Consider the following 288,358-nt stretch of genomic DNA (forward strand, 5'->3'; position numbering starts at 1 on the left):
ATTTTTTACTCCTATTTCGGCTTCGGCGTCGTCGTTTTGTTATGCTGGTAATCAAACCTCACAGCAACAGAAACGTACTATTTACTTACCTTTGGCTCCTTTAGTTGGCTCCAATTCTAGCGATGCAAAAAGTACGGTACAAATCGAGTCCATTGTGATTGTAAAATTATATGCTTGAAATGAAATGAAAATTTGAGTGGTTATGATTGTGGTTCTTATGAATATTCAATTTAACTAATATACATGTTTTTCAAACTATTCAATTTCAAAATCTATCATTACCTACTGTCAAAAAAATATCTTTTCAAAATTCTCTATGACGGCCAACATCATAAAAGATTTGTACTAAATGTAGCTTGTGTACCGACCATCAAATTTTTAATTTGATTGGACAAACAATGCTTTCACGTAAAGGTCAAAAAGTTCATCCCGAGCCCACTTGAAAGCTTCGTGCCATGAATAGGTTTTATGGTCAAATAGCTGCCCTTTTTTCGTTGTAGTTATGGTTGTTTGTGTGGTTGTTGTTGTCGATCTGCCCACAAAAGACCTTAATTAGCGATCAGTCAATAAAGTGGGCTCTTAAGCGCCACCAACCGACCTCAGGCCATTTCAGCAAAACTTTGAGTTTGGGGGAAAAGCTTTAAAACGCCTTTCACGATTAAGCGGGTCAATTGGAGCCGATAATTTTTAAAAACAGCATAACATAGTGAATCCATTCACTGTTTATTGCAATTTTTGTGCAATTTTTGGGACATTTTTGTGTCATTTTCGTGTCCTTTTTATGTGATTTTTGTGTCATTTTTGTGCCATTTTTGTGTCATTTTTAATGTCATTGTGCCACTTTTGTGTCCGACTTGTGCAATTTTTGTGCAATTTTCATTTTTATCATTTTTTTGGCGTTTTTGTATCATTTTTGTGTCATTTTTGTGTAATTTTTGTCATTTTTGTGTCATTTTTGTGTCACTTTTGTGTCATTTTTGTGTCATTTTTGTGTCATTTGTGTCATTTGTGTTTAATTTTTGTGTAATTTTTGTGTCATTTTTGTGTCACTTTTGTGTCATTTTTGTGTCATTTTTGTGTCATTTTTGTGTCATTTTTGTGTCATTTTTGTGTAATTTGTGTGTAATTTTTGTGTAATTTTTGTGTAATTTTTGTGTAATTTTTGTGTAATTTTTATGTAATTTTTGTGTAATTTTTGTGTAATTTTTGTGTAATTTTTGTGTAATTTTTGAGTAATTTTTGTGTCATTTTTGTGTCATTTTTGTGTAATTTTTGTGTTATTTTTGTGTCGTTTTTGTGTCATTTTTGTGTCATTTTTGTGTCATTTTTGTGTCATTTTTGTGTCATTTTTGTGTCATTTTTGTGTCATTTTTGTGTCATTTTTGTGTCATTTTTGTGTCATTTTTGTGTCATTTTTGTGCCAATTTTGTGTCAATTTTGTGTATTTCTTGTGTAATTTTTGTGTAATTTTTGTGTAATTTTTGAGTAATTTTTGTGTCATTTTTGTCATTTTTGTGTCATTTTTGTGTCATTTTTGTGTCATTTTTGTGTCATTTTTGTGTCATTTTTGGTGTCATTTTTGTGTCATTTTTGTGTCATTTTTGTGTCATTTTTGTGTCATTTTTGTGTAATTTTTGTGTAATTTTTGTGTAATTTTTGTGTAATTTTTGTGTCATTTTTGTGTCATTTTTGTGTCATTTTTGTGTCATTTTTGTGTCATTTTTGTGTCATTTTTGTGTCATTTTTGTGTCATTTTTTGTGTCATTTTTGTGTCATTTTTGTGTCATTTTTGTGTCATTTTTGTGTCAATTTTGTGTCAATTTTGTGTCAATTTTGTGTATTTTTTGTGTAATTTTTGTGTAATTTTTGTGTCATTTTTGTGTCATTTTTGTGTCATTTTTGTGTCATTTTTGTGTCATTTTTGTGTCATTTTTGTGTCATTTTTGTGTCATTTTTGTGTCATTTTTGTGTATTTTTGGTGTCATTTTTGTGTCATTTTTGTGTAATTGTTGCGTAATTTTTGTGTAATTTTTGTGTAATTTTCTGTGTTATTTTTGTGTAATTTTTGTGCAATTTTTGAGTAATTTTGTGTAATTTTTGAGTTATTTTTGTGACATTTTTGTGTCTTTTTTTTGTCATTTTTGTGCCATTTTTGTGTCATTTTTGTGTCATTTTTGTGTCATTTTTGTGTTATTTTTGTGTCATTTTTGTGTCATTTTTGTGTCATTTTTGTGTCATTTTTGTGTCATTTTTGTGTCATTTTTGTGTCATTTTTGGGTCATTTTTGGGTCATTTTTGGGTCATTTTTGTGTCATTTTTGTGTCATTTTTGTGTCATTTTTGTGTCATTTTTGTGTCATTTTTGTGTCATTTTTGTGTAATTTTTGTGTCATTTTTGTGTCATTTTTTGTCATTTTTTGTCATTTTTTGTCATTTTTGTGTCATTTTTTGTCATTTTTGTCATTTTTGTCATTTTTGTCATTTTTGTCATTTTTGTCATTTTTGTCATTTTTGTCATTTTTGTCATTTTTGTCATTTTTGTCATTTTTGTCATTTTTGTCATTTTTGTCATTTTTGTCATTTTTGTCATTTTTGTCATTTTTGTCATTTTTGTCATTTTTGTCATTTTTGTCATTTTTGTCATTTTTGTCATTTTTGTCATTTTTGTCATTTTTGTCATTTTTGTCATTTTTGTCATTTTTGTCATTTTTGTCATTTTTGTCATTTTTGTCATTTTTGTCATTTTTGTCATTTTTGTCATTTTTGTCATTTTTGTCATTTTTGTCATTTTTGTCATTTTTGTCATTTTTGTCATTTTTGTCATTTTTGTCATTTTTGTCATTTTTGTCATTTTTGTCATTTTTGTCATTTTTGTCATTTTTGTCATTTTTGTCATTTTTGTCATTTTTGTCATTTTTGTCATTTTTGTCATTTTTGTCATTTTTGTCATTTTTGTCATTTTTGTCATTTTTGTCATTTTTGTCATTTTTGTCATTTTTGTCATTTTTGTCATTTTTGTCATTTTTGTCATTTTTGTCATTTTTGTCATTTTTATCATTTTGGTCATTTATGTCATTTTTGTCATTTTTGTCATTTTTGTCATTTTTGTCATTTTTGTCATTTTTGTCATTTTTGTCATTTTTGTCATTTTTGTTAATTAATGGATTCTCTTAGATGGGGCACATTGACGCACGTTCCCCTTTTCCTAAATTTACTGAGCCCTCTCGAAAGCTCATCCAAACATCAAACAGCATCCGATGAGCGAGAATAGAACGAGTTCGGGCAACAACGTAACACATTTCAAAGTTTTCATTGAGGAGCAGATCAACAACACGCTAAGGCTAAAAGTCTAACAAGATGCTTGCAGTTGTTGATGATGAACCACGCGAAGAGTCGTCGTAGACTGGCAACAGCTGAGTGGGGCAATTGAAATGAAGTTAATTTGATCCACTTCGGAAGTGTAAGCACTAAAAGCGTGTTCTTCATTCTTGCAAAGCTCCCGGCGAATCGCGGCTAAAGGTTTGAAAAAAGTATACAGGAAAAATAAACCTGCTCCGCCAGGCCAAAATGGTGTGTTTATATTTGCCCTTTTTTCAGCGCAGAAGTAAACCCCGACTTCGTCCATTCGGTCCAGATAGGGGAAGGGAAAAGGGGACGGCAATCAGGGGGTTGAGCCCCAACAAGTAAGTAACAACACCGACAAGAACCACGTCCCGTTGCCGTCAGCTGAGATGCTTGATTGTAAGTTAGTCTGTCAGTAAGTCAGTCACTCGGGTATTCAGCAGTCAGCCCATAAGTACCCTTACCCATTAAAGTGTAAGTGGGATGTAGTACCAATTTTTTTGTCTTTCTTGCATAAACAGATAAAAGAACCGACTGGATGCGATGGCCTGAAGCAATTTAAATGTTAACCTAATGTGAAGCAATCTATCAACATTTAATTAGAGTAGAACAATATGGAAGATTCATATGTATGCATTGACAAAAGACGACATAACCTTAGTTTCTTAATTGGTAATTTTCATGGAACCTTTCAAATTTTGAACACTATCAAAAATATTGTTGATTTTTTCAACTCAGTAAGTTGTAAAAATTAGTTCTGACAAGACAACTGTCAATATTTAGGGCAATAAAAATTTACGGATTTTTTCATTTATTACGTAGTTATCGAGTAATTTTCCAATATTACAGTATTACACAGTATACATACACTACTCATCTTTACTTGGTCGGGCCCACTGTGCAGTATTGGACGCAAAGACAACTGCAACACATGAGAGGAAGAATGTGGAAAACAGTATGGGAGAGTGGGGAATCATGGGCCACTTTTTTTCGTTGTTCCATAACTTCTTTATTATAAAAGATAAAATGAAAATAAAAAATGGTATGGTTTTCTACATTTCCAAGGTATCATAAGGTATTTTTTAAAAATTTTAATAAGTTATTTTTCCCGAATTCTGACTGTTTAAAAAAAAGCAATATTTTTTGGATTTTGAAAAATGGTGGGGAATCGTGGGCCACCAAATCCAAATTGATCAAATAACATGCAAAGTTCATGAGTTGACCCAAAACTGTGATTTCCTAATTCATTTCGTTATTTTATAGCAATTTCAGATGATGAAATAAAAAATTGTGCTGTGTATGATCGCATAGATTCCGAAACCTGGCTCGCGAACGTTTTGGCAAAATTTCTTATAAAGGATGGACAAAATATTTTTCATAACTCTTCATTTGGCATAAGAAAACTATACAGATAGGAAAATCGTATTTTAAGATCTGAATGTGTATAAAAACATAAAAATATAGGTGGTTCAAGAGGTGTGGCCCACGATTCCCCACAAGCTTTGATTTGCAAATTGGTTGCGTTTGTGTGACTTTTTGATGTTTCATCAAAAATTCCTTTTCCACGTGAAAGATCATGACAAAACTAAGATCATAAGCGTATGAGCATATTTTTGTTATGCACTTTAGGTTCCCCATCGATGAAATTAGCGGGTGTTTTTTTAATTATGTAAGTAAATTTTTCTAACTTTTTTTAGCTTGATAAATAAAAGGAGCATATGATGCGTATTTCAGTCAACAACATATAGAAATATATGCTCACGTAAAGCGACGACGATGACAGTTGGTTTGAGATTTTTATCTCAACACACATCTGAGCTAATCAAAGTGGCCCACGTTTCCCCATGGCCCACGATACCCCACTCTCCCCTACTATTGGTTCGCATGATTTAATAAATTTAGAACATATGCTAGAAAGTAATGTGCTCCTGGACTCAGATCCCAGATTAATCTTCCTTAATTGGGTGGGAATGAGGTTATTTGACAAAAAAAAAACAAAACCCTAGAACATATTAATTTTTCATTTCTTCGCTTCCCATACATGGTCATCGACTATCGAAATAGCGCCATTGCTCGCTCTTTAAAAATATGAAAGAAAAGAACGTTTTTGTGACATTCATGCAATCTTAGGAGTTTTACCCTTTCCAAAGATTTCACGGTAATCATAACACAACTACTAAGACATAGCTTTGTACTTACTATTACTGGAACCAAAATTTCGTTTGGATGCCCACCCCATCACTTCAACCTTCTGATAGATGAAGATACTAAGAAGCTCACCCTTCTGTCGCAGATTTTCATCCAATCGCAGCACTCCGAAAATTTTTCACACGTCACGTCACAAACGAATGATCAACATAAAATAAACAAAAAGTTTCCAACAACCAGAAATAAAAAAGAAGACTTTTAAACCATTTGAATGTCATACATATTGTCACAAAAATGACAAAAAAGACAAAAAAGACAAAAATGACAAAAATGACAAAAATGACAAAAATAACAAAAATGACAAAAATGACAAAAATGACAAAAATGACAAAAATGACAAAAATGACAAAAATGACAAAAATGACAAAAATGACAAAAATGACAAAAATGACAAAAATGACAAAAATGACAAAAATGACAAAAATGACAAAAATGACAAAAATGACAAAAATGACAAAAATGACAAAAATGACAAAAATGACAAAAATGACAAAAGTGACAAAAATGACAAAAATGACAAAAATGACAAAAATGACAAAAACGACAAAAATGACTAAAATGACAAAAATGACAAAAATGACAAAAATGACAAAAATGACAAAAATGACAAAAATGACAAAAATGACAAAAATGACAAAAATGACAAAAATGACAAAAATGACAAAAATGACAAAAATGACAAAAATGACAAAAATGACAAAAATGACAAAAATGACAAAAATGACAAAAATGACAAAAATGACAAAAATGACAAAAATGACAAAAATGACAAAAATGACAAAAATGACAAAAATGACAAAAATGACAAAAATGACAAAAATGACAAAAATGACAAAAATGACAAAAATGACAAAAATGACAAAAATGACAAAAATGACAAAAATGACAAAAATGACAAAAATGACAAAAATGACAAAAATGACAAAAATGACAAAAATGACAAAAATGACAAAAATGACAAAAATGACAAAAATGACAAAAATGACAAAAATGACAAAAATGACAAAAATGACAAAAATGACAAAAATGACAAAAATGACAAAAATGACAAAAATGACAAAAATGACAAAAATGACAAAAATGACAAAAATGACAAAAATGACAAAAATGACAAAAATGACAAAAATGACAAAAATGACAAAAATGACAAAAATGACAAAAATGACAAAAATGACAAAAATGACAAAAATGACAAAAATGACAAAAATGACAAAAATGACAAAAATGACAAAAATGACAAAAATGACAAAAATGACAAAAATGAAAAAAATGACAAAAATGACAAAAATGACAAAAATGAAAAAAATGACAAAAATGACAAAAATGACAAAAATGACAAAAATGACAAAAATGACAAAAATGACAAAAATGACAAAAATGACAAAAATGACAAAAATGACAAAAATGACAAAAATGACAAAAATGACAAAAATGACAAAAATGACAAAAATGACAAAAATGACAAAAATGACAAAAATGACAAAAATGACAAAAATGACAAAAATGACAAAAATGACAAAAATGACAAAAATGACAAAAATGACAAAAATGACAAAAATGACAAAAATGACAAAAATGACAAAAATGACAAAAATGACAAAAATGACAAAAATGACAAAAATGACAAAAATGACAAAAATGACAAAAATGACAAAAATGACAAAAATGACAAAAATGACAAAAATGACAAAAATGACAAAAATGACAAAAATGACAAAAATGACAAAAATGACAAAAATGACAAAAATGACAAAAATGACAAAAATGACAAAAATGACAAAAATGACAAAAATGACAAAAATGACAAAAATGACAAAAATGACAAAAATGACAAAAATGACAAAAATGACAAAAATGACAAAAATGACAAAAATGACAAAAATGAAAAAAATGACAAAAATGACAAAAATGACAAAAATGAAAAAAATGACAAAAATGACAAAAATGACAAAAATGACAAAAATGACAAAAATGACAAAAATGACAAAAATGACAAAAATGACAAAAATGACAAAAATGACAAAAATGACAAAAATGACAAAAATGACAAAAATGACAAAAATGACAAAAATGACAAAAATGACAAAAATGACAAAAATGACAAAAATGACAAAAATGACAAAAATGACAAAAATGACAAAAATGACAAAAATGACAAAAATGACAAAAATGACAAAAATGACAAAAATGACAAAAATGACAAAAATGACAAAAATGACAAAAATGACAAAAATGACAAAAATGACAAAAATGACAAAAATGACAAAAATGACAAAAATGACAAAAATGACAAAAATGACAAAAATGACAAAAATGACAAAAATGACAAAAATGACAAAAATGACAAAAATGACAAAAATGACAAAAATGACAAAAATGACAAAAATGACAAAAATGACAAAAATGACAAAAATGACAAAAATGACAAAAATGACAAAAATGACAAAAATGACAAAAATGACAAAAATGACAAAAATGACAAAAATGACAAAAATGACAAAAATGACAAAAATGACAAAAATGACAAAAATGACAAAAATGACAAAAATGACAAAAATGACAAAAATGACAAAAATGACAAAAATGACAAAAATGACAAAAATGACAAAAATGACAAAAATGACAAAAATGACAAAAATGACAAAAATGACAAAAATGACAAAAATGACAAAAATGACAAAAATGACAAAAATGACAAAAATGACAAAAATGACAAAAATGACAAAAATGACAAAAATGACAAAAATGACAAAAATGACAAAAATGACAAAAATGACAAAAATGACAAAAATGACAAAAATGACAAAAATGACAAAAATGACAAAAATGACAAAAATGACAAAAATGACAAAAATGACAAAAATGACAAAAATGACAAAAATGACAAAAATGACAAAAATGACAAAAATGACAAAAATGACAAAAATGACAAAAATGACAAAAATGACAAAAATGACAAAAATGACAAAAATGACAAAAATGACAAAAATGACAAAAATGACAAAAATGACAAAAATGACAAAAATGACAAAAATGACAAAAATGACAAAAATGACAAAAATGACAAAAATGACAAAAATGACAAAAATGACAAAAATGACAAAAATGACAAAAATGACAAAAATGACAAAAATGACAAAAATGACAAAAATGACAAAAATGACAAAAATGACAAAAATGACAAAAATGACAAAAATGACAAAAATGACAAAAATGACAAAAATGACAAAAATGACAAAAATGACAAAAATGACAAAAATGACAAAAATGACATAAATGACAAAAATGACAAAAATGACAAAAATGACAAAAATGACAAAAATGACAAAAATGACAAAAATGACAAAAATGACAAAAATGACAAAAATGACAAAAATGACAAAAATGACAAAAATGACAAAAATGACAAAAATGACAAAAATGACAAAAATGACATAAATGACAAAAATGACAAAAATGACAAAAATGACAAAAATGACAAAAATGACAAAAATGACAAAAATGACAAAAATGACAAAAATGACAAAAATGACAAAAATGACAAAAATGACAAAAATGACAAAAATGACAAAAATGACAAAAATGACAAAAATGACAAAAATGACAAAAATGACAAAAATGACAAAAATGACAAAAATGACAAAAATGACAAAAATGACAAAAATGACAAAAATGACAAAAATGACAAAAATGACAAAAATGACAAAAATGACAAAAATGACAAAAATGACAAAAATGACAAAAATGACAAAAATGACAAAAATGACAAAAATGACAAAAATGACAAAAATGACAAAAATGACAAAAATGACAAAAATGACAAAAATGACAAAAATGACAAAAATGACAAAAATGACAAAAATGACAAAAATGACAAAAATGACAAAAATGACAAAAATGACAAAAAGACAAAAATGACAAAAATGACAAAAATGACAAAAATGACAAAAATGACAAAAATGACAAAAATGACAAAAATGACAAAAATGACAAAAATGACAAAAATGACAAAAATGACAAAAATGACAAAAATGACAAAAATGACAAAAATGACAAAAATGACAAAAATGACAAAAATGACAAAAATGACAAAAATGACAAAAATGACAAAAATGACAAAAATGACAAAAATGACAAAAATGACAAAAATGACAAAAATGACAAAAATGACAAAAATGACAAAAATGACAAAATGACAAAAATGACAAAAATGACAAAAATGACAAAAATGACAAAAATGACAAAAATGACAAAAATGACAAAAATGACAAAAATGACAAAAATGACAAAAAGACAAAATGACAAAAATGACAAAAATGACAAAAATGACAAAAATGACAAAAATGACAAAAATGACAAAAATGACAAAAATGACAAAAATGACAAAATGACAAAAATGACAAAAATGACAAAAATGACAAAATGACAAAATGACAAAAATGACAAAAATGACAAAAATGACAAAAATGACAAAAATGACAAAAATGACAAAAATGACAAAAATGACAAAAATGACAAAAATGACAAAAAATGACAAAAATGACAAAAATGACAAAATGACAAAAATGACAAAAATGACAAAAATGACAAAAATGACAAAAATGACAAAAATGACAAAAATGACAAAAATGACAAAAATGACAAAAATGACCAAAAATGACAAAAATGACAAAAATGACAAAAATGACAAAAATGACAAAAATGACAAAATGACAAAAATGACAAAAATGACAAAAATGACAAAAATGACAAAAATGACAAAAATGACAAAAATGACAAAAATGACAAAAATGACAAAAATGACAAAAATGACAACAAATGACAAAAATGACAAAATGACAAAAATGACAAAAATGACAAAAATGACAAAAATGACAAAAAATGACAAAAATGACAAATGACAAAAATGACAAAAATGACAAAAATGAAAAAATGACAAAAATGACAAAAATGACAAAAATGACAAAAATGACAAAAATGACAAAAATGACAAAAATGACAAAAATGACAAAAATGACAAAAATGACAAAAATGACAAAAATGACAAAAATGACAAAAATGACAAAAATGACAAAAATGACAAAAATGACAAAAATGACAAAAATGACAAAAATGACAAAAATGACAAAAATGACAAAAATGACAAAAATGACAAAAATGACAAAAAATGACAAAAATGACAAAAATGACAAAAATGACAAAAATGACAAAAATGACAAAAATGACAAAAATGACAAAAATGACAAAAATGACAAAAATGACAAAAATGACAAAAATGACAAAAATGACAAAAATGACAAAAATGACAAAAATGACAAAAATGACAAAAATGACAAAAATGACAAAAATGACAAAAATGACAAAAATGACAAAAATGACAAAAATGACAAAAATGACAAAAATGACAAAAATGACAAAAATGACAAAAATGACAAAAATGACAAAAATGACAAAAATGACAAAAATGACAAAAATGACAAAAATGACAAAAATGACAAAAATGACAAAAATGACAAAAATGACAAAAATGACAAAAATGACAAAAATGACAAAAATGACAAAAATGACAAAAATGACAAAAATGACAAAAATGACAAAAATGACAAAAATGACAAAAATGACAAAAATGACAAAAATGACAAAAATGACAAAAATGACAAAAATGACAAAAATGACAAAAATGACAAAAATGACAAAAATGACAAAAATGACAAAAATGACAAAAATGACAAAAATGACAAAAATGACAAAAATGACAAAAATGACAAAAATGACAAAAATGACAAAAATGACAAAAATGACAAAAATGACAAAAATGACAAAAATGACAAAAATGACAAAAATGACAAAAATGACAAAAATGACAAAAATGACAAAAATGACAAAAATGACAAAAATGACAAAAATGACAAAAATGACAAAAATGACAAAAATGACAAAAATGACAAAAATGACAAAAATGACAAAAATGACAAAAATGACAAAAATGACAAAAATGACAAAAATGACAAAAATGACAAAAATGACAAAAATGACAAAAATGACAAAAATGACAAAAATGACAAAAATGACAAAAATGACAAAAATGACAAAAATGACAAAAATGACAAAAATGACAAAAATGACAAAAATGACAAAAATGACAAAAATGACAAAAATGACAAAAATGACAAAAATGACAAAAATGACAAAAATGACAAAAATGACAAAAATGACAAAAATGACAAAAATGACAAAAATGACAAAAATGACAAAAATGACAAAAATGACAAAAATGACAAAAATGACAAAAATGACAAAAATGACAAAAATGACAAAAATGACAAAAATGACAAAAATGACAAAAATGACAAAAATGACAAAAATGACAAAAATGACAAAAATGACAAAAATGACAAAAATGACAAAAATGACAAAAATGACAAAAATGACAAAAATGACAAAAATGACAAAAATGACAAAAATGACAAAAATGACAAAAATGACAAAAATGACAAAAATGACAAAAATGACAAAAATGACAAAAATGACAAAAATGACAAAAATGACAAAAATGACAAAAATGACAAAAATGACAAAAATGACAAAAATGACAAAAATGACAAAAATGACAAAAATGACAAAAATGACAAAAATGACAAAAATGACAAAAATGACAAAAATGACAAAAATGACAAAAATGACAAAAATGACAAAAATGACAAAAATGACAAAAATGACAAAAATGACAAAAATGACAAAAATGACAAAAATGACAAAAATGACAAAAATGACAAAAATGACAAAAATGACAAAAATGACAAAAATGACAAAAATGACAAAAATGACAAAAATGACAAAAATGACAAAAATGACAAAAATGACAAAAATGACAAAAATGACAAAAATGACAAAAATGACAAAAATGACAAAAATGACAAAAATGACAAAAATGACAAAAATGACAAAAATGACAAAAATGACAAAAATGACAAAAATGACAAAAATGACAAAAATGACAAAAATGACAAAAATGACAAAAATGACAAAAATGACAAAAATGACAAAAATGACAAAAATGACAAAAATGACAAAAATGACAAAAATGACAAAAATGACAAAAATGACAAAAATGACAAAAATGACAAAAATGACAAAAATGACAAAAATGACAAAAATGACAAAAATGACAAAAATGACAAAAATGACAAAAATGACAAAAATGACAAAAATGACAAAAATGACAAAAATGACAAAAATGACAAAAATGACAAAAATGACAAAAATGACAAAAATGACAAAAATGACAAAAATGACAAAAATGACAAAAATGACAAAAATGACAAAAATGACAAAAATGACAAAAATGACAAAAATGACAAAAATGACAAAAATGACAAAAATGACAAAAATGACAAAAATGACAAAAATGACAAAAATGACAAAAATGACAAAAATGACAAAAATGACAAAAATGACAAAAATGACAAAAATGACAAAAATGACAAAAATGACAAAAATGACAAAAATGACAAAAATGACAAAAATGACAAAAATGACAAAAATGACAAAAATGACAAAAATGACAAAAATGACAAAAATGACAAAAATGACAAAAATGACAAAAATGACAAAAATGACAAAAATGACAAAAATGACAAAAATGACAAAAATGACAAAAATGACAAAAATGACAAAAATGACAAAAATGACAAAAATGACAAAAATGACAAAAATGACAAAAATGACAAAAATGACAAAAATGACAAAAATGACAAAAATGACAAAAATGACAAAAATGACAAAAATGACAAAAATGACAAAAATGACAAAAATGACAAAAATGACAAAAATGACAAAAATGACAAAAATGACAAAAATGACAAAAATGACAAAAATGACAAAAATGACAAAAATGACAAAAATGACAAAAATGACAAAAATGACAAAAATGACAAAAATGACAAAAATGACAAAAATGACAAAAATGACAAAAATGACAAAAATGACAAAAATGACAAAAATGACAAAAATGACAAAAATGACAAAAATGACAAAAATGACAAAAATGACAAAAATGACAAAAATGACAAAAATGACAAAAATGACAAAAATGACAAAAATGACAAAAATGACAAAAATGACAAAAATGACAAAAATGACAAAAATGACAAAAATGACAAAAATGACAAAAATGACAAAAATGACAAAAATGACAAAAATGACAAAAATGACAAAAATGACAAAAATGACAAAAATGACAAAAATGACAAAAATGACAAAAATGACAAAAATGACAAAAATGACAAAAATGACAAAAATGACAAAAATGACAAAAATGACAAAAATGACAAAAATGACAAAAATGACAAAAATGACAAAAATGACAAAAATGACAAAAATGACAAAAATGACAAAAATGACAAAAATGACAAAAATGACAAAAATGACAAAAATGACAAAAATGACAAAAATGACAAAAATGACAAAAATGACAAAAATGACAAAAATGACAAAAATGACAAAAATGACAAAAATGACAAAAATGACAAAAATGACAAAAATGACAAAAATGACAAAAATGACAAAAATGACAAAAATGACAAAAATGACAAAAATGACAAAAATGACAAAAATGACAAAAATGACAAAAATGACAAAAATGACAAAAATGACAAAAATGACAAAAATGACAAAAATGACAAAAATGACAAAAATGACAAAAATGACAAAAATGACAAAAATGACAAAAATGACAAAAATGACAAAAATGACAAAAATGACAAAAATGACAAAAATGACAAAAATGACAAAAATGACAAAAATGACAAAAATGACAAAAATGACAAAAATGACAAAAATGACAAAAATGACAAAAATGACAAAAATGACAAAAATGACAAAAATGACAAAAATGACAAAAATGACAAAAATGACAAAAATGACAAAAATGACAAAAATGACAAAAATGACAAAAATGACAAAAATGACAAAAATGACAAAAATGACAAAAATGACAAAAATGACAAAAATGACAAAAATGACAAAAATGACAAAAATGACAAAAATGACAAAAATGACAAAAATGACAAAAATGACAAAAATGACAAAAATGACAAAAATGACAAAAATGACAAAAATGACAAAAATGACAAAAATGACAAAAATGACAAAAATGACAAAAATGACAAAAATGACAAAAATGACAAAAATGACAAAAATGACAAAAATGACAAAAATGACAAAAATGACAAAAATGACAAAAATGACAAAAATGACAAAAATGACAAAAATGACAAAAATGACAAAAATGACAAAAATGACAAAAATGACAAAAATGACAAAAATGACAAAAATGACAAAAATGACAAAAATGACAAAAATGACAAAAATGACAAAAATGACAAAAATGACAAAAATGACAAAAATGACAAAAATGACAAAAATGACAAAAATGACAAAAATGACAAAAATGACAAAAATGACAAAAATGACAAAAATGACAAAAATGACAAAAATGACAAAAATGACAAAAATGACAAAAATGACAAAAATGACAAAAATGACAAAAATGACAAAAATGACAAAAATGACAAAAATGACAAAAATGACAAAAATGACAAAAATGACAAAAATGACAAAAATGACAAAAATGACAAAAATGACAAAAATGACAAAAATGACAAAAATGACAAAAATGACAAAAATGACAAAAATGACAAAAATGACAAAAATGACAAAAATGACAAAAATGACAAAAATGACAAAAATGACAAAAATGACAAAAATGACAAAAATGACAAAAATGACAAAAATGACAAAAATGACAAAAATGACAAAAATGACAAAAATGACAAAAATGACAAAAATGACAAAAATGACAAAAATGACAAAAATGACAAAAATGACAAAAATGACAAAAATGACAAAAATGACAAAAATGACAAAAATGACAAAAATGACAAAAATGACAAAAATGACAAAAATGACAAAAATGACAAAAATGACAAAAATGACAAAAATGACAAAAATGACAAAAATGACAAAAATGACAAAAATGACAAAAATGACAAAAATGACAAAAATGACAAAAATGACAAAAATGACAAAAATGACAAAAATGACAAAAATGACAAAAATGACAAAAATGACAAAAATGACAAAAATGACAACAATTACAAAAATTACAAAAATAACAAAAATTACAAAAATTAGAATTATTACAAAGATTACAAAAATTACAAAAACTACAAAAATTACAAAAATGACAAAAAATACAAAAATTACAAAAATGACAAAAATTACAAAAATTACAAAACTTACAAAAATTACAAAAACTACAAAAATTACAAAAATGACAAAAGTTATTTAAAATTATTAAAAATGATGGAAAAAAGTGACACGAATCTGCAAAAATTTCACAAGAATTTCAAAATTATGAAAATTGTTTTCAAAAAATCAGCAGTCGCTTTGCAATTCAGAAAAAGAATAACGTTGATCATAAGCTTAATTTATAGGTTACACAGAAAAAGCTGAGCTCAGCAGTTTTCGACCTGTTCTGAGTTATTGTTTTCATTATCAAACCCACCACCGTCATGGCTTTTTATCCACCGAGCAGCGGAAAGTTTATGAATCAAATTCCTAAACCAGTAGGTATCCCTCGCGTAACGATTGTTGATTAACATACCTTCTGCCGAAGGTTTCACCCTTAAAACCGAATCAAGCTTGTAGCATGAACAAAAAAAAACCATCGCTTCCAACGGACACCCGAGCAGCTTACTAGTTAATGTAATGTTTCTACCGAAACAACATACACCTGGTATTTCCTCCTTGCTACGGTTTGTTATTGTAAGCAGCTAAATACAATTCCGCATGACACGAAAACTGTAAAGTCAGCTCAATTGAAGTTGTGTTTTGTTTGATTAACTGCCTTTTTTTGGACCCCTCTATACGTGGTACCTGTTTTATGGTCTGGTTCGAAATGGTTTAATTTTTAAATTTGTTCATACTTACATATTTGAATTTTCAAGATCAGACGCATGAGTTCTGCACTTTGAGACGTTTAACAATGACGGACCATGACAAATGTCGCAAACCGACCATAAACATTTTGTAGATTGGTCAGAAAACTGACCTGTGCCAAATTTCAGCTTAATCGGACTTGATTTAGGGGTGCTTCAAAACACTCAAAGTTTTTTTTATCCTCAAAAATCACCAAGGGGGGACGGACCAAGGGAAACGGAAATCGAAATTTTATTATTGATGCCAAATGACTTGAAAATGCATAAAACGTCGAAATCTGGGTTATCTCAAAAATATTTGTTGTCAAAAATAGATTTTGAATTTATAAAATCACGTAAGGGGGAACCTAAGGAAATCTGGAAAATCTATATTATAATTTTAATGCCAAATGACTAAGACTCGAAATCTGGTGTTATTTTGAAAAAAAATTGTTGTTTTGAAATCGACTTTCTGGGGCTCTCGGTTTTTCGATAATCGGCCGGTTTTCCAGAAAGATTCTGAATACGAACGATAAAACCGTTTATTGCAATTTCAAATCCTGATAGGGGAGAGGCGGGCTATATGCGCATATTAAGGAAAGCCCTCATTTTCTCCCATATTCCAATAGATAGGAGTCTGAAAAACATATGCACATGAGCGGACATCTGTTTTCTATACGTAAGAGCAATTTATCTGTTAAAACCTCTTACAGTTTTTGTGAAAATAATTTTATAATAAAAGAAGTCAAAATAGCTGATTTCCGAAACCGGCGGGCTAAATGCGCATATTTATGTTTTAAGCTATATTTAATTTACAATTGCAATATTTTGAAATTCTTTAATTGAAAATTGTAGAAACGGATGTTAAGCATACGTCAAGGCTGAAAGTTTGGTGAAATTTTTTACATCACTAGTTCTTTTGCATGAAACAAAGTTAAGTATGCCATATGACCATATTTTAGGGTAATATTTTGTTCATATTGTATTTTTATCGGATCAGTAGAAAGTTCTTCTTTTTTCACTGTAAGATCGTGATTCGAGCGTAGATTTAATGTTTAAATGACAGAAAGTAAAAAATTTATAAGACTAATCTATTTTTCTTGATATAGGCATTTAACCTGCCTTGATATGGGCATTCAGAACCTGTCTCTTATTCCATTATCTTTTCATTTACAACTTTGCCAAAAGCTTCAATTTGTTGAATTTCCTATTTCCAGATGAATAAGAAAGAAAAACCACTTAAATTGTTGTTCACAGAATCTGTACGCACAATAATTAAAGTTCAATATATTATAACAAAACTGACAAAAATCTTGTTTGAATTTTTAAATTTTTTTGGCTTTATATAACAATTTAATTTTTTCATGCCATATGTTTAAAGCGTGTTACCCTCAAACTGCACTGATTAGATATGATGAATCTTTAGCCATATCGTCAATCGGCTGTATGCGCATATTACCCAACATGCGCATTTAGGAACACTTCCCCCTATGCATGGAAAAATAACTCCACCATTCGCTTTATGTCCCATTCAATCTAGTTTTAATATTGCTGTTTACCTGCCAAACCAAACCCACAAGCATCAAGTGAGATGTACCTAGCTTTCGGCTCATAAATATTTCCAGCATTCTCCGGCAACAGCAGCAAAAACATCAACTTCCCATATCAAGTCGTCGTTTCCGTGCCAGTTTCAGTACCGCAAAATGCTTCATTTATCGTGAAACACAGACTATAAACTTCTGTCTCCGTTTGCCGGATCCGCACAAATCTGCACATCTCACCCACCATCACAGGTTCTGGTTCTCCGGGCAACTAGCGAAAGTCGTTGTGCCATATAGACACATTTATATGTGGACCTGACGATTCACCGCCTCTGTGCAACTTCCAAGCTCCAGAAAATCGTCTCCGTTGGATAATGTGTCCCAGATCTTCGTCTTGGTTCTTCCCCCACCCATTTTTAGAACGTGTTTATTTGTATCCATTTGCAGCTTTCGGGAGCTACACTGATGGAGAAAAGTATTCGACATAAACTAAATCATTTTTTTAATATTCAGTAACTTTAAACAAGAAAAAAACATTTTATTGATTTTTTATCCCTTTTTGATAATTCTTTCCCGAAGCAAAAAAAAATGAATAAAAAAAATTGCCGTCAAGAAATGAGAATCGAACACAACACACCATTTTTATATCGCCTTGCTAATGCGTCATCTTAACCAGTATACTACCTGAACCGGATGGAAGATAGGGATAATTGTCAAAGTCTTTTATAGATACAGGACTCGTGCTACACACACATACAAGAGGTCTGTTGGGTACACATAAGAGGTTTTTATATGCGGCAAAAGTAAAATTCTACTGAAATGTAGTTTTTTTCTTAAAAATGAAAGCACTTCTTGCTAAAAAAAGAGTCATCAAGTATATTTTGAATCATTTACCAACAATTATGTGAATATTTTATTTTTTCACCAGGGCGCAAACAAATCAAAAATGAAGTCAACCATCCTGAATAGTCGATGGGCGTGCTCGCACTCCCGGTATACAATTTCTCATGTGTCTAACAGAGAAAGCAAAAGCCTTCACTTCAATTTCACTCCGATTAGCTGTCATTCTAATGAAAATCTTTGTAACAGTAAAGAGCAAGCTTTATTCTTTTAGCAGGCCTAATCCCAATCCGAGATATTAACTAAACAGTAGCGCTACAAAGTGCTCCATACAAGAGTTTAGAGAATTTGGGAAGCTTTTAGGAACAGGCATATAATTAAAAGGGAATTAGCTCCTAATGTTATTTTTTAATAATTATTGAGCAAAATTTTGTCCTTAAAAGGTACTTGCTAGACACGCCGACAGAAATACATTTGATTTGTTTTACAAAAAATTTCGAAAAATGTGCAAACAGCTCTCACACAAGAGCAGACATTCCAGAAGTGTATTTTTTTAAAAAGAAATATCACTTTTGAAAAAATCAATACAAAAACAAAATCATTTGAAATCTCCTTCCAGTACAAAAAGCAACTTAAACACTCCATTGATTCCAGAAAAAAACCATCAAATTTTTTTCTTTGGTTAACAGAAAACAGGATAAAATTCCATTTTTTTCAACCAGGTTTTTTCCTTGTTAGAATGCTTTCCAAAATAGAACTACTTGAATACTTAGGTCTGTTTTCAATCGCAAGAAAAACACCAGTTTTTAAAACTCAATTTATATTTTTTTTTTAATATTTAAAACACTAGAAGAAGGCCTAAAAGTTGATTCTACTTACTTTTTAAGAGATCTCTGAAGTAAAAAGCCGTAGTGAAATGAGTTTTAAATTCATCGAAAATTTACGCCCTTTTGTTTACCTTTTTTCCTAACTACAAAACGTCAAACATTTACCTGGCATCGCGGATTCTTTTCATTTGGCATGGAGCTGTCACTTTTGTTTACCAAACCGCTTACTAATACTAATGAACCGAGCAAGGACCCTATAGAGTTGTTTTTGACATTTCTTACGCACACTTAATGAGCGTGTACAGATGAGACGGAACAATTAACCTTAAAAACTCTCGGTACAAAAAAAAAACGAGCAGCCGGTCGACACACATGGTCGTTTTCTAGGTTGATTGTCCTAAAACTGAAAACTGTTGGTGAAATAACCTGCATAATATCACGAACACTATCAGCGGCAAATAGGACTATTAGAGCAAGTTCACTGGTGTTGGGAAAAAGTGGTAGAAATTTTGACGTTTTGAAAATTTTACCATGCAAAAATGTTTTCAAGATCTTGGAGTGTTGTATTTTTTTTACAACACTGTTTCTATTTCAGCCGTATGTGATAGAAATATTGCTATTTTTGCATCACAGCTTGCTAATATACAACACGTGTTGTAAATAAACTTGAAGACCACAGATCTTGAAAATGTTTTTGCATGGCAAAATTTTCAAAATGTGCAGTATGTATCAAAATTTCTACCAATTTTCCCAACACCAGTGAACTTGCTCTTAGGATATATTGACAGTTCTACACAAACACCACCTTAGCAGAAGGCCTCAGCCCTAACCTCGAACCAAGACAAAACAAAATCGATTTTTGAGAAGGGCGCTCGATAAACCCGTGTTTCCGGTACTATTATCGACAAATTCGCCCTGTGGAAAAACGATTCACAGGTGTTAGTGTTTTTTATTATTTTTGCTGGTGTTCATTGGTGCCAAGTGCATTGATATTTGGAAAATGATTATATTTTTTAATTTGCATTGTTATTGAAAAACTTTTTCATGACTACTGAGAATTTGCAACTTCTCCGTCGATTTCTATTCGAATGTAAAATCAAACGCATCATTTATCTGAACGAAATAACAACTTACTGTATCGCACACTTTAACAATGTAGCGAATTATGTGATATGTTTAAAATAATCAGAGCATGTAGGCGATTATTTTCAAAGTCAACACAGACGAGGCTTTCATTAATTTACTTGTATGTAACAGTGAATTATTTTACATTCGTATAGAAGTTAGAAACAACTCTTTTTAATTCTACCGAGAAGTTTATGAAAATATATTTAAGACTAGGTGATCCCATACGAACTCCGTTTCGCATTTAATTTAGAATATGTCATGAACAGTTTGAATGAATGTAAGTTGCCAGGCATTTTCAGATGCATTTCCAGATGCATTTTTAGGCAATAATTAAAAAAATGTTGAACACGTAATATGGACAATCATTTTTTTCTTTCGTATGCTACTAAATATGAAACCATGAATCAATTGACCGTGCCAAAAAAACCCGTATATGAATTTTTGTCTCGATGCGTTACAAAGTTATTTGTCAGTTAATACGGAAGACCCTCTTATTGTCGTTTGATTCAAATATTGAAATCAGAAATCAATTGACCGTCCAAACCCTCGTGTATAAATTTCGACTCGATCGTTGCTTAAAAACGGAATTATTCCCAAAAAATCCAAACCCCTTTCGGTGGACGAAATCGATTGTTCTTCCCTCAAAATTCCCGTGTGCAAATTTTCAAATCAATCCATTGCACAATAATGTCAACATCACAATAAACAGTGAAAAGTTAATATGGACAACCTTTTTGGCGAACCCCTGACCCAAAATTGGATTATTGGAATCAATTGCTCGTCCTTGATAATTCCTATGTGTTAATTTTCACCTCAATCCGATGTATTATAACCTTAACATCACAAAAATATTGAAAAGGTAACATGGATGACCCCTTTTGTCTGCCCCTTACACTGAATTTGATGCCTGAAATCGATTGCACGACATCCAACACACGTCATCTCACACACAATTTAATAATCGATTGCCCGCCCCTAAAAATATCCGAGCGCAAATTTTATTCTCAATCCGATGTATAAAAACGTCAATATCACAAAAATATTGAAAAATTAATATGGACGACCCCTTTTGCCGGCCCCTTACACTGGATTTGATACCTCAAATCGATTGCACGTTACTCAAAACTATCGTGTACCAATTTTCATCTGAATACGATGTATAATAACGTCAATATCGCAATAATAGCGAAAAGTTAATATGGACGACCCCTTTTGTTGGCCCCTCACACAAAATTTTAAACCTGAAATCGATTGCCCGTCCCTAAAAACTCTCGTGTATCATTTTTTATCTGAATCCGATGTACAATAACGTCAATATTGCACAACAGTGAAAAGTTCATATGGACGATTGGATTGATAGATATTGGAATAAGAGACAGGTTCTGAATGCCCATATCAAGGAAGGTTAAATGCATATATCAAGAAAAATATAATAGTCTTATGAATTTTTTACTTTTAATCATTGAAACATTAAATCTACACTCAAATCACAATTTTACAGCGAAAAAAGAAGAACTTCATACTGATCCTATAAAAATATGATATGAACTAAATATTACCATGAAATATGGCCATATGGCATAACTAACTATGTTTTATGCAAAAGAACTAGTGATGTAAAAAGTTTCACCAAAATTTCAGCCTTGACGTATGTTGAACATCCGTTTCTACCATTTTCAATTAAAGAATATCAAAATATTGCAACTGTTGATGAAATATAGCTAAAAACATAAATATGCGCATTTAGCCCGCCAGTTTCGGAAATCGACTATTTTGACTTCTTTTATTATAAAATTATTTTCACAAAAACTGTAAGAGATTTTCACAAAAAAATTTGCTCTAATGTATATAAAACAGATGTCCGCTCATGTGTATATAATTTTCAGACGCCTATCTATTGGAATACGGGAGAAAATCAGTGTTTTCCTTAATATGCGCATATAACCCGCCTCTCCCCTAATGGGATAGGGAGGGACGTGAAAACGTCTTAATTTTGTTTCTTTCAATCATACGCAATGCGGTTGCGCTGGGAGGACAACTCTAGAGATCACAGATCATATCAGTGCCAATAGCATTCACATCTTAAGCCAATCACGTTGAATCCTCATGAACTCATGATTGGAGTAAGGACCGAATTTTGGGTGTGTCGAATACTTATGTCCATCAGTGTATGGTGCGGTAATGTGTCTTTGCTGGAAATGCTTCAGGAGCTTTCGGGATGGATTTCTTCTGTTACAGTTGTTCTTTGTTTTTTGACTATAAGGTGCAATAATTTACGGGAAAGAATGGCAATATTCGCTATCTATAACATAAATTTTGGCTTGAGGTCAACTTATGTGAATATTATTAAGCAAAACTCCCATATCAGTATAGAAACACTGTATCCTCGAATCCAAACAACATTCCAAGAGAACACTGAAAAAAAGCTGCTTCGGTGCGTTTTGTATCCTTCCACCCATCTTACCTGTATATTCCTGAGGAACAGAACCATGAGATAAAAAGCAAAAAGCTCATAGTTTACGAGGATTTGACTTTCTTCGAATTGAATGTGAGACTTTGACAGTAACTCTACGCAAGGCTCTGATATTTCCACATACACGGATTTGAAAAGTTGTCACATGGGAATGTGTTTCGGGAGCACCTGTAAAGTTCTGATAACAGCTTAGAATTACTTAGTTAATTGACTACTCGTGCATTATTATAGCACCTGAGTGCCTCTTTGCGAAAAATTATTATGAATTACAGGGTGAGTATATTTACTGTCAGTACCTTCTAGTTAGTTTTAGTGTAATCACAATTTTCCTCTTTCTGAATAGTAAATGAAGACTGCGTGTAGTTCGGGGTAACGAAAAGCACCCTAGATGACCCGGGATGTGAACTCGGGTTCAGCATCGTTGATCTTATTCCTATATCTCGCAATTTCTGGTCCTTCCAAATCCTTCCCTGTATGAATATCTTCTTTTTTCACTGTTTCTTATCATCCGGAACCATAGAAGGTTGAAAACGGGTTTAATACTCATCCTTGTAAAAAACAACTGCTTTGTATAAATAAATCCGTAAGTCCTTATCGATCTTCAGGACCCGCTAGTCCTAAGTGAAAAACTGTTTGTCTACTTTCATTGCGAATCTTTTTGTTGTAAAAGTTCTTCTCGATCGGTTCAAACCTCAAACTGTTAAAACTTATTGTGAAGCAATCGAAAAAGTATTTGCCGGTTAAATTAATGATTTTTTTTTTATAAAATTCCAATTTTTGGCAAAACTTGGCAGAAGGAAAAAATCACGTCTTTCTCGGCACACGCCTACTTAACTTTTTTTCTTTTACTTGGGTTCAAACAGATATTAACTTATTTGCCAAATAATGTTAGGTGAGAGCCAACCAAATTTTCATTCAGTAGATTTAAAAATCAAAATTTGTAGGTTGGTCCAGAAACGCTGTCCTATGCCAAATTTCTGTTAAATCCGACTTTTTGAGAGATCAAAGTTTCGATTTTGACCCTGAAATATCACCTAAGGTGGTACAAAAGGAAATCGTCAAGCAGTATTTATTTCAATTCCAATTGACTTCGACATACATAAAACGTCGAGATCGGGTGATTCTCGGAAAAAAATTATTGCTTAAAATCAACATTCTGGGACTGCACCGTTTTTCGGAAAACCGGTGGCATTAAAGGGTTAAATCGTTTATTTAAAAAATCAAATTAAATTTCTTTTTCAAGTTTAATTAGTATAAAATTCAGGAAAAATATTCAGTAAGGCTTCCGCTTTTCCAAATCCGAATTGCCGAGCGAACTGCCATCAGATTTTGTACAGCCACCTTGTCCACCTTCTTCGCCGCTGAAAGCCAGTTTGCCTTGAATTGCTGCTGGTACTTAGCAGTTTTTTTGGTCTTCTTTAGGTTCCGCTTGACAACAGCCCAGTATTTCTCAATTGGGCGGAGCTCTGGCGTGTTGGGAGGGTTTTTGTCTTTGGGAACCACCTGCACGTTGTTGGCGGCGTACCACTCCATGGCCTTTTTACCGTAATGGCAAGATGCCAAATCCAGCCAAAACAGTACGGAACAACCGTGTTTCTTCAGGAAAGGCATCAGACGCTTATTCAAACACTCTTTCACGTAAGTTTCTTGGTTGACAGTCCCGGAAGCTATGAAAACGCTGCTTTCAAGTCACAGGTACAGATGGCTTGCCAAACCAGATATTTCTTCGCGAACTTTGACATTTTCATGTGCTTGAAAATATCTGCTACCTTTTCCCTTCCTTTTGCCGTATAAAACTCCTGTCCCGGAAGCTGCTTATAGTCGGCTTTGACGTAGGTTTCGTCGTCCAGTACCACGCAGTCAAACTTCGTCAGCATCGTCGTGTACAGCCTCCGAGATCGCGCTTTGGCCATCGTATTTTGTTTATCATCGCGATTTGGAGTCACTACTTTCTTGTAAGTCGATAGTCCGGCTCGTTTTTTGGCTCGATGCACGGTTGTAGACGATACACCCAGCTTATTTGCGGCATCTCGGAGAGAAAGGTTAGGGTTTCGCTTGAATCTACCGGCAACTCTCTTTGTCGTCTCAGCGGCTTCCGGTTTTCGATTTCCCCTCGATCCAGCCTTTTTGGCTGTCGACAAACGTTCCCCAAACACTTTAATTACATTTGTAACGGTTGATTTGGCAACTTTTAGCGATTTTGCCAGCTTTTCTTGCGAGTAGCTCGGATTTTCACGTTGCGCGAGCAAAATTTTGATACGCTGCTCTTCTTCATTGGACGGCATTTTGACAACAGAAGAGTGAATTCCAAAATCAAAATAGGAGCAACATTCTACACACACACACACACACCTTCCAAATGAGAGGTGTTCAAGTTTTTGACCGTATCACCCTTTATATGGAATAATTCCGAGTGACCGTGTGAAATATGTCTCAAATCGCTCCAAACGACATGTTAAACATGTTAATGTTTATAGGCACGTTTACGTTAAACATAATTTTGAACAATGGTGGTTCAAAAAATAATTTAAAACTGAAAAAAGGGAACAAAAAATTAAATTTATATTAAAAATAACAACGAGTTATAAACAAAACAAATATCAAAATTATAAAAATGTCCAAAATGACACATAAATATGAAACAAAACCACAACAACCCTTAGTGAGCATCATTGATCGACAGGCCCTGACTCATTGCGGTAAATATTTCCGGAACCGCGACGTGAATACGGTGCCTAGCTATTCAGACATCACTTGATCCCTGTAAAGTGTCCTGTGTGAAAGTTTATCTGTGCAAATGTTGAGAAACTTATGTAGAATATGCCTTTTTTAAATTGTGATGAGATCCTTTATAATTATTTATTTAGTGTATCAAAAAACTCTTCAGAACAAAAAAAAATGCCCTCGGCTTTTATGTTTGAATGAATCCGATCATCAATGGCTTTGAGCATTTCATGGTGTTCATGGAGTTTATAGACATCTAATTACTGCCCTATAGAACTATTGCTAGTTTAGTCGAGAGGCTGGTGAATCTCATTGCTACCTGGAGAGCAGTGGTTCAATTCCTGAAGTGTAAGTAGCTTTGTTATGAAATCTATAAAAAAGACAACATTGAAATCAATGAAATAAACCTAGGAAAACAAGCAATCTAGCAATCTGTCATCTGATTGACAGAAGAATTTGTCAACCGGTTTTTTTTGGGCGCGTTAAAGGTTCCTTATGTTCTCTTAGCATTCTCTTCAGCCACTGGAATGAACTTCAAAGTAGCTTTAATTACTAAAATTTGAGGCTCATCAGCGTTCTCTAGGAACACCTTCAGAAGCTGATTAAGCTTCTATGGAACCTCTTTATGGAACTTTTGGTTGGCTTGAGTCGTTTATACTCTAAGTAATGCAATTTTACATATAACGATTGCTCCTCTATGTGATCATAATAACACTTTGGGAGGACGTTCAATGAATTTTTCTATTGACACATTCCACCGTGACGTGAAATCGCTTTTCCGGACTATTCTGCACTGTTATCATTCTAGAAGTCAACAAATTTACTTGAAAATGAAAAAAATTGTAATAATTGGTCGCAAATTTAATTTACTTCAAAATGAATATAATTTGGTCATTTTAAAATTTAAGTTGTTTTTGTTGTGATTGATTACTTTTGTGACGTGAATTCACGCTAGAATTAACCATTTCGGACTTTAGTACATACATCTTTGATTTCCTGTTCTCTCTGTGGAAATAGAATATCGGTTTCTTCGAATGAGTTGTAAAGAAAACAATTACCCATAATTTGATGTACGGAGCTTCTCGATTGAACAACAACGAACGATGTTATGCTTATTTGAAGTTGTGACGTGAATTCACTCAGTTCAAACAGAACAGGGTAGTTGACTGAATTCACGTCACGAATTATAAAGTTATACTGTGGTTATACGGAACCATTATTTGGAGCCTTCAAATTTTATGTACACTTTCAAAAACGATATTTTGTTGTTCCGACTTTTACAATCATAAATATTCAGTATCTGCACCTAGCTTTTTCCTTATTTTGATTGACACTTGAATAGCAGCATTTTGAGGGATCATATGTTTAAATTACTACTGTCTTCATTTAAATATTCACCAAAAAAAAATTCAATTTTTTTTTTAATCTTTTTGTATTTTCATTTGGAAATAATGAACTTATTAAAAAAAAAATCAACTAAATTATGCTCGATTTGTAAAAATCCGAATCTGGAGGGTAAAAACAGCTTTTGGAGTACATTTTTCATATAAAATTTAACAAAAAACAAATTTTGTGACGTGAATTCACTCATTCGCGCTGTTGTAACTTAGATAGACTCCAACCGATTTCTATAAATTTTAGAGTTTTAGAATCGTCTTATCATTTTCAAAGAAAATTTAATTTTTTTATTTCAAAAAATGTCAGAGTTTCTCGTAAAATTAAAAATTTCCCTTTTTTGTGACGTGAATTCACTCATTTGCGACTGTTTTTGTACGCTTTTCAAACCAACTACATTGGATATAAACAAATTCTTTTTTTTACAAAATAAAGCCGTGTTTTTTTACTTCTGAACATACTAAAAATATTTTTAAAAAAATCATCCATATTTTAAAACTAATGATTTTGTAAAAGTTGTCAAAAACACCACTTTTTCCAACAAAAAAACTTATTTTCAAAATCATCTAAAACGTGTGTAAAAAAACATTTTTCTCTTTTTTTCCGTTGGTTTTGTGTGATTTGAATTATCAAAATTATAGACAATTTTGAGATTTTTTGATACGCAAACGGATAAAAATCACTTTTGAGCGGTACAAGCGCGTGGAAAGTGTCTATGGTACTTTTAATTAGCAGTTTTCAGTAAAACAACCTATGATTTGTTCTTTCTGTATTTACAAAATCAATAAAACGGTGGTCAACTTATTTAAAGTCTGATTTAAAAAATAGAATTTCTCTTTTATCTGTTTTCTCTGTACGAATACTTTTTTGTTAATTAAACTTTGTCAATTTTGATCAGCTTCAAACTCTGAACCTGCAATTTGCAAAAATTAAAAGAACGTCCTAGAAATCTCAATAAACAGAGAAGTACGCAACAATGAAACTTAAATTAATTGACAAACGAAAGCGGTCGTATCTCCTTATTTGTATTTTACCCTTCCACTTACATATAGGTTTTACCCGGGGGCAAAACCGGGAAATTTATTTTTAAAAATTTTGAACTCAATACCGCCAATATTCGTTAAAATCTAGCTAAACCCAGGACAAATTCTATAAACCAAGAAGAAAAACACTGTGAACCAGGGCTGTAGTAAGAACCGGCTCAAGGGAAGAGGCTCAGTTATTTTACTATAATAGTTAGGTATGATTTTTTTTAATGAACACAACACATATTGAATCTCAATGAAACTTAATGTTTCCTCGAAGAGAATCCATCAACTTAACATTGCGGCGTACATCTATCGAGGCTATGGTGGCTAGCATCTTACAAATGCTCAAACCACGAACCCACAGAAAGTGTACCGGGATTGAGTGAACGGGATACGATATCATTTCCGTTTACTTTTAAATCCGAACTTTCGAAATTGATTTCTAGAAATGCAATTCATTTTATAAGATTCAAATAATGTACTTTCAAGGTTTCCTAGTCTTTTCCAACCACAACAAATTTAAAAAAAAGTAAGAGATTATATTTGCGGTTCAAATTAGATTCATTTTCTACTTTTGTAAGTTCTATTTAAATTTAACATTTTAGTTTGAAACTTTTTTTTAATAGTTTCGAATAATTTATTCAGTCTGTAAAACCTTAATCGGTTAAGACGATGTTTGTCTTCAATTTGCAATATAAAAACTTATAAAATATATTTACAACAAATTTACGCTTGAAGATAAAGTACAAAATTTTATTAGTAAAAATTCAAAAAATAATTTATTTCATTATTAGAACCCTGTGATTTTTTTAAATTTAAATGTATATTTTTTGAAAGAACGAAATCTTTAAAATGAATCTAAATTCCATTGCACATTCGTGGTTTCTGCTGGTTTGTGTTTCCAAACTGACTCTGATTCGATATAAAATTTAAATTTTGAATCAAGAAATAAAACTTTGAAACTGCGAGCTCCTGCTATTTGAATCCTTGATGAAATTTTTACATTGATATATTCATCTTGATTATAAAACTTAACTTCGAGAATCTCAACTTTTCATTTGAATTCCGGATCTAAATGCTTCCTTTTGACTCTGAGTTGAAGATCTGAATTCCGTATCTGACAAGCAATTTTTGATCTAAGTTCCAGTTAATAATTTCTTTTAATTATGAACCAACAAGTGAAATTTTTATCCCAACCCTCAAACGGAAATTTCATATTTGAATTCTGAGTTTTCGGCTTCTAATATGAATTCTCACTTCAGTTATTTAAAAAAAAATCAATTTGTAAATCTAAATAGAAATTGCGAATGATGAGACTGTATCGGATTTTTCAATTCTGGATCACCATTATGAATCTTTCTTTAGTTCCAATCCTGCAAAAGAATTAAAAGTTATAATGTTGAAATAGTTGTAATTTTAATTTTTTTTTTCCACAATCCGAAATTATGAGTATCAAATATGGACAATGCATCAAGTTGAGGTTTCAAATGCAAAACCGAGATTCAAACGAGGTTTTTTTTCAAATGATGATTCAAACTGAATTCCAATAAAAAAAAATGATAAAGTATCCGAGATCTGATAACAGACATATAATTTTCGGGTTATTTTCCCCAACATCCGCCGATATCAATCTGGCAAGCTTAAATTGTCTAATCTTATTGAAATTCGATATTCGCGACTAAATTTATATCTACAATTTTTCATTTTTTTTGGAAAGCTGTAGTAAAATTGAGGACCTGGAATAAGATTTCGAGGTTTTGGCTTTAGTTCTGAGTCTAGACTATTACTCTTGAATCATTTTAGTCGTTCATCAAAATTGGATTAGGAATTTGAAATTTTGAAGTTAGAGAAACGGCATTTTTTGAACCTCATGGGGGGGTTTGGCGAGTTTTAAAAAGTGTTAAATGTACACATAAAATTTTCGATTCTTAAGTTCATCGTTCGTGTTATTTGAGTAAAATTATTTTTCCCTAAATAAATTACTTTTTGGTTTCTCCTTTAGTGGATATTGGTTGGTTTTCTAATATGCTCCCAACGTTACAATCTTAGTTACAGCCATGGAAATGTATAGTACTGGTGCCCACGTTTCTTCCTCCTTTGGTTCCAGTTGTCTCTGCGTCTAGTGCTGCACAGTGGGCCCGGCCAAATTAACCCTTTAATGCATGACTTTTTTTAAAATGAAAATTGCAGTTATTGATTCAGTGAAATAATAACATTTTAATTTGAAAAACAAAACTCAACAGGTTTGAAGTCGTTATTTTGAGTATAATAAAAGTTATGGCGCATCAAAGTTGAAATTTTTTTTTTGAAATTGCGTCCAGTGCTGCACAGTGGGCCCGGCCAAATTAAGATGAGTATTAAATGTTCTTTTACAACTCACCGGGATGCTGACAAGACCTATCGGGATGATTCCCGATCTTCAGACTACCCTGAAAAACATGAACTTAAAAATTATGAAAAGCATCGCAGATTTTATCGAGTCGGCCAAGATTGATATTTAATGTTTGAATGTTTTTTAAGTTCTCACTAAGCTTGGTCAAACAATGGCAACAAGAGACCAGATAGATTAATTAATAAAATTAAAAAAAATGTATCATATACATAAGCATAAGCATAGTAGGTATTGGTCTGTTTTCTTTGTTTAAAAAAATTGAAACTATCATAGAAAAATCATACAGTGATTTACTATCAGTATTAAAATATTTTACTTCGATAATAAGAAGAAAACTTCACAAAAATAACAGTATAGCCTGAGAACGAACTAAACTTTGAAGAACCAAGAAAAACTAAAGCGAGTTGAAAAAAATTGAGTAGTTCGAAGTAAGGCGAAGAATAACATATTGTTTAATATTTAATAAATAGTTTTATGAACTTTATTGGAATTTGTTACACATAAATTTAAGTTTACAGTTTGCGTTTCTACAGTTTTTTTCTAAATTTCTTATCGAATAGTTACACATCTCGTTCTATATCTTATTTTACAATTTTTATTAGATTATTGTTTAATAGATGGTGTAGGTAAGTATGATGTAAAGCTCTATTGCGTTGTTTAGTGAAAAATCCTAACAAGTATTGTACATAAACAGTAGTGGCAGCTCAAAATTCAGTTATATCACTAACCTCTAACTAATTCGTTGTTTAATCGCCTGCCCACAAAATGATTGATTGGTACCGTGTGTCATTTGTTCTCCAAATGCGCGCTACATTTATGCTACACCGTAAATCAATCGGTCGACCAACAAAACAATAAGCTCTGGCTCAGAAGCCGATTTCGGTAGAAATTATGCTCAAACAAACCGCTCCGCAAAAACGGATTTGGTTGACATGCAGCTGTTCCGGTTGCCAAATTTCACGAGCCAGTCAATCATTTTCCCATGTCAATTATCGACTTCCAATTATATCATCACACTCAGGCAAGGTAGCTGAGCTGGACTTCCAATAGGTAAGCAGATCCAAGCCTGCATAGTAACTTTCGTTCGCTCGTTTGAATGATCCATTCGCGTGCCGCTATCCTCTGTTTGACGAATGAATTGGCGCATTTGTCCAGCTGCCAGACAAATTTCACGCTCAATTTCATTTTCCACGGGACCATGTTTGTATGCAGATTAAATTTTCGCTTTCGCGTAGTACGCCGGATGAATTTTTATTTGATGAATCGAATTTGTTTTTTGATTGATTTTTGAGTTGTTTTCTATTAGGAGGGAAATTAAGCTCCTGCTTTGCGAAATTAGAGCCGAAGTTTTCACACAAATGGGCCAGAATAGTAGACTCGCTTCTTCCGTGGAAGAATAATCGGCTTAGAGCAGAGACCGGAGTCATCCAGAAAGTGTTCATAGTTTCCGTTTGCCGCATCTACCGATGATGATTTCATCTTTTCGATCTTTGGAGTTTCGTTCATTGCCATTAGCTCTTTGAACGATAGATTGTTGTAGGAAATTTTCCCATTAATGGGAGTGCCGGGTGGTACCAGAGAATTTTTCTGGATAATGTCCGGCGGAGGGACGATTGGTCCCATCGTTTTGTAGGCTTCGTCCAGGTTGTATTCGACGTTTTCCAAATCGCTTCCACTAGCTTCCGAGCCGTGACCGTTGATGGAATCATCTTTCGGCTTATCTTCCGGCGTACCTTCGGGCTCTGGTGATGCTGCCGGGTCGGCTTCAATGATTATGTCCGGTTGATTGGCTTTACCGAATTCTGCATCCAAATTGTACCAATCGAACTCTGCCTGTAGGGGAAGTTTGCTGTCTTCAGCGATTATTACAGGAACAGACGTTTTCTTCGAAGGAGATGTTTTTGGTGAGCTTCCATTGCTTTGGGATCCGGGAGATTTTAAGCTGGAAATTATGGATCCCGATTTGTGGGGACTGCTAGTTTTAAGTGAATTAAGAACTCCATTCGAGTTGAAGTTTGTAGTCATAGATTTATTTTGCAAACTGGATCTTATAGAGATAGGTCGTACTTGAGGTTTCGGGAGAGACCCGTTTAGATTTGGCTTGAGAGCTATACTTGGAACCGATTCCGAATTCATCTTGCTAAGGAAATTCATTCTTTCAGCTGATTTTAACTTCGATTGAAATCCTGGAGCAGGTATGCTACCCATTGTTTTCAGACCCATGCTAAGATCTTTGACAGGTACGTGCTTCTTAGAAGCATTTCGAATCGCAGGCGATTGTTTATTGATTTCAGCTATTATTTCCGACAACTGTTCCCTAAATTGACCATCTTTCTTAGAGGGTGTGCTCTTGGTAGGAGTTCCACCATTTGATTTAGTAATGTAATTATCCTGGCTTATAAATTTCGTTAAAGATTCCTTCTTCGGTGGAACGATCTCAGCCACATTCGGCAGCTTTGGCACATCAGCAAACGATTCTTCGGGATCACTCTTTTTGCTAGCCGTTTCCTCCATTTCTACCACATCAACTACAGAATAATCGTCATCACACGCGTCTTTGTGGATTTCGGCCACAATTTGAACACATTTTACAGAGTCCTGAATTTCGCTTATCGAACAATAGTCGGGTTCAGACTCTGCAATATCGCTAGCGCCCGAGGAACTTTTAGCTTTGATTTGCACCATGCGCTGTTTGGAAATTTGTTGTAATTTCATCAAATTCGCAGGCTTCGGAGGAAGAGCCGGTGGGATCTTCCGCTTCTCCGCTGCAGCAAGCTCTCTTTCACGATCTTCCGAGCCGAGCTTCGATTCCATGTCAACATAATAATTCGAGTAAGAATTCTGCTCCGACCCAATTGGCTCATATTCATTACTGTAGATACTTTGTATTTCATAAGTCGGCGAAGTTTTGTCTTCTTTTCTTGGAACCGGCGTGGGCTGAAGAATTATTCGTGGCACTTGAACCATACTATTTTGAGTAGAAAAATGAACACGTTTGGACCTTATCTGAGAAGGTTCTTTCGGTGGCTCCTGAGCTTTAATGTACAAATCATCTTCGTTGTTGTTCGAATTTTCCTTATTCTCTCCAAATCCATCCATCGATTGTTGAAGTAGTATCTAAAACAAAGTGTACAAACGGTTATCATAATTGGAGCTTTTTGCTTCAAACAGACACTCACCTGGTTTACACATTCCAACACCGGATTGACCGCGGCGTTGCTGTAAGGCTTTCCCAGAGCCGAATCCGAGTCTTCCATATCGCTTGCACTCGCATACCAATCGTCGCTAGTTTCGATCGCTTGTTTCATCTCCATTCCCTCGGTATATTTCTGCTGGTTAGTGTTTCGACGTTCCCCATCTTCCGTCCTATTATCGTCCTCCGATGTTAGCAGCTTCTCCTTCGCATCGTCCTCCACGATCCGCAAACCACTCCTTATCCCATGCATACTATCGATTCTATTAGAATACGAAGGCTCTACCGTTTCATAGTTCCTCGATTCTCCAACCAATCCCTTGTTCTCCTTATCGCTCTCATAATTCTCATAAATTACAACTTTAGGCACGTTCGTATTTGGTTCGATGTTTTCGTAGGTTTCGTTGCATTCCATTTCAACGGAGCTGCCCGTAACAGTCTTGCCCTCTATGACGGCAGCCATCGGGCCACCACCAGTTCCACTGCTAGAGGTGGTACTCTTCATACTGCTGGTCCGGGATGGCCTCGAATAGCCCTGGTACGAGCGTTTGCTAGTGTACTTGCGACTTCGCCGGGCATCCTTGAACGAGTTGGCGCGTAGCACGTACATCGACGAGTCCTGCTCTTCACTAGACGAGGCGTACTCTACGCTGTTGAGCGAGAGATTCTCTGCAATGGAAGGAAACGGAAATGATGGAATCTGATTTAAGTACGAGTTTCAGAACTAAGATCGGAATGAACGTTGAATTAGCAGTAACTGCTTGAAATATAGGTTACACAGAAGTTTTTTCCCTGTGCTTAACATTAAATGTGATAAATATTTATTTATGTTTATAAATTTTATGAATTTGTACCAACACAAAATTTAGTATGTCATGATAAGCTACGGATTTCCAACTAAGAGTTGGATAACACGAGGATAAGCATCAGAAACAAGATAAGAATCTGAATCAGGATTAGGATCGTGATCCACATTGTAAATTATCATAAGGTTAATTGATCAGGATCTTTTACAGGATCAGGTTCAGGATTAGACCAGTATCATGGTCTATGAATCTGGATCAGGATCACGGTGAGAATCAAAATTAGGATCTGGAATTGTATTACGATCAGGATAAAGATCAGAAATTTGGTCATATTAAAAATCTGTAACAAGGTTAGATTGAGCTCTGAATAAGCATCAGAATCCGGATAAGGTTAAGGTTCAAGAACAGGATCACAATCAGGATTTGGATCTGGGAATGTATCGGGATCAGGATGTCTTCTTCTTCTTCTTCTTCTTCTTCTTCTTCTAACACCATCATGGCCAAAACTTGTACGAATCCTGGAAAATGATAAACTAGCGTTCCTCATTTTTCTTTTCAGCATAGTATCTGATAGAACATGCATTGCAGATACTACTACGGCCAGTCCAACCATGTGATGTTAAACACAAAAAATACAGGAACTTACGCTTCGTATGATTTTATAGAATTTGATTATTAAGTGATAATGCTCTATTTGTAAAGTTGAAAACTTTGAGAAATAAAGGGTGTCCACGATGAAATTGCCACACACAAAATTGATTCGCAAAACTCGAGTTTTCATCCGATTACCATAAAATTTTTAGGGATTGAAAAATAACTATTAAACTTCATTTTTCCATTTTACTCGTATTTTATTTACAGTCCATACGCAAATGCCCGCACTTCTCAATAAGGTGGAGTTCCGGAGTGTTGAACATTTTCGGCACAAAATTGACCAAATTGTCCGCATACCACTTCAGCACGTCCTTGGAGTGGCATGAGGCCAAATCCCGCCAGATGATTGTTGAGACGTTGTGGGCCTTCAGGAGGGTAAGCAGCCTCTTCTGAAGACACTCTTTCATGACACCTGTCCGTTCATTGTGTCCTGGGTCACGCAAGGTGCACTCCGCTTCCCCATCGTGCAGATGGCTTGCCAAACCAGGAATTTATTCGCAAATTTGGACATCTTCTGAGTGCGGACATGCCCCGGAACGCTGAACTTATCCTTGGCCGTGAAGAACAGGTTGCCGGGGATCTGTTTGAAGTCGGCCTTCACATATGTTTCGTCGTCCATGATGCAGCATTAAGCTTCCGTCAGCATGTTGAGGTACAACTTCCTGGCACGGGTTTTGACGGACTTGTTCTGCTTTTCGTCGCAATAAGGGGCCTTTTGTACCTTGAACGTTCGAAACCCAGCCTTAGTTTTGGGCTTCAGGACAAAACTTCGGCTTATATGCAGTTTCTTAGCTACATCCCGAACGGAGGCGTTCTGGGGGGTATTGGGGTAAATGGGGCCACACAGGAGTATTTCACCCCAAAATTTGGCCAAAAGTCAAAATTTTAAAAAGAACTATTAAAATGATTTTTATGTTCATTTGCTTCTTGAATGACATTTGACACCATCTACCAGTGTGTTTTTCAACACACTCATACCTCGTTTTAAGGTTGCTCGTATTACGGCCTTTTGCTATAACGGTCTTCATCAATTATGGCACGGTTTCGATATACATACGGCCCTAGATACTTCACTACAACGGTCGAAAATTACAATTACAGCACAAACACGGTTTATTTCTTGTTATTTTCTAGTGTAATTCAATACCATATGAAATCGAAGCGAAATTGTCGATTTACGTTATATTTTAAAGAGTGATACGTTCAAAATTTGGTCAAGGGAAAACGCGTGTAAATCGGTGAAATTTAAAAAATTTGTTTGTTTAAAAAATCAAATTAAGTTGCTTTTTCAAGTTTAATAAGTATAAAATTCAGGAAAAATAATCAGTTAGGCTTCCGCTTTTCCAAATTCGAACTGCCAGGCCTTACGTTTAACCCCTACCATCAGATTTTGTACAGCCACCTTGTCCACCTTCTTCGCCGCAGAAAGCCAGTTTGCCTTGAACTGCTTCTCGTCCCTAGCAGTTTTTTTTTGGTCTTCTTTAAGTTCCGCTTGACAATAGCCCAGTATTTCACAATTGGGTGGAGCTCTGCGGTGTTGGAAGGGTTCTTGTCCTTGGGAACCACCTGCACGTTGTTGGCAGCGTACCACTCCATGGCCTTTTGCGTGCGAGTTGCTTGGATTTTCGCGATGCGCGATTTTTTGATACGCTGCTCTTCTTTCTTGGACGGAACGACTGGTTCGACGAGGAGTGTAGAAGGGTGATGGACGAAGAGAATGCCGCGCGGGTGGCAGTAGTGCAAAGAGGCACCCGTCGAAATGTGGAAAATCACCGACAGCGGAAGAGGCAGCAAGTCCGAATTTTCCAGGAGAAAAAGCGCCGCCTGGAGGAGGAGGAGCTCGAGGAGCTGGAGCAGCTGCATCGTTCCCAAGAAACACGAAAGTTCTATCAGAAACTCAACGCATCCCGCAAAGGCTTCGTGCCGCAAGTCGAAATGTGCCGGGATAAGGACGGAGGCATCCTGACGGACAATCGTGAGGTGATTAAAACGTGGAAGCAGCACTTCGATGAACACCTGAACGGCGCACATGCAGGAGATCAAGACGGTGGGGGAAGGTACACCCAAAATTCAGCCTCTGTGCCAATGGCGTGTAGTCAATTTCATAGCATCATTGGTACAAGAAGATAACGCGACCGGCACTGATTCGATTTGCGCCCACCGGCATTAACCTCCCAGCGTAACCGAATTGCGTATGTCTGAATGAAACAAAATAAAAACGTTTTCGCGTCCCTCCCAATCGCATCACAAGCCGAAAAAGGATGGAAATAAATACCGGCCAACACCAGGCAGCCAGCGAACCGAGCACTGTGCGTGTGAATGTAGCAAAAGCAACAACCAAAACATCCTTCTAATTCAATCAACCGGCAAACACGGCTAAGCTGTGCGTGTGTATGTAGCAAAAGCAACAACAAAAACATTCCTTCAATTTACCGGCAAACAACACCGGCCAAGCTGCCCGGCTTTAGCAGCTGTGTATATGTAGCGTGTGTATGTAATAGCAGGCAGTAAGCAAAGCACAGTTCTCATTCAATGGGTTTCCCGTTCCTTCACTCCCGTTCCCTTTCCCGTTTCCATCTTAAGACAAAGGAATGCATTGAAAGGAGGCCAAACGCCGGGAAGCCGCCGTTGTACGTTTTTTGTGATTGATCGGTAACAGAAAGCCTATGACAAATATACCTCGTTCTGCATGAAGCTCGAATAGTACACTGGTTAGAATGTCGGATTGGCAAGACGCTACAATTGTTGATGTGAGTTCGATTCTCAGTACAGCGCTGTGGTTTTAATTTTTATTTTCTTGTTTCTGGGATGAATTATCCAATAGGAAGGAAATCCCATAAAATGTTTTTCTTGTTTCGCTTGAATGTAGTGGTCATCATTTTGATTGGGAGCCGAGTCCTTATGCCAGTTACGGTTTTTCAAACATACCGTCTTCGGCACAGTGCACATTTCAGAGCATTATCGGCACAGAGATGTGCTAAAAAGGCATTGGATTTTTGCAACCTCTTCTATGGGTGTACATCGCTGGCGTAGCCAACGACGTAGAGGAGCCACTCCCAACGATGAGTGAAGTTAAGGAAGCCATTCGCCAGCTGAATAGAAACAAGTCGGCTGGGAAGGATGGCATCGCAGCTGAACTCATAAAAATGGGCCCGGACAAGTTGGCCGATTGCCTACACCGGTTGATAGTCCGGATCTGGGACATAGAACAGTTACCGGAGGAGTGGAAGGAGGGGGTAATATGCCCCATCTACAAGAAGGGCGACAAATTGGACTGTGAGAACTACCGAGCGATCACTGTCCTCAATGCCGCCTACAAAGTATTGTCCCGAATCCTACTCCGCCGCCTAACGCCACAAGCAAACAGATTCGTGGGAAGTCATCAGGCCGGCTTCATGGAGGGACGGTCAACGACGGACCAGATATTCACATTACGGCAAATCCTCCAAAAATGCCGTGAACACCAAGTCCCTACGCACTATCTAGTCATCGACTTCAAAGCCGCATAAGACACGATCGACCGTAACGAGCTATGGAAAATCATGGACGAGAACGGCTTTTCCGAGAAGCTTATCAGACTGATCAAGGCGACGATGGATGGAACGCAGTGCTGTGCGCGGATTTCGGGTGAATTGTCGAGTTCATTCGAATCGCGCAGGGGGCTTCGACAAGGTGATGGTCTATCCTGCATGATGTTCAACGTGGCGCTAGAAGGTGTTATTCGACGAGCGGTGGGCGAAATGCGTCGCACGATTTTCAACTGATCCAGTCAACTTATCTGCTTTGCCGATGACATTGATATAGACGGCAGATCATCTGCGGCGGTGGGGGAGATCTACCCCAAACTGAAACGCGAAGCAGGAAGGATTGGGTTGATGATTAATACGTCCAAGACGAAGTACATGCTGGCGTGCGGATCCGAGACCGACCGAACCCGCTTGTCCAGTAATAACAAGGTCACGATCGACGGCGACGAGCTGGAGATAGTCGAAGACTTTGTCTATCTCGGCTCACTGGTGACCGCAGACAATGACACCAGCCGTGAGATCAGGAGGCGAATTATCAGCGGAAGTCGTGCCTACTATGGACTCCACAAGCAACTGCGGTCGAGCAGACTTAGCCCTCGTACGAAGTGTAACCTGTATATGACGCTCATTAGACCGGTTGTTTGGAATTGGAGAACGGTTGCCATGGACCGAGTGAATTTTAGGAATTATGTTCGTCAAGTTATGTCGTTAGACGGAATACTATGTAAATAAAAAATAAAATAACGTCAAGTTGATTTGACCAAATTTTGACCGTATCACCCTTTACCACGATATTTGGGATCAAGTATTATTAATAAATTTTGAAATCGCCCTAACTTTTAATTCCTTTCTTAAAAAGGTTGATGGTTTTCGATAAATCCGTTCTTCAAATTATTAACAATAAGATGTAAATACTTTACTTTTCAAGTATAAATTTAAACCGGTCATATGGAATGCAATGCTCCTTGAAAACGATTCAGACGTCGAACGAAGCGCTAATGTTTTTCTCTTTAGTACAGTAATTTCACCTCGTTCACTTCAAGCTTGTTTATGAGAATTGGAACACACTTTTGTTAATATAGTGGCGCTCCTGGTAGACGGATTTGGAAGTTCTTGACGCCCACGTGTCGGGAATTTTGTCAGTTTCACGTATGTATTTTTCACATTCCTCAATTCGACTGTACTTTGTAAACAATCAACATGGAAGCCGAATGAAAGGAAAAAATTGTGCACAGTTATTTGGAAAATCCATTGTGGTCTGCATGGGTGGCAAAACTCCTCAGATCGGCTTGTCCAGTGAAAGAGAGTGCCATTTTTTTTCGTCTGCTCCCCCAATCAGTGCGGGGAGAGATAAATCGCACTGAAATGAAGAGTGAGATTGTCAACACATAAGAGTGAGCGAGAGCATTCACATCCGCTGATGAAGAGAATTCCCTTCTCCGGAAAAGTCTGTTTCGCAATGTGCTGAGGAGAATTCGAGAGATAACTCAGTTTATTTTTGGTACGTTCACTAGAAAAGATGCTACTTTCCAAATCAAAGCTCCCAGCGGTGTCCTGATTTTCTAGAAGCCGACCTGATCTTAATTGCAATTGATTTTGTAATAAAAACAGTTTAACCTCTTAAACAAATGGTAATCTTCGGTTCAGATGATATTTGAACGGTTTTTCGGTATAAACTAAAAGCCACCTAACTTCATATCTCTTCTGCTGCATAAATTAAGGCGTATACTGCACCGCTATTTCGCCTTAATTTATGCAATCTAAGAAGAGCTGCATTTCATTTCCACCAATCTACTGGGATCCTGCAAAATCCTGGTTTTTGTTCTTCGCGGTGTCCTGATTTTTTGATGAAACCACCTGTCACCTCTTATTCGAACGCTACCTTTTGCAAAAAAACAAGAATTCAAAACAGCTAACAGCAGTGGGCATGGTAGCGGAGTAGAAATTGTTTATATTGTTTCTACGTTGTGTGGTGGAAGTCTAAACAATTTTTTTCTTCTTTACTCTGAGGTGTATGACTGAAACGCAGGGCGCTCTTTGTTAAGAATTCTCTTTCTCCCATTCGGATGCAAATGCTCTCACACTTGCCGTCCGAGTCACTTACAGCTCGTGTAAACTCGGGTAACGAGTGGAGCACGATCAGCGAAAGAGGATTACACTCGGAAGCCGAACTGAAAACAGTGGTGGTTTCTCCCGGCTCTTTGTTGTTTGAGAAGAGCCGACCAACCCTGGTGGTCTGCATCTTGGCTAGCTAAACAGCTGAAATTGCTCAGAAATACCGTATTGCGCGTTATCAAACAATGTAAGGTAGATTGACGACGATTCGGAAGAATGGCCAGAAAATTTGTTACTGCCCATGATAGTACCGTGAGGAGAATTCGACTCCGGGAAGGAATGAAGTCGTATCGAGCTAGCAAACAGCCAAATCGAACCATAAAACAGAATAGTGTGGCCAAAATCCGTGCTCATAGCTATTCTAAATACCAGGTGCAGACCAAGTTCGACGGGTGTCTTTTGATGGACGATGAAACCTATGTCGAGGCTGACTTCGGGCTTATCCCAGGTCAAAAATTATACTTGGAAACTGCTCGGGGATCTGTGCCAGCCAAATTTAAATTTGTTTTTGCTGACAAATTTGCACGAAATTTTATCATTTGGCAGAGCGTTTGCAGCTGTGAAAAAAAAAATGAAAGTTTTCGTTACAAATAAGACAATGACGTCGGAGCTATACAGAAAAAAAGTGTCTCCAAAAACGAATTTTGCCGTTCAATCTATTCCACGACCATCCCCTAATGTTTTGTCCAGATTTGGCAAGCTGTCATTACAGCAAAGTCATTTAAGAATGATATGCAGAGAAAGAGGTCTAGTTTGTTCCGAAAAATCTTAACCCACGCTCTGCCCTATTGAGAAATACTGGACAATCATGTTTACTACAAAGATTTAAAGTTGGTTTTAGTCTTTTCATTTCCTTTTTTTTCATGGAATAGGAGTTGAATTTGTAGATAAGTTATACTAAGACAACATTGCCGCCGACCGTGGCCTAGAGGATAGCGTTCAAGTCTTCTAAGCCAGAGGTCATGAGATCGAGTCTCGGTCACGGCATACATAGTACTCTTTCTGTGGGTTGGTGGTGTAAGCATTAATAAGATGGTAGCCATTATATCCTTGAAAGATGTACGCTTTAGTCTTAAGTAGAATTTAGATCTCTTCAAAGAAATATGAAGTTTCACTGAGATGCTATATGTGTGTGTTCGTTTAAAAAAAAAAAAAACATCCATATATCAAATGGCCCAAATCAGCCGACTTCAGAAAATCTTATACGTATCACTCTAAAATTGATCCTAGGCTTTTGCTAGACCCCATGTAACAAACATTTGAACCAGATTAGACCATGAGAAGCGGTTCCGCAACGTGCTTAATATTTTCATGGCATTTGAAGAAAATTTTGTTCTGAAGAAACGTGCAAAACTAGTTTTCCCCAAATAACGTTGGTCTCTACCAACCCAGTTCTTTTAAGTAAAATTTTTCTATTACTGTGACAAACATTAAATCCGTTACTAAACTCGAATAGAGATATGATAAAAATAAGCTTTGGAATTGAATTCTGAAGAGGTATTAAACGGAAAGTACGTTTGTTTTCATAAGTTTAATTTTGAAGCTTAATACTTTTTTTATTGTTACTCAAATCGAAATGCGGTCTTGCGATGAGATATTTGTCATACATTGAGCTTTAAAAAAAATTATATTATATCGCGAGATAAATGCTAAAGTTATTGGTTTTCAAGCTCCACTCGAACCAAATGTTCCAAAATTCTATACAAACCCTGTGGTCCAAAATGCTTCGTTTTTCTTCAAAACTCATCCTTGTTTATGTTTTTATGTTTGTATGGGAAAATTGAATATGTTGTACTGTAAAATCGATATCATTTTTGTTTCTTCTGTGGAACCCAGCTTGCTTATGGTTTTTATGCCAATAAACAAAGTTGTTTAGCGGAAAATTTTCTTTAGATAATTTATTGGCATCAATTGGCATAAAAAATATAAGCAGGCTGGATTCCACAGAAGAATAAAAAATGATGTTGATTTTTTAGTACAAAATATTCAATTCCCATACAAACATGATAGTGAGGAGGAGTAGGCGTGTGCTTGAACGGTGAAGTTTGGAAAAATTGTTGCTCCGTTGAAATTTTTCTCAAAAGTATTGTTAGAATCGATTTGTGCGGACACAAAACTTCCGAATCTGATGAGGTTCCATTGGAATGTAATTAAGCCGATTTGACCGCCAAAACCTAATCATTGAGTTCCAGGATTGCTTTCGGAGAAGAAAACTTCAAAACTGTGACATGGCATGAGTTGTTTGCAAGTGTACTTAAGGTGTCTCCCAGTTCCTCATTGCGCAGAAATGGTCATTATGATTTTGAAGGCATAAAATCGCTTTCATGAGGAACAGGTTCAAACCAATCGAAAAAAAAGAAAGAGTGAAAGCAAGCAGAACCGATAACGGATGTAAAGCCCAAGTGATGTCTAACGGATCCGAAATCTTTCTAAGCAATTGGACGAAGCTAAGTATTAAAATAATTCAAATAGAAATATTTTTATTTGATTTTCAGCTCGATGATCAGTAGTTAATTGAAATACATATCAGCAGAAACATGTGAAAAGGGTATAAAAGACAAAGTAAACAAAACCGGTTTTCAGTGGATTCTAATAGCCCAATATAAGCTCTACTTAACACAAAAACCGTTCTTAGTTTTTCAGTTTTCGTAAGATTTATAATGCAGTTTGAGTAAAGGATCTAAAAAATTTAGAGCCATAAAATGACATTATCCTCACACAGATTGTTTTATACACCCTTTACTCCAAAACAAAGCAAACGGTCTAAATGCAAAACATTAAAAGGGGAAGAATGCGGAAAGCTATTCACTCACTCCTATAGCGAGAACCATAAGCCTTTGACAAAAAATAGGGGAAATTTTATCTCCATCTCACTCACACATATGAGACATACAGTACAAAGCGAAGGGTGTATAAAACATTTAGACGAATTTCATACTCCAGCTAGGGTCTATAAACAATTGCGGGCTATTTTTTCATGATAACAACGTCGTATCGATAAAAACATATTTTTAATGATCCTTCGCACCGTTTTGACCATAAAGACTTGGGAGATTCTTCGTGAATTTTAATTAGCGATTTAAAAAAGATTGCAAAATTTTCAAACGCGTTTTTCTCGAAACGTCATAAATGAACATAGACCCTTTTCTCGTGTTGCTGCTGATATACCTTTGTGTGTGTTCATAGAAGTGATTGGAGAAATTTTTTGTCGAATAATTTGCTCACGAGAGTTATCCAAATTTCGTTTTCCAAAGTATTTTTAACACAAAAACACAAAAAAAAAATCAAAGTTGTTATTTTTATAGATCAATCATGATGGACTGTTTCATTTCGGGATTTTCTGTGAGACTGGTTAAGTCTTTAGCGTTTCAAGTAATCAACGTTTCCGTCAAATGAAAAGATTGTGTAGGACAAAGACTAGTAGAGTTGAAAAGGACACAATATTATACAGTAAACATAGAAAACAAGTTTCAAATAATGAATCATTTGAGAATTTTTTAAATCTGTTTGAAAATTAATAACATAAGGTATGATGATGAAAATCATTTACAAATCATTTATCAAAGAATTGTTCTGAGCTTTACGAAAAACAATCTTCAGTCTCAAACAATCTCGCTGGCGTTGAAAGTGACAATGTTCGTAATGAGTAAATTGGGAAATTTTTTATATTTTAGAAGGATTTCCAATACTTATAGGCTTATTACTGTGATTATTATATAGCTCGAATAGAACCACACGAAAGATTTCTTGTAAAGGACTTTCATTTCTTGATTCACTTTATTCACAACAAATTAAAATGTTTTTTAGATTCTTGATCGTTAATTCAATTCATACACAGAATTTAAATCTTTGTATATCTGATGGTGTTTAAACTAAAATATTGAATGAAATTGACTAACAACAAAACCCAGGTGAAACCTAATTCAAATAAAAAATAAAAGCTTTTACAATGGCGAGTGGCTTTACAAGAACTAACACTGTATAATTATGAACATTCCAAAATTTTATTTTCCTTTTGAGTTCATTTAAACTCAAACAAATAGTTCGTTTATTTCGATATCAAGGCTTTTGATAAGAGGGTAAAAAAAGGTTAAAATATTCGATGACACTAGTCAAAAGTGTATCCTGATCATATCCTTTCACCCAAATCTCCAAATCAATTTTTATGCTAGGATGCAGAGGTGACCTCGGTCCTAAAGCACGAATTATTTCTTTCGTTCCTTTCTCTCTTTCCAAACTATCTATTGACTACTAGGACGTGGACGGCGCCGTTATTTATGATTAAAGAGAGAGCATCAGTTTAGGGCATTGTGAATGTGCTGTCAGTCCCAGGCACCATTCTTTTGACCTGTATGTATGTATGTATGTATGAAAACCCACCAGTGGCTGTTAGGTCTTTCGACCCGAGTCGGTACGGGAAGTCTCAATCGCACATTCAAATATTGTTCATGCTTAACTCATCAACAATAATTGCAGCACTACCAAGGGGTCCGTTACCACTGGTTTGGGGCAGGTTTGACTCACCAAACTCACTTCCAACTGTTCGAAACATATAAAGAATCCTGAAAAGGTACCGAAGTATCCTCCTCATGATTCCAAATATGCCGAGATACTCCGGCTGGCTTGAACCCACAATCCATTGTATATCAGCTTTCCGATCGTTTGGTGCCCTGCCCAACCCCCCAAAGATTCCCAATAATAGAGTTAAGCTACTTTGAACATTCTATCAATAAATAATTATGCATTTTTATTCATCTTACCTTGAAACCATTTTAAACAAAAAAATGGAATGAAATGTTTAACAATTTGATACTTAGCTGAATTTTCTGGATCTTGATTAAAGCCGCATTTTTTTTAAGTTTTTCCATATAATTTCAATCACTGTAACCATTGTACAACTTCAAGCACCCTTTCACCATGTGGATGTTGAAAATCGCCCAACGAGCAGTACATATACAGTATAGCAATTTTTATAGAATGCTGCTCATCGAGTCGACATTTCTGTTATCAATTCCTAGCCATTACTATATCAATACCATGATCACAAATCCAAAAACCTTAAAGGTTTTGATTAACTGGTTCAACTAATAAATCTTAAAACTTATCAGACAATTCACGGTTCCAATATCCTGCGTTTAGACACGCACACAAACACAAACCATTTAAAAAAACACACGCATTGTGAAAATCATAATCTTTAACCATCATATGAACTCATCGTCCAACTTATATTTCCCCTAGATTTTTAAACCCCTCCCCACTAGCGCTGGAACTTGCATTTTTTCTCTTTTTCACCATGTTTCCTTCTGTCTCTCTAAAATCAGGCAATTTCTGAAAAACAAGTGAAAGTTTTCCCCTTTTTATCACTGTTAAACAAAACTAGCTGGATCCACGATTCCAAACAACTGAGATTTTCACAATTGCCGAACGTGCATATTCTTCTCAGATCTACATAAAGGCAAGTAAAAAATTTCACTCCACTGTTGAACTTATGAAACTTAGACATGAAAATCGAGAAAAAATAAATTTTGAGGAATCACGAAGCAAAACGCGACCGCGCAACAAATTGCAACCGCACTCGAGCCCAGGCACCATTCTTTTGACCTTTGCACAAAATTGGTGGCCTCGGTCAATCACGGAGTAGCAACCATTGGCGATGTGGAGTTCATTCTATTGAGCCACACCAGCGATCATGGTGTTCGAAATGCAGAAATGATAATGATCTAATTCAAGATATGTTTCCAAAACACGCTGAATTGAACAATTTGGTACCATAAAGAGAACAGAGATTTTTTTTATGAAGCATTTCGGATTCAATGATTTAAGGTGGATGTGAGTAGTCAATCAAGCTAAGCTAAGCTAATTCACATACAAACATGATAGTTTGAATTTACTCATGTAAACGTTACTCAAAAATTCTGCAAAAATTCGTGGATGAGTTTTGGACCAAAACGAAGTATTTTAAATCCCAGGGTTTAAGAAATTCTGAAAAAGATCCCAAATCAACTCAGTCTATTATGCAACTCTTCCCTTTGGAAGAAATTTTGTAATTTTGGAACCTGGTGCTATTCCTAGGATCTTTTTCCGTTAACTTTCCGATCGCTACTAATACATATCCCTTGCACTTTATGCAACTTATAAAACCTTAAAAAAAATGGTAAAATTTTCTCATACCATTCCAACATACCTGTATTAACATTCTCCACTCCCTTACAAACGACGGTTTGCGTAGCGCTACATTTGTACTGGGTCCCGTAGTAGCTTTTACGACACTTGGGACAGTACTGGGCCACTTCCGGCAGATCCCCTAGGCCAACTTCATCGCTTTCATCGTCGTCCTCACCCAGCTTCCTCTTCATCCGCTTGATGGTGCTATTTTGCCGGCTTATGACGTCATCCTTCTCGTGCAGCTGCTGTTTGATCAGTTTGTGTTCGTTCTGAAGGCGCGCCTCGAAGTAGATCAGCGCTTTCAGAATCCGCGAAAGTTGATCGTCCCGCAGTTTCCGCTCCCAGTCCAGCTCGTGGCTGACCAGGTTCAGATGGTTCTTGGTGCTGATGACGCCCTCTAGCGTGGACACCGGACGGCGCTTCTTGTTGGACGTTACTCCGGATGGGAGACTGGCTGTTGTCCCGCGTAACGGAAGTGTTCCTCCCATGACGACACTTCGATCGTCCGCATCCGAACTTGCCACTTCCGGATTGCGCAGCTCAACCGTTGTTGGTGAGAAGCTATAATCGTTCATAGTGTCGTACGTTGTTCCGGTAACGATATCTTCCTGCGAAGAGAAACATAGAAAAAAGAATGAGATCGTTAATGTCATGTTAGGAATTGCAAGGTTAGCCGCTTTTATGTATGTTTGCGTCAATCTCATGCGCTATAGGAAATAAACGGCAATAAACTATAACAGTTACTTTTTATCGGTGAACTAATGCGTTCCTATAAACTTCTGATTCGATAAACGCTGTTTGCTGTTCTTATCGGTGCCGTTAATGGGAAACATCTACAATGTCGGCATGTCGGTGTGCCCTTCAAGCTATGAAATACTCCGGAAAATTGTCACCCCATTACCGAGCCTTGCAAACATTAATCTTTCCACATTAACGCTTCAAAGTATATCTATAAATAAAAATTTGTAGCGCTTTAAAAAACCACTTCCCCAAGTCGATAAAGAAAGTCCCGGGCTGCAGCTAAAATTCCGGAGCTTAAGTAATTAGATCGTTTGCTAAAAAGTGTACCCCGCAGTTGTGATGTTTTTCCCCACCATTCAACATACAACAGTCAATCAAACTGTTTACTGATATAGAAGCAAGCCTTCCCCAACGACAATGTTGTTTTTTGTCGGCTCAAACTTCTACCGCCGTGCGCCAGGCGCAAACTTGACGCGGCGGAGGTAGCGCGTGAGTCGTTAAATATTTTATAGCACGCAAATTGTGAGACGGCTGAGACGATGGCACGTGGTGGAGTCAGCGACGCACGGAAGCAACGGAAGGCTTCGAATGGGAAACTAACTAGCGTTCGATGAAACTTCTCGCGCCATTCTGGGAAAAAAGTTGATCCCGATACCATTCGAGGGAAGTTTTATTTATGGCTTCCAGCAGCTGCAGCTCAGTTGTAGTGGATTTTCTAACGACTCTAAATAGCTAGGTGATGCTGTTAATGAAGTTTACCTAGATGAATAACTCAGTTGAAATTCGATGAATAAACAAAGTCTGAATTTGTTGGGTACACAACAATTTGACAGGGAACAGTTCAAAACAAACAAAAAAAAAACTTTTTTTAAAACTAGAAAAGGTAACTGACAAGTTTGACTCAAACAGCAAATTTATGCATATTTATGAAGGACTTTACATTTGTTCTGCCTAATAAGATACGAAGACGGTCTTCCACAAAATTGTTCACTGGAAAATGTCCCTTAAAAGAATTGGCAAACAATCCATTAGAAGGCTCAGGTCCACAGAAGAAACAAAAATGGAGTTGATTTTTCAAAACAAAATATTAAATTTTTCCATGCAAACGTAAAACTTTAAATTCACTCATGGAGTTTGTGATCCCAACCAAGCTGGGAAGTCAGTTGCCTCCTGAGCCCTAGTTGCGAGTTCGAGCCCCACAGTAAACTTAGAACACAGTTTTACCGGATAAGTTTCTCAATAACTTTTGGTAAACTGCAACGTTTATTTAAAGTTGCGAATGCTATAAAAGTGATAATACAATTATAATTAAAAAATGACTCATACAAACGTTACTTGAAAATTCTGCTGAAAATCATGGTAGTTTTATACCAAAACAAACTTTCAAGACCACAGTGTCCCCAAATCGACTCAGTCCATTGTACATGTCTGTGCGCGCTTCAAAGAGAGTTCTATTGTCTAGTTCAGTTTGTTTCGCCGTAAGATTATTTCCAAAAAAATTAATGTTGTGAAATCTTTACAGGTTGGAAACTAAGTCCGGTAGAACTTGTAATCAAGGTTTCCGGAATGACAAAAAACCTATAATTTCCCAGAATTTTAGAAATATTCACAAATTTCACCGATTTTTTAACGTTTATCCAGAACTAAAATTCTGTATCAATATGAATTTATTTATTTTAAACTAGAAACTGAAAAAGTTTGATAAGATTAGTGGTTTTTTTCATTTTTCTCAAGGAAAAAGAGAAAAAGGCGCAATTTTACATTACTATGCAATAAAATTTATGGAAAACGCATCACAGGAAACCATTACATAGTTTTTGGGTAAAATCAAAGAGAGTCAGATTTTTTTCCCCAAAACACAGAATTTATTCCGGCAACCTTGCTTCTAATGCTTCTGTAGCTCTGTTAAAAATATCTCGTTAGGCATAGGATATATGAAACTAATAGAGATACAAATAAATATTTAAAGCATGAGTGTTTGAAAAAAACGTCTTTTAACTTTTATCAAGCACCACGGTTGTTCCAAAGTTAAAATGTGTATAAACCGTGTGTATACGAACAGAGCCGAATGAAGGCTGTTTGAGCCACCGCACGTCTCGAAAAATGGAGTGATGGCTGTTTTTACCCTCAATTCCCTTACATTTTTCAATGAATTCAGAAAAAAATATGTTCAAATTTTAAAATTTTGGACAATGTGATTTTTTCCAAGTAATCGAAAAAAGGCTATTTGAGTCATCGCACGCATCGAAAACTGAAGTTATGGCCGTTTTACCCTGAACTCCCAACGTTTTTCAAATAGTCCAGAAAAAAGCATGTACGGACTGGAAAATTTTGAAGCAAATGAAACCTATTTTGAATGATTTTTTTCCGAGGAATCGAATGAAGGCTTTTTGAGTCAACACACGCATCGAAATATGAAGTTAAGGCTGCTCCCCTACGTTTTTTGATTATTAAAAAAACTGTTCTGCTTAAAATTTTTAAAACCAAACGAGGCTTATCTTGTGTGAATTTTCCGAGGAATCGAATGAAGGCTAGTTGATCTACCACACGCTTCAAAATTGTGGTTGTATTTACCCTGGATTCCCCTACATTTTTCAATTATTTCAGAAAAAAGCATGTTCGGATTTAAAAATTTGGAACCAAAAGAGACCTTTCTTATGTGATTTTTTCCGAGAAATCGAACTAAGGCTATTTGAGCCACCTCACGCATCGCAAAATGGAGCTATGGCTGTTTTGCCCTCAATTCCCCAACATTTTTTTCAATTAATTCAGAAAAAGCTTGTTCAGCCTGGAAAATGTCGAAGCCAATGAGACCTATCTTGAGTGATTTTTGTCGAGGAACGGAATAAAGGCTAGTGATCCACCGCACACATCGGAAAATGGAGTTATGGCTGTTTTACCCTCAATTTCCTAATATTTTTCAAATAGAAATAGCTCGCTCGGACTTGAAAATTTTGAACGAAATAGAACCTGTCTTGTGTGATTTTTTCAGAGAAATAGAACTAAGGCTATTTGAGCCACATCCCGCATCGCAAAATGGAGCTATGGCTGTTTTATCCTCAATTTCCCAACATGTTTTTCAATTAATTCAGAAAAAGCTTGTTCAGCCTGAAAAATTTCGAAGCCAATGAGACCTACACTTGTGTGATTTTTTTCCGAGGAATGGAAATCGGATCGGATAATGGAGTTATGGCTTTTTACCCTCAATTTCCCAATATTTTTCAAATAGTTCAGAAAAAGCTTGCTCGGACTTGAAAATTTTAAAACTTTCTTGTGTAGTTTTTTTTTCGGAAAATCGAATTAATGCTATTTGAGCCACCACAAGCTTCTGAAAATGGAGTTATGTCTTAACTGTAAGGGAACTGAGGGTAAAAACAGCAATAATTCCGTAACCCAAAGCGTGCGGTGGATTAAATAGCCATTATTCGAAAAAAAATCACACAAGATAGGTCTTTTTTTTCAGTTCAAATTAGTTTTTTTCTAATCCAAATTAGTTTTTTTTTCTGGATCGTTTACAATATAAAGTGGAACTGGTGGTTAAAACGGCACTATACTTCCGTTCGTAAGCTCGTATGGCGTCTGAAACTATGCCCAATCGATTTTCCGGAGATTTTAGAACATGGGTGGCCAAACCATGGCCCGCGGGCCACATGTGGCCCGCAGCTGTCTTTTTGTGGCCCGCGAAGCTTTTTCAAGAATGTCCACATTCCGATCTTAGTTCTATTCAAGAGTTGAAGTTTTTGATGGTTTCTGTACCGTTTTGAGATTAAGTTTAAGAAAATCTGTTTGGAAACAAAAGTCAAAGAAAAACCTGTAATTGTTTTTATTTTACAATGTTCGACACATGAACAGTACTTTCGAATAACAGAAGTGTATTGCGAAGAATTTTCCATATTTAATTACCTCATATTATTATTCAAAAAGCAATGAGAGCTCATTAAACTAGTCATGGCACTAGTTTGAACTTTGACTGGTTTTCAAGGGCTTCATGAAGAGATTAATATAATTTTTTTTTAATCATCTGTAAAATTAAGCACGAAATAATAGCAAATATCAAAACATATTTACTTACGAGTTTAACAATTTATTAGTCAAATTTTAGTATTTTAGGCATTTTAGAGCGAAGAATTTACTTCATTTGTCAGCTTCCAATGAAACTAACGTTTTTTTACTGTAAATATCACGGGAAAATAGATACATTATTTATATGCAAATTTAAGCAGGGTGTCTTCAGATTATCACCCAATTTAAAAATTTGCTCATTTTTGCAGACGGAAAAATTTTACAGTTTTTGTAGCGTATTTATAATTTTTCACAATGATTTTCACTATTAACTTTTTGAAACAATTCACTTGAAATGCTATTTAAATTCAATGCAATTTATTGGGCCATATTATAGTATCTGCCGAAAAATTAAAAAGTTATCTGGATTTCAAATATAGTTTTTGACGTAAAAATCTTATATCGAATACCTCTTCAAATTTTTGAAATCTTTTTGGATAGTATCAGATTTTTAAGAAAGGAATTCTTTGGATGTTTCTATAGCCATTGCCATTGCCAGTCATTGTTTGAAAATCCGATTTTATAGTACGTATTTTATTTGAAGCTGCATTTTGAACTGTCGAAGTTAGTTCAGTTTTGAAACTATCAATGATGGAGGTCTGGTTGACTTTTGAATTAATTATTATTAAATAAGTTTCTGAACAACTTGGTTTGCAAATGTATAACTTTTTATTTATTTGTTTCGATTATAGTCGTTTTAACATCTTTTATGTCATTCGCGACTTACAACGATGCAGTTGCCGGCAGTCATTGAAAAACTTATCCGGTACAACTGTGATCGATATTTACTCTTAGGCTCGAACTCACGGACATCGGCTCAAGAAGCAACTGACTTGCCAACTGAGCTATAAAAACGTGATCATTCATTTTTTGCACAGCGCTGCCGATTAAATTATGACATCTGAAATGGGCATTCGTGAAGCACGCACATGTTAGAAGTGAGTTGACAGAACGCTCTCAGTCGATACATACCATCACATCATTTGCTTTGTCCTTCTTATTTTTATTAAAAGCAAAGTGAGACATCTCAACAGGGTACAGAAGTCAAAAATCAGAATTTTTATATTTGGAAAAATTGTAAAACCATGAAATTATAAATTAATGTACATAAGAATTCTCACACTACTCACACACTAATAAATTTACCCAATAGAAGTTTAAACCTTAAATTAAAAATAATATGTATTTGACACAACTTATGCTCCATATAATGTAAATCTATATTCAATTTGGTCTGGACAAACACAGATGCTATTTTTGTCATAACATGTTTTCTAATTTAGTAATGATAATAATAATTTGGTCTGAGAAACGAGCTCTCAATAATTTTTCAAACTATTTTTTTAATCAACCCAAGTAGAAACAGTATGAAATTCATGATTCTGTCTTTCATACACACCTATAAATTTTTGAAAAAAAAAATGAAAAAAAAATTATTTTATCATAACGTCATTGAAAATCAGTTATTCACTTATTTGCTCTGAATATATAAAAAAAAATGATGGTGTGGCCCGCCAGCCTATCTCATCTCCTAAATTTGGCCCGCGTGATGAAAATGTTGGCCACCAATGGTTTAGAAGATATTGAATTTCTACGCGGTTAATACACTTTTTCCCCATTGTACAAGGCTTCTAAAAGACGGACCGGCAGCAGGCCTTGCTCACGATCGGACGTGTTTTTTTTTTGACAGCGCTCGTTTTCGTTTTTACAGAAATATCGTTTGAGTGTCAATTCAAAGTTTGTAGAATTAATGGTTATATGGCTGACTTTTGAAATTTGGTGTACAATAAGAGCAGGTTATCCTGACCAAAATAGTTCTATCAAACCACATGAAAAATGATTTATCCATCCAGTGTTCAAATGGTCACTAGCATGCAGAGATCGTAAAGTGAAAAGCAGAGTGGAAAAAATGGCGTCTTGAAAAAAGTTTTAGAAAATACCTGGTGGAAGCAGAACAGGAATTTGGTGAGGAACTTCCATTTTTCGTTTATCCTTTTTTTCTACCTTTTCTTTAACATTGTTTTCAAGGTTAAAAAAAAAATAAAAACTCTCGAAGATAAGTGTAAAATCATGCGTTTTGTGTATGCTTTATCATGGAAATCATATTTACGAAAGTAATTTCTTTGATTTTTGGTTATTAAATTTTCTGTTTTGAATTTAATTGTTTATTTTGATCCGCTACTATGACAACATGTTGCAAATTTGTGGCTACTGGGTTTGATGACAATTTGTTGTGTAAACTCAAGATAAAACTTCTCTTCCAGGCAACAATTTGGTGGGTATTTCGAATTTGCAACACAAATATACGTGCAAATATATGTGTAAACATATCGTATATAATGCAGCAAAACCAGTATATACGTATCGTTTTGGAGGCCATATAGGTACATAAGCACACATATTTTTGATTTGGATTGTATTGTCGTAATAAAAACAATGTATTTAAATACGATAAAGAATATGCATGGGCCGCACTTTGTAGGTTTAATGAGTTTAAATAACATTCTATACGATATAATCTGTAAAATTAAATACGACTTCTGGTTGTCTGGGCTCTTGTACCATGATTTTTTTTTGAAAGGTTAGTTTTCAAAAGATTTCGTAGCTGTACTAATTATTTTTTTCTGTTTTTTAACGTTTCTTTTTGAGAGAGAGAGTAAAAGCGCTATAACCAAGGTCAAAGGCCAGATTATGTGGCACCGAAATTTTAAACTTTTTATTTAGACGTTGAAAGTAGAAACAACTCCAAATTCTGAATTTTCAAATAAAAGTCTTGATTAAATTAAATTAATTGTATCCCAAAGTTTTGCATCTTAAAGCTTTGTATACTTGTATCTTAAAGTTTTGAATTTCTTTGCATGAAAAACCCTCATTTCCATCCACAGAAGGACGACCTCACGAAACCCATCATCAAGGAGCACCCAAATTTAGCATTTGTGCTCCCAACGGTAAAATATTTGAAAAATAATAATTACAGAAACGCATGCATAAGCAGAAGTATAAGCATTGTGCAAGGCTTTAGAAAGATGATTAAAACACAATACTTTTTTTCCATCTTAAAACTCTCAATTAAATCATGTTGAACTCTGTTTTTTACTATCGATGTATGCAATTGAATTCAGTGAACAATCCAGAACACTGCTCAAGCTCCTGCAATCAAAAACGTTCTTACTCAAACCGAGACCTAGAGCAACCTACATTCATTTTCCCCATCGTATGGCGTCGAATCGTGTTAGAAAATTTTTCCGCAACTTCCCGAGAGGGCTGCTCTAACGGAAAACTAGGATAAACAATGATCAAGTCACGAAATTTTCCAAACTTGTTTCCAGCAGAGCAGCGTCATCGTCATCCATACGATTATTTTGGTCACCTGGCCTGGACTCTCTGTTTGAATGAACGAAAAGAGCAAATCCCCCAAGCGTTCTTGGAAAGTGGATGGTAGATAGTTGGTAGGCCTATGTATTAATGGTGTCCTATTTTGGTGCTGCCGATGGCGCGGAGGCTTCTCGTTTTGAGCGTGTGACCGGTTCGTGTTCCTGGATAAATTCGGCTGGCATCGACTATCACCGTATAAGATTCAGAGTTCATATGGTCGGACGTTCGCTACGAAACATCCAGATTCCGACTTTCGGCCACAAGAGAATCGCCCGGATGAACGAGTAAGTGGAGGAAAAGCCTTCATCACGAAAAAAAAAGTCACGGTCAGATTAGGGGTTCGAATTGCGATTTAATCTAAGCCGGTTTGGCCTGGTATGCTCTCGTTAACTGTGGCTGCATGACAGTTTTTTTTTGTCGTATTTCGTGCTGCTCCAAACACGGTGAGTTCGTGGAATAGAAGAACCGATTTTTATGTATTAGATGGCAATAAGGCATCCATTAAGGAAAAGGCCCACACAGAAAGTGTTCCTCCGTCCGTTCGTTTGGTTTGGTTCTCATAAATGGTCCGAAGATGGCGATTTTTCCACCAACGCAAAAAGCCAACCGGTAGCCAGCCGGTAGACAAACTGGCTGATGGAACCGTTTTTCAGTTTATTCCCCAACAAATTGGTGTAGGAGGAGACTGTTTTCGGATTGAGTGCTGACTGCTCGCTCGTTCGGTAGTCTTTTTGTGGGAGCAAACGGATGGCCCATTTACACGTTTGGGTAATTTAATTAGCTGTGCACTGCTTTCCGCTTAAGTTAGTTAATTGTAATCTGATTAGTTGAATGCGACTGTATAGTCATTTATGTAGGTGACTGCTTAAAAGCTGTTTAAAAAATTCAAGGAATCAAACTTGAACATTACGGATTGCAATTACTCGATGAACCGGTTAATAATGGTAATTATGCTTATAGCCTTCATGGACAACAATAAGGTATAACTAAATTTTACTTCTCAATATTATAATTCGTTATATTGCAATTCCGCTCTTAAGATATTGTTTTTGTAAGGGAGGAATCATCCGAAAGGATGAAAATCCTGGAAAAAAGATATTGTTTTTTACAAATTAAAATGCCTGTGTTTCAATTCAGAGTTTGATTGTAATTCATACATCAAGTTTCATAGAGTGGATTTTTCGCTCAAAAAATCGAGTTTTGTAATGAGTTGCTGACATATTTCTTTTTGCAGTACCGCAAAATATCCTTTAGAACCATCTATAGAATCAAAACAGTGTCAAAATAGTTATTTATGCAACGAGTTGCAAAAAGTGGATTTTTACAGTAGGAGTCATGAGGCTCGAGGCTGACCGAGTATTCCTTTGAATATTCAAAATTTTCCACATCGTGGGAATGTTTATCAAACAAATATAAGGATTACCGTTATGGTAAGAAACTAAAAGTTAAATATTCCATTGTAGTGATAGATATTCAATCAGGCGCCTTAGAAGAGTAGGACTTTTCCTGGCAGTCTAACTTTTCTTCTTTCTTTTAACATTTTAACCATTATGTGATGTTAAACCTCAAATACCAATTTTTTTTCGCTGAAAAACCACCAGAAGTTTAATTTTATGACTAAATTTCACTTTAATTCTAAAAAATATGTTTGATCTTTTTTCCAAAATTTCATAACCATATGGGCTAAATAACCTAATTTCAGTTCTTTTTCGGTTGCAAATATTAAACATATTTGTCAATTTGCAGTCGTTTTTCCCAAACCCATCTTAATGCGGGGTTTATATTTCTATCTATTCTTTTCTAAATAACAAAGGATCACTTTTTTCTAAAAATTTTGAACCTGGAATGCTGGTAAATTTTTAAGCTAATTGTCACTAACTGGCTTTTTAAGATAAAAAAAAAACACATGAGGTGGTATGAATAAGAAAATAGCAATTGCTTCGATAGCTTTTACTTAGCTCAAACTTTGGAACGGCAAAATTTGAAAGCATTTGCTCATCAAGATATGAAAAAGCAGATTAAAACATTTACTTTCAACCAGCTCCGGATTAAAAATATGCATGCCATCTGAAGTATTTACCTCAAAAACTGCTCGAAAATAGCAAAAGCAATTACTAGGGCTTTATTCATATCAGCCATGGACTAAGGATTTCTGGCGCTACCAAAATGATTTTTTTTTTTCGAAAAATAGGTCCATTTCAATTTTGCAAAATTTAAAGCTATTACTAGATGCAGTTTTGGCAAATTCTTGTCATAAAGAAACCATTAGTATGGATCTAGATTAACACGTTTAGAAACGTTCTGCAAAAAAAAAAGATTAAAAGTTTTGCCTGGATTTTTGCCGATTTTAGAAAACTCCGCCGACAGGCGGGCTTGATTTATAGGGTTAAAAAATCAAGTTATGATTAATTTTGATGTTTGATTTTGATTTTCGAGTAACAAATTAAAAACAGATATGAATAATATAGAAATGCAACAACAATTTTTTAATTATTTTTCCGTTTCCGTACATCATTGCCTGTTAAACGTGGAAAAATTTGGAAATGAAGGAATGCCCCTTGGGTTTATTTTGTAATAACCATTGAATTAATGTAAATTCTTAATTAAACGCTTCACTTTTAATAACAAGTTTTCAAAACCTGTTATGCAGTCCGATATTTGAATATAAGTACAAGTACATTTATAGTTTTTCCTAAATTTCATATTTGGAGCTTTTCTCAAAAACTGATCTACTGAGATCCCATTGAGTTTCTTTTTCGCATTCAGCACTCGATTTCACATTTAAAATTTGGGTCGGTTAATAGAGTTCACGATTTTTTATTTTTTATTTCGTAAACTAGTGTAATTGATTTTAAAAGATTTTGGATTTTGATTTCGAATATTTCGTCAGATTTTGTATATCTTCTCTTGTTATGGTTTTATAATGATTTTTATAATTACCAACTTATACTAAAATTATTCATTGAAAGTTGATAAACTAATAATCTATATATATAAAAAGTAATTTCCGTTTGTTTGTTTGTTTGATCGTTTGTATGTTTGTCTTCAATAGGCTCAGCCGCCTTAAGAGCCCTAGAGAGCTGAAATTTGGCATGGGTGCTCATTAGGACCTGGAATGATTTAAAATGTTTTCAGATTTTCAGATGACCTCTTTTGAAGGGCGTCGTCCATACAACAACGATTTTATTCCCACGAACCAAAAGTCATGGCACCCATTTGGCGAACCGATTTTTTTTCTGTTCGTTTCGTTGGCGGATTGGCGGGATTATTTTCACCATCACCATGGGGCGGGTATTATAAACAACGACCATCTACACGCTAACTTTTGGCTACCCCTTAACGAATACTTTTGACCCGTTATTCAATAAGACTGGGAGAACTCCTTTTTAAGGATAAAGCGGCTGTACCCTTTAAGGGGTACTCAGCTTGATAACGCTTCAGCGGATGAAAATTACCCCTTATTTGAAACGCATGTATCAGATCATTACCCCTTATTTGAATGGAAATTTCAGGGGCAGCTTTTGGGAAATATGTTTGCTTGGAAATAAAGAACATCCAAATATCACATTTCTTTCAGTTTATTTTAATGAGAATAATTTAAAACTTAAAATAATTTTGTATCGCTATCACTTGGTTTACCATCAAAGTTGATCCTCCGCGATTGGGTTTGGAACCATGCATAATCTTATCCGCGACGTACTCCGGAACTGTGCAGTGCTGGAATAAAAGAATGAACAATATAATTTCTAAAAGAAAACAATGTGAATTTTCAATGAAATACTTACAACCTTCCTCATCATTATCAGTTTGACTGACTAAAAATAACGCTTTGCGGATTCGACAACATCTAAAACTACCCCTTTTGAAGGGAATCAAGCTTCTTGAAATAATAATATTGATCCGATAAATTGACCCGTTATTTGACAGATCGCGAGGGTTCTCAATAACGGGTCATTTTTACGCCTTTAAGGGGTAGCCAAAAGTTAGCGTGTAGAGCTCACATGTACTGGATAGCAAAGCTTGCTGAGCATTAAAAATTTGGAAGTGAAAATTTAGGCGGGTGTTTTTGTACCTTCTACTGTTCAAAGCACGTGCTACCGGTACGAGATATTTGGATACACTTTGATTGAAAAATACAACTAGCCTGTTAGGAATATATTGACTAGAATAGTAGTGGCTTTCAAAGTGCTCTTTAGCGCCGCTGGGGGGCTTTGAGGGTCAACCATTTTTATATTTTTGGAATTCTTCATAGAGAAAGAATTTTTTTTTAGTTTCACAGTTATAAGCTCAAAGCAGCGATTTTAACACATTAATTGGGATTTTAATAGGGGATTAGAAAATTGATCAGATAATCAAATTTGAGGTTTGAATTTTATCAATTCGATTTCACTGACCAATTTCTAACTTTTGAGTTATCATTGATGTGGATCGTGGTCGATTCTACCATCCATTAATGGGATGTTTGTGCCAATGAAAAAAAAACCAGAACTAAAAAAAACCTTTTTCAAAATAAAAATAAAGGTGTTTTAGAGATGATTTGTTTTCGATAGCTACAAAAAGCTATAAGTAGAACTTTCAACATTTAAGGTAAACTAAAGCTTAGTTCTTTTAGAAATGGGACACTTTCATTTGCTAAAAGCTCGTTAACTAGTTATTGGATATTGAAAATTTTGACAGCATTTTGTTGCCTGTAAAAAGTACTATTCGACCTATTTTTTTCAAAATTTAAAATTTACGCGTTTTTGAGATATGTACGATGTAAGAGAAAAAGAAAAAATAATTTTGCACAGTTTCCTTTAAAGTTCGTCATTATCAAATTGATAGCTGACAAAACCGTTGATTATTCAAAGAATTACTGAGTTTTTGTGGTGGATAAGTATGCAAACATTGTCAATAATGTCCACAAAGTTCAAATCAAGAATTGAAGTGAAGCACATGATCGGCAACAACGGTTAAGGGTCATCAAGGAAGTCAAGTCTCATACCAGAATAAACGAAAAACTAAGGGTAGATCGCTGAAATGTCCAAAACAATTTTCTCCGATAAGCTGAAAGTGTTGCCTAGTGATGACTCATAGAAATCCAACCTCAAACAACCATTTTTTGATAGTTTCAAAGCTCTTAAGCTGTAAAACCGGTACCGAAAAAAAACGTTCAAAAATTTGGTCAAAATTAATCAAATTTGTTCATTCCGAAACAACTGTATCCACTTAAATGCTTCCAGTTTCCAGTTTCCAGAGAAGAATTGGACCAAAAAGTATCAGAAATTGAAGAAGGAGGGTGAAGCCACCTGAAATATAGATTTTACGAAGTATAAGTTGGAGAAACTGTTCAATACCATGACTGAAAAAAGTGTGCGCCGGCCAATGGAAGATACCAAGAATAAAGTAGAAATTTCTTTAACAAAATACGGTAAATATTTTTTTTCAAATTTTTTCATGAAAGATCATAACATTACCTTCTTTTTCTTCATAGAAAGTATTCGGTTCAAACGAATGGTTTTTGAGATACAGGCATTCGTAACTGTCCCATTTCTAAAAGAACTAAGCTTTAATAATAAAACAGTGCGAAATTGAAAAGCGAAAAAAATCACACATGCAATTGAAAACATGCAAAGTGAGTTTTCAACATGCTTCAACAAAGTTCGGAGGTTTTTTAAGAAATTTCTAAGTAAATGAAACTTAAATATACCATTTTACAGGGAGATCATCTATATTGAAAAGTGGGATAATCTTCAACAGATATTTTCAATAGATAGGGGATGGAAAAGATAAAAAAAGCGGTTTAATTTTTTGAAGATAAAACTATTAGGCCAAAACTATTCAATCTTCCTAAGAAATGATGGTTGTAAAAAATGTTTTTCATGAAAAGATGAATTAGCATACCAGGATTTTTTTTAATTTCCATTAATTACAATCTTAAAGCTATAAATTTTTCGATAATACGAAAACGATGAACAGTGAATATCAGTAAATTCAAAAGTGCATCTGGAAAATGCTTGGCAATTGACTTCCATGAAAACTGTTCATGACATATTCCAAGTTCAAAGCGAAACGGAGTTCGTATGGGATCAGCTAGTCCTGCATAAAAAGTAAAAAATAATTTAAATATTTTTACTACCCATCCATGTTTTGTTTATATTTTTTGTTTCAGATATATGTACAATGATTTGGAAAATAATTGTTATTCTACATTTATTATTATAGAAAAAATAATTATTTTTGATATCACAAAAGTTTTGATGTTGAAGACTGCATACGTCATTTGGGTATAAAATTTCTGTGAAATTTTTTCGGTATCCTGGATTCTCGCAGAACTGGAAAAAAAATCAAAAATAAAACTCATCTATCCTTTTCTCGGAAGTCAAAATGACTCGCAGTCATCGAGAAAGTTTAACATATTTTCAAACCATTATTTCCAACGTATATGTAAAATTTTAGAGTTGTTAATAAAAAAAAAGGGAGCAAATTTATTAACTGAATTTACACCAATTTTCAAATATAAGCCTTGAATCTCAGAAACGAGAGCAAGGCTTATATTTTAGATTCAATAGCAAATCAATGAAAGTAGAGTTTCAAAAGCTCTAGAGTTCAGAATCATATTTCGTTATTTTATTTCAAAAAAAATCTAAATTATAACAAAATAATGCAACAGGTCAGTTTTAAATTGAAAAAAAATATTATCAAAATTATTTGCTTTTTTGAACGTAATAGTTGCAAAATGAGAATCATTAATATTTCGGAGCGTTAACCTTGGGCTGAAATAAAAAAGTTCATGGAAAATCGATAACAGAAAAATTTCTATAAATTATGTGCTTTTAAATAACAAGTGTATTATTTTCATTTTAAATGACATTTATAATGAGAGATTTTTAGTGAGCTCGTAAGTCGATTTTTAATTACTCCCTAGTATACAAAATACGAAAATCATCTAGAAAACTATAGATTCCCAGATGATTGAAAATGTATCAAAGGATATCGAAATAAGTTAATATTGAAAATAAATTGAAAATGGTGAACTTCTTCCCAAAATTTGAAATTTTTCTAATGGTTCATTAAGTTCAATTGAAATCGATCGATTGAAATCGAGGAGAAGGGGCAAACTTTCGACCAAATAATGTTCGGTTAGCGAGAAACATTTTCAAACTGCAAAGAAGTAATAAAAATCGAAATTTTATCTCTCTAGTCTTATGAAAATAAATTTTCAAACGATAACTTTTACAACCATCTCAACTAGATTGATAAAAATGTTTAGATAATCGTTAAGAATATTTCAATTTTCTTTTTTATATCATTTCAAAACAGAGAGCTCAAGCCGTCGTTTTTCGGGTTAAATTATACACTTGGGGTATGTTAGAGCTTGAACAAAAACATATATCAACACTCAGGAATAGAAAACAGAAAAAAAAAAGTTAAAAACTTCGTTCAAATGTCGAACTGGGCTGATGAAATCACCTACATGTGCAAAGGTAATAAATTTTGTTTCTTTAGAAAAATCATTAGTAAATATTTTTAAAGATTCATGAAAGTTCAACATTCAACAGGTGTACAAATATCATGTAACTGAGCATGCCATGTCCTAAAAAGATTGACATGTGTAAACCGGGGTTGCCGAGACCCAGCGAAAATTTATAATTTAACCGGATTTTTATCATCTCATTTCAGAATCTGTGTTAGGTCAGTTGATTTGATGAGTTTTCAATGCCAAGAGACATACCCCCATTCATCAGGTAATAACTTTTTTGCCTTACAAGATACGAAGTTGTGGTCTTGGACAAAGTTGCTCAGCGGAAAATTTCCTTTCAATAATTAATGAATTGGCACAGAAACATAAGCAGGCTTCGTTTCACAGAAAAGTAAAAAAAAAAATGTCAATTTTGTAAACAAAATATCATTATTTTCTATATGAAATTAAAAAGTAAAATGCACTCATGAAAACGACGCTTCGAAATTTTGCAAAAATTCATGGATGAGTTTTGAGCCAAAATGAAACTTTTGAGACCCCAGGGTTTGAGAAATTCAAAAAATTCTCCAAATCAACTCAGTTCAATGATTTTCATGTTTTCTTCATATCAAATGGAGACCCCCTTTCTCTGATGGGAGGGGCTTTTGTATACTATAAATAATCCTTCCATGCAAATGTATACAATTTCACAAAACATGATGAGAAGCACTTTTAAATTGATTGAATTAAAATTAATTTTATCGTATTTTCAGATTATTTTGTATGGGAGCTCTCCCTCCCTTTACTGGGTGGGACTCTAAACCTCACTGGAACAATTGTTTACTCGATAACTACTCCGTGCCAAATTTCACACCAATCAGACCAGTAGTATCTGAGTTCTTGAAGTACACAGATACAAAATCTCTTTCCTAAAGTTTTTTGATATTGTAAGGACTGTAATATAAACTTTCAAATGCAACTTTTAAGTCAAGAAATAGATGTTTGAAGTTTCAGGAATTATAATGTTCTACAGTAGCAGAACAATGTAGTCCTCTATCCTATTCCTGTTAGAAAATTATTTTGTTTTCTCGGAAACTTTATGAACCACCCTAAAATTATTTAATTCAAAATGACTGCCTTTAATTGTTGTTAAAGTTTGTCCAAGACATAAAAAACACCAAACTTTAGAAAAAACGCAAATAATTGTTTCCCGCTAAATTTCATTTCTGGACCATTGGGCGCTAAAAGATGCATTAAATGAAGGTATTGAAGATGTACTGCATGGTTTTACGAATTTGTTACCCGACACCGAATAAGGGAAAGCAATCATGTGTTTAATCCATATTTTATCTAAATCTCAAGAATTGCTCTGATCGATTGAGAAGCACGGAAGATGCAGCGATTTGAGATTAAATTCCTTCTAAAGCCTTCAAAAAGGGGCTAACGTAAGGTTGCCAGAATTTTTTCAGCACATATCCGGGCCGGACAAACCGGGAAATTTTTCTATAAAAACCTAGCAAAATCCGGGCATTCGATTTCAAATTGACGACTATAAATCCGGGCAATATCCGGGCACATTTTGTCAAACCTTAGAAATATCTTAACAAAAATCATGAAAAACAAAAAGAAAAACAAAAAATTTTTGATCAAAACTCATCGATAGATTTTGAACCGTATTTTGAACTTCCAAAAAACCTTTTATGGTTATTTTTATAAAACTTGCTCAAAAATTATGTTTTAGAGGTGTTAGTTGTTTTTTTTGTTTAATTTGTCAAATCAAGTGAATAAATCCGGGCATTTTTCAATGAAATCCGGGCAACCGGGCCGGACCGGACTGTTTTCAAATTTAATAACAAATATCCGGGCAAATCCGGATAAAACCGGGCAATCTGACAACCTTAGGCTAACGTCTAAGTGTTTTCATTCTATTTTTTTGTATTTGATGATTGCCTACCATTTTCTCTGCCTGAATCCTACCCCGAATGCACCATCCCGTTTGTTCTATTTCAATCAATCTGAAACACGACCATCAAACCACGTTGTACCAAACAAGGCCTAATGACAATCAACGAAACCTATCACGAAATGTCGCGCTGATTGGCATGTCGGCCTTTTGCGAATCGAGCATTCCCTGGGCGATTGAAAAAAACGACATGCTTTTGCTGCGATTGCTGCCAATATAATCGATAAGGTAGGTTTTGAAACCTAATTGAGAGTAAAACTTACCAAAACCCTATGCTTGTGGAGGGAAGTAGGTTCTATGTTTCTGGTAGATAACGGACAGGGACATATCCATGTCAGTTGTCAATATGATGACATTGAAATTGATAACATTCAATGAGTTCTATAATATCATCAATACAACCACTTAATGTGACCAATTTACGATTTATAAAAAAAAAACAGAAGACTGTTTTTTTCTCTTCAAAATATACAATTTTAAACATAATTTCCTAAATTTTAAAGTGAATAAACAACCAAACTTTCAAACTCAATGTCAGGATCGCCAATGTACAATCTGTCGCTTACAGTGGGAAACAACCTTGATGTGGTTTCTAATTTCTCTAATTATTCCAAAACAAACGGGTTGGACAGTCTGCGCGTCTTTGTTGCGAGTGTGAGGAAGTTGGAGCGTCAAAAGAGTTGAAAAAAAACGCGTAACATCAGACAGAGGTAGCCGAGTCGAGCGAGACAGGAATGTGTAATGACGCTTCCTTGCACAAACCGCAAGGTTGGCCCCCTAGACAAGAGATACCAAGCAGCTGTTTTCGCATCAGATAAACAAATTTCTCTCCAAGCTGAGTACTGGGCCGTTGCTGGCGATGCTGCGATAGTTGGGTAAAAGTAAAGTGAGTGTTTGTGTTGTGTTGCGTGGTTCTTTAATAACAGAGTCTTATGGCTGCTTTCAGGCTCGAGACGTTGTGTGTGCGCGCATGATAGTTATTGTTTGACTTTGAACTTGAACATGAACCACACTGTCTACGGATGCTCAGTACCGGGCGGGGAAAAAGCACGGAAAGTCAGACTGTTGGAAAAATTAGCAAAATAAGCTACGAGACTAACTTCTAGACGAACAGAGAAAAGAGTAAAAGCAGCAGTTTTGGTCCTTCGAGCTGGGTAATATCTACTATCTTTATAACGAAGTAGTCGTTTTTGGATTTCCGTGCACGTTGACTCTCCTTTCTCTGCAAGAAGCTGTGGCGGCCACATGTTGGTCTGTCCACTGTCCAGCTCGTTTGTAGCAGCAGAGAGACATCAGATGATCGGTATCAACTGGTTGATACCTATTGCTGAAGTTTGTTTTCCCGCTTGCAGTGCCCATCGGCTCATCGAAGCAATACCTAACAGTACGGGTAGGAAGGTAGTCATAGAGAAAATTACACGTTCAAAGAAGAAAAGCGACGACCGTTTTACGCTAACCGGGAACTCTTCCACCACTCCAGCTTCTCCTGTTAGCAGCTGCCCACAGGGATCAACGGATTCGTTCGGGGCGGGTAGCGCGAGTACACAAATCAGGAATGTAGATTAACTGGTTTTGACGCCTGCCTGTGCCGCTGCCTACCTGTGCGTAGTCCTACCCAGACATGTGAGATGTGAAGATGTTGCCGGGGATGATTACGACGACTAGTGCATAATTTCATAATTAGTAACAATTATTGCGAGAGCTTCGATAATTCCACTTATGGGCTCGAGTAGGGTTATTAATAGAATCGTGGCTTGGAATGCTACAGTCAGCGAAATAACGTAACCTGCGATTGGAATTTTATTGTTCTATCAGTTTTTCCCGTTTTAAACTATTTTTCAACAATATTTGAAACCGTTATGCATTACAAAGTTAAAAAAAGGGAAATTAAAAATAAATTTATTCTAAAATAAGTTTATTTCGTAGAAAAGCTCGTAACTTCAAATTGATCTTTAAATGCTACATATGAGAAGAAAATTTTAGATTGATGATTGATTGATGTAAACAGTCATGATGAAGGCACACAACAATTATCAGATAACACTGAAAAAAAGAAGCACACTAAATTCGGTACATCGTGCCACTACTAACTGATGGTGGTTAGTCAAACGAGAGTGCAAACCGAATCACGCGTGACCCACTTTTGCAATGACAATCATTTTCTGCGCCATTTGCGGTTGTTTTACATACTGTTTTTAAGTTCAGTCGTTGCAACAGAATGTGATTCAATGTATCTCTACATAGCACAGCTGCTGTTTGCTCCAAATGCATACCATATGAATGGCAATCGGCGGGCCATCCTTTCAAGGTTGTCGCTGTAGATAGCACGTTGAAGATTTCGAGGTTATATGCTCAGTAATCGATTATCTTGAAATGATGGGATTGTACATATTTCTCAGTACGATTTGTATTGATTCTTAAGAAATGTTTTTACCGACGAAAAATATGAAAATGAATTTCAATCGAACAAAAGAAAAACATCTATATCTAGTTCTTTAGACATTAAATATGATTTGGAAACACGAAAAATGTATTTAAAAGCATTAGTTAAAGTTTGACAATTTTTAATCAAACTTATGTAAATTTATTTCATTACCCAACAGACATTGAGGATTCAGTGAAAAATCACCGTGGAAAATGTGTTACTGTGAAAAAAAGACATCCTTTAAGGACATATACTAGCACCTGTATAGCATAAGACCCAGAAAGCTCCGCCTATTTTGTGTTTAAACTACCCATTTCAAACGAATGCTTGTGGAACGTTATCCTGTTTTGTATCCAGATCATTATAGAGATGTGGATTTGATGAATGAAATCATCATGAGACAGACGAAGTAAATCTAAAATAAATATTATATTATAACAAAAACATGGTTGCGGTTGCGAGAAAACATTGCTTACTCTGTGCTAGCTATTAAATAATATTAATATTTACCAATCTGACCGTAACACACAAAAAAGTCATTTGCCGTCAAGTAAAGTTTCGAAGCAACTCGATTTACTGTTGAATATTGCGAATGTTTAGAATAAGTACTTTAACGTAAGTGAAGATGGTTGCCCAGACAACCATTTGGTGGGTATATCAAATTTGCAATTCAAATATATGTGCAAATATACGTGTAAACAATTCGTATATAATGCAGCAAAACCAGTACATATGTACGTATCATTTTGGAGGCCATATAGGTACATTAGCACCCATATTCTTGATTTGGTTTATTTTGTCGTAATAAAAACATGCAATGTATTTAAATACGATAAAGAATATGCGTGGGACGCACATTGTAGGTGCATATATACGAATTGTCGTAATAGAAACATGCAATGCATTTAAATACGATAAAGGATATGCATGGGCCGCACATTAGAGGTGCATATATAAGAAAATGAGTTCAAATAACATTCATACGATATAATCTGTAAAATAATATACGACTTCTGGTTGTCTGGGTGGGTACTGTAATATTGTGCTACATCTTGTATATGAAATGGTTGACGGCTCAGACCTCTGTATCTACTCACAACAGTAAGATGGGTTCAACAGCGAGAGAACAGTCAGTGGTATTTCAGAGAGCAACCAGTAACGATGTATCCAAGCCCCCAGCTCGACGAACCTCGATACTACAGGCACACGCTGATTTGCAGAGAGGCGCTTGAATGGAATCCAGAAGGACATCGAAGAAGAGGCAGACCCACTCGTGGTGCGAAGCCTAGTCGCCGAAATACGAACTGTCGACGAGAGTCTTGACTGGGACCAAGTGATCACGCTGGCTCCGGATCGTTAACAGCGTAGGTCTTTAACGACGGCCATATGCGCCGGAAAATCGACGCATCCGAAAAAAATAACGTTAAAAAATGATGTTGTCATCTTCGAGACTATAATCTTCCAAATCTTACATGGAACTTTGATGAAATCACGAACGAGAATCTCCCTATGAAAGCATCCACCGAAACAGGAAACGTAAACGGTAGATTTCTCGACTTGATCTTTACTAACAGACCTGAAATAGCCGAGATTGTGGATCTCCCAAATTCTATCTTACCCACAGACCGCCATCACCGACCACATGTTATGTTACTCGATTGCTTTGAAGAAAATGCTGTAATCGAAGACGAATATCGTCTCGACCTCGATTTTAGAAGATGTTATTTTCCCCTCGTAACGGAAGCACTAGCATCCATAGATTGGTTACAGCTTATTGGCAGCCTATGTCCCGATGAAGCTATTTCGATTTTCTACGAACAGCTGCCAAGAATAGTTATGCTTCACACTCCAAAGAAATGGCCTTTTCAATATCAGTCGTACAAGCAACCGTGATGGAACGCCGACCTTCGTCTTTTAAGAATCAGTATACGTAAAATACGCAAACGATACTTCTTAAATAAAACAGCAGTAAACAAAGCCGATCTAGCATCAACGGAAGCTGATTACTCAGCGTAACGCAACACTTTTTTTAGGAGATACATCAAGGATGTGGAGAGAGAAGTGAAAAGCAGCCCTTCTGAATTCTGGAAATTTATCAAGTCTCGACGTCGTTTCAGCAACTTTCCATCGCGAGTAACTTTTGACGGGCGCTCCTCCGAAACTACCTGTGACTCTGCCAACCTCTTTGAGCTTGAGCTTGAGCTTGCTATCAACTAAGGTCCACCTGCGACCCCTCCTGGCCAATGGCATAATGGTTGCCCTCCGTGATTGGTTCGAGATAATAAACATTGCACAATGAACCAAATGAAAGATTACTGGAAACAAACAATACAATCTCACTGTACATTTTCGAGGATCTCATACTTTAAAATGAACCAATAACGACGCCGGCCAAGTCCGTGTAGTCGATAGAGGAAAGGAAGTGCAGCACCTGTGATGATTTGTTTTGCGGAGACCGGCTGTACGCCATCCCTCCACAAATCTCACGCTGATGTTTGGGGTAAGGGTGATGTCCTGTGACTCTGCCAACCTCTTTGCCGATTTTTTCAAGAGGGTTCATTCAACACAAATGCTACCTGTTACCAACGAAAACTTCGAAGCACTGCCTGCATTTGTCAACAACCTTCCTCAGCCGATTCTTACCCAGCATGAAGTCTTGACAGCTCTGAAAACTATCGATCCATCGAAAGGAGCAGGCCCAGATGGCCATCCCGCCGTCCCATATACTGGACATTGCGGAACCACTTGCCGAACCACAGCGAATCATCGGTTACTTAACGAAGGTTTTTTCCCTAGCATTTGGAAGACGATCGCTATACCGCCAAAACACAAATCGGGGAAAAGTCATAGCTTGGAGAACTACATACCTATCTCGATATTCTGCGGCTTGTCAAAGGTATTTCAATCAATAATCTGAGAGATTTTCCAACGCTGCTAAGCCAATCAAAACCAAACACCAACATAGTTTCATAAAAAAACAGATCAACGGTTTTGAATCTGATGAGCTACTTTGCCACACTCCATACTGCTATCTGCAAGAAGCAACAAGTAGATGCCATTTACATAGATCTTTCAAAAGCCTTTGATAAAGTTCCACATGAAATCGCAATCAGGAAAATAGAACGCTATGGCTTTCCGTCATGGTCTACAGAATTGCTCTACTCCAACTTGACAAACCGACGAGCAATCAGATCTCAGCCATTTGATGTCCCTTCCGGTGTTCCCCAGGGCAGCCACACAGGACCACTAATCTTTTCCCTTTTCGTTAACGATCTTGCTTGTTGACTGCAATCCTCTAAACTGATGTACGCAGATGACCTTAAGATTTACCGGATCATCGAATCGTGCAGCACTTCAAGCCGACATCTCTTTCATCCGAAAACGAAACACGAATGTTTGCCACACCGTCTGGAGTTCCTCAAGGGAGCCATCTCGCACCCTTGCTGTTTATAATCTTCGTGAATGACCTGTGCTCAACACTTCAGTCCGATACACTCCTCTACGCCAATGATCTGAAGATTTTTCGAAAGATCCATAACACTGTTGACTGTCTGGCCCTTCAAGCTGACCTCGCTAAACTAGATGAGTGGTCCCGCTTAAATGGAATGTTAGCTAACGTAAAAAAGTGTAAGATTATAAACTTTCTCGTGCAAGAAGACCGATCCATTTTGACTATCAACTAACCGGAGTTAGGTTGAAGAATGGGAAGTCAATTCTCGACCTAGGAATGAAGATCGATAACAGGCTCACATTTGCAGAACATGTCGCGCTTACTTCTGCAAAAGGATTTGCTGCACTCGAATTCCTGCGTCGGAACACCAAGGATTTTGATGACTTTTAGGCATTGAAAGCCATATACTGTGCCTCAGTACGTAGCATACTGGAGTACGCCGTCCAGGTGTGGGTTCCAGCTCTGAGCACACAATGCCACCGTCTTGAATGAGTTCAACGATGTTTCCTAAGATACGCTCTACGGCGTCTTCCCTGGAATGACACGATCCATCTCCCACCGTATGAGGAAAGATGTGCTCTGATATGCCTAACCTCACTCGAAAAGCGTCGTGTTGAACTGCAACAGGGTTTTATATTTGACACATTGACCAACCGTATTGACTGTGCTTACATTCTACAACATGTTAACATTTATGTACCAACGAGAACACTTCGACAACGTCAGTTTCTTTCAATACCTCACCACCGTACTGCTTATGGCCAAAACCACCCTATTGACAAGTGTTGTAAACTTTTTAATTTAGTGTATCTTTTGTTTAATTGTAATATGTGCAAACGTAGTTTTAAAATAGGCTTAAGCAGAATTTCTTAGCGTTTAACTCGTCAGTTTGTACGGTAGCTAAACCAAAGACGAAATAAAAAAAAGGCCGACATCTTGACACTTTTGGACTGGTGCAGGTCTCATGGGCTGGAAGCTAATGCCAGTAAATACCGATGTATAACTTTCTGCAGAGCATGAACTCCACTCCGTTTTTCCCACAAAATTAACACAGCAGAAAAGGAACGAAAAGTTTCGATTAAAGATCTTGGAGTTATTTTTGATCAGAAACTAAGTTTCTCAGAACACCTAGCCGTCACAACCGCAAAAGCCTTTTTCATTTTTGGCTTCATTCGTAGAAAGACTGTTGAGTTTGAGGATGTATATTGTCTTAAAACGGTTAACTGCACCGTGGTGCGCAGCGCTCTGGAATACGCCGTGGTAGTCGCTTAAAGACTAGAAAGGGTACAAAGAAGTTCTTACGATATGAGTGTTTTTTCAATATTTAGTACGATGCATGAAATAAGTTTCAAGCAAATTGAACATGATTACTGAACGGTATTGGAAACATAAAATTGTACGCAGGTTCAAATAAAGCTTAAACACCAGATTCCTTAAAATTGATAAATTTTGCAAGAGCTATCAAACTATGGTCATCCTTGACAAGGACAACTATTTGAAAGCACCTGTGCGCCTCGAAAATTGTTATTTTGGTAAAGATAAAAAATCAATAACATCTGGGGATTGCTTAACAGTTTTCAATGCTGCCATCAATGATCAAAAAGAAGGAAAATGGAAGAGACCAACCACGCCGTACCAGCATTTTTTACTTTTGACATGCACAGTAGACTGAGTCGATTTGGGGTCATTTTTGTATTTCTCAAACCCTGGGGTCTTTAAAGCTTCCTTTAAGTTCAAAACTCATCCATGATTTTTGGCAGAATTTTTAAGTAAATTTTTCAGTAATTTTTAAGTAAATTTGGACTTTTTGGTTTGTATGGGAAAATTGAATATTTTGTACTGAAAAATCAACATCATTTTTGTTTCTTCTGTGGAACCAACCCAGCTAATAGTTTTTGTAGCAGCTTTGTGTAGCAGTTTTTGTTTAGCATTGATAAACAATAAATTTAATTGACATCACTGCTGGGAGCCTAGCGAGGCGACGTATTGCATGACTACTGTCATACAATACTTCGCGGGGCACAAGCAGTGATGTCAATTGAATTTATTGTTTTTCACTACCAAAAGACGTACCCCTGTTAAACAGCTAATAACTTTTTGGCATATTAAGAAACGAAGTTACGGTCTTCGACAAAGTTATTCAGCGGAAAATTTCCTTTGGAGAATTTATAAATTGCTACAAAAACTATTAGCAGGCTTGGTTCCACAGAAGAAACAAAAATGATGTTGATTTTTCAGTACAAAATATTCAATTTTCCCATACAAACCAAAAAGTCCAAATTTACTTATGTAAACGCTACTTAAAAATTCTGCCAAAAACCATGGATGAGTTTTAAACCAAAACGAAGCATTTAAGACCCCAGGGTTTGAGAATTTCAAAAATGACCCCAAATCGACTCAGTCTAATGCACAGGCTACGATAATCATGATTCGGATGTAGACAATAATCCTGACTTAGATCAGGAAACGAATTCAATAGCCATGGGCTTCGGAATCAGGTATCCAGGATTAGTAGACGAGTTCAGGACTACGTTTCCGTTTAGGATTTTCATTTTTTTTTTAGGTTTTTTGAAAAATTTCGTAATGGACAGCAAAACGAACTTTTTAGCGGTCACCTGGCAGGTTTCCGGCCAGAAACATTTCGTTGACAAGTCTCGCTCGTATTTCCCAGAGATAAACAAGGAGAAAAAATTGAAAAATTTAATTTCTAGTACTTAAGGAGACTGACGAGAATAACTCAATCTTTCATAACGATTGACACGATGAATGGCTAAAAATACATAGAATACTGTCTCCAAATGCGACCGTTTTCTCTGCAAAGCACTCCAATATGTCTCACAAAGTTTATACTCTGTTTAAGTTGGATCTGGAATCGTGCCATTACGCAAAAATGGTGGTGGGGTGATAAAAAGTCCAATATGTTGTTTTTGTGCCGAAGGAAGACAATCGGCTAAATTTGTTATAACTTCGATCAAGTTCAAAATTTTGAATTATTTAGAAGGTCAAGCTTCAGGAAACAGCAAACGTAATCAAAAGAAGCCTTTATTCTTAAAAAAAGGTGGTTTATAGTATGCATTATAGCCGGCGCACGTGTTGCCCAAAAATGAAAGTCGAATTTTTTTCTATTGGACGCTTTCTCAAAAACCACTTAACAGAACATCACAAAAATTTGCGTATGTAAACATTACATTACCAGGTAGCTTCGTTAAAAATTTCATCAATTTATATCGTTGCATCCAAAAGATATTTACAAAACAAATTGTTGTATTTTATCGAATATTTACACGTCTTATTAGGTAGAGAGGAATTTATAATGGAATCTACAGTAACAGTAAATTGTTTAAACTTTCCCCTTAAACACGTGTTCTTTAAACCGTCTTTTCAACAATCTAGTGTCTTTGCCTTTCGTTTGAGCAATTTGGATTCTTCAGAACATTTGAGCGTAATGCTGGCTTCTATAACTTGAATTTCCAAAGCAAAGGAAACTATGATTTAAAAAAACAAACGATATTGCTTTACGAGATACTGGCATGATATTCTCTACAAATGTGTTGATAATGTTTAAATATGCACCGTTTGCCTTGAAGGTTAACTTATAATTTACTTTTTATATTTCTGATTCTTCAGATTACGGTTCACAAGAATGCAATAATTTTAGAATTAATTAAACCATTGAAATTTCACGACTAGTAAAATATTTTTACACTCAGGGTAAAATGGCAGTATTTCGTGTTTCGCCTCTGAAGATAAAGTCATGCCTCTTTCTCGTGAAACGGAAAAAAAATCTTAATGTTGATTATAGTAACTTTTGGAATTGAACGTTATGGCATGCAGTTTACAAATTAAACACTAGGAAAACAGTTTGTTAACCTTTCAACAACTTTAAGTATCCATATTTTGTTTAAGGCTTATTCTAGAAGCAGTTTGAGCTACCCAGATTATGCACTATAATTTAAAAAGAGTTAAAAAACCTAACGATTAAGTTTAATTATCTGCGATTTGGAAAGCTGCATAAACTTTCAAAGTGAAACCTTCGGGATTAAAAGTCATCGCGGATTCAATCTGGTGCTTCTCCGTCACAGTCCAACTCTTCTTGTTAACTCTCTGCTGTCAATTGAAGATCAGCAGCGACTGATCTTTCAGCGGACGACTTTTCCGCCTGGCAGCTGTTTCCAGGAAGCTGCCGCGCAGTCTGTCTGTCGTGTCCGGTTTGTTGGTTTGTCAAGCGCATTCGTACGCTGACCTTTCCCGCAACATAAACGGCGACATTTCGAAGGCCTTCTCGCTGTGTTTGCCCAGGGATTGTTGTTGTTGTTGTTTGTTGTTAGGTCTGCTCGCCAAGCCCAACAGATTGTGCCAATAAAAATAAATATGCTCGGAACATCTTTGGCGGTTGGCGTTGTTGTTGTTATGGGTGTCCCCCTCGCTGAATCAAGACAGTCTTCTCCCCATCGCATTATTGTGGATGATGATCGCGGTCCAACCCACTCATTTCTGTAATCAAGCTTAAGCTGCGGTATTTTCGTCGCGATAGCTATTTTTATCTACCACACTTACTACTTCCTTCTTTCCGCCCCTTAAAGTCGCACTTAGTCCGGTACCCAAGAAAAGATGGTTCCGTGGGACAGACAAGCAATTAGGCGGAGGTAGATTAGCCCATTCCGTGTGCTGCCCAAGAGATGGCGTGAATACGTTCAACCGAGAAAAAGGGCTGCTGACATGACGACGAGACGTTAGTTGATGTGTTTGAACACGAGCAGAGGAAACAAAAGTATCACCACCCTGTTTTGCGATAGGCGATCCAACCAAACCATAATCCATCCAAGCACTAGACATGCAAGATGTCTGGTCCGTAGCTAATTTGAATTATCTCCAGTGTGAATGAACCGGCTTGACAGTTTAAATCAGCGATAAATGAGTTTTAATTTCCACGTAATGTAATGTGAATGATTTGTTTGTCTTCAGAAAGTTGACACCGGCAACTTTTGCTTGACACATCAAATGATCTCGCTAAAAATATACAAACCAACAGCAATTTTGCCACTAACTGAAAAAATCAACATTGGATAGCTATCAAAGAAAGTATCTTTCCCGCATTTGAAAATCTAGGACAGATAACAAACAATTCCTCGTTACACTTGTATACCAACAATTAGAAATTTCACTGATACTTCAACTACCCAAGAACGTCATCAAACCAACTGCTAATTACAAACCACACATTTCGATTTGTCCATGGTCTAAAGTAGAACATCTCAGCCCTCACCAGCATCAGTCATTACCGTAGCATGCCCTAGGGAAGGTACCCATCAGCAATTTTACCGACTACGTCGCAATGAGGCATGGACAATTATAAGTCACTGGGTACCTACTGGAAGCCTACCGTCATCATTACCCGCGCTTATTAAGCATCTATCTACCCCTGACAATCACCTCAATTTATGCCGGCAGGAACAATGCAATGCTACAGAACTACACAGACTTCGTCACAACCGTTATCGTGAACTGAATTCATTTACAACATTTATAATGTAATGAGAAAGCATCATTTCAAAACAATTGTCTAACTATAAAGAAAAATTTCAATATTTTAAACCCTCAGCTGAAACTAGAATGAGTATGTCGAAATTCTAACTCGTAGGTACTTACCTACTATTCCCTTAAACTTTAGCACTCTAAAAGAAACTTAAAATTTCTAAATACCATGCATAAAGAAGATGAACGAAGTTCGATCCACCAAACCATCGCCAACGACAATTTGTCAGCCGGAACCCCTGGGGGTACATGATTGTGTTGACAGATTTCTCATCCGATGAAAAAAAAATCGAAATTTTAGAAAACTAAGTAAAATGTTCGGATAGTTGTTACAAGCCATTATTCGCAGCTCGGATTCGTTCCGAACGATCCAACAAGCGAGAGAAGCCGACGATGTTGATGCTGATGATGATGATGATGATGGAAAGCATCGTTTTGCGAGCTTATCAAGATCAAAGTTTATGCATTGTTGTTCGGGGATGTTCGCGGAAATTTCACCCGCTTTTTTTCTATTCACATCAACACCTTAGACTCCCAAGACTCTCATCTGCGCCAGACGGCGTTGTTGTAGGTAGGTAGTCTCAAACTGTAGCAATATCGTCTCTACAACCAACAATTAGCGGCTGGAGGCAACAATTTCATTAGAGCTACATATAGGTAGAGATAGAGAGCCCCTGAGACTTACACATGTAGATACGTATTGCTACCGCAATAAATTTGTAAACTACACTAGACTTTCACGTGTGTGGATGGCGTCTACTTAATCTGAGGTTTTTTGGCATGGAGGAGGACGCTGGAATCTGTTTTCGAATGGGAGTTTGTTGTTGTTTTACGTACCGTACGACTTTTTCCATTTTATCATTCGTTTGCAGATAGCACAAAAACTTCAGAGGTTGTAGATAAAAATAAGGCTAAATAAAAAAATCAAAGTTATCGTTCTACAAAAACTTTGAACATAAATTCGATGAATGCCAAAACAATTTACTTCATTACCGTAAGAGAAATAAAATTTATCGAGCAGTGAAATGAGCTTTCATTGAATTCAATTTTATCAACAAAAAATGTCTAAATATACAAAAATAAAGTTAGATATTTGGTATTGAATAATTTTTATATATGGATAGAAAGTTAGAAGAAATTAAAGATGGCAAAAATGAGCGGGTAGAACTTATTTAGAAGCATTATCGTCACATAACATTTTTTTTCTACGCAGGCCTATTACTACCATCTCACATTAGTAGGCCAAGCGTGGTTTGCACAAGCGGAAACTTTCAGTGCGAACGGACAAAAAGATGTTAAGGGATTGCACAGATAAGTTCCCATCAACTCAGAACGGATCTTTCGATGTGTAGCCTTCTCAGTTTGTTATCATCGCGTTTCGATACAGCCGAGGTTTGGTAACGAATCAGTACGGTCGATAGTCTGATAATGGACTACCACCGATGCTATGATGCCGTGTTTTTGATTTTTTTTAAGCCAAACTTTTAATTTTATGAAGAGATTATTCATCAATAGTTATGTTTGTTACATACATCGTTCTTATCAGTGAAAAATGATGTCCTTTTTAAGGAAATTTTAAGATTATGAAATTTGTATAAACAGATAGAAAGTTAGAAGAAATGAAAGATGGCAAAAATTAGCAGGTAGAATTTATTTGGAAGCATTATCATCACAAACCAAATTTTTGTTCGAGAAATCGGATGTTTTGTCTGGTCTTGTAAGAAAATTTTATTTTACAAAAAAAATAATAAACTTCAAAATGCAATTTTGCTTAAGGGGGGGGGGGGTAGGGTCTAACACTTTCAAAAAATCGATTTTTTTTATTTTTCTATATTCTTATTGTAAAACATTTCAAGAATTTTGTGTCAAATTTTTAAGTCAATTGAAGCAAAACTGTAGAAGTTATAGGCCTTTATCTCCTCCTAACTAATACTGCAAGAAAGCAAGAGCAGAAACTTCAAACGCGTTTTTCTCGAAAGCACATTTTTAAAGTCCGTGGACAGCGTCATTTGAAAACTACTTATCCGATTCTTTTCAAATTTGGAACATATTTTCTACATATAAAATACTAGACCCCAACGTTTTTCTTTTTTGATTTTTTTACTTTGGGGAGATTTTAGAGGTGAAAAATGGCGGATTTTTAAGTGAAAAATCGTAATTTTTACTTCAAACAGCCACAAAAATTTCATAAAAATATTTTTAAGTTAAATAAAAACGTTGGGGTCCAGAAAAACATCTGTTAAAAATATTTTGCTCTGATTTTTTGACTTCAGATGATTCTGTGCTGAGATACAGTGTCCACCGCAAATCATGTTTTCTAAATGGCATCCTCGAAAATGCTCCGTCACCGGCTCATTTTTCAATATTTTTCTACGAAAAAATTACTAAATGTTCTTTTAATAATGCTTTGTATAATGCAAAAAATTTGAATACATTTGTTTGAACGATAGCTCTAGAAAAAAATCGTGAAAATGGTGTTTTTTATACCCGTTAGACCCTACCCCCCCCCCCCCCCCCCCCCCCCCCTTAAACTTCTTCTTAAATTAGATTTCACGGCATATCGGAAATAGAAATGATAGGTGGAAAGGTCAAAGCTAGAGCGCTTTGGGTAGAAGAAATCGAAATAGGCGTTGAAAAGTTTGATCGTAGGGAAATTGTCTTATGAACAGCATTTAACTACTTTTTTGATTCTTTGCCCCAGCGCCTGCTGGTTGTTTGTAGTAAGTGACCAAGAAGCCACAAACAACCAGTTGACAAAAATGATGATTGGCACTGAAATTTTAAAACCAGAAGATCTAAAACCTATCTACAATTATGTTCCACGATTTTCTTCAGGAACTTCTCGAACTTCACCAATGAACTTTATAGTAACAGACAGCAGAATTTGGAAGATAAGACTTTCAACAGATATGTTCAGGTACCTGGTCATAGTTCTATCGCTGGCAATATTCTGAAGGAATCGGAACATAAATACGACGATTCAAGAAAACAGTTCGAGTTTGGAGAAAACCTTGATGGAATAAAGCCAGAACAAATTTGAAATGTTCTTCTATGATATCATTACCAATGCTATCGATTGTCCGCAACTGCTTCATTCTTTGAACCTGCCTGCATGCTCCAGCTCGACAACTACGTTACCAGACTTTTTTCTGCCTACCAAGAAGCAAAACATCCACTACAACGATGCTCCCAAGTGTTTAATGATCTGTTCGACTTCAATGTTTAAAAAGCAAAATTTTAATGTTTCATTCGTGATGTAACCTAATTTTAACCAACTTTACAACCAAATTTAAGATCAAGTTAAAACTCATGGTCTGTATGACGACACAGTCACAGACATCAAATTATTAAATAAGGAAATCCTTCTTTTGTCACTTGCTGCTGAAATAACATGAAGAGGGGAAGGCAACAAAACTTGCATTTAATCTACATTTCACAAAAAAAAATCGAGTTTATTAAATCTTAATTTAAAAAATCTCGAATAAAACATTTGATTTCCTTCTTGTACTGTTTGAATTTTCGAATAATTTGTCAATTTTTTCAATGAAATATCTTAGAGGTTATTTATTTCCTCCTTCAGAAAATTCAAGGGGGGGGGAGAGGCGGTAGTGACAAAAGTAGAATTTGACATGTGTTTCGGCTTGATTTTTTGTTTATTTTTCTGGGATTTTAACAGGCGGCTTGATTTGTAATAATATTGAGTGCATGAAAAACCTTGTGAAGTGTATTAAAATTGTTGAAATCAACAATTAAAATAATTGTTTATCCAAGCAAATTTAATAAACATGGACATTAGTTCTTTAGTGAAGGGGAAAATTGATGGCTAAAAACCTTCCTTAACCCTCATCCGTCCATGAAATTTTTACTCGTTAGAGTTCGTGGAGTGTCAATTTGACACTCCTAACTAAAAAAGAGACTAAAGAGCGATACTCTTTTCAAACGAATTTTACAAAATTTATAATTTTAGAAATTTTGCAATGTAACTCAAACATGTTTCTCAGATAATATTCAGCTACAACGCTTCAGTTTTGCGTTATTCAAAGTCTAAGAAAAAATCCTAAAAATACGATTCACTAAAGTCTGTAGATCAGCTCAGAATGCTCAAAAAATGTTTCACTTATTGTCTAAAAAAGCTAAAGTTAGAAACTCTACATTGCGCACAAAATTTAAAGATCCTGACCACAAAAAATGTAAACAAAAGTGGTGTAAAAATCGTACTTTCCATTCAATGAACCGTCAAAATTGTTTAAGTCACACCTTACCAGATAAATTTGTGGAAGACGATTCTAAAGTTAACGTAATTTGGCACATTATCGTATCTTCAGATTTTCAAAATACGAAACACAAAATTTTTTACGAATTTGCAAACTCTTTAAAACTACTAATTTTGAAAAACTCGGTTGAGAATCAAGAGAGATATAGCTATTTCAAGCGAGGAGTGTCTAATAGACACTCAAGGTCTTATTAGGAAGTTTTAATTCTGGACTTTCAGGGTGCGTCCATAAAAAAAGTAGTGATGAAAAATTGAAGATTTCAATAATTCATTCCAGTTTTCAATTCTTGCTGGGTATCTCAACACTACATAGTTCAAGAGTTTTTTCTCAAGATGTTTGTATATTATGGTCAGTGTTCGGCATCGCTAACTGATAAGTTAGCGGCGCTAATTAGATCGCTATATCGGTCAAAGTTAGCGATCGCTAATTAAAACCGCTAAATGTTGCGTTAAAGTTATCGATCTATAATAAAGCGCTAATCGCTAATCCATAGTAGAAAGTTTTGAAAATGATAAGCAAAACACAAATTTTGCAGCCATTTTTAATTTTAATATTGACTAGAAAAGTTGTTAAATGATATCAATAGGGGCAGTTTATTTTGTAATATTTCTATCCATATCAGTTGCGTCAGACCACTTTTAGTTTCAGTTAGCGTATTTGGTAGAAATTAAAAAGAAAAAAATGAATCAAATTTTTCAAAATATTCACCCGTTAATTTTTTTTTTATACTTCAGTTGATGCAAAAATTCTCTTTAGGTAGATGTTTTGTTTTGTCCGAAATAGTTTTTCATCTTTTTTGACATTAATGCTCAAAAGATTGATTGTTTTATTGACATATTTTGGACTTATTTGGAAATTTCAATTTTTCACAACTTTTTCATTTCTTTTATATTCAAAGAAGGCTTACGCTTAAGACATAGTTTCAAGTGAAGACAATTCAAAACGACGCTTATTCCTATGATTCCAGTCAAAATCGAGATCGAATAGCTTCTGAAATCAATCTTTAACGAAACTTTAAATACCTGATCCCTAATAAAAAAAAAAACCTGATCGGATTCAAAATTTTAAATCTGAATGATGCCGAATTTATGATCTATAAGTCTATGGCCAAATTAACACTTCAAAGCGGTAGCGTTCTTCAGTTAGCGGAACTAAAAGTTAGCGGAACTTTCATATCCGCTAGCTGAAGAAAAATATAGCGAGAAAATTAATTCGCTAACCGAAAGTTAGCGGACTAATTAGTGATTAGCGGATTAGCGTTTTTGTGCCGGACACTGATTATGGTTGCACATTTTCAAATATTCCAAATATCGGTACGTATTCTAAATTCAATATTATAACTCTTAATTTCAAATATTTGTAATGAAATTGAAAAAAATCTGTTTTTTATATCTGAATCAAATTCTGTAATCAAATTCCAAAAATTTTTTGAGGATATGACATATAAGATAAGTCATAAATTTTAAGTCTTCCTAAATTTTAAACTTAATACGACAATGAATTTTAAACATCTAACTTTAGCACTGAATGTAAATTTTAGTTTCAATATATTTTTAAGACAAGAATATAAAATAAACTGTTTGACAAACAGTGTTTATAGGGTTTAATTCTAAATTTTAGCTTCGAAGCGAGATTTCAAAGGTGTTTAAAGGCTTTTTTTGTAATTTCTCTATTTTGTTCACGCCCATTTAGTTCACCGCTAGATGTAATTAATCGGAGTTTCTTTTTGTTGATTTTGTTCAGTGATGTTTTTAAAAAAAAATCGCTAGTTTTACGTTTCAGTCTACTTTTGTTCAACCATCCTCAGAAAAAAAAGCATTTTTTTCGCCTACTAGGGCCGTCTCTCTGCTCTTACTGCAGAGCAGATAGATGACGCGAGCAAGCGGAAAAAATGCTATTTTTTTGAGGATGGTTGAACAAAAGTAGACTGAAACGTAAAACTAGCGAATTTTTCAAAAACATCACCTAACAAAATCAACAAAAGAAACCCCGCCTTTTTTCTTCAATTAAGCGACTTATACCTTCAGGTTTTAAGGAGCCAAACTCGTTTGGTACAATTGTTTACTTAGGTCTAGATCATCACTTTTTTAAGAAGTTCAGAGTCTTTATTCGATCCCATTTTATTTCTATTATATAGATGTCTATGTGTACATAAATATGATTTTATGATCTAAGTTCAAAAATGCTTCTCCAGAATCTAAGCATTGAATTCTGGATTCGGAATCTCAATTTGATCTAGTGAAAAATTAAATAGAAAAAAAACTTTCTCTAAAGCCGATCATTTGGACTTAACTTTGCGTTGTTTAAATTTCTTTAAAGTTTATCAGAAAAAGGAAAAGTGAAAAATCGAATTTTATTTTATTTTTTTTCCTTGATGTACACGTCATTTATAACTGTTTGAAATGATTTTAACGAAAAATAAAAAATCATGAAATGAAGGGTTAAGGTCATTTTTTCGGAATAATTATAACTATGGAATTCCGGACCTCCGACTTCTGACTTACATCCGACAAAGAAAAATTATGTAATAGATGGTTGGAAGTATATAGCCGGCTGTCAGTTAACCTAAGGTATGGCCGTAGGAACGGGGGAGGGGGTTGGTGGTTAAACCCCCCCTCCCCCCCATGAGTGTCCAAAAAAGCAAGCGAGGTATTCTACTCTACACTCAAAATTTTAAATTCATACTCAAATTATGATAGGGTAGAGCAAAGATATGCAAGAGTAACTATCTGGACTAAAACCTTATACAAAAACCTCAAAAACCCATTTCAAGTACAAAATTCTGCTACAGTTTTTCAAAACTTTCTCACTTTTTCATAGAATAAGATTGTCAGATTTATTTTACAGCATGTGTCCAGGCTGGACATATGTTTTAAATTCATGTATTCGATTTGAAAATTATTGATCAAATTCAGGCAAAACCGGGCAATTTTGATCAAAACCCAGAAATTACCTATCAAAAATCTAGAATGATTATTTTTTTAAACTTGATGCAAAAATTTTGAACGCATAAAAAAATTACAACACTATTTGTTTTTTTCTAAGTTTCATTTAAGAATGAGAATGAGGACAATCCCGGGCAAAATCCGGGCTTTTCCAATGAAATCTGGGCAACCGGGTCGGACCGGACTTTTCATTTAATATTAAATATCCGGGCCAAACTTGGCAACCTCATCATAGAAATTCAGGTCTGAATATTAAATTTTAAATTTAACCCATTTTGGAGGTTCTGGTTCCATATTCCTATAACCATTTGCGTTCATATGTAATTTGAATCATGTTTTTCGAAGATCAAATGCATTTTCAATATTTTTAAAAATAGTTTTCCGAATGTGGAAAAAGAAGAAATATGTTCTATATTTAAATTCGATGTTCTTAAATTTTTTTTTAACACAAAATTTCAACATTAAAAGCTTCTAAGTGGCGATTCAAAATTGAAAACCAGATTCAGATTCTTCATTTGGAATTCTCATTTTCAATCAGATTCACAAAACAGATTAAAAATAAATGATTGAAATAATGAATTAGGATAAAAGTAGGACTACAGAATTTGAATAATAGATCCATGAATGAGGGCTCTAAGATTTGGCTCATGAAATTCTAATCTGGATTTAAGATTCTGAAATAGTATTTTTTGTACATATCGAAAATCGTATAGAAATTCAGAAACAGATTCAAAGTTTAATTTTTGGATTCAGGTTTAAATTCAGATTTGAAATTCAGAAAAAGATTTAGCTTGTGAATGAGTTTTTCAATCGACATAAAATTGTTGAGAAATTCAAGAGAACATTAACTTAAAAAATTGTCAATTCAATTTCCAGATTTCAAAGTTTCTAATCAGAATTAGTATGTACACACAATTTAGCTGAAAATCACAAATATAAAATAAAATTTGAATTAATTTTTTAAGTTTTGATTCATGCATTTTTTTAAGTATTTCTTCTTGATTTTTGCTTTTATCTAAGTTTGTGGCATATCGGCAAATTGAAAAACTAGCAAGAGAGCAATTCTTGATTTTTGATGAGGTTTTGACGAAATTTGCCCGGATATTACCCGGATTTTTATCGACAATATTGAAATCAAATGATCGGATATTCCCAGGTTTTTAACTAAAATAGCCCGTATTTGTCCGGCCCAAATACGTGCTGAAAAAAACTGTGGAAACCTTAGTATAGAGTAAGGCTGCCAGAATTTTTTCCCGGACAAATCCAAGCTATTTTGTCTGAAAACCTGGTAAAATTCGGTCATTTGATTCCAAAATGTCGACCAAAAATCCGGACAATATCTGGGAAAATTTGGGAAAAAAACCCAGGAATTACTCAACACAAAAAATGTTTTTTTCATCAGCAGTTTCTAAATCGTACTTTAGGCTTTTAAAAAACTTTTCATGATTATTTTTATAAAAATTGTTCATAAAATTTCGTTTTGGACGCATTAATAAAAAAAATGTATAACACAATTTGTTTTTTTTTTTTTTTTGTTCTGGCAAATACAGTGGATAAATTCGGGCTTTTTTCAATGGCATCCGTGACTTTTGTAAAATTTAGTATTAAATACGCGGGCAAGTCCGGATGAAACCGGGCAATCTGGCGACCTTAGTATAGAGCCAAAGAAGTATAAGCGTAAACATTTCTGGTCATTCTGGTCAGACTGCTGCAAAAATTTACTCTTTGCTGCCATATGATTTTCCAATGCCATTTTGGTCACCATGCATCAGTGTAAAATTTGCGCGTTTCATTTTTGTATGGTACAGTCCCCCCACAATCATGGGTCAGACACAATTATTAGTCACCGGTCATTTGAACTGCTGATATCTACTAAACTAAAAGAAATTTTTTCATACTACTTTTTTTAGTTTATCGATAATATCATCAAAATGCATTAAAAATATTACGGGTGCGCTTGATAACAGTAAAATTGCTGTTTGAATAGTTTTTGTCATATGTTAATAATTATCTGTTGAACTATCGCAAAAATTTCCAATGTTATAAGGTTGACATCTTAAACCGTTAAGCCCCTTATGCGCGTATTTGAAAAATTCCAACAAAATAAATAGGTCTTATATAAGCAAAAAGGACGAGTTTACGTTTTCCAAATGAAACTGAGCGAATAAAACGCGAAATTTTTAAATTATTGGCAAAATAAAATTGACCCATAATTTTTACAACGTCTACCCAATTTCCCACAATCATGGGTCACTGTTTTGCTAGCAAAGCAAAACATTTCTTGGTTGCTATAGCTTAACCCAAATGCCCCTTGAGTTTATGCTATCAAAGAATGCCCCTGAATGTTTTCCTGAAACGCGATGGAAATCATGTTGATATTCGGGTGTTGCCATGGACTTCTATGTGACTAATAATTGTGAGCAATTTGACTAATAATTGTTACGGTCTACAATTTTGACCCATAATTGTGGTTTTGTAAAATGCTGATTGTTTCGGTAAATTATGTAATTTCGTAACAAAACTGAAAATAAAAACACACTTGAACTCGAAGAGGAAGCATTTAATGACTGAAATTCATGCAAAGCTTTATTTTTGGTCAACTAACACTAGAATTAACTAGCATTTTGTGTTGAAAGGATACGTTAGGTGACTAATTATTGTGGGGGAACTGTAATACATATGTATGGAGGGAAAAAAGGAGGCCAGGAAATTCAAATAAGCTTGAAATTATGTACCTATGTCTTTAATTATCTATTTAGCCTATTTTTAGCATTATTTTGTGCTTGGATGAGAAAAAGCTAAGTATGATAATTTGTTTTTTTTTTTTGTTCAAATAACATCGAATACACAAGTACAAGTTAGGTTTGTGGTTTGTTCACATGAAATATTCTCCAAGAATCAAGGAATACTCGGAAGATAAGAGCATAACGAACAACCGGGGCGAACTGGGCACCCCTCTTTTCTAAAAAAAAAATACGTATTTTCTCAAATAAATTTTCACGAGGAACAGTTTTGTAGTTCCTATAGTGTTAATTTGTCAGTTTAAAAACTCTCCTTATCATTTTACAGAAGTTTTTAAAAAGAAAATAAAAGGATCTCAAGTGACAAAAAAAATATAATTTTTGAGCACCGAAAAAATAGCTCTTATGATCTCTGGCGATTTTTTAATGAAAAATTTCGTTTTCCCATACAAATTTCTACACGAAATTAAAACGCATTGCGCCAATTGAGGGTCCAGGACTGAATGACTCACCTCCAAAATTTGTAGTGGTTTTGTTTTTGTTGGCAGTAAAAACAACCAAAAAAAAGTTTTAGAAAAAGAAAAATTTTATTAATTTAAAATTTCCATACAAAGCTTGCAGCACCGGTCTGCTGATGGTCTATGCTTATATAAATATTTTTGGAAATCTTGCAACAGAAATTGGTAGGAAATTGTCGATTGCAAATATCCGCCCAATGAAGAATCACCATTCACCGGATGACAGGTAAAAAGAAGAGCATTCCTTTCGCCGACCAACCGAACGATAATAAATTTTGCCATACAATTGGCCGATACACACATAAATCGAACCAATTATGCAGTCATCTATTGCCTAGGAGGTATCGGTTACTTCATCGAATCGTTCCGGCCAAGAAACACAAACACCAGCCACACATACAGTCAGTCAGGAGGTTCGGTTCAATTTATGATCCAATTTTAGCACACATTTGTCTTGAGATTGTTCGATTGAAGAAGGTGGGTAGTTGGTAAGTGACCAGCCGCAAAAAAAAACCAACTTAAAAACGTTACTCGAGTACTACTATTCAGGTATCATCTGAGTAAGGCCGGCACAAGAACTAGATTGCGGATCAACGATGGAGACGACGACGATACGCCATGGCCTAAGTAAGTCGAACAATTGAAATCACGTGCGCTCTAGATGGTGTGCCTGAGTTAAAGTTTTATATTTCCGGTTTGAATTTGTAGGTTTCGCTCCTTTATGTTTTTGTTTGCTCCGCCTTACCTGGCTGACTATCGATTTTGTGTTGTTTTTTTTCGGTTTCGGTTTTGTTCTATTTACGAGCTTGACGCGGTCTCTTTCACGGCGAAGTTGAGGTTCCATTCAAGGTAACCGAACGAGACGATGCAATAAGCAGAGCACGAATTGTTGCACTGGATCGTGTTTACGCGTGTACCAATTGGAATTTGGAACTCTTAAATATCAAGATTGTCGAGGCTGGAAAGAGCACGAAAACCGGAGTTTTTTAGAGATCAAGGAAGCGGTACTCAATACAATGGCTTTATTGATTCTCTTTTTGATGTTTAAAAAAAAGACACTTGTACAGTACATAACTATAAGTTTTGATAGACTTTTGGAAACTAATTCATGCTTTTATTCAAAAATGACAAACCACGTGGTTTTTGCATCTCAGCCGGTCATTTGAATTGGAAATGTTTCAAAAGGTCAAGCCAGAGTGAGAATTTTCCTGGAACATACATACATGATAAGCTCCATGAACTGATCTATCTAGAGCACGTAACAATGATTAAAACGGTGAAATAAGCTCTCGTGATTTATAATGCATGATTTGGAACAACAACAACAACAACGCTCGGTATAAACATCGGTTGTTGTTGAATGACAATATTTCAAAAGAAAATTATTCAACTTCAAAAAGCGAAATGACGTTTTTTCAAACTATTCTAATAGTTTCAAAGATATTTCAGTGTAAAGCAAATGGGGTTTTGAAACAGCCAAAAATTGGCGCAGTACCCCTTATATCGACCAATCGATTCCGGTTGCCCCCGTTTAATAATTTATTAGGCAGTCTGTGCAATAGGCACCGCATGAAAGTATATTCTGGCTGTGCTGTTTTCATTTTGGCATATCGTCCATAATTTTTCTTCACAGGACTTTAATCAGCTGATTCAATAGGTACCGTTGATAACAAAAAACAGCTATTCTCAATGCTTTTCCAAACGAAAGCTATTTTTGTAAGCCTGTTTGCTGTTGAAGCTAAAATTTATGGAAACGTTTATTGATAACTGGTTTTGGGTGCAAATTTTTAGAAATTAATGGTATTTAAATGTGTATAACACATTTCTGGAAATGTTCGTGTAATTTTCATAGGATTTTATGTAAATTTTTAATCAATCTGTCATTTCTTGTTTTTAGTATCGACGTGTGTACGTCTTTTTATTCTCAAAAGCGCTTGGAAGAGATTTTTTTGAAGGAAGATGTAAATATAAAAGAAAAATTATGAAGAAATTTGGAAGTATTTGAACTTTTTGACTTCAATCGAATACGACAACAAGATAAATTTGAAAATTCATAATACTTGCAATGCATTTTTCATGGTAGGTAGTTTCAGGAAATATTAAAATGTTGACAGAAGTTGAGAATGAAGATTTTTTTTTTCAAAAAGCTGTGACCAACCTATGAAAATATGTTATGAAGTAACAAATTTCCATTTTCATGAATACTATGAATTGAAATATTGATGCATATAATTGATACTCGAAAATTGTTTGAAAAAATGTAGGGAAATTTTAGTAAGTTATTTAAAATTTAAATATGAAACTAATTTTAAAGTCCAAGAACAGATCACCAATAATGGGTTTCGAAAAAATATCATAGCAAATTTAAACTCAATCCGCAGGTGTAGATTCATTATATTCAATTCAAAATACCAAACAAATGCAATAATTTATTTATTTTTATACACCATTCTTTTTAAACTCAAAGCATTAAGAAGCACACGGAATGTTTAAAGAGAAAGTTTTACCTTTTTTCTTTGTATATGGATAGTTTCAATATTATTTTTACAGTTATTAAGTGATAAATTATTGATATTTAAAAAAATGGAAATTTTCCAAGAATAAGGACGGCGGGTCCCCAAAATATAAATTAATTCAGAATTTGTAACTTCTCGTATGATCCAAAGCTTGATGGTATAACTTAATTTTTCAATAAAATTTTCCTTGCAAGAGAAACACATACAAATTTTCATAAATTCTAAAATATTAAGTGGCAAAACATTGGGGATGACAATTAATTTCACATTCGATAGTACGCTCGTTCCTCTACTTCTTCTCGTTCTCGATTTTCATACATGTTTCAAAAAGTCTTTCGTTCGATCGAAAAAATATGAAGGAAAATTTTTATAAATTTATAAAAACTCCTCAACAATCCTCATTATTTTTCCTAAAGTTTGAGCCGTTTCTAATAAAAAAAGCGACAAAATGCTCGTATCTATTCATTTTCCAAAGTGAGTTTGGATTTCAGTTTTTAAAATAATGGACGGATTTTGAATTTTTATCTGGATCAAACAGACTAAATCTAGCTCTGGCACTGGATTTTCATTGAAAACTCTCTATTGATGATATTTTTTTCTATATTATCGTTTAACTGAATTCGGTTTAAATTCTAATATTGAAATTATTTTCTATATACTAATGTTGATTTCGAGGAATAAAACAATCTTCATTGTGTAGTGGGTAAGGCATGGAAACATAAAGACGAATAATTGAAGAGTATTAAAAGAGTAAATTCGTAAATGTTAAGATTTAGTTTGGTGTAATCTACTATGACTTCCAAAGTTTCAAAAGCTCGCCAAAACAAAAACGAGTAAATTTAAAAGAAATTTCTCTCCGTGCATGAGGATTCTTTAATGATTGTTTGATGACTGGTATTATGATGTATGCGTGAAGACTGATCGTTGATGTCCGTCTCGGAATGGTCATTCTGTATTCCAATCTTAGAGAAGATGGTCGGGTGTTGTGAGAAGTTAGGCGTCGCGTTTACCACACATTGTGCTTATAATTTTGTCGACTATTCAAATTCTTTAACGTTAATTTGTAATTTAAATCATTCATTCGAAGATATTAGTTTTTTAGATTTTGAACTGTGAACAGAACAAATTTTTAATTCGATTTCGTTATTTAAACTGAGATTTTGTAATTCAAATTTTGAATATTCAATGCTGAAGCCACTTGATTTTTTAAATTTTTACTCTGCAAAATAATTTGAAATTTGGATTCTGAATATTTTTTTTTTCTGGTTCACTGGTACATTCATAAAGGAGAATTTGATTTTTCAACTGAAACTTTATTGTGAGGATGAATATTCAGTCAAGTTGATCTCTCGAGTTTAAATAAACGATCTGCAGTTTTATTTTGCATTCTATTAAGCAGAAATATAGCATGTTTTTAGAATAGATAAACTAGATTTTTTTGACAACCTGCTACAGATATATTATTGATTTAAATGATTAATATGATCTCTCAATTTTAAATCAATTTAAATCTAAATGTTTGAATCAACTTAAAAAATTTGTTTTAATCAAATCCAATTATTGATTTGAAAAACACATATTTAGATTCTTCTCTAGATTGATTTTCGAACTAAAAAATTGGCAAACTTTTGTGATTTCTAAATCTAAATCTAAACACAAATATTACACGACCAACGTTTTGGAACAAAGTTCAGAGTAGTATTTTTTAATTTTTGGTTAACTTCAGAGTAGAATTTGATCCAAAATTTGTAATTTTTCATGAGTAAATCAATGCTTTTAGCAAACCTTTTTCCTTTTTATAGGCCCCAGGGTTTTTAAAAATTCGAAAATGACCCCACATCAACTCAGTCTGAAATGAGTTAATATGGCAAATTGGCAAGACGATATAAAAAAAAGGATATTTTCATAACATCTTGATTCTCACTTCCCTACGGCACTTTGTTTTTTTTTCTTGCTTCTGGAATGAATTATCGAATAGGATGAAAATCCCATTAAATGGTTTTCTTGTTTCGCAGGAAAGTAAAGGGTGATACGGTCAAAATTTAATGAAGGGAAAACGCGTGTAAATCGGTGAAATCGTTTATTTAAAAAATCAAATTAAATTTCTTTTTCAAGTTTAATTAGTATTAAATTCAGGAAAAATATTCAGTTAGGCTTCCGCTTTTCCAAATCTAAATTGCCGGGCCTTACGCTTAACCCCTGCCATCAGATTTTGTGCAGCCACCTTGTCCACCTTCTTCGCCGCAAAAAGCCAGATTGCCTTGAACTGCTGCTCGTCCTTAGCAGTTGTTTCTGTCTTCTTTAGGTTCCCAGTATTTCTCAATTGGGCGGAGCTCTGGCGTGTTGGGAGGGTTCTTGTCCTTGGGAACCACCTGCACGTTGTTGGCGGCGTACCACTCCATGGCCGTTATTACCGTAATGGCAAGATGCCAAATCCGGCCAAAACAGTACGGAACAACCGTGTTTCTTCAGGAAAAGCAGCAGACGTTTATTCAAACACTCTTTCACGTAAATTTCTTGGTTTACAGTCCCGGAAGCTATGAAAATGCTGCTTTTAAAGCCACAGGTACAGATGGCTTGCCAAACCAGATATATCTTCGCGAACTTTGACAGTTTCATGTGCTTGAAAATATCTGCTACCTTTCCCCTCCCTTTTGCCGTATAAAACTCTTGTCTTGGAAGCTGCTTGTAGTCGGCTTTGACATAGGTTTCGTCGTCCATTACCACGCAGTCAAACTTCGTCAGCATCGTCGTGTACAGCCTCCGGGATCGCGCTTTGGCCGTAGTATTGTGTTTATCATCGTGATTTGGAGTCACTACCTTCTTGTAAGTCGATAGTCCGGCTCGTTTTTTGGCTCGATGCACGGATGTAGACGATACACCCAGCTTGAAACTACCGGCAACTCTCTTCGTCGTCTCAGCGGCTTCCGGTTTTCGATTTCCCCCCGATCCAGACTTCCTGGCTGTCGACAAACGTTCCCCAAACACTTTAATTAGATTTGTAACGGTTGATTTGGCAATTTTAAGCGATTTTGACAGCTTTGCGTGCGAGCAGCTCGGATTTTCGCGATGCGCGAGCAAAATTTTGATACGCTGCTCTTCTTCCTTGGACGGCATTTTGACAACTGAAGAGTGAATTCCAAAATCAAAATAGGAGCTACATTCTACATACACACACCTGCAAAATGAGGGGTGTTCAGGTTTTTTAAATGCAAAATTGAAAAAAACGTCAAGTTGATATAAACCAAATTTGGCCGAATCACCCTTTAGTGGTCATGCATCATTTTGCTCGAGCCTTTATGTCAGTAGTGCTTTTTCGATCATATAATCTTTGGCACAGTACACTTTGCAGCGCATTTTCGGCTACGATGTCGAGTTGATGTGCATCGTTTTCAATTGCAAGTTTCTCGTAAAATAGCTGGTTCTTGACGAAAAACTCTACATTGAAACAATCCTTACATTCGAAAAAAAAGAGTTTACACTAAGGTTTTTTTTACGCGGTATGATTTCCGTCGTTAACGTATAGGACTTGGAAATTTTCGCTCAAAAAACGTGTTGATTCGCGAGAACCGTGTAGAAGAATCATATCCATGGCAAAAAACCGCGTAAAAAGAAGCCGTGTTAGAAAAACTGAGCAAAATCAAACCGCGTAAAAAAAGACCTTAGTGTATTAACAAAAATCTAACATTTTGTCTCTAAACCCAACCTGGGGTAAGTAGGGACGGCTTTATTTATATTTGATGTTTACATATTTTTTTCTCCTTCATCCAAAACAATTGAGCTTTATTTAGCATTCGGATCATGTAAAGTTGGGGAAAGTACTTGTTTGTTGTGGAATAAGTACATATATATTTTCGATAAAATCTGATCTCGTGTATTGCAACACAAATTACGCACAATAATCATTGAAATTTGCCTTACTAATAGTACCATGAACTTTTTTCCAAATTTTGGATGGTTCGAGCAATAAAGTAACGTATTCAACCAAGAAAACACAAATTTGTTGAAACTTTATTGAGAAATCAAAAGGAAAATCTACCGTTCCACTTACCCCATAAGGCGGGATAAGTGAAGACACCAGCAGTCCATAACAATTTACTTGATAACTTTTTTTTCAGTCTATCAAGCTAATCTCTTCAGCATTTGAAAACAAAATGTTCTGCATCACATTGTGCAGAAATTAAATTAGATACTTTCTGCATAAAGTCGTTAAGATAATTCAAAAGTGGTAGAAAAAAATCGTTTTGGTTGTGATGATTCTAATTGGAAATAAAAGATCATATTACTTGAAACCTTAAATTAATAGTACAGAGTGTTTTAATTTTAAATCGTTAATATCAGGATTTTCGATGTAAACAAACAATTTCGGTGCAAAGTACCAATAAACTAATCACGCCAAAGCGACTGCTGAAAGGTTCAATTTGAAAATTAAACTTGCACCATATGGAAAGCACTCGGACTGGAATGACTAATCGGATGAAATAAATTGCCGGATTAATCAAACCCCTCTCGCCTCCCCTCAAATGTTGGAACAAAGCATAAGCTTCGATCGGGCAGTACTAGTTTTTTTATTGCTTTTTATTTTATCCTGAATCGAACCAATTGCTTTCAATTGGTTTATTCTAATTCCATCTGGCACCCTGTTCGACTAACTTGGCTAGCTGGCAAATGAATCGATTCTCATTTATCGCAGAGCTGTTGCCGGACTTTTTGAATGCGGCTGAAAAAAGAGCAAGCGAAAACTTATTCTGCAAATAGTGGCGAGATGAAGTGAGAAAAAAAAGAAGGTAGGTAGGTTCTTGCTAAACCACTATGGCAGCAGTAATTAAAGATCATTTCCGTAGAACAAGAAAGATTGAACTGGCTGCAGAATTTGCATTAGAATAATAGTTTTTACGGGGCCAATTGATAGCTTCCTATTGATTGTTTCTGTTTATAATATAATTTTTGGTTGAGGAATGTTCAAATTAAATTCAACTTTATGATTTTTTATATAAACTTTTATCAGAATTAAAATGTGCCAAATTTTATAAAACGTTTTCACTTAAGACGCAAAATTCAAGTCACAACAGCATAAAGCAGAAAATCCCAACAGTCAGTACAGGCTAATCTTCAATAACTACAATACGACGGTACGAAAATTTCACCATCTCTCTAGTCGAACTTGGGATTAGAAAATTTGAGAGTGGGTGGCTTCACCCCATCAGTTTTTCAGCTACAGGGAAATAGTTCGCCCATAAACGACCAAGATAATGCTCCAAAGATGAGTTATACGAAAAGTACAAGGAAAAAGTGGAGCGCGGTTTCACATTTCTATGCGGCGCGCGGTGATCGTAAATCGGAAGTTTGCACCTCTACTACGACGGGGCTGCCATTCGAGAGGTCGCACTCGCTTTCTCGTGGGTTTTCACTCGACTTTTCTCATTGTGTGATAAAAATGAGGGATTCAATGTAAATTGCGGTTGCAGGAATAATTATTATTTTGCAGAAATCGTTTTGATAGATAGTGTGATAAACAGTGCAATCAATGTCAATCACCGGCAGACACTGCGGTGGCGGTTTGAAGAATTTATAGCTTAGTAAATTATTTAGTGTAGGTATGAAAGCAATTCTAATTCATCTTTGGATGACTTACTTTTGCACAGTTAGTAAATTATACAATTTGTTGAACACCGTGTTACACATTTCCAACAATCACTGAAGCGCTGTTGACTTAATTCCAATACTGTAATTCGGGTTTCAGAGCATGTTTAAGTAATTGAAAATAAAATCTTCTCATACTCTTATACAGATTTAGTAATTATTTTCCGAGTTTACTGTTCTTTATCTTGACATCAGAGTTTATATGACACAATCCATTCTTAAAACTAACTAGCTTAGAATGGACATGATGGCAGAATCAATGACAGAATCAAAATTTGAAAGGGTTTCGACGTCGATAATAACGCATACCGATTCTACAAATCGCAAAAGATCATATAATTTACGAGCTTTTGGTTTGACAGGAACAACTTACTTTTGAACCGTTATGGCTTTTTCAGCTTCTTATAGGGGAGATAAGGGCATAATGACCACCTTAAGGAAAACGCTTATTTAACCATAGAGAATAGCTGTAATATGTGAATTACATCATTGTTTCGTGTTCAGATACTCAAATAGTCTATTGCCTAATTGGATGGAACTTGAAAAAGTAGATAGAAACGTGCAAAAATGCATATTAAAAACTTTTGCCGAAAGCTGAAAATCAGTCACTGTAGAGGCATAATGAGAAACCCCCCGAGGCAGTATGAGCACCATTAATGAAGGCATAATGAGCGTTTTCTGCGGGGGATTCTAGCAGCAAATTCGACTCGATGAAGTCAACTGAGTAATAGAGCTACAGCTTGAGTTGTATCGTCTGACGATTTGGCCTATTGATAAGATGTCGGAGAGGTAATCAGTAGGCTCGAGTTCGATTCCTGGTAGAGATGATTTTTTTTCATTTATCATTCATGATCATGATTGCACTTAACGGTGAGGCGTAGATTCATCAAACAAAGCAATAACAAAATAATCTAGGTCTGTTTGTAGAATTCAAAGAATTAACACATGCTCATACATTATGTTTCTGGTGTTTTGTTTGACGGATGATGCTTTGATGCTATTAGCCGTATAATGTAACAATAAAAAAAATCAATCATGAATGGTATGTGCAAAAAAAATCCCCTCGAACAGGAATCGAACTCGAGTCTACTGATTAACTCTCCGACACCTTACCAATAGGCCAAATCTACAGACAAAACAAGCCAAGCTGTAGCTCTATTATTCAGTTGACTTCATCGAGTTAAATTCGCTGCTAGATTCCCCGGCAGAAAATGCTCATTATGCCTTCATTGATAGTGCTCTGTTCGCCTCTAGTGAACAAATTAAAGTAAAAAAGCGTTTTAAAATTGATTAAAGTGAAAAATCGAAAATTTTATGATGTTGAAAATTGAGAAACGATGTGTAGATCATGTTACAGTGCGTACATTTCAGATCAAGATGATTTGAAGGTCATAAAAGCTTATTTGGTGGTGCTAAAAAATTATAATATTTTCGTCACTTGCGAACCTAGCTGGTTATTATTTAAAATTTCTGTAAAGATGAAAAGGATATTTCTTTTTTGCTCGAAAATTAATACTATAGGTAGTACGGAACAAGTCTTTATAAAAATTTGTTTAAGAAAATACGCACTTATGTAGAAAAAAGGAGTGCTCATTATGCCCTGGGTGCTCGTTATGCCCTAATCTCCCCTAATTAGCGATTGCTCACTTAGAATGAAGGGGGGAAAGGTCTGTTACAATTTTCAACATAACTCAAGAATAAGTCAAGCAAATGGAACCAGATTTGGTATGTGAGGGTATTTGGATACGCGAAATTTTTCAATGAGATTGAAACAGAAAGGGGGGCTTCCATACAATTTTTATTTCAAAATTTAATAATTTAATTCGTTCAAATGGAACCAAAATGCTTTGGAAGGATATTTGAATATGGAAATAGGTGCTATGAAACACCTCCATATTTGCATTGAGAGGATAGGAAGAGGGAAGAGGCCCCTATAATTTTTTGCAAAACTCGATAACTGATCAAGCGAGGGGAATCCAATTTGGCATGCGAGGGTATTTGGGTGAACGAAATTTTCCCAAGTTGGTTTGAAGCTCTTCCCACCTTTCATTAGAGGAACAAAAAAGGGGAGGGGGATCCCATACAATTTTTGGCTTGACTGGTGAAATAATCGAGCAAATGGAACTAAATTTGGCATGGCAGAATATTTGGATTCGTTTGAGACCCCTCCCTGATCCCAGTAAACAAATAGCAAGAGAAAAGGAGCCACCACAGTTTTATTTAAAGATGGCGAGAGTTGATAAGTCGAAAGACGAATTGGGTATGGGATTATATTTTGATACGAGTAATCTTATATATAAAAATGGAGGCGTTTTCTTTGTGATAACATCACGTATGAATGGTCGGTCGGAATGAAGTGAAATTTGGTATCCGAGGGTTTTTTGGGTCAGAGATGGTTTGTATAATACTTTCAAGAATCTCACTTTTTATGAAAGGGGGGTCCCCATACAAAATTATCTCTTCACATCTTATATATAAAAATGGAGGCGTTTTCTTTGTAATAACATCACGTATGAATGGTCGGTCGGAATGAAATGAAATTTGGTATCCGAGGGTTTTTTGGGTCAGAGATGGTTTGTATAATACTTTCAAGAATCTCACTTTTTATGAAAGGGGGGTCCCCATACAAAGTTATCTCTTCTTCACATCTTATATATAAAAATGGAGGCGTTCTCTTTGTGATAACATCACGTATGAATGGTCGGTCGGAATGAAGTGAAATTTGGTATCCGAGGGTTTTTTGGGTCAGAGATGGTTTGTATAATATTTTCAAGAATCTCACTTTTTATGAAAGGGGGGTCCCCATACAAAATTATCTCTTCACATCTCTTATATATAAAAATGGAGGCGTTTTCTTTGTGATAACATCACGTATGAATGGTCGGTCGGAATGAAGTGAAATTTGGTATCCGAGGGTTTTTTGGGTCAGAGATGGTTTGTATAATACTTTCAAGAATCTCACTTTTTATGAAAGGGGGGTCCCCATACAAAATTATCTCTTCACATCTTATATATAAAAATGGAGGCGTTTTCTTTGTGATAACATCACGTATGAATGGTCGGTCGGAATGAAGTGAAATTTGGTATCCGAGGGTTTTTTGGGTCAGAGATGGTTTGTATAATACTTTCAAGAATCTCACTTTTTATGAAAGGGGGGTCCCCATACAAAGTTATCTCTTCTTCACATCTTCTTATCTTATATATAAAAATGGAGGCGTTTTCTTTGTGATAACATCACGTATGAATGGTCGGTCGGAATGAAGTGAAATTTGGTATCCGAGGGTTTTTTGGGTCAGAGATGGTTTGTATAATACTTTCAAGAATCTCACTTTTTATGAAAGGGGGGTCCCCATACAAAGTTATCTCTTCTTCACATCTTCTTATATATAAAAATGGAGGCGTTCTCTTTGTGATAACATCACGTATGAATGGTCGGTCGGAATGAAGTGAAATTTGGTATCCGAGGGTTTTTTGGGTCAGAGATGGTTTGTATAATACTTTCAAGAATCTCACTTTTTATGAAAGGGGGGTCCCCATACAAAATTATCTCTTCACATCTCTTATATATAAAAATGGAGGCGTTTTCTTTGTGATAACATCACGTATGAATGGTCGGTCGGAATGAAGTGAAATTTGGTATCCGAGGGTTTTTTGGGTCAGAGATGGTTTGTATAATATTTTCAAGAATCTCACTTTTTATGAAAGGGGGGTCCCCATACAAAATTATCTCTTCACATCTCTTATATATAAAAATGGAGGCGTTTTCTTTGTGATAACATCACGTATGAATGGTCGGTCGGAATGAAGTGAAATTTGGTATCCGAGGGTTTTTTGGGTCAGAGATGGTTTGTATAATACTTTCAAGAATCTCACTTTTTATGAAAGGGGGGTCCCCATACAAAATTATCTCTTCACATCTTATATATAAAAATGGAGGCGTTTTCTTTGTAATAACATCACGTATGAATGGTCGGTCGGAATGAAGTGAAATTTGGTATCCGAGGGTTTTTTGGGTCAGAGATGGTTTGTATAATACTTTCAAGAATCTCACTTTTTATGAAAGGGGGGTCCCCATACAAAGTTATCTCTTCTTCACATCTTCTTATATATAAAAATGGAGGCGTTTTCTTTGTGATAACATCACGTATGAATGGTCGGTCGGAATGAAGTGAAATTTGGTATCCGAGGGTTTTTTGGGTCAGAGATGGTTTGTATAATACTTTCAAGAATCTCACTTTTTATGAAAGGGGGGTCCCCATACAAAATTATCTCTTCACATCTTATATATAAAAATGGAGGCGTTTTCTTTGTAATAACATCACGTATGAATGGTCGGTCGGAATGAAATGAAATTTGGTATCCGAGGGTTTTTTGGGTCAGAGATGGTTTGTATAATACTTTCAAGAATCTCACTTTTTATGAAAGGGGGGTCCCCATACAAAGTTATCTCTTCTTCACATCTTCTTATATATAAAAATGGAGGCGTTTTCTTTGTGATAACATCACGTATGAATGGTCGGTCTAAATGAAGTGAAATTTGGTATCCGAGGGTTTTTTGGGTCAGAGATGGTTTGTATAATAGTTTCAAGGATCTCACTTTTGATGATAGGGGGTCCCAATACAAATTAAACTTTATTTGTTACGATTTCCATAAGAATCTATTGGCGAGCACAATGCAGTTAAGGACGTGTAGATGAAATTAAACATTTATTACGATTAATACTTTAGAAGGTAAAACGAAGTTTACCGGGTCAGCTAGTGTTTCTATAATTATTTAAGACCCTTCCCAGACTAGAGCCTCGTACATCCTTGTTACATATATTTAAAATTAGTCATACAAAAGAAACCTAATTTATTAGGGGAGGGTTTTTGGGACGGACTTCCAGTGGAGAGATGAATAGGGAAGAGGGGGGCTCTCATGCATTTTTTTGCCTAACTCGATAGCATTTTAAGCAAATGGATAAAATTTGTCATAGGAAAGTATATGAAAATAAGAATTTAGACTCCTCCTTAGAAATTTCAATGGGGAGCTTGGAAAGAAAATAGGGTGCACCCATACTTGTTTATAATAACTCGTGAAATGATCGAGCAAATTTTGCATAGAAGGGATTGGCGTATGAGAAACGTTTTCTTGATTATTTAACAAGGGGACTTTTATAATTTTAACGATTCAACCATAAATATAATAGATTCAATTGTACTGCTGATTGGCCTTATGTAACCTTCATTAAATATGAAAGATTTAACTATAATGGTATGAAGGGAATACAACTGTGATCGATGTTTACTCTTGGGCTCGAACTCGCGGACATCGGCAAAGGAAGCAACTGACTTGCTAACTGAGATATATCACAAGTTATACCGGATAAGTTTTTCAATGCCTGTCCGCCAACTGCAACGTTGATATAAGCCGCGATTGACAAAAAGATGTTAAAACAACTATAATCGAAATAAAAAAAAAGCGAAGAGAATGTCTACGTCATAGCAGCAGGAAGTGTTAGTTGCCCGCTGATCAATATAGGCGAAAAAAGTGCTACAAGTAATGTTTTCACATCTATAAGAGCAAGCTCACTGGTGTTGGGAAAAAGAGGTAGAAATTTTGACATTTTGAAAATTTTACCATGCAAAAATGTTTTCAAGATCTTGGGGCGTTGTATTTTTTTTACAACACTGTTTCTATTTCGGCCGTATGTGATAGAAATACTGCTATTTTTGCATCACAGCATGTGAAAATACAACACGTGTTGTAAAAAAACTAGAAGGTCACATATCTTGAAAATGTTTTTATATGGCATGGCAAAATTTTCAAAATGTGCCGTAAGTGTCAAAATTTCTACCTCTTTTTCCCAACACTAGTGAACTTTCTCTAAGTTTTGTAAATTTTCAAACTTCTAGCTAGTTTTTTTCTTAAAGGTTTATTCATGCCACACCCGGCAGGTTTCTGATGATCACACTGACAGGACACTTAGAACAAAAATTCGACCATTTTCTGGTTAATTTTTTCTAATTTTGCAGGTTCGCAATACCGACGATAGGTGGCAAACCTACCATTTTCCGATACAAATGCCCTGTAGGAAAAATGTACCTGTTTAGCCCGATTTTATCGCAGAAATTACCTGTTTTTGTTTGAAAGTTGAGCGGCACTTTCTAATCGATATGGCGTACTGTTGGAAAAATTATCCAACAAACGAAATCGAGTGTCCAGTCAGTATGGTCAGTGCTATAAATGTAAAGCGTTCCACTCGAAGGCAGCTATGGTCGTTTTCTGGTAGTACGAGTCAAAAATTTATTTTGATTTGCTCTTGTTTAGTGTAGTGTTGTTGAAAAAAATTATTAATAAAAAATAAATACAAAAAAAAGAGTAGGAATTATTTAAAGGAAAAAAATAATCAACAATAAATATGATGACTTCTGAAATAAACATTAGTTGAATCTAAAATATCTATAGTTGAAATCAACAAATCAATCATAAAAATATAATAGAATCTATCATATTTCTAGTTGAAGCAATCAAACCAGTATAGTTGAATCTACTATACTTATTGTTTAATGCATAAAATCAACCATAGGACTAAAGTTGAATCCATTATATTTATAATTGAATGCGTAAAATCAATCATACACATATAGTTGAATCTATTATATGTATCGTTGAATGCACAAAATTATACAATTAAAAATTCAAGATTCATAGTTGGTCAAGAATTAATCAGAAATATGATTGAATATAAGTTGATTGAAAATGGTTGACAATACTGTCCTTTTTGCTCCATGATGTATCAAAGAATCCAAGAACAGGATTTGTTTATGTCCTACTCTAAAAATTGCTTATTCAGTGAACAAATATGTATTGAGTTATAATCAAAATGAAAAATATATTTTCATGTTAAAAAGATCTTGAAATTATAAGCATTACATTGAACTTATAAAGAAACGTAAAGTACAGAAAAAAGATAATTGTTACATATATTGATAAAAAGGGCGAAAAGATCATCGGAACATATTCAAGCCAGTAATAGGAACAAATATATTGGTTTTCATGCTTAAAACACCCATTGTCCTCCCATGTGCAAAACAAAAAACATTGGATAAGAAGTAGTTCGACTCATATCTTCCCGTCCACTGAGATCAGTCGGTGGTGTTGTTGTCGTGGTGCCAGTTCGATCCTGCTCTCTTTGACTGACATGTCGCAATAATCGTGCACCCTGGCCTAGCTGGCAGGCAGGTGATCTTTGCCGTTCATGGTGGCCTCCAGCAAGTTTAGGCAGCTCAGGTTCTGCAGAGGAAACCATAAGCTTTACTTATCAAATGTGCGGGCTACCGCATACCTTCCTTCTGACGACAACGACGGTTGACAATGGTCGGCGATCCATAATGAGGTATAAAACTGGTTCGGCCGGAGTCTCTTTGAGACTTTGCACACGAATGGTTCGCTTTGTTGCATGTCGAACTCGGTGGGGTTATATCCGGCACTAATTAATTCATACTTAGCGTTTGTTGCGGTGTAGCACTTCGGCCAAGCTATACCTTTACCATTAGCGGGTTTCCCAAAAGTTCAGCAAGCACGTTCGACTAGCTGTGAAGAACCTTGTATCGGCATGTTCTCGCGCTATAATTTCCGGACCCAAGACGCTTAGAAGAGGAAAAGAAGTAAACAACAACAAAAAACGGTCTACCAACGGGTCAGAGTGCCGGTATCGTGCGCGCCGTGCGGATAGGCGTCAAAAATCTCTAGGTCATCGACACTAACCTACCGTGTCGCGGGTCTAACTAATTTCTAATTTCACACAACCTGATCGCACACACCGCGTTGCCGCGTCGCTTTTTATATGCGTAGCCCACATTATGGACATTCCGTAAAGCGCCGACAATTCCTCCGACTTGTGCGAATTGTCTGTTTGCTGCTGCTGCATGCGAGTGATTTGGCTTCATGCTGCCAGATGCTGCCAGATAAGTCTTTGCGACTAAAACATAATCACATCGCCGAATGTTCGTCTCCGAATGTTCCGATGATGCCAAGTGGTTGGGAGATTTCTTCCTCTACCAAAGTAAAGGCACTCTTGAAAGGCGTAAATATTGGATTTTAGCCGCTTGGTGGAGTTTTTTCCCCTCTTTATTTGATGGCCTTTTTCAGGATTGGCTACAGACCGCGCCGCTTTAGAAGACGACCGTGGCCACTCAACGATGGTAACAGTTTTTCAAAAGTGAAATGCTCGACAACATTTCAGTTAAAGTATCCAAAATCCGAGCAGTTTGGTTTGGAACTACCATGCGTGGCAATAAACGTCACATCCACCAATGACATATTCATTACCGAGCGCCTCGGGCAACCGGAAGAAACCTTATGCCGAAACTCAAACTTCCCATCATAATTGCTAAGACAAGCCGCCGCGAGCAGCCACGGAAATCAAATCTGATAACGAAGATGTAAGAAAACGAAACTGATTCCATCTTCTCGCTGTAGCATGTGTTCATGTGAAACTATGATTTACGTATACGTTCACTAATGTCAGTGAATTTTGACAATTTTATGTTAAACGGACAATTATCTTTTCCGTAACACCAGGGTCCTAAATTTGATACTTTCAAGCTTCGTGAGCATTCGTATTTGCTCAAAATACCATCCAAGGTTGCATTTTTAGCCTCTATACTAAAGCATCTCTAGGAAGTTAATTTATCAAGCTGAATGGCCAGATTTTGTTTGGATTCTGTTGGGCTGCAAGAACTCTTAAACAGGTTTAAATGAGTCTCCCATACAAGTTGTAGTGTTGTGTCAACATTCGAATCTTTCTGAGATACTCCTAAAATATAAAAGTTCGCTGATTTACTGTTACACTGGAGGCGATCCGCCATTTATGGTATGTAAGTTCTCACCATTGATCCACGTGCCATTAGCTCCTTGAAGCAGACAACGTTCAGAATCCGAACACACACCATATTTGAAAGTCGATCCCAATCAAAACGAAAACTCCGAGCAAAAAATGGCCAGTTCCATTCGCTGCTGATTTATGTCTGATGCCTGATCCCAAAGATGAGATACGATTTGGAGCAGTCAGTTACAGTGTTGCTAGGTTGCTATCTGATCTCCGGTGCTCCGGTGCCTTCATCTTTGATCTTGAACTAGATCAAACTTTGAACGTTGATCTCTTGAGAGTTTGGTTTTGCTGATGTTGGTGTTGTTTTGGAGCTGCCTGTGAGTGGCACGTTTGGAGGTCCGAGACCTTGGTGGTCAATCACCATTTTGGGCTGACCTCTGCGAATGAAGTGTGTATCCGATTGTTTAGGTTCCAGCGGAGAGTTGCTTGGAATGATGATCTTGATTGAATTTCAATTTAATTGAATTATGATCAAAATTAAGGTTTGGTCGCCCGTGTTCGACCTTTGAAATTTGAAATTAGTTATTCCTAAGTGACAGCTCAAGTCTGCTTAGCAGAAGGTTCAACCCTAACTGTTTCAATTTTAATTTGAAACAAAATTCGGATTTCTTAATCTAATAATGGAAACTAAATTCTCAGTCTATATCTGAAATGGAAATATGAATCCTAAATTTGAATTCCGAGAAGGTCTCAAATTCATTCAATTCTATTTCATTATCTATTTTTAAGATAGCTTCCAAACAAGAAATTCTTCGACTGAAAATTGTTGCCATCATTTGCGCCATCTTAACACGTTCGTCGCCACGCTCATTTTGGTAGTTTTACTAGCCGGGCCCAAAGAAATTCTCGGGGCAAAGGTGGAGAACTTCTTAATTTGCAAAGTGTGGCTAAACTGAGCGGATAACTTGAGTAAGACAGCGTCACACGCTTTTTGATGTGACGGGGCCCTCAGGAAATACACTCGTCACACGAATATGGGTCCCATGGCGACGAACGTGTTAATAATACATTGTGATCTATCCTTTTTTAAATCCTGGCCATTTTTGAAAATCCTCTCTATATTTTTGGAACTTTCCCTTCAAAAAGTTCAGAATTCCTTTCAAAAACGCCCAGAAACCTTTTTAATAGTAGTTCAGTCGAGTTTGGCTGGTTTAACTTCTTGGGTTTATACCATTCCATGCTCGGATCCGCGAAACCCACGATGCCAACTTCAATCAAAACGGAGTGTAAAGTTAGAGGAATCTTAAGCAGGGAAGAAAGTGCTTATGGGAACATTCTTTTTCATATATTACACATTGTGCCATTCACCATGTAAGACTTATTAACTTTGTTACAGTCACACACAGATCGCTTGTCATACTTAGAACTTCGTAATAAACTGTTTTCTTCTGTAACTTTCCGGAACATCCAGGCAAAACATACCAACGAAATATTTAGCCCAAACATCTTTCTGGCCGGTTCGTCCACTTGAATAGCCATTACTGAATCGATTTGGCGTCATTTTTAAATTTGTCAAACTCTGTGGTCTTAAAAGCTTCGTTTTGTATTAAAACTCATCCATGTTTTTTTTGCATAATTTTGAAGTAACGTTTACATGGGTAATTTTTAACTTTTATGTTTTTATGGGAAAATTGAATATTTTGTTCTAAAAAATCAATATCGTTTTTTTTCTCCAGCGGAGCCGAGCCTGCTAATGGTTTTTGTGCCAATTTATAAATTTTCTAAAGGAAATTACCCGCTGAACAAGTTTGTCGCAGACCGTAACTTCGTATCTTATTAGGCAAAAGGTTATAAGCTGTTTAACAGGAGTCTGTCTTTTGGCATTAAAAAACAATAAATTCATTTGACACCACTGTTGGTGCCTCGCGAGGTATTGCATGAGAAGTAGTCTCATAATGTGAAAATATTGAAAATTAATCATAGCCTATTACGGTAAAAATAAAAACATTTACTTTTATGTTTGATGAGATGAAGACAAAATTTGCTCAACAAAGTTGTAGATATTATCAAAATATGAAACTTTGCTGAAATAACGTATGCTTGATCTCTATTCAGTGCAGAATTATACAACTTTTAGTTTAAACAATACTTCAAATTTGTTTTACATACTTGACTACTGTTAGTTTGGAATTAACATGAATATAATTTTCACAACCTTTGTTGAGACACTCAATACTCACATTTTGCACTTCATTTAAAGTCTCTACGATCTTTTGTAGCGAAGTTATCGTAATTTAAAGTTCAATTTTTTCCTTAATTTTATGACCTTCTATGGTAAAATGGAGCCAATGGATCCAGAAATGAAATGCTACATCTTTAAGCTTGATTCAAGTACTTTAAACTTAGACTGAAACTACTTGTCTCCACGAGCCTGTTTTCGAGTACAGTTGGCGTAAATTGGTTAAATTCTTAGTTTTCAATGAGAATATGGAGAACTTCAGCAAAGTTTCTTATTTTGATAATATCTACAATTTTGTTGAACAAATTTTGTCTCTATCTCATCAAACATGAATGTTAGTATTTTTATCGTAGTTGGCTTTGACTAGTTTTTTTTATACTTTCACATTATGAGAAACAGTCTGATTAGCAAACGTTTTGGAGACACTTATCAGCTGAAATGAAAAACAGAAGCACTAGCAAAAAAATTCACTTAGGCCCTCTGGACCCCTGTGCGATGGAATGACGATTTGACAGTGTTTGTAGTCCAAGCAGAGCAAAACTCGCAAGACAGCTCACGAAGAGCATGACGCACGAATTTACGTTGAATCGCTTCGAAACGCGCTACCCATACTGCTGCACACGGTCACCACACCAGGTTTGCAAATTCTAGAGTTGAACGCACCAGATAGAGGGCTCGTAGGCAGACAGGATCTTTAAATTCTTCACTCGAACCCTCAAACGTATGATAAAACCCAGCATTCGGTTGGCCTTTTTGTGACACAGTAATGACGCTTAAAGGTCAGGTGACTATCCAAAACAAAGCCAAGGTTCTATATTTGATTTACACGTTGTGAAACTTCGCCTTTTATATTATAGTCGTACAAGAAAGGATTTTTCTTCCGCCCAAATGTTATGATACAGCACTTAGAAATGCTCAAAAACTAATAGGTTTCCAGCACACCAATTCACTACCGTATCAAGGAATTGCTGCAATATATGACAATCGGCTAAACTTTTTATGATCAGAATAATTTTCAAATCATCCGCGTACAGGAGTTTTCCACATCCAAAAAGCAGCAAGTTTATGTCGATTCAGAACAGTGTAAACAAAAGCGAGCCTAAGTTACTACCTTGTGGTATCCCTAAAGTTGGAATGAAATCTACAGATTCAGGAATTTTACGGCTAGACGACGATTAGTTTAGTAGCTTCTGATCCATGCACATATTCTCACAGAACAGATAATCCCAAATATTCCAACTTTTGAAGCAGAGTTACGTGATAACAGATTCAAATGTAGCAGCAATGATTGCGTCATCCATATTGGATATACAGAATGATGTGAACACAGCCAAGTTTGAACACTGCCAAGTTACCGAGCGTTTCGGAAAAAAATACGTGCTTTGTTAGAAACACCATTTATTTTTTATCGATATCCTAAATCATAATCAGAATTCTGGCTTTTTTGTGATTGAAGATTTATATGGATGTTCTCTGTTGTTCACTGTTTGGCCGGTTTCCTCGCACTTCCGACCAAGCGCAAGTAGCGATATAATCATTCTTCCTTTAGTCTTCCTCTTGAGCACCCTTTTGAGCTTCTTATCACTCATTCTCAGTGTCCGGCACTAAAACGCTAATCCGCTAATCGCTAATTAGTCCGCTTTTGGTTAGCGAATCAATTTTCTCGTTATATTTTCCTTCAGCTAGCGGATAAGAAAGTTCCGCTAATTTTTAGTTCCGCTAATTGAAGAACGCTAACTCTTTGAAGTGTTAATTTGGCCATAGACTTATAGATCATAAATTCGGCATCATTCAGATTTAAAATTTTGAATCCGATCAGGTATTTAAATTTTCGTTAAAGATTGATTTCAGAAGCTATTCGACCTCGATTTTGACTGAAATCATAGGAATGAGCGTCTTTTTGAATTGTCTTCACTTGAATATATGTCTAAAACATAGGCCTTCTTTGAATATAAAATAAATGAAATAAATTTGAAATTTCCAGTACAAAATAAGTGTATTAATGTCAAAAAAGATGAAAAACTATTTCGGACAAAACTAAACATCTACCTAGAGTGAATCTTTGCATTAACTGATGTAAAAAATTAATAAGCGGGTAAATATTTTGAAAAATTTGATTCAATTTTTTTTTCATTTTACTTTCCACCAAACACGCTGACTAAAACTAAAAGTGGACCGACGCAACTGATATGTACAAAAATATTACAAAATAAGTTCGATAACGGCCCCTATTGATATCATTTAACAACTTTTCTAGTCAATATTATAATTAAAGATGGCTGGAAAATTTGTGTTTTGCTTATCTTTTTCAAAATTTTCTACTATCGATTAGCGATTAGCGCTTTATTATAGATCGATAACTTTTACGCAACATTTAGCGGCTTTAATTAGCGATCGCTAACTTTGACCGAGATAGCGATCTAGTTAGTGCCGCTAACTTTTCAGTTAGCGATGCCGAACACTGCTCATTCTTCGTATTCTTTCGATTGTTGTCCTGGAGTATTAAGAAGTTTTAGATACCTGAACGGACGTATCCGGTACCTAACTAAGTGCCGCAAAATGTCCGTTTTTGACACGACGGACGCGCACGCTTCTAAACGGAGTAGCTCAGTAGTTTTGCTTTGTTATACGTATTTCGTATTTCGTATTTCTATATTTCTATATTTCTATATTTTGACAGAAGTTTTTTTACTGTTAAAACTATGAAATTTCGATTTTTAAGAAACGCTTCTCGAAGCAACGTTTGAACTCACTGGATGTAAAACGCCAAAACAGTGGAGGCATGTGATGCTATAAAACATTAGATCAAAACGACATTAAAAAACAACCCAATGTTAACAGTGAAAACAAATTAATTTTGTTAATAAACTTGAAAAAAAATTTGTTTTTTCAAGTTTTGCTAGTAGCAAATTGCTACACATGAAAACAAGTGTTTATTAAACTTTTTTCAATAAAAAAAAAACGCAAAAAAATTGAAAATGTTGGCTATATTTTCAACCAACCAGCTGCTGCTAGCGACAAATTTATTGTAGCGATTCGATTGTCAGTGCACGTTTTTTACTCAAACCAAATCGAAAGTTGAAATTACTTACCCATTATGCATTTTAATGATATTTTAGGACTAAACAAAAAAGAAGATCGATGTCTCATGTTTATAATCGGTCTTTGTTTACATCTTACCGAACAACACTTTGAAAGGATGGCGATCTATCCTAAAATGATTGGGGGCATTTTCAATGTATATATAAAGTTTAATAAATTTTCAGTTTATCATTACACAATAATTTACATCAGTTTTTCATCAATTGATAATTTCATTGATATTCTTTAAACAACCAAAAAATCAATGCTGAGGATGTTTTAAGCAATCAAGCGTAAAAGCCTATTTCATATGCTCAGTTTTCACAACTTAAGTGATGAATAGCCACCATAAAATTGAATTTGACTGTTTTTCGCGTATCATCGAATATATGGCAGTTATTTTTATTTAAATTGTAAGATTTTAAGAAAAATTTGCTTTATACTTCGCAAACCTTCAAAATCTATCAAAATATAGTCGTTGGCGTTTTACCCCGCAAGGGCATTTTGGACAGAATTGCCCTACGTAAAAAGGAAAGCTCAGTAAAAGTTTGTCCATTTGTTGAATGCATACGTTATCTTTCTTTTGTTCTTCCATTTGAAACATTTAAAAAAAATCGTTTTGGAATGAAGTGTAGAAAGTGGTTGAAAAAATACCTTCAGAATGAATAAAATATTTTAGAATAGAGGTAGCGTTTCGAAGAAGATCCTTAAAAATCACAGAAAATGTTAATATTATTCCTTTATTCAGCTCATTTATGACATAGCTTCAGGTTTGTTACTTAGAAACTCAATGTAAAGGTCAACATGAAACAGAAGAAGATTGATATGGTTTATTGAGGGAGATTTTTTCCCCATTTTTTTCCTGGGATTTTAACGCCTGAGCGTTATTCATCCCCCCTAGATTTTTTTCCCAAAATAGATGCCTCCTTCTTGTAACCCTCCTATAAGTAACCCACTTCTACATTGTAATACAATTTCGAGCAGAATGTAATTTTTACACCACTTTCGATGTTACATTGATTTGACGCTTCACAACACCTTTGCAACGCCTAGTTCACTTATGAATGCTGATGAGGTGTAATGTGTGGTTTCCAATTTTTTTTTTGTCTCAGCACATAACCTCATACCATACCTAAGTATGATTCAAATGAACGTAATTAGCGGTAGAAATCGACCGCAGCAGCACCAATTCTAATCCAGCTCCAGTATGCAGTGGGTCTCCATTATTCGATTTTTGTACAATGCACCGGTAAATATCATGTAGATACCTCGCTAGATACCAATCAGAATCAGCCGGCTGACCAGGGCAGGGACTGACTCTCCGTTTCCATTTGCATCAGTTCCGAAACCACGCAGTTCGACTCCGGGCTTTGGGCCCAGCTGGCAAAGTTGAGCATGTGTTGTAATCATGTTAAGTTATGACTACGATGACTAGTGACTATTATGGAAATGTGTGTATCTTTGTATGTTCGAGGATTGTAACGAACTGGTTGAACAACAATAGACGCTGGGGCAGCAATTTCAAGGAGCCACTTAGAAGCTCCATATCTTGGCCGGTAAGCTGAGGCGAATTATGAGTAATTAATCTGTCTTTCGAGTCGAGAAGCCTACGCTGGCTGTGGGTAGGTGGATGTAAAACACGAGACAGCCTGGCCCATTGTTAGCTTGTATGTAGGTAAGGCTTCAGCGGACGTTTTGGCAAGTTAGCAATGTCGCGTCGTACAAATTGTCGAATGTATGGCGACGAATACGATCCGATATCGAAACGCTCTGAGCTCAGAGTCAAGAAAGGTGCTGGCGCCATTGTTTGTCCACACGCTACACGGCGCACTGTGAATGGGATTCGGCCATATCTTATACCTAATCTTAAACCATCAACGGACAAGTAGGTATCCCTGCTGCTGCAGCGTGAGTATCTAGTGCACTTAGAAGGCCAACGATTTATGCAATTCAATCTGCCTCGTCGGCGTCGTCGGTTGGGCTAATTTCGGCCGGGCAAGGCATTTCAGGGCCGGAGGAATCCGCAACATTCACCTGAGGGGCGGATGATTTGATTTAAAAGACTGCACATGCAGTTTAAACCGTCCGCCGCGCCGTAAGCTAGCTCATTCGGCCAAAGTGAGAGGGATTAGGCAATCCAACCCGTCGGCCGTCCTCTAGATTAGATGGGCATCAATTTGCAATGTAGATCCTAAGAATCATCTCATGAATCAGTTGTAGCCGAAATGGTAGGAGCCCACCGGCAACAAATCATGATGATGTGGTAAATGGTTTGAAGAGGACATCTGATTGGTTGAATCTATGATCGTTGAAATCACTCCCATCGTTGTGCAAGTCAATGCGAAGTCATGCTTTTGCGATCTCTCGAAGTCAAGGATTGTGTTGCGATAGCCTAATTAGTAAATCATAATTACTTTTCCTTCATGTTTCTGAATAAGATATTATGAATAAAGGCGATAGGTGAAAACCACAAGCTCTCTTTGTTAAAAGGAGTAGTGAATTCATACTATTTTTTTTAGAATAAGCAACAAAATAAACTGACACGCAAAAAATTTTCAAACATTTCACGCAATGAAGAATTTTTCAAAAAAATTATTCCTTTACAATCTATTTACAAAGTTTGGAAAGGAATAACTTTCTAAAATTATTATAATTGATTCAAAAACTTTTCTTATTTATTTTTTGGCATTTCTGCGAGTTATGAAAATCAAAGTAGAATTATTAGACAGAAATGAAAGCATTGATAGGTAGTAAGATCAAAGTTGGAGCGCTTTGGGTAGAAGAAATCGAATAGGAGTTGGAAAGTGCGAGCGAGGGCATTTGTTTTGCGAATAACTTTAGACTACTTGGATAATTCTTTGCCGCTCGCCGTTTCGATGTTGATAAGAAGCGATGAAGAAACCCATCGCCTTATTACCCGTATCGAAACATGGACGGGTCGAATACATGAGATTGCGTTCGACCGAGATCAAACCTTTTTATAGTAGGAACATTATACTCAAAGAATGTAGCTACTTAAACAGTAACAATCACAGGTCACTTATGGCTGAGTGAAGAGTACCGGATAGAGTTCAAAATATATTTCCTCTTGTTCCTTCCTCCAGTTTAGCAACATTCATGCGTTTTTTGTGCCTTTGACACATTCATTCAAGCCATAAGCTGATGTACCTTTTCGATGAAAAATTATTCAACTTTCAAGTTCTATAAGGTGCCCCAATATGTCTAAGCACGATTTTGCGACAACTCTGCTCAATCCGGATGACATTAAAACAGTTGACTACTGTTGAGTGTTGATGTTTACAGTTTAACCACGTTTAACTTAAAACTCTGTGTATCGTGTATCGTGAGCTCCACTTTTCATAATTTTCGTTAGGTTGTTTGACATTATATTAGTACTTAAAATTGTACTCCATATCTCCAGCCTACCAATAATGTAAGAAAAATTGAAAAAATCGAATCGAAAATAAACCGATCTAATCTAATTTTTTTCTTGGCCAAATGATCGATCCAAAAAATCGAAAATTTGAGTTCAAGAAACAAGATCGAGGATCCACTTTTTCGGCCACATCCTGAACTGAGGCAGTTTTATTACTGACGTAAACACGCATTACTTTGCGGTCCAAAGTTTTGACCACCGGAAACGGATTCCACCCTAATTTTTCTTGTCCACAAAGCTGCTTTCCTCTCCATACTTCCGAATCGAATTAAAAACCGCTCCAATGTTTACTTCTTCCATTTTCGCCAACTGACTCCGCGAAATGTTGGGAATACCATTTGACCATTTCACCATTTGAGCACAATATTTTTGCGCTTTTCCAGGCAAATGCTTCTGGTCTGGTCTGCCGCAGTTCAGGATGTGGCCGAAAAGGTGGATCTTTGATCTTGTTTCTTGAAATCAGATTTTCGATTTTTTTATTGATTATTTGGCCATGAAAAAATAGATTAGATCGATTTATTTTCGAATCTATCTTTTCAATTTTTCTAACCTCGTTGGGCTGAAGATATGGAGTCCAATTTTGAGTACCAATATAATGTCAAACAGTGGCATTTTGACTTCTGATCGATATTGGTAGTCAACAAAAGATTTCGATGTATTGAGTATAAGTGTTTCAAAGAATTTGTTTCATTCATATAGAAGGATATTATTACAAAATAATTTACAAAAAGGCAAGATTGATCAACCTGAGATGGATCCAGGAGATTCGATTATTAAGGTGGATCTATTCTACGGCCGATCATCTGGATCTTAGAGGTCGATTTTTCCCTGAAGATCGAACAATCCAACAAACTTTAAGACTAATAATCTTTCTTATTACTTTGATGTCAAGAACATGAGTTGAACTATTCGATTTATTGATATTCCGACAATAAAATTGATCGTGAGAGAGTAAAGAGGAGTGCATTTAAGTATAAGGCTAATTGCAATAAATTTTGCTTAAAATCTCTCAGCAGAACAAAATTTAACTTTGTTTAAGCTCGAATCATTTAACGATTTTCTACGGACTTATTTCAAATTACTTCTAGCTTCAGTCAACCATATTTGTAGAGTAGATCACGTATACAAACCTAAATAATGATATTAATTTTTTTTTAATTTGATGTGGTTGGATTTTGACTTCTTCAAGTCTTTTATCCCTAAACCACCATTTGTGATTTGTTGATTTTCGCTGATGATTTGTTGAATTCGGCTCAATTCTATTAGTTTTAAGCAGTTATAAATGGAAAAAAAAAATTTTGTGTTTTTTTTTAATTCTTTTTTTTATACAGCTCATACAATTAAGTTTTAAGTAGCCAAACTCGCTTTCTTTGTTTTTACAATCGTTTTCATAGCTTAGCATTTTTTTTAGAAAAAAAAAAGATAGAAAGGGAAATATGAAAATAAAATAGAATAACAGACGAAGATCGATAGCTTTTAGAAAAAGATAGATTTCAAACATTTAGTCCAAATCTAGAACAGCTAGTACATTTTTCACTGGAACGTTATGTGGTTTTCCTCGGGCCCAAAGGGAGTCTATTAAATTCGCTCTGGCGAAAAGATGGACTTGGTACGACCAAACAATATGCTCAATGTCATGGTAACTTTTGCCGCAACAAACAAACTGCAGCCATCAATATCAAAACGATAGAGTACCGCGTCTAGGGAGCAAGATTGCCGAAATTACAGAAAATATGTAATTTCACAGAATTTTTAGCAAATTTTCATTACAGAATCTGTGTCACAGAACACTAAATTTTGAAATATTCCCAGATTTTACAAAAAATTTCAATTTTGAATAGATTTCCAAAAATATGTTTTTTTTATAAATATAAAATTTAGATTTCTTACCTTGAATTAGAAAAGTATGATAAAATTGGTAATGTTAATTGATTTTTCCCAACTAAAATGTTAAAAAGATCCAATCTATCACGAATTTTCAAGGAAATTAAAGGAAACAGCATCACAGAAAATCATCAGAGAATTTTTGGATACAATCACAGAAAGTCAGATTTTTTTTCTCATAAACACAGAATTTTTTTTTTGGCAACCTTGCTAGGGAGTAATGATTGGACATGAGACGAGAAAATATACGAATAAAACCCCGACTCAGTTCAAACCTATTAAACTAGGGTTTAATTCTCACTTTTGGGATAATTTTTTTCTTTACTGTTGAAAACTAATATAATTGATCCAAGTTTGGCGAATTTCGTATAAGATTTTTTTATTCGCTGTGCACGTTCGACATGGAATGACCCATATGTAAAACTAAATATATAAAACATTGGATTCATCTCAAACAATTTGTTTGTCAGTCATTTTGAACTTTAAAATATAAAATTAGAAGTCTAGGTTTGTTTTAAAAATTGAATTATATTAGACCGGAACAAATATTTAATTCTGCTTTTGCCTCCACGCTTCGATTTTTCCAAAGCTTCAGGAGTGAGAAATAAAGTTCAAGATAATTTATTGTAAAATGGGAATTGTATCACCTTTTGTATTCGAGGTTTTTACAAATTTTCGATCTAAAATAACTCGATTCTTCGATGGTGTGCGTTGAAGATTGTATGAACCCCCCTCCCCCTCAAGATGTTACAATTTCAAGTGACCCAAGCCAAAGCAGGATTTGAATTTGTTCCGGCTTTATTTGAAAATGACAAATTGATTCATAACATCACCTACCTTAGTTTCAATATCTGCATAAAATGTACTCTTCCGATCGCTCACACTGCTAAGGCTGGAATTCGAGCTGGTCCACTTCATCATGTTGCCTCCAGCCGTAGCAGCAGCAGTAACAGTTTCATTCAGACCACCCTCACCCTTTTTATCACTATTGGTTACGTTGCTGTTGCCATTGCCAATTTCACTCATGGGCGATGCAGGTGCCGGGGGTGGTTTTTTCTGCACATCCGCCGATACAGTTAGACATTTACTGTTGAATGGTTTCACAGATGTCGGCGAAACAGAACCAATCGAATTTTGTACCATCGGACAGTTTACTGCCAGTAGAGGCCGCTGCTGGGCCGGGATATTAGAAATACCGAACATGTCCGCTCGGTGTTTGGCAAAGGACCCAACAGCATGATCGACTATACGAAGCGGCTCCTAACAAGTACGCACTTAAACACAGCATATTTAAATTTGCTACTTCGTTGTTTCATCGTTGTACATGGTTGTAGTACAAATTTGTTGAAAGAATCACAACAAAAAAATGTACACCTCTTGTAATAACATATCGTAAGGTAGTTTTATTAATTTCACCGGTTGTCGTAAATCACTTTTCCTCGCATCGGAACCTGCAATCAGAGAAGAAACAGAGGGAGAAAAAAACAAAGCGTAAGTAACGAACAAACATTCGAGCAGCATCCGCCGTTGGAAGAATAATATTTTCCGCCCGCCCGTTTCGGAAATCCAACGTTTGCCTTTCTCGTGCGATAATTGCCACAGCCAGCAACAAGCAAAACTTATAATCAAACAATTGGACCATCCGGTGAAGATGGTCGGCCGCCAATAATCCGATTATAAACTGATAGCTTTCGATTTTCTTTGCCGAGATACCTTGTGGGTAGGTAGAGTTTGTGAAGAAACTTTGGGTTCAAAGTTTCGGAAAGAATTCGAAAGCTTCCCCCCCAGGGAGAGTGACAAATGGCCATACCAAACTTTACCTTTCGCCTGTTTCCGGAAATTCTTTGTTCGATTTTTTGAACTCTTCAGATTGTCATGCCACAGACACGTGACAGACAGTTTCGAAAAAGCGATGGCAGCGTCAGTCTGTATGAGAGCTGTATCAAACGGTAATATTCGTTCAACGACCGAGTACCGAATTAAAGGGTGATACGGTTTAAATTTGGTCATTGGAAAACGCGTGTAAATCGGTGAAATCGTTTATTTAAAAAATCAAATTAATTTTTTTTTCAAGTTTAATTAGTATAAAATTCAGGAAAAATATTCAGTTAGGCTTCCGCCTTTCCAAATCCGAATTGCCGGGCCTTACGCTTAATCCCTGCTATCAGATTTTGTACAGTCACCTTGTCCACCTTCTTCGCCGCAGAAAGCCAGTTTGCCTTGAACTGCTGCTCGTCCTTAGCAGTTTTTTTGGTCTTCTTTAGGTTCCGCTTGACAATAGCCCAGTATTTCTCAATTGGGCGGAGCTCTGGCGTGTTGGGAGGGTTCTTATCTTCGGGAACCACCTGCACGTTGTTGGCGGCGTACCACTCCATGGCATTACGGTAAAAATAATGGCAAGATGCCAAATCCGGCCAAAACAGAACAGAACAACCGTGTTTCTTCAGGAAAGGCAGCAGACGTTTATTCAAACACTCTTTCACGTAAATTTCTTTGTTGACAGTCCCGGAAGCTATGAAAATGCTGCTTTTCAAGCCACATATACAGATGGCTTGCGAAACCAGATATTTCTCCACGAACTTTGACGGTTTCATGTGCTTGAAAATATCTGCTACCTTTCTCCTCCCTTTTGCCTTATAAAACTCCTGTCCCGGAAGCTGCTTGTAGTCGGCTTTGACGTAGGTTTCGTCGTCCATTACCACGCAGTTAAACTTCGTCAGCATCGTCGTATACAGCCTCCGGGTTTGCGCTTTGGCCGTCGTATTTTGTTTATCATCGTTTGAAGTCACTACCTTCTTGTAAGTCGATAGTCCGGCTCAATTTTTGGCTCGATGCACGGTTGTAGACGATACACCCAGCTTATTTGCGGCATCTCGGAGAGAGAGGTTAGGGTTTCGCTTGAAACTACCGGCAACTCTCTTTGTCGTCTCTGCGGCTTCCGGTTTTCGATTTCCCCCCGATCCAGACTTCCTGGCTGTCGACCACCGTTCCCCAAACACTTTAATTACATTTGTAACGGTTGATTTGGCAACTTTTAGCGATTTTGCCAGCTTCCCAGCAAACATGAAATCGCATTAAAAATGATAACTCAAGTCATTCAAAACGTTACTGCGAATCGTAATTCCAACTAACGTTAGTAAAATGTCGTAAAAATCGTTACTCGAAGTCGTATTAAATGGTTTAAATCGGATATGATAAAAAGTCCGCCATGTTTGCAGATTTTGATGACGATTTCGTTCCTTTTTTTCTCCCGTGTGGGTCAAAAGAGAGAACAGCTTTGTTGTTCTCTTTGCGACCAGCAGTGCAACCAGATTGACAACTGAAGAATGAATTCCAAAATCAAAATAGGAGCAACATTCTACACACACACACACACCTTCAAAATTAGGGGTATTCAGATTTTTTAAACGCAAAATTGAAAGACATACGTCAAGTTGATATTGACCAAATTTTGACCGTATCACCCTTTATTGTAGAATGCACAAAATTAATCATACACACATAGTTGAATGTATTATAAATATATTGTTGAATGTACGAGATTGTCAATTATTTGTATTTTTGAAATTTTGATAATTATAGTTGGTCAAGAAAATTTTTGCTACAGTTTTAGCCAATATACGTACGTGTTTCAAACTAGTGGTCGCTAATTACTACGTGTTGGTCAAAAATTCAAAGAGCAGCCTCTTCAACAATCTGTCCTTCTGAATTATCCAACATCATACATGAGCGAGGTCACGATTTAAATTTATTTTCCTAAACTTGAAAGCTACCCCGAAAGTTGCCGTTTTTCTGCTGTTGCCAAATTTGTCTTCCTTCATCCTTACCCTTAGGGGATAAAAAAAAAGTTAGGTATAACATGTGTGTGTGTTCCAAAAAGGTGCCAAACGATTGCGCATGCCATCAATTGGTGTGTGGGTACTCGCTAAGCTCATTACGATCCCTAATGAATGAGCGCTTGCAAAATTTGGACAATCCCCGCGCGGCACAACACGAACTGCCCAGGGCATGGAAGGCAGTGTTTGCATTCAAATTAGCTACACCACTTGGGACACTTTCGTCAGTGGTATGAAAAAAAACTGACACCACGTCTCCAATCAAAACAAATCCAGTTTAGCTTTTTTTTTTCGTTCATTTGTCTCCGAAACCACAGTGCAAAAATTAGAATTGTGTTAGCAGTGTTTCATAATAATCGCCTAAATATCGCCTAACCGGTAGTGACCTAAGCAAATAAGCTGACATAAATCTTTTTTTTTTCTACCTCTCTTCGAATCCCGCATTGCTAAATCATAACGATCGAGTTGCAGGCCCCCAAATCAACTTTCTCCTGTTTACATAAACGCACCAGGTATAATGTGTCCATGTCTCCAGTCCATGCTTGCTCCAGCTTCAGCTCCATGATTAATTGTTGTGCAATGATTAAGTCATAAAGGTTATTCGGGGCGCGCGGCGTATCCATATCAACTGGTGACTCTCCGGATAAGGTGTTTTGTGCGTTTTTTTTCTAAGTTTTTTTATGTTACAGACACTCTATTTTGCGATAGGTAATTTTTAAGTATTAGAAGATGTTTTGCAAAATTTGTTTTTCTATTGGTTTAGCTCCTGTTGTTTACTGGAAGAATTTTATATTCCCAATCGAAATAAGGCCTCAGTTTTTTTTTCTCACTTCTATTTTTCTGTATAACGTTTCAATGATACAAAATTCATGAGTTTTGATTTAAATCATTCGGTAATGTGTAGTTGGTAAGCTTAAAGACATACATATATATATTGAAAACCAAACTAAATTTGAATCAATGTCCATTGCTGAAAGTATGTTTTGGATTTTATCTTGATCTTCTTATTTCATTCTGATTTTTTTCGGCTTAATTATAGACACTTAACCACTTTCCTGCCATTCTTGTCTTATTTGTTTCATTACCTGTTCTTTGTTCCCTGTTCTCTGTTCTCTGTTCTCTGTTCTCTGTTCTCTGTTCTCTGTTCTCTGTTCTCTGTTCTCTGTTCTCTGTTCTCTGTTCTCTGTTCTCTGTTCTCTGTTCTCTGTTCTCTGTTCTCTGTTCTCTGTTCTCTGTTCTCTGTTCTCTGTTCTCTGTTCTCTGTTCTCTGTTCTCTGTTCTCTGTTCTCTGTTCTCTGTTCTCTGTTCTCTGTTCTCTGTTCTCTGTTCTCTGCTCTCTGTTTTCTATTCTCTGTTCTCTGTTCTGTGTTCTTTGTTCTCTGTTCTCTGTTCTCGGTTCTCCGTTTTCTGTTCTCTGTTCTCGGTTCTCTGTTCTCTGCTCTCTGTTCTCTGTTCTCTGTTCTCTGTTCTCTGCTCTCTGTTCTCTGTTCTCTGTTCTCTGTTTTCTGTTCTCTGTTCTCTGTTCTCTGTTCTCTGTTCTCTGTTCTCTGTTCTCTGTTCTCTGTTCTCTGTTCTCTGTTCTCTGTTCTCTGTTCTCTGTTCTCTGTTCCCTGTTCTCTGTTCTCTGTTCTCTGTTCTCTGTTCTCTGTTCTCTGTTCTCTGTTCTCTGTTCTCTGTTCTCTGTTCTCTGTTCTCTGTTCTCTGTTCTCTGTTCTCTGTTCTCTGTTCTCTGTTCTCTGTTCTCTGTTCTCTGTTCTCTGTTCTCTGTTCTCTGTTCTCTGTTCTCTGTTCTCTGTTCTCTGTTCTCTGTTCTCTGTTCTCTGTTCTCTGTTCTCTGTTCTCTGTTTTCTGTTCTCTGTTCTCTGTTCTCTGTTCTCTGTTCTCTGTTCTCTGTTCTCTGTTCTCTGTTCTCTGTTCTCTGTTCTCTGTACTCTGTTCTCTGTTCTCTGTTCTCTGTTCTCTGTTCTCTGTTCTCTGTTCTCTGTTCTCTGTTCTCTGTTCTCTGTTCTCTGTTCTCTGTTCTCTGTTCTCTGTTCTCTGTTCTCTGTTCTCTGTTCTCTGTTCTCTGTTCTCTGTTCTCTGTTCTCTGTTCTCTGTTCTCTGTTCTCTGTTCTCTGTTCTCTGTTCTCTGTTCTATGTTCTCTGTTCTCTGTGCTCTGTTCTCTTTTCTCTGTTCTCTGTTCAGGAAAAAAAGTATCAAGGCAAGTTTGTCGCCTCTCTTTGATTTATTATACATTTTTGTTCAAATTAATCTGTTTTGATAACTCTACCCAAGAATAACATAAATATTTTCTTCCGTCATTAACCTCCAGGCAAATGCGAGCATCTATCCAATTATCTCGTTTTGTAGATCCACACCACTTACAGCCAACTGCCTAGCACGAAACACATAAACACTTGAATCCATCTTAGTACGTAGGACCTTGAAAAAGATTTAAAATGTTTCGCAAACGCATCATCACCGAACGGGAGATCCCTGCACTGCTGCTGACTGAAGCAACAACCTTTAGCCCACCATAGTATTTTTAAATGCCATTTTCCTGCTGATGCGCAGCGGCGACGGCGTCAACTCGTGCTGCCGCCGCCGGTCTGACATTTGTAGTAGGTAGAGCAAGTTAAGTAGAAAAAAGCGGCCAAATAAATCCGTTCACTTTTGTTACTGTTGTGGGATTAGGAGCAGGCGCTTAGGGTATGAATTAGCAGAACAAAAAACAAACGACTTCAAAGAGACTTAAAGATCACTGCGGCAAGTTAAGAGAGGTGGCAATAAAATATTCAGTAGAGAAACAAATTCCGAAATGTTAATTTCATCATAAAAGTTTCTAGTAACTTTTTTAACAAACTTCTGGTGAATCCGACGTACATATTATGTTTTATAAGCTCTGTTGTATATAATAACAAACAGTTTGTTATTCATTTTACCAACATTGGTTATTCTCGAGTTATCGAGGCCGATGACCGGAGGCAAATTGGCTTTGTTAGTTACTGTAAGACAACAAAACGATAAGAACGCACATATTTTGCGGTTTCCGATGTTTGCCAACAGCCAACAGAGGAGTACAAAATAGCACACGATGATAGAGGGCTGGCACACTAAATAGCTTAGAGGGATGTATTAGGCGGTTTGTAGTTTGTATTTAGTTAGTGGAGAAGCAGTTGGCGCTATCTTTCTTTATATTCAATTTTGGTGTGCTCCTTTTGGTTTGCCTGCTTCTTATGCAGCAGCAACAGTTGTTCCGGTTCTTGAATGCAGCACCCAGACCCTCTTACCCACTTCTTGATACGACACATCATCCTTCCTACATAGGTTGACTAACATTTACTTAGAAAGTTCCCCATCGAAAAGACACCCTCTCACACCGAGAACTTCAATGACTGCTTGCCTTGCCGCATGTGACTTACACTTGGATGCACTCGAGTGGGAGTTTCTTTTATTGTCGATTTGCAACTTCATGAAAGTTATAAGTAACGGTGACGGTTAGCTTTTTGCTTGCCGCGCTCGGTCTGGTTTTGTTTACATGGCGCATGCATGAGGCCCATAGAATGAAATGAGGTCGTCGGGAATTAATATTGATACAAAAAGTAGATTTTACTTCTCTTGACGACTTGGTCATCAATAGAAAAGAGGACACTTTTTTAACCTTTTAAACTTTTCCAGTTGAAACATTTTTGATACATATTGAATATTCATATTTTAGAAAATAAAATCGAGAAATACCTGGATATGATGGAAATAACCGTCCACTATACGGTAAAAAATCGTAGAAAAAACTCACATTATTTGGAGGTGCTTAAAGGTATGAAAGTTCTACAACATAATGTTCATTTGTACTGTAGATATACATGACATATATGTTGTCCTCAGCAGAAGAAAGAATACTAATTTTCTTCTAATGAAACAAAAAAATTATCTAACCGGCATTATATACATTTTGTTCGATTGCCAGAGGTCTATCCTTATTCAATGAAATATCTTTCAAAAAACTTTAACTAACACTACAAATTTTTAACCAATTGAACATAAGACCGAATGCGTGTGAGACCAAATGGATGTTTTGACGAATGACAGCTGGGCCAAAATGAAAAAAGGCTGGATGAACAATAAGCTGAATATGTGACCCATTCCAGCTTTGTGTGACATCATTTGGCAGAACTTTTTTAACGATTTGGGTAATAACTTTTAGGTAATTTAGTTTTATGAGACAAACTTGTATGTAGCACTGTGCTCTAAACAAGTTAACTTATAATTTGCAATCAATAACAGTTTTCTTTTATGTAGTTTTCCACCGTAGCGTCACAACATCACAACACTAAATTTCGTTACGTCGCATCTTTAAATATTTCCTTTTTTCTTCCGTCTATAAATTCAAAATTATATAAAAATTAGCTCGAAACGCCTCGACATCATGAAAGCAGTTGAAATTTGCCTTTTTTTTGAGTACATTAAACATATGTATCTTTAGTATAACCCGTGTAATAAGATAAGTTATAACCAATCATTAAAAAATTACAGTTTTGTTATTGAAACTGAACTTAATGAATTGTATAAATCTCGTTTTTAGTAAGTTGAATTTAATTTTGTTTAAAAGCAAGCAAAACTAAGAATTCATTTTTAAAATGGTATGGAATTGAACAAATTTAAAAAATATATAATGATTTCGTTGTGGACAGACGCGCGTGTCTGGAAACTGAATGGATAAATTTGACCGGATGGAATTTGGGCCTAAATGACTGCTATTCCGAATGCTAGGCCGTATCGATGTAAAGATATGTATGAATAACTAAGGAGTGTATTCGAAAAAAAAATGCCACACTTTGTTTTGTAAATAACTTCTGCATGCATGGCTTGATATTGATGAGATTTTCAGTGAAACTACCTATTAGTGTATCAAGGCCGTGCGAACGGGGGGGGGGGGGGGGTTAGGGGGTTAACCCCTCCCCCCCCCCCCCATTGAGATTTTTTCCAAGTGAAATTTTCACCGTAGTACCGGGAAATTACTTGATCTTAAAAAGTGTTTAAAAATAAGTGTTTGGCTCGCCTCCGGCGAAATTTGGTTTTAAATCACCCTAGGTTTGAGCCATTTCATTTAACGGCACTGTATGACGTTCACAAACTGAAACTAATTTCTTATTTTAAATTTCGATTGTCAATTCAATTACCCATTTGTATTAAAACTGTAAACTTGACATACAAAACCCTTACCTCGACTTTAGAGGGGATTTTTCATTGAGAAGTGTAACTTAACAAGAACAGAGTTTGAAACGAACCATTTTAACTTCAAATGTAATCCATAAAATGTCGAATACTTATTTTATATAAATTGGACAAATTGGACACCATATAACAGGCGTTTACCTCTAACGATGGTCCAAAGAACTAGCAAATTAAAATCCAATATCTATCTTTTACTATATTACTAATAATTTTGATTTTAAAAAAAGCTATATGTTATTACAAATGTTATGCTGATATGAAATATTCTTCATGCAACCAATTTCAGCCTCAAAGAAGTTCTTTTTCTTGTTCTTCTTAATGCTCAGCATCACATTTAAAAAGGTTTTGATGAACTATACAAGGCCTCTAAATAAACATTTTTCCGAGGTGCAATAAATTTAAAATGTAATTTTGACTAATTGGGTGCCCTGAACCAAAATATGAATTTTTTCTATAAACTTTTTATTTTGAAATAACTTTTGAAAATTGTGTTCAAATAATTTAAGAAAATACTTAAAACTTTTTGTTTTAAAACTTAAAACTGTTTTAAAACTTAAAACTTTTTGTTTCAAAGTTTTGTCAAAAAAGTGCAAGTGTTATTTCATAACATTTTAAAATAAAAGTAAGTCAATTATTATCATCTTTCCTTAAGATTTCAAGTAATTTTGAGATCAGCGAAAAAAGTTATAGAAGTTTTCTATTTGTTTACTTTACCTCATTCAACGAATTTTTAAAGAAGTTTTGAACAAAATTGAATTTTTGGAATTTTTTAAAGCATAAATCTAATCGTTTTGCAGGTTTCAACAAATTTGTTTAAATAATCAAGTTTTTTTACACTTTCTGCAGTAATGTCAAAAATATGTGTACCTAAAGGTATCACCAAATCTTAAAAAAACTGTTGAATTTTACTTTTTCAGAACATGCATCATCATCATCAAAATATTGTTCCTTAATTGAATGAAGAAAATTAAATATAATCAGAATCCGATTTTTTCTTAAGTGTAGGTTTGATAGTTTATCAGTTTTCAATGATTAATTTCACTTAAAACTAACACATTTTAAAACTCCATATCACCAAAACTAAATGTGATAGTCCAAATTTGACAAACGATTCGAGTTCAAAACGCTAAAATCTATTAAATAAATCATTTAAACATAAGCACTAAAATGCTTCTCCCTTGAGTTATCAATTAAATTCCATAAGTAAGTTTTTAACGTGTTTGTTGAAAAAAAAATCCTTCTTAAATGGTTATTTATATTTGCAATCTTCATATTCCCCCTCTTATGTTTAAATGATTTATTTATTTAATAGATTTTAGCGTTTTGAACTCGAATCGTTTGTCAAATTTGGACTATCACATTTAGGATTCATAAGCTCCTGACAAACGAAATAAAAAATGTTTATCGCGTGACACATGGCATCAGACTGACTTAATTTAAGTCATTATTTGATTTTTCAGGTCCTGAGGTTTTAATTATTTTTGGTTGAGGATCAAACTCATCCATATTTTTAGCAAATCAAATCGTTTTTGTGTCAATTTTAAATTCATGAAATGAAATTTTCTGCCGAAACAGTTTGTCGGAAAACTTAACTTATCATTTAGTTATTATAATCTTATCTTTTAGTTACAAAAATCAAAACAAAAAATGTTGTATTTTGAGGACCTGAGAAATTCATAAAAAATTTTTGAACTATTTAAGATTTGAGTTGTTTTTTTTTTTTAATTTAATTGAGAATTATAAATTTAAACCCTGTATTGAAACCCTCTTTATGTGTGCATGGAATTTACGAAGCAAAAATGTATGAGGCCATCAGAGTCAAAGGGGTAAAAGTGCAAACATGGGCGATTTTGAGTTAATAATATCAAACGACGAACCAGCCAAAGGCTGAAAGCCTCTCTAATAAAGACAAAAAAAAAATATCAAACGATTTTTTATATTTAAAACAATTTTTCAAATTTTTAGAATTTTATTTAAGTACTCTTACGTTCAAAAGAAAAACACAAATTTTCAAAAATATGTGAATGGAAAATGCCCATACATAACAATTGTATAGCTTGTTTTCTCGAAATAAGCTTTTATGCATATGACACTTTTGAGAAAACCTTTTGAAACAATTGACTATTGAAAAAAATCAAAATTTTGTATCTTAACAAACTGATGTACCAATTCATTCCCTTGAACATTAAATTTCACATTTTAATGTGTAAGCTCGTGATCTTTCATTTCAAATCCGAGAAAAGATTAACTATTAAAACACAAAGAAATTAAACATCACTTTATTCCACTATAAGATTTTTTTAAAAAACCAAAGCAAACTGTAACAGAGCTTCATTGAACAAAACGTAAAGTAAACATTGATAAAAACACGTTTTTATGAAAAAAAAAAAATTGTGTCCTAAAAATACTGAAAAAAGTAACAGGAAGCAGGCCTTGGATTGGGAGGACGTGAAAAATGTTTCTTCTGGTGTCAAAATTATAAATTGTTTGAATTTTTGATTTGATTTGAAATTCAATGTTAAGTGGTATTGTAAGTGGAAGTCGATTTTCCGGAAGAATTTTGATTTAACAAAATCGAAGCACGCAGCTAAGTTTTCTTTAATTTTACAATGGATACAATACAATGGATTGTGGAATCAAGCCAGCCGGAGTATATCGGCAAATTTTGAATCTTGAGAAGGATATTTGCGTAACTTTTCAGAATTCTTTATTTGTTTTGAACAGTTGGAGTAAAATTGTGGTAACGGACTTCTTGGTAGTGTTGCAATTATTGTTTATGAGTTAAGCATGAACAATATTTCAATGTGCGATCGAGACTTCCCGTACCGACTTGGGTCGAAAGACCTATCAGCCACTGCACAGTAGTCCAGAAATGAAATTTAGCGGGAAACAATTATTTGCGCTCCCGCCTTAGGTTTAAGACATTTGATGTCCAAGACAATGTTATACAACTTTATAAAGCGCTACTTTTGGATGAAACAACTTTAGGGTGGTTCATAAAACTCCTTAGATACGAAAATTATTTTTTGACTGTAATGAGATAGTGCTGTATAATGTTCAGCAATTATGTAGAACAACATAATTGATGAAACTTTGTAGAAGACTTTGAATGTCTATTTATTACCGTTTAGGTTTTATGATGATTTTTCGTGTACAAGTTAGGGTGGTCCTATAAAAACAAGTTTTTTAGTTGTAACTTTGATTCTGAATTTATTGAAAACATGTGTTCGGCAAGTATTTAGCAAATTATTATGCGCATCTTTTGCAGAAAACAGATATCATCTCTGTTATTGATTCGCAGTTATCATGAATTTTGTGTTCAAAAATGACCGTTTTGTATGAGCCATAACTTCAAATGGAGCAAACCAAAAAAATCAAACTTTGTTTAGTTTGAAAGAACGTGTTAAAATCTTCATTATATCAAAAATTGGAGAGGTGTTTTTTGTTTAAAGCTTTTTATTTCCATTTGAAGTTGACCAAAATTGCCATTTTTCATATAACAAAATAAAATACTTATGTGCTGCGACATGGAATTGCCTGGTTGGTTTAACTACATACATACATACATACATTATTAAAAATAGTAACTTTGGTGACCAAAGAAAACTTCTTATCCTGCCTAAAGGATCTAATGGTGAGCTAATTCATTCCAAATTCCATTCCATTCCATATTCATGAAATGAAGATGAATGATTCCACGAAGGTAGGGAATGTTGGAGATTTTATCAAGTGCGAACAAAAAATTTCGATTAGGGAAGTGACAAAAATTTTTTTTCACAGTCTCGTCTAGCTGACTCAAAAACAGGCCTGACTTCATTTCAGCAAGGTAAAAAATCAATTCGTCGTTAAAATAATCAAAATGCGGTGATAAAATCGTGCGCAAAATAATGGAACCACGGGGCGGTGAAATATTTTCAAAAATTATATAATGGACAATCTGCTAAATTCACATAACTTTGATCAAAATTTAGCACATGTGAACATTCCGATACTAGGCAGCTTCACTAAAAATTTCATCAATTTTCAATCATGCATTCAAAAGTTATTCACAAAACAAAGTGTTGCATTTTTTTCGAAAACACTCCTTAATGCAGAAAAAGCATCACTTACATATGTTTTCCTACATAGTCGAATGTACTTTTCAAATAGTACTGTATGAAAATGATTAAAACGATTTCCAGGATTATAAGGAAAAAGTTTCTATGAGGCCAAGAAAATCTACCGTGGGAGAAAAAGTTATCAATTGAAGCCTAGTTGTATTATTTCTAGACAAATGTGTTCAGTTACCGGGCCATTTTCCAAATCTAGTCGACAAGCAGATGGTTTTAAACATCAGCTTTGTACTAATTATATACCACAAACAATTTCTTTGTTTAAATTTCTTTTCTCCCGCGGTTGATTTTTCGGGCCCCATAGTGACTTTTTCTTTACTCGTCAACATCAATCGAACCGTATACCTATTACCCATCCGTGTACATCAGATATCCAAGTTTCATACATTTTTGCCCCAAGTTCTTTATTATTTGCGCTGGAGTGCGTAATCAAACTAGTTGGCTTTTTCGTTCATTTGACGTGGATTGATGAAACAGAGATTTTTGATTGGATTCAGAAACTGAAAACAGGCTTTCCAGAAAAAATAATAGTTCTTACTGTTTCAAATTAATCAAGCTAAGCTAAACCATTTGTTTTTGTTTCAAGTTGTAAATGACAGAACTATTGTAATGGTAAGCAAAGTTTAGAGTCATTATCGATTTGCCGGATTAAATCAAGTTTATCTTCAGCATTTTCACCTAGTTTCCTGCCAGAATTCTTGATGTAAATAATTCATCCAGAAGCAAGTTTTCTAGATTTGCAAAACCTAACCAGCACAAGAATAAACCACCGTTAAAGTTTCTGCTAAGTTTCACTTCCTAATCAAAGCAAATCATGCGGTCTGTACTGCTGCCAGGGAGGAATAACCTCTCAGGATATAGTCCCGTAATAAATAAAATAAAAGGAAAAGTACTGCTTGTTAATTGGTCCATCGAACTTAATTCGTAAGCATAACATTGTTCCGCTTGATGATTTAAAAATTGCACTATTCGATTAATTTGATGCAATTATGATTTTTTTTTTTAACGGACGTTAAGCCATACCAATTTTCGATTGAAAGTCGCTTAGCTAGATCACGTTTGTTTTTAGACCGAATAACATAAGGTAGAATAAACAAAAACGGTCTATCGACGAAGATTCCTCTGAAACAATATTTTTATTTAGTTACAGCCTTCGTAGGTATTTGGAAGCCTTTGAGAGCATAAGACACATCTCTTTTTTCAAGAAAACAAATTAACATCTTTTCTAAGCCAAGAACAAAGACCTCAACGCTAAAACGACGAACTCGCTGGTGTCAATTAAAATTTCGTTTAAAATAAACAATGCTTAGGTGAAACAGATTGCCATAAATAAATATCTACCTACCATTCCAATGGCAAAATTCCTTGGAAATTTCGTCCCTTTAAAAAGGTTAAAAAAAATATCGCTAAATGATATGGAACCGGATCTGTGGTCGTTCACGTTAGTGGGCGTCGACGTAAAGGTTTTTTTTGTGTATTATGACGGCGTGAAACCGGCGCCTCACACCCAGCCAGCAGACGATCACAGAGAAGCCCGCCTTGGGCCTATTGATAGTAAAATCACTCATGATTAAAAATGCGTTTGAGCAGCTTCAAATTATGTGTAGAAAACTGGATTCACTGGCTACGCAACAGCCGAATAAGAAGAGAGAAAAAGCGCATTGCAATGCACCCATGAATGCAGTAATTTCTTTTATGCTGATGGCGATGCTGCCTGCATCCGGCCAGTTGTGACGGTTGTGACGGTGGTGGTGATTCATAAAATTCAAATTTGCAGTGTTTTTTCCCAACCAGGATTCGACTCCTATTGCTAAGCTGAGCCAAGCGATCGTCACTTGGTCGCTTTTTGCAAAGTACGAGATGCATTTTTACTGAACCAGTAACTGCAGCAGCAGCAGCAGATTTTCCTAGCTAAAGGGAGACCCCGAACGGAGAAAAAATATTGAAATGGTTTACTGATAGGTATGAGAAAGCAAAATAAAATTTAAAAAATAAAATCACAAAAAGTGAGACCCAAGCCGAGCCACCAGCCGGATTTTCACGGTACGAAAGCTTTTATGTGGTAATTATCCTGTCGCGTCGTCGTTGAGTTGGTCGATGGCCAAGTAGTGCCGAGCTAGTGTTGTTGTTTGTTGTTATTTTTGATGGCAGTGGGGATGATAAATTAAAAAAGTGGTTATATCAGTAGCCCAAGCTGTTTCCATGACTTTGGGTTCCATATGCTAAAGTCAAAAATCCGGTTCAGGTAATTGGCGCAGCCTATGGGTAACCTCGGGCTACATTATTAAACCTGATTTATTTCAAAAACGGCTTCGAATGTCTGAATGATTTTTTTCAATAAAAATAAGACCTCCAATTCTTAATTCCTGAATATTTAGTTGTTTTCAAATTGAAAATTAAGTAGAGTGTAGTCATATGAGACAAACCAACTTATCTGCTGGTTTAAATACGGTGTCTTTTTGTAGAACAATTTCCATATAAAAAGGAATCTTTACATTTTGACCATTAACGGCGAGTTCGTAAATTAATTTTTTCTATCGAAGTGATTTTTTCTATCGATGCTGGCAGTCGTAAATTAAACAAACTGTATGCAAAAGCATTGGAATGTGATTTGACATCTACCAAAAATATCGATGCATCACCCAAAAAATCAATTTACGAACACGCCGTAAATAAAAAAGAAAATCGAAAAAAAACCATGTAAATTTTGTTAAAACTAAAAAAACGTCGAGTTCTGGTGTTTGTAAAAACTATTTTCAAAATTGGCTAGAAACGATGTATCAAACTTTGAAATGATCATAAAAATCTTAAACCTAATTTTCCATTAGGGTTTGGTATTTATTTTTTAACTAGGATAACATAACTATAGTGAATGAAATTGACCAAAACGACAAAAAATTCAAAAATACCAAAACGATAAAAAGGACAAAAAAGACAAAATTTAAAAAACCTATCTTCAAAATTAAAAATTTACAAAAATGACCAAAATAACTATAATGAAAAAAATGCCAAAAATTTCAACACAGATATAAATTTCTGAAACTGCGGGAATGATATTAAATGAAAAACTTACTAAAATGACAGAAATGACGAATTGAAAAAAAATCAAGAATAACAGAACTGACTAAATGTAAAAATCATAAGAATGACAAAACTGGCTAAAATGAAAAAAAAATCAAAACTGTTACTTATACGATTAAAGCAACATAAAAATTACAAAAACACAAAACAAATGAAATGATGAGAATTTGGTTAAAAATAACGAAAATTACAAGAAATTCAAGAATGACAAAAAATACAAAAATTTAAAAAAAAATAACGACGGCGACAAAATTAACAAAAAATCCTAATATCGTTAAAATGAGAAAGATAACAAGAATGGCAAAAACGACACAATAATTGAAATTGCTCCATAAACTACCAACTGACAAATTTTAGGGAATTGTTAGCCAAAGCGGGGGGGGAAGGGTTTAGGGGATTACCCCACCCTTCCCTCCCCATGGAGATTTTTGGAAGCAATATTTTCACCGTAGTAACAGGAAATAACTTGATCTATAAAGGTGTTTACAAATAAGTGTGAACAAGCAATTCAGAAATTTGGCTCGCCTCCGGCGGAATTTACGATTAAACTACCCTAGACATTTCATTTTACGACACTATAAGAAGTTCATGAATTGAAACTAATTTTTAATTGTAGATTTCTATTTCATTTCTATCAACCTTTTGTAATGGAACTCCAAACTAGACATACATAAACCCCTTCTTCGTCCATTTTAACCGTTTTAACTTCAAAACTAATTTAACCTCTCACGATGGTCAAAAATAAGCAAATAAATCTAAAAATACTATACTTTATTACTAAAAAAACAATGTAAAAAATTTGTCATTGAAAATGTTATACTGATATGAAATATATTTCCAGAAACCTATTTCAGTCTCATTTTCATTTTGTTACTGAATGCTGAACATATCATATATTTAAAAATATTTTTATAAATTACACAAGCCCTCCAAATTTACATTTTTCTGAGGTACAATGAATTTTAAAGGTAATTTTGGATGGTAATAATTGAATGCCCTGAGTCTAAATATGAAATATTTCTATCAACTTTTGCTATTGAAATAATTTTTGCAAATAGGTAAAAAAAAATTATGAAATTTCTGCGCTTTTTTGACAAAGCTTTAAATCGAAAACTTAACATTTTAAAATGAAAGTTTCAAATCAATTATCAACTTTCCTCAAGACTTCAAGTAATTCTGAGTTCTGCGAAAAAAAGTTATAAAGTTTTATGTTTGTTTGCTTTTTCTCATTTAACGAAATCTTAAAGAAGTTTTAAACCTAAGTGAATTTAAACACTTTTTAAAGGATTAATCTTATCGTTTTCAGGTTTCAACAAATTTGTAAATGATCAAATCATGTTTTTTTTATACTTTAAAAGTATTTGTAATTATGGGCCTTATTACATAAGACGAGTCGAGTAACTCGACTCGACTCCAGTCACTGTCGAGTCGAGCGAAATGTCGTATAGAGTTGTTTTTGACATTTCGTACGCACACTGACTGAGCGTGTACAGATGAGACGGGACAATTAACCTCAAAAACTCTCGGTACAAAAACGGGCAGCCGGTCAACGAACACGGTCGTTTTTGAGGTTAATTGACCCAAAACTGAAAAGTGTTGGTGAAACAACCTGCATAATATCATGAACACTACCAGCGGCAAATAGGGCTATTACGGTAGTCGAGTGAAACAGCTGAGTCACGAACCTTCTAACACTCGACTCAGTCGAACTACTCGCCTGAAATTCGACTCGACTCGACTGCTTTAATACCAAAATGGCTCACTCGAGTAAAATGACTCGTGACTCGTCTTATGTAATAGGGCCCTATATCTTTTCAAATTTTATAAAAACTGTTAAATTTTACATTTTTAAATCATGCATCATCGTCATCATTATATTGTTCCTTTATCAAATGAAGTATAATAAAATGAATCAGAATCAGATTTAATAAGAAAAAACAAAGTTTCGCATTCTGTTCTCTCCAGGACCCAATATTTCAATTGAAAGTGCCAAAATTTTAAGATCTTGTTATTTAAAACTTTAAAACCTGTGATTGAAAATTTATAAACTTATATAAAATCATGTTTATTGAATTGATCATGAGTTTTTAATAAGTCTTTGCGGAAATAGCGGGTTCAAGTCCTGCCGTTCATGCCGTTGCATCTTTTTCGAGAAATTTATGATATTCATGGCTTATGTTCTTTCTTTCTTTGATATCTCCTGTTTCTCTAATACTTCCCATCACCTTTGAAAATTTGATCATTTTCAGCTACGATGATGTACCAAGAAAAATTCAATTCAAAACATTAGATAAGATTCAATTTCCTTATTTATTGTGCATTTTGGGTATTGATATTATTTTTAGCTAAATTTGAATTTCGAAATACACAACCCACACAAACACAAAATATAGTAGGTACCTACTTCTACCAAGTTTGAAAAAAATAGCGAATAAGTTTTAAGATATTTTTACATTATGCATCATGACGAATTTGTTGCTAAACATCAACAGGTATTTTCTTGAAACACCTCAAGTATCTCATACGACCTGTTCAAAACTGACCAAAACTGTTTCCTTTTTCCTCAGTTATGTGCTGACAGTTCTGCTCCAGTTTGGTGTATTTGGAGAGATTTGACGGCCCAGCCAGAAAACAAACATTGGCTCAAAAAAGTTGTTGAAATTTGTACACAATTTTCGTGGGCTAGAAGGAACGTTAGAGTGCCTCTTATTAGTTTCTATAGGTTATTTTTACCGAATAATTAATCAATTCAACCAAAATAGTTTTTTTGTGAAGCCCCTTTTTATTAAGTGGGAGGAAGCATTATATGTTACAAATAATCGCATATTGTTTGTTTATTATTTGATCCAATCATACTGGGTATTACCTCATCAGGATGGATTCGTGTTTTATTTATATTCGATGAGAACCCTCCTTTTCTTTGGCGGGAGGGGACTTTGTGTACTAAAAGCTGTTTGAAAATGTAAATTTTCAATTCATATACATTTTCACAACATTTGATGAGAAACACTTGTCAATATACCTGTTTTTTATTTGTTTTTTTACAATTATTTTGTATGGGAATGCGATGGATATCATTCTGTACTCAAAAATCTACTCCATGCAAAATTTCATATCAATCGGTTCAATAACTCCTGAGTTCTTGAAGAACAAATGTACAAATTATCTCTATATTTATAGAGATTTTGACGATTTTTAGTAAATTTCATACCACGAATAAACACTGTAACCTAAAAACATATCTTCATTTTTTTTATATTGTTAAGATTGATTCGAAATTTTTAGATGGCATGTTCGGCGGGATGAAATTCTAGAGAGAAATTTTATTTTCATAGAATATGAAAAAAAATATAGGTGGATAGACAGGCATTAGTGCGCCAGTAGAAGAAAGCTTGACAAAGGTGTTGAAATTTTACGCTCGAGTGCATGTTTATGAGCAGATTGTTTATTGTTAAGATTGTAACATGAACTTTTGAATGCATTCGATGATAAATTTTTTGACTTGCTCCATTTGAAGTTAAAAAAGACATTTTTCAACACATATCGCCTCATAACTTCAAAAGAAAAACATGTTTTGGTAATCCGTTTTCAACAAAAGATGCACATTGTAATTATCTAAAATGTTGCTGAATAAATGATGATGATAAAATATCATCATGAAAAGATATTATGAAAAAAAATGATTTATAAAGAACCACCCTAACTTCATGTAAACAAATTGTTATAAAACTTTTAGTTCAAGAGATACAAGATGTTTGGTGTATTCAGACATCAAATTTCAATTCTGGACCACTGTGCAATGAGGCGTCAAAATGTTTGACCTACCTAACCGGAACACTCACTTTGAAATGAAATTCACAGAAGCTTAGTTTTAAGACTTTCAACAACTTTTTTTCAACGATTATTTAATTTAATTTTATCGTTGAGGAAATTTTTTTGATAATTATTTTAAAAATTGCATAATTACAGGGGCCAAAGAACATGACTTTCAGTACCATTTTGGTTGTAGATTTTACACACTTGCGTTTTTTTCTTCAATTTTAAAATACTCTTACTTGAAGAATATTTCCAAATTTAGGGAAAAAAAAATTGAAGTGTGTAAAAGCCACAACCAAAAAAGTACTGAAAGTCATGTTACTTAGCCCCTGTAGTTATGCGATTATAGTAGAAGATGTCAAAAAAAATTTCCTCAAGAAATTTTTTTTTCGCTGAAAAAAAGTGCTTAATAACCTTGAAACTAAGCTTCTGTGAATTTTCAGAGAAAAAATGGACTTTCAGAGGGTTAATCTCCCTTAAAGTTTCGCCTGGAGTACTTTCCATACTCTCATGTGAATACTATCCAAATTCAAAATTAGATAAATCTTCTTGCAATCTAACGCAACAACGTTAATATCAGTCATTATTTGAAAACATGAAATGCATTTCAAAGTGAATAATCCGGTCGAACTGGTCGAACATTTTGACGCTTCATTAACAGAGATGAATACCATCCTTAAAAATGTTAGCCCATTTCTGAAGCTAAATTACTTTTTTATCTTAACTCTAATCGAAATGCGGTTTTCAGATGAGATGCTCATTTTGCCTCGGGTGCTCGTCATGACCTTATTTCCCCTATGTACCTCAAAAATAACATAAATTTAAAAAAATCTAATGTAAAATGACAAAAATGACAAGAAAAATGATTCATTTGTAACAGCTTGTAAAAAAAAAAGTTGAAAACACGGCTCGATTTCAAAAGCGTTGATTCTTCTTTCAGACATTTCTGTGTAATTTGCCCCATATTTCTGTAATTTATTTCGATACTCAAAACTTTATTTCCGATCGGAACTTATAGCAGTGCTTATAGTGTTTTCGTTTATTGGCAGTGGCAACCTAGTTACCCACGAGTTTTGCCCTAACTGCTGTTATTATGTTCGTTTATTGATTCAGAAGTCCACTAGTTTTGCCCAAGATTTGAACCTCAAGTAGGCGGTTGCACCCCGTAAAAGTTGTCAGTGTTGGGGGTAAACATAAGAGTGAGTATAGCAACCATATATTTGCATCGTCCCGGGTAACGATTCTGTTTGTTTATTCAGAAAAAGTTTTGCCTCGCACTAATGAAGAAAGACGAAAACGGCTTTAAATAATATTTAACAAAATATGCATTTGAAAAAGTGCTTCTCAATCAAGGACGTGACAGAAAAGGTACTGACTACTGAGTGACATTGCATTGATGGATATTTTTCACATCTATGCTAGCTAGTCAACAAGTAATGAGCTCAGCTGTCTTTAGCCATCAAATTATGATTCAAGTGTTCAATTTTAAATGTCCCTCTCTGTGGCATATTGTGTACATATAAATTGATTTTATTTTTTGTTATTTACAACGTAGCTACGTCAACGCCTTGATTTATCGCTTCACAGCATGTAGCAATATAATAACTCGCCCAAACCGAATTTCTCAGCTAAGTACGCAAATTCTCACAAACTTACAAAAAACCCCGTTCGTTCGTTCGTTCGTTCGTCTGAAGTTCAACAAGTCGTCGTCGTCGTGTTTGGCGCGTGTGAGTCACCGAGTCATGCATGTCAGAACCTGCCTGATGTGCTTTACAGCTTGCCGAAACGTGCTACAGATATACCTAGTAGGGTTTTTTTTATTGTTGTTTAAGTCAGTAGGTAGTGTCTGCTGCAAACACAAAACTAGGGCTCCAAACAAAGCTCACCCCTCGTAAATAAAGTATGAAAAAAAAGCAACAACACTTCTGTAACATAGTTGGACCACATCGTTGGTTGTTGTTGTTGTTGTTGTTGTTGTTGTTGTTGTTGTTGTTGTTGTAGCCAGTACGTACACAAGTTATGAGCGAACCGCGCCTTTTCAAGGACTCTTGCATCAGTAGTTTGGCCTGCTGCAGGGTCCGCAGCAACTTAGCGCCTCGTGTGGATTCCGCTACTAGCTATGGGTACTGCTCTCAGCGGGCGGATTAGCTAGAGAGACCTTTCGGATAGTCAGCTATGGCGCCCGACTTTTAGTCTGTCTGTTCTTTTTGCCTTTCTTTCAGAAAGGTATAGTTATCGGTCGATTTGGGAGATCATTAATTATGGGTCTTAGATATACCTTTATAGGTACCTATCGAATCAGCTCGACGAGTTCTGATGATGTCTGTGTATTTGTGTGTATTTGTGTGAATTTTTGTAAACTTTGTTCTCGACGTTTTTGTAAAACTGAGCAGTACAATAAAAATGATTTTTATCTTGAAAAATTTGTTTTTTTTTCTTCTTCAACCTATAAAAGAAAGAAAAAAATACAAAATAGTTTGAAATTTTTTTTTTCATAGTAAATATCAAAAATTATCACTCCAAAAAACGTGGCCATTTGGCTTGCTAGCCACAACCAGCAATCACTAAAATCAAGATGATCAAAACTATGTCGTCATAGACAGGCGATGGGTGCGCTCGCTCTCAATTTCACAAGAGGGGGCGTCATTTACAGAATGACATGTATGACAGTTTGATAAAACCTAGTACATTGAAAAAAACGGCGAACTTATGAACATTGCGGTTTTAATTAAGTATCAAGTTTACAATTTTAATCTTAAATAACATACCAGTTCAGCTTTTGGCCGAACCAGATCAAAAATACGAGATTATAGTCCCGGTTTTCAAAAGACCAATTAGTAGAGATCATGACAGCCAGATTGATAATCCTCTTCATAATTCATCAAATTGGAATGCATCAACGGGTCTAACATAGGGTGTTCACTCTCATACCGTAAACTACGAAAGCGATTGTTAGTCACATCATTCGCCGAACGACATGGCGTCGCGGCGCGGCTGATGCACACCATCTCATCCTCTCTCAAGCCGTTCGGACTCAGGAAGTCAGGAAGCTATTTCCTGAGCACGAACGGCTTGAGAGAATTTCGTTCGTGGAGTGGAACCAAATTGAAACGAACCAAACAAATGCTATGATTTCTTTTTTATTTTTGTAACTTAGTCAGTTTTGGAAATTTTGTCATTTTGGTCAATTTTATAAGTTTTATCAATTTGTTGCATTTCGTTTATTTGATCAATTTTTTCAATTTAGTGAATTAGGTCAGTTTTGTAATTTTTATCAATTTGGTAAATTTTATCATTTTTGTAAATTTTATGATAATGTTCAAGAATGACTCTATCCATGTAAAATGTTCAATTGGTTCTCAGTTTAGAAAATAAAATATTATTTTCGTCAAAATTGTCAAATTTTACAAAAAAGACAAAAATTATAGGGAAAGACAAAAATTATAAGGACAAAATTGACTAAATTTACCAAATTTGTCTCGTTGACAAAACTGACAAAAATGATAAAATTTACAAAAATTCCAAAAATGACAAAATGAATGGATTGACACAAGTGACAACATTTACAAAATTGGCCAAATGGATCATACTAACAAAATGCAAGAAAATGATTAAATGAACAAATAGACAAAATTTTTAAAGCATTCATGAGATTTTTATTTGATTTTCAAAATCAATAAAAAAAAGTCATAATTTACACTTGAAAATTCGTCAATTTTATCAGTTTTATAAGTTTTATCGATTCTTGCAATTTTGTTACTGATGTCTATTTCCTAAATTTTGTCATTTATGTAATTTTTGTCTATTATGTCAATTTGTGATTTTTTTTTTAATGTTATCATTGTCTACTTTCGCTATATTATAAATTTTGTCAACATTGTAAATTTTATCAATATTGTAAACTTTGTCATTTGATATTTTTTGTTTATTTGGTAAAATTTGTCAATTTTGTAATTTTGACAAGTTTTGTCATTTTTTGTTATTTGTGTCTTGTTATCAGATTTTATCATTTATGTCTTTTTTTTATTTTGGTAATTAATCAACTTTGGTCAATATTATCAATTTTTCCGATTCTGACAATTTCGTCAGTTGTTTTAGTTTTGTTAATTATTTCTGTCAATTCTGAATTTTACGTCATATCTTAGCCTTTGTCCTTTTGGTATTTTTTGCCATATTAATCATTTCTGTCAAATGTATTTTTTATCATTTTTGTCATTTTATCAACTCGGTATCGAATTTTGAATAATGCGAATGCACCAACATCACTATTTACATCAAACATATCATTGTTTTTTAATTATTCGGAAACTTTATATCCTTCAAATAACTTTGTATAATCAAAATGTTGATTTTCGAACGAAATTTTTCGGCCGGCTGATAAGTCCATTTGTATATATTTGGCGCATTCGTCCTTTTCAAAATTCATTACCGAAATTTGATTTGGTTACAAAAACCACACAATTGTACTGCATAGGATTTTCGCTGCGAACGAAAGACCAAGCAACATGAGGTGTGTAGAGGAGAAGAAAAAACAAGTCCGTTGGCTTAAAGCTCAAACGAGTAGCTTTTCGTTTGGTTCGTTTCAATTTGGTTCCACTCCACGAACGAAATTCTCTCAAGCCGTTCGTGCTCAGGAAATAGCTTCCTGAGTCCGAACGGCTTGAGAGAGGATGAGATGGTGTGCATCAGCCGCGCCGCGACGCCATGTCGTTTGCCCCTCCTCAATCTGTGCTTGAGATTATTGCGTTCGGCGAATGATGAGACTAACAATCGCTTTCGTAGTTTACGGTATGAGAGTCAACACCCTATGTTAGACCCGTTGATGCATTCCAATTTGATGAATTTTTAAGAGGATTATCATCCCGTATGTCATGATCTCTAATCATTGGACTTTTGGAAATCGGGATTATAATCTCGTATTTTTGAACTGGTTCGGCCAAATCCTGAACCGGTATGTAAAATTTTGATTACCAATTAATAGCGATGAATGTAGGTAGTTAGAGAAAAAAAAAATGGAATTTTGAGCTTGGGTGTACCGAACAGAATAAAGTTTGCTGATTACTCTTGCACAGTTTTCCATAGAAATGACAACCAATTGGAGGTGAAGGCTATTGCTTTCTCTTTCAATCTAATGAAAAATCGTATACCGGGATTATGAGCGCGTTAATCGCTTATAAGATGAAAGATTAGGTTCGATTTTTGAATGATTGTGAATTATAAAAATTAGGAATTTTGATACTGATTGGAACGCCCACCGCCATCGCCCGCTTGCAATCCCGTTCTTTTTACGATTTCTCATGTGTTGAACAGAGATTTCTGAAAAATGAAAATTAACATAAGTGTCAAATATGGAAAAAATTGACAACAATAACAAAATTGACAAAATCGATAAAACTGACAAAACTAATAAAATTGATGAATTTTAAAATGTAAATTATGATTTTTTTAAATTTTGTAATTTTGTCATTTTTATCAATTTTTTCAATATTGTAAATTTGGTCAGTTTTGTCAATTTTGTCAAAAATGTAATTTTTGTCTATTTGGTGAATTTTGTCAATTTTATAATATTCAAGCATGACTTTCTCAATTGTAAAATGTTAAATTGGTTCTAAGTTTTGGAATTAAATGATATTTTTGTGACAATTTATAAAAAAATTGACACAAATGATAAAAATGACTAAATTAAAAATATGACAAAATAAATGATAACATTTACAAAATTGGTAAAACTAAGTATATAAAATCAATAAAAATTAATCATATAACTGAAAAAGTTGTCAAAATATGAAAAATTTACAGAATTGATAACAGCGAAAATTTGAAATTTTTTTTACGAAACTGACATAATTGACAAAAGTGTCAAAATAGTCAATAATAACAAAAACTACATAATTGTTAAAATTGTCAAAAATTACAAAAAGGACCAAATTTGCATAATTTACAAAATTAATTAAAAAAACCAATATAGACAAAAATGACAACATTCACAACTGAATATTAACCCTTCGTTTTATAAAGTAACAAATTTGCAATAATTAATGTTTAGAAAAAGTGAAAAATCGTTATTTATTTTAATTTTTTTCTTGATGTGCTCATCATTTGCAACTGTCAAAAATGAAAAATAGAAAAATCATTAAATGAAGGGTTAACGAAAAAGATTGTCTGAAAAAAAAATCATTAACATTGATATGCTTTAGAAAACATTGATGATTTGCCAAAAACCAGAGCATTTGGTATCATCAACAATCAAAACATCAACATCTGTGTATCATATTTGATAAATGCGAATTCAGCGATATTAGTCTCAAAAATCTCAATTTTCGTTGCGCCCTTTTCAAAAATCGACCTTACGTTGCGCGTCATTCGTTGGCATAATTATACTTGTACGTGCATCAAAGGTGCCAGGTGGTTTTGTCATAAATTAGGATATAACAGATTTGTTCGTAGTTTTCAAAGTTCAATTAAAAATTCGATAGAGATTTGAGAATTTTTTGACAATCAGAACAATTCAGGACATTTTGAAGACAAATTTTCAAAAATCAGGACAATTCGAAAGTTTTAGAAAAATCAGTACAACTTCTCGAAAGTCAGGACAAGTCCTGAAAAATCAGGACCCCTGGCACCTCTGACGTGCATTACAATTGTTCAATTGTTGTTGTTGTTTCTCTTGTGCTAAGCAGGGATGTCAGGTGTCCTGATTTTTCAGGATTTGTCCTGATTTTCGAGAGGCCGTCATGATTTTTCAAAAATGCTTGAATTGTCCTGATTTTTAAAAAATGACCCTCAAAGTGTCCTGATTTAAAAAAATATCTAAATTATAACTAAATTTATTATTAAATGATGATAACATCAAACAAATCTCTTATAAAATAGTTCAACCATTGATCATCTTCGGTTGAAATGATATTTGAATGGTGTTTTTCGCTATTAACTGCAGGCCAGCCAAGGATATTCTCGCTTCAGCTGCATAATTCGACGCTTCTTCAGCACCTATATTTTGCCTTATTCTTTATTATTATTTTCAGTTTATACCTATTAGGAATTATTTTGTGTCTTGCATATGCATCAAAAGATAATTAACACTCTGTAAGAAAGGCTACAATCCACTGTCAAGTGTATTAAATCGGGTTTTTTTTTCTTTAAATTCATTTCGTACCTTTGTGCCACTTGGATATTTATTTCTTGCCCCGCATCAGGTAAAAGCCAGCTGGTTTTTTTTTTGTTCCGTGACCGTAAACGGAATTACAGTTCTAAGAGGATTGTTGGCTCATCTTTGAAAAAATTGTTTTTTAATTTCAATAATTTTCTGAATATAGAATACATACCACTAAACAACCAGTTTCATGAATTTCAGTTACTCCTAAAATTTAATAAAAGATACCTAAAGTTGACAAATACTTCCTGCGTGTAAGTCCCACTAAAATTTCCACGACAAAAAAAAACGAAGAAGTGTTAAGCTCAAGATCTCTACTCGATAAAATGGATCATTTTTCCGTGAATAAGTTTTTATTTAATGGATAAAGTCTAACGATATTTTCATCAAAATAAGTAAGTAGTATACCGTTAAAACAGGCATTTTTTTATCAATCTTTTGAGTGGTTTTTGGAACAGCTCTCAATGAACAAGAACATAGACAACGCAAAATTGTTGAAAATCCAGAAAAGTCCCTCAGTTAGATCTAGAACCAGTCATTATCAACTATTTGACCATTTTCCATGTGGTAAAATTGCTGAAGTAAATCTAATGAGCCCAGTGCACAGTGTGAATAGTGGTTTATCATGACAAAATTGAATACGAAGATACTAGCGAGAAATCTCTAAAAGTAAGAGAATTTTTTTTTTCTGGGATTTTCATCCTGTAGGATGATTCATCCCTAAAGTAAGAGAAATCACCAAATACCAAGCTTTTTATAGCACAAAACTTCTTTAAGTTAGCATGGAAAACCACTATAAGTGAGAGTCATTTTCCTGGCTAGACTGAGGAAATAAGAGAAGATCCCATTTTTGGACTGATGTTTTGGTGCCACAATGACATTGTGTAATCAAACTGAAAACTGAAAAAATCGTCGTTCAGAGCAACCTTCGACGAATATCCATAGTTTCACCTGTGATAAGTTTCATATTGAAACTTATTCAAGTGAACTTCGAAATGGTGCATCTTTGTTATGAATCAGTGGGTTTTATCCAAAGCACATTAAATTGTTGCTTTCTACATCAAATTAATGCATTCCTATGTTCCTGACCAGAGATGCCAATGTGCCTGATTTCTCGAGGCTCTGCCTGACAACCTGATAAGCCATTGATTTTCCCTGATTTTTGAAAATATACCTGATTTTGCCTGATTTTTGCGAATGTTATGAAAAATGGATAGTAAGGAACTGGAATAGGTACCATAGCTGAAGTGAAAAAGTGAAAATGTGACTGAATCAAAGCAATCGAAAGATTCCCGTTAATTCTTATTTAAAAAAAGGGATTTAAATGGAATCTTTTGATTGCTTGATGCAGTAGAGTTATTCAACCAAGTAGGCTCACAACACATATTATAGTGAAAATGTGGCGCGAAGACCAAAATAAGGTCATCACTTTGAGCGAAATTTCCGTTACTTTAACGTATCCTAATTTTGCCTGATTTTAATTTCGTCAGTTCCCTGATTTTTAAAAAATATGTTGGCAACCCTGTTCCTGATCCTCTATAAAAGAGAACCTGGATAAGTGAGAAATCTCTTTAAACGAGAAAAAGGTTCAGTCCCTTGGAATCTCGCTCATCCTGGTCCGACTGTATAAGAGACTACTATTGTTGAATATTTTGAATGAAAAATGTTATTTTAACTTATTTTAGATACTTTCAAAGAATTTTTTTCAAAATAACGCCCAACCCTGCTTTTTATTCCTATGGAAATTCGTTTATTGGACCAATTGATTATTAAATAATAAATATCATCAAAATATTTAATGAAACTCAGGTAGGAGATGGGATGAATCAACCAATAGGATGAAAATCCCTGGATAAAAAAGGTAAAAATATATTCTTGACTCTTTGACTTTTGTTGAACTCATTCTCATTATTGGGTAAAAATTACTCATTTGCATGTTTTTTTCAGCTTTATTTTACTATAACTCAAAAAACGAGATAATCAACATTGCACAATGAACCAAATGAAAGGTTGCTGGGAATAAGCAACACAATCTCAGTTTTTAAAACCTCCTACTTTACATGAACCAATAACGACGCCGGCCAAGTCCGTGTAGTCGATAAGAGGAAGGGAAGAGCAGCACATGTGATGATTTGTTTTGGGGAGACCGGCTGTACGCCATCCCTCTACAAATCTCACGCTGAATGTATGTGGTAATGGTAGCGTGGTATGGAAATCAGCTTGGTAAGTGATGTGACCACTAGAAACCTATGCTCCTCATTTCCAAAAATTCTTATGTTTCCCATTGAAACTCCTGTTCACATAAAAGTTATAAACATGTGTTATTTGTTTATTTATATTTATTAATAGTGAATAAGGTTGATAACTCAGTTTTGATTGTGGGCTAAAAAACTATTTAAAAAATTTAACTATTTGAATATTGATTAATAAACATACAATGAAATTAGTTTTTTTCAAATGTTGGCTAATTAATCTAAATCAATTCCAAGCACATTTATAGATACTCTGAAAAAAATTAAGATTGAAAAGATTGAAAAAGCACAGAGAAACAAAAAATACTCTAACATAAGCTTGCCAGATTGCCCAGTTTTATCCGGATTTGCCCGGATATTTGATGCAAATTTTCGAGAAAGTTCGGTCCGGCCCGGTTGCCCGGATATCGTGAAAAAAGTCCGGATATTGCCCGGATTTTTTCACAATTTTCAAAAAGAACCCAAAAAAATCAAAGTTTTCGAGTTAGTTTCAGCAAAATCGATTTACAGTATGGAAATTTTCAACGGTTGTTTCAAATAATTTCGCTGATTTACTTTTATAAACCTTTAAATATTTAAGTGTTCCGAAAAGTTTTTGGAAGTCTGCAATTACATTTATGAAATATTAATTTCATTTTTTTTTGCATTTTTTTTTTTTGCTTTTATACATAATAACACCTAAATTTTGCCCGGTTTTTGAATTTGAAAAATTGAAATCCATGCCCGGATTTTGCCAGGCTTTTTTGAAAAAATGCCCGGAATTGCTAGGCCCGGATGGGAGTGGAAAAAATTCTGGCAACCTTACTCTAACACAATAAATGAAACATTTAAGTATTGCGAAAATAAATTAAGAACAAAAAAATCAAGCTCTATACTCATTACAATATTTTCAAACATCCTATGGAAAAAGACCCTAACTAAGCTTGGCCTCACGTACAATTGTTATTATGCAAATTCACTGAATTGATTGAGATTCAATTCTAGCTCTGAAAAAAAAGCTTTTTTATGTACAGTGGGGCAAATAGTTTTGATTTAAATCACTCTTCCAAAACAACGCTTCTGAATCATAATACAAACTATAAAGTTTTACTTTTATTTAACTTATGATATGTAAAACATCAATGTCCTAATTAACATTTGAGATAACAATCAAACCACATATTCAAAAAACAGAAATTGTGACGATTTTTAAATCAATAATAGTTTGTATTAGAATTTAACCTAGTTTAATCGTCTTAATTTTCCATTATCATACAAATACGCAATCAAGTATCCAATTTCACCAGATCGTTTTAAATTTAAGATCCATTTTCCAAACTTTGGATATCGCTTGCAATCAACAGGTTCAAAATATGTCCTACCCTAGTACTTGTAACTGCACATGTCTCATTTTAATAGCTACTAAAAGGGTTGGGCGAAAATATTATTCCAAAATATGTAAGTTGTAAGCCAATCTTACAAAAAAGCTCTAGGCTTAGATCATTGTTAAAAAATAGGAAAATAAATTGATACTCGGGTATTTAACTTTAAATATGATACGGTATCACCGATTTAACATTGATCGTCCGCTGCTTTTCCGAGACTCCTTAATTCAAAATCCCTCGTCATTCAGTAGGTACCGGGAAATTTATCCTGAATTCTTTCGATTCTGGGAGTAGTAGTACAGCCGTTATCGGTCTTCGATGAAACTTGATTCCATTGTATGGGCCTCTTGATATAAATAATCAATCCGTATCGTCGATTTAAACCAGAACTTCGAATTTTAATTTTCATCATTCTAGTTTTTTCATTCTTGCTGATTGATGTTTTGCTCTCCTAAATTTCACATAAAGATGTGAAAAGATGTGAAATTTGACGAACATAAAATTTTCACTCCTTTTTCTTGTAACAGCTAACTTAGATCTCACTCTCTCTGTTTTTTTCAAAAAATTGTTGATTTTACTTATTTTAATCATATATTAATATATTGTGAAAATATTGTGAACGGTTCATAAGTAAGCTTTTTAAATGAGCTTTCAGATGCTGCACTTTCCATAGAAATATATGTTATTAAATTTTTTTTCTTCATCAACAAAATTTTTCAAAGTCTGATGTCTGTGGTACGTTTAGATAATCAGTTAAAAATTGGAGATATTTTAGTCAAATATAAGGTTATCAACTAGCCTTTTTGTCGCCTAAATTCCCACAGAGCATTGTCGAAAACACTACATAAATATAACGATTCTTTAGCGCGTTTTGATTTATTAAATATTGAAATGTTAGGGTGTGTCGAAAATTAATTGTGAGAAAGGTTATTTAATAAACTCCAGAAAAAATCCAGAATTCACACATTTAGTGATCCTTTGAAAGTGAACATCCTCATTTCTCGCGCCAAAGTCGAATTTTTCATCTTATTGTTATTGCCTGGGCCATTGCGATGTCATTCGAATTTATAAATTTTCACAAAACCCATTAGCAAGCTCGGTTCCAGAGTAGAAACGAAAATTGTGTTAAATTTTTAGAACAAAATAATCAATTTTTCCATACAAACATAAAAGTTCAAATCTACTCATTTATTAAACGTTATTTAAAAGTTCAAAAGTTTAAAAGTATTAGTAATACATTTTAATATGCATGTGGGTGGAAATTTCTTTCACGAACGGGTGTTTTTATCGCTAATTTCTATCGAAGGAAAACAATGTTTTGATTTGAGTTTTGAGTTTCCCAAAAATTTAATAAACATCGTTTTAAGCAACTTGCATGCGACTGTTCATAAGATACAGTTTTTTTTTTGTCCGGCGCATATACCACCCTGGCTTCGGTCACCGTTGTTTGTTGGGGTTGATGTAATACTGTTTTGCTTTATTTAATTTATGCGCTGCTGTTGTTTTTTTTCACTCTCTCTACCCTAACCTACACGTTTTCAGTCAGCACGGTCCAAGAACAATGGCCTCAACTAATTGACGGAAGGCGAAAAACGGACGGACTGATTGAGAGAAAAAAAAAACGCTGGTGAATTTCAGAACAACTCAAACACCAAACGACACCTTTTGCCAAGTGGACTTTATTCAGCGTCGTCGTGTCGGTGAAAAAAATATGGTTCACTTTGAACTTACTTGTTGCTTGTTATCAAAGGGTTGTCGTTTATTTTTATATTTGCAATATAATTTAAACTGTTGCGGCAGCACCTGGTAGTTTAATGTTTGCACTTTATTTTTAAGGAAAACGCTTAATTTTTCAACCATTCAACGTTATCCACCGGCATTTGCTTGGAATTTACTGTGATATAAATAGGTATGGGAACGCGTCGACACACCGGAGTGTTAAAGCTCAAAGTCGTTATTTGGCATTTTTGCGCTGCCTACATTTGGGATTTTTTTTTTTGCATAACTGTCGCAAAGCAAAATAAATACTAAAAGCAACTCTTTATTAATGAAAAGTCCCTAGTGTTACAAAAAACGACTAGAGCACTAGAGAACAGGATTGTTGGTGCCTGTATTTAAATATGTGTATTAAAATAATTAGGTGAGATTCCTGATCTCGAATCTTTCGTCAAATTTGGTTTATCAACTCTAGAATTTGAGATATGACTTTTAGAAGTTTGAAAATGAATATCAATTTTGAGTTAAATCAGTCTTTGATAAAACTGATGAGCCAAAAAAACCTTCATGAAAAACAAAACCCGATTTTAAATTTATTTACTATCCTCCATAGAATTCAAGTTTTGCCTAGATATTCTAGTTTCAAAGATACAACGCCCTAAAAGACATACACCGTCTTAGCCGATTTAGGTATAGACTGAAAAAATGTAGGCAATTTGAGATTAAAATTTAACACCCAGTACCGAGATGGGAATCGAACCCATGCCTCAGGTCGTCCTTGCGCATAGCGTGTCACCACGCAAACTCGGCCACCGAGACGTAAAAAATGTTATACGATAAATTTTTGAAATTCAGATAGATAACATTACAATAACTAACATCACTAAAATATGGCTTTAAGTATTAAATATTGAAGATTGCACTCCCGAGGTCTGTCTCCATTATTGGACAACTTCTTATACAGATTGCTTTGTGAGAAACATTTGGAGTTCGCTTAGATATATTGCAGTTAGAAGATCCTCTTACATGAGCCTCCCGCAGGGTTCATGTTTGAGTCCACTTTTGTACAACTTTTACGTAAGAGAAATTGACAGTTATCTCGCTTAAGGCTGCACTTTGAGACAACTTGCAAATGACGGCGTGGTGTCTGTCACAGGATCTATTGAGTCTCATCTGCACAGACCTTTACAAGTCTTTTTAGACAGATTGTCTTCCTGGGCTCTAGGGCTTGGGATTGAGTTTTCCCCTTAGAAAACGGAGATAGTTGTTTTCTCTTAGAAACATAGACCTGCTCAACCTATGCTTTAATTCCAAGGCAGAACGATCACTCGATCGTCGAGGTGTTTGAAGTATCTTGAGGTTCGGTTTGATTTGAAGTGTACCTGGAGAGCCCATATTGAGTATCTAAGTTTTGCAGTTAGCTGCCAAAACTCACATCATCTAACTCGAGCGTATCCAATATCGTTGTTTGCGTATCGCTTTGGGATGTATGTCCTCAACGCAAACCATGAGTCTTGAAGTTTTGGCACGAATACTCCCTTTGAAAGAACGATTCAATCTACTATCACTTCGGTTCCTCATCAGGTCTGAGGTCATGAACCTATTGGTAATTGTATATCTCGAAAGGCCGCTTGTCCAGTAATAACAAGGTCACGATCGACGGCGACTAGCCGAAGATAGTCGAAGACTTTGTCTATCTCGGCTCACTGGTGACTGCAGACAATGACACCAGCCGTGATATCCGGAGGTGAATTATCAGCGGAAGTCGTGCCTACTATGGACTCCACAAGCAACTGCGATCGAGAAGACTTAGTCCTCGCACGAAGTGTAACCTGTATATGACGCTCATTGGACTGGTTGTTCTCTACGGGCACGAGACATGGATATTGCTCGAGGAGAACCTGCGTACACTCGGGGTATTCGAGCGACGAGTGTTCAGAACCATCTTTGGCGGCTTACAGGAGAACGGAGTGTGGAAGTGAAGGATGAACCACGAGCTCGCGCGACTTTACGGCGAACCCAGTATCCAGAAGGTGGTAAAAGCTGGCCGGATACGCTGGACAGGACATGTTGCGAGAATGCCGGACGACTGTCCTGCAAAACAGGTGTTCGCTACGAATCCAGTAGGAACAAGACAAGCGGAGGCGCAACCAGCGAGCTGGTTAGATCAAGTGGAGCGTGATCTGACGAACGTGGGGTGCCCGAGAAATTGGAGAACGGTTGCCATGGACCGAGTGAATTTTAGGAATTATGTTCGTCAAGTTATGTCGTGAGAATAGTATGTAAATAAAATAATATCTCGAAAGGCTACTTGAGCAAAACCTTCAAACCAGATTTATGTCTGTATATGACCTGCATGACAATGCAGGTAAAGCCTTCTTCGTACGTAACTGATAGTCTCAGCTCTGTTGAAGCGATCCGCTCTATAAAACCAGGAAATCTCACGCCGTATTTCCTCAAAAAGATACGAGATATATTGATCACTTTATCAAGACGTTGCTTTTCCATTACCTTTGTCTGGGTCGCCTCACATTGCTCGATATAACAATAACAAGGTTAAAATCGACGATGACGAGCTGGAGATGGTCGAAGATTTTTCCTATCTCGGCTCACTGGTGACCGCAGACAATGCACCAGCCGTGAAGTTCGGCGGCGAATGATTAGAGAAAGTCGTGCCTACTATGAACTCCACAAGCAACTGCGATCGAGAAGACTTAGCCCTCGCACGAAGTGTAACCTACATGACGCTCATTAGACCGGTTGTTCTCTACGGGCACATGGATTTTGCTTGAGGAGGACCTGCGTACACTCGGAGTATTCGAGCAACGAGTGTTAAGAAACATCTTTGGTGGCGTGCAGGAGAACGGAGTTTGTAGGCGAAGGATGGAACACGTACCTGCGCTACTTTACGGCAAACCCAGTATCCAGAAGGTGTCGAATGCTGGCCGGATACGCTGGTCGGGACATGTTACGAGAATGCCGGACGACTGTCCTGCAAAACAGATGTTCGCTACGGTAGGAACGAGACGAGCAGGGGCGCAGGGATCGATTCTAGATAATATGTACCCCTACAACGTAAAGTTCACCTGGGAACTCTGGCTATCGTTTGATCATTCCCGGACCTGCAACGAAGGCTATACCCGTGATGGGAGACCAAGTCCGCGCTTCTGCGCTCATCGATTTCAAGTCAAAACTCCAGCGTATAAACCCTGCCTCTTGTTACGATTCAAGATTAAGGACCTCTCCTCTGACGACTTGAAGTCCAGCTTTTATTCGTAACTCGAGGCTCGTTTGGTTACCACGATTATCTTGCGCTCCACCTCAGTTCGAGTCCACTGCTAGAGACCAGAGAGCTTTCCTCTAACGACTTGAGGTCTTGGCTCCGCTTGGTTTGGCTCGAGGCCCTCTTCTCTTTGCCCGTCCCTGTACCGATCGAGAACAGCTCACCCGCGCCTGTCACGGCACACGTTCGAGGTTTTACAAAACTACTCGGATGATTCTCGGCGAAGACGTCATCCTACAACGACTCGAGTGACTCGCTCATCGACGAAGTGTCACTTTATCCGAATGTAGTTCACGGCGTGAATACTCTTCTCTCTGCGAATTCGACTGCGGAGAAAGTATTGTCTTATCTCCGCAGCTCACGGATCTACTCGGATACTCCAGTAGATCCGTGAGCTGCGGAGGAGCGATGGAGGTATCTTGCACAGCGTTCGCGACGTAGGAGAACGCAGAAGGTGTAGTCTTATGTTTGAATGCTTTACTGCTAGGTTGTTACGCATTCAACTCAGAAGCCCCCGTCGAAAGGGCATTCTACTCCGACCGTGGTTCGGTCTTCCTCCTTCCTTTGGCTGGCAACTTTGAAGCTGGAAACCCTAGGCTACTTGTAAAATCATAAAATAATTTTGCCTTCACGTGATCCACATAAGTGTGTGGAAGCATCTCTATTTCATCGTTCAACTGTTTCACTTATAGTTTATTATTTGTTTGGAAGCTATATATTTCCGGCGATCCATAAGCAGCAGCAATAAAACATTGGTTTTCAATTAGTTCATCAAGATTTGCGAAACTCCCTTTGCAATATTTTACTGCAACAAGTTTCCAACCGATTCATCCGATTAGGCATGCAACCTCACCTTATGATGACGTAAAGCCCAACTTATTGTTATTGCTTCTGCGGTCATCGGTCGGCGGAAATCGACGTATTTCTACAAAGATTTAGCCGGCATCAAGTTATTTGGGAAGACCTCCCCGAAAGAGCGTTGAAACCCCAAACTGTACCGATTGACCATATGATCGGTAGTCACAAACCTGTGTGAGTAAAATGCCGCTCACGGAATCCAGGGGAATCTAAAGGGTAGGCAGACAAATAAGCTGTGTGGTGGGATTTTTTACACCATCATTCGTCTCTCCTCCCTCGCCCAGATTTCTCGAGGAGGTTGCAGTGTTTTTTTTTATTATGGGCAAAAATTTATTGCTTACCCGAAAGGAATGTTGCTTAGAGTGAAAGAGGAATGCTTTTGTGCTTTTGTTTGCGGAATGAGTGCACCCATCGTTGTTTGTGGCTGCCAGTTGGCTTCCAGTCCATTCAGTCGCTTAACTTGTTGCTAATTTTTTTAGTGTTTTTGCACCTCTTTTTTTTGTTTTTAGGAAACACGATATACGGGAAAAAATGTGGCAATAATTGCCACCCAGCTGTCGGTGTCTGCGAAGGGTTCAAAGCAGGATGGTTTAGTTAGAGTGTTTGCTTTTTTTCTGCTTTGACCAGGGCGCACCGAGAACGTGAATGCACCCGGTCGAATGTTACCATTTTCTTTCTAAACAACGGTATGGTAGGAATGCCTTTTCTTGGGATCTTTCATACCCGCAAATGGATTCTCTGCAAGAGGTTTACATAATTCCTCGTGACATTACCTTAGTGTTAAGGTCCGATGGTATCATCTTGTTTCCGACTTTTTTGCTTTCCTCGCTGACGGCAATATTGCCTGTGGAGGTCATTTTCTGGGTAACAACTTGACACTTTGAAGTAATTTAGTATTCTGTGGAAAAACGAGCTGGTGACTAATGATATACTCTGACAAATGTGCACCACACAATGGAGGTTCAGGTTGATGTAGAATTAAAACTATGGCATGACTATGGACATGGACATAACCATTGGATAAATCTGAATGGGATTGCTAAAGGTCAAATAGCTTAGAAGCGTGTTTTAAGAAGATTGTATTAAACATTAGCTTCAGGACAGCTTTTAATAAATCCCATATATTTTGAATTAGGAAAAATGTTCAAACATTCCTAAAAAGACTTCAAAAGAAGATTAAGTCGATTTGGGGCCAATTTTAACTGCTATGATTGTATAGGAAAATTGAATATATCTCGAGTAAGCTTTCATTACGTGCGTTGTATGAAACAAAATTGTAAACAGAGTTTTATTAATAAAAAATACAAAAACAGACATAAACTAGTTGCAACTTCATTCCATTTAGAATATTTTTAGCTAAATTTGGACCAGATCGGATCGCGGGAAGAGGTCGCTCAACGAGTTTTTATGGGATTTTGAGACATTTTGTTCGGGAGGAACATGAAAACCTAAAGCCTAAATTATGACAAATATTTCATCCGGAGGTTGCATTTCAATTAAAGTTAAGATAATAAAGTTATTAGGCTTCAAAAATGGGCTAACTTTTTTAAGGGTAATATTTATCACTGTTAATGCTGCGTCAACATTTTCGAAGCAGTGTCTCTCTCTCATTAATAGCGATGAATATTACCCTCAAAAAGATAGCTATTTTTTGAAGCCTCATATCTTTTTTATCTTAACTCGGATCGAAATGCAGTCTTCGGATGAAATATTTTCCATAGTTTAGTCTTTTTTCAAAAGAAATCGGCCGAAGGGGGCCAAAGTTATTTATGAAAAACTGGATTTTTGTGTTCCTCCCGAACAAAATGTCTCAAAATCCCATACAAACTTTAGGCTCGTTGAGCAACCCCTTCCCGTGATCCGATCTGGCCCAAATTTGGCATGAGACCATTTACTAGGCCTAGGATCAATTTAAGCCTTCAGCGCATAACTTTTTGAAATGTCGGGTCATTTGGGGCATTCTAGTGCATAAGGATTAAGATTGATGATAGTATCTCTGTTCCGTGTACAAACCGATCCGGCGTCCCTCAAGGCAGCAATTTGGGACCTTTGTTGTTTGCTTTGTTTTTCAACGACTTGATTGCTAGTTTAGAAAATGGAACAAAAATTGGATTTGCAGACGATCTTAGAAGATTCGTTCCAATAGAATGCGCTGCGGATTGTGAATACCTTCAATCGTTGTTAGACAACTTTGATGAATGGTGTAGACGTAACAAATTATCTGTGAGTGTCTCAAAGTGTTCGGTCATAACTTTTCACCGAAAAAAATCGCCATTTCTACATAACTACTACATTGGCAATGAGCACATAAATAGAGTATTTGAAGTTAATGATCTTAGTGTTTTCCTGGATGATCTGCTTACCTTCAACAATCAACGTTCTGTGGTCATCAATAAAGCCAATTGACAACTCGGCTTTATCTTGAAAATAGCGCGATAATTTTCAGACTCGTATTGCTTACTGTGCACTTGTCCGATCAATTATTGAGCAAGCTGAAATCTAAAAGACATACACAGTCTTAGCCGATTTAGGCTTTTCAGGCTGAATAAATTACGAGGAAAATCGTCTGGGCCCAATACCAGCTAAGCTAGATCTAACGAATCGAACGCATGCAAAAGCGTTTTATCATATCCGCCTTACGTCATCTGCCGTGGAGCCATCCCGAAGATCTACTCCCTTATTCTCATCGCTACCAGCTTGTAGGACTAGATTCTCTCGAATGTCGTCGAAAAACTCAACAGGCCACATTTGTCGCGAAAATTTTGAGCGGAGAAGTGCAATCACCATACCTGCTTAGGATGATCAGCTTTAGGGCTCGGTCGAGAATTTCACGGTCTCTTTCGCTGTTGTCGAGTAGAACTCATAGGGGACATCTAACGGTTACAATGAACCAATCAGCACAATGATGGGCATATTCCAGGATGTTGAGCACTTACATCAGTTCGGAGAGCAATCAAGTCGTTTTGTTCGTCGGTTACATTGAAACACAAAATTGTTCGATGAATTAATAATAATAAATAAATAAATAAATATACAGGATTAAAATAGCCGTCGGATCTTGTAAGATGATCTTTACAGCAAACCTTACAAAATCCCGGAATTTTAAGTCCTTCCAGTAGAACAGAAGCAAGAACGAATAAAAAGAGCGAAGGTGCGGGTCGCGCATTGAAAATTTGGAAAAAATCGTGTTTTCTACCGATGAATTCTTCGCCGTACAGCGGTTTTTGAAAAAAAAAAAACAGATCTACAGATTTCTGTTGCCAGAAAGATCACGAATCTTTTCAGACGTATTAAAGGTCACCAGGCGACAGAAACCTGCATTGTTGAAGTCGGAATCACCCGTGGTTAAGATCTACAGAACACCCTGAAGAGGTGAAGATCAATCAATTTACGTTTTAGGAATAGTTTTACGGCATGTCCTCAAACTGTGGACACGTCTCTATTTTGGTTTTAGCTATTGGTATTTCGACGGTGTCTTGTCCGAATCTATCCCGGTAACTACTGGAGTGCTGGAGTGAGACAAGGATGTATTTTGTCACCGCTGCTTTTTCTCATCGTAAAGGATGAGATCTTGAGTGGAACGATTGGCTGTAGACCAAACCGAGGATTGCCGTGGAATCCTTCGACAATGGAGCAGCTAAACGACCTTGACCTAGCAGACGATATTGTTTTGCTCGCCCAAAGACAACAAGGCATGCAGAGCAAACTCGATGACCTCACCGAAAGCTCCAAGGCAGCAGCAAATCAATGTCGGAAAGACCAAGTCGATGGAGATCAACACAGGAAATCCTTCCAATTTCATGGTGGCTGGGCAACAAGTTGAGTAAGTGGAGTGCTTCCAGTATCTTGGTAGCCAGATTACGCCTGATGGTGGTACCAGAAAAGACATCGAAACCCGGATCAGGAAAGCCCGATTTGCGTTTGCGAGTCTCCGGAACATCTGCCACGCCAGATCTCTCTACGAACGAAAATCCGAATCCTCAACTCAAACTTCAAATCCCTATTGCTGTACGGGTGTGAAACTTGGTGCACATATGCGGTGACGACGCGAAAACTGCAAGTATTTGTGAATCGCTGCCTGCGGAGTATCATCCGCGCTCGATGCCCTGGAAATTGGATCTCAAATGAAGCCCAAAGTCCGCTCTAAAAAATATGACGGTTTGGAAGTTCTAAAGCGCCGTCTAGCTGAACACTGGGATAAAATACCACAAAAACAATCTGCGGGCTTTTTTAGAATATGTGTTTTGAGCTTCTGCAGAGGGTGGTTAATCTCAAGGGGAAAAATCAAAACTCACCAATATATTTTGAAAATATTAATTGTTTTACTTTAAATCTTATTTAATTTAAAAGAAAAAGTTATTGTTATGATCAAATTATTCGTTAGTGCCAATGTAGCACTTCAATTGCCGGACCCTGTACACAAAGGCTCGTATGCAGTAGAGGGTTAAGGGGAGTTATAAGACTTCAAATTCCAGCAGAGATATATATTAAGAACTTTGAAAATCTTTCGAAAATTAGAATTTTTACTTGGGATATATAACATGAGATCTATGATAAAAAATTTCTCAGATGACAATCCATTGCAATATAAAGGATTGTTTCGCCGCGTCATCGCGTAAAATTCCTTACCAGCAGCTCCCCAATTTCAACATTCATTTACTCTTCCGCTCAACTGGTGTCAAAAAAAACACCAAAAATACTTTCCCAACATCCGAATGGGAAGCGATTGAATCTTTTTTTCCTCGAAATTACCTAAGATATGTGTTTAGTTGCCTTGTGGGTTGATAATTTTTTGTTGTGTCCGACGCAAGCAAGTCACCTAACTAGAGAAGACCATCATCCGTTTCCTTTTATTTTTTTTAGTTTGTGTGCTTTTTGGGGTGGTCACATTTCGTAAGTCGAGGAACTTTCTTTTCCCATTCAGCCAAACCGTGTTCGTTGTAAGCTCGCTCGTGCGCCCGCCCCATTCGCGTACAGCAACTTGTGTGCGTGGAAGCTCTCCGTTCCGTCAAGCGAATGAAAGTGTTTATGTTTTTTGGCAGTTTGATAAATTCCTAAACTCATTTTGATCACGCAATCCTACATCTTACAATCCTTTTGTTTGTTTTTTTGGATTTATGATAACCATTGCTGGTTTAAAGTCAGAAAAAAACTTTGAAATTTATGTTAAAACCTCCACTAAAGAAAAACCATTTAAAAAAATTGAAAATTTCAATAGTTTAAGATGTTGTACATTATAAAAAACAAAACACTTATTGGACAAAATTTAATACCCTCTTCAAAGAGGCTACCGGTAATCCACGTGATTTGCCACATTTTTGGAGGCCCTTTTCGGACCCCAGCATCACCTTTCCCCATGTGTTCTTTGTGCACAGACACAACTTTCAACTCTGTTTTGCTTCTGTCTATCCATGTTTTGGTGAACCTTCATATCTTCATGGCGGGTGAGTTTATTTTTCCCCAACATTCGTCACATGTCTGGCCATCTTTTTCACCACGCAGCAAAAGTTCAAAAGATATCTCTCGCTGCTAAAAGATCGTCTCGTCCCTCATAACAACATAACTGGTTTTCTCGCATGGCATTTCCTCCGCCTATCCAACAATCCCGACAGCCGAAGACCATGTTATCAACAACAACAGCATACGGTAGGTATGTGAATACGCTTGTCTGGGTATGAAATTATCATAATCATCCCAGCCAGCTCAAGCCCGAGCAGCGAAATATCAAGTGGATCAATGATAACGGAGCCCTGGAAAAGCATTTCCAAAGATGTGATACCAAAAAAAACTGATCATCATTGATCAATCAGGATTTTGGAATACTTCATCAAAGCATCGTAGAAAAGCTTGAAGCTGAATCCAAATCTGTTATTTGAAGTGATGATTTTCGAACAAATTCGAACAGTACACAATAAATAACCGTCATTTAAAACATCGTGTAGTGTTCAACCAAATTTTGGCTGCATACAGCATTTACATCCATGTGAAGTAGGCGTTGTTATTTTTGTCGTTTTCCGTGAAGCAATCTGGAAATGCATGGCCTTGCTCCCTCCCTAGCAAAGGAAACGAATTGTGCACAAATGCGGCACTGTGACTTGTAAGTGGTCTTTAAATCAGAAAACTAGCTAAGGAAAAAGGTCCACTCAGTCCGAGCAGTTCATACGAGCAGTTGAACGTATGAAAAAAAGTGTATTTTCACAGATATCCCAAGACGCGGTAGGAAACCTGGCCGTGCTGACCCTACAATGGACAAGAAAATCAAGGATTTCTATAAACGGCATCCTTCGGCATCAGTATGTGGCTAAGAAACTAGGTACCTCATCGACTAAGGTTATGGGTGCCAAAGACAGAATTGGACCGCAGACACATCGAAAGTAGAAGTTGTCAAAAAGAAGTTCCAGACAGGCTGAATCCGTAAGACCGAGGGTTCGTACCAGGCTTGAAAATTTTCATTCATTCATATGGACGACGAAATTTATTTTGGATCACTATATCCAAGAAAATTTGATCAGTCAGAGCACGTTCACTGGTGTTGGGAAAAAGTGGTAGTAATTTTGACACTTGTGGCGCATATTGAAAACTTTACCATGCAAAAATATTTTCAAGATCCTCAATTCAGTTCGGCTATAAATTTTCTTTACAACATGTATTCTATTTTCGCATGGTATGATGCAAAAATAGCTCGATTTCTATCACATACGTCTGAAAAAAAATACAACGAACAAAGATCTTGAAAACATTCTTGCATGGTTATATTTTCAAAATGTGCTACAAGTGTTGAAATTTCTAACACTTTCTCATAACACCAGTGAACTTGCTCTCATGGATCATGTCATGACAGAAATATTCCGATAATGTGAATGTAAATACCATTCATATTCACGTGATGTAAATGAATTTCACGTATGAGAAGAGTGGGCAATGAATGAAAATTGGGAATCAAACGGAATCTATGACCTATGAAATCTTTAAAAAAAAGGGCCAGAAAATTTGTATACCTTTTTTTATTGTTGTTGTCTATTGTTATCATTGTTGTCTATTGTTAGTTAGCGTTTGTCATAGTACAGCATATTGATAATTAGTTTGGAAAACAAAGTTGTTAAAAATTGCACCATTGATCTTACTCATGACCCATTTTAACCATCATGTCATGACCAAAATATTGGAGATCTCAATGATTAATGACATAAAAGAAAAATATTTCTTTATGTCAAATCTTAAGCTAACGACATGTGAGGAAAAAATGGGTCACTAGTCGCAATTTTTGGCTCATGACTATGACATAATCCCTTCCTTGGTTCGGACACTCTACGACAAACTTCTGACCAAGAAATGAATCTCCATTAAACTCCAGTATAAAATTCTGCCTAGACCACACTTTCATACCTCACCGAAGGAAAAGATGATCCTGCTTCAGTGACAGCCATTTACACTGAAAAATTAGGAATGAAGGTTATGGTGTGGCAAACCATTTGTGAATGCGGTAAAATGTTTCATCCATTCATAACCTGGCAAAATTTAAGTGCAAGAATGTTTACAAAAAAGGTTGTTTACCACTTCTTTGCTTACCACTTCTTTAAGAATGCATTAAAGTGGTAAGTAAACAAGGCTGCATGTTTACCGTGAGACATAAACCAACCAAACTATCCAGAGATTCGTCCAATCGAAACTTTTTATGCTTTGGCGAAGTCATAACTGAGGAATTACCTGAAACCAGCGGACAGTATAGAAAAATTCAAGAAAGATTAGCCAAGAGTGGTTAAAATGGTCGGAGAAAGCACTGTGCAGAAGCTGGTGAGTAGTGTTAAGTGAAAAGCCATACAAAAACTAATGCTAAATGAATTATCAATTGAAAATAAACACAAAAAATAAAATGTTTTTTTAAAAAACATTGATTCTTTAATTAACCCTTCATTTCAAGATTTTTTATTTTTCTCTAAATATCATCTTAAACAGTCAGGAATGATGTAGGGGGAAGTCGTCTATTACCGGACACCTAAGGTTTTGAAGCAATTACTTCAAAAATAGATTTTTGTAAATATTGGTTCCTCTACTGATTTGAAGAGTATCAATATTATGATCACTTAACTATATTAGAAAAAAAATTAATTTACAACATATTCATGTGGTAAGAGAAATCATTTCATGTTAGTTTTCACTCATTTCCAAATTGTTGTCTATGACCGGACACTGCGAATTACTTCACCAAAGTTGTCACCAATGGCGCAAAAACGTAGCAAAATGACTGAAATCACTTGCACAGGTCTTGTGAGTATGTGTTTTCCAATACTGAACGTTCTATGAAGCCATTCATAAAAGTTTTTTTTGACAAAACAGAATGAAACATTTGTTTCGAAAAAAAACTAGAGAAAAATTGTCTATGACCGGACAGCAAAATCTTAAGTTTCTCAGAGGACCAAAATAGTTTCGTTATTGAATCCTTATCTTCTGCTAACCATTTGAGGGTGCTATAGAGATGAAAACATGAAAGTTTCAAGTTGAAATCATCTTTAATTTTTAATATTTTCTTGCCCCGTCATAGACAACAACTTGGTGTCCGGTCATAGACAAATCGCATTTTTTTTTATTTTCCTAATATTTCGTTTGAACTTTCGTTTTATTATCTTATATCTACTGTAGTCGAAAGATAACCAATCAACGATGTCGTTCATGTGCAGTTCAAATTTTACAAGCCGAAAAAACTGACCACAATATAAATGCAAAGTTTAGGGGATCCTCTCCGTACTACTAGGCAAAAGTTTTAGATGCCTATCATTGGTTTACCTTTTCAGATTGGATTACCATATTTCTAACACCATATCAGGCTACTATTTACTTTATTTTCATGGCGATATAACAATATTAGAATATTGTGTTTTCGAAAAATCTATATTGTCCGGCCATAGGCAATATCCGGCCATAGACGACTTCCCTTTATACATTAAGAAAAAAAAATTAAAATAAAATACGATTTTCACTTTTTCCACACATTAATTGTTGCAAATTTGTTACTTTATTAAACGAAGGGTTAAGAAAGAAAGTTTATTTATCATTTCGGAAAAGTCTACATAAATTTTCCCAGTACAAGATATTAGCCATGTTATTATTTATTACCCTTACATTATTGTCCATTTTTCGATTATAAATGTTTAAAAAAAAAAGTATCAACTGCAAAGTTGATATAAAGTCACAAATGCCATACAGATAGCAAATCGACTATAATTGAAACCTTAAAAAAAGTAAAAAAGCAATTTAGTCTTAACCAAAAATTTCTATAATGTTTTTATGCCTTCTTTGCTGGATGGCATAAAAACAGTAACTTTAAAGAGGTTTAGATTCGTTAAAAGCATGCTGATAAAAAATACTCGAAACATGAAATCAGGTTTAGTGATAAACATTTAATTGTGGCCAGTAATGCTGTTTAAATATTCTCAAAACAATGAGCATGGTTCATACCTGGGCCGTAGAGTAGGAAGAACCGCCTCATTGAAGGGGGAGTTTAGTGATAAAATTTTTCGTATAACATTTTTACTTAAACAATGCATGCATAAAGAATAGAAAAAAATAGGTTTTAGTAGTTAGTATTCATTTTAGTTTCTAACTTTCGAGAACAAATCCTAGGCTAATTTTATATGAAATTTGGAAAAAATAAATAAGGGAACGATTTTTGAATCTAAGTTCCAGATAAGAATTCCTGTAGATATGAACCAGAAATTAAAATTTGTATCAGAACCCTCAAACAGAAATGTATTTGAATTTTGTATTTTTGACTGGATATGGAATATGGAATCGTTATTCAGTTATTATTTAATTTTGAATTTGACTTGTGAATCTAAATTAAAATTGGGAGCTATGAAACTTGAGATTCTACAGAATCAAAAGTAAAAATGTCAAATAAAAATCTTAAAATGGTTTGTGATTATAAATATTTACTATTTATATTCCGGAATTATGAGTTTCGAATATAGAATATGCAATAAGGTTAGGTTTGAAAAGTAAAACAAAGATTTGATTAAGAATTTTGTGCGAATGATGATCAAAACTGAAATTCAAGAACAATAAATTGGATACAGAATTCAAAATCTTATCACAGACATTGAATTTTAATGTTTATATAAAATTTGGAACCACAAATTTCGGAATGATTCCGACCCAAGCTTTCCAGATTGTTTCCTGCAAGTATTTGAATCATGCGAATCCGGACTATTTTCCTCAATATCAGAAATTATTTTCAATAAAAACAATTGAAATATTGTTTATCGAAACACATCAGACAATCATATTTCAAACTCTTTTTTGTTTTGGCAAAGGAGCATGATTTTTTAATATGATTTCTTTAAATTTAAAATCAAATTATATTTCATTGATAATTTTCGTAAATTTAACATGCCTTCTAGAAGAAGAATTTATTTTAATTTTAAATTTTAATAACATTTTAATTTGTGGCAAATTTGAGAACCTCTGGCGCAAACTTTGAAATAAATCATGAGCATTGAAATGGTATTCCACTAAAACGAAAACTTAAATCATCTTACTTCCCAAGGCATAATTATTTTTGTAAGGATTGTGAGAGTGAATCAAATTAATCTTTTCAGTAATGACTTATGTTACGTGGCTTCTGAAGAGATGACGCTGTCAAGGTAATGCCTTTTTGTCATTTTTGTCATTTTTGTCATTTTTGTCATTTTTGTCATTTTTGTCATTTTTGTCATTTTTGTCATTTTTGTCATTTTTGTCATTTTTGTCATTTTTGTCATTTTTGTCATTTTTGTCATTTTTGTCATTTTTGTCATTTTTGTCATTTTTGTCATTTTTGTCATTTTTGTCATTTTTGTCATTTTTGTCATTTTTGTCATTTTTGTCATTTTTGTCATTTTTGTCATTTTTGTCATTTTTGTCATTTTTGTCATTTTTGTCATTTTTGTCATTTTTGTCATTTTTGTCATTTTTGTCATTTTTGTCATTTTTGTCATTTTTGTCATTTTTGTCATTTTTGTCATTTTTGTCATTTTTGTCATTTTTGTCATTTTTGTCATTTTTGTCATTTTTGTCATTTTTGTCATTTTTGTCATTTTTGTCATTTTTGCCATTTTTGTCATTTTTGTCATTTTTGTCATTTTTGTCATTTTTGTCATTTTTGTCATTTTTGTCATTTTTGTCATTTTTGTCATTTTTGTCATTTTTGTCATTTTTGTCATTTTTGTCATTTTTGTCATTTTTGTCATTTTTGTCATTTTTGTCATTTTTGTCATTTTTGTCATTTTTGTCATTTTTGTCATTTTTGTCATTTTTGTCATTTTTGTCATTTTTGTCATTTTTGTCATTTTTGTCATTTTTGTCATTTTTGTCATTTTTGTCATTTTTGTCATTTTTGTCATTTTTGTCATTTTTGTCATTTTTGTCATTTTTGTCATTTTTGTCATTTTTGTCATTTTTGTCATTTTTGTCATTTTTGTCATTTTTGTCATTTTTGTCATTTTTGTCATTTTTGTCATTTTTGTCATTTTTGTCATTTTTATCATTTTTGTAATTTTTGTAATTTTTGTAATTTTTGTCATTTTTGTCATTTTTGTCATTTTTGTCATTTTTGTCATTTTTGTCATTTTTGTCATTTTTGTCATTTTTGTCATTTTTGTCATTTTTGTCATTTTTGTCATTTTTGTCATTTTTGTCATTTTTGTCATTTTTGTCATTTTTGTCATTTTTGTCATTTTTGTCATTTTTGTCATTTTTGTCATTTTTGCCATTTTTGTCATTTTTGTCATTTTTGTCATTTTTGTCATTTTTGTCATTTTTGTCATTTTTGTCATTTTTGTCATTTTTGTCATTTTTGTCATTTTTGTCATTTTTGTCATTTTTGTCATTTTTGTCATTTTTGTCATTTTTGTCATTTTTGTCATTTTTGTCATTTTTGTCATTTTTGTCATTTTTGTCATTTTTGTCATTTTTGTCATTTTTGTCATTTTTGTCATTTTTGTCATTTTTGTCATTTTTGTCATTTTTGTCATTTTTGTCATTTTTGTCATTTTTGTCATTTTTGTCATTTTTGTCATTTTTGTCATTTTTGTATTTTTGTCATTTTTGTCATTTTTGTCATTTTTGTCATTTTTGTCATTTTTGTCATTTTTGTCATTTTTGTCATTTTTGTCATTTTTGTCATTTTTGTCATTTTTGTCATTTTTGTCATTTTTGTCATTTTTGTCATTTTTGTCATTTTTGCCATTTTTGTAATTTTTGTCATTTTTGTCATTTTTGTCATTTTTGTCATTTTTGTCATTTTTGTCATTTTTGTCATTTTTGTCATTTTTGTCATTTTTGTCATTTTTGTCATTTTTGTCATTTTTGTCATTTTTGTCATTTTTGTCATTTTTGTCATTTTTGTCATTTTTGTCATTTTTGTCATTTTTGTCATTTTTGTCATTTTTGTCATTTTTGTCATTTTTGTCATTTTTGTCATTTTTGTCATTTTTGTCATTTTTGTCATTTTTGTCATTTTTGTCATTTTTGTCATTTTTGTCATTTTTGTCATTTTTGTCATTTTTGTCATTTTTGTCATTTTTGTCATTTTTGTCATTTTTGTCATTTTTGTCATTTTTGTCATTTTTGTCATTTTTGTCATTTTTGTCATTTTTGTCATTTTTGTCATTTTTGTCATTTTTGTCATTTTTGTCATTTTTGTCATTTTTGTCATTTTTGTCATTTTTGTCATTTTTGTCATTTTTGTCATTTTTGTCATTTTTGTCATTTTTGTCATTTTTGTCATTTTTGTCATTTTTGTCATTTTTGTCATTTTTGTCATTTTTGTCATTTTTGTCATTTTTGTCATTTTTGTCATTTTTGTCATTTTTGTCATTTTTGTCATTTTTGTCATTTTTGTCATTTTTGTCATTTTTGTCATTTTTGTCATTTTTGTCATTTTTGTCATTTTTGTCATTTTTGTCATTTTTGTCATTTTTGTCATTTTTGTCATTTTTGTCATTTTTGTCATTTTTGTCATTTTTGTCATTTTTGTCATTTTTGTCATTTTTGTCATTTTTGTCATTTTTGTCATTTTTGTCATTTTTGTCATTTTTGTCATTTTTGTCATTTTTGTCATTTTTGTCATTTTTGTCATTTTTGTCATTTTTGTCATTTTTGTCATTTTTGTCATTTTTGTCATTTTTGTCATTTTTGTCATTTTTGTCATTTTTGTCGTTTTTGTCGTTTTTGTCGTTTTTGTCATTTTTGTCATTTTTGTTATTTTTTAGTTTTTGTCACAAATTCGTTTTTCGAATTTAAATACCGACATGAAATCCTGGTTTTGATTCTCCAAGTTAAAGAATTTCAAAGTTTAGACAACTTTAAATTGGCATAAGATTTGCAAAAAACCTAGTAGTAATAACCTTTATACAAATTCAGAAGTGTTGTTATCTCAAGTGAACTTCTATTAGCACCTCACCGATTCCTAAGAATTGAAGGGCCCTTAGGTGATACGAAAGTGGCCTATTTGAGCCATAACTTCTTCAGGTTAGCAGCTTTCATATCTTCATTGCATCAGCAGCGGCTAGGCGTCGAGCTTTTTTTAATGATCTCTTAATGTGTGATCGTTAAAAAAGGTCCAGTCGTACAGACAGCCTCACCGAAATTGTTTGAGCTATTACTTCGGCTCAATTCTACTGAATCCAACAACGAGAGTTGGATGGACTGCTGAGCAGCATTGCCGTGGGGCTCGCGAGATTCAGTTGTTTTCTGACTAACCTTCACACACAGTTTTGGAATGTTCGGTCTAAGGAATTCCGAATGTCTTTCTAAACGCGGCCGTTTTAGGAACAATCATGAAAACGAATAGAACAGAAAAGGCAAAAAAACAGTGTATAAAGTTCCCTCCGCGTCTATTTGACCTCCGCCTGTAGGTCGTTTAATGGAAATTAGTTCCTTCCATTTGGCTATGCCAGTTGGAATTCCTTTCTTCGAGAAGATACCGTTTCGAGGGGGTAGATATTAACTCCTAATGCAGTGTGAATACGAGAGATCGTTTAGTGAACTCCATGGAAACGATTGATAAAACAATTGCTCCGGCTGGCTATCGGAATCGAGCTCGTCGAGTCTCTCCAGACTTGAATATTTATACGCCCACCCGAAGGAGAACACGGTTCGATTCCGGACCGAAAGGGCATGTACCTTTCCGATACTAGACCAAAAGGTGCTTGCTCACTACCGGAGGCTTCGAATGTTGGTCGAATTGAGAAGCAACCAAGTCCTAAAGAAACTCGTTTTGCTATCACTCTGGCTTGGGTTTTCGAGTTAAGGTTTCCAATGAACCACCAATTAAAAATTTCGTTTAATATCAAAACACCCTGTTCTTTATGGAAAATCGGTAACCCTATTGGACAACAGTGTACCCTTGTAAAGATAACCGAGCATGCATATTTCATACTCTTCGGGACACTGACAAAGCCATTGCACCTTCTCCAGTGCACAGGTAATTCCAGTGGCCTCTTATTATTAGCATGTCCCGATGACCTTTTTCTCCGATTCTAAACCGTTCTATTCGGTCAGAGTTAGGACAGCAAAGACACACAATCCGAACCAAAATGCATCTTCTAAGCCGTCGCGTTGGGTCAAATGACGAGGGAGAATATTGCATTCCTCTTTCCTTCTGGGTGTTCTAATTATGAAACAACTGGCGTTATTCATACATCTTTATGTGAATAAAAATAATCTTACCATCATCGCCCGAAAAAAAAACGATCGTTTGTCACGTACCGATTCGAGCTCATTATGACAGCAGCGTCAACCTACAGCATGTATTCCTAAGAATGAAACTTTTCTGTAACGAATTGAAATCCAACCCACCGCCACGTCTCGTTGTGATATATGACAACAATTTTCAGAACAGCTTGAAATTCTCGGCAGGGGTCAGTCTTACTACACCCCACACATTATGGTGCGTAGCTATATCTTTTACTTAACCCGGTTGAGCCTACATCTCATACGTAGGTATTTCAATCAGATATTATTTATTTATTTTGGGGTTATCTTCTCGTGTTTCCGAATCAAATTCTACCTGATTTAAGTTTAATTTTTGCAAAATCATGGCATCTGTAAATGTCATCTTGAAAATCTACAAAAATTCTGTCGCTCATTTTAACCAAAAAAGAAACTTTTCAGAGTACAGGATTTTGGAGATTCGAAAAAAAAATTGCTAAACTGCACACCCTGTTGCACAGTGGCTTAAAACTCTAAAAATATGATCATGGGCTTTTTGAGAGCTTAGGTGTCAAAATAGTTTAATGATACGTTCTACACTGTTTCATCATTTTAAAATGCATCTGTTTTAATGTTATTTTTTATCCTGAACAGTTCACCCAAAGATGAAATTAATTTTCTAGTTTTTTTATGTTTAACATGTAGGTAATCGTAATACCTTCTTCAAAAAAGTTAATTATACAATTTCAAAAAACCTTGTGGAAGGCACCAAGACTTTTTCTTTTGAAACGAATGTCTTATAGACATTTTTTCAAAAACTAACCTCGAAAAACGTAAAACTTTTTTGACAGCGAGTTTTGAGGCCCACTATGAGAGAGTCGGGACAATTATAAAACTCCACAACTTGCTTGTAAAGTCATTTTAATGTTTTGATCATGCTTTTCATGCAATTTCATTTTAAAATAGTACACGCAGAGAAAACAACAGTTCCATTGAAACAAAAGAAACACACCTCTGAATCAAGGTTCTAGAGTTCTTTGAATATAAATTTTATTTGTTTTTCTTCTTTTGCTTGTTCTTTTTCTGACACCAACAGGGCCAAAACTTGTTTGCATCCTGGAAAATGAAAAACTTCCGTTCTTCATTTTTCTTTTCAACATAGCATCTGATACATAGAATATGTATTGCAGATACTACTACGGCCAGGCCAATCATGTGATGTAAAACGCAAAAGATACGGAAACAAGGGATGGATGAAGCGTGGAGTTCCCTGCCAAACGCTTCTTATGATTATGTAGGGTTAGGTTATAAATTTTAAAAATATTTTCAAACTTTGAATGTATGAAAATTTAACTAAATAATTTAAAACCAATTCAAGGGATCTGGCACGATTTAGTCATTTTCCACTTGACTCACTGCATCTTATAACATGAAACGAACTCACCAATGAAAAAAAAAACCTTCGTCAGGTTTTCAGGGATTCGTTTCAGTAAGTCCAAATCTTCCATTCTGGGCCAACTGAGGTCGATTTTGGGTAATTCTAATCCAATCTTACAAAGCTTGAATTTTTTTGATAAATGGAAACTCCATGCTTCTAAAACACCGTAATCTTCATAGCACTTCAAAATTTCATACTTGTTTTTAAATTTTAAATTTTTGTCAACAGCTTCCTATTTCAATCCCAGCCTACTCGTGAATCTATCTTTGAATATAAATTTTATTTCTTTGATATATGACCCATTCCAGCGTGACGTCACAACGTTTGCAAAACATTTTTTTTTGTATATTGTATGTAAGAGCAAGTTCACTGGTGTTGGGAAAAAGTGGTAGAAATTTTACACTTACGGCACATTTTGAAAATTTTTCCATGCAAAAACATTTTCAAGGTCTGTGGCTTTCCAGTTTTTTTACAACACGTGTTGTATTTTCGCATGCTGTGATGCAAAAATAGCAATATTTCTATCACATACGGCTGAAATAGAAATAATGTTGTAAAAAATAACAACGCCCATTTTTGCATGCTAAAATTTTCAAAATGTCAAAATTTCTACCAGTTTCCCAACACCAGTGAACTTGCTCTAAGTTTTACAGGTTATATCGCACATTGTTAAAAATATACCTTATAAGGTTAAAATTTATTCTCCACATTTTGAAACCAAAAGTATTTTTCTAGAACAAATAGTTAGCAAAATATAAGCAAAAGGAACCGTGACGTCACAACGCGCCTCTTTTTCCACTTTTCAGTTTTTTTTTACAACGCCGCATTTTTCTGCTCTTCTGTTTGATCAAATTTTATGAAAATTTCAGCAAAGTATCGATTCATTACAACCAACAAATCGCCGTTTTGATTTTTTCAAATTTTGATTTCAATTTATTTTAAGCGATTAGCGATTATGTTTCGTGACGTCACAACGCACCATTTTTTTAAAGCAGGGTTTTGCAAAGCGTTGTGACGTCACGAAATTTTATGGTCAGCGACATGAAATAAATCAAAGTATAATCTTAAAATTAATGCTTAATTTACTTAAATTGCTTAAAAACTTAATAAATAATGTGATTTGGTGATGAAATCGATCCATTTATTCCCAAAAAAATAAGGGGAATTAAATCTCAAAGGCCCATATAAGCAGATAAGGTTTGCAACACTGCTCACTCACATTAATTTCATTTGAAGTTTTTTTGTGCGATCGTGTGAATATTATTTAGAAAAAAAACTGATACTAGGAAAAATTTATTTGTAAAAGCGTTCAAATGTGTTTCTGAATCTTTTTAATCTTTAATTGCAAAGGAAAGGAAAAATAAATGATAATTTCAAAGTCTTCGATCTTTTCAAAGTTAGTTAATGCCTAAATCAGCCAACTAATGAAAATCTTATAAGTTGCAACCTAAAATAGATCCTAGGCCTAACACAAAGTCCAGTGCCAAATTTGGGGATTGGCCCACGGAAATAGATGGCACAATGAGCCTAAAATTTGTATGGAATTATGAGAAATTGGGTTTGGAAGGAACATGAAAACCAAGTTTTGCACCAAGTTTTTGAAGTCCCTATCGGCTGATTTGTTTTAATTATAGTCATTCACAAAACTTTCGTTTATCTCAAGATCCCATTTCGACAATGGTTTAGTTAAAAAGGTTTTTGAGTTTCAAAAATTAGCTTCTGATGGGTCAATTACAAAAAATACCTGAATGATCGTTAATCGACGCTAATTTTTAACGTTATAGCTGTTCTATGATAACTCTGATCGAAATGCATTCCTCAGATGAAATATTGTCATAATTAAAGCTTTAAAATACTCAAATTAAAAGAAAAATTGGTTGATACGGACCTAAATTATTGACGAAAAACTGTTTTTTTTTTGTTAATACCGAAAAAAAACACATAATTCCATACAAACTTCAGGTGCGTTGCGCAACCCCTTTCCTTAGAATAATCTGGAACAAATTTTGCATGTGACCTTGTGCTAGTAAATATTTTAATTTATTTATTTTTTTAATTCAGTTAAAAGTCTCTTTTGCGAGATTTTATTTGAACACGGGGTTTGATTTGGATTTTCTAGTGACATTCTTTGAGGTGGAAATTTCAATAAGAGCAGTTTTTTATTAGAATAATTTAATTAATTTTATTAATTAATTTTCTATGAAAGTCTTATGAATTTTTTTTTTATATAAAAAGTTAATCTATTAAGTTTATCATGTTCCAAGATTTTTCGAATCTCATTGCATTTATTTCATGGAACTTATTTTGTTTGAACATAATGCCAGAAAGAAATAGAAGCTACTAGCGGTGTTTGTCATTCTAACATAGATATATGAAGAACTTGATCTTTTGCAAGATTTTTATTCAAATCAAAGATAACTACATGCTTTATGATTCACAAATATTCTTTTAAAAAATCGATTAGGATTTCATTTGTTTGATAGTTTGTTTATTCTCGAAAGAAGTGTTTTTAAGCGCGAATTTATACGTTTTATTAGAAATGTTTAAAAACAACAGAGTTAATGCAAAAAAAAATTTAGTTTCTTTAAAAACTTGATAATAGAATTCGATTATTGAAGCGCATTGTTGTGTTGAACTTGTATTGAATAAATGTGTTGAAGTAAAAAGTCTTGAAAGATTTCAAAAAAAAGTTAATAAATTTTCGTGACGTCACAACGCATTCTTTACCCGGGTGCAACTCACAACCTTCTTAACCGATTTTCAATCTGAAAACTGCATTAAATTCCATTCAAAAAGTTTGGAAAGACTTTCAATTTTTGACAATATGTGAAATTTCAGCAAATCATAAATTGAAAAACAGTACAATTTTCGTGACGTCACAAAGATTAAAAATAGATCAAAAAAGATATCAACGATTCTAGAGCGTAAACTTGCAGTGACTGTTATTTATCTTATATCATGCTTAAAAATGACTTTTCTACCATCATTTTGCAATATTTTTTTTGACATAGCTAGATTTTTGACAAAGTTATGTTATAAATAAAGAAAAATTGCAAAAATCAATTTAATTTCATACTAAAAATTTTAAATTTTAACGATAACATACTCAATTCCAAGAAAAGGTAACTGGAAATCTTTTAATGGAAAATGACACTCAAGAAATACCCTTTCTAACGCAATGCAATTTATTTTTGGATAATGAAAAATAAAAATCGGTTCTCCAGTTGAGGGGTGCTTGGAATGGGTCATATATAGATTTATATAGAGAGAGAAGGAAAATATTTTAAGTCAATATAAACGAATTTTGAATTACATAAAATCAAAAGAAAGAACTTTTGCCACCATCGAAGAAAAAATTCTTCGATTTTGATTAAATTTTCGTTGAAACCATCATGATGATGAATAAAATTGTGGCGGTAAATTTTTCAAAATCGTGGAGAATTTTAGATCAGATTTGGGTCAGTTAGTTAAAAAAATCAATTTGAAATACTATACGCTCATTTTTTATAACCATTTTTTGGTTTGAAGATAACCATTTTGAGGCTTTTGCCTCAAAACTGCCTAATATGTTTAGGCAGAATTTTTCAATTGAGAATTTTAACCATTTTTTTTTATTTTTGAGTATATACCGAAAAATGGTTAAATGTTTTCATGTATATATCGCCATTTGTAAAGTGGTGCAGCTGGACGCCCTTAACCTTCCAAAGCCGTTCGCAAAATTTCCGTACAAATCTATTTTAGATAAATTTGACCTGTAGTTTACGTACGTTCTCCTGGCCGCAAATATTGACCGATTTCGATGAATTTTAATTCATTGTATAGATAATTTATTCTAGTTTCTCAATATTGAAAAAGGAAGTCGAAATATTTTACGAGATCACCAGTAGCTGATTCCGAATGAAAAAAGTCCCGAAAAAGAGCTCTTTTTAGAATGCTTATAACTTGTGACAGATTCCAAATATTGCGCTGATTTTATAATATTTGGAATTGTCAAGAATAAATCTATCCATGGATGTATAAATTTTTGGTGGTCCAAAGGAAGTTTTGGCCGCTATCCCGGAACTTCCGGTAGAAAAAAATCTCACTTCAAAAATGTCACCCAATTTTGGCTTTGCATTGCTGTATCTCGCTTACCAATAGACCGATTCTCTAAGTTCAAATTTTAGTTTTTTTTCGTTAACTTCATTATTATTTTTGTAGAGCATAGTTGGTTCCTCAAAAATCTCAGTTGTTCAGTATATTGTAATGAAACTCACATCTTTTTTGTCATTTTTCAAACTCTCCCTCATGTCGGTGGGTTTACGGGATTTTGATTGTGTGATTTCTCTAAAATTTGAACTCAAATTGGTCACTTTTTATATACCTAAAGATTTGTTAGAATCTCCTCTTTCGATGGACATACTTTTTGTGTGGTGTTTTGAAAATTTGTAGCAAAGTTTTGCCAATTTACTGAATGCTGCCAGATTTCAACCAGTTTGGCCCACATTTTCAGCAGGTTGGTGTACAAATCTCGCACCCCTCACGTAGCCGCGGGAGAAACAAATCCTTTAGCTCTCTTTTTGTCGCTCACCAAATCTACCACCCAACCCAGCAGCAGGAGGAACTGCTGTCTCGCCGCGTGGTTTGTTGATTAAAAGTGCTGATGCTGATAACGAAATGATTGTTTTATTGTTGTAGGAATTGCTTGAATCTTTTTTGATATTTTATATTAAAAATATGTGAATGGATGAGAAACATTTCAAAAGTTGACGTCCATGATTCAGACTCAGATTGCAGATTGCAGATTTCAGATTTCAGATTTCAGATTTCAGATTTTAGATTTCAGATTTCAGATTTTAGATCCAGATTTCAGATTCAGATTTCAGATTCAGATTTAAGATTCAGATTTCAGATTCAGATTTCAGATTCAGATTTCGGATTCAGATTTCAGATTCAGATTTCAGATTCAGATTTCAGATTCAGATTTCAGATTCAGATTTCAGATTCAGATTTCAGATTCAGATTTCAGATTCAGATTTCAGATTCAGATTTCAGATTCAGATTTCAGATTCAGATTTCAGATTCAGATTTCAGATTCAGATTTCAGATTCAGATTTCAGATTCAGATTTCAGATTCAGATTTCAGATTCAGATTTCAGATTCAGATTTCAGATTCAGATTTCAGATTCAGATTTCAGATTCAGATTTCAGATTCAGATTTCAGATTTCAGATTCAGATTTCAGATTCAGATTTCAGATTCAGAATTCAGATTCAGATTTCAGATTCAGATTTCAGATTCAGATTTCAGATTCAGATTTCAGATTCAGATTTCAGATTCAGATTTCAGATTCAGATTTCAGATTCAGATTTCAGATTCAGATTTCAGATTCAGATTTCAGATTCAGATTTCAGATTCAGATTTCAGATTCAGATTTCAGATTCAGATTTCAGATTCAGATTTCAGATTCAGATTTCAGATTCAGATTTCAGATTCAGATTTCAGATTCAGATTTCAGATTCAGATTTCAGATTCAGATTTCAGATTCAGATTTCAGATTCAGATTTCAGATTCAGATTTCAGATTCAGATTTCAGATTCAGATTTCAGATTCAGATTTCAGATTCAGATTTCAGATTCAGATTTCAGATTCAGATTTCAGATTCAGATTTCAGATTCAGATTTCAGATTCAGATTTCAGATTCAGATTTCAGATTCAGATTTCAGATTCAGATTTCAGATTCAGATTTCAGATTCAGATTTCAGATTCAGATTTCAGATTCAGATTTCAGATTCAGATTTCAGATTCAGATTTCAGATTCAGATTTCAGATTCAGATTTCAGATTCAGATTTCAGATTCAGATTTCAGATTCAGATTTCAGATTCAGATTTCAGATTCAGATTTCAGATTCAGATTTCAGATTCAGATTTCAGATTCAGATTTCAGATTCAGATTTCAGATTCAGATTTCAGATTCAGATTTCAGATTCAGATTTCAGATTCAGATTTCAGATTCAGATTTCAGATTCAGATTTCAGATTCAGATTTCAGATTCAGATTTCAGATTCAGATTTCAGATTCAGATTTCAGATTCAGATTTCAGATTCAGATTTTAGATTCAGATTTCAGATTCAGATTTCAGATTCAGATTAAAGATTCAGATTTCAGATTCAGATTTCAGATTTAGATTTCAGATTCAGATTTTAGATTTCCGATTCAGATTTCAGAATTAATATTCAGATCTCAAATTCTTAAAATGAAGAGTTAATCATCGTAAATTTAATTTGGGAAATTATTTTATCGGCTATATCGGTGAAATTTTATATTCTTTGAGAAAGAATTCTCTCTGTATCAAGCACTGCAAGATAGTAGGCCCGTGAGGAACAAAACGATGAAATGTGATAAAAAGTTTTTCAAATTAAAATTGCCTTTCCGCTCAATTTCAACATCTTTCATCTTATTCTAATCTTCTATCCGCCTATAATTTTTCAATTCTTAAATATTCTTTCTCAAAGAATATAAAATATCACCGATATAGCCGATAAAATTATTTCCCAACAGTGGTTTTCAAAGTGGTCCCTACCGCCCCCTTGGGGGCGTTGAGAGCTTTCAGGGGGGCAGTGAGCTCAATTTTGAAATTTGGGGGGCGTTGGAAGGGCTCAGGGGGGAGGTGAGGTCGAATTTCAGGTCGTAGAATCAACGTAGATTTAACATATCAACGAGAAAGTTCGATGAAAAATTATGAAACAACGTTACAGAACCAAACATCAGGTTCAAGACTAAAATACATATCTATAATTTCGCAGAGCTGCAAGCAAATTTTGAACCAGTATCTCAAATTTCTTTTTGATAATAATGTGTCTTAAAGATAGTTACAGATTTTGTATATGCTCCACATGTTGGTCTTGTTTTGTTTGATTATTTTGGGTTATGCTAAAAAAGATTAATTTATGAATTAATTAAATTGTTTCGTCACAAAAAATCTGGTAAACAGACAAAACCTGCAAAAAAAAGCGTCATCTGTGATCTAATGAAAATAAGCAAGAATATGTTTAGGTAAGAGAATTTGTTTTAAGTTCTTATTTGTTCATCTTTATTTCAGTCGATTCAAAAAATCAATTGGATGAACTTTAAATGTATTCGGTTATCACTAACACTGCCGGAATTCAGTCATTAGAATCAAATTTAAACTTTAAGACCCGTGAATGCTGCATAACTTTGAACAGGACTCAAGTGCAGATATCAAGAAATAATACTATTTTTTACGTTATTCACCGGCTTCATAGAAATTAGTTTGTATTCAATTATGCAAACTGATGGGGAATATATAATTTTATTTACCAACATTTGTTAAATGCGTATGATTTTATATCAAATCAAACTAATCAATCAGTTTAAGTAATTGTCAAGGGAACTTAACATAGAATTAAGTTTCAACTGGAGATTTGAAGCAAAATGAGGCCCTCGGTGCCAAAACGATTAAGTACATTAAAGCTTATTTCGAGAAAACACGATTTTAAGTTGTTATGTTGTGCCATATTTTCCATATATTTTTCGAAAATTTGCTCTTTTCTTTCAAACGAAATAGTATGTAAATAAAATTCTAAAAATCTTCAAAAAATCAAGATATATAGTTTGAAATATGAAGAATCGTTTGGCATTAAATCAAAATCGAACATTTTTACACTTTTAATGCCCTACCCCTTGGCTCTGCAGACCCCATATAAATTTGAATGAATTTTGAGTTAAGTTAATTTTTTTTAAAGATTTTCTAAAAATTTTCCAAGGGGGCGATGATCTCAAAAAATTTCAAAAAGGGGGCGGTGAGTGGAAAAAGTTTGAAAACCACTGTTTCCCAAGATTTCAGATTCAGAATTCTGATTCAGATTTCAGATTCAGATTTCAGATTGAGACTCAGATTCTGATTTCAGATTTCAGATTTCAGATTCAGATTCAATTTGAGATTTCAGATTCGGATTTTAGATTCAGATTTCAGATTCCGACTTCTGATTAAAGTTTCTGAATAAAATTTCAGAATATTTGTTACTTAAATCATAGATTTTGTTTCTCTTGCAGTAGACACTGCTTGAAATAAAAAAAAAGAACCATGATAACATTCAAAACAAATGTAGGTCACTGAAGAATTCTAATGATAAAATATCTAAAAAGATTCAAGAAGTTTATTTCAATTTGGAGAAATAATCTTTCTCTATTTTAAAATCAAAATGTTTACTACGCAAAGAGGTATCAGCATCAACACAATCAATCAACAAACCACGCGGCGAGACAGCAGTTCCTCCTGCTGCTGGGTTGGGTGGTAGATTTGGTGAGCGACAAAAAGAGAGCTAAAGGATTTGTTTCTCCCGCGGCTACGTGAGGGGTGCGAGATTTGTACACCAACCTGCTGAAAATGTGGGCCAAACTGGTTGAAATCTGGCAGCATTCAGTAAATTGGCAAAACTTTGCTACAAATTTTCAAAACACTACATAAAATGTATGTCAATCGAAAGAGGAGATTCTAATGAATCTTTAGGTATATAAAAAGTGACCAATTTGAGTTCAAATTTTAGAGAAATCACGCAATCAAAATCCCGTAAACCCACCGACATGAGGGAGAGTTTGAAAAATGACAAAAAAGATGTGAGTTTCATTACAATATACTGAACAACTGAGATTTTTGAGGAACCAACTATGCTCTACAAAAATAATAATGAAGTTAACGAAAAAAAACTAAAATTTGAACTTAGAGAATCGGTCTATTGGTAAGCGAGATACAGCAATGCAAAGCCAAAATTGGGTGACATTTTTGAAGTGAGATTTTTTTCTACCGGAAGTTCCGGGATAGCGGCCAAAACTTCCTTTGGACCACCAAAAATTTATACATCCATGGATAGATTTATTCTTGACAATTCCAAATATTATAAAATCAGCGCAATATTTGGAATCTGTCACAAGTTATAAGCATTCTAAAAAGAGCTCTTTTTCGGGACTTTTTTCATTCGGAATCAGCTACTGGTGATCTCGTAAAATATTTCGACTTCCTTTTTCAATATTGAGAAACTAGAATAAATTATCTATACAATGAATTAAAATTCATCGAAATCGGTCAATATTTGCGGCCAAGGGAACTTACGCAAACTCTCGGGTCATATAGACCCGAACAGCCTAATTACGGATTTTTTTGAGGGAGCACTTCCGGTGGCCACAGGAAGTTGCCTGGTACTACAGATTGTGTATTTCGTGATTCCCCAGGGAGGTTTTTAAAATCAAATTTTTGCGATTTTTTCTCGAAGAGTTATGATGATAAGAATGTGCGCTTCGGGTCATATTGACCCGAACGACTTTGGAAGGTTAAGGAAATAATTCTTTTCTTCTACTAACTGAGTCTAGTTTTCCGAAAAATCGGTACCTACAAATTGGAAAAGCATCGAATTTGTAGGAGACGAGGACAGGTAAATGATTTATTTAAAATTATAGTAGATCCCAATCTCATGATAAACAATAAAAAAAATTTCAGGGTTCCGATCGTTCTCACTGTTCAGGGTTCTCACTGGACCTGAAACGGGCCGGACTGTTCAAAATGACCAAAAAACTTCTTTTAAGTTTATTTTATTTTCTAATTTTTGTTTGAAATTCTATGTTATTCAACAATATTGCTGACCATTTTAATAACTTTTTGCTTAGGCAGCCAGTGTTGTTTGGTTTTGTTTTTAATTCGACAAGGCAAGTCTGTTTGGGACGATATGTAGATATGATTTTTTCTTGTACATTGCAATTGCTCACGGTCTTCAACTAAGCTGAGCCAGATAATACTTCAATTAGATTCATGAATGAAAATTTGTTTTACATTGAATAGATCAGAAGCGAACATTCAAGAGAAACAAATGAAGCGATAATCTAATAACAAAATTTTGCACTTTAACCGTTTTTTTTAAAGTTTTTTGGGTGTTTCTTCAACTGTCTTTGCCAAAGATTTTTAAGCCTAATTTAGTACTGTAAAACATTTATAACTATTTCATAACTATTTTAATGAAAAGATGTATTTTTTTAAATGTCATTTCTATTTAAATTTGTTAGTTAGAGACCAATACAAGTACATATTTCCACCAACAACAAAAATTTCTCAACGGATAGTTCACGCAGTAGAGGTTTAATCACAAGGTATTGGTAAATTATGAAATTAATTAAAAAACAACAGCTTTCAAGTAAATTTGTTTGAAACATTCGCCAAACCTAAGCAGTGTGAGACAGAACCTAAGGCATCCGGTTTTGAATATTTCGTCACCAGTTAGGCCGGAACAAATTTCAAATCCTTCTTTTGTCACTCAGAGTTGGAACATCGCGAGGGGGGGGGGGGGGTCAATAAAAAATAATGCGAAAAACAAATAAATTGGAATAAATTGTACAAAATCTTGCATGCAAAAAATTGCATGCTATATCATTGCACAAAACCTATAAAATAATGAAATTTTTTATTGAAAAATTCAATAAAAACAAGAATACACATGGTGAAATTACTTCCATCTTCCAAAATTTCTTTTTTGGTCTTGTAATCTTTCGGATACTTCAATTTTTTATCAAAATTTCCATGAAATACTAAAAACTTTATTTATTTCCCCCTTCGGGTTTTTGGAAATTTCGAAGGGGGGGGGGGGGGGGGAGACAAAAGAAGAAATTGATATTTGTTCCAGCCTTATAAAAATCAGCCGGTAATCGTATTGCGTGACAACTGTTGCTGAAATATACGCACAATGTAGGCTAAATGAGCTATAAGCTGCTAATTGATTGCATCCCAATTCTCCTGTACCTACAGATACCATCATTGAAGTCTACTTACTTGTGCAACGATCTGCTACTCGATCAAACTCCTATCCACCACTCGATGGGTCATTCAATCGATGTTTGTTATTCTCGTTCTTGACTATCTTCTTCTCTGCTGGTCGCCTTCTGCAGCTTAGCCTTTGGTAATAATGTGGTTGTGCCGGGGTGCCTTTCTTCACAAGAGATTTTAAACAGACAGGACAGGACTGGTTTCGGTTCGGTGCATTGGCATAGGACGTTGATCGGCAGCCAGCCTTTTGCGCAAATGCAACCCACTTATTACCTACTAGAATTCGCAAGAATTTGCAAGTCTTGATTCAGCGCAGCTATGACAACTGTGTCGCGTTTAAAGCTCCTCTGAAGCGTATCCCCCCAAAAATACACTCGCACACATGTTCGCCTTTTTATGCCTCTTTGCTGCGAACACTGCACTTACAAAATATTCGCTCCAGTGCATGTGTTATTCGAGAATGATTATCTTGACGGGTCACACACCACAATGATGCAACAGAGATCTTGGAAAAGCTCCCCAATGAAGTAGGTACACACACAAAAGTTGTCAGCAACTTGGTGATTTAGAATGCAGGTCTTTTTGTGAAAAAAGACTTACCAACTGGTCCCCAAAGGCCCCAACGCGGAAAAAACAAAGATCGTCATTCGAGAGATTGCACGACTTCAAGCGAGAAACTCCACGCACGCACTTCCAAAATCACATCCTATTAACGAGATGAATGTATGGAAACTTTCAGGAGAAAACATCTTTCAACATGTTTCATTTACCGAACATATTTCTTGCGTGTTTCGATATCCTCTTTTAACGTTTTCTTTCACTAAAACGGTGCCATTCAGTAGAAACGAAATATTTGAGGTAAAATATAAGTGTACGTACACACATTCGTAATCCTCTGATCGAAAAAAAAGTAATTTTCAGCTGAACAAACCAGCGCACATAAAAAACCACTCACTTTGTCCGTTTCACTTTTTCGGCTAAGCCGTGTTCGAACAAAAAAAACACCAACCTCGTAGGCCACTTTCACGCCATAAAACGCCAAACTGTTCTTCTCGCTGCCAAGCGTACTGTATTGGCTTAAAGGTTCTTGCACGGATATCCTCCACACTTAGCACAGAACTAAATTTGCTCGACAAACCGAAACGGCTCTTGTACAACACACCTCAGGAGGGCTCTAGAAGTCTTATCTTCGAAGCCAATAAACCACTGACAATAGTAGAACACCCACGAGAAAAAAAACCAACCCGCAACTTTCCTCGTTCAGAGGCCACAAAGACCCGGAGGCCAAGTATCACGGGGACCGAATTAAGAAAATTAAAAAAAAACGGCGACAGCAATCCGCACCAACAAACTAAATCGAGCGACCAAGCACAGGAGACACCTCTTGCGCAGTCCCGTACGCGACTTCGAATGAAATCGTAAATTCAGTTTCTTCGTTTTCTCCTCTGGCCTGCATTCCACAGTTGAGTTGAGTTTGAGTTGAGGTTCAGGTTCCCAGCCAGCAAAAGCTAAGGCTGCCTTAGTCGACGAACTAACCGCGGGAGTTCGACCGAAGACGACGACGACGACGACAACGCAATCTGCCGCTCGCTATAGTACCTGTGTTTGTACAATCGACCTAAGATTCTCTCTAAACCTCAAAGGAACCGGAGTAAAGCTCCTCAAACTCACCTCAACCGTTTTTACCTGTGGACAGCCTTAACTTGCCCGCAGTTCGCTTCGCGTACACAGAAACCTTATTCAGGTGTTGTTGTTTACATTCTCATTCGGTTCAGGAGCATAATGCTCGTACTCATACCAGTGCAGCATATTCACCTCAGGGAGGTGCGAGCAAATTTCTCCCATTTACCTGGTGGAAATCTCAAACCCACCTGGGCTAGCTCGATGAGGGAACCTCGTTTTTGAACGCTTTTTACCATAACGGAGCTTTATGAGCATAAGCTTTATTTCATGTTGCGTTACACCGGTCGAAGAATTTTCGTTGTTTTCGACATTTTTGTTTAATGAAAATTTGAATGAGGTTTATTCGTGAGACTCGTGAAAATAACTTATTTTATATCGACCACCTTTGAACTTCAGTTTGATTAAGGATGGTGTTGAAACAATGAGAACTAGTACGAGAATGTGCGTTTTACCTTTGTTTATCCGATCCAGGCAAATTCGACACCTAATATCTAGGAATGTCGAGCATATTAATGATACGGATTTACTACTTTAACTATATCGATGATCAACCCATCTAGACAGTTTCAACTGTGTTTATCTTATATAGTCTAAGATCCTTTCATGGTGTTATCAGGCAAGAGTTTGTTCTTGATGAGTTAATCAGTAATAATGCTGGAACCAAGCTTTACGAGCTTTTTCTCTAATTGATTTCTGTGGCCAAAAATTATAATACCTTCGATCAAATTTCGGCCTTAATTCTTCATCCCCTGTTCGTGCGGTAGGTGATTCTTGCAGTGTAACTTGTATGTTACCTTCGTATTTGAATGGAAAATTCAACTGGAAAGTGCAATGCGTCGATGAGCCGTTTCCTAAAATCATCTTACAAGTATTATTTAGAAGATTAACACACACAGTACGATAATAGTTTGGAAAATGAAAAATCATGGACGAGAACGGCTTTTCCGGGAAGCTGACCAGATTGATCAAGACCACGATGGATGGAACGCAGTGCTGTGTACGAATTTTGGGTGAATTATTGAGTTCATTCGAATCGCTCAGGGGACTTGGACAAGGCGATGGTCTATCCTGCATGATGTTCAAGGTGGTACTAGAAGCGGTGAGGCGAAATGCGGGCACGATTTTCAACAGTTCCAGTCAACTTATCTGCTTTGACGAGATCTATCGCAAACTGAAACGCGAAGCAGGAAGAATTGAGTTGATGATTATGATTAATACGTCCAAGACTACATGCTGGCTTGCGGATCAGAAACCGACTGAACCCGCTTGTCGAGCTGGAGACAGTCGAAGACTTTGTCTATCTCGGCTCACTGGTGACCGCAGACAATGACACCAGCCGTAAAATGCGGCGGCGAATTATCCGCGGAAGTCGTGCCAACTATGGACTCCACAAGCAACTGCGGTCGAGAAGACTTAGCCGTCGCCGTCGCTCGAAGTGTAACCTGTATATGACGCTCATTAGACCTGTTGTCCTCTACGAGCACGAGTCATGCATATTGCTTGAGAAAACCCGGCGTACACTCGGAGTATTTGAGCGACGAGTGTTAAGAGCCATCTTTGGCGGCGTACAGGAGAACGGAGTGTGGAGGCGAAGGATGATCCACAAACTCGCGCGACTCTACGGCGAACCCAGAATCTAGAAGGTGGTTAAGGCTGGCCGGATACGCTGGGCAGAACATGTTGCGAGAATGCCAGACGAATATCCTGCAAAACAGGTATTCGCTGCGAATCCGGTAGGCACGAGACGAGCAGGGCCGCAACGACGAGGTGGTTAGACCAAGTGGACCGTCATCTGGGGAATGTGAGATGTCCGATAAATTGGGGAACGGTTGCCATGGACCGAGTGAATTTTAGGAATTATGTTCGTCAAGTTATGTCGTGAGACGGAATACTACGTGGTTCCGGCTGGGATGCCAGTAACCTAAGCGAAGATCGCTTAAGTCCGCAAGCCCATAAGGGCCCTCATTAGATGGGAACCGATTAACGAAAGAATTATCGTAGCCAGATTTAGAACACGGATTAGAATTCTTACAATGGTCCAGTGTTATGCGCCAACTGACGTTGCCGATTTGCTGGAGAAAGAGCAGTTCTACAGCGTGGTAGAGAAAATTCCGAAGGGTGACATTCAAATCCATTTGGGCGTCTTCAATGCGAAGATTGGCTCCGACAATCAGGGCCTTGAACGCATTTTGGGGCGTCACTAGCACCACAGATAAGCGAAAATGGAGAGCTGTTTGTCAAATTTTGTGGCAACAACAACATGGTGATCGGTGAATCGCTCTTCCCCTATCGACCAGCACATAAGATCACTTGGGTAACCCGAGATGGCCGGACAGAAAATCAAATTGACCACATCTGCATCAGCCGAAAACGGAGAAGGAGCGTTCTTGATGTCCACAACAAGCGTAGTGCAGACATTGCATCTGACCATCAACTCGTCCTTGGCGAGATACGACTAAGAGTTGCGCGTGCCCAACGGCGCGAGGAGAAAGTCGGGTGTCGATACGACGTCCGCCGGTTGGAGAATCCAGAGATGAAAAGGGCATACGTTGAACAGCTTGAATCCCGAGCCTCGGAGCTGCCGACAGACGGAACAGTCGAAGAACAGTGGTGTGGAATCAAGAATGCCTTTTTCACGACGTGCCATGGTACTCTCGGTAAAGTTTTTTTTTTAGTTGGTAACCACAGGTGGTAAATCCCGGTTTACGGATTGTATTCCAAGGCACGGCGAGCCACCGCGTCCCCCTAGTTTGCTACTCTGGGTCCATGGGTACAATGGGAAGACTCATGATATACTCCGTGTATACACCCTACTCCCTAAAATCCACCTGGGGCCGCAGACCTGGTTCCCACCTCGAACTGTTTAGTACACTATGCTTCAATAGTGGGAGGTCTATTCGCGCTAATGCGCTCCAAGGCAATACTCATTAACGAGACCACTTTCAGCAAATCCTCACGACTTGACGCCTGAACTCTCCTCTAACGACTTGAGAACCGACATCTCCTCGCAATGACTCGAGATTTCCACACAAACCTCTCCTCTTCGCGACTTGAGGCCTGATCTCTCCTCTAACGACTTGAGATCCGACCCCTCTGTGGTGAACCAACTTCACGAAACGCATCATTTCACCATATTACAATTTTTCACCTTCGAATAATCCCGAACCGAAAACTACAAATCGCACAAGAAACTAACACTCCATCCGTTCTAAAACTCGAATCTAGAATGAATATCAATTCTTCAAGCTCCGTCATTGATGCACTCAAAGACACTCATCATTCATTCATCCGTCTTTTGCACTCAAACATCGCTCATTTTTTTCCACACTCTTAGCTCACATAACGCATAATTATCATTAATCCATTCCTTCCTACACTCAGCAACTATTTGCACCACTTAACATTTTCTGTTTACGCATATGTTTTTTCAAATTAAATTGGGTAATCATGGACTAATTATTTCCATCCAATTCTTGTAGTTCATTTCAATCTATAGTCGTTGGATAAATTCTATTGTTATCAATTTTATAAACATATATATTTTCCTCGGGCCATACCTACCACACCCTCCTCGCATCGACTCGAGGTTTACCTCTCCTCTGCACGATTCAAGGCTCGATCTCTCCTCTTACGACTCGGGATCCGACCTCTTATCATAAAGACTCGGGGTTGACCACACAAACCTCTCCGCCTGAAGGTTTGAGGCCTGACCTCTCCTCTAACGACTCGAAGCCCGACCCCTTATATTCAGGGTTCGAAGTTTGCCACCTTGCCCGTCGTGTGCCAGATCGAGAGCAGCTTATCCTAGACTCGCGCCTGTCACGGCACACGCGCGGGACCTAACGCAACGACTCGGATGATTCCCGACGAAGACGTCATCCTACTCCGACTCGAATAGCTCACCCGGCGTCGAGAGCCACTCTACCCGTGGGTATTCCCCGAACGTGGAATAACCCTTTCACAACGATTTCCACTGCGAAGAAGGTCAAGTCTTATCCCCGCAGCTTCTGTCGTTGAGAACCGCTCTACTCGGATACTCCCCGAAGGTGGAGCATCCTACGCACGAACGCGGCGCACCCACGGCATCCGCTACGCAGAAGGTATTGTCTTATCTTTGTAACTTCAAACCGTGGGGTCGGACGCACTCTACTCGACAGCCCCCCGTCGATGGGGTCAGTCTACTCCGACCGTTGTCCGGTCTTCTTTATCCCCCTTGGTTGGCAACCCTAGGATTTTTGGCCCGCGGATTTTCCTGCCCGTTGTTTGTAAAGTAAAGTTTGGTAAAGTTTGTGGAAGAAGAAGGTAATGGATGTCGGATGAAACTTGGAGGATGGTCGATGATCGGCGAAAGGCGAAAGTCGGAATTGAACAGGCATGTACCGGGTCAGCCAAAGCATTTTCGTACAAGGTCTTGCACGACGTTGTCTTGTCCGATCCAATCCCGGTAACTGCTGGGGTGAGATAGGGATGTATGTACATATATTATCACCGCTACTTTTTCTAATCGTAATGGATGAAATTCTGACTGGATCGATCGACTGTGCATCGAGCAGAGGATTGCCGTGGAATCCTTCAACAATGGAGCAACTGAACGACCTTGACCTGACTGACGATATTATTTTGCTCGCCCAAAGACAACAAGACATGCGGAGCAGGTCTCAAAGTCAATGTCGGAAAGACCAAGTCGATGGAGATCAACACTGGAAATCCCTCCAGTTTCATGGTAGCTGGGCAACAAGTTGAGAAGGTGGAGTGGCTTCCAGTATCTTGGCAGCCAGATAACACCTGATGGTGGTACCAAGAAAGACATCGAAACCCGGATCAGAAAAGCCCGATATGTATTTGCGGTCTCCGCAACATCTGACGCTCACGTCAGATATCTCTACGAACGAAAATTGTATTTGTAAACTGCGGCCTGCCAATATCTTCCACGCTTGGTGGCCTGGCAACTGGATCTCAAATGAGGAACTACATAGCCGGTCTCTTCAAAGGGCGCAATAAATCGAGATTCGGGAACGTAAGTGGAGATGGATTGGGCACTCGCCCAATGAAAAGATGATAACAAGATTTGTAGAGAGGCGCTTAAATGGAATCCAGAAGGACATCGAAGAAGAGGCAGACCCAGAAACTCGTGGCGGCGAAGCCTAGCCGCCGAGATACTAACTGTCGACGAGAGTCTTTACTGGGACCAAGTGAAGACGCTAACCCCGGATCGTCAAAAGTGGAGGTCATTTACCAAGGCCCTATGCACCGGAGGATCGGCGCGGGTACATTGGGTAAATAAGTGAGTTAGTATAGATGTCCAGATAGATTCATCCCTGTTGATGATCTGGCGTAATGGACGCAAACCACGTTGCAAACAAAAAAAAACAATCGATTTTGCACTAGGCGGAAGAGAGCGTAAGAAACACATTGAAGTTAGTGGTTAGTTAGTTTTACTTGTAAAACCGACTACGAGTATGTAGGTATTCATTTATGTTTAGCATTGTACCCCAAGATGAAAATTTCTCTATAATTGTTTTAAGACTTGTTTACAGTTATCTTCAAAGTCGGAAATTTTATTACGAAAAATTATTGCCATTTATACACTATATTATAGTAGCATCAAAACAACAGAATAAACAGATACATATTTTATCTTTATGTACATTTGAAAATTGAAGAAATTAAAATTAAGAAAAAAATAACCTATACGTTTTTTTCGTTTACTAATTTGTACGGTTTTGATTGCTAACCACCGAGATGTGAAAGCATTAACAAGACTTACAAAACTAGAGACTTATTTGTTTTAAATAAAATTAACATTCGGGTTCAGCGCTCTGCATGCTAACGAACATCAGTTTAGAGCGGTGTTATAGCAAAATGAAAATAGGAAATCGTATCCGCCTCTACAGGGTGCTGCGTTTGTATTATATTATAGATTTTTCAATTTATTTACAATCTTTTCATACCTCTTACGATAAACGTCTTTTGTTATAGATTTTGTATAAATAAAATTATTTGTTTTCTGTGGGATAAACTTGGTAAATTTTTTACACGATTTTGAAGCGTTATCAAATGAAAAGTTTTGATACGCAACCCTTCTTCGGTGATTATAAATACCTATTGAAGATACTCGATAAAACTACACTGATATCTGGTTTCGATTGTTTAATTAAGTTTTTTCTGCTTACGATCCGTTCCATCGTAGTAAAACACTTATCACTGTGTAATTTGATAAAATTATAAAATGAATACCTACCAAATGTTATATGCATGGCTTCTTCGAAGGTAGTTTTTTCGAACGTGAATCAACCGTTCGTGATCAAAGCTTCACCGAAACTGCTGAAAAGTACCATCGCAACACATTTCTTCACTATCAGAAATATTTTCTCACAGAAATGCCGTCATGATAACGTCAAAAGACAACAGCTGAAACTCTTTCTAAGCAAATAGTCCTTCCCCTTTCAACAGTTTACATTGTGCCAATGATAACTTCGCCGGATTTTTCATCCATTTCGATGATTTCCTCCTTGTGGACTTGACCCTGGTGGAGCGGCGCCGTTTGACCTTTGCAATAAAAGGAAAGGTTAATATTTAGGAATTAAAATCTTTGATCTTTTGAAACTTACCATATTTCTCGTGAATCCCTCGGTGCCTTTTCAGGGCAAATCGGTCAGCAAATGCCGCAGAGCAAATGTCACACTTGAACGGTTTTAATCCGGAATGGACCTAAGGATTGAAGACAACTTTGGTGAATTACAGTTAATTGAAGATGTATCAAGGCAACAAACCTTTTCGTGATTTTTCAAATGCGCAGCCTGACTGAACGCCGATTGACATCTGTTGCATTTGTACGGTTTTTCCCCGGTGTGGATACGACGGTGGTTCCAGAGGGTGGCATGCCGGGCGAATCCTTTATCACAAACCTATGAAAAGATGGGAATTGAATGTTTTACTTTGTACTAGAATTAATTTACCTTAAATTACCTCACAAACATACGGCTTTTCACCGCTATGGGTTCTTTCGTGATTTTTCAAATGAGGGGATTGTGAGAACTGCATGCCACACGTTCCACATCTGGAAGTAAAAGTGAACAACACATAATCAAGGTTCTATTCTGTCGATTATAATAAAGTGAGACTTTCCTGTTTTGAGTATGATCTGATCATACCTAAATGTTCTAAAAATCTGTCTACAAAATTGGTTGAAACATCTCATTTATGAAAGAGGCCTAACGAATCTTAAGTAGTTCTGAGATTGATTTCAAAAGATTTTTAAAGCTTCTGAAAACTGAAGTAATATCAAATCTTAATCAACTACGTAAGTAACTATCTGTTTCTCAAGACATTGAAGCTGTTCAAATCTGTAGACACATTATGAATTTACATTTCGATGTGAGAATTGAACACAAAATCTTATGAATACTTACTTGTACGGCTTTTCGCCGGTGTGTATCCGGGTATGATTCTTCAGGTAAACGGCTTTCGCGAAAGCTATCCCGCACACGTTGCACTTGTAATTCTTTTCGCCCGAGTGCAGTTTTTTGTGCGACCAGAGACTGGAATACCGCGAAAATCGACCCCCACAAGTGTTGCACGTGAATGGCTTCTCTTGAGCGGATCTAGAAAATTAAAGAGGAAATTTGTTGGTTTGTTGCGTAACGCCTGTTTATTTCCACCGGAAAGTTACACTTTACATCAGCAGAGTTTGGGGGAAGTTGAGGAAGATCACTTACGATTGCTGTTGCTGTTGTTGATGCACGATGGTCGCTTGCTGGTGTTGATGTTGTTGTTGTTGCTGCTGCTGCTGTAAGACCTTGCTCTTGGGTCCCCCGACGATTATGACACCGGAACCGTTACATTTGGTACATTTTGTGACAGTCGCCATGTTGCGTTTCTTGACCGGATGGGCTGGCTGCTGCTGTGGCTGCTGCGGTTGTGGTATCGAAACCGGGGCCACATGCTCCGTCTTGATGGTAGTAATTTGCGTCGGCATTATTGAATCCATCGAGGAATTGCTGTTCGAGTGTGGTGGAATTTCTCCGATCTCAAACTTGATGTCACCATCGGGGGCAACGAAAATTTGCGTAGCTGCAATGATTGGAAAAGATTAAGAAACATATAATAAATTTCCAAAAATTATACTTCTTACGTCTGGTAACGGTTTGAGCGTTATCGTTGCTGATGCATCCTTCGCAACGGATCAGTTTGGGTCCCTTCCGTTTCGGGTTGTTTTGAATGGGACCACCACAGGTGATACATTTCTGAATGCGATCGGCTTTTGTCTGAGTCACCTGGACCACTTGTTGATGTTGCTGTTGTTGCTGATGTTGTTGTTGCTGCTGCTGCTGCTGCTGTTGTTGTTGTTGATGATGCTGTTGTTGTTGCTGTTCCAGTTGTTGCTGGGCCTGTTGGGGAGCTGGCTCCAAGGCTTCGGTTGCGACTATCTGAATTTGACCTAGATTCTGTCCGGTTTCCGAAATGATGTTCTGGGCCTGGACTAAACTCTGCGGTTGCGTAACAACAGTAATGGCATCGGAAGTAGGCTCCCCATCCTGATTATGCGTACGCTTGTGATGGTTCAGCAAGGTCAGGTGGTTGAACATCAAACCACAAACATCACATTTGAAGCTTATGTTTGAGATTGTGTTCTGAAATGTCTAAAATTCAAGAATACAGTCATTAACAAAAACAATTATTACACCTGTTATGAACATACAGTAATGGGTTTGTTCACCACCAGCTGTCGCCCATCAACCGTTATTCCAGTGACTCCGTTTGGAATCTGCATCTGATTCACTAGCGCACAGTTGGCGTAGCTAAACGGTTGCAGATACTGCACCGTTTTGGTGTCATCGGCGAGCTGGGCCAAGTTCACCGTGCTTAACGCTTGCGAGGTTGGTGTCAACTTTTGGATCATGTTGACGTTGGCGTAGAACGTCGAAAATTCCGGCGTCTGCTGGGTCGCCTTCTGGCCATCAATTTTGACCTGTTTGTTGACGTCGGCCGTCTGATATTGGATACCGACCGGTGTTCCCGCCTGAATGTTGTTGGTGGTGAACATTATCGGTCCGGTGAAGGCCGTCGACCCCTCCATTTCCAAGCCGTATCTGCTTACTGGTCAGCCGAAAAAAGAACGCTGCGAAAACGTGAATTTTGAGACATTAAATAACAAATCTACTCAAGGTTCGATGAAGATTATGGAATGCAATAGGTAATGCTCTAACTAAAATAGTATCTAGATTTTATTTTTGTTTTGAATTACTCTAAACACGTGAAATAAGTTTAAGGTCCTTATAGTCTGAGGTATATCGTCGAACACTCGAGACGTTCACAATAATACGTACGAGTCATTGAGAGGCAAGGCTAGAAGTAGACGTGCAAGAACAAGGTCTTATAATTGAGGTCAGTACTGAGTCAGTAGTCGTTAAATTTAAAATTTACGCATGTTAGCCAACAACTGTAGAACCTAGGCCATAATTAAGTTGTAATAACTGGACCTGTAGCGTTCGTGAAACCTACTTCCCTGCTCATATAACCATCATCAGCAACAGCAATGTTTACACAGACAGAATCCATGAATGAAAGATAGGAATAAAAATAAAACCAAAGAAATGCCGCCATCCTCATCCTCCGTACCACTTCAAAGCATGATTCTTGTGTTCATGCCGTCTCAAGCTCGCAAGAACGGGGTTGCGATAGCAACAACCGAAGAAAAAAGATCGACAAAGAAATTTTCGAAACCGAAAACTTCCCTTCCAGGCCAGGCCAGACCAGGCCAGGCCGCTGCAGCTCTCCTTTTTCAACCAATCTAGCCGTTTTCGTTTGAGGAAGGCAGGATGCATGAATACAGCAACCCAACCAGCAGTTTGCCTCTCGTTTGAAAGCACAAAATTTTGGACTTTCCCATCAGGAAGAGAGTGAGTGTGAGGGGTAAGAAGGCAAGATCATCCCTCTCAAGGGTAGCTGCTGTGCTGTGCTAAATCGAATCGAAAAGCTGCACTCACACACAGTAGTGGAGCGATTTTCGGTGCTCTTCTCGACGAACCAAGTCAGAAAACAACGGTTCGGTTCGAGCAGGATAACACTAAACCATATGCGAACAGTACACGCTCCACCAAAGAGGCAATGAAAATGGCTGAGAGAGCATGTGTAACGAGAAAGAGATATTGCTGTTCAACTTTTCAAAAGGGCATCGCGCTATTATTATTTAGGAAAATATTTAAACATCAACAGATTCATCAATATGATCCAAATATTCCACATATATAGGAATTAATTCATTTTCAACGATAAAAATTTTGTTTCAGATTTTTATAAAATACTATAATTACATAATATTATTTTATGTTTATATGCATACAACTTTTCATGAAACACGGACATCGAAATCAACGGTCCAAACCGGACTAAAATTAGCTTCACTCAACAGTTTTAGCGGGTTTTTGCTAATGATATGGGTTATTGATATTCCACTGAAAACTATTCTCTAAGCATTCATATCTTGATGAGTTATATTTATGTAAGGTTTTGTTCTGCATAAAATCAATCTATGCTAGCTGAATGAGATATAATATTGTTATGAGAATATCACAACTGACTTATCTATCTGATTTTTCAAGCCTGATCGGAATCTTACCTATTCACATTTCAAAAGTGTGTAGCTACATAGTTTACAAATTTTTTTATTCTTTTTTTGAACCAAAGATGTGGCATTTAAGTTGAAATCACAAAATCAATCAAACGACAGCGTAAACACCTTAAAAAGAAAATCTTATTTCAGCTAAATTTAAATTTCTGATAAAGTATCTCAATTTTAAAAATTTATTGAAAATGTTTCTTTATCAAAATAGTGTGTTTAATTCAAAAACTTTATTTACCTAAGCGATAGCATCTGTTGTGCAAATAAGCCCTTACTGAAACGAATATACGACTACCAACACAAGTTAAATTTTCATGTGAAATTTCGAGGCCTTAGCAAATTTTTCATTACAATAATCCTCCAAAGCGAATATTCCATAATATACAGTCAGAAATTTTGTCCCCTAATAAAAATTCGAATTTACCGTACCTATTCCAAAGAAAACAGATAGCTCAAAGCCTATTTCGATACCCCACACCTAGCAGCTCGTACGCATGCAAGCGAACCTACCACGGGACATAAGAAAAAATCCCCAATTCCTAACTTCTTTTTACCTGAATTACAGGCCGGAGCCGGAATTTGCTCCGGTCTCAAACGATTCCCGCTTATCGGAACTCGGTTCCGATTCCGAATCTACAAGGCTGTTGCCCCGTTGGGGACCAATAATTTTCCAATTCACTCCACGCACCAAAAATATCGCACTTTGCAATCTTTTGTCTCACTTCAATATGGCGGTCACTCAGCCGATATGAGATGGAAGAAAAAAAGATGTCGGCCTTTTCCGTTCGAAATTCATAAAACGCGACACAAATCCGATCCGTATGTAACCAACCGAAAGCAGGAACGACCGATCCCAGTATGTGCTACTGCTCTAATCTACTCTTTCATAACGACTGGCTGAGAAAACTAAAACGAGAGAGAGCAGGCTGGGCAGAAAATATAATTTTCGTCGAGCAGTAGCACACGCACACACGTATGGGCTCAGTTAACGAAGCAAGAGAGCAAATTCTCGCGATCTCACTCTGCTTGTTTCTCCGGTGCGAAAGAGAAAATATTTTAAAATGATGGTTTTCAAGTTTTCAGAAAACTTTATGAAACATAAAAGTCTTTTCAATCGGCAGATATTATTCGTCTCGTATCGCTCATAGTGAACAGTCGCGTTTCGAGATTTCGTCCAATATATCCGGGTGTTTCGTTCCGTTCGGGCGTTTAATACGGTGTTTTGTACCGCGCTATACGTTTTTCTGCCAAAGGCAGACCCCAGCTCGCCAAAGTGGTGCTATTATAGTGTTGGTCGACAAAAAAAGGGTTTTTTTTCTGGCTAGCTGACTGCCCTCAACTGGTCACCACGAGGGCCGCCGCCATTGTTTGACTCATCATCATTATCAATCTGGTCGTTCTTGCTCGAGCCGAGACTTGACGTGGCAGCCATCTTCGAAGAGGGACCACGTGGACCACTGAAGGAGCCAATCAAAACAAAAATCAAGTTTGTTATACTTTTCTTACTTTTCTCTATTTCTAATTCTATTTTTTCTCTATTATATATTTCGATCAAATTGAGCTTCGCTTTTATTTTCATGAAATATGAGCGAAGGCGGGGGGTCGGACCCGCCAGAGGTGGATGGTGAGCAAATCATCTATGAGGATGAGGAGCATCTGGAGGATTCAGCTGTAGCTGGTTCTTCGAATGCTCATCCTTCTCCGCCAGTTGATATTGCTACTCCATCTGCAGCTGCGGGAAAAACAACCCGACTCCGAGTTTATCCTGATAATTCATCCTCTTCTGGGCCGGGGGTGGTTTTCATCCGGCCCAAAACTAACGGAAAACCATTAAATTTAGTGCAGATCACGAAAGATCTGGCTAGGTGGCCCTCCGTTACCAGTGTTTCCAAAGTACGTCCGAACAAATTGCGCGTTGTTGTGGCCGACCGGAAGGCCGCAAACGGAATTCTTGCCAGTAATTTTTTTAATTTAGAGTATCAGCTCTATATTCCATCTCGAGACGTAGAGATCGAGGGTGTGATCACCGAATCGAGTTTGGAGGCTGAATACGTTAAGTCTCACGGCGTAGGTAAGTTCAAGAGCCTTGATTCGACTTCGGTCGGAATCTTGGATTGTCGCCAACTCATGACTGCCTCCGTCGTTGATGGCGTTACCAAGTATTCGCCTTCAGCCTCGATTCGGGTTACATTTGCAGGAACAGCCCTCCCTCATTACGTCTTGATTGACGGAATTTTAAGGCTTCCAGTACGCCTTTATGTGCCTCGCCCAATGCAATGCAAGAATTGCATCAAGTTGGGGCATACTGCTTCGCATTGCTGCAACAAGAAGCGATGCTTGCATTGTGGGGAGAATCATGGGGAAGGAGCATGCTCAGCAGTTGAGCAAAAATGCGTCTATTGCGGGGGCTCACCCCATGATATCTCCTCCTGCGAGGCATTTCAGGCAAGCTGGGATAAACAGAGGCGCTCTTTAAAAGAACGCTCCAAGCGTTCTTATGCCGCCATATTAAAGAGCGCCTCTCCACCGGTCCAACCTCAGACCAGTAACATTTTTTCTGTGCTGTCAGTTGACAATGAAGACACAGATACGGCTGATGAAGTTCAGCCAGTCTTCGTTGCAGGAGGCTCTCGGAAGCGAACAAAGGCGCCTTCTCCTAAAATACCAGCTAAAATAGCTACGGTTGTCTCTTCCAATAGAAACGAGAAAAAGTCGACTGCTGCTGAAAAGGAAAAACAAGTTCCTTCAGGTTTCCGCGGAAATGCACCACTGCAGAATAAACCAACAGCTGCGGGAGCTTCGCAAACCCAAACCCCAAACGTGATGCCAGAATCAACGACTCAGTCTGGGCTCTTTAAGTTGACTGACATTTTGAACGGATTTTTTTCGTGTTTTAATGTATCAGAACCCGTGAAAGACATTGTATTTGCAATGCTTCCTGTATTAAAGACATTTTTAAAGCAATTGATGCAAACTTGGCCCCTCCTTTCAGTGTTTGTATCTCTCGATGGCTAATTTACGCCGAGAGGTCGGAGATATCACTGTACTACAGTGGAATTGTCGTAGTCTTATTCCAAAATTGGATTCATTGAATTATTTACTTCATAAAACAAACTGTGATATCTTTGCATTGTCCGAAACTTGGCTATCTTCTCAATCTAACATCTCATTCCACAATTTTAATATTATCCGTCTGGATCGTGACGATTCTTATGGAGGGGTGCTTTTGGGGATCAATAAGTGCCACTCTTTTTATAGAATTCACCTTCCTTTATCAGGCGGAATTGAAGCTGTTGCATGTCATACAACAATAAGAGGTAAGGACTTATGTGTTGTCAGTTTGTACTGGCCTCAGAGAGTTGCAGTGGATCGAAATCACCTAGAGGACCTGTGCTCAGTGCTCCCTGAGCCAAGGTTGATCCTGGGTGACTTCAATTCACATGGAACTGTCTGGGGAGAACAAATTGACGATAGTCGTTCTACTCTTATCTATGACATTTGCGACAGTTTCAATTTAACAGTATTGAACACGGGTGAAAAAACACGGGTACCTAAACCTCCTGCAAGACAAAGTGCAATTGACCTCTCACTCTGCTCAAATTCACTATCATTTGATTGCCAGTGGAAGGTAGTCCATGATCCGAATGGTAGTGATCACTTACCTATCGAAATTACTATCACCAATGGGGTCAGCTCTTCGAACACAATAAATATGACATATGACCTTACAAGACACATCGACTGGAAAAAGTACTCGGACACAATTAAAACCGCCATCGACTCTATGCACGTTTTACCTCCTTTGGAGGAGTACCACTTTCTTTCTTGTCTGATACACGATAGTGCAGTTGACGCTCAAACAAAACCCATCCCAGAATCATCTATTCATCGAAGGCCTCCTAATCCATGGTGGGACCCTCAGTGTTCTAAGCTTTATAAGGACAAATCAACAGCATTTAAAGAATTTCGAAAACATGGAACTCTTGTCCATTTTGAAGCTTACGTTTCCCTTGAAAATCAGTTTAAAAAATTAACCAAGGGGAAGAAAAAGGCGTATTGGAGGAATTTTGTTAGTGGGTTATCGCGTGAAACATCCTTAAGTACTTTGTGGAAAGTGGCACGAAGCATGCGTAATCGATCATCTACAAATGAAAGTGAGGAATATTCACATAGGTGGATATTTAAATTCGCACGGAAAGTCTGTCCAGATTCTACACCTGTGCAAAAAATAATCCGGAACGTGCCTCCTGATAGGTCTGATAGTGGTCTAGACTCAAGCTTTTCGATGGTCGAATTCTCACTTGCCCTCCTCTCTTGCAACAATTCAGCTCCGGGAATTGATGAAATCAAATTTAACTTGTTGAAAAACCTTCCGGATGCTGCAAAATTTCGCTTGTTAAATTTATTTAACCAATTCTTGGAGCATAACATTGTTCCCCAAGATTGGAGACAAGTGAGAGTCATTGCTATCCAAAAGCCCGGAAAACCAGCGTCTGATCCCAACTCTTACCGTCCAATAGCGATGTTGTCTTGTATACGCAAATTGATGGAGAAAATGATATTGTTTCGTTTGGACAAATGGGTAGAAACAAATGGTCTCCTTTCAGATACTCAATTTGGGTTTCGAAGGGGCAAAGGGACAAACGATTGCCTTGCTTTGCTGTCTTCAGAGATACAAATGGCGTACGCAAAACGTGAGCAAATGGCTTCAGTGTTTCTAGACATAAAGGGAGCTTTTGATGCAGTCTCAATAGAGGTTTTGTCAGACAAGTTGCACTCCCGGGGTCTGCCTCCTCTATTGAACAACATCTTATACAGCTTACTTTGTGAGAAACATTTGAACTTTGCTCACGGAGATTTTGCAGTTAGAAGAACATCTTACATGGGCCTCCCACAGGGTTCATGTTTGAGTCCACTTTTGTACAACTTTTATGTGAGTGACATCGACAGCTGTCTCTCTGAAGGCTGCACTCTAAGACAACTTGCAGATGACGGAGTGGTGTCTGTCACAGGATCTACTGAGTCTCATCTGCACAGGCCTTTACAAGATACTTTAGACAGATTGTCTTCCTGGGCTTTGGGGCTTGGGATTGAGTTTTCCCCTCAGAAAACGGAAATGGTTGTTTTCTCTAAGAAACGTAGACCTGCTCAACCTAAGCTTCAACTCCTAGGCAGAACGATCACTCAATCGAGGAGTTTCAAGTATCTTGGGGTTTGGTTTGATTCCAAGTGTACCTGGAGAGCCCACATTGAGTATCTGAAAGGAAAATGCCAACAAAGAATCAATTTTCTCCGATCAATTACTGGCACCTGGTGGGGAGCCCATCCAGAAGATCTTATCAAATTGTATCGAACAACTATTCTATCCGTTATGGAATATGGTAGCTTCTGTTTCCAGTCAGCTGCCAAAACTCACCTCATCAAACTAGAGCGTATCCAATACCGTTGTCTCCGTATCGCTTTGGGCTGTATGCCCTCAACACACAACATGAGTCTTGAAGTTTTGGCAGGAATACTCCCTTTGAAAGATCGATTCAATTTACTATCACTTCGGTTCCTCATCAGGTGTGAGGTCATGAACCCATTGGTGATTGTAAATTTCGAAAGGTTACTTGAGCAAAATGTTCAAACCAGATTTATGTCTATATACCATATCCTCATGTCAATGCAGGTAAACCCTTCTTCGTATTCTCCAACTCGTGTTTGTAGCCCAGACTACGATCATTCTTCTGTCCAGTTTGATTTGTCTATGCAGCAGGAAATTCGTGGAATCCCGGATCCGCATCGTCCTCTTCTGATTCCAAGAATTTTCGAAGCTAAATATAGACACGTCGATGCTGATAAAATGTACTTTACCGATGGATCACTTATAGAGGAAACAACAGGATTTGGAGTGTTCAACGAAATATCCAGCGCATCTCACAGTCTCCAGTCACCATGCTCTGTATATGTTGCAGAGTTAGCAGCTATTCACTGGGCTTTGAATAGTATCGCCACACGACCTATTGAACACTACTATATTATAACTGATAGTCTCAGCTCTGTTGAAGCAATCCGCTCTATAAAACCAGGAAAATTCACGCCGTACTTCCTCGAAATGATACGAGATATATTGACCACTTTATCAAGACGTTGCTTTTCTATCACCTTTATCTGGGTCCCCTCACATTGCTCAATAGCAGGCAATGAGAGGGCAGATTCCCTTGCAAAAGTGGGTGCGATGGAAGGCAACATTTACCAGCGTGAAATCGTATTCAACGAATTTTACTTCTTGGCTCGAAGAAACTCTCTTGTCAACTGGCAGCGTAGATGGGACGAGGATGAGTTGGGTCGGTGGTTCCACTCGATTATCCCAAAGGTAAGCCTTAAACCCTGGTTTAATAGATTGAACCTGACTCGGGATTTTATTCGTATATTTTCCCGTCTCATGTCCAATCATTATTCCATGAATGCGGTACTCTATCGTTTAAATATTGCTGGCAGCAATTTATGCGGATGTGGTCTAGGTTACCATGACATCGAGCATATTGTTTGGTTGTGTGAGGACCACCTATTCGCCAGAGCGAACTTTATAGATTCCCTTCGGGCCCGAGGAAAACCACCCGACGTTCCAGTGAGGGATGTATTAGGTATGATGGACTTGGACTATATGTTCGAGATATACCTTTTCCTAAAAGCTATCGATCTTCGACTATAATTCTCTTTATTTTCATATTTCCCTTTCTATCTTTCTTTTTCTTCAAAAAAAAAAAAAAAAAAAAGTGAACTAGATCTAAGTACACAATTGTAATCAAACAAAACGAGTTTGGCTCCTTAAAGCCTAAAGGTATGAGCCGTTTCAAATAAATAATTTACAAAAAAAAAAAATCGGCAGATACATAAAAGACTTGCTGTTAAAGTTGTAGTTCATAAGCTAGTTCAAACGCTCATGAAAATTTAAAAAAAGTAACGTGAAAGCCGACATGGAATTCAGAACACCCCTAGGAAGAAAGAGAGAGAATAATTATGAAAACAAACGAAAGAGAATGAAAAAATTGGTAGCAAAGAATTTTCCCAGTTAGTAAAAATGTCCATCGAAGGTTTATCGTACATGGGTATCTGCTCGAATTTTTTGAAATAGCTTTCAATAAGCGATGGAAGCGAGAATATATTTTTTCTCTCTTTGAGAACAACCCGCACACGCAGAAAAAATTATTTTGGAAACAATAAGATTTCGAACGAAAATAATAAAATTTTTAATTGGGAAAATGCACAAATATATTCTTGGTAACACTGACTAGAATTATCGATTTCATTTAAACTTATCGTTTGATTGAAAACGAAATACCCCCTTTTTGAAAATGATCCACCATTCTTGTCAAAATAATAAAAAAAAATTGGGTAAAAACTAAAAAAAATGTAAAGTTCAAAACAGCGAAAAAAACCAGGTAAAAAATAATGGAATTTATGATTTGAAATAATTTTCTTTTTCTTTCAATAAATCAGAGCAATAATTTTTGGTTTTCGAATCTTTCAACTATATTTAGAATCCGTTTTTTTAATTAGTCAATTTATTCTTGAAACTTATTCTGCTTTCTTTGATTTTCTCGGGAATCGAGTCATCCTCGTCAAGCAACAGCAGCATAGCGGCACCTCCTCCAAAACCGCGCTCTGGCCAACAGTCCAACCGGTGTTGCTGCTGCTGATTCAAGTCCACGTAAACTCATGATAATAGCATGATTAACATAAGTTACCGTGCATATAGCAGCAGTAGGTGGTAAAATTCTGCCATGTTCTAAAAATAAAATTAAAGTTTAGTAGCAAAGATAGTAAAGAAGCATTAGATTTTTCAAAGTTAAAAATAACTTACCTTCCAAACTATTGCAGCCGGTTTCTTCGGAGGTTCAAACTTTCCGGAAAAATATCCACCGCGATTCCACCGCTGCTGGTGGCCTCCTCCCTCAATTTTCGCAGTTTTCTACATGGTGTGCTCGTATCAGATGAATCAAAATTTTCTCTATTTTTTCCATTTTTTAACCTATATGTTTATTTTGTTTTTGAACTACACGTTCATTAAAAAAAAACTAGGTTTTCATTTGAAAGCAAACCAAACTTTGATTTCAAGTAGTAAAAACTGAGTGTGCAAAAATAACAAAATTTTGTTATTATTTCCAATTGATTTTTTCATGAAAATAACGGGAAAATGTGCATTGAAAATACAAAATAAAATAACAAAACGTTTTGTTGAACCGACCCCCCGTCTTTTTTCTGCGTGTAAGATCTGTCAAAAGTTGGGTGAAATTTCAACTGCATCCCAGTGGAAAACCATCACGCAAATTCAGCAGCAAATCCATCGCCTATATCAAGGGCACCTGTATCCGTGATCCAAACAGTCGGTTTAGACCCAAATTCCGACTCGAGCAACCGCACTGGTGATCCATTATACCAGTTTCAACTCAACTTTTTTAGAGCTGGTATAAGGATTGATCCAAAACTTATGAGATTTGGATCCAATTTGACGCAGTTCTAAACCGTTTGACAGTTAATGGAACACGAGTGCAGTTGCCAGTTTTTTCATTGGGTCGGATCTAATTTCTTTGGTTCAATTCATGTATAAATAAGACCCAAGAATAGACCACGAATACAGATGCTCTAAGTCTGTCCAATGAAGCCTGGTCGAAACGGGTCGAAACAATTGTTTAAAGCTTCGTTCAACGGTTGGTTAAAATCGGTTTCTCCTGGTAGATGTTCAACGAGCCAATGTTTTGGTCGAAACTAGTCAGGCCGTTGTTCAATGGAGAAAGTTGAAACTAGTCGAAACCAATCCACCTCGGCAGCAGGATTCGTTTCGACCTGGTAGAAATCGGTCGAAGTCAATTGGAAAGAGACAGGTGATCAACTGTCAATCCATTTCTACCAGGTCGAAACCAATCCTGCTGCAGAGCTGGATTGGTTTCGACTAGTTTCTACTTGCTCCATTGAACAACGACCTGACTAGTTTCGACCAAAACATTGACTCGTTGAACATCCACCAGTTGACAGAAACCAGTTGAAACCGATTTCTATCTACGATTGAACGAAGCTAAATTGAAACGTTTCAAATTCGGCTACCAATGAATGGAAAAATGTCAAAGCAAAAATCCAAATCTGCTACAACACGCGGGTTTTGCGGCCAAAATTCTACCGTGGCGATTTCCTACCGCTAAACTTACCTGGAATAAGAGTGTTCCGGAACGCCTCAGGTATGGATATCTTTACAATAGACACGGTCGGTTCAACTGCCGCAAGTGTTAGTTCCAGCAAGCCACTTGTCCAGGTACATTCGAGCTACAGAAGTGTTTTCAGTGGCCAAAGTGCAGCATCGAGCCCAGCCAAAATCGACTTGGAGCAAAAAAACCAGGACTCGGAAGATGAAAGCGATGATGATTATGGAGGTAAAACTGAGTGTTATTTTTCAATTAGGCAAAGAGATTGTAGATTTGTATTTCTTTTCAGGATTGCCTCCCCCAAGCAAGGATATTTTTGAAATTCTTAACACCAACTTGCTGGGTGAATCTTCGTCAAGACCCACATCAACATACTTGAACCACCACACGAGGCCAGCCAGCTCAAGTCAAACAACTGTCGGGGTAGCCGAACTTGCTAGTACCAATGTCGATGGTCACATGAAAATGGCTGTGATAACACCGGCTACGGAAAAACAGAAAGACCTAGCCAAACTGTCGATGACTGATCGACAAATTCAGGAGCTGAACAGAGTAATTTTATTTTTATCATTTTCAAACCTATCAGAGGTTCCTACATTTTCAATTTCCATGATGATATTTCGACAACTGACTATGGTCCTCAACCTCTCCCGGGTTTATTCTCGACGACTCAACCTGGTACTCCGGCTCGCCCGCAGTAATCTTAATGAGACGCCTCAAGTCAATTGGGTCGCATTGTAAGGCCTACGGGACATAAAATCATGTTTTGCTATTGGATGTTTGAGAGGAGAAACATCAAAAGTGATGAAAATCATTTTTGAAAGTATTCCGCTCGGAGTTTCAATCGTTGAATGTGATTAGGAGAGTGCATGATAGATTTGGTTGAGTAGCCTAAATCCCGATTAACACACTTTCTTCACATTAGTTTTTTATAAGTTTTTAATGAGCCATTCGAGTCTGGGTTTGAGATAAACCGGATGTTGAGGTCATGTGATGTCTCTTTAGTAATCTGATCTATGCGTCTAGCAAATAAATTCTAAATATCAATTGACATATTCATGTACATTAAGGTAATCGAATTATTTTCCTCTATTTCAGAAAGAACGTGCCAAAAGTAAGGGTAAAAATTGGTTCGATCTTCCAGCACCAGAAATGACCGATGAGGTCAAAAATGAACTCGAACTTCTGCGAATGCGTTCCGTGCTAGATCCCAAACATTTCTACAAACGTAGTGAGATGAAAACACTACCAAAATATTTCCAGGTTTGTTACTAGTGTAATATGTTTGATTAAAAGTTATTAAATTTTCACTTATAAATTGCAGATCGGCAAAGTCATGGACTCCCCGCTTGACTATTACAATGAAAGAGGTTCGAAGAAAGCTAATTCGAAAACATTGGTCGATGAACTGCTAGAAGATGCAGCTTTCCAGAAATACAACAAAAGGAAATATGCCGAAGTTCTAGAGAAACGGAAAAAGAAGGCGTACTATAAAGCTAGTATGAAAATGAAAAAATTAAAGAAGAAAAAGAAATAAATAATGCAATACTTACTCAATTTTCTGGGCGTTTATTCTCTAAAAACTTAATCACCTTCTCGCCTATTGTGCGATACTTGCTTGCCAGGTGTGAATCGGGAAACTTCAGGCAACTTGGCGTTCCACTATCGCCGCATTGCATAATCCGTTTTTCTATCGGTATACTTTCGAGGATATCCACACTCTGCTCATCAGCGTATCGTTGAGTCGTTCGATCCGCTAGCTCTATAACATTGTCGCATTTATCACAGATTACGTGGCTCATATTCTCGACCAAGCCAATAAGCGGTACTTTTAACGTTCGATACATCTCGGCACCTTTTCGAGTCACCTCCAGGGCAGCTATTTGCGGAGTGCTCACCAGAACGACTCCCGAAATGGGGACATTTTGACTTAACGACAAGTGAACATCACCTGTACCAGGTGGAGTGTCAACTACGAGGATATCCAGCGGATCCCAAACAGTTCCCAGTAGCAGTCGCTGGATGGCAGACATCACCAAAGGACCCCGCCAGACGACTGGTCCTGACTCTCTCAACATTCCCATGGAGATGCTGGAAAAATATCCAAATCTTTTCAGTATTCAGTTCATATAACAGCTTTGTCATTTCTATACCATTTAACTCCAAAGTTAACCAGTGGAATCATCCGGTTGTGGTCGTCCACCAGCGGCGATTCTGTAATGTTCATCATTAGCGGAACCGAGGGACCGAATATGTCCCCATCCATCAGGCCAACGTTCTGACCCTGGCTGGCCAAACTGACCGCTAAATTAACTGCGGTCGTGGTCTTTCCGACACCACCTTTTCCCGACGAAACCACCACTATATCTCGGACCCCCGGCAACGGTTTCCGTTTCGGAAGACTCCGTGCCATCAGTTCCGCCTGTCTCGGGTCCGGTTTTGAGCTGAAATAGCGCTGTTTATGGTTGAGAAGCGTTTATTTGGCGAAACATTACCATACAAAGTCTAATTTTTACTTACTAGACTGATGGCGAAAAATCCGGCATGATTGGAAACCGTTGAAAGCATGCTCTTAAGCATGATTGAAGTTTTAAATTTTAGCTCTAATATTGAGCAGCAATATTAAGGACTTTTGTTAATTTGATGCGCTGTAAATAATTTGAATAATACTGTTGTTATTATACTGCAAATTAGAGATGCGCAACATGTGTAACGAATTTCGAAAAAAAAAATTACACACTGAAAAAAGCGGACATTAAAGCTTTAAGAATCCGCACTCTAATAATTATGAAAATTTGTGCAAAATAACAAAAAGTAAAATACTAAGTATATTTATATGAAAGACAAATTGATAAGAAAAATGGAAAAATAAAAAACTCAAAACTAAAAGAATTGAATATTATACATTGCAAAAAAAAAACATTCTGCGAAATGCAAAACATACAAAAATTAATAGAGTTGAACAAATTACAAAAAAATACAAAAACCAAAAGAAGTCCAAAATTTCTGGAAATAAAAATAAATAACTGCCATTTTTGTAATTTTTATATGTCTTTGTCGTTTTTGTCATTTTGAAATTTTAATAAATATTGTGAATATTGTAATTTAAGTAATATTTGTTGTATTTAAACATTTTACAATTTTAATTTTTTTTTGAAATTTTTGTGATGATGGTGATATTTAAATGAAAGTAATTTTAATAATTTAAAATAACAAGCATATTTTAATAATTTTTGAAATTTTTGAAATTTTTGTCATTTATGTAATTTTGTAATTTTTGTAATTTTTGTGATTTTTGTCATTTTTTCATTTTTGTAATTTTTGTCATTTTTGTCATTTTTCTAATTTTTGTCATTTTTGTCATTTTTGTAATTTTTGAAATTTTTGAAATTTTTGTCATTTTTGTCATTTTTGTAATTTTTGTAATTTTTATAATTTTTGTCATTTTTGTCATTTTTGTCATTTTTGTCATTTTTTTCATTTTTTTCATTTTTGTCATTTTTGTCATTTTTGTCATTTTTGTCATTTTTGTCATTTTTGTCATTTTTGTCATTTTTGTCATTTTTGTCATTTTTGTCATTTTTGTCATTTTTGTCATTTTTATCATTTTTATCATTTTTGTCATTTTTGTCATTTTTGTCATTTTTGTCATTTTTGTCATTTTTGTCATTTTTGTCATTTTTGTCATTTTTGTCATTTTTGTCATTTTTGTCATTTTTGTCATTTTTGTCATTTTTGTCATTTTTGTCATTTTTGTCATTTTTGTCATTTTTGTCATTTTTGTCATTTTTGTCATTTTTGTCATTTTTGTCATTTTTGTCATTTTTGTCATTTTTGTCATTTTTGTCATTTTTGTCATTTTTGTCATTTTTGTCATTTTTGTCATTTTTGTCATTTTTGTCATTTTTGTCATTTTTGTCATTTTTGTCATTTTTGTCATTTTTGTCATTTTTGTCATTTTTGTCATTTTTGTCATTTTTGTCATTTTTGTCATTTTTGTCATTTTTGTCATTTTTGTCATTTTTGTCATTTTTGTCATTTTTGTCATTTTTGTCATTTTTGTCATTTTTGTCATTTTTGTCATTTTTGTAATTTTTGTAATTTTTGTAATTTTTGTAATTTTTATCATTTTTGTCATTTTTGTCATTTTTGTCATTTTTGTCATTTTTGTCATTTTTGTCATTTTTGTCATTTTTGTCATTTTTGTCATTTTTGTCATTTTTGTCATTTTTGTCATTTTTGTCATTTTTGTCATTTTTGTCATTTTTGTCATTTTTGTCATTTTTGTAATTTTTGTCATTTATGTCATTTTTGTCATTTTTGTCATTTTTGTCATTTTTGTCATTTTTGTCATTTTTGTCATTTTTGTCATTTTTGTCATTTTTGTCATTTTTGTCATTTTTGTCATTTTTGTCATTTTTGTCATTTTGTCATTTTTGTCATATTTGTCATTTTTGTCATTTTTGTCATTTTTGTCATTTTTGTCATTTTTGTCATTTTTGTCATTTTTGTCATTTTTGTCATTTTTGTCATTTTTGTCATTTTTGTCATTTTTGTCATTTTTGTCATTTTTGTCATTTTTGTCATTTTTGTCATTTTTGTCATTTTTGTCATTTTTGTCATTTTTGTCATTTTTGTCATTTTTGTCATTTTTTTTTTTTTTAACAATTCTTTATTTGAAACGGCTCATACCTTCAGGCTTTAAGGAGCCAAAATCGATTTTGGTTGTTTACAATTGATTTCTTAACTTAACACTTTGTGAGAGGAGAAAGGAAGATAGAAAGGGAAATATGAAAATAAAAAAGAAATTATAGACGAAGATCGATAGCTTTTAGAAAAAGGTAGATTTCTAACATATAGTCCAAATCTAGCACAGCTAGTACATCTCTCACTGGAACATTAGGTGGTTTTCCTCGGGCCCTAAGGGAGTCTATTAAATTCGTTCTGGCGACAAGATGGACCTCACACGACCAAACAATATGCTCGATGTCATGGTAACCTTGGCCGCAACTACACAAATTGCTGCCAGCAATGTCAAAACGATAGAGTACCGCGTCTAAGGAACAATGATTGGACATGAGACGGGAAAATATACGAATAAAATCCCGACTCAGGTCCAATCTATTAAACCAGGGTTTAAGGCTTACCTTTGGGATAATCGAGTGGAGCCACCGACCATCCTCATCCTCGTCCCATTTGCGCTGCCAGTTGACAAGAGAGTTCCCTCGTACCAAGAAGTAGAATTCGTTGAAGACGATTTCACGTGGATACGTGTCGCCTTCCGTCGCCCCCACCTTTGCCAGAGAGTCTGCCTTCTCATTGCCCACTATCGAGCAATGAGAGGGAACCCAAACAAAGGTGATTGAAAAGCGACGTCTTGTTAAAGCACTCAAAATATCCCGTATCTTCTCTAGGAAGAACGGCGAGTGCTTTCCCGGTCGTATAGAGTGTATTGCGTCAACTGAGCTTAGACTATCCGTTACAATGTAGTAGTGCCCAACAGGCCGTGAGGCGATGCTCTCCAAGGCCCAGTGAATAGCAGCTAACTCTGCTATATATACAGAGCATGGTGACTGGAGGTTATAAGAGGCGCTAGTTGTTTCGTTGAAAACTCCAAATCCCGTTGATTCCTCAATTAGAGACCCATCGGTAAAGTAAATTTTGTCAGCATCGACGTGTCTATATTTAGCTTCGAAAATTTTTGGAATCAGAAGTGGGCGATGCGAATCCGGGATTCCACGAATATCCTGCTGCATAGACAAATCAAACTGGACAGAAGAATTATCGTAGTCTGGGCTGAAAACACGAGTTGGAGAGTACGAAGAAGGGTTTACCTGCATTGACATGAGGACATGGTATATAGACATAAATCTGGTATGAAGATTTTGCTCTAGTAACCTTTCAAAATTAACGATCACCAATGGGTTCATGACCTCACACCTGATGAGGAACCGAAGTGATAGTAGATTGTATCGATCTTTCAAAGGGAGTATTCCTGCCAAAACTTCAAGACTCATGTTGTGCGTTGAGGGCATACAGCCCAAAGCGATGCGAAGACAACGGTATTGGATACGCTCGAGTTTGATGAGGTGAGTTTTGGCAGCCGACTGGAAACAGAAGCTACCATATTCCATCACTGAAAGAATAGTTGTTCGATACAATTTTAAAAGATCTTCTGGATGGGCTCCCCACCAGGTGCCAGTGATTGATCGGAGAAAATTGATTCTCTGTTGGCATTTTCCTTTCAGATACTCAATGTGTGCTCTCCAGGTACATTTGGAATCAAACCAAACCCCAAGATACTTAAAACACCTCGATTGAGTGATCGTTCTGCCAAGAAATTGGAGCTGTGGTTGAGCTGGTCTATGTTTTTTAGAGAAAACTACTAACTCCGTTTTCTCTGGAGAGAACTCGATCCCAAGCCCCAAAGCCCAGGAAGACAATCTGTCTAAAGTATCTTGTAAAGGTCTGTGCAGATGTAACTCAGTATCACCTGTTACAGATACTACGCCATCATCTGCAAGTTGTCTTAAAGTGCAGCCTTCAGAGAGACAACTGTCGATGTCACTTACGTAAAAGTTGTACAAAAGTGGACTCAAGCATGAACCCTGCGGGAGGCCCATGTAAGAGGTTCTTCTAACTGCAATATCTCCGTGAGCAAAGTTCAGATGTTTCTCACAAAGCAAGCTGTATAAGATGTTGTTCAAAAGAGGAGGCAGACCCCGGGAGTGCAATTTGTCTGACAACACCTCTATTGAGACAGCATCAAAAGCACCTTTTATGTCTAGAAACACTGAAGCCATTTGCTCACGTTTTGCGTACGCCATTTGTATCTCTGAAGACAGCAGAGCAAGACAATCGTTTGTCCCTTTGCCCCTTCGAAACCCAAATTGAGTATCTGAAAGGAGGCCATTTGCTTCTACCCATTTATCCAAACGAAACAAAATCATTTTCTCCATCAATTTGCGTATACAAGACAACATCGCTATTGGACGGTACGAATTCGCATCGGACGCTGGTTTTCCGGGCTTTTGGATAGCGATAACTCTTACTTGTCTCCACTCTTGGGGAACAATGTTGTTCTCCAAGAATTGATTAAATAAATTCAACAAGCGAAATTTAGCGGCGTCCGGAAGGTTTTTCAACAAGTTGAATTTTATTTTATCAATTCCCGGAGCTGAATTGTTGCAAGAGAGGAGGGCAAGTGAAAATTCGACCATCGAAAAGCTGGAATCTAGACCACACCTATCCGAAGGCACGTTCCGGATTATTTTTTGCACAGGTGTAGAATCTGGACAGACTTTCCGTGCGAAGTTGAATATCCATCTATGTGTATATTCTTCACTTTCATTTGTAGATGATCGATTACGCATGCTTCGTGCAACTTTCCATAAGGTACTCAAGGATGTTTCCCGTGATAAACCACCCACAAAATTTCGCCAATACGCCTTTTTTTTCCCTTTGATTAATTTTTTGAACTGATTTTCAAGGGAAACATATGACTCAAAAAGGACGAGGGTTCCATGTTTTCGAAAATCTTTGAAAGCTTTTGATTTGTCCTTATAAAGCTTGGAACACTGCTGGTCCCACCATGGATTTGGAGGCCTTCGAAGAACAGATGCATCTGGGATGGGTTTTGTTTGAGCGGAAAGTGCACTTTCATGGATCAAACGTGAAAGAAAGTGGTACTCCTCCAAAGGAGGTAAAACATTCATAGAATCAATGGCATTTGTTATTTCGTCCGAGTACTTTTTCCAGTCGATGTGTCTTGTAAGGTCATATGCCATATTTGTTGAATTTGAAGTACTGGCCCCATTGGTGATTGTAATTTTGATTGGCAAGTGATCACTACCATTGGGATCAGAGATTACCTTCCACTGGCAATCCAATGATATTGAGTTTGAGCAGAGTGAGAGGTCAATTGCACTTTGTCTTGCAGGAGGTTTAGGTACCCGTGTTTTTTCACCCGTGTTCAAAATTGTTAAATTGAAACTGTCACAAATGTCATAGATAAGAGTAGAACGACTATCGTCAATTTGTTCTCCCCAGACAGTTCCATGTGAATTGAAATCACCCAGGATCAACCTTGGTTCAGGCAAAACTGAACACAGGTCCTCTAGGTGACTTCGATCCACTGCAACTCTATGAGGCCAGTACAAACTGACAACGCATAAGTCCTTACCTCTTATAGTTGTATGACAAGCAACAGCTTCAATTCCTCCTGATAAAGGGAGGTGGATTCTATAGAAGGAGTGGTGCTTATTGATCCCCAAAAGCACCCCTCCATAAGAATCGTTGCGATCCAAACGGATAATATTAAAATCGTGGAAGGAGATGTTTGATTGAGAAGAAAGCCATGTTTCGGAAAGGGCAAAAATATCGCAACTAGTTTCATGAAGAAGAAATTTGAACGGATCCAGTTTGGGGATTAAACTACGACAATTCCACTGTAGAACAGTGATATCTCCGACCTCTCGGCGTAAATTAGCCATCGAGAGAGATAAACATTGAAAGAAGGGGCCAAGTTTGCATCAATTGCTTCAAAAGTGTCTTTACAAAAGGAAGCATTGCACTAACAATGCTTTTCATGGATTCAGGTACGTTGAAAAACGAAAAAATTCCATTAAGGATGTCAGAAAACTTGAAAAGTCCCGGTTGAGGAGTTGATTCTGGTAAAACCGCATCAATAATGGGTGCGTTTGGAGTCACCGCTGCTGTTGATTTATTATGTGGTAAAAAGGTCGCTCGGAATCCAGGAGGAATTTGTTTCTTCTTTTCTGCAGAAAACGCTTTCTTGGTGATGTTGGTTAGAGGGTTGATTGTTGGGATTTTATTCGGAATCTTGGGGGTCTTGGTGTTTGTTTTAGCACGCTTTCGTGAGTTCGCTACAAAAATAAATGGATTCTCCTCATCTGTTGTATCCTCGTTATCAACTGGCAGCACCGTGAAAATGTTACTGGACTGCGGTTGAGTCGGAGGCGCCGCGCCCTTTAGTATAGCGGCATAGGAACGTTTTGAACGTTCCTTCAAAGAGCGCTTTTGACTATCCCAGCGGCTCTTAAATGCCTCGCACAAGGAGATGTCATGGGGTGAGCCCCCGCAATAGACACATTTCTGTTCTATTGCTGAGCACGCTCCTTCCCCATGAACCTCCCCGCATTTGGGGCAACGCTTCTTGCTGCAACAATGAGAAGCTGTATGCCCCAATTTAATGCAATTTTTGCATTCCATTGGGCGAGGCACGAAGAGCCGTACAGGAAGCCTCAAAACTCCGTCAATCAAGACGTAGTGAGGGAGGGCGGTACCCGCAAAGGTCACTCGAAATGAGGATGAAGGCGAGTACTTTTTAACTCCTTCCACGACGGTGGTAGTGTTGAGTTGGCGGCAATCCAAGATTTCGACCGAAGTCGAATCAAGGCTCTTAAATTTACCAACGCCGTGGGATTTAACGTACCCGGCCTCCAAACTCATTTCTGAGATCACGCCCTCTATCTCTACGTTTCGAGACGGAACGTAGACGTGGTACTCTAAGTTAATGAATTTGCTGGCAACAATTTCATTAGCGGATTTATGATTGTCCACGACAACGCGCAACTTATTTGGTCGCACCTTCGTTACGCAGGTTACGGAGGGCCACCTCGCCAGATCTTTAGTGATCTGCACTACATTGAGCTGTTTGCCGTTAGCTTTGGGCCGGATGAAAACCACCCATGGCCCAGAAAAAGACAAACCATCTGTGTAGGTTCGGAGTCGAGGAGCTACACTGTCAACTGTGGGTGATGAAGAATTATTAGACGTACGAGAATGATTAGCACTTGAGGGACCAGCATCATCTGAATCCTCCAAATGCTCTTCATTCTCGTACATGGCTTCCTCTTCGTCCACCGATGACGAGTTTAACCCCCCGCCTTCGTTCATATTTTTGCACGGGAACACGAATGTCGCCCGTGTTTAAAATATAACCGAAGCAATCAATGTTCAAAATATGTACAGGGAAAATAATAGATAATAGAATAGAGAAAAAATGAAAAAGAGACTTACAAAGGTTCTTGCACTTTTCAATTGCATGTATTGTATTGTTCAGCAACCACGTGGTCCTCTTTGGAAGAAGATGGCGACCTAGTTGATTTGCTGATAACGCTCTTGACGTAAACGATCGAACCACCGAGACGTCATGTATCCTGCTACCCACGGCAAACAGCACCGGAACCAACGGCAACAGCTACCACGTTATCCACACTCGGGTTTGTCGGGGGAATAATTAACACTTCCCGATGGCGGCAACACTCGCACCGATGATAATGGCCAGATGAAATTCACGCAAATTTCAATTTCGTGTCTCTGGATTCCGGCAAACGATTTGGTCGGTAGAAAAAACAAACCACCACGTTCGGACCAACTGCACTGTCCGTTTCACTAAAGCAGCGAGTTAAAAAAAACACACTTCGATCGTAACTTTGCGGAAACACAACCGTACTGCTTGAGCGATTGAGTTGGAATGTCCATTTTGTCATTTTTGTCATTTTTGTCATTTTTGTCATTTTTGTCATTTTTGTCATTTTTGTCATTTTTGTCATTTTTGTCATTTTTGTCATTTTTGTCATTTTTGTCATTTTTGTCATTTTTTGTCATTTTTTGTCATTTTTGTCATTTTTGTCATTTTTGTCATTTTTGTCATTTTTGTCATTTTTGTCATTTTTGTCATTTTTGTCATTTTTGTCATTTTTGTCATTTTTGTCATTTTTGTCATTTTTGTCATTTTTGTCATTTTTGTCATTTTTGTCATTTTTGTCATTTTTGTCATTTTTGTCATTTTTGTCATTTTTGTCATTTTTGTCATTTTTGTCATTTTTGTCATTTTTGTCATTTTTGTCATTTTTGTCATTTTTGTCATTTTTGTCATTTTTGTCATTTTTGTCATTTTTGTCATTTTTGTCATTTTTGTCATTTTTGTCATTTTTGTCATTTTTGTAATTTTTATCATTTTTATCATTTTTATCATTTTTGTCATTTTTGTCATTTTTGTCATTTTTGTCATTTTTGTCATTTTTGTCATTTTTGTCATTTTTGTCATTTTTGTCATTTTTGTCATTTTTGTCATTTTTGTCATTTTTGTCATTTTTGTCATTTTTGTCATTTTTGTCATTTTTGTCATTTTTGTCATTTTTGTCATTTTTGTCATTTTTGTCATTTTTGTCATTTTTGTCATTTTTGTCATTTTTGTCATTTTTGTCATTTTTGTCATTTTTGTCATTTTTGTCATTTTTGTCATTTTTGTCATTTTTGTCATTTTTGTCATTTTTGTCATTTTTGTCATTTTTGTCATTTTTGTCATTTTTGTCATTTTTGTCATTTTTGTCATTTTTGTCATTTTTGTCATTTTTGTCATTTTTGTCATTTTTGTCATTTTTGTCATTTTTGTCATTTTTGTCATTTTTGTCATTTTTGTCATTTTTGTCATTTTTGTCATTTTTGTCATTTTTGTCATTTTTGTCATTTTTGTCATTTTTGTCATTTTTGTCATTTTTGTCATTTTTGTCATTTTTGTCATTTTTGTCATTTTTGTCATTTTTGTCATTTTTGTCATTTTTGTCATTTTTGTCATTTTTGTCATTTTTGTAATTTTTGTCATTTTTGTCATTTTTGTCATTTTTGTCATTTTTGTCATTTTTGTCATTTTTGTCATTTTTGTCATTTTTGTCATTTTTGTCATTTTTGTCATTTTTGTCATTTTTGTCATTTTTGTCATTTTTGTCATTTTTGTCATTTTTGTCATTTTTGTCATTTTTGTCATTTTTGTCATTTTTGTCATTTTTGTCATTTTTGTCATTTTTGTCATTTTTGTCATTTTTGTCATTTTTGTCATTTTTGTCATTTTTGTCATTTTTGTCATTTTTGTCATTTTTGTCATTTTTGTCATTTTTGTCATTTTTGTCATTTTTGTCATTTTTGTCATTTTTGTCATTTTTGTCATTTTTGTCATTTTTGTCATTTTTGTCATTTTTGTCATTTTTGTCATTTTTGTCATTTTTGTCATTTTTGTCATTTTTGTCATTTTTGTCATTTTTGTCATTTTTGTCATTTTTGTCATTTTTATCATTTTTGTCATTTTTGTCATTTTTGTCATTTTTGTCATTTTTGTCATTTTTGTCATTTTTGTCATTTTTGTCATTTTTGTCATTTTTGTCATTTTTGTCATTTTTGTCATTTTTGTCATTTTTGTCATTTTTGTCATTTTTGTCATTTTTGTCATTTTTGTCATTTTTGTCATTTTTGTCATTTTTGTCATTTTTGTCATTTTTGTCATTTTTGTCATTTTTGTCATTTTTGTCATTTTTGTCATTTTTGTCATTTTTGTCATTTTTGTCATTTTTGTCATTTTTGTCATTTTTGTCATTTTTGTCATTTTTGTCATTTTTGTCATTTTTGTCATTTTTGTCATTTTTGTCATTTTTGTTATTTTTGTCATTTTTGTCATTTTTGTCATTTTTGTCATTTTTGTCATTTTTGTCATTTTTGTCATTTTTGTCATTTTTGTCATTTTTGTCATTTTTGTCATTTTTGTCATTTTTGTCATTTTTGTCATTTTTGTCATTTTTGTCATTTTGTCATTTTGTCATTTTTGTCATTTTTGTCATTTTTGTCATTTTTGTCATTTTTGTCATTTTTGTCATTTTTGTCATTTTTGTCATTTTTGTCATTTTTGTCTTTTTTGTCATTTTTGTCATTTTTGTCATTTTTGTCATTTTTGTCATTTTTGTCATTTTTATCATTTTTGTCATTTTTGTCATTTTTGTCATTTTTGTCATTTTTGTCATTTTTGTCATTTTTGTCATTTTTGTCATTTTTGTCATTTTTGTCATTTTTGTCATTTTTGTCATTTTTGTCATTTTTGTCATTTTCGTCATTTTTGTCATTTTTGTCATTTTTGTCATTTTTGTCATTTTTGGCATTTTTGGCATTTTTGGCATTTTTGTCATTTTTGTCATTTTTGTCATTTTTGTCATTTTTGTCATTTTTGTCATTTTTGTCATTTTTGTCATTTTTGTCATTTTTGTCATTTTTGTCATTTTTGTCATTTTTGTTATTTTTGTTATTTTTGTCATTTTTGTCATTTTTGTCATTTTTGTCATTTTTGTCATTTTTGTCATTTTTGTCATTTTTGTCATTTTTGTCATTTTTGTCATTTTTGTCATTTTTGTCATTTTTGTCATTTTTGTCATTTTTGTCATTTTTGTCATTTTTGTCATTTTTGTCATTTTTGTCATTTTTGTCATTTTTGTCATTTTTGTCATTTTTGTCATTTTTGTCATTTTTGTCATTTTTGTCATTTTTGTCATTTTGTCATTTTTGTCATTTTTGTCATTTTTGTCATTTTTGTCATTTTTGTCATTTTTGTTATTTCAGTCAGTTTCGTCATTTTTTTGTTTAAAGACCTTTGAAAAAAATTTGTTTTTCGGTAAAAAATTTCTTAATCAGTTTCCTAAACATTATTTAATATTTAATATTTTATTATCAGCGCGAATACTTTGGATTTCAAATAGTTCGACAGTTCACTTTTAAAGAAAAAAGAAGATAGATAGGGAAATATGAAAATAAGAAGAAATTATAGACGAAGATCAATATCTTTTAGGAAAAGATATATTTCGAACATGTAGTCCAAGTCCATCACACCCAGCACATCTCTCACTGGAACATAGGGTGGTTTTCGTCGGGCCCGAAGGGAGTCTATCAAATTCGTTCTAGCGACAAGATGGACCTCGCACGACCAAACAATATGCTCGATGTCGTGGTAACCTTGGCCGCAACTACACAAATTGCTGCTAGCAATATTCAAACGATAGAGTACCGCGTCTAAGGAATAATGATTGGACATGAGACGGGAAAATATACGAATAAAATCTCGACTCAGGTCCAATCTATTAAACCATGGTTTAAGGCTTACCCTTGGGATAATCGAGTGCAGCCACCGACCCTTGTCATCCTCGTACCATTTGCGCTGCCAGTTGACAAGAGAGTTTCTTCGAACTAAAAAGTAAAATTCGTTGAAGGCAATTTCACGCTGGTACGTGTCGCCTTCCATCGCCCCCACCTTTGCCAGAGAGTCTGCCTTCTCATTACCCTCTATCGAGCAATGAGAGGGAACCCAAACAAAGGTGATAATAAAGCGACGTTTTGATAAAGCACTCAAACTATCCCGTATCTTCTCGAAGAAGTATGGCGAGTGCTTTCCCGGTTTAATTGAGTGGATTGCTTGAACAGAACTCAGACTATCCGTTACAATAAAGTAGTGCCCAACTGGCCTTGAAGCTATACTGTCCAAAGCACAATGAATAGCTGCTAACTCTGCTATAAACACAGAGCATGGTGACTCGAGGCTGTAAGAGGCGCTAGATATTTCGTTGAACACTCCAAATCCTGTTGATTCCTCTATAAGTGATCCATCAGTAAAGTACATTTTATCAGCATCGACGTGTCTATATTTAGCTTCGAAAATTCTTGGAATCAGAAGGGAGCGATGTGGGACCGGGATTCCACAAATTTCCTGCTGCATAGACAAATCAAACTGGACAGAAGAATGATCGTAGTCTGGGCTACAAACACGAGTTGGAGAGAATGAAGAAGGGTTTACCTGCATTGACATGAGGACATGGTATATAGACATAAACCTGGTTTGAAAATTTTGCTCAAGTAGCCTGTCAAAATTTACAATCACCAGTGGGTTCATGACCTCACACCTGATGAGGAACCGAAGTGATAGTAGATTGAATCGATCTTTCAAAGGGAGTATTCCTGCCAAAACTTCAAGACTCATGTTGTGCGTTGAGGGCATACAGCCCAAGGCGATGCGAAGACAACGGTATTGGATACGCTCGAGTTTGAGGAGGTGAGTTTTGGCAGCTGACTGGAAACAGAAGCTACCATATTCCATCACTGAGAGAATAGTTGTTCGATACAATTTTAAAAGATCTTCTGGATGGGCTCCCCACCAGGTGCCAGTGATTGATCGGAGAAAATTCATTCTTTGTTGGCATTTTCCTTTCAGATACTCAATGTGGGCTCTCCAAGTACACTTGGAATCAAACCAAACCCCAAGATACTTAAAACACCTCGATTGAGTGATCGTTCGGCCTAGAAGTTGAAGCTTAGGTTGAGCAGGTCTACGTTTCTTAGAGAAAACAACCATCTCCGTTTTCTGAGGAGAAAACTCAATCCCAAGCCCCAAAGCCCAGGAAGACAATCTGTCTAAAGTATCTTGTAAAGGTCTGAGCAGATGAGACTCAGTAGAACCTGTGACAGACACCACGCCGTCATCTGCAAGTTGTCTTAGAGTGCAGCCTTCAGAGAGACAACTGTCGATGTCATTTACGTAAAAGTTGTACAAAAGTGGACTCAAACATGAACCCTGTGGGAGGCCCATGTAAGAGGTCCTTTTAATTGCAATATCTCCCTGAGCAAAGTTCAGATGTTTCTCACAAAGCAAGCTGTATAAGATGTTGTTCAATAGAGGAGGCAGACCCCGGGAGTGCAATTTGTCTGACAACACCTCTATTGAAACTGCATCAAAAGCTCCCTTTATGTCTAGAAACACTGAAGCCATTTGCTCACGTTTTGCGTACGCCATTTGTATCTCTGAAGACAGCAAAGCAAGACAATCGTTTGTCCCTTTGCCCCTTCGAAACCCAAATTGAGTATCTGAAAGGAGGCCATTTGCTTCTACCCATTTATCCAAACGAAACAAAATCATTTTCTCCATCAATTTTCGTATACAAGACAACATCGCTATAGGACGGTACGAATTCGCATCGGACGCTGGTTTTCCGGGCTTTTGGATAGCGATAACTCTTACTTGTCTCCACTCTTGGGGAACAATGTTATTCTCCAAGAATTGATTAAATAAATTTAACAAGCGAAATTTTGCGGCGTCCGGAAGGTTTTTCAACAAGTTAAATTTGATTTTATCAATTCCCGGAGCTGAATTGTTGCAAGAGAGGAGAGCAAGTGAAAATTCGACCATCGAGAAACTGGAATCCAGACCACACCTATCAGGAGGCACGTTCCGGATTATTTTTTGCACAGGTGTAAAATCTGGACAGATTTTCCGTGCGAAGTTGAATATCCATCTATGTGTATGTTCTTCACTTTCATTTGTAGATGATCGATTACGCATGCTTCGTGCAACTTTCCATAAAGTACTCAAGGAAGTTTCCCGTGATAAACCACCCACAAAATTCCGCCAATACGCCTTCTTTTTCCCTTTGATTAATTTTTTGAACTGATTTTCAAGGGAAACATAAGCATCAAAAAGGACGAGAGTTCCATATTTCCGAAAATCTTTGAATGCTTTTGATTTGTCCTTATAGAGCTTGGAACACTGCTGATCCCACCATGGGTTTGGAGGCCTTCGAGGAACTGATGAATCTGGGATGGGTTTTGTTTGTGCGCAAAGTGCACTTTCATGTATCAAACGTGAAAGAAAGTGGTACTCCTCTAAAGGAGGCAAAACATTCATAGAATCGATGGCTGTTGTTATTTCGTCCGAGTACTTTTTCCAGTCGATGTGTCTTGTAAGGTCATATGTCATATTAGTAGAATTCGAAGAGCTGACCCCATTGGTGATTGTAATTTTGATAGGCAAATGATCACTACCATTGGGATCAGGGACTACCTTCCACTGGCAATCCAATGATAGTGAATTTGAGCAGAGTGAGAGGTCAATTGCGCTTTGTCTTGCAGGAGGTTTAGGTACTCGTGTTTTTTCACCCGTGTTCAAAATTGTTAAATTGAAACTATCACAAATATCATAGATAAGAGTAGAACGACTGTCATCAATTTGTTCTCCCCAGACAGTTCCATGTGAATTGAAGTCACCCAGGATCAACCTTGGCTTAGGGAGCACTGAGCACAGGTCCTCTAGGTTACTTCGATCCACTGCAACTCTATGAGGCCAGTACAAACTGACAACACATAAATCCTTACCTCTTATAGTTGTATGACATGCAACAGCTTCAATTCCTCCTGATAAAGGGAGGTGGATTCTATAAAAAGAGTGGCGCTTATTGATCCCCAAAAGCACCCCTCCATAAGAATCGTTGCGATCCAAACGGATAATGTTAAAATCGTGGAATGAGATGTTTGATTGAGAAGAAAGCCATGTTTCTGAAAGGGCAAAAATATCGCAACTAGTTTCATGAAGAAGAAATTTGAACGGATCCAGTTTAGGGACTAAACTACGACAATTCCACTGTATAACAGTGATATCTCCGACCTCTCGGCGTAAATTAGCCATCGAGAGAGATAAACATTGAAATGAGGGGCCAAGTTTGCATCAATTGCTTCAAAAATGTCTTTAATACAGGAAGCATTGTTGTTATAATGCTTTTGATGGATTCAGAAACGTTGAAAAACGAAAAAATTCCATTCAGAATGTCAGTCAACTTAAACAATCCTGGCTGGGAAGTTGATTCTGGAAAAACTGCATTCGTCATAGGGGCCTTTGAGGTCCCTGCTGGTGTTGAATGATTCTGTGGTGAAAACATCGTGCGGAATCCAGGAGGATTTTGTTTTTGTTGTTCTGCAGCATTCGGCTTTTTAGGGACACTGATTGGAGGGCTCATTGTAGGGATTTTCTTTGGTATTTTGGGTGTCTTGGGAGTTGTTTTAGCACGTTTCCGGGAGTTCGCAACGAAAACAAAAGGGTTTTCCTCATCCGTTGTTTCTTCGTTGTCAACTGGCAACACAGAAAAGATGTTACTTGAATGAGGTTGGGTCAGTGGAGAAGCGCTCTTTAAGATAGAGGCATAAGAACGTCTCAATCGTTCTTTTAAAGAGCGCTTCTGTTTATCCCAGCAACTCTTGAATGCCTCGCACGAAGAGATTTCATGGGGTGAGCCCCCGCAGTAGACACATTTCTGCTCTATTGCTGAGCATGCTCCAGCCCCATGATTCTCCCCGCATTGGGGACAGCGTGGCTTATTGCAACAGTGCGACGCTGTGTGCCCCAACTTGATGCAATTTTGACAATGCATGGGTCGAGGCACGAAGAGTCGCACAGGAAGCCTTAAAACTCCGTCAATCAAGACGTAGTGAGGGAGGGCGGTACCCGCGAAGGTCACACGAAATGAAGCTGAAGGCGAGTACTTTGTAACTCCATTTACGACGTTGGCAGTATTGAGTTGACGGCAATCCACGATTTCGACAGAAGTCGAATCGAGGCTCTTGAACTTACCAACGCCGTTGGATTTAACGTACTTCGCATCCAGACTCATTTCTGTGATCACGCCCTCAATCTCTACGTCTCGAGACGGGATGTAAACGTGATACTCTAGAATTAGAAAATTGCTAGCCACAATCTCGTTTGCGGCTTTCGAGTTAGCCACAACAACGCGCAGCTTGTTCGCACGTAATTTTGTAACACTGGTTACAGAGGTCCACCTCGCCAGATCTTTGGTGATCTGTACCACATTAAGAGGTTTACCGTTCTTTTTGGGCCGGATGAAAACCACCCATGGCCCAGAGGAAGATGAGCCTTCAGCATATTTTCGGAGCCGGGTTGTTCTACTCTCAGCTGGTAAAGATGATGAACCACTTTCCGTCTGAGGAACGTGAGCATTTGAGGGACCAGCAGCATCGGGATCCTCCAGATGCTCTTCATTCTCGTAGGTCATATTCTCATCATTACAAGTTGAGGGGTTTAACCCCCCGCCTTCGTTCATATTTCCGCACGGGGGCACGAATGCCTTCCGTGTTAGAAATATGAACGAAGCTATCAATTATCGAAATATAAATAGGGAAATAAAAATAGAAAAAGTAAAGGGAAAAAGAATAAAAAATTACTCACAATTGTTTTTTTTTTTATCAAAATTTTTTCCTGAGTGCCTGTTAATTGACTCGAGCACGTGGTCCTCCTTAGGAAAAAGATGGCGACGTCAATCGGGGAGCAACCAAACACCGAATCGACCCGTAGCGTAGCTCTGCAACTCGGTCACGGTAATTAAACTTGAGGTTTCCAAGTCCACACTCCGACGGTAGAAAAATCCGGATTCTTGGGTGAATAGGGGGGCGCTATCTGATGATGGATATTGCCGTTGATGGTGATGGCAAATATTTGCTGAAGCGAACCAATTTGGCGATGGCTGATTTTTGCCAATTATTGTTGCGCGCGAGTCTCGGCAATTGACAACCGAGCGGGATGAGCAGGAAAATCACTCCAGGCGAACAAACTGCACTTTCGCAAATAGCACTCCGACTTGGTAAAAACTTCGACACTGCGATGAGAAAAAGCGTCCGAACTGGTCGAGCGATTGGAACAGAATGATTTGAAAATTGTTTTTCCCATTTAATTTTGGCTTGATGGATTCTCAGTGCATCACCACAAATCTCGCCCATCTCTACTTTCGAATATTATGACGTTTTCGGAAAATGAAGTCGACAAAACGGGAAATTTTTTCCTGCGGATTTCGCTTTACCACCCCACCCATGTTCCCGTTAGCGACTGTTGTAGAAAAGAAACAGCTAACCATATAGATTTCTCACTTGCTCCAATGGCTGCTGTATGACTTTTAGCTCGACAACGCAAGATAGCGGTTCTCTCTTCCCTGTCGCTGTCATCGCGGCCAGTTTGTCGACATTACACTTATCGCGTTCCGTTCCGTTTTGTGGCGACCGTCAGCTCAGCAGTTCGGTGTTGTCTGTCTGTCTGAAAGATTCCTCGGCGGTATCCATTTACCTACTACTCTTGTCCGAATCCTCGCGAATTCTGTTTGTGGCAATTCTTGGGAAAAGCGAGCAATTTTTGTTGCAAGTGCTGTTCCAGCTACACAGTTGAGTGTTGATTTTGTGATTCGTGATTAAGTTGGCCGGATTCTACCGTAAATCGTTTGAGATACAATTCCAGACGGAAGTGACAGCTCTTCGGGGTGTGCATGAATAATCATTATGGGCGATGGGCGCGCTCGCGGTCCCGGTATACGATTTCTCGTGTGCTAAACAGAGAGAGAAATAGCCTTCACTCCAATTTCACTCCGATTAGCTGTCATTCTTATGGAAATCTGTGTAAGAGTAAAGAGCAGGCTTTATTCTTTTTAGCAGGCCCAATCCCAATTGTGCTAGCAAAAAAGGCAACGTAGTGAGAGAAAGTGCGGAATCTTTGTTGACCAAGTAGCATTATTTAGGAAGGTATAGTTTCGGAAAAAGGCAGCCCTTGGCGGCGGATCTACGGAATTGTGCACGCTTTCGTAGGGTAATTTCCAGGAAATAGCACTGCGGCGAGGATCGAAGTTGCAGCAGATTCCCCACACCCAGTTCCAGCTTCCGTAGCAGGAAATTGTATATCTCGGGATATAAGCACCAGAAAACAGCGACCGGAGAATAGGAGTTTGGATAACTTTCCGAATTATATTTTGGAAAATCCTTTGATTTCACGGGTAAGAGTTTGGCCATGGATAAATCTCTCGTTCGAATGTTCCGCTAGTTGGTTCCCCCTCGTATAAATTGTAGCCAGTGCAAGCAATCGGTTAATGTGTGGAGAGGAAGAAAAAAAAAATCCATAATGGATGATCGAAATCGAATCGAAAAATGTGGGTACCGTCTGAAAGTGTGTGAAAGTAGTGATTTTTCTTTACGCGGCTTCATCCAAACCAATAGTGTGCTACCTACATCTTTTTTATGTTCTTTTATTATTTTATTTGACGTCGTTCAACCATCACTGGTGGTTATTTAAGAGCCATACATAGCCCTGGGGGTACTCCAAACTCCAACCGGAAGAGAATCCGTATGGGGGAAATGTGTACGCAAGTGTAGAGAAAAAAAAAAAACGCTTCATTCGATGAAGTCGTGCCAAGAGCGTCTTTATTTTCGGGTTCCTTTCACATATCAATGGCCTATCGCCATTCCGTTGCTTGCTTGCGGTGCCGAGTGAGCAAGGCATTGTTATTGATAACTCGACACCACATAATCTTCAATGCCACCATTGACACGAACAGCAACATCGACAAAAGCTTTGCATCGGGCCAGCATCTCTTCATCAACCGGTTAAACGCTAGCAGCTGCAGCCCAGAGATAAACCGGAGAAGAATCGTTTGGCCAAATTTGTTAACGAAGGTTGTCTGGTTTAATGTCTCGTATGTATGATGTTTTTTTTTATTTTATTATTTCCCCTATCTACATGTTTGCTGCTCAACTCCTTGCAACAGATTGTATCTGCTAAACATAATCAACGACAACATTTTAGCCTATGTCTTTTCAAGCTGCATCAGAATCAGATATCTGAAATTGGAAATCAGATATTTGAAAAACAAACTAGATGAAAAAAAAAACAAAATCACAAATAATCAGTCAGTTTTTGATCGGGTACCCACTCGTGTACACACGCGCTTTGTATAGTGCAAGACTATTTAATCGAATTTATTGCCAAATTCTTCCGTAAATTTTTATTCGGACAAAACGTTCTGCAGAAGTGATCGCCACTTTGCGGATTTCAATCCAAATTGGTCCGTTTATGCTGCAGAAATTGTGAAATTTTCCGAAAACATAGCCGAATCCTTCTCTATTTACATTCTGTGGTAACCCGAGTAGAAAAGTACCTGAAAATACTGTTTGCCGTAGCGTTGAAATCGCTCCAGTGTTGTGAGTTGTAGAGGTCATGGCGTGCATGGATCCAGATCCACCGGACGACAGAGGCTCGATCCCAGCGTGGATGGCCAATAATGAGAATGATGGGATTTTACGCATACTTCTTTTGCAAGCGGCATCTGATAATGATGAAAAACGACCACCCTGTAGGAAATAAGATAGGAAGAAAGTAGTAGAAATTAAAAGAATGAAAAGAGTTGAAATATAAAATAAATAATGCTATCAATATATCCGGAAACGACAGGTGAATGCATTTGTATACCCTTCGTCATTATGGTACTGAACAAGCTTAGAGAAGCTATTACATAACCCCTCGGGCGTATTTGAGAAAGGGATGCCAAAAGCGAGAGAGAGCGGTTATGTAAATTATGTAACGGGAGTATGTCTACGAAGAGATAGTGTAGAGTTTCAGGAAGTGGCGTGAAAAGAGAAAGAGGAGGCAGGTTGAATAGAATAGAAAAAACGAGTTGAAGAGAGTCAGTTAACAGACTAATTTCGAAGGATCAGGTTGAGTGTCGCAAACTGTGAACAAAAAATGGGAAACGAAAAGAGAAAAAAATGGCGTCTAAAGCGTCGGTTTCGACATTGGCGTGGTCGGTTCCACGAACCGGTGAGTTGTTTTTTATTTTTTTTGAAAAAGAAGACTTTAGGATGGTAGATGGAGGTTATTTCATAATTGCGTTCATTCTATCAGGAAGGGAGTTGTTGATAAAAAGGCTATTTTTTTCCTCGAATTGGTAGCGTATTTGAAAATAAGTGAGGCGGTAGATGAATTTGGGTGAAATTTGTGTAAGTGTTGTAATGACTTAAAAAAAGTGGTGTTTTTTTATCGACTGAAGGTTATTTTGTGGGGCTGATGGCAAGCGTTTCTGATGTTCCAATTGAGACTTCAGTTCCGGAGGCTGGGGTCTTCACCCGACTTAATGGCCGGGTCTGAGTCTAACGACAAATCGAGTAGCTGTGGTTGAGTTGAGAGTGGGTTTCTTGAGTGGAGTAATACAGTGAAGGAATCAAAGTACAAACCCCTGAGTGGGGCAGTACTAAATATAAGTACAAACCCCTGAGTGGGGCAGTACAAGTGATAAGTACAAGCTCCTGAGTGGAGCAGTACTGGAACACAAACCCCTGAGTGGGGCAGTGTGGAGCAGTTCTGGGAAATACAAACCCCTGAGTGGGGCAGTACAAATGATAGGTACAAACTCCTGAGTGGAGCAGTACTGCAAAGTACATACCTCTGAGTGGGGCAGTACAAAATATAAGTACAAACCCCTGAGTGGGGCAGTACAAATGATAGGTACAAACTCCTGAGTGGAGCAGTACTGCAAAGTACAAACCTCTGAGTGGGGCAGTACAAAACATAAGTACAAACCCCTGAGTGGGGCAGTACAAGTGATCAGTACAAACTCCTGAGTGGAGCAGTACAGTGAAGGTATGAAAGTACAAACTCCTGAGTGGAGCAGTACTGGAACACAAACCCCTGACGAATGAGAAGTACAAACTCCTGAGTGGAGCAGTACTGTAAAGTACAAACCTCTGAGTGGGGCAGTACAAATGATAAGTACAAACTCCTGAGTGGAGCAGTACTGGAACACAAACCCCTGACGAATGAGAAGTACAAACTCCTGAGTGGAGCAGTACTGTAAAGTACAAACCTCTGAGTGGGGCAGTACAAATGATAAGTACAAACTCCTGAGTGGAGCAGTACAGTGAAGGAATCAAAGTACAATCCCCTCTGTGGAGCAGTGCGACAATACAAACAATACCCAAAACAGCAATACAAACTACGGAGAGGGATTCACTGAGTCTGTGGTATGACAGGTAGTAAAACATTTGAAACCAAAAGTATCACAAAAATTTATGAGGTAAGATTCAATGAGTTTGAAATCCAAATTTTAGTATTGGTCAAAGAGGAAAGTCAAATGACAAAATCAGAGTGGAATTAAATATTAGATTGGGCTCTATGTTCATTTAGAAATTATACTTGAAATCTGAAGGCATAGTTCGATTTGAATTTGTTAAATTCCCAGAAAAGAAAAAAAAATTTGAATTTGAATTTTGAATTTCGTTTTCAGTTTTTTTATATATCCGGTATGATATTTTTCGATCTGAATCTTATTTTTTAATAAACATTTTGATGGCGAAATCGAATACTTTGAAGTGAGCAATTGAAACCTAAAATTTAAATTTAAAAAAAATTTATACAAAAATGTTAACTGAATTTTAAAATGAAAAATTCGAAATAATCAAGATTAGGTAATCTCTTAAATAAAACATCTAGTTGAATCACAAAAAAGTCTGAAACTAAGCTAGGAAGAGGAACAGACTGATGGGAGCAGTCGGAGTTCAAAGTATGGGTCCTCCGAAGTACAGTTTCCGATTCTGTAGGTCTCTAGGCTTTAATAGAATGGAAGTTTGAACAAGACATTGAAAAAAAAAAAAAACTAATTTGATGGTTCGGTCAGAGGTGAGAAATTGGAGCACATTAGCTAAAATCAATTTAATCTTGTGCCTGAGACGAAATTATGAATTTGAGTATAAAATTCGAATTAAAGTGTGAATTTTGAATTCCGCATCCGCGAAATTTAAAGTTTCAATGAGTCCTAATTTGAAATCTAAATCTGAAGAAAGGGCCCGACCTGGAATATATGGAATTCTGATGTCTGAGTGAAATCTGCAGGTTTGAATTCGATGTGGCAATTTTGAGCTAAGGAATCTCTACCTTAAGTTCGAGGCCCGGTTCGAAGTCGATTGAGACGATAATACAGAAGCCGAATCGGAATCTGAAACTCTAATCTAAGTTGATATCTATTTTCTGAGAACAAAATCTGAAGATATGAATTCTCCAATTTTTATGTTAAAGTCATAACGGAACTTAGCATCATCGTCTGATTTAAAAATTGATAAAGAACTTAAGTCTGGGTCTTAGTACGAGGGGAAACAAGATGTCATATTCTGAGATTTCAATCTGCATTCTGAATGTTGAACATCACATTATGAATCTGGTTTCCATATGTTACCTGAATCAGTAACGCAAGCTAGATATTAATATTTGAATCGAAATTTATTATAACTGGAATTTGAGATACTTCGTTCAACTGTGTCAGATACCTAAAACTGATAGTATATGCAAAACCTTAAATTCATTAATTGAAACTTAAGAAAATGTCGTTATCACAGATTATCAATGTGAAGCAGTAGCTCGAGATGGATAATAATAACTTAACCTAAATTTTGAACCTATAAGTTAGATCTAAGTTTGAGATCTAAATTAAACGTGTCGCGTCGTGTCTGGATCAATGGTCTGAATAAGATATGAAAGGGAGCTTAATCTTCTGAGATTTGAGGGGCCTTAGCCTAGTATTTCAATCCAAAGGTGGAGCCTGAATTCGATCCGAAGTCGGAGTCTTGTAGTAAATTTTGTAGCTGGAAATAACTGGAATCGAAAGTTGGTTGGGTGTTAAACTTCATTTAGAGTCCGAAGCATGCATAGATTTGAAGCTGAAATGGGAGAACTTAGTTTAAATTCACGTATCGGGAGTTGGAATCTAAGTCGGAAGACGAGATTTAATCCAAATCTAGAACCGTTTAAGCTGTTGCAGATTGAGTACTGAATTTTAACATTTTGACCCTGAATCTAGGACTTGAAGAATGAGTTTGACGAGTGGACGACTAAGCCTTCTTCGTGATGGACAAAAGTGAATGTCATCAACAAGACAGTGTTTTGTACATCTTTTTTAGCGATCTGGAGTCTTCTGAAAAAAGGTGTGTTTACTTACACGATTCTGGCCAGAAATGAGCAGCAAATCAGAGATATACAACACGTTCCGATTGTTCTGAGATTGGTTTCGAATGAGGTTCTGTAGGTAAATATAATTGCTTGATTGTTTAAAGAATCTTCTATCATTTTTATAGTACTGAACTGATAGGATGTTTTTGTTATTTTTACATTGTTCGATAAACGTCAATAATGTGAAAAAGGCCTTTTCGACCCACTTTTACACTCTAAAACTTACAACCTAAATTAAAGCTGAACCCGAACACAAACACAATGCGTTAAATTTAACCAGGCTTTTCATTATTTACGGATATTTGACTAATGATCTGCGATAGTTTTCACATTCAATATGGAGAACAGTTAATTTGGACTGCGACACAATTGCGATCTGTGAAATGGGATATTTGTAGTTTTTTTTCTACACGATGGCCATACTTTTTGTTTTGCTTAGGGGGAATGACTAATCCTAAAAGGAAGTATTTTGATTTAAGTCGTGCATGGAATTGTAATTTAGTCGTTGATTAGAATTCGGGGAGTATAGAGGCGGAGGCGAATGTAGGAAATAAGATAGGAAGAAAGTAGTAGAAATTAAAAGAATGAAAAGAGTTGAAATATAAAATAAATAATGCTATCAATATATCCGGAAACGACAGGTGAATGCATTTGTATACCCTTCGTCATTATGGTACTGAACAAGCTTAGAGAAGCTATTACATAACCCCTCGGGCGTATTTGAGAAAGGGATGCCAAAAGCGAGAGAGAGCGGTTATGTAAATTATGTAACGGGAGTATGTCTACGAAGAGATAGTGTAGAGTTTCAGGAAGTGGCGTGAAAAGAGAAAGAGGAGGCAGGTTGAATAGAATAGAAAAAACGAGTTGAAGAGAGTCAGTTAACAGACTAATTTCGAAGGATCAGGTTGAGTGTCGCAAACTGTGAACAAAAAATGGGAAACGAAAAGAGAAAAAAATGGCGTCTAAAGCGTCGGTTTCGACACACCCCTTCCTCAAAATCCCTTCCTAATCTCGCGATCTGTCTACTCAATTGTCGGCCACGGAAACCGGCATTTAGTTACTGCAGTCAAGGAAGCAAACGGTAGCCGTTACGTTTTGCGTACGAAATCACCGGAAATCTACAGCAAATTACTCAAGATGACTCATCTTATGGACACTGACCGAACTTGCGTAGAAGTAGTGGACCACCCAACTCTTAGCTTCACAAAAGGAGTAGTCTTTGAGCCAGATACTAAGGACTGGGATGATAGTGATCTGTTAAAGGAACTGTCGCATGAAGGTGTCACTGAAATTAAACGAATCACAAGTAAGGACAAGAAAACCGGCGCTATTAAGAACACACCCCTTCTTATTCTCACGTTCAAAGGAACCAAAAGGCCGAAACATATACATTTCGGTATGCTTCGGATCAACGTTCGAACTTATTACCCGTCCGTGCTACAATGCCGCAGCTGCGCTGTCTACGGACACACCCGTAAGCACTGTTCGAGCGAAGCGGTGTGTTTCAATTGTTCGCAAAAACATAGTCTCGACAAGGACACGGATTGCCCAAACCCAGCATACTGCTACCATTGCGAAGGAGCCCACTCTCCGATCAGCAAGAGCTGTCCGGTCTTCCGGAAGGAGGAAGCAGTGGTTCGAGTCAAGATTGACAAAAACGTCACCTACCGCGAAGCTCGTGAAGAGGTTCTAAGAACTACTTCTCAAAACAGCTATTCGAGCCAATTACAACACCGACTTCACGAACAGTCCGATAAAGACCGGCAAATACAACTGCTTCAGAAAGAAGTTGAAAAGCTAAGAGATCAGCTTAAAGAGTTCGCTCTTTTGCGATCCCAGCTCGAGGCCCTACAAACAGTACACCAAGCAGCAATTAAAGTAAATCAACAACCGGAAAAAAGAAAACCCAGTCCAAAACCATCCGAATCACCTTCGAAGGCGAGAGTTTCTCGTAGAGATTCTGGAAAAAAAGTTCCTTCAATCAATCAAACGCCCTCACAGAATACTAGACAACTCAACAACCAATTCACCCCAAACACTCAAAAATATCCAAACCGTAGTCTCAGCAGAAAAAGATATATGCCGACCTCCCCTACAAATCAACACGACAAAACGGCAAAGAAGCCCCTTCAAGACCATCCGATAGAAGATATTCGCATGAGGAACACTAGTAACTCTTCAGACGACGACTATGACGAATAATCCCGCACATTCTATAACGGACTTCAATACGATACCTGTACCATCAACCACATCGGATAACGACCACAGCAACGAAATAGGCTCTCGAGAATGGAACAATCAGGAATTAAGCCAAAATTCGGATTTGGCAAGCAGGCATCCAGCAAACAGGCATTACTCTGTGTCAGCTGTTGCAGAAAATGTACCAATGACACCGTATGAACCGCTTACTGCAGCAGCTGACACGGGGGACATGCCTTCCTTGGCAAGTATTTCCCTATTAAACCCTCAAGCAACCCACCCAGCCGATTTGTTTCTCATAGATAGCACCACCACCAACACTGGAAATTGGCACCACCTAAACAGCCCCCCATCACCACACGAGATGATTCTCAGCCCTTCTAGAATCTACACCCTCTCTACAATCCATCACACCTCATCAACTTCAAGCAGGAATCCAGCACACAAGCACCTCCCCGTGTCAGCATTAACCGAATCTACACCACCGATTACTCCTCAACAACTTCCGGTGACTACTGACACGGGGGAGCTGCCTTCTCTGGCAAGTATAACAACACCTTTCATCAATGCGTTAAACTCAGCCGACCACCTTTCCTTAGACTCAACGGAACCGGAAGCACCTGCCACTTTTGCACTACAGTGGAATATTCGGGGTTTACGAACGCACCGCAGTGAACTTCAACTCTTAATCTCCAAATTCCGACCTTCGGTGATTTGTCTTCAAGAGACAAATGCAGGTTCCCACAACATGGATTCGAATTTCATCGGCAGCAACTATCATCTTCTACTGGGAGCGTGTTCTACTCACAGCAGGCAAGGCGCAGCATTAGCTGTCAAAGATGGAATACCCTTTCAACGGCTTTCGGTCAGTACGGACATACAAACCGTAGCAATCCGTATCTACTCACCTGTGGAGATGACACTGGTTTCAGTTTACCTACCACCCAGCGAAAATGATGCCATAGACAGACTAAACACTCTTGTTACTTCTTTACCCAAACCGCTCATGATCCTAGGAGATGTAAATGCTCACCATGTTGCGTGGGGCAGCTACATTTCAAACAGGTTCACGCAAGCTGCAACCAGAGGAAATCAATTGTTGGAACTGGTAGTAGATAACGAGCTTGTCGTTATGAACGATGGTTCACACACACGCGTCGACTCAGCAACAGGCAAATCCCAAGCAATGGATATTTCGATCTGTTCATCGACCTTATCCAGCATGTTTACCTGGCAAATTCTTTCAGATACCTCTGATAGCGACCATTACCCAATACTTATACGAAGCTATGGTAGCAGCGGAGATCCAATGCGGCATCGGAAATGGATTTACAATCAAGCCGATTGGGAAGGTTTCGGTAAAATTACTGAAGAAACACTGATCCCTGGCAAAGTGCTTACAGCAGATGAGTTTACTAAACGTTTAATTGAGGCAGCAGAAAAAACCATCCCGAAAACCAGTGGCAAACCTGGAAGAAAAGCAGTTGCCTGGTGGAGTCCGGATATCGCATCTGCTGTCAAAAAACGTCGCAAAACGCTTCGATCCCTGAGAAGGCTCAACGATAACGACCCCCGAAAACCGGAAGCACTTATTCAATTCCATGATGCGAGGTCTGCTTGCCGGAAAATTATAAACGAGGCAAAACAAAAATCATGGGAAGATTTTGTACAGAGCATTAACCCAGAAACCCCATCTTCCGAAGTATGGAATCGAGTGAACCGTCTACAGGGCAAACGAAATACCTCCAAGATCATCCTTCGACTGCCAGCTGGAGCGACCAGTGACGGTCTAACTGTTTGTAATGCACTAGCAGACGATTATGAACAACGTTTTTCGAACACAAGTTGTCCTAGAAGACTTCAAAATCAGACAATATCCATGTTCATTACAGTTGACCGACCATGTCTGGGAGAAAAATACAACCAAGACTTTGGAATGCAAGAATTGCTTTGGGCATTGGAACGACGTGGAGGTAACTCCACTGGTCATGACAACGTTGGATACCCCCTATTACAAAAAATGCCGATACCATCCAAACGGGCACTCCTAGAGCTCTACAATCGAATATGGACTTCAGGTCAATTTCCGCAATCTTGGCGACAGGGTGTTGTTATTCCGATCCCTAAACCTGACGGAAATCGCAGCTCAACAGATGGATACAGACCAATTACACTCCTTAGCTGCATAGGTAAAATACTAGAGCGTATGATTAACCGTCGTCTTATCACTCATCTTGAGTCCACAAACCGGTTAGATCGTCGCCAGCATGCGTTCCGCGCCGGTCAAGGAGTCGACACCCACCTGGCTCAGCTTGAAAACCTCATAAAGTTTAACGATTCAGAACACATTGAACTTGTTTCACTTGATATTTCCAAAGCATTTGACACAACGAACAAGGTACACATTCTAGAAACTCTGAAAAAATGGAAAATTAAAGGTCGCCTATTAAATGTTTTGTGTAGTTACCTACAAAACAGAACCTTTAGGGTATCTGCCAATGGATCGCTCTCAAGCTCGCGAACAGCAAAAAATGGAGTTCCTCAAGGATCAACACTATCCGTAACACTGTTTTTAGTAGCCATGCAACCGCTGTTCGACGTCATTCCAGAAAACATTGAAATCCTTCTTTATGCAGATGATGTGCTTCTCATTGCAAAAGGCACAGACAAGAATAAAATTCGCCAACAATTGAGGGCAGCTGTCAACGCTGTCATTAAGTGGACAAAAAACGTAGGTTTCACAATATCGGCTCCTAAATCAAAACTGATACACATTTGTGGCATTAAACATCGAAAGCGCAGTCGTCCTATTAAGCTTAATAATGAACCCATACCTCAAGTAAGGAAAATAAAGATTCTGGGAGTGCTACTGGATTCCAAATTGCTATTTCGCCAGCACTTTGCAGGTGTTAAGCAGAGCTGTGCAAATCGTATCAGGATTTTGAAAATACTTGGATACAAGCTGAAACGAAGTCATCGAAAGACTCTTCTTCAGGTTGGCAACTCATTGATTACCTCAAAACTTATGTATGGGGTTGGTCTAACCAGTTGCAATATTGATCTTATGGATGAAATGTTTTCTCCCGTTTACAACGAAGTTATAAGACTATCTTCTGGTGCTTTCCGCTCGAGTCCTGTTGAGTCCTTACTAGCTGAATCTGGTTGCTTACCATTTCGGCTTCTACTAACACAGAGACTGGCACAATTAGGAATTCGATTAATTGAGAAAGGTATCGATCGGTGTTCATCCGTTATCGATAGATCTAGGCAGATTTTCCAGTCAATCACCAACTCTGCTGTACCAAACATCTATCCAGTAGCAAGACTATCTGACCGTTTATGGCACGATCAAATGCCGAAAATTGACAAAACTCTACGAAAGAGCATCAAAGCAGGTAGTCATCGATCAGTTGTACTCCCGAAATTCAACGAATTCATAGCCAATAGATATTTAGGCCACGATCATATTTACACGGACGGTTCCAAACATGCCAATAAGTCAGGAGCTGGAATTTACACATCGCCAAGGAAAATCAGCCGTGCTCTACCAGGTGAATGCAGCATTTTCTCTGCTGAAGCGTATGCTTTAAACGTTGCTGCTCAAGAAGCGAACAGAAATCAAAACACTCTGATTTTAACCGACTCAGCCAGCTGTTTAGATGCACTTCTAAAAGGAAATTCGAAACATCCGTGGATCCAATCACTGGAGAATCTTTTAATAGATAAAAACATAACTTTTACTTGGGTGCCTGGTCATGCCGGAATACCCGGGAATGAAGAAGCAGACAAATGTGCAAATATTGCACGCATCAGCTCCACATCATCTGTTGACTCCAGAATTCCAGCTCAAGACGCTGTACGATCCATAAAAGCTATCATATGGATGACTTGGGAACATCGATGGCGTTTAAACCAATCATTCCTAAGACAACATAAATATGCACCAACAAAATACGTAGACCAAAAATGTCCTTCCGACCAGCGCGTTCTCACAAGATTACGCATCGGGCACACTAGGCTGACACACGCTTACTTGTTTGAAAGAAGTCCTGCTCCAGTATGCCAGTTCTGCGGTGTACGAACTACTGTCCAGCACATTTTGACGGATTGCCACGGGTACAAAGAAGCTCGAGAAGAATACAACATAAATGGAACAGTTTACGAAATTTTAAAAAACGAAGACTTGCATGAAAAATCACTCATAAAATGTTTAAAGAAATGTAAACTCTACGAAACATTGTAAAACGATAATTAGCTAGACACGAATGCCATAATGCTGGTAAAGTGTCAAAAATAAAACCTAAAAAAAAAAAAAACAAATAATCAGAAATTCACAAAAAAAACACACACACACAAAAGCCAGAAATAAAAGTTAGAAATCAGAATTGAAAATCTTAAATAAGAAACAGAAATCAGAATCAAAATAAAATTAGAAGTTAGAAATCAAGAATCAAAATCTGGAAAAAGAATCAAATATCAGATTCCGAAATAAGAATCAGATATCGAATCAGCGAAGAGAAATCAGAATAAATAATTAGAATAAAAAATCAGTATCAGAAATTAGAAATCAGGAATCAAATATAAGGAACCAAAAGTTAGATCAAAAATCGAAAATCAGAAATCAGAATAAGAAATCAAAACCAGAATCAGAATCATAAATCAGAAACTGAAATCACAATCGGAAATCAGCATCAGAAATCAGAATCAGAAATCAGAATTAGAAATCAAAATCAGAAATCAGAATCAGAATCAAAAATCAGAAATCAGAATCAGAAATCAGAATCAGAAATCAGAATCAGAAATCAGAATCAGAAATCAGAATCAGAAATCAGAATCAGAAATCAGAATCAGAAATCAGAATCAGAAATCAGAATCAGAAATCAGAATCAGAAATCAGAATCAGAAATCAGAATCAGAAATCAGAATCAGAAATCAGAATCAGAAATCAGAATCAGAATCAGAAATCAGAATCAGAATCAGAAATCAGAAATCAGAATCAGAAATCAGAATCAGAAATCAGAATCAGAAATCAGAATCAGAAATCAGAATCAGAAATCAGAATCAGAAATCAGAATCAGAAATCAGAATCAGAAATCAGAATCAGAAATCAGAATCAGAAATCAGAAATCAGAAATCAGAATCAGAAATCAGAATCAGAAATCAGAAAGCAGAAATCAGAATCAGAAATCAGAATCAGAAATCAGAATCAGAAATCAGAATCAGAAATCAGAATCAGAAATCAGAATCAGAAATCAGAATCAGAATCAGGAATCAGAAATCAGAAATCAGAAATCAGAATCAGAAATCAGAATCAGAAATCAGAATCAGAAATCAGAATCAGAAATCAGAAATCAGAATCAGAAATCAGAAATCAGAATCAGAAATCAGAATCAGCAATCAGAATCAGAAATCAGAATCAGAAATCAGAATCAGAAATCAGAATCAGAAATCAGAATCAGAAATCAGAATCAGAAATCAGAATCAGAAATCAGAATCAGAAATCAGAATCAGAAATCAGAATCAGAAATCAGAATCAGAAATCAGAATCAGAAATCAGAATCAGAAATCAGAATCAGAAATCAGAATCAGAAATCAGAATCAGAAATCAGAATCAGAATCGGAAATCAGAATTAGAAATCAGAATCAGAAATCAGAATTAGAAATCAGAATCAGAAATCAGAATTAGAATTCTGAAATCAGAATCAGAAAGCAAAATCAGAATCAGAAATCAAAATCAGAAATCAAAATCTGAATCAGAATCAGAAATCAGAATCAGAAACCAAAATCAGAAATTTAAATCAGATATTAGAATTAAAAATCAGGAATGAGAATCAGAAATCAGCTCTTACAAAAAAAAGTTCTGTGTCAAATACGTGAACTTCATATTTTTCACTTTTTCACATTTTTGTGACCTTTAAAAAGTATAGTAGCTCCTAACTTCAGCTTTCTAATGCACCAAGTGGACCATACCAAGAAAAATATGACGATTTTAGTCAGGAATTTCAAAATTAAACTCCCATAGCTGGTAAAAAAGCCGGGATGGAGTTACAAAATCATGCACCAAAACTACTGTTGCCCTATGCAATGTATGGATTCTGTATCCTTTGAATTTTGTAACCTTATCACGATTTTTCATTAAAAGTTTGAAGTGCAACATTCTCTCGCTAGCTACGGTAGGTCGTAGGTAGTAAACAAACGAAAGAATTTCTAAATGACGCCATTGCAATCAACTTGCATTCCCGGCGCCAACCAGCGCCTAGCACTTGCAACATTTCATCCGTTTTCTATTTGTCTGAATGTATTTGTTGTTTATGTTGCTATTCTGTCCCGTTCCGTTTGTCAGACCCCGGCTGGCTGATAACCAGCCGACCGACATAGTTGAGGAAAAATAATGGGCCCCTGCACCACCTAAACCTAAAAGAGTAGGAAGGTACATATGTCATTGCGGTAAAAGTAACCGCCGCAATTCCCGATGATGGCGAAAACATTCTTGCAGAATTAAACTACCACATAGCTCAGCAGAGGCGTATAGAACGCGCGTTAGAATCCAATCTGAGGAGGTGGTACTATGCGCCAGCAGAGGTGAGGACCGTGACGAAGAAGAAGTTGCCGGTGGTGGGATGATGTTTGACGCTTCTGTTCTAAATATGGAATCCAGACAAGGAGACGCGATTCCCCGTTAGCATTTCTTTTGCTTTTGACCGTCCAAAATATGGATTCCATTCGACGCCTTTTTTTTGGTTTTCCGAAGATTAACAGAAGCACAGTATTTAATTTGGACAGTGATTGTCATTCAAATTTCTTAGGAAAACGGCATCTGTAAATACCCGCTTTTGTGCAGATGGACTTCAAATCCCACGGTCTGTTTGAAACTTTCAAATTGAAAGCTTATCTATTTTTGGCTTCTATCCGTGAAATACATGAATTTCTCGTTAACGGTGCTATTCACAGAAGCATTTATTAAGGTTTAATTGATGTTTCTGAGAAATGCTCGTAGAATAAGGTTATCTTTGGAAATGTGCTTCAGATAAAATAAATCCCCATATCATGTTAAAAAAACGATTATGTTAGTTACGAAATATGTATCTTATTTCAGTCCAGGCGCGGTCCTAGAGCTCGGCCTTGCAGAAGGGGCTAGGGGGGGATGATTTTACAAATTTCCAAAAATCGGCCTATTCATTTAGTAGAATGTGAGGAGGGGGAGAGGAGGGGAGTAAGTGCTGCACACTGTCCCTTTTACTCCAATTTGATCTTATTGAACTAAATCGGAGATATTTGAAAAATTTCTAAATTTTTTTTTTAACTTAGTTTCTATATAAACTTACTTCGATATTCTTTGATACAACTGCAATCGAATCGAATGTTCCATGCGAGAAAATGTTGATAAAATGGTTTTCGTATGTTGTAAACAAAAGGAGTTTAAAGAAATATCGAATAAAAAGCTTGTTAAAGAATCTCTTGTTATAAATGTCTTTTAAATTAATGAAAATAACACACTTGTTGTTGAGTTGAAAGAAATTTGAAGAAATTATCTTTATTTTTCCTGAGTTTTTTCATACTAGCGCAATGTTAACAAAACGAAATTTTAATGACCCTCATTTGGAAGCTTTTCGTTCGAAAGAGCAAATATTTGAAATAAGTTTTCGATAACAATTGCTATGAATTTAAAATAGATTTAAAAATTCTGATATTTTTTTTATTATTCTGATTTTTTTTCTGAATAAAGATTCTGAAATATTGTGTTGTTTTTATTAATTCTGAAACTCATTTCTCAATGTGTATTATGGCCGAAGAATTTTGTTTCTAAAACTTAACTTAATTCTGAAATAAAATTATAAAATACTAGCTGACCCGGTGTGCTTTGCTATCACTTCCATGGAAAAATTAGGTGCGTTAAAATTATTATAATTTAATATACCATCAAGACGCCATTCACCGCCCAGTTAAGCGGTTTTTCAACTTCAAACATGTGTAATAAAAAAACGACGTCAGATTTTTATTGGTTTTTTTTCTAATACATTCCAAAACTGCTCTACTTTAAATAAAAAATTTAGTGGAATGCGAAAAATGTACGCTTTTCAAAATAAATAACTAAACTTTGGGGTGTTCAACTGGCCCTATTACCGCCCACTCGACTTTTTCGGGTATCGATAATGTTTTCTTAAGGAAAAACTATCTTAACAACACGGAAACTGTTCTTTTTAGTATTTTCCATACAACGAGCTGTCAAAACCATATTTTGGCTCTTTAGAGAATACATTTTGTGAAATTTTTTCCGCAAATTTAGTACAAATTTTAACAAAGTGCATTGACTGACAATATGATGATTCCCGGCAAACTACTTCAAGTAACTGGTTACTTTCAGCGGTAAAACATTATTTTCTAACATGATCAAACTAAATGCTTCTTACAATTTACACATTTGACACAATACATGCGTTAAAAACAAAGAAATTGTGCGTGACCGGTCATTAGGAACCCACACTTTTTTTTATACACCAATTACCGCCCATCACTAAACGCTTCAAAAAACAACAACTATTGAAAAAATCGAAAATTTTTTGATGCAAATCTATTCTACGAAAATAAAACTATTGTTTCAAGTCGATTTTAGGTCCAATAGGTACTATCTAGTAAACAAAACCCCTTTTTGCCCTAAAAGTACAGTAATGCTTAGTTCGCTAACAGGCGTCGAATTCAATAATTTGGCCGGAAACGAAAAACCAAATATTTTATTTCTGGCTATAGTTAGCATAATTAAGCGATGTTTTTTCAGTGAAATGGTCGAACAATGATGCCGACACAGAACACAGGTCTTATATTTGAAGAAAACATCCCAGTTTTTTCAAAATACACACAAAAGGGTGATTTTGGGCGGTAAATGGTGCCTGGGCGGTGAATGGCGTCTTGATGGTACTTCCTTTTAAATTAAATTTCCACATTATTTAAAGCGAACTACTTTTCATGGCATCTGAGCTTCTAGATTGTTTTAAGTCTAAACATAACTTTATAGTTTGAAGGTTGAGAGACACCCTTAAGAAAAAAAAAATAGGAGGGATCTAAACACTAAACACTAAACATCAAAACACTAAGACCTTATTTTTGTTATTAATATGTATGTTACATTTATTGAATATGAGGGTTTTCTATCATTAAAATGTGTAGACTTTTTGTAGTCCGTATTTGACGTGATTCAACTAGAAAATTTATTCTTTGGTTAATTTACAATGTTGTTTATAAATATGAGACCAGATTACTTACAAATAAGTCTTCTACTTCGATCAAAACGAGTTTGCCGAAGATCCTACACTCAGTTCCGGATTCGGATTCCTATTAAGTTACGATAAAGTTACTTTCTGGCGTTTTTATAACAAAGAAGGTTACTTACGATCTGATGGAGAATATAAAGCAAGATATTTCGCAAATATAATATTTATCCGGGAACGACAATTCACGGCAGTGAGTTCGACCTAATCGGAACACATTTCTTCAATTAGCAAATCGTATTTGATATTTGGAGAATATTATTACAACTTACGTTCAATCAAACTACTGATCGGAACCTTGCTAGAATAGCATCAAACTCAGCTAAGAAAATGCTGCACTTCGGCACGAGAGAATACAATTTCAAGCAGAACTATAATTTTCACCAACCAATCTATCAAACACGTTTTTCAATTTTTTCCGACTTTCCTACTTTTTCTTTTCTCCTTTCTCTTCTCATCTGTCTTACTATCAAACTGTCAAAGCTAATCTGTCACATGTTGGGTTTGATGTTCCCCCTAATTTCACCCTCTCAGGGCCGTAGCAACAAAATGGGAAGCGGCTATCGACCCAATTTATCATCCAATTTGGTTTAAAGAAGATAGAAGATAGCCTTCAAGTCTTCTAAGCCAGTGAGCATGATATCGAGTCCCGGTCACGCCATACTTAGTACACTTTCTGTAGGTTGGTGGTTTTAGCATTTGTAAGATGCTAGCCATCATATCCTCGAAAATGTACGCTTAGAGTTAAGTAAAATGGAATCACTTCAAGGGAACATCAAGTTTCATTGAGATCCTGCGTGTGTTTGTGTTCGTTAAATTCGATAGATCGTCTCATTAAGTTAAAACGCTAACGTATATCAATTTTTAACAATAATCCTTCGAGGATTTTTAAAAATTTTGTCAATTTTTTATTAATTTTGTATGAGAGCTCCTTCTTTTTTAATTTAGAGGGGTTTGAAACTACTATACAAACCATTTTCGGTCTCGAAAACGGATACACACAAAATTTCACGTTGATTGATTCTGCAATTTCCGAAAATTGTACGAATGGCGTAAAATTTCAGGTAATTTTGTATGGGAGCCCAAGTATTCGGAGGGGTTTGAAAATATTATAAAGGTTTAGAAAAGTACTACACACCAAATTCCACGTTGATTCCACGGTATAATAGTGTCCGATAACTGTTCGAAATGTGTCAAATTATTGTTAATTTTGCAAGAGCCCCCATTCTTTGGATTTAGAGGGATTTTAAAGTATTATAGAAGCCATTCACGAACTCGAAAATGGCTACAAATCAAATTTCACGTTGATTGGTTTAGTAGTTTACGAAAATTGTTCTAGTTGTGTCAATTTCTGTTAATTTTGTAAGGATTTTTAGCATTAAGAAATAATAAGTATTAAAATTTCCAACCAATAGCACCAAAACCAAAGGTGACAAATAAAGTATGATGAACGAATTCAATTGAGGCGCCTGGGAGCAGAGGGGTGCAAGTGCTCAATTGATAGTTTCGAGAAAGTGCGGTTCAAAGTTGTGAAGGTGCTCGATTTTTCATATATTTTTCGAATTCGAGCGGTTTTAATTCAATCGAAAAAGTGTTGAAAAAATAATAAAAAATTGCACCAGATGTACATTGAAAAATGAAGAACCGTTAGGTATACTTAACTCAAAATTGATGTTTTTTTTACTTGCACCCCTCTAATCCTGAGGGCCTCAATTCAGGACGGCATAATCTTCCCAAATCAGGTATTTTTAACACCACCAAAATGCTGTTCTCTTGAGTAGATGATGCTATTCTTTAATGTAGAGCCCTAATCAATTGCAATTGAAATAATCAGCTGTTGCCACAGTTGTTCAACTCGAGCTATTGCTTCACAGCTTAGAAAATTGCCTAGAAAATGACTGAACATTTCATTTTTCATTTTCCAGTTTCAGAACTAATTATTCTTAGCTAAATTATAGATAATTATGAAATCAAAAGCTATCTTATGATACTGAAATAATTTTTATTTTCAATATTTTCATTGTAACTTTAAATTCATGATATTATTTCGGTTTTGAAAACATTTTAAACTACAACAACCTTATAGGCAACTATGAAAAAAAAAATTAATTGTGATAACGGCCAAAATATATGTACCTTAAATAAACCGGAGCAAAGGGCCGGCAAGTGCAAACATAGCTCTTTTTTCCTTTAAAAGTGTTCCATAATTAGCATTTAACCAGGAAAGTTATTTTTTGTATGCGTGCGATGTATCTTTTATTCAAGTATATTAGTTTTTTATAACCATACTCGTTCGATTTATGTTTTGAATTGCGGCGAATTTTGAAATTAAAAGTACAATTGGTAGTTAGAAAAAAAAAGTATTGATAGGAGGAAAGATCACAGCTAGAGCACTTTGGGTAGAAGAAATTGATTGTGACAAGGGCTTTTGTGTTGTGGACATTTTTAAACTACTTGTGTGATTCCAAAATTAATATGCATATTCTTAATTAAATTTTACTAGTTATTTTGATTGTTTTTACTAAGAAAAATAATGAGCTTTTGGGATGCTTTCTGTTAAACCAGGCCTTTCCATTAGTCCTCTAGATTAAACTCGCCAGATTGCCAGTTTTATCCGGGTTTGCTCGGATACTGGTTAAAAATCTGGAGAAAATCCAGTCCGGCCCGGTTGCACGGATTTCGTTGAAAAAGGCCGGATTCATTCACTTTATTTGTCAAAATTAAAAAAAAAACAATAGTGTTATATTTTTTTTTTATTTATGTGTTCAAAACGAATATTTTTGAGCAAGTTTTATGAAATATAATCATGAAAGGTTTTATGGAAGCCTAAAATACGATATAAAAATCAGCTGATGAATTTGAATAAAAAAACTCCTTAAAGTGTTTTTTTTCTTGATTTTTGTTGAGAAATTCCTGGGTTTTGACCAAATTTACCCGGATATTTGTCGGGTTTTGAAATCAAATTTTGAATTTCGAAATCAAATGCCAGGATTTTCCCAAGTTCTTACATAGCCTGGTACGGTCCACTCCGGATACTTGCTGGAAACAATTCTGGCAACCTTACTTTAGAACCCGTTTTTTTCGCTAAAAAGTTCACAGAAGTTGTATTTTGGGATCACAATAAACTTGTGTTCTAGAAGAAATCTTATTGATGGAAAATATTAAATTTATCAAACCATATATTTTTAAGGCAATTTTCTGCGTTTTTAACTAACTTCGGTTTTTTTTTTTCAAAAAATCCATCCCGCATCTTTGTTTCTTTTAAGGTTACATATTTTTTTCCGATCGAAAAATTTGCGGTTTCATAACAATTTTAGTAAACCCCGTTTAAAAACAGTGTTGGGCATTAGAGGGTTAAAAGTGTTTCAAACAATTTAGAATTAAAAGGATATCACAAGAAAAAAAAAACATAGTAATTCAATTCGTTTCGAAGTTTTTAAATGTTTTCTTTAGAGATCATGTTTGATAGGCAATGATAAGCATTTTTAAAATAATTATTGAAAATTGTATAGTCTTTTTATGTTATATATGTCTGTATTCAATTTGTTGCTTCCCAAATATGTTGATCTACTCCTATACAATCTACAAGCTACACATTAGAAATGCTTAAAACATGAAAAAGCTGTGAATGGACCTATTTTTCGAAAAAAAATATCATTTTGGTAGCGTCAGAAATCTTGCTGAATAGTGCACTGAACCAAAGATTATATGATTGGAAATGCATTACTGGCATAAAGCCTCGAAATACCAAGCAAAATGCATGACCATTATATTCAAGCGAATCAAAAAAAACAATTTATGGGATTTTCATACAATTGGATAATCAATCAAAAAAAATGTAGTGAGAATCAAACTCATTGCAACAATCCCATCTCGGCTTGCCAGTCCGATATCTTACCTAGTGCACTATCTGAGTTGGTTAGCAAACGAAAGTTTATTGTCATAGTCTTTCTGCCACTGCCGATTACTAAAAAACGCATTGTTCTGTTGGCCGTCTGACGTTGGGCCGATTTTTTTTTTCATTATTCTTTGTCTTTTAAGGGAATGAGAAGAGAAGAGAATGGGAGGGAAATGGGATGGGAAAGGGAAAGTGTTTATTTGGATGCTTTCAGACATATGCAATGCGGTTACGCTGGGAGAACAATACCGATTATCAGAAAGCTGGTTTATGCCGGTCCGGCATAGAATCTTAAACCGATAATTCCACTTTCAAGGAACTTCATTGTTGGAGAAGAGTATGGTTTGTGGGTGTAGTTTTGAGGAACTCAAATAGTATCAGTCAGTACAGTTTATTTCATAAAACATCCATTTTACTTATAAGGTACAAGAGCAAAATAATAGTGAAAATTTTTCTTGGTTACTAATTTTTGTCACTGACTGTAAGTACATATGTATGTACATTTGATCATAGTTTAGTTATCCTAACTTACATCACTTAGTTTTTTTTTATTTTAAACCATTTGGTTTATTAATTTCTCACGCCTGGTTACATCTGGCTTATGACTTGTGTCACCTCTAGGTCCAGCTTCCCCCGCAATCGATGTATGCTTGTAGACTTTTCAATTGATTGAATCGCTTTATTGTGTGGATGGTTTTATTCCCGACACTCACATCAACGGAATGCGGTGCTTGATTATTTTCACAAAAATGACTTAGGAATGAAGTTGGGAATAGAGTTCGCTTGAAGTCGTGTTTGACAGCCGCTCCCGAAATACTTCAACATCTTCATTAAATTGAGGAAAATTATAAATCAAAATAACAGTTTGGTGGAACAAGAGCTCTGCTTCTGTGAAAGTTTGACACATTACTAAAGAGAACTGGAAATGTTTAAAATAATAAAGTTTCTGCAAGAAAAATGCATCAGACAAATCCCTGCCGGCTGCATAAAGCACAACAGTGGCAAAAATTGGATTACTGTAAAAATTAGCGTCAAACTATTGAAGTCTCGGGTGAGATAAATCTGTTTGTTTATAATGTTTTTTTAAAGCTTTCATCTTTGAAAATTCCTGAACATTATCACTGCATAACCAACGGGAACGGGTTTGGAAGGAAAATCCACGCTTTATTCCTTCCTTGTTTCTGTATCTTTTGTGTTTACATCACATGGTTGGCCTGGCCGTTGTAGTATCTGCAATGCATGTACTTATCAGACACTATGTTGAAAAGAAAAATGAGGAACGCAAGTTCATCATTTTCCAGGATGCATACATGTTTTTATATTTATAAATTGTTAGACTTCTCATGAAATTTGTACTTGTTACTTTAAGAGTTTGAAATGAAAAATTATTATCTTAGATCTGCGTTTTTCTTTGAGTTTTTTTATAAATCCTTCCGGTATAGCGATAGCCGAAACAAAAATTTCAAAACAGTTGAAACACAAATGCGTCACTTTTGCGGCTACAAAAAAAACCTCCCTTCCATTCAATACCCGACATGTGATCAGAAATAGAAAACCTATTCAGATAGGCTTGATTAATTTTCGCCACTATTTTGCTTTCTTCTCCCCACAATTCAACCCAACAATTGATGTTTGTTTGATGAATGGCAGCAGCAGCAGCAGCAGAGCAATAAAGCTTCATTTATTCCGCGGACAATGCAATGGTTGAATTCCTCAGCAGGTGATGAAAGGCGACTGTGAAATTGTGATTATAGCCTTATACTTATCTCCGAATGTTGTTGATAATATATGGAGCCGGGTTGGCCGAGTGGGGAAATGTCATAAATTTCTCCGGTGGAATTTTATTTATAATGTAAATAATTGGACTTGGATAAAAAAATAAACTGGAAAACAAGATCTTGAACAGTGAGTTTTTAATTATGGTTTTCAGTTTCAAGTATTTAAAAATTTCAAATATTTTGTTCATCAAAATATGTTCAATTGTGCGTTTCATTCCTACTACTAAACGTTAACCCTTTCTACCCATTGGAAAGTGCCATTTCTGCATGCCAATCAAAAAATCATTACCGTTAGTCTGCTGAACATGCTTGTTATGATAATTGCAAAGTATCCGTTAACCCCGATGGTGTTATTGTAATACAATCACGTTGAAACTAGAACTTACCAAAATAAACATATCGTTGGTTGACATTTGCAAACCGGCAAAAAAGGCGTCGCTTTGGTGGCATTGTTTCGATTTCTTAAATATAGTATAGAAAGAAATGTGCCAACCGCGACTCGCTCTGTAGAAAAACGGATCAGAACATCTGCGGTACACTACTTATGTGCCATGGGACTGACTGATGTTTGAATTATTATTTATTAGCTCTACGGTATTTATTTGTTTTTCTTTAGGCCGGGCACGTCAAAACACCCTGAGTAGTGGTGCGAAAAAAAGACCGGCCAAGATGACATTTTTCGTGTGAATCGAGGATAACTTTCTTTCAGAGGTTTCACATAGCATAGCATTGTAGAGACAATCAGACGGTCAGCTAGTATTTAATGTTTACATAGTTTAAGTTTCTTCTTATTCGAATATGATTATTATGATGGCCCAAAATAGGAATTTGTTCCGGAATCAAAACCTTGGGGACTGAAATCGTTCCTCGGTCTGCAGGAGGCGCCATGTCGAATGTCATCATTTTCAAAAATGTCAGCAAAATATGCGAGACAAGGGACCAATGAAGAATTTTTAAACATGAGATTGCCAGAATCTTTTTTGATCAACCATAGAAATTTCGACTTCATTTTTGAGAGTCCAATTTTCACATGATCATACGGTTTATGACGCACCTTCTAATTTTGAACTCAGTTTTCTTCTACCAGAGAAGACCTCTCTCATCACTGTCCTAGACTGCCTCTTTTAAAAAAAACTACCATTCCGAACCGATTAGCATCATCCCGCCGTTGTTGGTTGCCAAAAGACGTGCCACTGACCGGTTAACAACCCAAAACGGAAAAGTCATGTGAAAATGGCGATGCCATGATGAGTAGTTGTTGTTATTCTACGGAAATCCATTTTTCCCGCAAAAAATCCATTTACCTAATTTCGCGAGTAGTGGTGTTTGGCGAAGCGCGGCGGCGCCAAAAGTTCTACGACAGCCGTTTTGTCCAGTTCAGGTCTGGCTGCCCGACACGGAAATGGTCCCAAATTTTGACACCGGCGATGGTGATTTGTGTGTTTGTGGCGTGGATGCCTGGAGGGCGCCATTATGATACCGCACCGCCAAATTGGATTGCTCCACGAGACTACTAAAACTTCACCGGCTCTTAGGGACTGTCTGTTCCGAATCGCTTTCTTAGCCGGCCGGGAAGGAATACATTAGCCAGGGCGCTTTTATCGCGTTTTGTTTATTCGGCGATTAAAATGATAACGTTTATAAGGAAAGCAGTGTTGGTTTTATTGTTTGTCACTCAAAAATTAGAACAACTTTGCTAATGGGTGAGTTTTGGTAGAACCGTAAAGTGGGTTGCTTTCGAATCGTTAGGGTGTTGGTTTTTATGGAGGTACTGTTGGATGTAGTGTTTTGATAAGGTTGTCAGAATTTTTTCCACTCCCATCCGTGCCTAGCAATTCCGGGCATTTTTTCAAAAAAACCTGGCAAAATCCGGGCATGGATTCCAATTTTTCAAATCCAATAACCGGGCAAAATTTAGGTGTTATTATATATAAAAGCACATAAAAAATGCAAAAAAATGAAATTAATATTTTATTAATGTAATTGCAGACTTCCAAAAACTTTTTGGAACACTTAAATATTTAAAGGTTTATAAAAGTAAATCAGCGAAATTATTTGAATCAACCGTTGAAAATTTCTATACCGTTAATCGATTTTGCTGAAACTTACTCAAAAACTTTGATTTTTTTTGGTTCTCGTTCTCGTTGAAGTATTTCGTATTTGTAATTGTTAGATAATTGTAATTGTTGTGGAACCGAGCCAGCTGATGGTTTTGTGCCTTTTTTTTAAAGGCAAGTTTTCGCGGAACAACTTTGTCGAAGATCGTAACTTCGTATCTTATAAAGCAAAAAAGTTATAAGCTGTTAAACAGGGGTATGTCTTTTCGCATTGATAAACATTAATTTCAATTGACACCACTGCTTGTGCCCCGCTAAGTATTGCATGAAAAATAATCATGCGAAACCTCGCAAAACACCCAGCAGTGGTGTCAATTGAATTTATTGTTTATCAACTCCAAAAGACATACCCCTGTTCAACAGCTAATAACTTTTTTAGAAATTTTTAGTTACGGTCTTCGACAAAGTTGTTCAGCGAAAAATTTCCTTTAGGATATTTATAAATTGGCACAAAAACCATCAGCTGGCTCAGTTCCATAGAAAAAACAAAATTTATGTTAAATTTTCAGTACAAATTCTTCAATTTTTCCATATAAACCTAAAAGTTCAAATTTACTTATGTAAACGTTACTTAAAATTTCTGCAAAAAATCATGGATAAGTTTTGGACCAAAACGAAGCATTTAAGACTTCAGGGTTTGAGAAATTCCAAAATGACCCCAAATCGACTCAGTCTACTGTAGAGCTCAATGGTTTCAAATTTCATGAGACCTTTTTTCCAATGGCCTATGTTCTGCTAAACATATTCCAATTGACTGGAAAATTTTCTAAATACGTATCTGTAGAAGACCATTGAGTGGCAAGAACTGAAGGGGAGAGTTGAAAAACAAAAACAAAAAAGTGTTTTTTTTTATGTGTCAACTAGCTGACCTGGCCAACTTTGTTGAGCCTTTGAATTTTCACAAAAATAATTATCTTTAGATGGTAAATAATTATTTATTTTCATGAAATTGGACTGGTACCGCAAAATGCGATGAATCGGGGCAGATTTCGGACTATTTTCGTAATATTTCTGTCAAATTATATTAGGTAAGTGGACCTCAACACGGCCATGATATGCCGAACTGACATTTTTTATTTTCGCCGATAAGAGTGTTTTTCTCTTATTACACATTTTCTAACTTTTCAGAACTTTTCATGAAATTTGATACTGTATACAGATCACATTTTATTAAAATTCCCGGACAAGTGGAGAATGGGGAGCAAGAGAGAAACGCTCTTATTCGCGACAACTAAATCACGGCAGAACAGAACTCAATCAAAAAGAAAGTATTTCTACTATCAATCTTCAAACAGCTATTTTTATTCTCTCCCCAAGTGGGGTGAATTGAGACAGTGGCTAATTAATCGAGGAAAACGTTCATTTGAGCTTCTATCATATTGAATCTGGATTAATGCGTTGTTTTTCGATTCGCTGTTTTTTTGTTTATTCAAATTATGTGTAATCACCTTTTTCATCACCCATACTTATATTCGAAGAAGTTTTAATGCTGGTGCCTTCCTCTGGGGGCTAAAACTAACGAAGGAATTTATAAGTTTTTATTTTTTGATTTCCAACGAAAACTAAAAGCGAATATCTTCTGGGATAAACTTAAAAATGAATTTTCTTCCGTTTTAACATTTGTTTTAGTTTACAGGGGATTCCAGACATTGTTATGTCAACACTAATGTTATTAATTCGTCTTGGTACATCTTTGTACCTAAACATAAAAAAATTTTCGAAGGTGATGGAAAGTATTAGAGAAACATGAGGTATCAAAGAAAGAAAAAGAACATAAGCCGTAAATATTATGAATTTTTCGAAAAAGATACAACGGCTCACCTGCAGGACTTGAACCCGCAATCTCCGCTTTAGTACAACGGCGCGTTAGCCAATTTCACCACGAAGAACATGATGAAATCAACCGACAAGATCGTACACGTCGAGCTACGCCGATCACCGGCTGGACCTTCTATCGAAACACCATGTATATCCCGCATGTGATCTTTCCCACTATTGTTCTCTCTTGTTTCTCTATCACTCACCACCTGAGATGCCATTGTGCCCGATTTTTCAGGATTTGCCTGATTTTTCAGGATTTGCCTGATTTTTGAAGGTCCTGCCTGATAACCTGATAAGCCTAGTCTTTTCCAATATTTTTGGAAATAAGCCTAATTTTGCCTGATTATTTTGTTTTAACAGAAAATTGAATGTTTCAGTAGGCAGTAGACAAAAACTGACATAAACTAATCGCAACTTTTTTCCGTTTAAAATACTGGTAGTTTGGACATCATATTCTATATAGAAAATACAAATTTTTAAGTTGTTTTGATAACTTTCGCGGCAGTTTTCTGTGAATTATTAAGATGTTTCATTTGACGCAATGAAAACTCACGCGAGAAGTATAGAAACGGAATGAATTATTGATTTGTGTTTCAAAGTAGAAAACTTCGGCAAATGTACTTTTTATCAAAATTAATTGACTAGAAGAAAATATGATTGTAGTATGCAAACATTCGTTCACATTTCTATAGAAATCGGAATTTTTGTTTCAAGTTTATAAAACTGTTCTTGTGTATCTTTTGGTATGAAAACTTTTGAAATCTGCCATATTGAAAAGTAGCTTCGCTAGAATTATTATGAAGAATTTTTTGCATAATGCTTTGATTAGTATCTTAAATAGGGCTTGTGATATAGCTCAGTTGGCAAGTCGGTTGCTTCCTAAGCCGATGTCTGCGAGTTAGAGCCCAAGAGTAAATATCGAACACAGTTCTACGATAAGTTTTTCAATATCTGTCCGCCAACTAGAACGTTGATAAAGTCGCGAATGCCACAAAGATGGTAAAACGACTATAAACGAAACAAAAAAAAAGTATCTTAAATATAACCGTTCGAATAAAACGAGCCCAAAAAGTTAAATTTTCAAACAACTATTGAATCACATGCTTGATAAACGCTATATTTCGTCAGTTGAACGTGTGATTGCTAGTCCATCTTTGATAGGAAATATGAATAAAAGGCATGAAATAGAAAAAAGGCGCTCAGCTCGATCTTTTTATGTTAGCCTGATTTTCCCTGATTTGTATTTCAAGTTCCCTGAATTTTGGAAAAAAATGTTGTCAACCTTGCTCACCATCCATCGACTCGGGATTTTAGTCGAGCGAGCCGCAACTTACGGTCAGATGAAGAAGCAATCAGTGCTGCTTCAAATCATAGTTTGTGGGGAATCGGGGGCCACATTTTGTGGGGTATCTTAGGCCACCTATATTTTTATGTTTTTATTCACATTCAGAATTTAAAATACGTTTTTCCTATCTGTAAAGGTTTCTTATGCCAAATAAAGAGTTATAAAAAATATTTTGTCCATCCTATGTAAGGGATTTTGCCGAATCGTTCGCGAGGAATTATTCGATGATACACAATATTAGTAAATGAATTATGAAATTTCTGTTTTGAGTCAACTCATGAACTTTGTGCACTTTATTTAGTCAATTTAGCCACTCCCCACAATTTTCCAAAATCAATTCGCGCGGGAGCAAAATCATTTCAAAACTTAAAAACATGGTGGATATTCTATCATATCCGATTAAACTGACTTCAGGCGATATTTTATACGATCTTTTCACGATGCAGTTAGAATTGTGATTCGCAACACCTTTGTAAACGACTAAAGTTATCTGAACAAAAATAAAAAAAATACCTGAACCTTTTCTTCATCGAAACACATCAGATGATGTTGAATTGTATTTTAAGCTTCTAGAGACCGTTCATGACCATTTTGTTAAAACTTGATCAAAAAATTTCATTTTCATTCGCCAAAATCAATATAATTGAATAATTTAGCTTAAGTTTTTGTTTGATTTTGCAAATAAAGTGAATGGAAGTCGGGCTATATCTGCGATTTTTTTCAATGGAATCCGGGCAACCGGGTCGGACCAGACTTTTCTCAAAATTTGTATCAAATATTGTACAAATATCCGGACATGCCCGGGTAAAAACAGGCAATCTGGCAAGCTTTGGGTTAATCAGATTAAAAAATTTTTGAGTTGCCTGAAGCAAAAATGACTATCTTCGGCAATCACGTCAAAGTATCAATTTTACTGGTGCCACATGAAGACAAGCCTATAGTAAACAAAGATACGAAATATCACAATTGGAATTATCGATTTTGTGTCAGTGTCATTCCAATCGAGCAAAACCAAGCAGTCTTAAAGGCAGCCCTACAGCAGGGTTGCAAGCTTATTATTTATAAAGGGATCAGACTGCGCCTCTTGTATGTAGTCTCTTTAGATTTTATGTAAAGGGCGAACACGAAATTATTGCGACACATTCAACGGTGCATAACTTTTTTACCATTGCAATGGTGAAAATTGCATTGGGTGAAAATTGCATTGGGTGAAAATTGTAGCCTGCTCTGGTCGGTCCCCTTTAAGCGTATAGCTTTAGCGCCACTCCGTTTCCGGAAACTACACACCACGGTTTGTTTGCCCGGCTGAGACTCTATTCTGGGCAGGTCCCGAAGATAGTCCGAAATGTTATAAGGACCGATTCAGATAGGCTGACAATGAATGTGGTGTAAAACTCAAGAAAAGATTTTGGACTCACTTCATTAGAATGCCTAAATCACCCCACGATTCCTAAAAAATATACGGTGAGAAGTCACTCATACCTGAGTTACTCATCATAGAGTATTTCCAGAGATAGATGATGGTAGGGTAGCTTTTTGTTTTTGTTTTGAAAAATGTAAACACCTACTGGTCGCCATTTTGAACTTGAGAGATTTGTACTGTTCAATTATTTCTTCAAAAGAAATTATTTTTTCAAATTGACATTACATAACATCAACATTACTTTCAAAGTATTTCATGTCTACAGTTATTTAATTTTAGTAAGTTTAAAAAATTAAGAACTTTGCATAACCATGGTTATGCATAACTATTACACCGCCAACATGCGTAGTGTTGTTGTTATTTTTACCCTACCACCAGGTGCCGAAAATTGTAAACATGAGAAATCAGCTGTTCGGTTGACAAGTCGGGAAATGCTTTATTGGGCCTCAGAACACTTTAAACCAACACGCTATCGGTCGTGGAAACAGAAAAGCCCAATTCAAATTGACGCACGTGGCGTCGGGCAAGGAATTCGTTACGCGAAAGTGACGAGACATAAAAATTCTTCTACTTAAAACATTTATTCGGAGGAATTTTAGTAATTTATTCTAATTTGGTGTAATTACATAGATGTGTGAACCTTTGTTCAATTCGGTAAGTAAATTCAAATTTGTGTTGTTCATTCTACATGTGTTATAATTCGAAGCGTGTAATGTACATGGATTAATCCTTTTAGAAATATCTTCTTCTTATAATAACATTTTCCTCCTAATCCAGTGCGTGCAAAAATATATAAGCGAAACTTGAACCGTTGGTGCTAACGGGCCATATCTTATCCGGCAGAAAAGTGTAACGCTGCCGGCACTCGAGTGGTAGAGATGGGCTGTGTAGGCGTCTATAAATTACGTATGCATACTTTATGCTCCACACAGCCTAAAATTCGTATTTTGTTCGGATTTCAACAATTCCGGAAATTCATAATTTTTACTTATGCGCAATTTTCAGTGGCGTCTTTCATGGACGCTAAGAAAACCCCACGCTGCACCACATAGAGAGCTCAGCGTGGTCGATGTATCTCAGTCCACGCCAGGGGTGTCAGGTGTCCTGATTTTTCAGGATATGTCCTGATTTTCGAGAGGCCGTCCTGATTTTTCAAAAACGCTTGAATTGTCCTGATTTTTGAAAAATGACCCTTAAAATGTCCTGATTCGTCCTGATTTTTTTAAAAATATACCAATTATAACTAAATTTGATGAGAACATCAAACAAATCTTAAACAAAATAGTTAAACCAGTTAAACAAATGATAATATTTGATTCGAATGACGTTTATATGATGTTTTTCGATTTTAACTGCAGGCCAGCTAAGGTTATTCTCGCTTCAGTTGCATAATTCGAGGCGTCTTCAGCACCTATATTTCGCCTTTAGTTATGCAATCTAAGAAGAACTGCCTTTTATTTTCACCAATTTGGTGGTTTTCTGAAAAATCCTGATTTTTTTCTTCGCATTGTCCTGATTTTTGACAAATCGACCTGGCACCTCTGGTTCACGCTGCAAAGCCCAAGGAGAGAAAAAAACAATGCATTGGTCATCGACTCACCAGAAGATGTCGTTCTCGGCTCTACATACGACTCCGGCTCTCGACTGATCGAATGATGACGTAGCCGACCGGCGGCAATTCGCTCTCGTTGATGATGGTAAGCTGGGATGGTGTGTGACGTAGACGGATGGCTGGCAGAACAAATGCTGCTGACTGATTCTGCTACCCTGGTCGCTTGGCAGAATGCGATGTTCGGTTGGATGTTGTGAACCGCGGCGTGGACGATAGCGTGGGTGGCGGCTGTCGCTGTCGTCCCGTTGGTTCTTCCGCTGATCTTCGGCAATTCCGGTTGACGTATAGTGGAAGGCCTCGTTAGCTGATTGTAGGGCGAAACTATGTATGGCCGTACGGCATAATGGTTAGCACATGCACGGTGTATGGTTCAAGATTTAGCACGACTTTACCTGGATTTTAGTTAAAACACGCACTGTTAATCTAGCCCTATTCTGACCAGCTATATTGGTACTAGCTGGGAAATAAAAATAAATGAAATAAGCTTCGGAATTCAAATGTTCGTCACTTATAATACCGTTCAAAAATCTAAGTTTGACTAAACGATTCGAAACGCGATCAAGCTACTTCCACTCGCGATAAATGCCGAAATCAAAGTGAACTGCAGCATGTATCCTCAGTTCAGGGCCAATGACCTCGGACCTACGACCTCAGTGGAAGTACGTCATTTCCCGAACATTCTTTAGAAATCTTCGGGAAATTTACGAATCTAACGAGCGGCGCGTTTTACATACTTTCTTTGGTCCTATCCGTCTCTTTCCAAAACTTTTCGAACAATTGTCGAAATCGACTGTAAAGAGAGCCATCCTAAGCCACAAATCGACCGACCAGTTGATCGGATTGAAAAAAGGGATCGAAAAGAGAGTACATTAAGGCGGATCCAATATAGTTTGGTCAATTTCGAGAATTGGATCTTATGTTCTAAAATTTTTAAACGAGCGACTGCGAAATCAATCAAATTTTGCACACTTTCTCATTGATGTGTATTGTTTACATGCTATCAAACTCGAAGTTGTGTTTTTGGTGAAGCAACGCAAGTCGAGAAAACAAATTCTTTCCAAACCTGACCTGACCTGTCGCACCGGCAGTTGGGAAAAATATTGAACATTCACTATTCAACCGTCTTCAGAGTGTTGAAGCGGTTCCAGGAGCAGTTGACGTTGAACCACGGCAAAGGAGCTGGAAGAAAACCGAGGCCGGAGAACAAAAAGTCAGAGGGAAAGGTGAAGCGGATGATTAAAGAAAATCGTCTCAAGCCGTGATTTGGCTAAAAAGATCGGCATGTCGCAGAGCTACATCCAGAATGCACAGAAGAGAGCTGGACTACATACATAAAAGATAGAGAACTTCCCAAATCGGGATGAATTGCAACAATCGACGGCTAAAACTCGGACACAGAAGCTCCACGAAAAGATGCAGACGAAATATGGCTGCTGTGTGATGGATGACGAAACGTATATGAAAGCCGATTTTAAGCAAATTCCGGGGTTGGAGTTTTTCACCGGCAAGAGCAAGTTCGATGTGGACGACTAATTTAAGAAGAAGAAAATGTCGAAGTTCGCCTCCAAATATCTTCAAAGACGAGAAGAACATGTTAAGGAAATGAAAAAAAAAAACTGAAAAACTGGTACCGGATGACACTGTAAAAACTTGCATCCAATTTTGCACTCAAAGCTGCTTCGACTAATTTTTCTTTTGATTTTTGAAGTAAATTTATGTATAAAGCTACCCTGAAATTTTGGATTGATTTTAAACATTATAAGAAAATTGGCACGACATTTTCGGTGTTGCAATAATTTCGTGTTCGCCCTCTATAAGATTTGTTCAAGAATATTTTTGCTTTTAAAGTTAGAATTTCTGCAAATATGTTCCACATTAAAATTAGAGGCTACAACTACGTTGTTAATAAACACAAAGACCGTATTAAGTTATAAGACCACCTGCAACTTCACTTTTTCTAGGATCAAAACACTGACAAGCAAATGTAAACATAACATTAAAAATAAAAAGTTACTGCAAGTAGTAGTAGAAACGATCGCTAGAGAAAGTAAGTTTAAAACAGTCTAGTTAAATGGAAACTTATACAATATCCAAACCTTTGACAACATGCAATACTGCTTCAAAAACAAATGGAGTTTGAAATCTTCAAACAATTGTTAGTAAAAAGAAAATAAGATTAAACTAGAGAGCAAAACAAAACTACAGGAAAAAATCAAGGTTTTGTGGCATACTTGAAAATGTTCCATTCTGGGGGAAAAAAATCTGGGAAATGGTCCATTCTGAGGAAAAAAAAATCTGGGAAATGGTCTGTTCTGAAGAAAAAAATTCTGATAAATGGTGCATTCTGGGGAAAAAAATCTTGGGGAATGGTTTATTCTGGGCTTTGTTTTCGGGTATTTGTCATTCTGTGAAAAAATCATCCTGGGTAAATGTTTTGGGCTTTTGGAATATAATCATTGAAATCAATAAGAAACTTAAAAACCTGGCTAGAAGACTTACCAGACAGCGGTTTGCAAAATTCACACTTGATAGGAATATTTCATTCTGCCAATAGCTCGACAACGCGACCCTCTATTTGGTTTTGTAATTTGATGAAAAAAATGAGGACTAGTTTTGAGCTGACATTGGAACCAGTGCACTGCAGTGGTGTTAAAAACCTCTTAAAACTATTTTTATTTAAACTCGATAAACGTTACACAATCGGGAGGATCGAAAAAATAAACGACGATTAGACGAAATAAAATTGATTCTATTTAATTTTGTTTGTAAGTCTAAATGTGCTAATAAGTTACCAAATTGCGTAGAAAAAATTATCTTGATTTTAGTTTTTAAGTACCTTTACAATTTTCTTTGCATCTATTTGTTAAAACACAGTTTCAAGCCATGAAACTCGGCACCTTTAATTATTGTTTGCTGATGCTCAGGAAATGTCATGCTTTAATCAATGTTACGGCTCATCAGCAGTTGTTACGGTTTTACACGTCTCAATTCCGTTAGTTAGCTCATTGCTATCGATGGATGTGGCTATCCAGGAGTTAAGACCGACCTACATTCTCATCCGATAGTAGCTTGCTTGCTGGCAAATGCACCTTTAACACGAAACATTGGCAGAACATTTTTTCTAGAACCGTACTATTCTTCCAACGTCCAACAGGATTCTATTTTAGTTACGGGAACAAATGACCGTGTTGGATGAGAAAGTTCACCGAACAGAAACCAGGAAAGCTATCCTATAATTGGCATGAACATTTTTTAACCACAATTTTTAAAAGTAATTTTCATTAGATTTATGTTTTCGACCGGGAAGATGTTTTTAAGTTATAATTTTGGACTTTTTACAATCCGAGATTTTAATCAAACAAATTTTATTTGAAATATCTGACGTTTCGACCATTTTTTGTGGGCTTTCTCAAGGCTTTCTCTGTCTGCAGTTATTGACAATTCTTTAAAAAAAACAACAACAACAAAAACCACAAATAGGGTTGGGTATTTCAAATAACCAATTCCCATTTTAAAACAAATTTGATTTTCTAAATAATTTTGCTGGTTTCGTTATTCTTTAAACTTATTTTTTTCTTTTAGAATTATTCAGTGCTTCGATTATTCTAAGTCCTAATCGTTTACAGTTCTGCTTCTATTGCGCATACAAATTTGAACAATTCAAAATTCGCTGCAGTCATGTACTGTTGGTAAAAAGGCATTTCTTCAATGTTTCTTTCGTGATGGCTTAATTGTATGCATATGTGTCAAACAGAGAGCTAACTGTGTTACGAGTGTGATAAGCATTCTGCTTTAAATTCCGAGCCTCGTGTTGCTCCGTATTCAGATTACTAGGTCTTCTCTACACACCACACTTGTTCGCTCACAGTTGTATAATTGCGGCGTCGCTCGTCGATTGCACGCAACCAAGCCAATTACCCGGTGTGGCTTCGCCCAGTTCGCGTACTCGATTTTGCAAGCCCAAAAATGGCGCTATTTTCGAACGCTGCGCCGTGTTTTTTTATTTTTATTCTGTGTAGACATGTGTATTGATTTTGCCAAATGTCCAAGTTCAACACTTTGGGTCGTGTGCGCTAGAGCTTATATCATAGCCCAGTCTGAAGCAAAAAAACATAAAAATAAAACTGGAATGACAGCACCAGTCCAGACTGGCTGGCTGGCTGGAGGTTCTGAAGGACGTTCAGATGGATGATGGCGCGCACTTCAAGAATATCAGATGTCGAAAGTTCCCATCGAGTGCTTCATAATTTTTGCTCGAGTTGGTATTATTCCTCAGGCCGGTACCGGGTAAATTAGTCGCCGATTACCTCTAAATATGTTTGCAAGTAAAAACGCCATAAATTGAATAATGTTCTTTAATAAAACAATATGTAATCAAAGCCAATCACCTATTTACGCAATCTCATTAGCTTGTTTGATTGCTTTTCAGTTTTGCATTGTACTCTACATAGCGTACATTTTCACTTCCTATGTTTGGTGGTTGAGCAACGAATAAAATAAACCTTTTAATCTATCATGATCATTTTAGAAGGGAATTATTCCCCTTGAAATTTTTTCCAACCCTAACAATTTACTAAAATTAGCACTAAAACTACCGATGAGGGATAAAAGCCCAGTTGTTACCTGCCACTCTTCTAAATCTAAACCGAATCTCACACTCGTTTAATCATTGATTAACATTTCGTAAGTTAATTTAGCATTTTTATGTGTTTTCGCTTCCAGCGAACCCCCGCCCTAGAACTATGATAAAACCCGTCCACCGGACAATAATTAAAACAGCTGGAATCGCAGCTTGGAACGAATGACTCATCGCAGTGCTTTGATCTTTCTCGCGCAGGCACCACCCCACTTAGTTCGAGATTGAGTTGAAGAACCACACCAAATCGAGCAACTTAGAGAATGTCTTTTGGACCGTCCCGAGAGCATCATACCAGTTTTGGTGGACGATGTTTCGAGTTATAAACCCCCTTAAAATGGATTGGCAGCTAAATGGTACTCTGGGGCACGCGTTCATTTCTGGATTTTATTGCATCTGGCTATCAGTTTGGCGTTAAAAGTGTAGCACTTTTCTTGAGGACTCCTTGGGACATGAAAGAAACACGGGTTTACAATCATGTATTTTATCTGTTCCATTGTAACGTTAACAGTGCTAATCCAATCTTGTAAAGTTGCTTGAATGAAAAAAATTAACTTTTACTACGTAGTGGTAAACAAATTGAAAGTCAAGGCCTAGACGCATGTATGAGATATTTCATGTCCACAGCTCGAACGCGATATACTTGGCTCAACCTTGCTTATTTCTTTTTGATTAATGTGCATAGTATTTTTTTAAATTGGCTCTAGTTTACGATATATTTTATGTATGTTTGTGCCTTCAAGGAATATTCAATACATGTTTTCTTTTAATATTTTGTAAATCTCACATATTAAAAGTTATTAAAATTAATATTTAATCTCATGAACATAATTCTAAGAAAAAACACGGCTGCACGCTTGATAAAACACTAAATTCTATTGTTCATAGAATGTGGCAATAATGTGGCATATGGCTACCTATGGATTAAAATAATCTGTTATGTAAACAAACATACCGGAAACCACTTAACACTGCACCTAATAGCGTTATCGTCAAAAAAGTCAAGTACTGGGTAACGTAATTTCTGCATTTGTTATCATGGAAATCAGAATGATAAGCAACGAATCAAGAGTATAGTGTGTGTTTCTATCAGTAGGTGAAAACGAGAATTTATAAGAGACTCATTCCAATACTCATAGGCTCATTCTCAAAACCAATTTTTTCCTTGTTTGTAATAACGTTTATCGTTCCAACATTGACTTGGTAACCGATTAAATCGATTGATTTTTTTTCAATAGATATAACTAGAACTGTCTATATTTGTTTCTGTATTCCTTGCCCGTACGTTTCTGTTATACTTTAGCCAAAAACACATACTTGCCTTACGTTAAAAACGTCATTTTCCTATTCAAGCACGAATACCACAAAGATGGTAAAGTAAAATTTCTTAAATTCTTAAGTAAAGAGTGATACGGTCAAAATTTTGTAAATATCAACTTGACGTATTTCTTTCAATTTTGCATTTAAAACACCTGAACACCCCTCATTGTGAAGGTGTGTGTGTGTGTAGAATGTTGCTCCTATTTTGATTTTGGAATTCACTCTTCAGTTGTCAAAATGCCGTCCAAGGAAGAAGAGCAGCGTATCAAAATTTTGCTCGCGCATCGCGAAAATCCGAGCTACTCGCACGCAAAGCTGGCAAAATCGCTAAAAGTTGCTAAATTAACCGTTACAAATGTAATTAAAGTGTTTGAGGAACGTTTGCCGACAGCCAGGAAGTCTGGATCGGGGGGAAATCTAAAACCGGAAGCCGCTGAGACGACAAAGAGAGTTGCCGGTAGTTTCAAGCGAAACCCTAACCTCTCTCTCCGAGATGCCGCAAATAAGCTGGGTGTATCGTCTTCAACCGTGCATCGAGCCAAAAAACGAGCCGGACTATCGACTTACAAGAAGGTAGTGACTCCAAATCGCGATGACAACAAAATACGACGGCCAAAGCGCGATCCCGGAGGCTGTATACGACGATGTTGACGAAGTTTGACTGCGTGATAATGGACGACGAAACCCACGTCAAAGCCGACTACAAGCAGCTTCCGGGACAGGAGTTTTATACGGCAAAAGGAAGGGGAAAGGTAGCAGATATTTTCAAGCACATGAAAGTGTCAAAGTTCGCGAAGAAATATCTGGTTTGGCAAACCATCTGTACCTGTGGCCTGAAAAGCAGCATTTTCATAGCTTCCGGGACTGTCAACCAAGAAATTTACGTGAAAGAGTGTTTGAATAAACGTCTGCTGCTTTTCCTGAAGAAACACGGTTGTTCCGTACTGTTTTGGCCTGATTTGGCATCTTGCCATTACGGTAAAAAAGCCATGGAGTGGTACGCCGCCAACAACGTGCAGGTGGTTCCCAAGGACAAGAACCCTCCCAACACCCCAGAGCTCCGCCCAATTGAGAAATACTGGGCTATTGTCAAGCGGAACCTAAAGAAGACCAAAAAAACTGCTAAGGACGAGCAGCAGTTTAGACAAACTGGCTTTCTGCGGCGAAGAAGGTGGAAAAGGTGGCTGTACAAAATCTGATGGCATGGGTTAAGCGTAAGGCCCGGCAATTCGGATTTGGAAAAGCGGAAGCCTAACTGAATATTTTTCCTGAATTTTATACTAATTAAACTAAGAAATTTAATTTGATTTTTTAAATTAACGATTTCACCGATTTACACTCCTTTTCCCTTGACCAAATTTTGACCGTATCACACTTTACACACAAATAGGATCTCAGTAAAACTTCATGTTTCTTTGAAGAGATCTAAATTCTACTTAAGACTAAAGCGTACATCTTTCACCGATATAACGGTTGGCATCTTACCAATGCAAACACCACCAGACCACAGAAAAAGTACTATGTATGCTGTGGCCGAGACTTGATCTCATGTCCTCTGGCTTAGGAGACTGAAACGCTATCCTCTAAGCCACGGTCGGCGTTTTCCTTATATTCCAGAAAGGTTTAAAAAAACTTAAAATTATTTGAAACGAACCATTTACAGATGAGAAGATCTTAAGCAGCCATCATTTTTCCCCACTTTTATCCCTATGAAGCTTATGTTGTTAAGAATTATAAAACTAGGTTTCTATCCGTTGAAGAGTGACTGCTGCGTTTACCGATCATGTAAAAGAAGACTACCGAGAAGCCAGGATGGCAATTAAGGGAGCTATCAAAACAAGCAAAGCGAACTGCTACAGGGCGTTATGCCAAAGCATAGATGATAACCCATGGGGCCAAGCCTATAGAGTTGTACTGGCGAGATTCGGTGGCCCAAGGTAGCCGACCGACAAGTGTCCGAAAAAATTGAAAGAGGTCGTTGCACATCTTTTCCAGCACCATGGCCTGACGCAGTGACCACTTGCCCCGTACGACGCGGGTGCCCACGACGCCGAGTCCTCGAGTCCTGACGTACGATACCGAAACTGGGTTAGGATCTACTGCCCTAACAGCGGGTATTTCACAGGGTTCCATACTCGGACCTGTGCTTTGGAATGCCATGTATAATGAGGTGGCGTGCAGCTAGTCGGATTTGCTGACGATATCGTGCTCATGATCACCGGCGAAACAATCGAGGAGGTAGAAGACCTTGTAAAGGTTACCGTAAAAAGGGTTGGCATCTGGATAAAGGGAGCTAAGCTTCAGATAGCTAACCATGAAACCGAAGTTCTGCTCGTGACCAACAAAAGAGTTGTGCCGCACATGGAGATTACTGTTGGAGGACACACGACATCTTCGGAACAGCAGCTGAAATACCTGGAGTAATGGTCGACAATCGCTTAATTTTTGGTGCGCATGTCCAATACTGTTGTGAAAATGTATCGAAAGTCATCGATCCATAAGCCTGGATTATGCCGAACTGCCATGGTCCAAGCAAGAGCCGTCTCCTTGCGAGCGCAACACTGTCGAAACTTCTAGCACATCTGGCATACGAAGCCCAAAGTATTTTTAGTTGGACGAACCCACTCACGGCAGCAAACACCCGGCTGTTTTGGTTTGAAGTCAAATTTCCATATTGTAAACAAAAAAAAAATAAACGAAGACTCACTCTCATCCTGTACGTGGGTGATATCCTAATAGCTGTACAGCACGTTGCAGAGACTACTGGATCAAGACCGAACTTGGAAGTCTATTTCAAATGAAGTATCTGCAGGAAGTCAAATCTTTCTTAGCGACCATCAAGCGAGACATCCAAAGACATTCAACGAGATTTTGCAATCAGGATACGTCGAGAAGGTTGGCAGCGATTTGGTATGACCCTTTGTAAACCAGTAGGCACACCGCTTGACACGAACGTTCGCTGGACGAAGCTGAACGATGGTGAGGTTATCACCGAACAGCCGTTCAAAGAGATTATCGGTTGTTGCAGTATCTGGCGACATCATCGTTTGGCGCACTGAGTAAATACCAGGCCAGTCTAGCTGATAGGCATTGGCAAGGCCTGAAGCGTATTCTGCGATACCTTCGAGGTACGACCGATACGGCGTTGGTATTTCGCAGAAACGCAAAATCGGAACCACTGATCAGATTTGCTGATGCAGATTTTGTCATTGGCTCCGATAATCGAAGATCTATATTAGGCTACGCTTACATGATCTTTGATGATAAGTTTTAATCGCTGATATTTTTTTTTTTTTGTTTCGATTATAGTCGTTTTACCATCATTATGGCATTCGCGACTTTATCAACGTTGCAGTTGGCGGATCGTTATTGAAAAACTTATCCGGTACAACTGCGTTCGATGTTTACTCTTGGGCTCGAACTCGCGGACATCGGCTCAGGAGACAACAGACTTGCCAACTGAGCTATATCACAAGCCCAATTAATCGCTGATAAATATATTGATTTAATATGTTCATTGACACGTGCGGCGAGATGAAATGCTTGGTAGAAGAATTTGTAAAGGAATGAAGAACAGGCGGATAGGCAAGCATCAGATGAGCTTCGTAGGATAAAGTTTTTTGAAAAGTGTTGAAAACTGTAAGTCTTGGGCATTTTTGTATTGGGAAGCATGAAAGTTTGGTGGTACGCCTTTGTCGCACAACAGACTACTCTGTATAGGAAGCATGATCGAGCTGTCCGATTGTGTATTCACAGTACACAATCCAACAGCCTGCTGTGTTTAGGAATGTGTGATCAAAAGTCGATCACGAAAGTCGGTTAGCACTCTTATCACGTTTATGGAGGACAACATCCCCTACACCAGTACAGTGAAGTATGCGTTCATCAGGGAGATCGTGAAAAGTGGTCCGCTTTCTTTACGACGCACATACCGACGAAGGATCAGCCAGCTGATTCGTTCACGAAGATGCAACCGAGAGCGAGGCATGCGAAGCTGTTCAGCATTCCCAATTGACGAATTGAGAGGAGGTGTTAATATTTACGGTTTTGGATAAGTTCCGGAAGCTTCAGCAGAACACATGTGCTATTCCTCGAGGAGAACAGATACAGCACATTGTTTTGGTTTGTTTGTTTTCATATTCAATTCGCTATTAAGAACAATAGCAATGATGATTGCTGATGACATGTGATGATGCTAAACCGGGTACAAATGTTTACATCATCACACTGTAAAGCCAAACAACTCATGCTAGGTTCGTGGTTACACAACAGTGCTGCCAAAATTTCTGAGTAAAAGTACTAAAGTTGAGAAATGAGTACTTTCCCGGTAGGTGGAATTAGCTATCGCTAATTAATATAGTTGTACTGTAATGCCCTCACAGACAAAACTATACAAAGATAACTATATTCCGCCACTGAAACCTTTGCTGAATCACTCATTTCAACATAAAATAATTGATTTTTTTCTCTTGAATGTTGATCGATTTGAAGAATGAAGAATGAATTCTCCAACGCTCAAAATTTTGGATCGATCGACTGGTGTATGCTTCATGTTTGTATAAAAATTTAGCTTTTCAAAAAATAAGTTGATCAAAGCAGTTTTTATGAAAGAGGGGTCATTTTCAACTATAACACTTCGTCAAACTTCATGAAACTTTCACACCACATTAGAATGTTTCCCAAAAACAGATTTCCTGATATTTTTTTTTGCTTTAGTGATTTTCGTAAAGCAAATAAAGGACAAATAACACATCACCAAGATATCTCCAGCCAAATCTGATGGCAAATTTGAACTCCTGAGAAAGTTTCCATGATTTTAAGTCCAAATTTTCCCTCTGCCCATCAGTATATTGACTAGATAGAAATGCTCATGTAATTTATCATAATCTGCAAGCTTATTCCCCTAATCGAACATTTTCGGAATCACTATGACCGAAACTGTGAACAGCCATTTGTTTATCAATAATGTTCCAACCCGAAGAAACTCATATAATTATCCGGATCATCTTCCCGAGGCCATCCTAGAACAGCATGGTGCCGAGTTTTATTAGACTTAACAAACTATCAATTTTACGGTTTTCGAACAAGTGCAACTGAGATGCTCCATTATTGGTCTGAGATTGCGCACCAACCGAGAGTTTTTCCCTTTTCTAACGTATGCTAATCATGTGAGAACATATTTTGCTGGGGTTTTCCAAGAGGGTTTCCGACATTTTTGGAGATAGCTTACGCGTGACCTCCACTGTGATCTTCAGCTTAGCTTATCAAACAGAAACCAATACGCTGAATTCATTCCATTCTGATTCTTTGTATCACCGCATTCGCGTGCGGATCTTCTTCCAAGGCACAAGCTCGCCAGCAATCGAAATGAACTCACCGAACATTCGCTTCGGTTTTCTACTGCTAGCACTGTTTGTAAAATATTGTGCCCAAGTTCAAGGTAATACACAATACTAGCTGTTTTCAGCAGATTTTCGCTTGTAAATTTTGTTTTTAATTTTGTTGCAGGTGAACGCATTTCAGAAACAAGTGAGTATATTATTTTGAGCCTTTCTTTGGTGCCTACGCCAATTATGGTTTGAATTTTCAGAATGTGAAGAATATCGAGCAAAAACTTTAAACAAACAATCGACAATTACGTTGTCTGCAAACCCCACGATTATAAAGCATCTAAGTTACAGTTGTTCGAAAACCGTTGAATTAATAGTCGGAGGAGAAGCTGCAGGCCGCCGTGAGTTTCCACACCACGCTATCCTGGGATGGCCCCGGAAAGATAATACGAACGAGTATGAATTTCACTGTGGTGGATCATTGATAAGCGAATGGTTTGTACTAACGGCTGCCCACTGTTTCAAAAAAACTTATCCTGAAATAGTACGATTAGGGGAACACAATCTGTTAGATAAAGATACATATTATGCAGATTTCGAAATTTCCGAATTCGTTTTGCATCCTAATTATGTCTTTGGCCGAGTTTACTACGATATTGCTCTGATTAAACTAGAAAACAAGGTGAATTTCTCCAATCATATCAGGCCGGCTTGTCTTTGGACGGGAACAACATTCAACTTCACAAAGGTAGTAGCAACTGGTTTTGGATTAGATGATGATAGTGAGTTATGATTTTCTTGATCGTGGAATTACACTCAATGATCTTAAACTATTGATGATCGTAGGTGGAAACCGAAATGATGTATTGCACAAAGTTGGGCTTGACCTATTGGAAACGGAGAAGTGCGAGGCTCAGTACGGAAGTCAAAGAACATTTAGGAAAGGTATAGTGGACAGCCAAATTTGCATCGGTAGCCATGAAGGAAATAAAGATACATGCGTTGGAGATTCCGGAGGCCCGGTACAGGTTGTAACGGATCCCAAAGGTTGTCTGTACCATATCGTAGGAGTTACATCAACCGGTTCCTCATGCGGAAAAGCACCAGGTATATATACTCGTGTTTCGAGCTTCATCGATTGGATAGAAAGTAAGGTTTGGAACTGATGTAGAAATTAGTCTCATATAAGTAAGACTTACTTTAAAAATGTAGGCGTTTCGTTCAACGAAAGTTTGTAACAGAAATTCAAATAAATAAATAATTAAATAACATTGTGAACAATATGATGTGTACATATTTCGCTTTAAAATTGTAAGATTTCTTTTTCTATTGTTTAAATTGTTTTGGATGTCGAAAATGGTTTGTATTTGACAAATATAAGATTTGTATTTGATCACTAGAGTTAAACACCTGTCCCATTCCATAATATTCCGTACCATCCTATGAATTTGTAAATTTCAAAAGCAACCATCCATACTTAATTTGATATTTAACGATCGTAAGCTGTCAAGTCATAACAAATTTATGGGCCGCCCAGGTGTTTTTGGTCCATACTATATAACTAACCCCGTAAGTGGGAATAAAGGTTCTTTTCATATTCAAAACGAATCCATACACAGCTCTCTAAGTGAAAATCTTTTTTTTACATAACAAACGTCAATGGGTCCGTCAGCTCCGTCATCATCACTCACATTAGGAGCTATTTTAATTTGACCTAAATTGTAAGTCGTACTGTCATATATCCACACATACAAAATACAACATTCACACCACCTGATGTATACACTACACATTGACGACTTTGGGGCTCTAGCTTTCCCTCCATTATACTTGATTGTCACTACGATAATAGTTACGGAACAGAAAACACGTGCGAATTATAAGTTCTCGATAAGTTAGAAATACCGACTTCATTCGTGAGTTTCCGAAATTCCCTCCCGGTCATAATAGTTTCTGGCGACGAGGATGACTGAAAAGTCTACGAGTTCCGGTAGTTCGAGCGGTAAAAGTTCGCGAAACCCTAAAAGTGAAATCGCGGGCAATACCGAAGACGACGGAGTTTCGATCGCAGTACATTCCACGTTTACAATCGAACCTTTTGACCGCCATAAAATGAAATGGTCACGCTGGGTAGAAAGATTCGAAGGTGCTTTGCAGCTTTTTGGTGTCCGGGAGCAGACGAAACTCCCCATGTTGCTACACTACATGGGCGCGGAAACGTACGACGTAGTTTCCGATAAGTTGGCACCTGCTAAGCCTAAGGACCAGGCATACGCCGCCATTGTTAAAATACTTGAAGAACACTTTAACCCCGAGCCGCTGGAAATAGTGGAATGTGTAAAATTCTTGTTTCGGAGGCAATGTGCTGAAAGAGAAGACGAAACAATAAATGAGTTTCTAGTAGCCCTCCGAAAATTAGCCATGACGTGTAATTTTGGTGATTATTTGAATAACGCACTCCGAAACCAGCTAGTAATCGGATTAAAAAGTGATGCTATACGTGCGCGTCTCCTAGAAGTTCGAGGCCTAACGCTAGAAAAGGCTCGAGATATTGCTGTGTCGATGGAATTGTCGGTAAAAGGGGGTTACGAAATCCGATCACTCCAGTGCAAATCGGAAGTGAGCTTGGTAGAGCATCAATATGCGAAAAGTGCCAGTGCTAGATCAAGAATCGCCAAACCTGGAACAAGTACGTCGGACATGAAGAGAAATGGCTGTTACCGCTGCGGAAATGCGCAGCATTATGCTGATAAATGCCCTTACTTGAATAGCTTCTGTCGGCATTGTGGTCGTCGCGGCCATTTGCAGAAAGTGTGCTTACAAAAAAACGCGAACAAAAGTGACACCAACCAATTGGAGGAGAGCAGAAGAGAGAACGCGAGAGAAGATGTACAAGCAGAAGAAATATGTGGGGTTTACAGTGCTGCCGATTTCCGGTGTAAAGTCGGCAAATTCTGGCTACATCTGTCAATTGAAGGAGTAAAAACGGAATTCGAAATTGACAGCGGCTCTCCGGTGAGCATCATTAGTGTTCACGATCAACAACAGCTGTTTCCCACAATGCGTTTGCAGCAACCCGATCTCGAGCTAGTGAGCTACAGTGGAAATGCGATCGAACTGTGTGGTATGAGTGCCGTTCGCGTAGAATACGAGAATAAAAAACACGATTTGCTGTTGTACATTGCGAAGAATCGAAAACATCCGCTGTTGGGCCGCAGCTGGATGAAAGTGTTGAAACTAAAGCTAGAAAAGTTCTACGATTGTGTGGGTGCAATTTCGGAGACGGGACACACATCCAAAAATGCAACAGATGCTGTAAAAGTGTTGATAACACGGTATGCAAATATTTTCGAGAAGTCAATGGGCAAAATTACGGGCCTTTTGGCGAAATTGAAGTTGAAACCAAATACGCAACCGGTGTACATAAAAGCCCGACCAATACCATTTTCCATAAAAAGTGCAGTTGAAGAGAAAATAAAAAAATTAGTGGAAGCGGGCGTTCTGATTAAAGTAAATCATAGTGAGTGGGCCACACCAGTGGTCCCAGTGAAAAAGTTGAACAACAAAGTGAGATTGTGTGGGGATTACAAGCTGTCGGTAAACCCAAGCATCCTGGTGGATGACCATCCCTTGCCTACTGTCGAAGAGTTGTTCGCAAATGTTGCTGGGGGAGATAAGTTCTCTAAAATAGATCTTTCCCAAGCATATTTGCAGCTTGAAGTAGAGCCGAAGGACCAGGAGATCCTTACTTTAAGCACGCATTTGGGGTTGTACCAACCGACAAGAATGATGTATGGTATCAGTTCGGCACCAGCAATTTGGCAGCGGCTGATTGAAGAAGTGCTGAATGGGATTGAAGGAGTCACTGTGTTCATCGATGACATTCGTGTTACGGGGCCAAATGATGAAATGCATCTGCGACGTCTGGAAGAAGTGTTTAGACGATTAAGTGAATACAATATGCGAGTGAACCTTGAAAAGTGCCAGTTTTTTGCAAACCGCATAGAATACTGCGGCTACATGATAGATCGTGATGGTATACATAAAGTGCAGAAGAAAATAGACGCTGTCCAGAACATGCCTGTGCCACAGAATAAAGACCAAGTGCGCTCATTTGTGGGACTAGTAAATTACTATGGACGATTTTTCCCACATCTGAGCACCACGATCTATCCGCTGAACTGTCTATTGCGCAACGATGTACATTTTCAATGGACCAAAAAGTGTGAAGAAGCGTTTCGAAAAGTGAAAGAAGAGATGCAGTCAGATCGGTTTTTGGTACATTATAATCCTGGATTGCCGTTGGTACTTGCTACGGATGCATCACCCTACGGAGTCGGTGCCGTTTTAAGCCATATCTTTCCCGATGGTACAGAGCGGCCGATTCAATACGCATCACAGACTTTAAACGAAACGCAGAGGAGGTACAAGCAGGTTGACCGCGAAGCATATGCTATCGTTTTTGGAATACGTAAGTTCTACCAATATCTCTACGGGAGCAAATTTGTACTGATTACCGACAACCAGCCGTTGAAGCAGATTTTTTCGGAAACCAAAGGGTTGCCTACTATGTCTGCTTTGAGGATGCAACATTACGCTACCTTCTTGCAATCTTTTAATTACTCTATAAAATTTCGTCCAACTAAAGATCACTGCAATGCTGACGCTTTTTCAAGATTGCCTGTCAGTACAAAGGCTCCAGATAACGTCGTCGAGGAGGTAGATCTGGTGGAAGTGGACATAATCGAAACACTTCCGCTAACGGTTGACGATCTTTGTAAAGCGACTGCAAAAGATGGTTCCGTCAAAGTGCTTATACAAGGATTGAAGAACGGTAAAATAGTAGAAGCTAAAGACAGGTTCGGGATTTCCCAAGAAGAATTCAACCTACAGCAAGGATGCATTATGCGAGGAATTCGTGTATACATACCGTCTAGTTTGAGAGAACAGGTTCTCTCGGAACTACATTCAACACATTTTGGGAGTACTCGATTGAAGACGCTCGCGAGGGGATACGTCTGGTGGGAGCGCATTGATAAGGACATCGAAGACATGGTACGAAATTGTGCATCGTGTCAACTTACTCGCCCCGATCCCGTTAAAGCGCCGTTGCATTGTTGGGAGCAACCTAATCAACCGTTTGAAAGGGTACACGTCGACTTTGCAGGGCCTTTCCTTGGCAGTTACTTTATAGTGTTCGTGGACGCGTTTACAAAATGGCCTGAGGTCAAAATATTGCGTGACATAACAACAAATACAACCATTCACGCCTGTAGAGAGTTTTTTGCGACTTTTGGAATACCGTCGGTACTAGTCAGTGATCACGGAGTACAATTTAAGTCAGCCGATTTTCAGAGTTTTCTGAAACTTAACGGTATCTTTCATAAGATGGGAGCCCCGTACCATCCAGCGACAAATGGCCAGGCTGAACGCTTCATTCAAACCCTGAAAGGGAAAATGAAAGCGCTAAATTGCGACAAATCTAGAATGCACACGGAACTTTGTCAAATTCTGCTGAGCTACAGGAAAACCATACACCCTGCAACAGGAAAATCGCCGTCCATGATGGTCTTCAATCGTCAAATACGTTCAAGGTTAGATTTGATGATACCTGATCCTAAGGCAAAAACCAACGATCCAGAAATCAAGATACGATCAATTCCTGAAGGGGCGAGAGTTGCTGCTCGTGACTATTTGGATCGAACCAAATGGAAGTACGGTCACGTTATTGAAAAACTGGGCAAACTTCATTACAACGTACAACTGGACGACAACAGAACCTGGAAACGACATATTGACCAACTGCGAGAAGTTGGAGCAAACTTAGGAAAGCCGGCTCAAACATCTCAAGAGTTTCCGGAGCATTTCGATCCGATTCCTACAAAAACAGCTTCGGAAAGAAATGACGCCGTAGAAGAGTCAAGGGTTGAGTTATCGACGGAAAACCTTTCGACTACCGCTTCGGGTGATATTCAGGAGCCGTCCAATGCAGTCACTATGGACTCCCCTGCTATCGACCAACCATTACTCAGGAGATCCACTCGGATTGGTCAACAACTCCAAAGGCTTAACCTGTAGGTACACAATATCTAAGGGGGGAAGAGCTGTCATATATCCACACATACAAAATACAACATTCACACCACCTGATGTATACACTACACATTGACGACTTTGGGGCTCTAGCTTTCCCTCCATTATACTTGATTGTCACTACGATAATAGTTACGGAACAGAAAACACGTGCGAATTATAAGTTCTCGATAAGTTAGAAATACCGACTTCATTCGTGAGTTTCCGAAATTCCCTCCCGGTCATAATAGACCTTTTAGACATGAAACTCGTTAATCGTTCCGAAAATAATGTCCAAACCCGGCGTCATACTTCGAAGCGGAGCGTTTCGGAAGCAAAGGTAAAACCAGATCCGGTTATGGATCGAGAACATAACACCGGCATACTTGCAAAATGCCAACAAACAGGCGCTGACTGTGGGTTACCAGACTCAGTTCAAAGACCTGTTAACTCTGCAAAAGGTTTTGGCGTCCAGCCGCGGCGGAGGAGCCGGAGAGTGGGATGAAAAATAACCGTTTTGCATGTCCTCGCAAAAGGAACAAAATAAAAAAAAATCTGGGCCAAAGCACCCACCCACTCAGAGGTACGAATATGTATACAAACAAACCAGCAAGCTGCTATAAAATAGAGCCGAATCCTCTTTAGGGGTTGTTGCCATCGAGTTGCTACTTGCTGGGTACCTTGCCGGGTGGGTCAACAAAACCACGTTTGACAGGTTTTTCTTTTTCTGGAATGACAACCCACACGTGGGCTTTCAATGTTAGTTACCGGTGTTTCTATTAAAAGCTTTTCCCTTGATTGCATTCGTTTCCCTAAAGAGTCTGATGATAGTCATCCCTCGAAAATGGTTCAGTTTGTCATTTTAGTGTGGGAGAGCGACTAAATCAGCCCTGCAAGTCAGTGAAATGATTTTTTTTTTGCAAATTACTCTTGAACTTGATCCGTAACCGAGATCCGATCAGTAGCTATTAAGATGCAATAAGAGCACCTGACTTCATGTTTTATATCATCAAGTAGCAGCTCGTTCCAGGTGGAAGCGTTTTCTCGGAACTATGGTCATTGACTTATGTTCCTCCAAATTGGCGGTGGATGATTTACCGGTACGTTTAACCAAAACTAATTTGGCGAAACGGGATGTTTCTAGACCAAAGTCCAATTGCTGGTGTTGAGATCACTTAAAGCTCAAGGGTCATTTAACTCTAGTGAAGTAGTAGGGAAAGCCTTCGTTTGGGCATTATTTGGAGGCTTGAACTAAAATAAAATTAGGAAAAAATCTACACAGAAAAGTAAATTTGACTTCGAAAAAGGTAATGCAATTTGATGGAATTAAGGCTTGCAAGGAAAACAGAATATACAGCGTGTTCAATAAGTTTGAATACACTTTTTTAACTAGTTGTTGTGATTATGCCTTGGCACATAAATAACATATTTTTTAGATTAATGTTGTACTACCATCAGACAAACTATTAGGTACTTGTCTTGAAAAGTTCACAAGTACTGGCACACGCAAAAGAAGGTTTTTTGGACCAAAATGAATGGCTTCCAGTTCGTCAAATACGACGTTTTTGGCTTAATTTTAATGATCATTAATGTTTTCGAGAATAAACAAGTACAAAATACAGCCCAGCAAACATGAAATTGTATCAAAAATGATAACTTAAGTCGTTTACGATGGTGTTGTAATTCGCAATTTCAATTACATAGTGGAAAGATCGTATAAAATGTCTTCTGAAGTCAGTTTAAATTGGATATGATAGAAAGTCTGCCATGTTTGTAAATTTTGAAATTATTTTGCTCCCGCGAGGGCTTCGATATAGAAAAGCACCATCATGTTCTCTCGTCATCCAGTACTGCATCCAGATGGCCATTAACTATATGGGAGTTGAGTAATATTGACCAACTATAGAACTGGAAAATATTGCTGCTGGCAACGATTTGAAGGCTATGAGAGTAAAATCTTGCGCTCTCTTACATTTTTCTGATTGGTACGAATAAGGTGTCGGATAACGCGCAATTGGTATAATTTTCGTTGCTTAAGAATGAAATGAAATTTATGTTTGTATATTGCCTCCACTTTGGTATGTGAATGCTGTTTTTTTCAACTTTTATACGATCTTTCTATTATGTATATGCAACTTGATATAGCGTAAGAATATAACAACCCAAATATTTGCTGGGAGGGTGGCCACAGAACCGGGAAACCTAGGAAAACCGGGAGTTGAAAAACGCACCCGGCAAACTGAAAAAAAAAACGATAATTTAGACCCAAAACCGAGAAAATTAACAGAAGAAAACCGAAATTCAGTTTTGGTTCCAAGATCCTGTATTCAACCCAAAATTCCAAATTCATAATTATAATTTTCAATTAAGACAGAATTTACCGTTAAAAATGTGTAAGAAGAATATCATAAGTTTTGAAATAAACTACTTTGATTTCTCTTCAATTATCCATCTAAATCAGTGGTTTTCAAACTTTTTTCACTCAACGCCCCCTTTTTCAAAATTTTCGAGTTCAACGCCCCCCTGGGAAATTTTTTAGAAAATCTTAAAATAATGATAATCTGGATCGTTGAAAAACCATTAGCTTTTGGCTTTATATTGTTGTAAGACTTAACACAAAACTCAGTCAAATCTATATGAGGCCCTCAAAAGGCCAAAGGGCTAGGTAGGGTATTATAAGTGTAAAATGGTCCATTTTAATTTTATTTTATAAAACGATTCTTCATATTTTAAACTATATTTCGTGATTTTTCAGAGTTTTAGAATTTTATTTACAAACTATTTCGTCGGAAAGAAATATGCAACTTTTCGAAAAATGTATGAAAAATTACCAGACATAAAAACTTAAAAGCGCGTTTTCTCGAAATTTCCTTTGATTCACTTTTATCCTTTTGGCTGAGAACTTAAAGTTAAAATTCTCTTGCCTAAAAATATTCTTTGAATTTTTCTTTCCAAAAAACTATCACTAAATCACAGATCACACCTTTTACACAGATTTTTTCAAAGGTTTTATTTTTTTATCAGTTTTTTTTTAAGAAAATACATTTGAAAAATTGTCAAGCCTTGCCATCCAAAATTAATCTTTTTTAGTATAACCCAAAATAATCTTAAAAAACCACATCAACATGTAGAGGGTATACAAAATCTGTGACAATATAAAAAAATCTTTTAGATACATTTTTCGAAAAAAAATTGAGATACTGAAACAAAAATTTGCATGGAGCTCTGTGAAAATATTGTTAATTTAGTCTTGAATCTGATGTTTAGTTCTGTAACGTAATTTAATTGTTTTGCATGGAATTTAATCTTTTTAAAATCTACTTTGTTTCGTGATTCGTGAAAATATGAATTAAAACCTCACCGCCCCCTTAAGCCCTTCCAACGCCCTCCAAATTTCAAAATTGAGCTCACCGCCCCCTGGAAACTCACAACGCCCCCAAGGGGGCGGTAGGGACCACTTTGAAAACCACTTATCTAAATTGAATAAAAAAATTCACAAATTTCACCGGAATCCAGAGTTTAAAACTGCCAAAATGTCTCTTAAAATTTGTTCAAGCTCCGCACATTATTACAATCATTAAAGAAAAATAAACAATCATATAAAAACAAGCAAATAATGTTAAATTTTTGTTGCAAATTTGGAAATTCTAAAAGAAGCTAATATTATAAATTTTCAGTCATTTTGTTTAATTCGAGAGAGGGTCCAGATCATTTTTTTCAAGTTGTGCTTTCAAAATTTACAATTTTCGATTACTGGTCATCATTTATCCAGAAAATTTTGATTGAATTACACTTTTTCAAGCTTGAAAATGTTGAGATTCCTTTGAAAACTGCGAAAACCGTGACGAAAATTGAAATAAAATTTCAAAAATTACTGAGAAAATTTACTCCAAATAGTTATATGAATTTTTAGCAACACTGTACAGAATTTCTAAGAGCTTTTTATGAGGGTGTGTTTACGTCGATAGAAGACACTACATATATTCTATAAAATTTTAAAATGATTCAATGCATGGTACTTCGCTTGAATTTACATATTTTTGTTTTGAGTGAAGTTTTTAAACCAAAGTATTGCAATAAAATTGATTATTTTTACTTTTTTTCTTTTCGATAGCACAAGGCAGCACATTTTCCGAAGGTTTAAGAGCTGATTTTGACTGAGGAGCTGATTCGAGGGCAACATATTCAAATATGCAGTTTGATTTCTTTTTCTGTCAGGTTTAGTTTTTGAGATTCAAGGGTTAATTTTTAAATTTTTTAACAACTTTTTCGAAGGTTTCGAAAACCGATAGTAGTTTAAATTTCTGACACAACTGAGGCATCCTTTAAGTTTATTTATCACAGTCTGGTGAAATATGGGAGTTAATCGATGTTTTGGATTTCTTTCAACAAAATAAATCAGATATTTTTTTCGAAGTATAGTAAAAATTCCCAGTATCCTACAAAATTGTTAATAGAATTGGAATCTTCGATACCGGAACCTCAAAAATGTTTTTAATGAGTAACATTTTTTCTTTTGTATTTTTGAAAGTTAAGTATTTTTTAAGAATAATAATATAAATCCTCTATCAAATGAAGGATAATAATCAAATTCGAAACCAATTGTTGCTCCTATTTTGATTTTGGAATTCATTCTTCAGTTGTCAAAATGCCGTCCAGAATTTAGCTCGCGCATCGCGAAAATCCGAGCTACTCGCACGCAAAGCTGGCAAAATTGCTAAAAGTTGCCAAATCAACCGTTACAAATGTAATTAAAGTGTTTGAGGAACGTTTGTCGACAGCCAGGATGTCTGGATCGGAGGGAAATCGAAAACCGGAAGCCGCTGAGACGACAAAGAGAGTTGCCGGTAGTTTCAAGCGAAACCCTAACCTCTCTCTCCGAGATGCCGCAAATAAGCTGGGTGTCGTCTACAACCGTGCATCGAACCAAAAAACGAGCCGGACTATCGACTTACAAGTAGGTAGTGACTCCAAATCGCGATGATAAACAAAATACGACGGCCAAAGCGCGATCCCGGAGGTTGTAAACGACGATGCTGACGAAGTTTGACTGCGTGGTAATGGACGACGAAACCTACGTCAAAGCCGACTACAAGCAGCTTCCAGGACAGGAGTTTTATACGGCAAAAGGAAGAGGAAAGGCAGCAGATATTTTCAAGCACATGAAACTCTCAAAGTTCGCGAAGAAATATCTAGTTTGGCAAGCCATCTGTACCTGCGGCTTGAAAAGCAGCATTTTCATAGCTTCCGGGACTGTCAACCAAGAAATTTACGTGAAAGAGTGTTTGAATAAACGTCTGCTGCCTTTCCTGAAGAAACACGGTTGTTCCGTACTGTTTTGGCCGGGTTTGGCATCTTGCCATTACGGTAAAAAGGCCATGGTGTGGTACGCCGCCAACAACGTGCAGGTGGTTCCCAAGCACAAGAACCCTCCCAACACGCCAGAGCTTCGCCCAATTTAGAAATACTGGGCTATTGTCAAGCGGAACCTTAAGAAGACCAAAAAAACTGCTAAGGACGAGCAGCAGTTCAAGGCAAACTGGCTTTCTGCGGCGAAGAAGGTGGACAAGGTGGCTGTACAAAATCTGATGGCAGGGGTTAAGCGTAAGGCCCGGCAATTCGGATTTGGAAAAGCGGAAGCCTAACTGAATATTTTTCCTGAATTTTATTGTAATTAAACTTGAAGAAGAAATTTAATTTGATTTTTCAAATAAACGATTTCACCGATTTACAGGCGTTTTCCCTTGACCAAATTTTGATCGTATCACCCTTTATTTCAACTTTCCAATTCACTTTATAATTTTTTTTTTACTGTAACTGCTCTAGACTTTATGCCAACACTGGCACAGCCAATCATGCCATTTTTGGTTCAATTCACGTTTTATCTAATTTTGGTATAGAGATAGCTTCAATCAGCACCGAAACTCTGCAACTTTTTCTTTGGGTGAAGAAAATGCGTTCCTCATAACGCTACTGCCCCCTGAACATTTCTGCAGGTCTTATATTTAACCTATAAATTTTTTAGTGAAATTTCCTAAGCTTTTTTTTCCAGGAACTATTGATAAGCCCATAATGCATTGCAATTCATACTTATTTTTCGTTTTTATACTACAGGAGTCTTTACAACCACTAGAACTGGTATTTGGTTATGACAACTTATCATCACTGACAATATTATCATGTTCTCTTAGAAATGTTTCTTAGAATTTGTGAATCATTGGGAAAACCCTTATTGCAACATCGCAAGAAAGATTAAAACCAACGTCTAATACCGCGCCTTTGGCATTCTATAATCCTACTTCTAAGCCGCAACATCGATGAAGAAATTTCATAAAAAACTGTTGAATAGAGAAAAAAAATACGAGAAAAGCTTCCCTCTAGCTTCCCAAAAAAAAAATAGAAAGATTAAACCTATGATAGCTGCTGTGATTTGGCTATGCATATTTATTTTGTAACACACCCGCATCGATTACGAGGGGGTGATGATTGTGCCTTAAGCTTAATACCAACCGTGCCGCGGTATCTTTATCTGCTTTTAGTTTTCTCCCCGATTTGAAGCACCATTTTCGCAAAGCCGTGTGTGGGTGCTTCCTTCCTTACCTTCTAAAAAAGGTAGTTCCAACGTATCAACAAATATAGCCAAGTTCGAGGCCGGAGAACGCTAATTACGTCAGCTAGGCGGCCGAAACATCGCCGAAAATGTTATCTCTCTGCTGCTACAGGCAGGATGGAATGACTCTTTGTTTTTCCCACTTTTAATGGTCGGAAGTCACGCGTCCTTCTTATATGGGTAGGTATCAGCCATTCATTTAGAAGATGCCAAACCGTTGCATGCAATCTAGGGTTTTTAATCGCATCATTTTACCTTCGAAGTCAGTTCGGTTGACGTTTGTTGTTGTTGTTGTTCGTGAAGGTCAAACCCTCAGAAATGTTGAAGAACGAAAGACCCATAAAATCATTGATGTCATTGCTGCAGCCAAACAGGTACTTTATAGGCCGGTTGATTTTGATGATCCACGTCAACAGGCAGGTTGTTGAAAAAGCACTTGACCTAAAATTAGGTTGTAAGTTCAGTATTTATGTAGAAAAATTGAAAATTAAAAATTGAAAATAAATTTATATAACTATGGTTCGAACAAAAATAAAATCAGCAACTCATATACATATACGGAAAATATGCGTCATTTTTGTGTGAATAACTAGAACAAAATTCGACCTCATCAAGTTAATCATCTTGAACTTAATAATGATTACTACTGGTTGCGACATACTTACTGCAGACTTCTGCAGGCTTTTTTTCTATTTTTGTTGTTGTTTTTTTTTCACCGCTTCTTGTTTTGCCATGCTCTTAATAGAAAGTGAGATTTTACTATGCGCGTATTTCAACACCAGTGATTAATGGACCGGGCGTTTGCGTCTTCAGTGGAGTGTTAGTTGTGGTGTGTATATGGTCCGACTGAGCGAACTGGAAGTACAGAGGCAGGCATGCTTCATCAGTCAGACTGCTCATTAGTAAAGAGCGCGAAGATACAAGTGGTTTGCGATATTCCTGAAATGTGGGTTACCGCATATACTTGATACTTTGTTTTCACATCATCTGGAGTAGAAAAGCCTGCTCGATTGCAGTAAACTTTGTTAGAAAAAAAAGTCATTAATGCAATGCTCCAAGGAGAAAGAAATTGGAAAACACTGTACTTTTGATTTTATTTTGGGTCTACTTAAAAATTTTATTTAATGAAAAAAATTGTTTTGAGTGTTGAATACATTTAAAGAATCAGGAGAAATTAGGCCAAGACAAGCACCTTAAGCCTTAAGGTGGTTTATCCATATTTTTTAAGTCAAACCTTGAGGTATTATTTGCTGTATGGCGAAATGAAATATTTGATTAGCAGCAAGAGCATTCGATCGAATTGGTGAGAGTACCTTTATAGTTCCCTGAAAATTTAATTTTACGTTACAAATTTAATCATAAATATGATAAATCTTATTTTTAAAAAATATGCATTTACAAAACGGAACTCTAAATATTTCGAACGTCATCAAAGCATAGAGAAATTCTGATTAAAGGTGCGCGTTGTCATGATGAGCGTAACCTGACAAAAAGTTTTTTTTCCACCTTTTTGGTTGAAATTTACTCTAATTATTAAATAATTATCATTTCTCTGGAAATAACTTATTATTTTCATATTTACTCATTATATTATTTTTCAATTTTAGAGATAAAACTTGAAAAATTTTAATAGCTTAGTAAGTGGGTCCCAGTATAAAAATTTCCGAGCAGCCCGCTGCGAAGTTTCTCATATCCTAGAAATGTTCTTTAAAGGTGAAACTAATTCAAATGTAACTAAAATAAAATTATATCAAATTCAATAACATGAATTCCAGATGTGGTGCTGAACACTTTTTTTAATTTTTTATAAACTGTGTTATTTTTCACTTGTCAATATAGAACAATTACTTTGGATTAGCGTTTTCTAACAATTTCGTATATATTTATCAAAGCTTAGAAATCTATCAGGGAGATTTTTTCTTAAATTATCATTTTTTCTATAAATGGTTGTTTTGATCATCAAACGCGTAATGTCAATTTGAAATGAGACAGAAAAATATTTTACTCATTAATTTTTTGTTCATATTTCGTTTCTTTAAAATATTACTATCAAAGTTTCAAATTATTTTTAAAGTTTCGATTGGTTTTCGTGAATTTTGACCAGCAATTAGGTTTTATGATTTGATTAATAATCAGTACAATATTCGAGAAATCATGATTACACTCTGTTTGAGAGTTATTCCTGATAACTTCTGAAAATCAGTAACTGATAATACACCGAAGTTTATATTAACATCCCTTTAACATATTATAGTGAGAAAACTGCATTTTAAGATCCAATAAGAAATCAATGTAGTTCGTGGTCCAAAAGATTCTTTCCTCAAATGTCAAATAAAAAAAAGTACTTCTACTGTTCGGAGCCGTTCTCCCAAAATGGCAAAAATGGCAGCTAAATTTGCACTATGTTGTTGTCCAGAAATGTGGGAAAATCATGCTTGGAACACCCCTACAGAGAAACATATGAAACATTTCAAAGCAGATTAACAATAAATAATGATTGCTCTTAAGAGTGTCTCTAAAACTAACTACATCCATTCTGTTTGAAGATAGTGTGACATTTAATTGCTAATCTTTAATCCATTCTAATAAACAAGCTTTCAGCGCTCCAGCAGATAAGCTCATATTTCAAGCATCGCCTCGCTATTTATCCGCCAGGCGCTACTTTACTACAGATAAGACTAGACTTCCTAAGCCGCGAAACCGCAGACATATTATCGCATAAACAAATACCATAACCACAGAAGTTGGGCTGAACATTGTTAATCGTTGTTTCCCGTTTGCTTCGTTTTTCACATTGGTGCCCTTTCGATCTGTTTTATGATGCCCTTTTGCTTTAAAAAGATTATCCGATATAAAAGTTTTCCATGTGCACAACAACACGCACATCGCTGCCTAGAGAGTTGTTGAGGTTCAAGATCAGACCGGCAGGCGGTGGTGTCTATTTATGCCGTTAGCAGCAGCAACATTGCTGCAAAATAAAATGTAATAGCAAAAGAGCAAAGAGCATACGCTACTACTACGGCGTCCTACCTATACTGGAGATGGATGAATGTTCGCTGTATGATGCTCCAGTTTTATCGGGAAAGGTAAATTGAGCGATAAAAATGTGCGCTATGGCCTGTTAAACTTACTTTACGGCTATTGTGTTGAATCACCCGGTACGAGCTCGTCGATGATGACGACAGTTTTTCATGGTACATATCTCGGATTCTGTAACAGAAATAAATCATCACAACGAGATTAACAATGTTTCCACAGATTCTAAGTTTCATTTGACTATTTATTTTTCTCTAAAAATAAATTATTTGGATTTTACTGGAATTTATTCCGGTAAATTCGTGTCATGTATTCTGAAAAAGACTTTGAACCATTTGTCGAAATCAATTGACAATACATTCGAATCGCGAAACTATTTTAACCTGACGCTATAATAGGGTCTATTGGGTAGGGTATCAAATGACCAACACAAATGATAACAAAAATTTCCTTTGAATGAATTTTCATACTACTTTGAAAACATGCGGCATTTTTACAATCATCGAAATGTATGTATGTATGAATCGCATTGTACCTATTCTAGTTCTTTTCAGATGATAATTTGTATAAGCATTTTTTCTTAAACGAACACACACATACAGCATCTCAGTGAAACTTCATGTTTCTTTGAAGAGATCTGAATTCTATTTAAGACTAAAGCGTACATCTTTCAAGGATCATAATAATGGCTAGCATCTTACTAATACTAACACCACCAGCCCATAGAAAGAGTACTATATATGCGGTGCCCTCTGGCTTAGAAGACTGAAACGCTATCCTCTAGGCCAGGCATGTTAAACTGGGGGTTCGCGGGCCGCATGCGGCCCGCGGCCTAGGTCAATACGGCCCGCGTAGCCCCGTCTTAATTTGTCACAAAAAAACACCACTGATTTTTATGTAAAATATTACTGCGAAAAAACTGAAGCTGAACGTACCGATTTAACTGATTTTGGGTGCGGCCCTCTACGCCATAGAAAATTTTTAATGCGGCCCGCACACCTAAACGAGTTTGACATGCCTGCTCTAGGTTAAAGCATTATCTTGTACCTACACTCACAAATTAGACTTTACTCCAATGATTACCTTCCTTGGAGGTGAAATTATCGGTATAAAATTCTATGCCGGACCGGCACTAACAAGCTTTCTCATCGCTGACATTGTCCTCCCAGCGCAACTGTATCGTACATGTCTGAAAGAAACAAAATATCCTATCACAAGATAAAACAGGATGGAAACATTCAGCCAGCAGTGATATTGTCGAATAATGTACCGAGCGCTGTATGAGCATGTAAACCGGCCGGCATTAGAAAACATTCCATTGTTTCCAACCCCCGGCAAACAAACACTGGCTAAGATTTCCGGCAGTAAGCAGCTGTGCGTGTGTTTGTAAACCGGTAATAGAACACAGTTTCTAGTTTCCTATTCTCATACCATTCCCATCAAAGACAAAGGAGGATGAAAAAAAAAACACCGGCCAAACGGCAGACGGCAGCCGGACCTATATTCAAATATATTTCTGTTTGATTGTCGACCAACAAAAAATCTGAAGGTATCAATTACACACTACCAAAATAATCTGGAAAACTACATCACATATGATGTAAATAAAAAGAAGCATCATACTAAATTTATAAAAAATATTCTATTTGAAGGAACTAACTGCTTCAACAAATTACTTTGGTCCACAACTTGACTGAACACTTTGTTTACATTAGTGTGTTAATGTTTTTGACAGTTTTTATCTTTACATGACATTAGCGCGTTCAGTGTAATGGAATATTAATTTAACTCCATGGCGTTATTACATTGCATGTCGTGTAATTTTCAAAAAAATTCTAATTCAGTGTTGAGAATTTTGTGTGACCAAAAAAATTTGTAAAATTATATCATACATGATCTAACGAAAAAGAAGCATGCGATATGATGGAATTTTCAGTGTAAGTTGATTAGAACACGTCTGTCAACTTCTAAACACGTGTAAAATTTGAAAACATGTAAAATATTTAAGTTGTGTAATATTTAATTCGCACTGAATATTCCCTTATATGTGATGCTTCTTCACAGTACTAAATATTCTTGTGCATTTACACTATTATACACTAACCTGCAAATAAACACTATTTTCTTGGAGCATCAAGTGGAACCTGTTGCTTATCGGTCAGCCGTTTGGTGTTTGTTTGTGAAACGTTTCTGCTACTCATCGTTTCAAAACTCAGATTTTTTTCTTTGTTTTTATTTACATCATATGCGATGTAAATTTACATCAAATAATCGCATTCTGTGTCAAGTAATATGCGTGTCATTAGAATTCCGTGCTCTTCTGGATTCAAATGTTATTAGTCTGTTTATTTATATTAAAAAATCACGTTCTACGTCAGGTAATATTAAAGGTTTTCAATTTCAGTGGTGTTAAGGATTAAGATTTTTTTTCTACATTACCGTTCATAATTGTAAAGAAATTGGAAGCACGCGCACTGTCACCTAGACTTTGAACTTCCATAACTTGTTACTCTGCTGATTTTTATCAATTTTTTTGGGTACACCCAAAATAATCTACACGTAGCGGCTACGTGAAAAACTAATTGATTTTCACGTAGATGCTACGGTATAAACATTTAAACGCGTCGCTATAAGAATCGGTGCATAATGAACATTAAATAAAATTTACGTGAATTTTTAGTGAGTACAACATGATGTGATAATGAAAGATTTGTGAAATTCGTTTAGTATTGAAACGTAACTATGGTTGATTTGCTCGTTGCTTTTGTTTTGTTTTTATTTCCATTTTTATTTAAAAAAACAAGAAGTTTCTTTATAAAGAATTTTATTCTAAATTTCATTTTGCACTACACAAACCGAATTTTAATCCAACACTTAATCACAAAAAAATCAGCAACAATCCGTATTCCGTGCCTGGTTCGATTGGGGTTTCCTGTAAAATAAAATAAAAAGTTGAATAAATAAAAATGAATTTTATGAATAGTAAATAAGTTTGCTTTACCGGATCAGTCGAGGATTCGTTCTCTTATAATTCCTGGAAGGTACCCGGATTTACTTGATCCGCAAACCTAACGCCAACCTTCTGATGTTTCGAGGTCTGAAAAAATAAAATAATTTCGTTGGTGAGAAATTTCAATTTCACCATGTCCAAATCAACGGTAAATCTATTCGGCCACGAATCCCGAATATTGTGTCAACTCACCTTATAAATATTCCTGGGAAAACTGGTAGAAGAAGCGGGCTTCGGTGTAGTACAAGCGAAAACTAAACACAACTTTTTCAACTGCTTTTTCCAAAACGAAAAAAGTCAGCTGCATGACCTTTTCCTATAAGAATTTGAGAGAAAAAAAGTCGAAACCGATTTAAAGCATCCACTTAGACTTTACGTGAAATTCATGAGGCAATTATGTTGAAGTAAAGTAGTTGCTACCGGGGCGTCCTTGCTACACTGGGGTTAATACAAAATTCACGTAGAATCGATATGATGCATCAAAATCTTAGTTTACGTGAAAAATACCGTAGAAATAATTTCAAAATTATTTTGGGTGTAGGATAGATTAACTTTCACGCTTTTTTATTACAAAGTTTGAGCTTTCTAAAAATTGTGTGGCCTGAGATACTGTAATTCTACGAAAGCAGAAAATTTGATAAAAAAATATCGTCAGAGTGTAAAGTTATGGAAGTTCAAAGTCGAAGTGACAGTGCGCGTGCTTCCAATTTCTACACAATTATGAACGGTACTGTATATATGCGATAGATTATCTGATTGATGTTTTGCGTTCAAAAATACATATAATAGATTCAACTATAGTCGTATGATTGATTTTATGCATTCAATACTAAACATAGTAAATTCAACTTTACAGGTGTGTTTGATTCAACTGTAAATATAAAAGATTTAACTAAATTTCTATGATTGATTTTGGTCGTTTAACTATACAAATTATCATATCTTAAGATGGTTTTTGGGAATCTTCGTTTTATATTTTATTCACGAATTTGTTTCATGCTCGCTTTTCAGTAATTTTATTTTGACTCATCCATACTTACTTCAGAAACTGACTATCGTTATCATCGGGGTGTCAGTATTTCGAGGGGAAGGATACCGATTGATCGGGTATTCTGCAGACAAAATCTTAATTAATTTTAATAAAATTGAAAAAGGGACAAAACTTACCGTATCACGATGGGTGCTTCCAACGGGAGCAATGGTTTTGAGCACCAAACCAAGTTTGGTTTCGGTAGCAACCCGGGCCGAACACCTTAATTAGTTTCCGGGTCATCTTCAGCCAAAAGAACTTCCGTAAGAAGAAGGCGGCAAGGTCTGAAGAATTCGGTTACCGGGAATTGACCTAGAAAAGAAAAAAAAACAGTTGTTTTTTTAAATTCTACAAATTAACCTGTTGGTTCATGCAGTCGTTTTTTTTTGTTTTTTCATTGCTTCACATTACACGCATGCACTAACTACACTTATGTTCATGTAGTGTTTGGATGTGCATGTATTTATTCAAGTTGCTTGGGATTATATTTACAGTCGATTGAGTAAGGTCAATCATCAATTTGTAGTTGAGTCTATTATATTTAAAGTTGGATGCGAGAAAGTCAACTACACATTTATTTTTGGTATAATTGGCTGAAATAATTGGAACAACTGTCGTCTTTCTTCTCCGTGATGTTTCATTGGGTTCGATTCTCACTTAATTTTTTTTTATTTTCGGATAAATTATCCAATTAGGATATATTGACAGTTCTTTACGACACTACTTTACCGAAAAGCCTCAGCCCTAACCTCTTAAAATGAACTACCTAAATGATAGATTTTATCAAAAAGACATACCCAAAATGCGATTTTCCTAAGACAAAATTGCCGTTTTCGCCCCTTCGAGAACCGGTTGAGTTTTCAATGTTTTGATTTTGAATGCTACCAAGTGGAGCCAGGTCAAATAATTTTTAAAATTTCGCACAAATTTTTTAAAACCTCATCTGAAAATCATAAGTTAAAGCAAATTTGACAATTTTTTTAAATGTCTTCTTCATATCTCAGTTCATGTAATAACTTTAACTTAAAATGTAGACATCTTCAGTAGGGACTTCATTCCTTTAGGTTTGTAATTGTTCCTATTTGAAAACAACCTGCCCAATGATTTGAAATATGCCCATACTTCTTGTAATATGAAACATTTTCAGCTTCACTATCACTCACAACTGCCTAAACACCCAAAATTTACCGTGCTTAGAGATTTTAGAGGCGCGTACAATCTGCAAAGTTGCAATCAAATGTGTAGGAAATGTTGACAGTTGAAAATTGAGTTACAGAAACAAGTAATAAAAAGTGATCAAATATTCATTTTTGTCATAACAACCTGGCAACTCTGATGAGGCCATACCCAAATCAAGTTTCGAGGTTATGGCTGAGGCCAACCAGTCATCAATACTATCGACCGTATATACCCTTATATCTATAAGAAATTTTGCCAAAACCAACTCGAGACAGTATTTTGAAACTGTTCGATCATATACAACTCTTTTTTTTTAAATTTTCCGCTATTCCTTGTATAATTTCCTCGTAGTACAATCGTATAATCGTAGTATCTCAGGTACCCAATAAATTCGATAACTCTGTTCGCTCTATAACCATTCTAAATTTGAAAATTTGGATCATAATAAAAAAAAACTTCATTTTTTTTTCAACTTATCGCAAAAAGTAGAGGAAGTTAAAGTTTAACTATTGCGCACTGACTTTTGTTTTCCTAAAACTCTATAAAAAATCAGCTAAAAGTTTTTTCGGTTTTCATGCCTTTACGCGACGGTTAAGCATTATTGTTGACACTTCACATATACTAATGAGAGGGCAAACAGAAAAAACAACACCTTTTTTGAACCAAATCAACTTCAACATTCTCATAGTTTCACGTGGTGATCGTTCGATTCACCTTTAAAGCTTCTCATTAATTAAAATAATGTAAACAGTATGTTTCCAATTATTTTCGATCGTTATCTACATGCCTAATATTTTAGGATTTTTATACCTCGCTGAGTGACTCTCGGTTGGTCAGTTCAATGTCGGAACGGATTTAAAATAAAGAAATCGCTTGAACTTCCTATGTTTTGGTTTGTTGGACATTCAAGGTTTATGTCGAGGTTGCTGACACATTCAAAAATACGCTCAACCCCTTCCAACGTTGCGTTGCTTACGCGAAAACGCAATTTTGTCGAGAAAAAAAAAGACAAAACAAGCAGCAGATCATGTTATAATTTTTTCCCCTATTTGCGAGAAGACCCGGAGTTAATTGAGTTATCAGTGCTTATGCACCTCGCATGACGTTTATGGCCAATCGATCGCATAACTACTAATTGCGGCTCAAACGGTTTTCAACAAAATTGCCACCCCACCGCGTATGCTGCTGCTGGGTACCTGCGATAAGTCAAACAAATAATTTACCCATCCAACCGGGGAGAGCGGTCATTAAATTGCACAATGAGACAAGAAAAACCAACAACAACATTCAAACACTAAAAACGAAGCCATCATATGGCGGCGGGGCCCTGATGCGGTGTGGACATCCTTTCACTTGTAGTTTCGCGAAGCGCGGTGAAATTTCTAGCGCTTTTCTAACTTTTTCTGTGGCACACGTGGTGGTACAAATACGGGGCCGGACTATTGCGTGACAATACCGGTTCCGATCGATTGCGGATCTTGGAAGTTGGAAGTATTTTTTATTTGTTCGGAAACACCTTAGTCGGATTCAAATGCTCGCTCCGCGATGGCTTATTTGGAACGAGACGAAAGTAAAAGTCATACCTACTCGTAATAAGCATAATGATGCCGACGACGACGTATGTGATGATGGGTGCATCGGATTGGAAGAGACGACCGTGAAACGAATGCATATCGAGGGCAACAGTTGAAGGCATTTCAAGCGCATTCCACCACCTTTGCTGTGAAAACCGGGGTAGTGAATCAACGAAGGTGAAGTTGAGGGCCGGGCTAGTGATAATGAACCATACTTGGATATCACAAATTGCTTCGAGATGGAACCAACGCACGGCTCTAACATTCAATGAACGATTTCAGGGCGATTTCAGAATATGTTAAGCTAATCTCAATTGTCTGCCCGCCTCGTTTTAGTCGAAGACATCGTGGCTCCACGGTCATCCGTGCCGATAGCATCGGAGTAAACCGCAGGAGCCAGAATCCTGGTTTGTCTGGCCCCTGGCGGCTTGATAGAGGGCTCATAACAAAACGGGGAAAGCACGGACAATGGAGGTCAGCAATCACACAACATCCACGCTAAGTCGAAGTAACAGTAGGACCAGCTCTAATTCAGAACTAGAAAAAGAACTCATTGATCTGGAGATTAGCGGAACACACAACAAGTCTAGTACACTCAAGAAACGGATCTCAAGCAGTAGGACCCCAGCTAAAAAAGCTAAACGGATACGATTTTTTCGGAATGGTGATAAATTCTATTCGGGCAGTACAATTCCCGTGTCCGGCGAGAGGTACAGGTAAGGATTAAGGGAAGAATGGAGTGTTGGGTGCTGTTTAACAGGATTGTCTGGCTCCGGTCAATCGATTGATTGCCAATTCAATTATCTCCACAGGTCGTTCGATAGCTTAACTGAGGACCTTACGAGGCTGCTAGAAGATAGTGTCACCCTTACCGGGGCCATTCGGGCAATATACACGCTCGACGGCAAGAAGGTGGAAAAACTCGATGACCTCGAAGACGGTAAAAGTTACGTATGTTCCTGTAATAATGAAGGTTTCAAAAAGATAGACTATAACATCTCCAGTACTAACATTACATCCAAAAACACCAATAGACTGTCTAGGTGAGTATTTATTTATAGTCCCTTGAATGGTTCTCGCCAAGGGCAATTCCGCTAATGGGATCAATGACGGTTGAATATTTCAGACTAATACGTCCAGTTTCGCCAATTAAAAATGGCTCAAACGGAACAACACCACTCAAAGAAATAAGTGCAGTTGTCCATCCTAGAATCGTTACTCTGATCAGGAATGGCGTGAAGCCCCGAAAGGTAAGAAAATGATGAAGGTCATGTACCTGCATTTAGAGGAATTAAGCAAACGATTTTGTTTACGAACATAAATGTTGACCGTGATCTCATTTTATCATTTTCGCTGAAAATAAACATTTATGCTCGTAGTTAAAAACAAAATCACCGTTTTAAAAATAGATATTGATTGGTTTCGTTTTGGTTTCGTTTCCTGCCCACCTAGATTCTCCGATTGCTGCTAAACAAACGCAACAGTCCAACGTACGAGCACGTGCTGACGGCAATCACGCAATGCGTCAAGCTAGACACCGGCTGTGTGCGGAAGGTGTTTACCCTGTCGGGGATACCGGTGCTCAAGTTGGCCGATTTTTTCGCCGAAGAGGATGTGTTCTTTGCGTACGGAAACGAGCGGGTCGGGAACGATGACTTCGAGCTGGAACCGGACGAGCGGAAAACGATCCAGGGCCACAAAAAGACCCTCAGAAGCAACACCACCCGGACCGGTCCGAAGCCGAAGATGCCGATCAAGAGTCACAATGATACCTTCGTGTGCGTCGACGAAACCGTGCTAAATGGAGTGATCTCACCGGATTCGCTGCCGCTGGAATTGCAGAACAAATACACGCTAGGATCCATCATCGGTAAGATAGCGCTACTTCTTTCAGTTATCTGTATATTTTTTGTGTTTTCTCCGTAATCAGATTAGTTTAGTTAAACTATGGTATTGTAAAAGAAAGTGATCAAGTTCAACAAAAGTTTATACTTAAAGTTAAGTGGCAAATTTCATAATTTATTTATGTTTGTTGAGCCAACTTTAATAAAGAATCTCAGCAATGTTAATGTTTATTCCTAAACAAAAGGGAATTCCTACATATGTAACTCGAACGGTTTTCAAATCTGTACAAAAATCGTTATCTAATGTGTGGAATAAATTCCCACGTACTACATGGCATTAGACAATTTGAAATCATTAATTACAGTATATTTTCAGGATTTTAAAATTTCATAACAAGGGTTCTAGAAAATAAATTTCACCGCGGCGCAAACACTAGTTAAGTGTAAACAAGGGCGCTTTTCTAATCCTTTATCAAATAATAAATCATATTTACCTTCAGAAAATGTTCATTAGGCATCAAAAACCAGTCTTAGCAATAACAGTATAATTTCTAATTTTTGTAGGGGAGTGTGTTGATAATGAACAATATGATACTGTAAAAACATAATAATTTCGACCATATCCGCTGTCTGATTCAACCATACCATAATCTTCTACGAACAAAAATTGAAATTTTTCGAGCTGTTTAGTATTTTGAATTTATTTTTTTATAGAAACCCAATGCTTCGAAAGCATGAGGGATAATAAATCAGCTAGTTAAGTGAAATCTGCGGCAAACCACTTGAAATTTTTTTTTTAGTTTCGTTATCTTCAAGTATGTATAGTAGACCGCTGCAAAAAAATTACATTTTGCTCCCATATGTATTTTCGAAGCCTTTTGGGTTACCATACACCAAGCATCGTGTAAAATTTTAGACGATTTGGTTGATTCCTAAATTAGCGCAACGTGTTTCAATTTTGTATGGAAATTTTTATGAAAGAAGACTTTTTTGCATAATAAATCGTCCAGCAATTTCAAATAAGCTGAAAATGAAGTTTATCTTTTATTGTTGATTTTGCCTATTCTTAAGCTTAAATTTTTGTTCACATCAAAAGAAGCATAGTTTTTTTTTATGAAAAAAGTTATAGCCATTTAAAAATAAAAAATCTGAACCCACTGAACAGTCTTTGGAAATGGCTGCCTTTTCTTGCTTGAGCTTATAATCATTTCATGAGATCTTTTTGCATGGTTATATAAATCAACAAATTTATTATGCAAATTAATTTTTTTAGATTTTTTATTTTCATTCTACGGTTTAACAGCTTTCAAATAGCAGTCAAAAACGCTAAAATTCTAAAAATAATGTTTTGAAAATTTTGTTTTTGTATAACATCGGATATCTTTTCTGGGGTGATAGTTAGGTTTGTGATTTGGTCAAATGAAATTTACTGGAAAAATCAAGAAATATTTAAAATCCAAAGTTATATTTGTTTTGAACTTCCAGTATGTCTCTGGTGATTTTTGAATGAAAAATTTCGTTTTCCCATACAAATTTCCATACAAAATTAAAATCGCTTATCCAGGACCGAAAAAATCGCTTCAACAATTTGTATTGCTTTTCTGGCAGTAAAAACAACCCAAAAAAGTTATGGGAGGTAAAAAAAAATTTAAATTTGAAATTTCCATACAAAGCTTGTAGCGGTCTAATGTACAGATTTATCATATTGATTTTGCATAAGAGCCTTCCGTTCCAAAAGCGGTAAAGCGGTAAGGATTCACAATAACACACGACGGACATGACACTTAACTTTTTTACAAATTAAATGGATGGGATTGGAATTTGTTGATTTATAGAGGATTTTACCATCTTGGTCATTTTTCCTCGTTAAAAAAAGGTTACATAGTTTTTTTTTAAATTTTATCAAATTAATTTACTGACTGATCAAATTACTGGCTAACTAAAATATCATAGTAATCATCGAAAGATGGTTTGGTTAAGAGATTTCCCTCTTGTTGAAGATCAAGAGCGGTGACATAATTGGTGGGTTATCTTCGTTCATTAGCGGTTTCTTAGAAGTAAAGCTTAGTTCATTTACAAATAGCACGATAATGAATGCATGTATTTCAAAAACCATTGGTTTGATCGAAATACTTTCTTGGAAGGAAATAAAGGGAATCTTTCTTAAACTAATGAACAAATTTGGAAAAAAAATCTGTATCGTTTTCTGGTAATGAATATTTCTATTTTTTTCATGGTCTATATCCCAGCATCCGGCGCACACTTTTTTAAGTCACGATATTAATCAGTTTTTCACA

General features: G+C 36.1%; 8 protein-coding genes across 12 annotated transcripts in view; 5 read left to right on the forward strand and 3 right to left on the reverse strand.

Moving 5' to 3' along the window:
• Positions 1–31,368: 31,368 nt before the first annotated feature.
• On the reverse strand, positions 31,369–179,512 carry LOC129746286 (uncharacterized). Its single transcript, XM_055739883.1, has 5 exons — positions 178,053–179,512; positions 115,263–115,876; positions 47,359–47,947; positions 34,056–34,738; positions 31,369–33,993 (listed from the first exon to the last, which is right to left on the reverse strand). Exons 2-5 carry the CDS (start codon positions 115,626–115,628, stop codon positions 32,227–32,229), a joined length of 3,405 nt encoding a protein of 1,134 aa, XP_055595858.1. The 5' UTR covers positions 115,629–115,876; positions 178,053–179,512; the 3' UTR covers positions 31,369–32,226.
• A 5,754-nt stretch (positions 179,513–185,266) lies between these two features.
• Positions 185,267–191,234, reverse strand: LOC129744550 (zinc finger protein 420-like). The gene is made up of 9 exons (XM_055737130.1): positions 190,908–191,234; positions 188,431–188,850; positions 187,864–188,371; positions 187,448–187,802; positions 187,142–187,333; positions 186,699–186,789; positions 186,503–186,637; positions 186,341–186,440; positions 185,267–186,278 (listed from the first exon to the last, which is right to left on the reverse strand). The coding sequence occupies exons 2-9, from the start codon at positions 188,806–188,808 to the stop codon at positions 186,184–186,186; spliced, it is 1,854 nt and encodes a 617-aa protein (XP_055593105.1). The 5' UTR covers positions 188,809–188,850; positions 190,908–191,234; the 3' UTR covers positions 185,267–186,183.
• An 8,239-nt stretch (positions 191,235–199,473) lies between these two features.
• LOC129747162 (deoxynucleotidyltransferase terminal-interacting protein 2-like) lies at positions 199,474–201,095 on the forward strand. Its single transcript, XM_055741206.1, has 4 exons — positions 199,474–199,766; positions 199,828–200,090; positions 200,637–200,801; positions 200,863–201,095. The coding sequence occupies exons 1-4, from the start codon at positions 199,577–199,579 to the stop codon at positions 201,073–201,075; spliced, it is 831 nt and encodes a 276-aa protein (XP_055597181.1). The 5' UTR covers positions 199,474–199,576; the 3' UTR covers positions 201,076–201,095.
• Positions 200,048–218,804, reverse strand: LOC129747161 (iron-sulfur protein NUBPL-like). 3 transcript variants are annotated; one of them, XM_055741205.1, is made up of 5 exons: positions 218,380–218,804; positions 202,059–202,186; positions 201,692–201,993; positions 201,092–201,629; positions 200,048–200,307 (listed from the first exon to the last, which is right to left on the reverse strand). In XM_055741205.1, exons 2-4 carry the CDS (start codon positions 202,116–202,118, stop codon positions 201,092–201,094), a joined length of 900 nt encoding a protein of 299 aa, XP_055597180.1. In that variant the 5' UTR covers positions 202,119–202,186; positions 218,380–218,804; the 3' UTR covers positions 200,048–200,307. The 3 variants fall into 3 exon arrangements, with proteins under 3 accessions (XP_055597180.1, XP_055597178.1, XP_055597179.1); XM_055741203.1 differs by having other exon boundaries at positions 200,048–200,282; positions 218,380–218,803; XM_055741204.1 differs by lacking the exon at positions 218,380–218,804 and adding an exon at positions 209,580–209,598 and having other exon boundaries at positions 200,048–200,282.
• A 397-nt stretch (positions 218,805–219,201) lies between these two features.
• LOC129748020 (serine/threonine-protein kinase GL21140-like) overlaps positions 219,202–288,358 on the forward strand; it is a 75,086-nt gene continuing 5,929 nt past the window's right edge. Inside the window, exons 1-6 of one of the 3 annotated variants that reach the window (XM_055742470.1) lie at positions 219,202–219,361; positions 219,627–219,964; positions 284,554–284,933; positions 285,030–285,260; positions 285,344–285,467; positions 285,670–286,087. In XM_055742470.1, the coding sequence (XP_055598445.1) occupies positions 284,686–284,933; positions 285,030–285,260; positions 285,344–285,467; positions 285,670–286,087 (1,021 nt within the window). In that variant the 5' untranslated portion in view covers positions 219,202–219,361; positions 219,627–219,964; positions 284,554–284,685. Of the gene's footprint in view, positions 219,362–219,626; positions 219,965–284,553; positions 284,934–285,029; positions 285,261–285,343; positions 285,468–285,669; positions 286,088–288,358 lie in introns of those variants that run through there. The other 2 variants (XM_055742469.1, XM_055742471.1) reach the window with 2 other exon arrangements.
• Positions 226,096–227,160, forward strand: LOC129741598 (uncharacterized). Its single transcript, XM_055733335.1, has one exon. The coding sequence runs from the start codon at positions 226,096–226,098 to the stop codon at positions 227,158–227,160; it is 1,065 nt and encodes a 354-aa protein (XP_055589310.1).
• LOC129748021 (serine protease snake-like) lies at positions 261,002–263,733 on the forward strand. Its single transcript, XM_055742472.1, has 4 exons — positions 261,002–261,816; positions 261,885–261,905; positions 261,967–262,488; positions 262,553–263,733. Exons 1-4 carry the CDS (start codon positions 261,744–261,746, stop codon positions 262,870–262,872), a joined length of 936 nt encoding a protein of 311 aa, XP_055598447.1. The 5' UTR covers positions 261,002–261,743; the 3' UTR covers positions 262,873–263,733.
• On the forward strand, positions 263,873–267,981 carry LOC129748017 (uncharacterized protein K02A2.6-like). The gene is made up of 2 exons (XM_055742465.1): positions 263,873–266,177; positions 266,355–267,981. The coding sequence occupies exons 1-2, from the start codon at positions 263,897–263,899 to the stop codon at positions 267,782–267,784; spliced, it is 3,711 nt and encodes a 1,236-aa protein (XP_055598440.1). The 5' UTR covers positions 263,873–263,896; the 3' UTR covers positions 267,785–267,981.

The sequence above is a fragment of the Uranotaenia lowii genome, chromosome 2, assembly GCF_029784155.1.
Source record: "Uranotaenia lowii strain MFRU-FL chromosome 2, ASM2978415v1, whole genome shotgun sequence".
NCBI classification, from domain to species: Eukaryota; Metazoa; Arthropoda; class Insecta; order Diptera; family Culicidae; genus Uranotaenia; species Uranotaenia lowii.

Coding starts and splice junctions, on each gene's coding strand:
- LOC129747162 (XM_055741206.1), top strand. CDS start 199,577: ATGGATATCTTTACAATAGACACGGTCGGTTCAACTGCCGCAAGTGTT. Junction 199,767..199,827: donor AAGCGATGATGATTATGGAG/GTAAAACTGAGT, acceptor ATTTCTTTTCAG/GATTGCCTCCCCCAAGCAAG. Junction 200,091..200,636: donor AAATTCAGGAGCTGAACAGA/GTAATTTTATTT, acceptor CCTCTATTTCAG/AAAGAACGTGCCAAAAGTAA.
- LOC129746286 (XM_055739883.1), bottom strand. CDS start 115,628: ATGTTCGGTATTTCTAATATCCCGGCCCAGCAGCGGCCTCTACTGGCA. Junction 47,948..115,262: donor ATGCAGATATTGAAACTAAG/GTAGGTGATGTT, acceptor TTCTCTTCGCAG/GAAGATATCGTTACCGGAAC. Junction 33,994..34,055: donor TGTTGGAATGTGTAAACCAG/GTGAGTGTCTGT, acceptor ACTTTGTTTTAG/ATACTACTTCAACAATCGAT.
- LOC129744550 (XM_055737130.1), bottom strand. CDS start 188,808: ATGGAGGGGTCGACGGCCTTCACCGGACCGATAATGTTCACCACCAAC. Junction 187,803..187,863: donor CGCTCAAACCGTTACCAGAC/GTAAGAAGTATA, acceptor CAATCATTGCAG/CTACGCAAATTTTCGTTGCC. Junction 186,441..186,502: donor ATTTGAAAAATCACGAAAAG/GTTTGTTGCCTT, acceptor TTCAATCCTTAG/GTCCATTCCGGATTAAAACC.
- LOC129748017 (XM_055742465.1), top strand. CDS start 263,897: ATGTTGCTACACTACATGGGCGCGGAAACGTACGACGTAGTTTCCGAT. Junction 266,178..266,354: donor TGCTATCGTTTTTGGAATAC/GTAAGTTCTACC, acceptor GTCCAACTAAAG/ATCACTGCAATGCTGACGCT.
- LOC129747161 (XM_055741205.1), bottom strand. CDS start 202,118: ATGCTTAAGAGCATGCTTTCAACGGTTTCCAATCATGCCGGATTTTTC. Junction 201,994..202,058: donor GATTTTTCGCCATCAGTCTA/GTAAGTAAAAAT, acceptor AACCATAAACAG/CGCTATTTCAGCTCAAAACC. Junction 201,630..201,691: donor GTTAACTTTGGAGTTAAATG/GTATAGAAATGA, acceptor ATATTTTTCCAG/CATCTCCATGGGAATGTTGA.
- LOC129741598 (XM_055733335.1), top strand. CDS start 226,096: ATGACTCATCTTATGGACACTGACCGAACTTGCGTAGAAGTAGTGGAC.
- LOC129748021 (XM_055742472.1), top strand. CDS start 261,744: ATGAACTCACCGAACATTCGCTTCGGTTTTCTACTGCTAGCACTGTTT. Junction 261,906..261,966: donor TGAACGCATTTCAGAAACAA/GTGAGTATATTA, acceptor TTGAATTTTCAG/AATGTGAAGAATATCGAGCA. Junction 262,489..262,552: donor TTTTGGATTAGATGATGATA/GTGAGTTATGAT, acceptor TGATGATCGTAG/GTGGAAACCGAAATGATGTA.